At 39.3% G+C, this 208,995-nt stretch overlaps 9 protein-coding genes across 13 annotated transcripts in view; 7 read left to right on the top strand and 2 right to left on the bottom strand.

Moving 5' to 3' along the window:
- Window positions 1–26,744, top strand: part of GSPT1 (G1 to S phase transition 1) — a 27,506-nt gene extending 762 nt beyond the window's left edge. Inside the window, exons 2-15 of the mRNA XM_014936572.1 lie at window positions 10,550–10,597; window positions 11,091–11,132; window positions 11,885–12,112; window positions 13,143–13,176; window positions 14,681–14,758; window positions 17,045–17,225; window positions 17,591–17,745; window positions 19,197–19,337; window positions 20,061–20,154; window positions 20,473–20,553; window positions 21,636–21,809; window positions 22,241–22,330; window positions 22,679–22,847; window positions 23,564–26,744. Of these exons, the coding sequence (XP_014792058.1) occupies window positions 10,550–10,597; window positions 11,091–11,132; window positions 11,885–12,112; window positions 13,143–13,176; window positions 14,681–14,758; window positions 17,045–17,225; window positions 17,591–17,745; window positions 19,197–19,337; window positions 20,061–20,154; window positions 20,473–20,553; window positions 21,636–21,809; window positions 22,241–22,330; window positions 22,679–22,847; window positions 23,564–23,616 (1,568 nt within the window). The 3' untranslated portion in view covers window positions 23,617–26,744. The remainder of the gene's footprint in view (window positions 1–10,549; window positions 10,598–11,090; window positions 11,133–11,884; window positions 12,113–13,142; window positions 13,177–14,680; window positions 14,759–17,044; window positions 17,226–17,590; window positions 17,746–19,196; window positions 19,338–20,060; window positions 20,155–20,472; window positions 20,554–21,635; window positions 21,810–22,240; window positions 22,331–22,678; window positions 22,848–23,563) is intronic.
- A 4,698-nt stretch (window positions 26,745–31,442) lies between these two features.
- On the top strand, window positions 31,443–37,463 carry RSL1D1 (ribosomal L1 domain containing 1). The gene is made up of 9 exons (XM_014936521.1): window positions 31,443–31,590; window positions 31,686–31,825; window positions 32,601–32,739; window positions 33,351–33,499; window positions 33,676–33,777; window positions 34,360–34,453; window positions 34,541–34,681; window positions 35,443–35,652; window positions 37,025–37,463. Exons 1-9 carry the CDS (start codon window positions 31,555–31,557, stop codon window positions 37,367–37,369), a joined length of 1,356 nt encoding a protein of 451 aa, XP_014792007.1. The 5' UTR covers window positions 31,443–31,554; the 3' UTR covers window positions 37,370–37,463.
- An 836-nt stretch (window positions 37,464–38,299) lies between these two features.
- TMEM238 (transmembrane protein 238) lies at window positions 38,300–47,294 on the top strand. Its single transcript, XM_014936523.1, has 2 exons — window positions 38,300–43,702; window positions 46,471–47,294. The coding sequence occupies exons 1-2, from the start codon at window positions 43,182–43,184 to the stop codon at window positions 46,478–46,480; spliced, it is 531 nt and encodes a 176-aa protein (XP_014792009.1). The 5' UTR covers window positions 38,300–43,181; the 3' UTR covers window positions 46,481–47,294.
- Window positions 47,295–49,366: 2,072 nt separating this feature from the next.
- Window positions 49,367–64,083, top strand: RRN3 (RRN3 homolog, RNA polymerase I transcription factor). Its single transcript, XM_014936520.1, has 18 exons — window positions 49,367–49,502; window positions 49,675–49,784; window positions 50,272–50,328; window positions 51,406–51,495; window positions 51,583–51,712; window positions 52,204–52,263; window positions 53,327–53,390; window positions 53,861–53,930; window positions 55,626–55,724; window positions 56,329–56,424; window positions 56,905–57,040; window positions 57,986–58,116; window positions 58,537–58,667; window positions 59,438–59,622; window positions 60,172–60,280; window positions 60,738–60,890; window positions 61,888–61,975; window positions 62,630–64,083. The coding sequence occupies exons 2-18, from the start codon at window positions 49,692–49,694 to the stop codon at window positions 62,786–62,788; spliced, it is 1,851 nt and encodes a 616-aa protein (XP_014792006.1). The 5' UTR covers window positions 49,367–49,502; window positions 49,675–49,691; the 3' UTR covers window positions 62,789–64,083.
- Window positions 64,084–64,982: 899 nt separating this feature from the next.
- NTAN1 (N-terminal asparagine amidase) lies at window positions 64,983–71,923 on the top strand. 2 transcript variants are annotated; one of them, XM_014936525.1, is made up of 10 exons: window positions 64,983–65,142; window positions 66,361–66,463; window positions 66,552–66,617; window positions 67,240–67,348; window positions 68,364–68,437; window positions 69,294–69,347; window positions 70,149–70,202; window positions 70,745–70,842; window positions 71,316–71,429; window positions 71,608–71,923. In XM_014936525.1, the coding sequence occupies exons 1-10, from the start codon at window positions 65,062–65,064 to the stop codon at window positions 71,785–71,787; spliced, it is 933 nt and encodes a 310-aa protein (XP_014792011.1). In that variant the 5' UTR covers window positions 64,983–65,061; the 3' UTR covers window positions 71,788–71,923. The 2 variants fall into 2 exon arrangements, with proteins under 2 accessions (XP_014792011.1, XP_014792012.1); XM_014936526.1 differs by having other exon boundaries at window positions 65,008–65,142; window positions 66,286–66,463.
- Window positions 71,924–72,167: 244 nt separating this feature from the next.
- Window positions 72,168–101,751, bottom strand: PDXDC1 (pyridoxal-dependent decarboxylase domain containing 1). The gene is made up of 23 exons (XM_014936524.1): window positions 101,731–101,751; window positions 95,108–95,181; window positions 94,499–94,564; window positions 93,331–93,414; window positions 92,390–92,536; window positions 90,180–90,369; window positions 89,461–89,529; window positions 88,867–88,945; window positions 88,006–88,090; window positions 86,620–86,668; window positions 86,411–86,512; window positions 86,078–86,203; window positions 84,787–84,837; window positions 83,442–83,505; window positions 82,027–82,115; window positions 81,141–81,246; window positions 79,914–80,085; window positions 79,167–79,285; window positions 78,215–78,336; window positions 76,012–76,104; window positions 75,818–75,914; window positions 74,950–75,054; window positions 72,168–74,115 (listed from the first exon to the last, which is right to left on the bottom strand). Exons 1-23 carry the CDS (start codon window positions 101,749–101,751, stop codon window positions 73,853–73,855), a joined length of 2,373 nt encoding a protein of 790 aa, XP_014792010.1. The 3' UTR covers window positions 72,168–73,852.
- Window positions 101,752–103,571: 1,820 nt separating this feature from the next.
- Window positions 103,572–111,538, top strand: MPV17L (MPV17 mitochondrial membrane protein-like). Its single transcript, XM_014936717.1, has 4 exons — window positions 103,572–103,914; window positions 105,800–105,870; window positions 107,079–107,108; window positions 107,276–111,538. Exons 1-4 carry the CDS (start codon window positions 103,599–103,601, stop codon window positions 107,453–107,455), a joined length of 597 nt encoding a protein of 198 aa, XP_014792203.1. The 5' UTR covers window positions 103,572–103,598; the 3' UTR covers window positions 107,456–111,538.
- A 7,541-nt stretch (window positions 111,539–119,079) lies between these two features.
- Window positions 119,080–171,341, top strand: LOC106884789 (chromosome unknown open reading frame, human C16orf45). The gene is made up of 6 exons (XM_014936378.1): window positions 119,080–119,319; window positions 144,004–144,127; window positions 162,193–162,266; window positions 165,390–165,504; window positions 167,109–167,191; window positions 168,326–171,341. Exons 1-6 carry the CDS (start codon window positions 119,214–119,216, stop codon window positions 168,436–168,438), a joined length of 615 nt encoding a protein of 204 aa, XP_014791864.1. The 5' UTR covers window positions 119,080–119,213; the 3' UTR covers window positions 168,439–171,341.
- Window positions 171,342–175,683: 4,342 nt separating this feature from the next.
- KIAA0430 (KIAA0430 ortholog) lies at window positions 175,684–201,719 on the bottom strand. 4 transcript variants are annotated; one of them, XM_014936377.1, is made up of 27 exons: window positions 201,620–201,706; window positions 200,083–200,290; window positions 198,294–198,443; window positions 196,591–196,765; window positions 194,898–195,124; window positions 193,828–193,945; window positions 192,935–193,107; window positions 191,972–192,406; window positions 191,262–191,431; window positions 190,999–191,160; window positions 190,154–190,343; window positions 189,263–189,441; window positions 188,238–188,318; window positions 187,652–187,888; window positions 186,761–186,880; window positions 186,234–186,409; window positions 185,786–186,006; window positions 184,960–185,102; window positions 183,710–183,843; window positions 183,033–183,235; window positions 182,169–182,396; window positions 181,173–181,403; window positions 180,858–181,070; window positions 180,034–180,094; window positions 179,795–179,935; window positions 178,646–178,816; window positions 175,684–178,141 (listed from the first exon to the last, which is right to left on the bottom strand). In XM_014936377.1, exons 2-27 carry the CDS (start codon window positions 200,227–200,229, stop codon window positions 177,909–177,911), a joined length of 4,719 nt encoding a protein of 1,572 aa, XP_014791863.1. In that variant the 5' UTR covers window positions 200,230–200,290; window positions 201,620–201,706; the 3' UTR covers window positions 175,684–177,908. The 4 variants fall into 4 exon arrangements, with proteins under 4 accessions (XP_014791863.1, XP_014791861.1, XP_014791860.1 ...); XM_014936374.1 differs by having other exon boundaries at window positions 177,909–178,141; window positions 197,775–198,443; window positions 200,083–200,287; window positions 201,620–201,719; XM_014936373.1 differs by having other exon boundaries at window positions 177,909–178,141; window positions 197,775–198,443.
- Between the last annotated feature and the right edge of the window lie 7,276 nt (window positions 201,720–208,995).

The raw sequence follows: 208,995 nt of genomic DNA, 5'->3' as shown, positions 1-208,995 counted from the left end.
GGGCTCTACGGGAGGCCAAGCCGTGGTGCAGGTGTGGGGCTGGAGGGGCAGGGGGGCTGCGGGGGTCCTGTGTGCCGTTCCCCGGTAGCTTTGCTCGGAAAGTGTCGCCCATGACGAGAGGAAACCACGTAGCTCTCTTCTTCCTAAAGCGCTAGAGAAGTTGTCGGGGATTTGGGTGGTAATGGATTTAGCGTTGCTGGGGAGAACAGCACGGCTTCAGCCGGCAGGGCTTCGGTGTATCTTAAATGTCTTTTTGAAGATTATATCAAGTAGTTATTTTTTCCTAATATAATGCTGATAAAGGTTCAGTAAGGAAGGGAGGTTTGTCCAGCTGGCCTCAGTCAATGGAATGACTTGAAATTTACCCTGCTTTTAATTTCAAAGGATCTTTGTGTACCTAACCGATGTTTATACTAGATTTACTTTGCATAGGGCAAATTAAAGGAGAGCTACTTTATAATTTCCAGCTCCAAACGTCAGACGTGGTAGTGTTTTAATGTCGCTCCTGCAGCTAAGGAGTTTGACACCCGATTGAGTATGATAGTTTAACACCTTCCTGGTTTTTTCTGTAATTTTCTGTGTGCCTATTGGTACAATATGAAACAAGCTAGTATTTCAGATATTGATTCTAGTAATTTAATTTCACTAAAGTGACTACTTGTTACATTATGTTTGTCACGATTTCCTGTTGATTGTGGCTTATTATTTATTGTGTTTTGATTTAATATATTAATTAGTCTTGCTCTCCCTAGTATTTAAAGCTATCAGATGTTAGCAGCTAAAATCTGTAACTTTTATGTATGAAGCTTTAAATTTTTTCATAGCAGAATATTAACCCATTTTTCTGTGAGAGCAGCTGTTGGATTGTGTCCTCTACAGCCGTTCAGCACTTCTGATATTTTTTTTTCAGAAACTGTAGCTCATGCTGGGTGGGCAGGTAACATGTGAGTGCATTAAAATATACTTCCAAGAAGCCATGGGCAGACTCTTGGATTTGATTTAGAATAAATCTATATGTTAAGGTTCACAGGTGTAAAGGTATAGTAGGTATCTTGAGGCTGAATATGGAATATGGTCAGAATAATGTTCAGAATCCATTCATTCTAGTGTGTTTTTCAGCCATTGCAACCTGAATCTAACTTTTTTTTTTTTCTTCAACTATGTAATACTGTGGCCCAATGCTTTCTTGGAGTTCTGAATGTTATTAAAGTAACTTTGTTTTTTATTCCTAGCTACTTTTGTAAGGTTTCTGCTAAGGCTTCCTGTATTTGATATTCTTTTGGTAGAATTTAAACTACATTTTCTCACCTGCTCATTATATTTATTTCCTCATCCTTTCCTTTTCTCCACTCTTGCTGCTTCTGAGGCCTATGATGATCTTTGTCTTTCCAGAGACTGGAGATGACTTTACCGAAGGTTTCCTGCTCTCCTGGAGTGATTACCATAGCTTTTCTTTCCATCTTAGTTGCTGAGTAAATTTCCTACATAGTGCTATAATCTACCTGGTTTGAATTCATCTTGCTTCTGTATCTTCTTTAAAGTTTAGAATTTCGAGTTACTATAATTAATTTGGATGTGCCTAAAATTAAGCAAACAAAAGTTTGCAGTTAAAAAAAAGTGAAAAAAAAAATACCCCAAACCCAGTTTCTTTCTCAACTGGAATCCTATACTTGTTATGTACTTTCCCAGGTCTGCTGTACTCGGTTACAGAAAATAATTGACAGTCTTGTCCTTGCAGATGTTCGTATAAGGTGACAACTACTTTCCTGGCTAGAAGAACTAGGTGGAGCTTGCTCTGGAAATAAGTCAGAACAACATGTGATTAGACAATGGTGCTGAATAGGTTACTTTTTCAGCAACCCAGTTTGCTTTTGCTCCCATAGGGAATTAGGTGTTCCATGGCACTCATTCTTCGTTACATTGGAAAGAAGAAAATATTTCTGTTTATCGTCTGTATTGAAGTCTATGCAAATACTGGTTTGTACTGGGAAAACACTAAATTAATCTTGATTCTTAGGAAGAATATAAAAAGCTTGGTGTCAGTTTCAGAACTTGTGGCCTAAAATTAAGTTCTAGTAACACTTTTCTTCTTGGAACTTTCTGTTGGTGAGGTTTTGTTGAAGTCACAATTCCTTAGTAATTCAAATTGCAGGTCAGGATAAATGTGTGGTAGCAGATTGCACAGAATTGGTCTCCATTGTGTGGTTGTAGGGTATGATAGTGTTACCTTTTATGCATGTTACCTTCATGTTTTTAGTAAGTTGTGTAAAGTTCCCATCACTTATGTTTAGAGCACTGAAATAATGCTCACAGAAGCCATTTAGGGAACAAGGTGTTAACTTTCTAAAACTGGGAAACTCCAGAGACCCACAGTCCAAGTAGTTTACATTAAAACTTCTGTTTTATGCATGTTTTCTTTTGATTGCAAATTGTATGTTTGGGAGAATACCTGACCTATGTTTACCACTAATATAGTTTGCAGATAGTTTCAGAATTAGTTTGAAATTAAATTATCATTTGATTATATGCAAAAAGCATGTGTTATTTAAATTTTGGAACCTAAGGAACAGATTAAAGCCAGCATGCTCCAAGTGCTGTAGCTGCAAGAACTTGCTTTTATCAAATTGTGTCCAAATCGAACTCATTTGCTTAAAATCTCTTTATTGGATTCTATGGGAAATGTGAAATAGAGACTTCTTGATTTTCTGTCTGCAACAGACATCGCTGTGCTGCAGTTCCTGCCAGCGAGCGTGTCGAGTGTGTCATGAATGAGTTGTGCTTCTAGGGAAGCTTACTGTAGATGGCAGTTGCTGGACTAGCAAACTCCACTAAACTAAGGCAAGGTGTGATAGTAAAATGACAGTAGGTTGTGTTAGGGCCTCTAAACATTCTTAATCACAACTGCACCTTGACTGTTCTGTAGCATGTAATTGTATTTGGGTGGCTTTTTGCTTGTTTCTGTATCAAGACATGGTTTGGAGGTGTAAGGGTATGGTTAAACACACCACCACCAAATTGGTAAGATTTCTATTATCTAAGTTTTGATTGGACCTCAGGTTTAAGAAAAGTGAAAAACTTCTGAAAATGCAGCATCAACCTGTATTCTTGTGATGCAATTTTTGTCATAGTTCTGAATATTCACAGGATTCTTGGTGAAATTGATCACAGCTTCCTTGTATGGGCTTTACTGTATTTTACATTAGTTTTTCATCTTTTTTAGAAGTAATTTTTAAGTATTCACTGTTGACTTTGCTTGGAGCGGGAGACTGAACCAGGGAACTTCCTGGGGCCCCTTCCAGTCTGAATTGTTTGATCATTTGAAGTATGCAGTGGTTGTGGTAAGAAAAAGCTGTCATGAGTACAAAAGTAACAAGAACAAAAAGTGTGTGATACCTACCAGCTAGTGTAAGGAAAGATAGCATTTGTCATTTTGGTGGTATTAGTGCTACTGCTTCATTTAGGAGCTCTCTTGACTACTTCAAGTGAATTACTGATCATATTTGTTAAGATTGCAGTTTAGATAACTTGCACCTAGTCTTGACCCAAGCAAACATCTGGCTTAAGATTCAGTCCCCTAAATATCCTCACTCGCCTGCAGTAGTCTCTTTTAAGTTCAAGCAGCTGGATGTCCTCATCTTTCAAATGCTGTAAATAAATGGATTTAGCATCTATCTTTATGGTTTTCCCTGCCCTCATTTTTCTTGACCTCGTAGGTAGCTGGGACACCCATATATTCTCCTCCCTCCCCCGATCAGAAACAAAAGGAGTTTCCAGAGTAAGATGATGAGTTATCTGCATTATCGGGTTCCCCAAAACTGGTCATCTCTTATTTTACACCATATTCTGTACTTTAAAACTATTCAACAATTCAGTCCTCAAGAAACTTCATTTACCATGCGCGCTTGTAAAGAAAGTTTTGTTCGTGGTAGTCCCCATTCAAGAAGCTATCATATTAAAGGATTACATGGTTTGCTCATGTCAACATTTGAATACCCATATGTTGATGATTCCCTCACAAGTAAGGTGTTGATAATGCTGCTCTTAATACTTCAGAACTGTAAACTTGAAGTGCTTACATGACAGCAAGTGAGTGTCATATTGTGAATGGCAGTATATGGTACAAAGCCTTATTATCGAAAAAATCCTCGAGTCATCACTTTACTATATAGAGCAGTGTTCTTCTGTATCAGCTTTTCTAGATAGGTGAGCTGCACAACCTCTTTAAAATGGTCAGTGCGGAGAAAAGCGGTATGTCTTGGCACCAACTTGCCAGATGATCAGATATAATATACCTGTGTGATGCAGTCAAGGTGCCAATGTATTACACAGATGTCCTTTGTCTACATCTGAGCTGTCCCCAGGAAGGCAGCCAGGATTGTGTTGCTCCTGATAGAATAATTCATCACGCATGTGGCCTTTGCATGACTCCAATAAAAGACAGCCCACTGGGAGCTGGCAGTGGACTAGATGAACTGTCCTGCCGTCTATGTGCAGTCTGTTGACCATGTGTTTAGCACCCTGGTTTGGACTGCTGATTTAATGTATTTGAAAGCGTGATGTTATCTTAAAACTTGATTGTTCTGTCAAAATGAACACACAAATAATTTGAGATAATTCTTGGATTCTATTAGCAATCTGGTTTTACAATTCCACTTTCGGAATTTTGGGATTTCTCTCCTGTTTTGTGATGAGAAACATGCGAGAGAAGAGGCTGATTGTATGAAGCTAAGCTAGAAAGTTGTTTTTATTTCTATTTTTCATTATGAAGGAATAAAGCAGACAAAATTCTATCAGTGACCTTTATGACTGTTTTGAAGAAGTCTATATGAAAATTACACTGATTGAATTTGAGTACAAAAGTTGGTTTAGAACTGGTGACACAATATTAAAAATGTGTTCTCTAGATCAGTCTGAGATTTTATGTGTAAATTGTGCTCTTATATGTGTAAATGTTAAGATCCTGAGCTTAACCTGCTAAAAAATCCATGGGGTGCTTAGGTTTGGTTTGGTTTAAAATTTTTATTTCTACTGGGTGCTGAGAGATCTTTGTTAGAGAGTGGAATCCTTAACTGTTCTAATACAGAGCTTGATTTCCTGGTTATCTGTCTCAAAAATCAAGTTATCACCCAAGTACAAATACTTGGCCTTAAGGAAATGGGGTTTTCGCTGTGTTCTCTGAAAATCCCCATAAGCTTTCTTAGACTTAGTTGTGAAGCAGCATGTCAGTTTTAGATAAGATAAATGTAAGGTGTGTCCTCACTGGGGAAGGAAAAAGGTGGATCTCTTACTAAGCTAACTTGTAGTGAATCCTATAAATACAAAGCTAGAGCTTTTTTTTTTTTTGCTAATTTTACAAAGTCATGTTAAAACTATTAAAGCTGCTCTTACAGTGGTGTATTTTAGAAACTGAGCATACATCTCTGTGTCCATTGGTAAAGCAAGGGCATGGGCTATGAAGCAGGGCAGAGACAAGAATAAAATCCATTTTGGGTTTAAGTTAATTTTATAAAACAACTGCCTTAATTACAATGAATGTCTGAAAGCCTTTTCTGTCTGTATATTTTAAAATATTAAATATGAAATACTTTGTTTAGCCCTAGAACTTATTATTGCTTGAAGGTTTTTTTTGGGGGGGGGGGTGTTAACTAAGAATCTTGGGGTTTGGTATTTTTAATTCAGATTCTCATGCTCTGTGTATTTGACTCTGACCTTTTTTTTTTTTTTTTACTCTGGTGTATGTACCCTTTATGCTTTCTTTTTTTAAAAAGTATGGGGTAAATGTCTATTATGTAATTAATGAAAACTGTTGAGACTATGTGACTTGTGTTAAATGTGTACTGAACTCAGGTATTCAAATCACACGTACTAAAAGATGATGAGAATCCTAAACTGGATGTCATGCATTTCTTCACTCTTCAGCCTTCCAGGAATTCCTGTGAAGCAACTTGATGCCTCTATTGGTTGGAGGAGTAACAACAAACTCACTGTACAGGCAGTGCAAAATTTTTGTAGATAAGATACTTCTTTCAAACTGAATTTGCCTATTTATTTCTTTTTTTTTTAATCTCTCTCTATGCGCTGTTGTGCAAACAGTTTTGTTAATCCCATAGTGTAGCTCAGTTGTCAGGTTCCAGCACTGTCTAGGTTTTTATCACTCCGGCAGCGGCGCAGGCTGGGGTGCTGCTGTGCACAGCAACAAATTGCAAATTACGGCCTCTCATCAGTTCTGTAACGGCATTTGCATTGTGGCTCAGGTGACTGCTGATGAGGAGTTCCCAGTATCCACTGAGCAGTATCTGCTTGTGTGGAGACTTCTCTCCGCTTATTCAGTACATCTGGGAAATACTGCCCTTTACATAAAGATGTCATTACACTTGAGTTTGACTTTAATACTGTATTTTAACTGCAGTTGTTCTAATACTGATTGCCAGTTTACCACCTATACTGTTCTACAGATGAAAATCTTGCTTCATTCTAATACAAATTTCATTATAGAGCAGTTTTCTATTGTTTCTGTACAAGCATTCTAAACTGTTAATGCTGTGAAGTTTCTGCCTCAAATTGTTTTAAAACAATATTTTCAGAAGTTGAGTGGTAACTTTGAATTTGTTCTACCTGTGCAGCTTTGGTTATTGAAGAACAGAAATGCAGGCAAGTACAAAACTTGATGTAATACACAAGCAGCTCATCAGTTGGGGTAGAATGCAGTGTGAATGAAACAAGCAGAGTGAATCCTTGCAGTATTTCTTTAGGACATTAGCTGTATTTTAAAGAGATCAATCACAATGTTTCAGAAGTTGTGCAGTTTTGGACTCTTGGCAGCGTGTGTACTCCTCCAGTGAATTTTATATTAAGAAAAAAAAACTAAGAAAAATAATTTTTACCTTATTCAGACGAGACTTTATATTACATGTCCTTGTCTGATGGTCTACCAGTAGATAAATGCAGCATGTGTATCCATTTTTGCCTTTGGTGTTCACAACAAAGATATTCCCCAAATGTCCCAGGCCTCTGATGTTCAAGAGGACTAAAGATAAACTGTTCATTTCATGTGGTTCAGTGAATAAGGTTGCAACAATAGTTCTTGACTTTTGGTTTGAGGAGAGACGGAGTATGGAGGGTGCTACATAAAATCTAATTGTTTATTGCATACAAATCCAACAATTTGAAGCTTTATTTAAAGATTTGGCATCATTTAAGACATGTTCTGACTTCAAAAACCAGATTTCATACAGACTACGTTTTGAATCCCTCTCATATGACAGGACTACTATCTGAATGATTTTCACAGGTGAGGATCTAGAATTTTCATGCTGAACTTGAAAAATGTTACCCATTTTTCTAATTTGTGTGTGATGTTTTTATAATAATAGTAAACTCTGTTAACCATAAATGTTATTAGTTACTTTCCTGACTTCCAGCAAATACAAAATGAAAAACTTTACATATCTACTTCAATATTCTGGAGAGATCAGGATAAGTTACAAGGACTACTTAGGACCTTTTTCAGTTTCCCTCAGCTTTAAAGGTATTTTGTTACAATGACTGTCTTTATCTCATGGGCAAAAGAAGAAAGGTTACTTCAGTTCACTGGATCTGTCCAAACATTATGCCAGAGGGACAGTGTGGAATTTGGACTTCTTCTCGTGTCCTAGTCCAGTATGGAGTCCTAAGTAGTAAGCCTATCTCGACTAGATCCAGAATTGTCATTTCCTTTTTATGCTCTCCAAAGATTCCCGAGGTGTCTCAGAACTGGAGTTTAAAGGTAAAGTGTTTTTTCCTTGAAATTCTTGAGATTGCCTTTCTGTCCTCTCTGTCATGGCACTACTAGTGCCCTCCCACCCAGCTTACACGTGGCTGCAGGGTGCTCATCCACCCCAAAGCTGGTAGGTTCTTTGCTAGTGCAGTTTTTGGTCAGACCAGCTCCCATTGTGGAGTTTCAATAGTTACATGTGCACTGGGGCTGATACGAGATAAGAGATGACAAAGAGCAAAATGCAGCAAGCCCAGGGTCTGAGAAGCAGTGGGACTGCATCCTTCTTTTCAGGTGATTGTCTTAAGGTGCATTTCAGGCAATCTGTTCATTTCCACATAGAGCAAATGATAAATCTGACCCTTTAAAGTCAGACTTTTCTCTTGTATTTTTGTTTGCAATATACCAGTGCCTGAAATAACCTGGCAGAGCCTGAAATTGTTTATCAGAAGTAAACAATTACTCAATTACTTGGGGGGGGGGTATTTATTTTTATCGCTTAAAGCTTGTTCTTTCTGAAATTAGTATTCTTTATTTATTTCTTACTTGTTTTTTTTATGATGAGCTTTTTTAGAGGGCAGTTTGTAATCCTTTCCTGCTTTGAAGGAACAGCATATATTTTGTGTCATTGAGTGTCCTCTTTCAAAGGATGTCTGGCTGTTGTGTACCAAAGTGATCAGAATTTCATAAGTGTCTGTGGCCACAACTGAGTGTCTGATGCCCCTTGACTGTGTGGCATTAGCACTGTTCAGGATCCGTACACAAACTGTCCTATTGATTCTCTTGTGTGCTAGACTTATACAGAATTTAACAGATGGACCTTTTTAAGTTAAGAATTTCCTACCTGCTCTCTGTTTTTTGTGAAGAAACTTCTTTTTCCTGTTGATGTACCTGCTGTATTACAGACCAAGAAGTTAAACCTGAGTTGTTCTGAATGTTGTTGATCAACAGTGTATTTCCAAGGAATTAAACAATTCTTGAACCACTTGTAGAGCTTCCTTTCCACAGCAAGCGCATAAATACTGTCACTTAATACATTTTTCATTATGGATAAACTTCAGGAGTGAAATCAAAAGCTTGTTGAAATGATCTGGTAATGAAAATATTTATGCATCCCAACCATAGTATGTGTGAAGGAACCAGCAATCTTCTGATGCGTTACAAAACCAGGGCTTTAGGTTCATGCCCAGATGCTGCATCACCTGCTTACCACGCTCATAAATGGGCTGATTTGAGTGTTTTCCAGCTCTCAAATGGGAGTAATATATCATTCCTCACAAGGAATCTCAAGGTATTCTGTTCGTATCCTTACTATATTGCATCACTCTGCTAAAGTTTTTCTGGAGTGCAGACCTTACATGACATGGCCGGGGAGCGCGGGGAGCCTGGCTCGGAGCAGTTTCCTCTCCTGCCTCGCTGAGCCCCCTCCGTTTGCCGCTGGTCACCGGGTGTTGTGTCTGACCCACATTCCCCCTCCCGCAAGCCCTGTCCCCTGGCCCTCCTCCAGCCTTTGCAGCGCTGCTCCAGTTTATAGGAGTCTGCAGCACATACGCAAACAGCGCCAAAGCAAAGAGGCTTAGAATCAGGTCCTTCTCTCGATGTTTTTGTTCTTTTGAGGGGATTTGTTTCATCTTTAGGTCCCATCATGCATACGGAGCAAGTAATGCTGTAATATCTGTGGTTTTGTAATGGGATTGAAGGAGAGCTGGAGTACAGCTAAATGGAGGGTACGAGTTTGGTATGTGGCTGAAAAAAAATAAGATGGTGAACTTGTTTCAAAGAATTATGAGGTTGAATTTTTACCAAGAGAAAACTAAATAGGTTAAGGTTTTAGAGATCATTCTAGAAGGCCTCTTGATCATGTGGAATAGTGTCCTGAAACATCAAGTGGTGTAATTGTTAATTGCAACATGTCACTCTTAGTAGGTTTAAAAATCAGTTATAGCTCAGCATGTAGCTTAGTGCCGTGGTTTAGTGCATGAGAAGGTTGTGATCTATCCAGAAAACACACTTGTGACTTTGATATCCGCAACTGGTGAGATTGTTCTCCGATCGTCCTCAAGGCCAGGCTGGATGGGGCTTTGAGCAACCTGCTCTAGTGAGAGGTGTCCCGGCCCATGGCAGGGGGTTGGAACTCAATGATCTCTAAGGTCCCTTCCAACTCTAACCATTCTATGATAATAGGACTATATTATGGTGTTTTAGAGGACCAGCAAATTTACCAGGCATATGAATGAGTTTATCACCTCTCGGCCCTAATAACTACAGTAGATCTTAAAAATTTATTCTTAATAGCTTGTTTCAGTTTTCTAATTCATGCTTATGTGACATGGAAGCGCAGTGGCATTGTTAGGTGTGCCTGTCAGCTGAAGCTGGCAGAACCTTTCCCTACAGTTGTGACACCACACACGCTTTGTTTCTTTGGATACAATGAAACTGGTTTGACATTTTTAAACACCAGTTAGATATTAACACTTAAAATAGCGAACATGTACAAAAAGGATGAACAGGTAAAATACTTTGTATAGGAAAATTGCTTCCTTTAAAACTTGATTTAAGTGTATCTTTCTATGTGTGGAGGTAATGGAATTGTTTTTAGAACTGCTGTATTATTTTCACAACTTTCAGGCAGTGTTCTGTATTTGTGCTTGGAGGCTATATTTAGTACTGGGGGGGTGGGGAGCGTGTTTTTTTTCTTAAATACACTTCTTGCAATAAAGTTGGGAGACTTTTTGCCAGCTGTGGAAATTGGTTACATCAACACATTTTTAGAAGTTGAACTTTTTTTCTCTACAGGTGCACCTGTAGAGACTTCTCTAGAGGAGCAGACAGCCTCTTGTGAAGGTAATTCTTTTTGTGTTCTGACACTATAAAATGCAGTTCCATTAAACCTGATTTTTAAAAACGTATTGCAAAGAATTTCCTTTATAAAAATCTCTGAACCTTTTTCAGTCTTCCTTCTCTTGGTCCTCATACTGCTGTTGTAAGGCAGTGTGGTTATCTGTGGTTATTTACAATTTTATAGCCAACCGAGCAAGGCATGTGAAGATCAAATGGTTTATTGAAGGTCATAAAGCTTGCATGAAGCAGGATTTTTAAAATTGAATCTGTATATTAAATAACATTGGCAAGTGCCCAAACATCTGAACTATCCTTTAATTAATTTAGTCACCCTGTTTTTCTTTGTTCTTGATACTATCACGGTAAATATAACATTGGCAAGTGCCCAAACATCTGAACTATCCTTTAATTAATTTAGTCACCCTGTTTTTCTTTGTTCTTGATACTATCATGGTAAATATGTGTCCTTAATGATTCCTTTTTTTTTTTTCCCTAGGTTCAAATGCTGCTGTTAACATGGAAATTTCAGAATCTGTTGGTAAGATGAGAATTGTTCCATTTCACTATGATAGTGCTATAAAATACTACTATAGTGCTTTTGCTGAATCATTGCAAATAAAATTGAAGAATACCTTGTTGAGCCTTTGCATTTTTGGTCCTCGCTAATTTTTGTCACGTCTCTACACTTAGATTGGGAAAGAGGTAATTCAACACTAGTATGCATTGACAGGTGCAATTGGATTACTTGGACACTGGAAAAGCATCAGTGCTTTATTAAAAAATAATTAAGTATTACAAACAATCCCATTAATGTCTGTGAAATGGTGATTACAAAAGTGTTAAAGTGGTCAGTAATACAAGCAATCAGAACATGGAAATTGTATCTTTCTCCTTGTATTTATGTGGCTTTTGAGAGAACTTAAACCATTATTGCTCCCCTTTTCCTTTCAAACGTATGGTAGCGTATTCTGTCTGGATTCAAACCAGTTTGATGGTTTGAGTGCATCTTCAGATTTGTTTTTTCCTTGTAAAATTGTTGCCCTGTTAAAACAGAAGTCTCTTAATCCCTGTGAATCATAGTTTTCTGATGTCAGCACAAGCTAGTTTGAAAGCTCCTGGAAATAATCATTTCCAAAAAGAGAGGCAGTTGCCCACTTCAACTACCCAGTCGGTTAATGGCTTCCTATATAAAGTCCTTTGATTGCATCTTGGGGTGGGGGCTTTTCTCTGTAGTCATTGCTTTTAATTTCATTATCTACTTGAATAACCATCTAACTGGTTAATTTTTAGTGGAAAATGGAGAGACAGAAATGTCTCCAGAAGAGTCATGGGACCACAAAGAAGAAACAAGTGAAGCAGAGCTAGGAGGTGGTCCCACAGGGGATGCAGGGCCTTCTGAAGAAAGCGCTCAGGAAATGATGGAAGAGGAGGAAGAAATACCAAAACCGAAATCTGTTGTAGCACCACCAGGCGCTCCTAAAAAAGAGCATGTAAATGTAGTATTCATTGGGCACGTAGGTAAGTTGTAAGTCAATGTAAAGTAATTGGATATTTGTGTTTTGTATTATCTTGAACTTGGACAATTAGAAATTAATCCTGTTCTTCGTAGGGATGTATGTGTTCATCGTGTCTTGAGGTTAATAGGAGCATTCATCCTAATGAAGCTGCTCTGGAAAAATTAAAAAATTTAAAGAAGCTCTTTCAGGGAAGAATAGTAAGGATAGAGTGTTTGTGTTCCCTTGGACACAACAGTGTCTGTGCTCGTGATTTCTCAAGTACCTGCTCTGTTGAGTGCTAAAGTGACATATCTGTGTTTATGATCCAAAGAACAACATTGGAAAGCTCCTTTTCCAATTGTTTCAAATATTTTCAGAGGGTTCTTATTAAGTGTTATTAAATTAAAACATTATTCTTCAAAAAAATAAGAATTGTAGAGCTATAAACAATAGATGAACATAATGCAGGGTTAAAAGAAGCATTTATAGCAAAATGTCCCAATAATAAGTTCAACAAGCTTCAGAAACATCTTAAGTGTCAGAGGTACAGAAGAATTTTTGAATTATGAGTTTTACAGCAAATTCTGTATTTTCATTTGTACAGTCTCTTACCACCTTACAAATGCTGTAGCTTAGACCTCAGGTAAATTAAAAATGGAGTCACACAAAGTAAAGAGGCAGTGGGCAGAGGTATATCCAACACTGAAGAGCAGCCTACAGAAGTTAAAGACAAGGTAGAAAGGACGCAGGGAAAGGGATTTTGCAAGAGCTTCCCACACTCTTAACCCACACTTTTTCTGGGTCACTGCTTGTTGGGTGGTTTTTTGTTATGGATAATGCCAAGTTCATATGTATGAAAACGTAGTTTTCCAAATTCATTGTAATTGAATTGACAATGAATTGTTGTGGAAACAATGGAAGGTGGGTGATGTTTAAGAAACTTAGATTACAATTAAAAAATATGTCTTTGGAAATAAATTAGATTACCTTGTTCATCATTTTCTTCTTTTTCTATGATTTTCTTTTAAATTGTGAATGACTTTTTTTTTTAGATGCTGGCAAGTCAACTATTGGAGGACAAATAATGTAAGGAAACTCTTAAATAAAATTTGTAGATATCCTGTTCTTTCTTGTTAGTTAAAAATACGCTAAGTAAAATGAGTAATATTTTCTGTATGGCTTTAAAAATATTAATCTATTTTTATTATAATAAAATTTTTTTGTTCCCTGTCAACTTAGTTGCTGTCTTTGGAATTCCATAATTCCAGCAGATCTAATCTTACCACTACAGGAGTTTCACTTACTTAGTGGAAACAAATATGCAAAAATATGCATTATTAAATTAAAGAAAACCAGAATCCTTTTCTCAGAACATGACTCTGTTTTTCGTCATCATTTTAGAATGCTGTTTGAAACCACTTTTTACCCTTTGTTAAACGTTGTCCTTTTTGTGAAGATAAAAAAAAAAAAAAGAATAGCCTTATTCCCTGGTGCTAACATTGTCTGGCATAATTTGATTTCAAAATGTGACATTATAATAGTTAAACTTCTAAGTCTATTTTAGAAACAGTTTCTAGAGACTGCAATATTTTTATGAGACAAAAGTAAATAAATGCAGCTAGATCTTATGATTTCTTAAAAAAAAACTAAACCAAGAAGTGGAAAGCAGTATGTGAAGAATTAAATGCTATCCCACTGATGCAAAGTATTTCTAAGATTTTAAAATAATATTCTCAGCAAAAGTGGGAGGTCTTTGTCTTGGCATTTTCGTCTTGTTTTGTTTTGACCAAACTGGAATGTTGGAATTGTCATGCTACATTTAACCTTGTAGTTCATACTAGAGCAAATTAGCATTTTATAATCTGAAGTGTCTGAGTGTTCTCCTTGTACAAGGGGATGCCTATTCTTAACACTCCTAACAATGTGTTATGTTCCTAAAGCTTTTTGTGGTCTTTCATTTTTGCAGAATATCCCTTTGTTGTAAGGAAAAAAAAAATATGCTTGTACCAACTTTTTCATTAACCCTTTATTTACTGTTACAATTAATTTTCCTTATAAACCAAGTAGATTTCTGTTAACTCAATCAGGTGGAAATATCTGAGCGTAAAAGTGTGAAAGTTTTAATATAATAAAACTGTACTCACCTCTTAATAACTGAAAGATCTCTCTTAAAGTATCAGCTTCCTTGTTCTATCTGAGAAGACTGAAATAAAAAATATTTTTCTTTACATTTCAGAAATGTGGAGGGGTTTTGTGGAATATTCTATCACAATTTTACTTAATTTTGAAATATTGGATTAGTGTCAGAAATGGACTTAACAGAGGTAGTTCCTTTTCAAATTTGCAGAACATTTTACAATTAGGTTTAAAAAAAGATATTCCTCATCCTTCTGCGAAAGTGGTACTGGTGTACTTTTACATATTAGATAATGATATGGTGTTTTGTGGAGAAAAAATTTCACTGCTGCTCTCATCAGACTGTTCCAGTTTTCCAAAATAATCTCTAGGGATTGTATAAGTATCTAACTATTTGGAACTATGTTTCTGCTTATGTAAAACTGCATTTTTTTTTTCTCCCCCTTCTTCTTAGGTATTTGACAGGAATGGTTGACAAAAGAACACTTGAAAAATATGAAAGAGAAGCTAAAGAAAAAAACAGAGAAACATGGTATGAACTTATTGAAGATAGTAGCATGCTTTTCTCTTTGCACTGTGATGAAAATGGGAAACTGATTTTTAGTCTCTGGCTCTGTAGCACTGGCTTCCTGCTGGAATGGGTTTTGAGTGTGGGGAGAGGAATCTCTTGTTCTCCTCCAATATTTCTTTAACTAAAACTATATGAAACAATGCAGTTCACATTTTTTTTTTTGTAGTAGATCAGTGCTTTACATTCCGATGCTTTGGTAAGCCTAGTTGTCTGGTAAAGAGGAATACAAGGCAGACGCTTCTCTCGGGCAGCTCTTGGGGTCATTCTATCTGTTTGTCTTTTCACCAGTAAACAGCAGAGAGGTATCTCAGGGAGAGAGACCAAAGCTCTCAGTTTGGCAGGCATGGGAAGAGAGCAAGTGAATAGTTTTGGCTGTAACGATTATTCATATAAAAATGAGATATAAGATAGGGTCCACAGTTTTTAAGTTTCCTCCAGGCAAGAAGATGCTGCTGTTATGTGTGGATTTTTTGGGGGGGCCTCTTGTTTATGTTGGGTTTTGTTGGTGGTGTATTTCATTTGGTTGGCTTTTGGTTTTGCGCATGTGTGTATATTTATAGCAGATATAGCAGCATGCTATCTCCTTCGAACAACTCCTGGAAAATTGGTTTTCCTTTTAGAAGCTTTCCATTTTTAGGTCAGGTGGAGGAAAATAGGGTTTCAAAGGGCTCTGGAAAAGAAGTAGCTATAGACTTCCTTAGGGATAGAGCAGCAATGGAGCACTCAAGGGATGGGCATTGACCTGAACTAATTGTATGATGTGTGAGAGGGGAGAACAGAAAGGGTGACATACGTTCTTTTTATCATCCCCCTGTTGGGAGTTAACCACAGTTATTAAATATTTTGGGACCATCCTCAAAAACTCTGAACACCTCAAAAGACAGATTTCCTCCTCCTCTTTTAGAGGGAGAGTTGCAGGAAGTGCCTCTTTGAATGCTATTTTTATTATTTAACATATGTCATGGTATACAGTAGAAAGTATGATGTACCTCTGTGTCATTATCAAAGACCCTGTCAGCTCACTTCGTATATTGAGTCTTGAAGTTTCAGCAGTTTTTGTGATTGAGAAAATTCTGTATTGTAGTGCGGAGTTGACACTGCAGTCAGAAATGCATCTTTCCCTGAAAACCCCTCTATGTGCAAAAGGGACATCCCATCTGGCTACCACACATAGATTCCTGCTTGACTCATGTTAGCGGAGTAAAACCTGACCTTCAGCTTGGCTGAAATCTTCCAGAAACACAGGTCATGGTGAAAATTACAATGCATGCAACACACATACTGGTACAAATCAAAAGACATTTAGTATTTAGATCTTGATGAGTGACAAATGGTTACTGCCTGGGGAAGACTGTGATTATATATCCATCATTCCCAATGTCTAGTGCTTTCTCTGACTCAGGGAACCTCTTGAGCTGGAAAGGACATCTTTGTGTTTAATAATCCCTGATCGCTGGTCAGCTGAGTTAGCAGTGTCTCTTCAGACATGATCCAGTCAATACAAAAGAAAAGCTAAAGATCTTTCTAAGCTGCTGTTAATGGTGAAAAATATTGGTATGTTAAGCCAGTTCAATTTATGTATTACTACTTTTCTTCTCTTTACCGAGTGTCGATTTTTTTTCTCTTTTCTGTTCACCAAAGTCTGAATGAGCTAAATAATCTTTTTTTTTAAATTTCAGTTCATCTGTCTAGCTTAGATCTAACTTGTTTGTCAATGGCTAATGGGCTAACATATAATTAGGAGATACGATCAAAGTATCGAAGATGGGGAGAATAAAGGTGGTGTCTATAGCCCACTTATGTTTAATATGTGCCAATAAATTACAGCTAATAATAATAGATCTCATAATATGAATATGCGCATACTGGAACTAATTTTTTAATAAATTATGCTGAGAGAGGGGAATTGTTTTCCGTTTGATCCAGGGGTGTTTTTCAAACTGAGGCAAAGCTTAAAGGGGGCTAGATCATGCCTGGAGAACTTAGTAATTTAAGATACTTTTTTAGAATTGCATCCTTCTAGGTGTGTGAGGGAAAGCTAGCACTGCGCCCTACAGCTCACTCTATATACACAAAACATTCAATAAGGAGTCACGATAAGTCTTAGAAATGTTTAAGTTCAGTAATGCTAAGGGGGTTAGAATAGTTGAGCAGAAAAAAAATTGTCACTTTATCAAATCATCATACATAAATTTAGTAAAAATTAATACAAAAATGGAATATTTGGGTGTGGTTTTTTTTTTTTAGGTACCTGTCATGGGCCTTAGACACAAATCAAGAAGAACGAGACAAAGGTAAAACAGTAGAAGTGGGTCGTGCCTATTTTGAAACTGAGAAGAAACACTTCACTATTTTAGATGCTCCTGGACATAAGAGCTTTGTTCCAAATATGATTGGTGGGGCTTCTCAAGCTGATCTTGCTGTGCTGGTAAGGACAAATCAGATTCTTTTATTTAGAATATACTGTGGAATTAAGCTTTTAATTTTCATTTTTTGTTTGCTTATTTACTCTTGATTAGTTACAGTGGTCAAAATTTTTAAATATTAAGTCTGCCAATTTGAGTGGGTTTTGCTGTAAATTAAGAACTTCATAAAATTGTCCACGGGTGTTGTGTGATTTTTATATGTCAGTGCAGAAACTAATGCATAATATTGAAGATATACCAGTGTGTTTTGAAAGCTTTTACCAGTTGATTACCCCAAGTTATTTTTGAATAAGGCAGGATTATCCATTGTCAGTTCTTCTGTTGCGAGAATTGTAGAACTTTTATTAAAATGTGTATTTTTAATTAGGTTATTTCTGCAAGAAAAGGAGAGTTTGAAACTGGATTTGAGAAAGGTGGACAAACAAGAGAACATGCCATGTTAGCAAAAACAGCAGGTGTAAAACATTTAATAGTTCTTATTAATAAAATGGATGATCCAACTGTGAACTGGAGTAATGAAAGGTGAGTTTAATATTACCAAAAAATCTTCATTTTTAAAAAAATCATTAAAAGATAGGAATTATTTTATTTCAGTAAGTAATTCTTGCATCCCATTTTTGCTGAAAGAATGGTGGGCTAAAGATAGAGGTTATCAAACTGTGGGGAAAACAGCAGCATAGTGCCTAGGACAGTGCCTCCCAACTAAGCTTGATGTTCTGCACTACTTAAAAACATCGACTTCAACTGTTTGGATCTGTGCAGCCATATTTAACAAATCATGCATTCTAACAGAGTTTAATTGTTGACTTGGAAACTTTCTATTGAACCTAAAAGGAATTGACTCTGTTTTCAGTAGTTTAGTTTGCCAGATTCTTGATTGCTTGGCCATGTTTTTGCTAAACTCCTGGCTTAGATTTGGTGAGAACAGCATTATCCTGTTCACCCTGTATTATTTGGAGTTGTTCTTTTATGATAAGCTGAATCAAATAAGCAAATATTGTTTTAAAATGGTTTCTGATCGCAGTCTGAGAAGGGGGGAGGGAAGGAATCTTGCAGTGATACAGGCCAGATGAAAATAACTAGGAAGTCAATATGTAATATTTAAGTAACTAATAAAACCGACTAAGTTATTTTCTACCTTAAACTGAAATGTTACTGAAGAGTTTTAATTTTCCTAATTTGTCAAAACTTAGGTCTTTTTATGGCTTCTATTGCATCTTTCTTCTCACCCCTTTAAGCTGAATGCTAAAAAGTATAACTTAGTCCTTCCCTAGAGATACTTGTTTAATGACTGGATACAGTTTGCTTCTACAGTGTAGTAAGAGTTGTTAGAGAACTTGGTGTCAAGAATCACGAAAGTTTTTGTGGAAAGCTATGAGGGACTATGCAACCGTACAACATCAGCCTCGTTCGCTAAGAGAATAAGGCCTGCCCAGTTGTGTTGTCTTGGGCCTTTCCCAACCTTCTGACACTGTTGAATTCAGCTGAAACTGACTCAGGGGAAGAAATGTGATAGAAATAAATAGGATTAAGTCTTAGGGAATTATGTAGGAGATTAGAGAAGACCAAGCCACCACTAAAGTGAAAGCCTGCAGCATGACCTCAGTAACTGTCTGCTTGGTCTGTCCCGTTATCTTGGCCTGGATCTCCTGCTTAAAAGCAGAAATAGCATGTGCTGCTGCTAACCCAGCCCAGTGATTGAGGGATATGGGGAGAACTGATGATGCTTTATGGAGCAGAGGAATGAGGGGGAATAAACAATACCAAGTTGTGCTGGAAGACTTGGCAGAAGATGCAAGTAGGCCACTAAGTTTTGTTAGGTTTGCTTGCTGCTCACAGAATAACTTCATTGACGAAAATTAAATGTCTGGTTTTCTTGTTGGTGTTTGTTTTGTTGTGTTTTCTTTAAAGCACAGTATTATGTTATGCTGGAATAATTGAAGCTTATCTTGATCTGCTTGTCATTTTAATAGATATGAGGAATGTAAAGAGAAACTGGTGCCATTTTTGAAGAAAGTTGGCTTCAATCCCAAAAAGGATATTCATTTCATGCCCTGCTCAGGACTGACTGGAGCAAACCTTAAAGAACAGTCAGAATTCTGTCCTTGGTATATGTACGTATCTTAAATTGAACAAGTTTGTATATTTGCTATATTTCAATAAAAGTAGATGTTACAGTGCAGCTTGGAAGAAGCGTAGCATGGTGTATTGCAGCTGTGTTCTAAAGTGCTTGAGGAAATACGACGATTGTATTGTAGGGCAACAAGAACACAGCCGTGCAATGAGCCAAATAAAAGCATTTGCTAACTGGCAATTCAAGTTAGCAGATTCTGTAATAGCAGTATTCTTTAGCTTTGCAAGTTTGAGTGCCATACTAGCCCTTGAATTTTCCAGTGATGTTGCAGTTGACATGTTGCTAGAACGAGTAATTGTTTGATGTGAACACTTTGCTTGAAGCTGTATTATAATTAGTGACATGTCATTTCTCTCACTGGGTGTCATGTTTTCCAGTATCGTTCATGGCAGTTAAAACAGATTAATGAAAATCATGTTTGGACCTAGCTTACAGTTTTGTATTTCCAAAACATGTTACACATCTAGCAAGATTCTCAAAGGAATAATTAATTTGTATAAAATATGACTGTAACATAACTTGTGCGTGAAGTGCACGCTAATGATGGGAAGTTATGATAGATTTAACTGTCTTAGAGGTCATTGTTCTTAATGATGATAGAATGAAAATCATTCCTTTTGTTGGACTGCATTTATCCATTCTGAGTAATTGTTAAATAGAACTGTGCTCACAAAATTGAAAAATGTACTTTCTGCTCTTTTAGTGGATTACCATTTATTCCATACCTGGATAATTTGCCAAACTTCAACCGTTCAGTTGATGGACCAATCAGGCTGCCAATTGTGGATAAATATAAGGTACAAATTAAAATAATAGGGTTGGAAGTATAAGTTGACTGTCATCAAAGCAGTAAAAGGACTATTTTTAGAGGGTATCTTTTTTTTTTTCCTTTGATATGTTTACATTTCCAACTGTAGAATAGAGGTGGGGAGGGGAAGTAAATTATTTTGGCATTATGAGATGCTTAATCTGTAATCTTTCATGAGAACAGTTTAGTGGTGCTAAATTACTTCATAGGATTATGTAATCATGCTTAGAATTAAGTCATAACTAGAGCAGACTCTTTAGAAAAATGTTTTACATTTTTATGTAATTATTATTTTTTTTTTGTGGAGGATATGGGCACTGTGGTCCTTGGGAAGCTGGAGTCGGGCTCTATTTGCAAAGGACAACAGCTTGTGATGATGCCAAACAAGGTATGGTAAGGTTTAGATATTAAAAAATGTTACTACCATAAAAAGGAGCTTGATTCTTAAAGATATTTATAACTTTAAATCAGAAAAATTTCTATTGCTCAGTTGAATGCAACTAAGCTTTCATGTTTTACCTGGGTGATGTTACCAGGGCAAGGTGTGTGTGTGTGTGTATACTTCCTTACCATTCAGAACTTGGGTTGGTTTTCTGCTTTTAAGGTAATTTAACAGACAGTGGCTTTTTATAAAACTCCTTGACACACATCTGACACCCATGTTATCTTGGGATTGATTAGGAGAAATTAATAAATTGTAAATGGCTTTTAAATGTATTCAGTAAAGAGCCAGTGCTTTTGATGACAAACTCCTTTTTTTTTTTTTTTTTCCTATTACTTGGACAGTTAATGAGGATTGAATTAAAATTTCAGGAAGTCAGAACAATAGATCACTTTCTGAAACTAATCTTTTTTTTTTTTTATTTTAACTTCCTTGCCTTTCCAGTATTTATTTTCTGTTGGTATCTAGTACTGCATAGATAGAAAATTCAGAAGAGAGGTTACAACGTACAGGAACATTAGGAAATATATTTTGGTGTTTGCTTGGAGAGTGTTCATTAATATACCTTTGGTATTTTTTATCCTCTTCTCCAGGAGGTCTTGTAGGATTTTGGGATTCTAGGGCTTCCTGGATTCTGTTAATATTCAGACTGTTGTATTTTGAATGTAATGACTCTGTACAACAATGTGGCTTTTGCACTTTTTGTAGATAATTTACATCCTTTGTATTTCTCATCTCTCCATAACTTTTAAACTCATTTCACTTTGAGAAATAGTGGATATTTTTGAAGTGTGCTTTCCATTGAATATATACTATAGAATTATCTTAAAACATATTTGATTAACTATGCTATTTTAAATATTGGTAAGTCATAATTTAAATATTCTAAATGTTCTGAAGCTTGCAGAACCAAATATAATGAATTTAAACTGTAATGGAGTTATTTATTGAAATCTTGTTGTATTAAAATTATTTTGTACCAGACTAGAATATTCTCAATAGAAAAATGCATTTTTGCTTTCTTTAAGCACAATGTGGAAGTTCTTGGAATCCTTTCTGACGATGTAGAAACTGATTCAGTAGCCCCAGGTGAAAATCTAAAGATCAGACTGAAGGGAATTGAAGAGGAAGAGATCCTTCCAGGGTTTATTCTCTGTGATCCCAACAACCTGTGTCATTCTGGACGCACGTTTGATGCCCAGGTAGAATTAACTGGCATTTAATTGCTGTATAGATGGGTAAAAAGCATTGAAATATTTTGCTTGTGCTTCACCCAATCTAAATTTCAGTAGTTTGAAGTTTCAGTTCAGATTTCTTATCTGCTATCGTATCTCTAAATTGACAATAACATAGATACCTAAGACTGACATTATTAATTTGGGTTTTTAAAATAATTTGTTTTAAATGTAACTTCTCAATGAATGTTTTAATTACCTACAATCATGAAAGCAAGATATTATCATGCCAATTCTTCAATTTTATGCTTTCACGGTTATAAATTTTGTTACTTTCACAAAATTTGTTACGTGAGTATTGTTCAACTATACTTCTTAATATAGTTCTGTATTTGTTTATTCTCTGCTCTTTATAATGAAAATAAGGAAAAATGCACTTATTTTTAATTGTTTTACAGATAGTGATAATTGAGCACAAATCCATTATCTGCCCAGGTTATAATGCTGTGCTGCACATCCACACCTGTATTGAAGAAGTTGAGATAACAGTAAGTGTCCTTTTAAGTTGTGATGTGAATATAGACAATCCACCTGTTGGGTAAGGAGCTCTGTCATGACGTGCATCTATAGAGCAACTAATGCAACAAAGCTCCAGCCGTGAATGGGATCTTTGGTCAGTGCCAGACCATAACCAAAATGGCTGTAGCTGTTAGCATAAGCTTTCTGAGAAGTGTGGTAAGTCATGATTGACTCTATTATGCACTAAATCTTAGAAGGTTTTTTTTAATGTATTTCCAAGTACTTTCTTTCATAGACCACTTCAGTTTTGTCTGTAAAGACAAAATAATCTTTATGTTGGCACTCACAGTTATTATTTTATTTTTTTTCTTATACAGGCCTTAATCTGCTTGGTAGACAAAAAAACAGGAGACAAAAGTAAGACACGGCCCCGTTTTGTGAAACAAGATCAAGTATGCATTGCCCGTTTAAGGACAGCAGGAACTATCTGCCTTGAGACATTCAAAGATTTCCCTCAGATGGGTCGCTTTACCTTAAGAGATGAGGGTAAGACTGCTTCATCAACAGCTACTGCTGCAAAAATGCAGTTATTTGAAAGAGGAGGTGATGCATGGCTATGAGGTATTAAAATGCTGGTGTCTGGTGGAAATCACTATCTGGGTAACAATGGAAAAGTAAATCTAAGCAAATTGTTGCCATTGTGCAGAGTTCTGGCTACTAACAAAAAGTGCTTTATTTTAGAGGAATAATGTACAGAAATGTGTGCTGTGAAACAAAAGGTTGAATTTGAAAAATTGCTAGCACTGTTTTCTTAATGTATCCTGGAATGTCCACCTACAGTATGAATACCATAGTTTCTCTATTTAAAGTTAGTGGATTTATATGTTGGGCTTTAACTCATGCTCACCCTGGTAAAACTCATAGATTTGTGGGACGTATTTAAAATAAATTATCTTTAAAAGCAGTGAACATATCTAGTAGAATGATTCTGCCTTGCCTTCTCCTTGGATGAATGTAAAACAGGCTTTCCACAACCCACGTTGTATTCTTTGCTGTGAGAACAGCAGTCAGACTATTTTTACGATTTTTTTGTACTTTTAAAATACACTGGTGATTCCATTCTACAACACAACAGTTGATTCTCTGCATCATTTCTAGAACTTTGGAGAGCCTGTATTTTTGGGAGAAGTTTTCATGTTCTTAGAGACTTACACATTCTATTAACAATATATGTGACTGTACTGTTTATCTCCTTGGTTTAGGTAAGACCATTGCAATTGGAAAAGTTCTGAAACTGGTTCCAGAGAAGGACTAAGCGTTTTTCTCAATGACCCCCGCACAATACTGTGAGGAAAATCGACTCTGCAAAAGCCTACTTCACACCGCCTTCTTATTTTCTGCCCATTGATAAACTTCTCCCCATATTTTGCAAAGACAAATTTCACAGCAAAGGTCCACATTATGTCAGCTTTCTCATATTGAGAGCTCTGCTATGCCACTGTTGAATTTTCCCAAAAAGAATTTTTTTTTTCTCCCAAATTCTGCTTCCTTGGAAAGATTCGGCAATAGCTTTGTAAGTGATGTGGACATAATTGCCTATAATTATGAAAATCTAAAGGATTTTTAATGTTTAATTTCCCCCAGCATATATATTAAGACCTCTTTTTTCCAGGCAGATCATTCAGAGTGTGCGAGTGTGTGTGCACATGTTACAAAGATGACTACCATGTTAATAAACTATTCAATTTGAAATCTTTTTCGGTATTTGAATTGCTTTTGAATAATGTTTTTTATCCAGATGTAACGCAGTTGCATTAGCTTTTTAACTTTCCAGTAACCTAGGTATTTGGTTACTTGGACTTTTCTAAACTCCTCAGCCTCCCCACACACACAGTTTTAAATGAGGCAATTGGGCACTCAACCAAGTTTGTATTAAAATAATTAGGTTTGCCCCTTCCCTTTGTTGAATGCATTCTTAAAATTAAAAAACATTCATGCAAATGTGGCACCTTCATTAGCTTTACATTTGTTAATATCTTTGACAAATTTAGGATGACTTAACTTCATTACTAGACACAGTAAGTCAATTTTGAAGGTTAGAACTACATATTGTGACTTTATAAAAATTCAGCATTATTAAATTCTTAACTGCAGAAAATGCTAACAACCAGTAAATCAGTGAAACTTGCAAAAATAAGAGAATTTGTGGCAATAGTGCCTATTAGTATTTATAAGAGCTGCATTTTGTGGGAGAACTGGGCCAATTAAAAAGTGCCAGTTATATAAGTTACTCAGTTCACCCTGTCTTTAATTTAGAGGGCTGGATAATCCTTGCTGTTTTAAAGATCAGTCTGAACTGAGAGGGAGAAAGACTTATTTAAATCCCGAAGAGTTTGCACATACTGAAATATGGGAGGGTCAGAATCAAGCACAGTCTGTAAATTTTTGCATATCAAAAAGCAATGTAAGCTTATGAGGACCAGTGAAGTTTTTCTTGAGAAATTAAAGCAAAACTGGTTCCAAATAAAGCTTACTCAGTACAACTTGAAGGAGCTGCGTAATAAAACCCTATTTAGCTGCACTTTGAAAATGGACTGTCTACAATTGCTATCCTGATTCTAACAATTAGGATGAAGGCTAATGGATGTTTTTTTTCATTTCCCAGAGGTATTAGTAGTAACTATTAAAAAGTATCTTCAGAGCTTCTTCAGAATGTCTTAAGCTAAACGTTTTCAGTTGTACAATTGTGGCAAGCCCATCTCCTCCCCCAAAAGTTTACAGTCTAGTGACTGTATCTGAATTCACAGATGACTCAAAACTGAAACAGGTTTACCTTTTTTGGTTTTTTTTTTTGTTTTGTTTGTTTCTTTGTAACTGTGGAACTCCCATTCATTTCACTTACAGCTACATTGTATGGACAGAAGAAGTTATTGTCCTTCAGTTTCATATGACTACACTTGTAGCTACCGTAATGCATGGAATTTAAATAAATTTTATTATGTCTGCAAATCTCTGGGCTTTTATTTTTTTGATAAATCAGAGTTTAAAAGTAACTTTTTTTTTTCCTACCAAGTGAACAAACCCCACAGTTCCTTGGATCTTAAACTAATGAAGAAATTAAAGCCAAGGAAACTTACAATCTTGTTCATATTGTGGATTGATTTAAGATTTCCACATACCTGACTGCTTTCTTGAAGTAAGCGCATGGATTTGAAATGTGCAAAGACCATTGGAGAATACTTACATTTAGATTCCCTAAATTGTTAAACTTATTTTAAAATGTTTTTTAAAGAATTTAAATGCATCTCAAGACTACATAATGCTCCAGTAAAATTTTTCCACTTTTGAGCAAACTTAATGAGGGATTCTAAAAATTCATTATTTGTAGGCTGGACTGAGTGTTTATTATTAAACAGAAAAATTGTCTGGTGGGTTGAAATACCAGTCTTAGCATTTCCATTACTCATCCCATTTAGTGCATTTGATTGCCATTTCCATAAATCCAGTTAATGTCACCGTGTCTGTAAAGGGAGGCTAAATTATTTAAAGTTCATTAACAGAATCTACATTATACAATTAAAGATATTGCTAACCTGTAGGAGGTTTTTATTTGGGTATAAAATATTTGCATTGTATAGAAAACATACTGATTTGAAACTGTAAGGCATAAATCTACACAAATTGGCTGCATTTTAGGTAGAAGTGCTGAAAGTACATTATACTTGAAGAGTCCTGAGATTACATCTCAACTTTTTCATTTCATCTCCATTCTACATTTTATAGTCTCATTTTTACTACTGAGTACAGCTAAATCTAGATGAAAGAAGAAAAAAGATAATGTGGCTTTGTTTGAAATAAATACTATTTGCTGATTCACTGATGTAATAAACTTTTTTAAATGACCATTTTGAATACTTCCTTTTGTGAAAACATGTGGTGTGTTGCTTTGAAGATGGAAAAAAATAAAGGAGCTGTGCAACCACAACAGTTGAAGGAAAAGGAGAAAAAAAAAAAAAAAGGAAAAAGAAGAAATAGAAGTTGGATTGAAGCTACAGGAACCCCAGGAGCACTGCCAGTGTAACTGTTAGTGTGCGATACCGGCAGAGTATTCCTGGGTCCTGGTGTGGATGTAACTCACACCACCAACACCCTGAGCATGTTCTGCAGAAAGGAGGGATTTGGAGGTTCCCCCCCCTCCACTATAATGACATTTACAGCATTCTGTATGTGCAGTGCAGTATCAATGAGGATCACCTCTCCCTGATTGTTGGCCAAAGTTTTTAGTGTAGGTATGGCTTAAGTGTATAGCCATGATGTAACTTAAAACCCCATAAATTATAATTCTATAAATTAAAACCTTGTATGTCCTTGAACTGAAAGCTTTTGGTATATGTAACAATAATTAAATGTAAAAAAAAAAAAAAAAAGAAATCCAAATGTGCAGCAGTACTAATTATTTTGCAACAGGAAAATAATTGTTTCTGCAAGTTACAAGAAGTAAAGCACACTCAATGGAGGAATGGGTACACCAAACAGTTGAGTAAATTGCCATCAACTGCCTACTTGAAACCATTCCAGCTACCTTAGTCATCTCTGCAGACAATCAGGAACTGATACGCAAACATGATGGCACCGTTTCCTGAGACATTTATTCTGGTACTAAATTGTATTCTTGAACAACAAGCTATTGGTGATGGTGTAATAGTGTTGTAAGAAAAATGGCTGCTTTAAGGAGGTTTATCCATGGGGATATTTGCTGGTCATGAATTTTATGCCCCTCTCCAGATATTTTTTTTTTCAGTGGCATAAAAGCCCAGCGAAAATTGCTCAGTGAAGAACCTCTGTTTCGGACTACTTATGGCACCAGTCCATATGTTAAAAACTGTTAATTATGAGAAATGTGTTTTTATAAGTGTTTATTATTGAATATTACCTAAGAAAAAAAGATTGTTTCAATGTCCCAAGTATTTGATTCTGTATTATTCTGGCTTTTGGTTCTTAATGCAGACTGTTTAAATGATGATGTTAAAGCAGATGAAATGTACTCCAGATAAGACTGTTTTCTTCCTGAACTGATACTTAAAGGCTCTTACTTATTCTGCTGTTTTTGTATACCCTATAGAGGATTTGGTAAAGAAAAATATACCAACAAAACTGGAGTTACTACTGAAGATTTTATATCGTGAACCTGTTTCTTTCCTTGTGTTTATTTTAACGCACTACAAACCTGACAAAATACTTCTTTTCCTCTGAAGAAATGCTAGAAAGGAGTCTAGTCTTAATATAAAATGGAAATTTATGCTAACAAACCTCAAATCTGGTGTGTGTATATGGAACTTTTAATAATACATTTTGTTTCACTGGCTTTCCTTCCCAAAAAAGTCTAAACTTCCAACATACATTGGATTTTTCCATATCTCCCCTCAGTTACATAGACCTAAAAAAGTCCACATATTTCTGAATAAGAGAGATAAGAGACATGACAGACTAACTGTTGGATGAAAAAAAAGTTACTTGAGACTGTCATCTGCTAAGCCTGTGGAACTGATGATAGGCAAAGGAAAAGAAAACTTTGCAGCTTGTGTCACAAAGACAGGTGCCTCTGTGCTTCTTAGAAAGTAGTCTTTGAATAAGTGAATAACTTGCACTGTAAGCAGTTAATTAGATTATAGCTAGAGGCTTACTCTAGGATTGCAAAGGAATACAATCTAAAGAAAAATAGCGCTTGAACTCCAGATCTAGCCAGGAGATTCTCTTCTGAGATCCCTTTTGTAAGGAACGACTTACTCCTGTTTTAATTTCTGCATATTCTTTTTGGTACTGTTCTTATGAGAAGTATCCTTCCAGAGACCTGGGATTTTTACATGAAATAATCTGGAGGAACATAAGGCTGGTACTGGAGCTTTTGGGATGTACACTAAGGGAATAATCTTAAACCTCAGAGACCTGTTTACAGCAGAAGCAATTGCTACTTGTACATCCCTTTTGCTAGGAGGAAGTATAAAATTAGGGATATATAGAAACATCCTCCTAAATAAGTAATGAGGTAGAATGGCTTGCAATTCTGTAATTTTAAATCTTAGCATTTAAATAAGTGTGATAAATGGCTCAAGGAAAAATACGTACTTTCATCATCTGACAAGGTTAAATTAAGAGCTACAGTGGAATATGCTTAATGTACAGCTGTAACACTGATAAAGGTAACAAACCTAATTTCCCTTGTAAGAATAGCTATTATTTGTGAGCTTGCTAAATTAAAAACACACTCTATATTCATCACATGCTGTATTAAGCTGAAATATCCAGAGATTAACTTATTTTTCCAAGATAGCTCTATTAGCTATGTCAAACACATTTCAAGAGAAAATGATCATACTAAGTCAGTGAAATCACATCTAATAAAATTTAGTCTCGTCAGACTTAAAATGTTGCAGAAAAATGTACTTGGATAAGACTAATACGTGAAAAATTTGAATTTGAGTCACTAATAATAGTCTCTTTAGTTTTATCCTGTTAATGCTATGCTGACCCAGTACAGTCAGGCTTCAAACATACTGTTCAATCATATCTTACAAGACTAGCCTGGCTTATTCAGAGATGTCCCAGTCATCTGACTTTTTCTGTTCTGTTTTAACATGACACACTAATATGTTGATGTCTTATTAAAACATGGCTGCTCTAAAATATGCAAAGCCAATACAGACATAGGAGCAAGGCTAATACAATTATCAGATTATAAAACACCAGGACTAATATCATATGCATATGTTCTACCACTGCTGAAGAGATTTTAATGAGTCTGCCCTGTTTGGCTGCTCTGCATGTTCCTAACCTTTCAGTAATTTCTCTAGTCAATACTTCATACGACTACATGGCAACAAAGGATAGCTTCTCTTTCTCAGCCAGTTTCCTTTATTTTGTTCATGTGGACAAATCACACAATAGAAAATTAAGAATTCCATTTTCCGAGGGTTTGGTTTTTTTTTTCCCTCTTTAATGCCAGTATGTGACCATGCAGTTCTTTCCTAAGTCTGGGGAAGTCTTGAAGATACCAACTATTCCAGCAGAATGAAAACATAAATCATTACAAAAAGCAGCTTGCCAAGAGACTATTTTAATTCCTTTCTCTTTGTACTGGCACATAGACAGAGCAACAAATTTTATTGGAAGACATATGATAAGAAGGAATAAAGCCATAACTAGAAAGGCAAAGAGCAAGAAAAAAGTCTAAAGAAGAGTGAATGACTAAACCTCCTAATTTCACGTGTATTTAACCCCTAGTTATGCATAGCTGCATTATCCAGGTAGCAGTTTACCTGTGTGATGAATGCAAACAGCCCAAAGTTGCCAGGGCACACACAGCACTGTGAGAATGAGGCCAAAAGAGGCCTAGATACGATCTCAAAACAATGCACTTACCCAGTGTGGAACTGGATGGAATAAGCATCCCACAATTCAGCTACTTCTGTGTAGTCAGTCGATGCATTTCTAAATGGAAACGGAGATGCAGCAGTTCTGCTTTTACTATTCATACATAAGGAAGAAATGTTTTGGCATGTGATAATCAGTGGTAACCTTAACTGTAGTGAGCTGGAAATAGTGGAGCTCAAGATGCTGAGGGGTGTGAGGAAGACGTGTGGCAGAGCACAGCCCCTGGACTTCAGGAGAGAAACTGGTTTATTCAGAGAATCAGTAGGCAGGATCCCATGGGAGGCAGCTCTGAAGGGCAAAGGAGCTCAGGAAAGCTGTCAACAGGTCTTTAAGGACAAGCTCCTCCAATGATAAAAACAATCCTTCCCAATACTCAGGAAAACAAGTACATCTGTCAGGAGACTGGCTTGGTTAAACAGGGAACTTATGACAGCACTCCAGTGCAAAAAGACAGAAATACAGGAGGTAAAATCAGGGATAGGCTGCAAAGAAGGAATCTAGAAACATTACTCAAGCATATAGGGATTGTCTTAGAATAAAAGCTCACCTACAATTGAAACAGGCCAGCATGTCAAGGGCAACAAGACCTTCCACTGCGACAGCAGCAGCAAAAGGCCAAACAAGGACATGTGGGATGGTTGCTGAGTGGGGCAAGTGATTTCAGGTCCAGTTGGGCTACATTCAAGGATCCTGAGAGCTGGGTGAAGTCAGAGCAAGATGCTGTCATCTTTAAACGGAAATTAAGGGACACTCAGCAATGACTGGAGAAAAGCAACTGTTCCCCCACCTTCAGAAAACACCAAGAGGAAGATCTGGGAGCCACAGACCGGTCATTCTCACTTGGTCCCTGGAAAAATTGTGGAACAAGTCCTCTTGGAATACATTTTTGGGCAGAAAAAGGAGGTGCCTGGGAACAATCAGCACGAATTGACCAACAACAAATCATCTTGACCAATCTGATTACTTTCTATGAAAAAATGACTAGATTTGCAGATGAGAGGAAACAAGTGGATGGCATTCTCCTCAGCTTTAGCACAACTTTCAACAGTTTCCCACAATCTCCTTGTATCCTAGACATTCTGGTCTGGGTGTGTGGCCAACCAGATGGCGAACAGCTGGTCGGACAATGGGGCTCTGAGGGCAGAGGTGATGGCTTGTACTCTACCTGAAGGCCAATAACAAACAGAGGAGTACTGGGATTTATCCTCAGACATGTGCTACTCAGTATCTCCATCAGTGATCGGAAGCATGGTCACACCAGGGTTGCAGATGACGTCAGACCTGAGGACCAATCAGTGCCCTCGAGAGCAGGGCTCATATATAGTGAGACCTAGACGGGCTGGAGGGATTGGGCAACACAAAGCTTTCCATATTCAACAAATACGGAAATCTGCATTTGGGAAGGAGCGGGGGAATAACAAACTGCGGAGCAGCTCTGCTGGAAAGGACCTGGGTCACAGCAAGCTAAACACAGCCACCTAAACACCTTCCCGAGAGGCAAAAGTGTCCAGCAACATCCCGGGTTGAACCAATACAGCACCATCAATAGGTCAAGGCGAGTGCGACAAACCCCGTGTTTTCACTGTAGGACAGGGAGCGCTGCCACTCTGCCTGGAGACCGGGACGCCCCGGCAGCACGCAGCCTTGAACGGCCTGCTCCCCGGGACCGGCCCGCCTCTGGGGCAGGCTGGAGGGAGGGACCTCGCACGTCCCTTCAGGCCGAGGGCGGTGCATCCCCCCGGCCCGCCCCGGAGGTGCTCCGCCGTGCCCCGGAAGGCGGCTGTGCGCAGGCGCGGCGGCCGCACGTGGTGCCGGCGGAGCCATGGCGGGGGGCCCGGAGCAGCTGGAGCGTGCCCAGGTACGGCGGGCGGCGGGAGGGGACGGGACGGGGCGGGACGGGACGGGCCGAGAGCGGCCCCGGCTTTAACTGCGGCCGCGGCGGTGCCGTTGCAGGTGAAGAAGGCGGTGGAGGCCCTGCTGGCGTTCGCCAGAAGCAAGGCCAAGGGAAGCGCGCAGCTCCTCAACGAGGGCGAGAGCATCCAGCTGCTGGTGACGGTCTGGAAGGTCCCGGGGGTGGCACAGGTCATCAAAATGTAAGAAATTCATCCTCGGCCTCGTAGTTACCGCGGTGGCTCTTGTCCTTTGGCTCGGAGAAGAGCACTTGTTGGATTCTGAGCGGAGGAGGTTTGGCGGCCGCCGTGCCGTGCCGTGCCGGGAGCGGGAGCCGTCGGGGCGGAGCGCTGCCCTGCCCCGCTCCCGGTGCCGCCGGTGCTCGGCTGTGCCCGCTCCGTGCGCACGGACAGCGCTGGGGTTGGGGGGTGCCACTCACAAGGTACGTGCCTTTCAGCCCTGAAGCTCGAGGAATCAGCTTCCCCTTTGTCTTAACCCACCACCAAATAATTTGAAATACTCCAGCTTCTTTCTTGTGATACCCAAAACTGAATGACAAGTTTTCATTTAAGCTGTCACAACACACCACACTGAGAATGTTTACATCTGTTTATCTGGGCCTCAGTACTACAAAGACTTGTCTGTTGTCTGGGTGCAGCTGTGGTGTAAAGAGAAGAGCATGGATGGTTGTTCTCCTCCCAGGACCTGCATGGTAGCAGCTCCTGGCAGGACAGATGGGTTCAGCGGTGTATCTGACTGGAGCCGTGCCATGTGATTGTTTAACTGTTACAACTCTGTGTGCTTCAAAAAGCAGGGGTTCTGGCAAGGACATCTAGTAGTTAACAATGATCACAGTCTAGATACATAGCTGTCCTGTGGTGCTCGTTAAAGGGTAGTGATCTCTGCAGGCAGTGTAGACCTCATTCTGGAAGAAGCATCCTCCTAATGTTCCCTGTCCGTCCCGTATTCTCATTGTAGACCACTGCCCCATGGCATTCGACCAGACACAGCTGAGGTTTGCCTCTTCACAAAGGATGAACCAAATTTATCAGCGGAACAGACTGAAAATCTGTACAAGAAACTCTTAATCCAGAATGGGATTAAAGGTATTAGCCAGGTAAGAGAGATATGTGGTGGTGCAGTACAGTACTGACATTTCTTTCCTCTTGTACCAATGGAAAGGGAAAGTTGTTTTCTGCTATTTAATATTCCAGTCTCAATTGTTCTGAGCTAATGTTCTCTAGTAAGATTTTTCTGGCTATTCAAACTGTAGTTTTTCTAAACTTCAAAATTTACTCAGAATAATTTCTTCAATTTGAAACAGGATCTCTGGCAATCAGATGTAACTCCTAGACAAACACTCAATATTTAGTTTGAGTAAGCAACTGGAAAATCTCACAATGTAAAAGAATATTTGAGTTCTTTGGATTGTTTATGCTACAAGTAATACAAATAGAAAATAATTTGATTGCTGTATTTAACCTTGATTTAGATGTTACCATGTATTCAAGTTCTGTTTGGTGATTCAGAGTTACCATGCAGGAGGTCTATATTGTTTCATTCTTAAATCAAAAAGTACTGTTCCCTTTTTCTATGGATTGTCTTCGGCATTCTAAAATAACGCACCATGATGGACTACCAGTTACTCAAATTAATTCTGTGCAGTTCTCAGAAGTGTTCTAGGCTGTGTTTTCAGCAGTGGGGACTAAACTGTTACTTGCATTGCAGGTCATCTCGTATAAAACCCTCAAAAAAGAGTATAAACTATTTGAAGCAAAGCGTCGCCTCCTGAACAGATTTGATCTCTTTCTGTCTGATGACCGAATTAGAAGGCTCTTGCCCTCACATCTAGGAAAACACTTTTATGAGAGGAAAAAGTAGGTCTTTAAATTCTGTGTATCCATTTTGCATTAGCTTTTTTAACACTGGATTATTCTTAGTAAAGTTTTGGTTTGTTGGGGTTTTTTGGAGGGGGTTGGGTTTTGGTTTGGCTTGTTTGGTTTAGGGTTTTTTTGTAACTTTTTTTTTTAAATTTCCCTCCTTTCTTTTTTAGGGTACCTTTATCTGTAAACCTGAAAGCCAGAAATCTTGCTAAGGAACTACAAAAACATATCCAGGGGACTACACTCCCAGTTACCAACAAAGGGTGCTGTTAGTAAGTATGAGGAGATTAATACTTCGCTTGAAGGACGGTTGTACCTTAACTGTAGGAATTTTAAATGAGTTACTTTTATTCCATTAATATGTGAATAGAAGAGATTAAGGTTCAGCATTCCAGATATGGGCCATTTTGAACCTTAACCCATATGAAGAAATCAGTAGTTCTACTTATTGAGAAGTTTTACTGTAAAGTTTTACTTTTCGTCTCTTTTTCCTTATATGTAAGGAGTTTCTAGGCAACAGTCGCTGTCAAACAGCACATACAATCATAGAAAAATGTTTCTGTTAAATTAGTTCTTGTAAATCTGTTCTTGTAAAACTTTTTTTCATTTATTGTGCATCTAAGATTTATCTAAATTGGTAATAGGCTTAGTAATATAAGGCAGAAGTTGCATATCCAAATATGGAAAGATTAATCCAGGTAAATTTATTCTGACTGTTATTACAAAAGACTTTATGAAAGTGAAGATAATTGCAGATAAGTGGGCTTTTTTTAATTTCTGGGTATGCTTAAGAACAAGTAACTTGACATATGTTTATTTGCCCACATATAAATATTACTCTTTTGTCCTTTCAGTACAGCACGTGTAGGTCACACTGGAATGAAAGCCGATGAGATACTAGATAATATCATGGCAGCAGCTGAGGTGATTGCTAAGAAGTTACCAAAGGTACTGCTGATTGACTGTGCTAAAGCCGAGCCAGTTCGTAATTCAGCCGTGTTATTTTTACATAACGTACTGTTTTTGTTGTTGCAGAATTGGAAAAATGTGAAGATTCTTCACCTCAAAACACTTAAATCAGTTGCACTTCCAATTTTTACTGCAAATATCTCCAACTTGGATGAGCTTGACAGCCAGCCATCTCTCAAAAAAAAGGAAGTAAAAAAGCAAGTAAAGGTAAAAAAAAAAAGAATTCTTCAAACTTTCCATAAAACCAAATTAGAATGACTAGTTCTTTGCCTTCCTTTCATGCACTATAGTATCTGATGTGTTGGGTAAAAATGTTTTAGCAGTTGATCCCAGGCATTTATGGCTACAAATGGTTTAGGTGCTCCTGACTCTGAGCCCTTCAAATATTCAGTAATTCTAACAAAATTATGGAAACTCCCTGATAACTGGAAATAAGTTAAGCATTTCTAGTCCTAAACTCTAGACAACTGAGATTCATTCTTAAAACACTTGCTTGTATTGTTTATTCACATTTGCCCTCTGAAAATACATTAATTAACATACACAGATACAGACTATTCATCCGTTATTTATTTGCTAATCAGTGGCATCTGAATAATTCACAAGTTTATATACTTGTATATACGAGGGGAAGCTCACCTGTTTTTTTAAGAAATAGAAAAATATTAGCTATTCCTTTGCACTGACTTCTGCTTGTTTTGTCTAAAATAAATTTGGAGCATATGTATTCAACTTAAAGACTGTATCTGGACATTATAATAAACAGCTCATAAGTAAACAATAATAAACTTCTGAAAGTAATGCATTTTTTCATATTTTACATACGGTTGACCAGTCCAGGTGTATTAAACAACAATATTTAAATTAACGTTGCTAGACTCTCTTATTTTTCACCATATTGAAACAGTTATTATACATTTAGAACTGTTATGGGGGTTTGCCTGAGATGTACTTCCAATTAATTCTAGAAGGAAAAGAAGAAGAAACCAAAGAAGTCAGCTAAAAAAAAGAATTCAAGTCAAGTCACTTCAACAACTGAAAATGATGCGGGTGCTGCTACCAAGGAGCTTGCAATAAAAGAAAAGGTAGAAGCTGTCCAAGAAGCAGGTGATCATGATGATGATGAAGAAATTCCACAACTGGTGCCTATGCAAACAACCATCTTAGCTGAGCTGGAGGTAATTGTTGAATAATATTGAGAAGCTCACATTTCAGTTAAATTTTAAGATTTTGAACTGTTTAAATTAGGGAAGAGTGTGTATTAACACACTTCAAGTGAACTGGATTGTTTTTTTTTAATATATCATGAAACCAAGAGCTGAGTGTGAGGGGAGGTGCCTTGAGGAGATTTTGGTTTGGGTTTTTTGTGTGTGGTTTTTTTTGTTTGTTTGGGGTTTTTTTATTTAGTTTTTTTTGTTGTTGTTATGTTTTGAGGGTTTACTTATTTCTTAGTTGACCCCTCTTACAGACAGAGGAAACCAGTGGTTATTGTCCTTTTATGTATTTTTCTGAAAATAGCAGCAATTTTGCCTGGGTCGAGTAACAAGCCTGAAGTCAGAAGAAAGGGTAAATGATTGAGAAGCAGCTTTTAATACTTAATCAAGTGAATCATAAAATTTTTAATTCAAAATAATTTAAATTTTAATGTATCATTTCCTGCCTGGAGTGCAAAACTTGAGGAAAAACAAATAATGTTCTCTAGGATAGTGATATACAACATTAACAATCACGTAATATAAATTGAGAGCTAGCAGCTTGCATGAAATGCTGTATGGACTTATTGTTGTCAGTATTAGGGATGCTGTGAATCATGTCATTAACCTTGTTACAAAACAACCAGACTGATAACACGTTTAACAAATATCTAGGAAAAATATTTGGATGAATAAAACAACACCACTTATAAATTAAACTCTTAATGATGCACTTTTGCCCAAACTGAAGTTATCAGAAAAACTTATATAGGTTGCTTCAAACTGCTTTTCTGCAACAGGTCTGGATTAGCTCATGATGTGTTTGCCAGAGACCTGTTTCCAGAGACCTGGGATAGATACAGTTAGAGTTGTGTTGTATGAATGGTTCTACTGACAACAGCTTTCTCTGAGGGCTTTTTGTGAATATGTGATGAATTCTAGGGAATACCAGGCCTAGTGCACAGATAGGAGTGCAGTCAGTTTGTGTGTCTGCAGCTGGACTTCAAATAGAGCTGATCTGTATTCCCTCTATTAAGCCTGGAAATGTGGCAAGAAAAGGACTGTGGTTTAAAGCTCTGCCAGCAGAGGTCAGTGACTTCACTGGCCAAGAGGATCATTGCATTTGTTGTCTATTTACTTTATTACTGCTTTGTTATTTTTCATTATTTCCATTATTTAGTTCTGTGTTTAATCTTCTGCTTCCAGACTGAAATGAGAACAGGTTATTTGGGCTAGAGCAGAGTTGAATCAATAGAAAATATTTGTCATATATGTTTTTCATAGAGTATTCTTCTTGAAAAACAGGAGGGATGTTTCTTAGGTGGAAGGGTAATTTTTTTATGTGTCTTAAATACAGAAAATGGCAGCACGTCCAGAAAAAGATGACAACCTGGGCAAGAAAACTAAAACACCCCACGGTAAGAGAAAGAAACAACCTCTAGCTCTGGAGACTCCAAAACCAAAACTTCAAGTTACAGAAGAGCTTGCAGACTTGCAGACATCACTGAAACAGAAAAAAGCCAAGCAACTCAGCATGCCAAAAGAAGCAATAAAAGAAAAAGAGATGAAAAAGACTCCCAAAAAGCCTGAAGCAAAGTCTTTTGCAACACCTAAAGCTGGGAAATCAATACAGTCAGCCAAGAAGTCTTCAAAAACACCAAAGCAAGCACCTAAGAAAGTGCGCAAGCCACAGTCAGCATGAATGTTGTCTGTTGTAACGCGTTTTATGTAGTTATTCAGTGGTGTCTTTTTAGTAAACAAATATACTGATGAAGTAAAATACCTTCTTAAGAAAATCTGATCCCAAGAGCTTTTTTCAGAGACCTGTAATGATTCATTTGTTTCCTTCTCACTGATGAGCTGGAACAAACAAACTCACCATCTTAATAGGCTCTATTTCTCACCTTTTATCGCTTCCTGACCAAAAGAGAAAGCACTCAAATTCTTTTAAGTGTCAAAGGGCAGGGAGGGTGCTACTCCAGAAAAGAAGCTGAGAAATGTTGCATCTTCCTAAAGCATACCTTAATACTGGAACAGACAAGGGCTGAAGCAAGAAGCATGCATACCAAGAGCAGCAATCTATTTAACATGTGATTTATAATGTGAAATAGCTGCTACCATTTTTTCTTAAAATGTTCAGTATAGTGAAAACAGGCTGACAGCTATTGATCCTATTTCAGATATTTAATTTAGCCTGATAACAAGCCAAACAATGTATGTGTTAGCTATTTTTACCTAGGGCATTTGTATGTTTAAAAAAAAGAAAAAGCTCTTACTTTTTTTACTTACTGTGTGCTTTGACCATTTGTACTTTATGACGTCAAGCAAAATCTCCTTACCTTCACTTTTGGGCTTTATTTCTACTGCTGGAACAATTGAGGGTATCGCTGCATGCTGGTCGCAATCCTATTGTCTCTTCCATCTGAAAAACACCAAAGTCTGTATGAATTTCAGGTGTGCCAGTAGGTTAACTGGTTCCATAAAGGCATCAAAAATATACACGGCAGAACTGAAAGTTTATATATTTGAAATTTTACAGAATAACCAAATGGTTGCTCTCTGTATGATTGATTCACATCCTTCTCAGAGTGAGAATACAAGGCAGATTTGTGATAAAAAATCCTAGTGGTAAAAATCTTTTTTTGCAGTGTTTTCCTATCCAGATAGGAAAAAGTCATAAGAGACAAGAACAGTAATCAAACAGTATGTAACCAGTTTAATTTGCAGAGTTCAAAAAAACCCATCCCATCTCCTATTTAGGACATTGGTAGATTTGCTACCTAGAAAGTGGGCTCTAAATAAAAAGTGGTAAAAGAAACACTAAAGAATATGAGAAAATTCTGATTGATCCATGGTGTCAACATTCTGTAACCCATGACCTCTTGTTCTAGTACCAGAAACATTTTTTAATCAAGAAACAAAATAATCAGAGCCAAAAAAGCAAGTGTGACTCAATGATCCCCATTAGACTCATACTAACAAAAAGATTCAATCTTGTCAGAAAGCATCACTTCCTAGTCTGGGCTGCAAAATACTATTTCACTGTTGTAATAGAGAAGTAAGAGGATAGATACAGAACTCTCCTTTCTGGAAATGTGCTTTTGTATTTAATCATTCATGTTAAAAATGTTTCTTAATTTGTAGATGTGCAGAAAATTATGAAATGAAGACCATTAACTTCTGTATGAGTAATTCCTAGTGAACCGTACTAGCTTCTAGGTGCTGGAAAATCACATCCTTCACACTGAAGATATTAACAAGTACCGCCTTGAAATTCTGCAGCACCTCGAGCCAATCTATGTTGGGACTGCAGAGGTTAGTCTTGCCTTTACTTTGGTAGCAGCACTGGAATTCATACAGCCAGGTAAGACAGGTAAAGCAACCGATCGACACAGCTACAAACTAACATTGGGGGAAAAGTGTACATACATATATATACATATAGTATATAGCAGAATTTGTTCCTTTTATATTGCTTACTATCTGGGATTCTGACAGTTAAATAAGATGTAAAACTGCTGATGTGATTTTCATTCTCTCTATAAATAATGTATTCTTTTATTAAAATATATATATATTTAGAATTCAGAAAATCAGTGAGTAACAATTTGATGTAGCTATTGCAGATATTCACTTGGTGACGTTTGCAGTAGTCACCTTTGTGCAGGAGGGGTAAGTTACCATTGTTGCAGGAAGGTAATATTTCTCAGCTGCTCAGCAGACTGTATGTATTGAAGATCAGTGTTTAACTTGTTTACAAAGTTCTGTGTTTAACAGAGTTAAATTTGCTATGTTTATTTAGGAAACTATTTCTTAGTAATGTTTTTCTTGCTTAAGAGCCCCGGGAAAACCTGTCACTTTGCTAATCAAGAAAGGAGGAAATATGAAAAACTAACATTCATTCAAGTTGAAAGTGTGCCTATTGCTGATGCATTGCAGAATCAAATCAGGTGTGAGGCACAATTGTTTCCAATTAACTACTTTCAACCGGCAAGCTCTAAGCACCAAATCACCACTTCACTTCCTTAGTACGAATGCTCTTGTAACAAAGAGAACTGAACTTTCTGCACTGGCAGAAGCAGCTAAGACAGAAAACACCTCCCTGAGGGCTGAGCTGGTTTAGCTCTCCAAGGCACATGGGTGAGTATGAAGTTCAGTCTTATGTGAATGGCTGGTGTGCAGTAGTCACATCTGAGCCTTTGTAAGGATGTTTCTGGAGATAACCATCAAGAGACTAAAGCAAATCTGGTATGTTTGTGTATAAATTCTTGGAGACCAACCATTTTTGTTTCTGTGGTATTTATTCTGACTGACTTTAGAAATAGAAGGTGAAAGGTTTAATAGACAGCAGAATAATTATTGAAGGTACTATATCCTTGACCTTGCAATCTTTATTTTATTTAAAAATTGAAGGTGGAAATAATGGAGGAATGAACCATTTATGATATGGCTAGTAAAATTATCAGTCTTATAATAAATCTGCATGACCACAAGTTCTGTCAGAAACCCCATAACTTTGAATTTAGAAAAGGGGCTTTGGTTAATGCTTACACAATGCTTTCAAGGCCTATTTGTCCTTGGCTAAGGTTCTGGGGTTTTTAATAGAAAAATGTATCTGTTAATTTTTTATGTATTAAGAGTGTAGAATAATAATATTATATATTTTAAAATGTGGAATTGACAAGAGATGTCTAACCTCTTGAAACACCTCAAAAAATAACAAACAGTGCTTTCTTTACATGGCTCGTGTATCCTTGCATTGTGGAGACGGGGTAATAACTTTTGTGTATGTGTGTGTGTGTGTATCATTAATGCATGCGAGTTCATGTCCTTTTTAGCAGTACTGAAAGTACAGCGGCTTTATGCAGGCTAGAAGGGAAGAGGAAGTTGGTAACTTTCAAAATATCAACATTATTATTTTAAAAAAAGGTGTTTTGTTTTATTATTAAAATTTTCTGCAAGAGTTAAACCTTAGGTCTTAATTAGATTAAGGACAGGCTTCTGCAAGGAGTCTTTGCTTTTATTTGAAAGGTTTAAAATAAGGATACAACTGAAATATTTTCCCTAGTAGCACACAATGTGGTGGTTTTGGCTAGAATTTATTCTATATTGCTCATTTGTTCTCCGTGTTTGTATTAAAGTGGGAACTAACTGATGTTCCTCACAAATATAAACTTAAGTCAGGAAGCAAGTCTTTCAAAAGACTGCAGTAAGTATTAGAAACTAAAACTACGGTGAAACAACTCAGTGCAGCTACCTTGTAACCTATTACTCAACTGAAGCCAAAATGCTTTGTTTTCCTCCCAAAAGAAGCTTGCTGAACTATTCTTTTTGTAAAAGAGGAAAAACTTTAAAAACTACCTTAACTTTTACTCTGATTTATATGGCTGGGTGCTTTTTTTTTAATCAAATGGAGATAAATTTATTGTGTTAGTAACTTCAGCAGTGTCATGTTTTGAACGATATTGACCTCTTGCTGAAAAAAACAATTTCCATGGACAGATAAATAAAGAAAAATATCATCTATCTAGAAAAAAACATAGACTAATTTATGCCTGTAGTTAGTCTGTAAGCCTTCTGCCATGCTTATAGAAATCACTGTATTTGTGCAGGTTTGGTAGCATGAGGGTGATAAAGTAACTTACACTTTCAGATTAGCCCTTAAATTCAGCATTACTGGGAAGAATAACAGCTAATAATAAAGCAAATATCTGAATATTATCAAAGCAAAGTCTTGGCAGGAGGAATGCAGAGAAGATAACCTTGTTCACAAACTGATTTTGTAGGAGTTAATTACATCTTAGGCTCTAGGGGGAGGTAAGTTTGGTGCACACAATAAGAACACCACAGGGCTAGAACTATGACTTAAATAGCTCTTTTTCCAAAGAAACCAAGTTAAGACTATTAATACTGATTTCTGTTTAAAATTCCCTTGGTATTTGTTATTCTGTTGTAATTAGATCTGCTTTCTCACTCTAACAATCTTCAGATTAAGCAAAATGGTCATGATTATTTCTTTTAGGGTTGTATATGATTATTAGAATTCCTACTGCCATCTGGATAAGCATGAAATCCTAAAATTAGCTTGACTTCTAAAAGCTGGTCTGATTCTAATGGAATAACCCCCTGTAGACTAAGATATATGAACTCACTCAAACTTGGATAACTGATACATTATCATCTTTATCTTACACTTTTGAGAGGGACAGAAGTTAGAAGGTTATTTAACACCATAATGTGAGGCAGAAATACAACCATAGATGTTTTACTGAAGTTAAGTTTAGACTTTAAAATCCAAAAGATACTTTAAAATAATCAGAAAGGATAGCAGTATAGGCTTTTTTGGTACCATAATTCTTCTAAAGACAGAAGTGGTATTATGTCTCAAAGTGAAACATTTTATTGTTGAAGTACTTAGAATGATTTTAACTTCTTTCTTTTTAAGAGGATTTCAGCTTGTCATTTCCCAAGGATGTCTTTTTATAGAATAATGTCAGTAACTAATGAAGAGGCTTTACCTAGTCTTGATTCTCAGTGTTCAGCAGGGAGCAATGATAAGTGAGTGTTATGATAGGAATTGAGTCTGCAGTCCTACAGTACAGCAATAGCACTCATTGTCATTGGAGGAATAGTCTTCCTCAGTGGCGTAGTTCTTGGCACACTGTACTTCCACAAACACGTGGAAGCTGCATATGCTCTTAGGCCTGTCAGACTTGCCCTTGGCTTGATATTTCTAGTTACTGGAAGTGTGGTTTACCCATCATTAAACAAACCGTTAGATGTGAGAGCCTCATGAGAGTATCTGCGAGAGCCTACAGCTGAATATAGTTTTTGTACTTGAGGACTTAGGAGTGTTAAAAGATAGGTACCAGGTCATTAATTGACACAAGAGTGAACTGAAATATGTATCTTGCCTATTATGTTAATCTATTTGCAGATGCACGTTATAACAGCCCTGCAAACCTGCTGCCTACTAATGGCTGCCACCTCTTGCAAGTGTGGAGCTCTGCAACAGGTACGTGCGTCTCAAGACCGTCTTTTTTTGAAGTGACTCCCTTCTAGGGTGTCTGAGCAAACGCAGGCAGAGGCCTCACCCCCCTTCACAAGGTGACACTGCCCCAACTGGAAACACTTAATGGGTCCAGCTGTGTCTGCCTCACGCTCACCTGCACAAGGAAAGGGCAGCGACCACCCCTTGTAGGGGATGCCTCGGCTCCAAAATGCCGACAGCCACCACAGACCACTCTTCAGCTCCTGCTCTTCTCTCACGAAGGGGAGAAGCACCGGCTGCGTCAACCGCCTCGACGAGGCAGAGGCAGGAGGAAGGTGCTTATCGGGGGGCGCCGCTGGCGTGGAGAGGCCGGCGATAGGAACCGGGCCTCGGCGAAAAGGAGCAGCCCAAGAGAAGCGGAGGGCGGTGGCCGCCCTGATGGCGGCGGCCTTCCCGCCTTCCACCTCAGCGGCCGCTGGGGCGTGGCCCCGCGCGCAGGTGCGAGCGGCGGGGCGTGGCCCGGATGTCCCCCTCAGGTGCGGCCCCGCCCTCCGGCCGCGCCCCGCCTTCCCCTCAGGTGCGGGCGGCCCGAGGAGGCGGCGGCGGCGGCGCTGCTTCCCCCCCCCAACCCCGGCCCGCGATGGCGGCCCCTGGCGGGCTGGGCCGCTGCGTGGCCGCCTTCTGGCTGGCGCTGGCCTTCGACGCTCTGGGCCTGGCGGTGCTGCTGGCCGGCGTGTTCGCCGACGTCTTCTTCTCCGACCTGCTCATCTACGCGGGAGGCATCGGCATCTTCCTCAGCCTCATCTGGTGGGTGTTCTGGTACGCCGGCAACCTGGAGGTGCCGCCGGAGGAGCTGCGCGACGACGTGGGGCTGGCGCTGCCCAAGGGTGGCGGGGATAGCCTGCTGCGGGGGCTGGTGCACGGCCTCAGCCTCCGCCTCTCCTCCGCCTTTGCTCCCGCATCGCGATCCCGCGCCCCCGCCTCCGCCGACCTGGAGCTGCAGCGCCCCCGGGGCCCGCGGGGCCGCCCCGCCGACTCCGGCAGGTGAGAACCGGGGAGAGCCGTCCCGGGGCCAGCCTCCAGGGAGAGGGCTCAGGGAAAGGGAAATTGTGGGCGGGAGGGGGAACCTTAAGTTTGTCGGGAACTTGGGAGAAGTCTCTTAACTGAGAGTCAGTTAAAAACTTGTGTTAAACCACTTGCTCACAGCTGACAGTTAAAAAAAAAAAAAAAGTTGTGGGGAATCTTTCTCAATTTAGGCAATAACAGAAATCGAGTGAGAGACACAGCACAAATTTGATCAGGCAGGGCAGATACTTCCTGTAGCCGTCTCGGAATGGAAAAGGCCAGCTGGAGTCAAGCACGCCAGAGCGTGATGGAGTTGGCATGCTGAGAGCTTACTGCAAGCATAGGAGCCCTGTGGTTCTGAACTGGTCCTGACTAACTCTAAACATCACCAAAAGTTAAGTGCAGGGTAATGAAATAGCCATTAACCACGACCCACATGAGCCCTTGTGAGGGGAAGCTTCCTCTTTAGCAACATGAAATGCTTCTTTCTTCAAGAGCAACAATAAAAAAAGTGAAATGCTTAGGGGCAGAGTGGTAGCTACTAGTTTGGAACTCGTATATGCAATCAATAGTTAAATAACTTGTCTTGAACCTCAGTCATCTGAAAAAGATGTGCTACTATCCAGTGTGCAAAGAAAGCGTCCATGTCCAGCTTTGAAACATCGTTGAAGGTCATCAAGCCTTGCAAAGTATCCCCGCTGCGTTCATTAATATGCCATGTTTATTCAGGAAGAAAAGCATGCTCAATGCTTTGAAAATGGAAAGAAAAAAGTCAGGCTTTCACTTCTGTATGTAAAATCCTTTTCTGAAGGAACTGTAAAAACAATTTTCTGCTGTCTGAACTGCTTGAGAATTCTGAACGTCTTGCAGTTCTGATTCACTGTGTACAAGGTCAGCTTTTTCTGCTGCTCCTTGAAACTAAATCTTGAAGCTACTCTTGACGATTTTCACATGAACTTTGTTGTAAACTGTTGTTCCTGAAAGCCACAGAATTTTCTTCAGAGGAAGTTCTAACAGTAGGGACATAGAATATAGATAACTATTGCTTAGTAGAAAACTTGTAGGAGGTGGAAAAGAAAAGCAGCAACAGAACTTTAAAAGATTTGTTACTGTTATTTAGTTTATTATTAACTATATCTGCAATTAGAAAATGGGCTGTTGAAAATAAGTCCTCCTCCTTTTAGACATTTTTTTCTTAAATAGAATTGTCAGAGTTCAATATTTACAGGGAAGAAATTATCTTTGTAAATGACTATGCCATAATCGTTAGATGAAAAAGGTTAGGCAATTATAGATATTGAGTTCAGTAAATAATGTGCCATCTCTGTAGATGGTCCTACTTTAAATACGTGTACATAGATGTGCATTTTGTTGTAATGGACTTCTGGTACTGAAAGTTACCCATTATTTTTAAATATTTCAAGTCTTGTTACTGATTTTAATTAGAAATGATCTATGGTTTATTATTTCCTGTAGAGACTGATATATAGAGTGCTTTATTACAAGTTCTCCCAAGTAAACAGTAGCTTCTAATGTGACAGTAAACACAGAAGAAACCAAAACAGAGGGAGTGTATACATCGTAATTGTTACACGCTGTAACATAAACTTCATGATTTTAACTTTCAAGGTAGAATAAAGGGTAGCAAATTGTTGCACCTCCAAAGATAATTCAGTGTTCCCTTTTGAAGTAAGTTTGTCTGAAGTACTTTATATATCTTCTCGTAAAACAACTGTCTGAATCAGATCATCCTTCCTGATAGACAAAACCCTCTCCCCAGCTGGAAATACTTATGAACTTAACCAAACGGGTTAAACATGTTTGGGCAGATATTGTCAAGAGAGAGGAGGGGAAAAAAAAAACACCACCACCACAAAAAAAAAGCCACACCAGAAAAGAAACCCAACACCCTACTGGCCATTAGAAAAGTTTCCTGAGCCATTAACTTCAGATTTTTCCTATTTTAAAAAAAAAAAAAAAAAGTGCAAGTGTTTGGAAAATTAACTGTTGCCTTATCAAGGAAGTTTGTTCTTCACATAAACTATTTCTGTGCTTTTGTCATTTCGATAATTTTCTGGTTCTTGCCATTAATAACTTATTGAAGTTATTCATGGAATACTGGATACTGTTCCAATTTCCTATTTTATAGTAGAAGTGAATGAGAAGGGTAAGAATCCTCAAGATCTGGAATGAAATCTATAAAAGGAATAACAAATAGGTTAGGGTCCTTGAGCCTGAAAAAAAGATGCAGAGTCTAAAATATTCTAGAGGCTTATAGAGCCATAAGTGGTAGGAAAAGGTACGTAGGGAATGGCTTTCCCAAGACAACGCAGGAACCAACGAGTTGTTGTGAGCTATATAGCTGAAGTGTGGGATCATTTGACATGGGACAGTGCGACGGATAAAAATTTACTGATTCAAAAAGCCAGAGGAAACAACAGGAGAGACGGAAAGATATAATATGTTTGGTTCTGGAAGACCTGAGGCAGTAAGTGGCAACTGAGATAATATCCTGAGGAGATACTACTTGCACGCTGTATTCTTATGCTTATATTGAGGCATCCACGTTTGGTCACCATTGGAGATGGGCTGTTGACTTAATGGGTCTTTCATTTGAGTCCCAATTGGCTGTTAAACCTGAGGAAAAATACTTTTAAGACTTACTTCAAATGACAGTTTAGAGTTTTATATGACTATTTGTTCTAAAACTTGTTTGGAGTAACCTTTTGTTAATGTATTATCTTCAGGATCTGTTGAAGACAAGACTGTCGAAGATACTGCCTCTAAAAGTGGGGGAAGTGCTACAAATTATGGAAAGAGAATTCCCTACTCAATGCAATAGGATTCTCTCATTATGGAATGTTCACTGCAACCATTGTGGACTCTGTATAAAATGGACACATAGAGCCATATCTCTGCCAAATGCACCTATTTCAGTGTTGGACCGGGAAGGTTTTTGTGGTTTTTTTCACCATTTCAAAACATAAACTGTATCTCTTAAGAAGTGAGAACTAAAAAAGAAACAAAGCTGATTCACAGAAAACTCACTGCAGCGTCTAATATGGATTTTTCTGAATTTTTATTTTTAATAACCTGGGAATGTTTTGATAAAAAGCTCTTGCACGATGAAAAGCTCTTGCACTGTTTTACCAAGGTCTGGAAGTTAAACTTACTGTGAATTTTTATGATGTCAGTGCAATACTTTTGTTTGTAAGGGTGCTTTTAAAATATCTATTGTAAACTACTGATGCAAGGTTGCAAATGTAGTAAAAGTTGTTTATAGTGTAAATACCCAATTTACAGTGACTGTTATAAATTTTCATCATTTTTTATAGTTGGAAATGATGTAGTATGATGATTCTAAGAAAGAGGCATTCTTAGTCCAATGATGTTGGGAATTATTTTCTTAATGCTGAAGCATTGGTGGAGGGTGGGGACACCACCAAAAAAAAAACCCTGTTGATTAACAAATACTCCGATATTTTATAAAATATTAAAAAAATTACATTTCGATGTAACTGAGAAGTAGCACCTGAGAAAAGATTTATATTAAAGTTAATGATACCTAAAATTATTGTGTAGAGAAATTCTTTGTGATTTCCTGTTTTTGAACTGACACTAGGAGTTTGAGCCCACCATTAGCAAATATGGGTAGGTCTTAAAATTCTGATGTACAGTTGTTTTTATGCCACACCTTATGGAATGCTAGAGGTGGATTTAAAGAAAATGTTTGCTAAGAATACTGTGGCTGTACTTCCTTGTGAACTCTTGAAATGTGTTTGTAATGTTCTCTTGCAAACTACTGGAATAACTTCTTACTTTTCTACACATATTCTAATTTAATATATTTTCTGAATGCTCTCAGTTTTTCAACAAGGTTAGTCGAGCACTAAACTTGAAGGTCTGTAAAGTAATTTCTTCTTCACTAAGTGCCATTTTTAGGAGGCATGTACAATTGTTTCCTCCTTCTTGAGGAACTGGAATGTGACACCACCGTGTTGTTACAATGGTTTGATTAAAAAAAAAAAAAAGCCAAACAAACTCCTCCCCTGAAACCTAGAGATCACCCTTTCAGTGTCATTTGCAAGAATCTTTTTCGTTTAATTGGTCTGAACTTGTTTTTTCTGATTCTCCATTGTTTCACTTGTAAACTGAATTGTGAAATGTAATGTTTAGTAAGTGGAATGATTAGTAGCAGCTGTAAATTAGGCAAAAACTTTTGTGTGCAGCCATTCACATACTTAGTCGGGTGAAAATTTTGTTCTGATCTGGTGTTGCAATCATAATTACTGGAGTGATTTGAGCAGGGCTTTGCATTCACTGTAGATGACAGTGTGATTGATTTAAATCCAGTATCAATGCTTAACAGTTGTTGCATAAGATGGGAGCTAGAATGTTGTTGGCTGTTGCAACTTTACTCAAAAATTGCATGGGATTCAGATGTTCACAATTATGAACAGTATGTATGTTTCAAAAATTAAATATAGGAACTGACACATCAGTAAAGGAGGACATTAAGCACAGAAAAGCACTAAAATGTTACAAGTATGGTGTGTCTAAACAATGAGATGAAAAGCACTTACCGAGGGGCAACAATAGCTACTGTACGCTTTGATCCTGTGCTTTGGAAAATGTAAACCAGTTACCATTCCATGCCGTCTGTTTGCCTTCTAAATGAGGAAGGCTTAGTACCAAATAGAGACTGGCCACTGAATTATTGGCAGTTAAACATTAACAAACATTTAATGCTATTTTAGTCTCCAGGTACCTTTATCAGCGGTAGCTCAGCGCAAGGTCCATCCAAAGAGCTTTAGCCCCGGTGCTGGGAAGGAAGCGCTGGCAGAGGTTCAGGCCGGTGTGGCCAAAGGAGCGTGGGGTTTGCATCTAACCCTGGGATTCTTTTAGGAATAAACGACAGTCCCATGCACGCCATCTGAAAACACAGCCCAAACTGCAATGAACCACTCTGCTTATAGGAGTGTGATCATACAAGAGGTTTTTTTGTAGCTGGTTAAGCCTTCCAACTTGCTTGAACCCGTGTCCTATATCCCACTAAAGGGAAAAAGCCAAACCCCAAACTTGTAGCTGCATAGAAGGACCAAATGCTCATGTTAGACGCTTTAGATGTGGGCTGTATCTAAAGACAGTTCTAACGGGTATATATGGGTTACTTTTCTTATGTGGTTACATCTCTTCCAGGGAGAAAATAAATTATGAGTAAATTCTCCAAAAAAATCTGTTGGTCTTGACTCCTGGGGGCGGGACCACTGGGGTGGTGCCGGGGGCTGGGGGCACCCCCTGCCGTGTGCCGCCGGGACCGGCGTCTGAGGGCTGCAGGCGGGAGCGTTATGTGCTCAACTGCATTAAAAAAAGAAGGGAAAAATCGATGTTTCCATTTATACCTACCCGGGTTGCTCTAAAAGTTGTCGAAGGCTTCTCCGCATTTAGCGTTTAGTTCCTTTGGAGTTACAGGCTCTCCAAGCTGCTACCCCCATTCACGCAGCCGCTCGGCGTGTGTTTCAAATAACCCCCAAACCACCGCCCCTCTCCGCCTCCCTCGGTCCTCCCGCATCACCGACGGCGGGCCTAGAGCGGCGCCGGCCCTTCCAGCCGCCTCCTCTCTATGGCCCGAGGGGCGGGGCCCTCCCCGTTTCCGGCGGGGACGGCGCTCTTTCCGCCCGGCTGCGGCATGTGGTGGCGCGGGCAGGCACCGTGCGAGGGGCGCGGCGCGTGGCGCCGCCTGCCCCGCTAGCGGGGCGCGCGCTGCCGCCACCGCAAGGCAAGGCGGGATAGCGGCGGGGGGTCGCGGGGGGGGCGGTTCTGCCCGTCCGCTGAGGAGAGGGGCGTCGGCGGCCGGTGGGGTCCCCCCTGGGCGGGCCGGGCCCCTGAGGGAGAGCGGTCGAGGGCGAGGGGAGGCCCGCGGGTGCTCACGCGTCTCCGCCTTCCCTCAGGTGAGGGGTCCGCCACCATGCTGGGAGGGGACGAGTTCATCAGCTCCCCGCCCAGGAAGACGGTGCGGTTCGGGGGGACTCTGACGGACATCTTGCTGAAGTACGAGAAGGTGAGTGGCGGCTGTCGGCGGGCGGCTCCCTTTCTGCCAGGCTGCGTGCGCTGCCGGGCGCCGGGGCTCGGGGGGGGTGATTCCCTGCCTTGGTCTTGCACAAGACCGCGTCTGAAGGCTGAGGGAAAAAACTGAGGGCGGCTGGAGAGCTGCAGGCTTGTGCCAGGCGGTATTGCGGTGCAAGGGAAAAGATCTCCCCTGTGAGTCAACCTGAGAGACACCCTGGCTGGATGCGAAGCCTGGCACACGGAGGAGGGCGGAAAGTGATCGCAGGGAGAGCGGCTGGAAAGGACCCAGCGGCCTCAGGTGTCTGTCAGGGATGGCACTCTGTTCCTGCTGATCCAGCCTTCCCTGAGCTTTCGCATTGGTGTTATTCGTGCTGCTGTTCAGCAATATTAAGTTGCTCAGATTCGTTGATGAAATCTGTATTTTTTTCTGGGGGGAAAAAAAAGTGTGTTATTTACTTATTTTTTCTTTTCTCTGCTAGGGTGAGACCACAGATTTTGAGTTGTTAAAGCATCAGCTGTCAGATCCAGACATAAAGGTAAGAGTTTTGGTCTGATGATTTAAAGTTCGCCTGTCTGAGTAGAATCATCAGGCAAACCATTCTGATGCTTACCCAGATCCTTTGCTTAAAACATTTACCTGCATTTAACAGTTTCCACAAAGCAAAAAGCTATTAGAATTAAAACTCCAAATGAAAAAAAACAACCAAACAAAAAACCCCATCAGTTGTCTGTCTATATGCATGTATATATCTTCTATGCAGGATCTTGATAAATGATGTCTCTGACTCTGCTCTAGAGTGAGAAACTTTTTGTTTTGTGGCAGGGTCTGGCTTTGTTCCAGATACCATATTTCTTTGTCACTGATGCTTGGTTTTGCAGATACTTCTGTAGATCAGACTGTGGTTTCTGACTTTGACAGCCTTTAAATTGCATGAATTTTTACCTTCTCATGTCAACAACAATTGTTTAATTATGCAGTAAGATAGATGTGCATTTAGTAGTTATACCCAGAAATATTGTTTCATGGCTCTTCTATATAGCTGTGAGTACCCACTGCACTTGTTGTCTTTTTTTTTTCTTTTTATAGCAAAAAAGCTGTGAGAAGAATGCTGCAGAAAACACAATGCTATATGAAGTTCCTTTTCTCTTTAAAAATGACATTTTGTAAAATACTTTGTTCTTAGCAGGCCTTTCAGAGTGTACAGGCAAAATCAGTGTAAGATTTTCTGTGTAGATTTGCTGTTGTTTCAGTATCTCTCTTATTTCAATACTTGAATGTCCTTTCTGCTTAAACTAGAGCATAAAGAAAAGAAAATTAAGATTAAATGTCACTTCTTTTAAATATGTTCTGTATGAGTGAGGTTTGCATGCCTTGCTCAGCCTGTAATTAAGTTTTCCAGTCAGGCTGTTGGTTTCGGAGTTGGCATGCATTTATTCTTGCATTTGAGAACTTATATTGGTGAGGACACAAACTTAAAGAAACTCCTTGCATGCTAATGTGAAAATCTGGTTATAGTCTTAATCTTTGGCTTTTAAGGATTTTGTTATTTTCTAGTAGTAAGTAATACTGTTTATTGGAATAGTTATCTATTTTTTTTTCTGCTTATTTTAAGGATGCCCAGCTCATTAATTGGCTGCATGAATTTCGAGCTTCTGTTGTGTATTTGACCAAAGAGCTTGATCAACTGGTCAGCATTTTGCTGGTAAATATCTGTTTGTTATGTGGGAAGATTAAGAGTTTATTACTCAAAATGTCTTTCTTTGACATCTTGCTCTTTGCTCACTTGTAGAAGCTGCCATGGTTGAGAAGAAGTCGAGAGGTAGTGGAAGAATATCTGGGTTTTCTTGGCAATCTAGTGTCAGCACAAACTGTCCATCTTAGGCCATGCCTCCGGATGATTGTGTCACAGTTTGTCCCCCGTAAGTTACTTCTCTATTACTTGTCTTTGTTTGCTTATCAAAGTGTCTTTCCTAGATTAATTCTGTATAAATATAATGAGTGACACAATTAATTATTGGGTTGAGTTTTTTGGTTTTTTTCCCTGTTGATTACTTTCTTAACTTGAATAGCTGAATTGTGATAGATAGTTTTCTGTACCTAGATTTTTAGAAGACACATTTTAGTAGCTAATACAGGCCCCATTTATAGAGATGTCCTGGAAAGGGATAAACTGTATAATGCTGTTATTACTGTAAAACAAAAGCTGTAGTGAGGATCATGTTCTCAAGAACTTCCCAGTTCTGTGATTAAAACAGTCTTTTTGATGAGCTTCTGCTTATTTTAGAAAGTCCTGTGGATAATTTTGATGCTTTAGTCCTGATCAAGACTGTTGTCCAGTGTGTTTTATTTGGCATTGAAACCGTTACCTGTAAGATTTGTACAATTTTGATGTAATCTCACTTTTTGCTAGCTCGAATAACCATCAGAGAAGATGATGTGGATATTTCAGATTCTGATGATGATGATGAAAGTGAGTATAAAGGAAGCACGGCTTACATATGCTGCTGTAATACCTTTTCTAAAGAAGAATACAGTGCATGTTGCTCCCTTTTCACAAAATTAATTTAGCTGAACTAGTGTAAAACACGAAGAAATAGTACATCGTTAAACTCCCAAGTCAAAAAATTTCTTGTACTTGAATCAATGGTGTGGTGACCTGCTCCTTGTTACTTTCAAAACATTCCTGTTGGTATCCTGCAGGATATCCTGCAGTATCTGCAGGAATAAGACTGAATTCATCAGAAGACATGCCCAGTCCTAGATTGTTTCAAAGCCAAAGAAAAGTTAGGAGTTATTTGTTTTCCATTTTATTTACCTCAATAAAACTAGGTAGTTTGGGGGATTCTTGAGTCTTTTTTTTGTTTGTCTGCCTGCGTAAGCTCAAATACAATTGATATTTATAACAGAAATGCTGCATAATTAATGTGTTAGTTGATAAGGCAGACAGATAGCTAAATGTTTTTCAAGAATTTCATGTTTTCTTATCTTGAATGCTGGAATAAACTTCAGTTCTGCTTGTGATGACCCAACTATTCTCCTGTTCAATTGTGACAGTGTCTGAATATAAAAAAAAGCCTGCTAGAGAAGCCTGATTAGCTGGCTGTTGGACTCCTGTGAAAATGAGACATGATTTTTTAATTGATTTTGTCTAGTTACAGACTTGGATTTGACATATCTTCTGAATGTTTGTGTATTGTGGGGTAAATTTTGGATTTCCAAGTTTAGCGTTCAGTATGAGAGAGTATAAAAACAGTATCTGGCCTTGGGGCTGGCAGCACGTTCAGCGTATGTTGATTGTGAGGCCACTAATTATTTTTCACACTTATTTTGGTAGTAAGGCAGTTCAACTTAAAAACAAACAAACAAAATCAAAACACCTCCCCCTCAAAAAAAAATTCAACAACCCAACATTTCTGCAAAAGCAATTTATTTGTGATTTTTTAAAATGTCTAGTTGATATGAACTGGTTTTTCTGGTTCCTGATTTAGTTTTCTATAAGGAAATGCATAACAGTACTTTTTTTCTTTCTCTAGACATTTCTGAGAACTTTAATACATGCCACAGAGCATTGCAAACTGTTGCAAGATATGTTCCTTCGTAAGTATATAATCCTGTGGTTTAGTACGTCCTTTGCTTGTAGATTTAAAGCTTGTGAACTGATTAATTCCTTTTTTTTTTCCTCTTAATTTGAAGTATAGTACTTAGTTCCATTGCATGATTTTTCCTAATATCCACTAGCTGTTGGACTGTTGTATCCAATCATTATGAAATTTCCGTAATAATCAGCAGCTGGAAGTCCTGTTAATGGGAATAGGGAGGAGGAAAAGTTGTGTGCAGTGTATTTGAAGTGGCTTTTAACAAGTCTACGTGGAAGTGTGCCACTTATTATCTGTTTGGTGATCCTTGCAAAACCAGATTACTTAACTTAAAATAAAGTTACTGTGAAATAAACTTATTCCAGTCTATCTCTAGAGTGCTGGAGCCTCAGTATTTGCTCTTGTGGTTAATAACCTGTAACTTAGGATTTTTTTCATTTGTTTGGTTTCGTGTTTGTTTTTTTATTGTAGGACACCACAATTTCTCATGCCGATACTTGTGGAAAACTTTCCTTTCATTAATAAATCAGAAAGAACTCTGGTAAGACTTGTGAATGTTTTTGTTTATTTTTTCACTTCTTTTTTTTTTTTTAATGTGTAGATGTACTCTATAGTATTGACAACTGATTTGGTGCCATTGAATGCAGATTTTTGAATATATTGTTTAAGATTCTTGTTTTTATATATATATATGTATGCACACACATGTATTTATATATATGGGTATGTCTGTTTAGTGTAAGGTTGTCCAAGCATACTGAAGTTTCTTGTGCATAAGCATTATGCTAGTCTTTAATGACATAACTGCATATCTTTTCCACAGGATTGCTTTCTTAATCAATGCACAAGATGGACCTCTTTGCCGATGAATCTCAGGGTTGTATAGTAAGGAGACGGTAGGATACCTGTCTCATTTGTTGTTAAAACTGGAAAGTATTTATCAGAAGAAGAGAGGATTTGATAAGAGGCAGAAAGCAATGGACATTCTAAGTGAAATTCAAGTTGCCAGTAGTGTAGGGTGTTGTTTTATTACATCTTTGTTAGAGTGCTCACGTGTGGTGAAAAACAAGCTGGAAACTTTTGACAGGTTACAGCTCTTGTGTGATCTTTGTATTTACTTGTTCCAACTTGATGTGTTGGCACTTTATTTTACAGAAAGGCAGAGCCCTCCTCCACCAGCCAAGTTCAGGTGGAGCTGTGTTTCAAACTGATCAAGTACTGAAAAAAACCCTGGAGTTCTTTGTATACCTTGCTAGTTTTTGGTTGGTTTTGTTTTTTTTTTTTCTTTTTTTTTAAGTCCAAATAACTTTGGGCATCAGCTCTCTATTTGTAAAATGAAGGGTATAATAGCTTTTGCATGGTGTTAGGAGAAGAATTTTTATTTATTTATTTAGCGAGTTGTGAAAAACTTCCTAACTCTGTTATCAGGGCAAAGTTTAAAGTGTAATAAAAATACGGTCCATGCATTGTTGTTAAATATTTCCAATTTATACATTCTCATTAAACTAGTTCTATCCATTTTATGTACTGAGCGAGCCAGATGGCCTGTGGAAAAATCATATGTGCTCATGTAATTAAAGGTTGTGTTATAATGCATATTCACAAAGAGACTATGGTGTTCTTAAATGTGGCACTTTACTGACTTTTATGTATTGACTTGACAGTTTTGCTATATGAAAGTTGCAGCGTTGTCTTTTGTACATGTGTGTAGACTTGGGCACATGGGCACTCTGCAGAAATTGCCTGTTAACTGGTTTGATTTACAATCAGAATGACTCTGAGGAGGCTTCTCTCTGGAATTTAGAATTGTTGACGTATTATAATAACCTGAAGTAAAGATGTATTCGCTCTCACTTTAAACAATTCTGCTAGAGCTGGTTCTAGATGTAGCGAGGAATATGCTTTGTTGTTTTAATTTTTGTAGAGAAATTTAAACATTAACTCCTATGGGAATTAATAACTTTTCTTATAGGATATTTATATTCATTCTGTCTAGATGTAGTTGGAAAATTTTGCATGGAAATAGTAGATTAAGAAGGTAATGACAACACAGCTTAACAATTGAAAGTTCATGTGTGGCTTATACATTAACTTATTATAGATTGAATACAGTTTGTTTAAACATATTTCTGGCTCTTTAGATAACACGTTAAGAAACTTGTTTTCTGAAAGTCTTTGGCAGAAATTATACTTTCTGTTAACATTATTATAGATAACAATTAATTTTGTGTTACAGGAATGTTATGTTCACAATCTTCTCCGAGTTACAGTGTACCTTCCAACTCTGAGGCTTCAAATTCTGGAGCTTATTATTGAAAAGCTGTTAAAGTTGGATGTAAGTTTGTTCTGTATCACGTTTTAAGGAAGCTTGTTGTTAAAATGCACAGCGTGGGAAATGAAATATGCTTCAGTGTTAAGCTCAACAGAAAATATGTTGCAGTAGTGCTTATGATCCTGAGTGTAAAACCAACCAAATTTACACTCCATTCCCAGCCTTACAACGTTCGCACCCCTGAGGGTGACTGTATGATGTGTACTGTCACACCCTGCATGGGATCTCTGTGCCAGAATCAGAATAACTATTTCATGGTGATCAGTGCTAATGTGCATAGAATGTGCTTCTCTTTGTGTGGTTGGTCTGTTTTATTATCCCTTTGAAGTAAAAGGATTTACAGTCTTAATAAAGATGGGGAGGGTAGGATTGAAAATGACCAAGTCTTTTTATTTTGGAGAACCTCAGCATATAACGGTAGGGGAAAGCTTATATTCTGGACGTAAAGTTTCAGGCAGTTACATTTCCTTTTAAAATGTTTATTTAGTCAAAGACAAAATCTATTCTGGAAATTATTCATGTTGTCATTTCTTACATAAATAATAAAAAAAGGTTTCATATTATTGTCATGGTCTAAGAAAAATTAATTTCTTGTTTGCAACTGTAGGTTAGTACTCCACAGCAAGATATTGAAGATGCTGAAGAAGCTGCTAATAACTCTGATCATGAGGAAAAATCTACGGAGGAGGGACTCTTTGACATGGTTTGCTATCTTGTTCTACTAGAAGTTGTTTTTTTAGTAAAATTTTCACTTTTGAGGTGGCTATGAGCTAAGACAGTGTAGGAATGCATTATTATTTTGTCGTTAGGAATACATTATTGCTTTGTTGTTACTGCATTGCACACAGCTCTTGAAACCTGAACAAATGATTAGTGTGTTCTCCGGGTGTTGACTTTATTCATGTAAATACCCAGCGTACATGCAGTGAATCATTTTCATTATATAAAAGTACAAGCAGCTATACATAAAGCTAACTGATGAATTCATGGTAGTTGGCTTAGTTTACAAAAATTTGCTTACATTAAGCTGTGCAATTAGATAGTTGTTTGTTTGTTTTTCAAAAAAAAACGACAAAACTTTAGCATATCACTGAAAGATAAATTTAGTTTCACTTTTCCTATAATTACTGTCTTTATGATGTTCTGCATATAAAAGCTACATGACCACCATTTTATCTACCAGGAGGAAGATGAAGAAAGAAAAGGAAACAAAGTTGTTTCTTCCAGTAGTGAAAGAATGGCCCATCCACTTGCAGAGCGCCTTGATATTTTGATGACCATCCTGTTTTCCTATATTAAAGATGTTTGCCACGTGGATGGTAAGAACACTTGACCTATAACCAAGTTTTTTGTTTTGTTAACAAGTAAGAAAAACCTAAGATGAGTTCTTGCTTTCTGTTGCTGCAGGATAGAGCTTCACCCTTTAGTGACAGAATTCTGCCATCAGCAGGCTGTAGTCTGCATTCCTCCTGCCTCTGCCCAGTGTTATTGGCAGAGGATGCAAAGGTTTATGGTTTTAGAGGTTTAGTCTTCAGTTGGAGACACTCTGATTAGATAAATATGGCACTATATCCAAACTGTGGCATTACAGGGTATAAGGGTAAATAGAGTTTTGTTTTTTCATTGTGCTGCAAAACTTAGGGGATTAGAAATGCTAACTACAGTGTTTTATCATCTGCATTGCTTTTTGTATTAGAATTATGGATCCTTTCAACATCACAGGGACTGTAAGTAGATTAAAACAACCAGCCATGTCACTTAGTTGGAATTGATACAGCAAAGCTTTGTGCTATAGGAAAAAAAACTGAAAGAAAGGTACACTTGCATTTATTAAGGGTTTGAATTTCTTAGATTTGTATATTTAAACCAGAATATTTAGGAACCATTTTGCTGTATCTTCGTTGCATAAGTCAGGTAATTTATTTCTTAGTGTTTTCATCTGGCTTTTCTGAAATAACACATTATTGCAAAGTTTGCATGTCTACCGGTTTGTACGTATGTGTGCATGTGCACACACAGATATTCTCCATATACACCATCCTAAAAGCAGTAGAACTGAAGTCCTGGAAGGTATTGCTATAAATATTTTTTAGGTATCAGATGAGCCCAGATGTTGGATAGGCCTGAAAGTCAGCTTGACAAGGGTTTCTTTACATATTTCTTACTGGTTTAGAAAGATACAAGTGCTACTTTTGCAGCATAAGGGCAGGAAAAAGCTCCCCAAATGGCTCATTTTGTTCTGTTTTCTTTTTTATGTTGTGTAGGCAAGCTTGATATCAACAGAACAAAGGATTTGTATCGGGATTTGGTTTCTGTTTTTGACAAGCTTATTTTACCAACCCATGCTTCGTGTCATGTACAGTATTTCATGTTTTACATCTGTAGCTTTAAACTGGTGAGTACAAACTTTAAAATGCAGTGTCTTCTGTCATTTCTGCATCCTTGTGTCAGCTTTTTTTTTTACTCTTTTTTTTTTTTTTTTTTTTTTTTTTTTACAAAAAACATCAGGATTCATTAGTATCTTTGCATTCTTTTCCTTCTCTGTTATTCCTTTCTTCAAGTTTTTCTCTGTGGGGTTGGTCTTCCCATGTTGCCCATAAAGTGTAAACAGATGGAATCTAAGGTAGTGTGAAGGAACTTAGTCAGCAGACCTCTCTTACAAGAATCAGTTGGATTCTTGAACCTGAGATACAGTGCTCAAGCAAGTTCCTTCAGCATCCCTAAAACTATCTTAAAGATATTGTCTGTGTTAGCTCTTCAGTTAAACAATGTTGTTAGCATTACAGCTCATGATTTCTTTGTGTCTTGTTTCCAGGGTTTGGCTGAGGCATTTTTAGACCATCTTTGGAAAAAACTGCACGATCCGAACAATCCTTCAGTGATCAGGCAGACTGCTGGGAGTTACATTGGCAGCTTCTTGGCAAGAGCTAAATTTATTCCAGTTGTGTAAGTTGTTTTGATATATGGGCAGAGCCAAATAATTTAAGATGATTGCTGAGGTTAAGTACGGAATTTGCAGAATGCACACACAGTGTTGGTCTTCTCTTCCCACTGCTTTGCCAGTAAGCCTAAATCAATAGTCTTGTTTGTCCTTTCTACAATACTGTCTTAGTATTGTCTTGAAGTTTCCGGGGAAGTTTTGCGTTTACAGGATGCAGAGTAATGATTGCTGGGATTCATGACTTCCTGTTTAAGGTTTCAGTTACCAAGAAATTCTGAGCACGGGTAGGTTATGTTGACTTTGGGCAGAGTCATGGATATCCAGTGTATATGATGTTCGGAAGCTGATATTTTTAATGCCCTAATGTTAGGCATTTTATGTAGATTCTGAGACAGGGAAGTCAAGTGTTCTAGTATTTTAATACAGATGGGTTAAAATATTTCAACAGATGGGTGAAAATGTCTTCTTTTACGTGTACACGTTCTGTATTTTTATGCTGTTCAGGGTGGGCTCAATGACTTTAATATTGAACTTGATATTGGAATTCCGTGTTGGACATGGGAGGCGTCTCTCTCTGTACTACCTGCAGCCTGGGATTCCAGTTGCTTACTGTGCATTTCACGTGCAACACGCGTTCATGGATTCATGTCTTTTGACATCTTGTGCTGTCACTGACTGGGGTTTTCAGTGTTGATATGTTGATTCGTTTTATGCTGAGATAAAGAAGAAAGCTTTACTTACACTTTTTTTTTTTCCCTTTTTTTCTCCATTATAGTACAGTAAAAGCATGTCTGGATCTTCTGGTGAACTGGCTGCATAAATACATTGATAACCAGGATACAGGGGCTAACGCTTACTGTGATGTAGCTCTCCACGGGCCATTTTATTCTACATGTCAGGCAGTGTTCTATACGCTTATTTTCCGTCATAAACAACTTTTGGATGGAAACTTAAGGAAGGGTGAGTATATTATGTTTGAATGGTGTCGGGATTCATTGCAAGTTTAACTGTTGATGTATTTTGTAACGGTCAATTCAGTCAAGTGTCTGATGGCAAGTTTGTGGTGGTTTGCTCTAAACAAAATGAGATGGCTTGTACACCTCTTGGGCTACCAACCAAAATAAGCTTCCCCACTCCCCCGTACTCAAAACAGTGCAAATATCTTCTCAACATTTGTATCTGGCCCCTTTTACTGAGCATGTTTGAATTCTAGCTATGTGAAACTAGCAGGGGCTTCAATTACTAACCTGTCTTGATAACTCTGCCTCTGTCAGTCTCTGTGATATGCATGTAAGTGTAGCGTTTGTGTTAGAAGGATCCGTCTGCTGTGGCAGGTTATTATTATTTAGAGTAGCTTTTCTGCTGAAGAAGCTATGGGCTAGATCGCCACTGTAAGAAGATGTGCTTCTGTGGTGGTGTACAGAGGGCAGGCTGGTCAGGCTGAAAAATCTTAGAAGTTCAGTTTGTATGGTATATAACCTATGTTTGTCAACTGTTCTTATTCTCAAGGTCTGTCATATCTGCAGAGTTTAAATTTTGAGCGCATTGTCATGTGCCAGCTAAACCCCCTGAAGATTTGTATACCCTCTGTGGTGAACTTGTTTGCTGCCATTACCAGGTACCTATTCATTTCTCTCCGTTTCAGCTTAATATGATTATTTGTGTGTGTCTAAAAGCAGCACAGTACTTAGAACATGGGTTTGTTGTTAGGAACAGTATGGAGTGTTACCTGAGACAACTTAAATGATAGTGCCCATATTAGAAGTGGTATAAGTTTATTTCTGGTTCAGTTTCAGTGGAGTCCTGTGAAACTGATGGGGTTTTTTTTGGTTTTTGTTTTTTTAATGTTGGAGCCAATGTGCTTCTACCTGAGACTGAAGTTTTTAGGAGTGTAGAGGAAGAGAACAGGCTCCTTACCTTGTGACTATCTTGAAAACTCCTAAGATCAGTTGGGAAATGCAAGATGGAAGGGATGTTTATTAAAAATTAACTTCAGCTTTTAATACCATCTGAAATTCTTGCTTTCAGTGTGCTAGAAATGCTTATCTTTTTTTTTTTTTCTTACCTTTTTAAAGGAAGTACCAGTTGGTGTTTTGCTACACCATTATTGAGAGGAACAATAGGCAGTTTATACCAGTTGTCCGGAGTGGCACTGGGGGTGACCTTGTGCAAACATGCACTAATCCACTCGACAGTTTCTTCCCCTTTGATCCCTACCTGCTCAAAAGGTATAGTTTCAAAATTATCAATTCATTTCTGCCTTGTAGAAAGTAATGAACTAAAACTATAAGAAGTTGTCAGTGTTTCTACAGTTCACTTTCTTCCCTGATCTTTAGTACCTTTCATGTTGCGTATTTTAACCGCAGATTGTCAAAGGTTTAATTGAAATTTACCCCCACTGTGACATATAGCAATGAAGGAGGAGCTGGACCTGGTTTCCTGGAAGGTCTAGTTAATATATTCAGTGACTTTTCTTTTGGTTTTCCCTGTTTTTAAGCAATCTCTAAAATATGTATTGGGCTAATATTATGCTGTTTTGTTGGAGCTGTGGTGGTGGTGTGTTGGTTTTTTTTGGTTTTTTGGTTTGGTTTTTTTGCACCTTGAGTGTATTGGTTCTTGATTGGAGATGTCAGCTTATTTAAAATATCTTTCTTTTTTAATGAATAGTGGATTATTTGCAGCTTTTCAAAATGTCTAGCATTATGATGCTTTAATAACTTTTAAATGTTAGAAGGCAACATTCTGATATTTATGTCTCAAAAAAAATCTTTCTCCACAGAACAGGGACCTTTCTTAGAAGTAGAAATTATTATTAATTTATAATCTTAACATGTACAAAATATAGCTATTGTATTTAATTATACAAAATTATGTAATAATATTAATAAATAATATTACTAAAGGTATTAATATTCTTTCAAAAATTTGGAAGAAAATTATGCTTATCTGCGAGCATAGTGTAGCTGTTAAAAATACTCAGCTTGGAATTAGGACACCTGACTGTATCAGAGCTCCTCAAACAAACAATTGTAATTTATAAGTATCAGCAAAACAGATTTATTTCTCCATGGGATTAATTGGTGATTATATAGGGGTTAATTGAGTAGCTTGTAAAACTCTGCAGAAGGCTATCAAAATGCCATTTTATATTGTATTATTAAAATGAAATCCGTAAAATTTTTACTGAATACATTAACTCCTACTGTGTTTTAATTCTTCTTTCAGATCAAAGAAGACCATTGATCCTTTTTATCAATTTTGGGAAGAACTGAGTGCTGAAGATCTTGAGAATCTGAAGAAACCCATTAAAAGGGTAATCTTTTCTGATCAAGAAACAGTTCTGGTTTGGCCAAATCTCTATCAGCTGCTTCTATTGCAGGATTAATTTTATTTAGTAGATATGAGCATTTAGGGGAAACTGTGACTGAAATAAGGAAGCTTTAGGGGTTGATCGATCCTTGCTCTGAGAACAGTTGTCCCCTCTTCAGAGGAATTTGCCAGCACAGACCACTGTGAATGATATGAACACTTTCAGAGTATGGACACACTGATGTCACTGGGAAATCCACGGTTTAGTTCCCATATTTCATAATGAGAGTACATCTAATTCTCTGACCATTCCAACTAGTCATGACAATTGTAGTACAACCCAAATCCTGAATTATGTCCTTCTAAATCTCCTATGTAGTCTGTTTACCTTCTTGCAGAATATCTATCCTATGTCAGATTTTTCAGTCCTTCAAACAGTGTGTTTATCTTTCCTTCTTGTGATAACACATGAAAATACTTCATGGTGTTGTATAAACTTTCCTATAACAGTTTGGTTAGCAAATTTGATTACTGTAACATTTCAGAATTTATTTTAGAATTACCCTTTTTGGTCTCAGTGTTTGTTACTTCTGCCAAATCTTTAATAGAGACCTGAAGTATCTTTCTGCTCCTCACTGATCCTTTTAAATTTATGCAGGGTACTTCTGAAGATGAAGATGATGACTTTTTGAAAGGAGAAACCCCTCAAAATGATGGCGTAGTTGGAATTGCTCCAAATTCTTATGAGTCAAATACCCGGAGCCCAGTGAGCAGCATTGGCTCCCCTGTGGACTGTTACGTGCCGTACCCTCAGTGATGTGGAGAGTCAGAAGTGAAAAGGTTGAAAATTGTGTGCAATTTTTTTCTCTGTAAAGAGACTTTAGCTCAGCTTCCCAAACTGGCAAATGTTTAAGTAACTACATTTAAGAAAAATTATTGTTTCTTAATCATCAGATTTCTACAGGTATGTTATAATAAAGTTATATGTTGCTAGAAAAGCTTAGAGAATAAATAGGGTGATATTTTACGAATTTCACATTGAAATGGTTTTTATGACTTACAAGGATTTTTTAAATATTTTTTCCTGACTCTTAAAAGCCTTTGTTTACTAATACTTCTCTACAAGGTTTTATATATCAGGGGTGAAGTTCTGGTCTTTCTTCCTACTGATTTGTATGGGGACCAGAATTCCATTGTCAGTATTCAAACTGGACTCTGGTGACTGTTTTTGAGTTGTTTTCAGGGTAATGGTATGATCCCACCACAGGAAGCCATGAATCAAGTCTGACAGTGATTTTTGTGCAGGTATCTCATAAGCTTTTCCTGTCTGGAGAACAATGTCTGGTAAAGCCACTTGGTAGTGGAAAGTATATTCGAATGATAAGCATTATCGCTCCTTAAACCTGTAGCTGACACACAGCGTTCCCAGCTATGAAAGTTCAGGCTCGGAAAAGTGTCGATTGTTGGAAGTGCTGAAAATGATGGAGTAGCTGAATGTATGATCTGTAGGTAGTTGTCTTTGGGGTGCTTATGAAGCACTCGGAGACAGGTATTTATTTTCAGGGTTTGAAGTTTATACGTGAGTGCTGAAAATACAAACCAAAATCTTCCCGTGTAGAAAGGAAGTGATGGTGTCACTGGTGTCCTTGTGTTGTCAATGTGTCAGTCTAGAGTTTCTCTGCAGAGGTTTCTTGTCGTCCTTTCATGATTGCTGGCTTTTAGATTTAAGTAAGAATATAAACAGTGGAAAAAATAAATGTTATTTGTGTAATACTTAGTTGAAAATTTTATGCGTTTGAGACTAAACTCTAATTGCCCTTCTTTTAGAATCTGAACTTGGAGGCTTTCAAGGCAACGTTTTTATTCAGAGCCAATAAAGCCTGATGCAAACAGTGCAATTCTTAAACCTTTGAAAAAACACATCTCTGTAACTAAGTATCTCTCTGTGTAGTCTGTAGGTTTGTTCTGACAAACTGCAAAAATGTGCTTTAGGGATGGTACTGCAAAATACATTAGTGGATCTGTTCATCTCTGGATAAACTGGCACGGTTTTTGTTTCTAGTGCTTTTAACCATCAGTCCTGAGCAATAAACAGTAGATTTCCATCTGAAATAATTGCATTCTCTCCTGGCATAGAAGAACTCTTCTCACATCAACAGCAAGGAAAATTTCCTTTGAAAGCTGCCTTTTTCTTGTTTTTCACTGTTATGTCTCTAGCAACGTAATCAGTCATTTCTTACAAAATGAGGCTTTGGAAAACTTTCCAAATTGTAATACCAGGTACATAATGTCCACCATATACCGAAGAGACTTGCTAAAATAAGATTCAATTAGGGAATCTTCTTCTGTAATCTCTTCTGTAACAGTTGTGGCTTGATTGGTGCAGTGGCAGAGGTCCTGGTGTTCTGCTAGAGACTTTGTCCTGTAAACACTGGCGGGAGGGAGTGCTGAGTTGGAGGTGGAAATCTTGCCTTACCTCAGAAATACACTGTATCTTTTGAAGACAGTACGTGCTGTAACTGCTTACTTCACTGAAAGTGTGGTTGGAAAGGTAAAGCTGGGGTACAGCTGTGTGTTGTGAGCAGCCCTGGTGCCCTGGCTGTCCCCTCTGACCGCTGCTGCCATGGCTGCTCTCGCTGGGCATCCACCACCACCTGGAGGGAAAATCCCTGGTCTCAAAGGAAAAACTGGCGTCTTTGGCAGATTGTCTGAAAATTCAGTCCTGTGGCTGCTGGGGCGGGGGGATAGCGGTGTTGGTTTATTTGTAAATTTCTGACTTGATGATGGTTATTACAGTAACTTGTGGATGTCGCAAGGGATTGCTGCAGAGTTACCGTGTTACGTGCTGACATGGTGACATGACCGGGCATGTTCTCTGGCGGGCAGCGACCGCTGTGGGGCCGGGGCCGTGTCCCCAGCTCGCCCCGGCCCGGCCCTTCCCTCCCGCCGAGCCCCGGCTCCCGGCCACCGCCGCTCCCCCGCCACCTCCCGCCGCCGCGGTTTCCCAGAGCCCCGCGCGGCGCGGCGACGCCCGCCCCGGCCCTCGGGAGGAAGAGCGGAGCCGCCGGCGGGCCTGGGCCGCTCCCCGAGATGCCGCTACTCATTAACGGTGAGCGGGTCGACCCGGACCGGCCCACGGGGGACATGATCCGCGCCTACCCACACCTCGAGGTGAGGCGGCGGTGGCGCGAAGGGGCTCGGCGGCGGGGCCCGCCCTGCCCGGGGGCGCCGTGCGGCCGGGGAGCAGCGGGGTGAGGGTTCCCGCGGGAGAACCCGCTGCCTCGGCCGGGAGAAACGGGTGGGGGAGCGGGGTGGCCCCGGGCTGAGGTGGCGGCCCCTGAGGCGGCGCGTGCAGGGGCGGCCCCGGGCTGAGGCGGCGCGTGCAGGGGCGGCCTCGGGCTGAGGTAACCCAGCTTGGGGCGGCCCGGGGCTGAGGTAACTCGGCTTGGGGCGGCCCGGCACCGCCGCATTGCCCGCCCTGTGACATGGAAAATACACGGTTTGACTGAAAATTAGTAAAATCGGCGTCCCTGGAGGTGATTAACGGTAATTGGCCTGAGGCGGAGAGCGGCCGGTCGGTGTGTGAGCTCCGCGGCCGCCGCCGCCTTCCCGAGGGTGGGTGCGTCGGCCGGGCCGGGCTGTCCCTTTCTGTGCGAAATAACAAAAACTAGCGATAAAAGTCACGATAATAACTTTTAGGAAGGTATTAATCTCACTTTCAGCATATAAATGTTGTAATCCTAACGGCGGGCTGTCAGCCAGGAACTGCTGAGCAGAGCTGCTCTGGAAGGGTTCTCATCAGAACACGCTTTATAGAAACTGAGTTTCTGCAGAAAACCAGTGCGAATTTGATAAAACTGTGAAGTGTGTTTATAGCCACAGGATGGAAATTTGCTGCCTGCCCTGCAGGTCTGTGGCAGAGCACTGCAGCCGTCACAGCCCAGGAATCCAGGTTTTCCATGCACTAAGCAAGCTAATAAATAGCGGTATTTTCCTATGTGCTAACTAAACATGCTGGATTGTGGCAGTAGAGACTGAAAATTCTACATTTCAAAAGTTTCTTGTCCTGACTAAACTTCCAAGATCAGCTCTGGTATTGTCTAGTGTCATCTTTGCCGAGTCCTATTGGTATTTGTTGTATCTCTATTTTATCGTCTGTAAAGCAGAGAAAGGGGAGTTGTGTGTCAATGATGCAGTGGGATTTAATGATTCACTAGATCAGTGGTAGGAAAGCAAAAAATTCTCAAAATTCACAATACTCCATAATGCAAAATATGTATGTTTCTTTCTGACCTGAATCCCTTTGCTTTTCAGAGGTGATGTTTCTATCAAGTAATGGATACACCTGAGAATTCAGCCACTGTAGTCTCTATTATCATTTATCTTTAGGAAAAGGCAAAACTTCTGAGAAGTCAGCCTGCTCGAATTGTGGAACCCAAAGGTCTTTTGTATGTCCAGCAGAGAGAGTTTGCAGTGACTACCCCTAAAGATGGTATGCAGGAACATAAACATTTTTTTCATCTACTGCAGTAGTGGTTAGGAGAGCTGAGTTCTTACAATGTTCCTGTCCTTTTAAATAGGTTCTGTTTCCATTCTTGGATCAGATGATGCGACTACCTGCCACATAGTTGTGCTCCGACACACAGGTACCTACCTTTAAAGGATGTTCAGAGCAAAACCTGTACCCCTGAAGTAATGAATTAGTATTGGTTTATGCTGCATTAATAAAATAAACTGCAATTATGTTTATATAAACTTGAATCTCAAAAAGTCACATGCTATTTTAACTAAATTACTTGTTTGAAGAGTTGGTATGTTTGGTGTGAGAGGTTCTGTGTTGTGGTTGCTCAATGAGCAGATGCTAAATTTGATCTCCTCCCATGGCCAGTGGGTGGTGGCACTGGCAGATGTTGGCTGTGTTCAGCAGTTTGGGCCTGCAGGGCTTGGTGGGTAACAGGGGGAGTTTGTGGAAATATCCTTGCTCTGCGCCTGGATTTCTGACATTAGAGATGTTGCCTGGTCCTGGTTAAGAGGACACTCTTACCCTTCACGTGAGTTCTGGTGATTTTATAATGGGGCACACAAAGAGGTTGTTGTCTCATTCAGTCAGCCCATACCTTCTGCTGGAGGCTGCTGTCCTGAGAGGAAGTCGGGTGGTGGTGGATATAGCTCTTACACTACCGTAGTATAGTAGTGTTAACTCTTATAAGTTTATTAAATTATGGTAATGTAACAGCCTCCGACAATGTCTTTAATTGTCGTCTTCAGGCAGTGGAGCTACCTGTTTGACACACTGCGACGGATCAGACACAGAAGCTGAGGTGTCGCTCATCATGAGTTCAGTAAAATCTTTCTCTGACACCACCGGATATGGCAGGTCAGCTCTGCTCTTATTTCTTCTGTACTGTTTGTCACAAAGGTTACTGCAGTTTGTAAGGTGCGGAAATTTTATGTGATTTTACAGGGTTCAGACAAGGTAATTGTGCAGGAAATATCTCTTGATCAAGAACCACGTGTGAAGTGAAAATGATTTCTTTGATGGTTTTGGGGGTATTTTTAGCAGTGGTTTAAAGCATGGTTCTGTTCTGAATACTGTCTCTGTAAAATGCCATTGTGAGGTTTTGTGCTTACTGTTTTCAGGTTAACTGCCATTTCAGATGTGCAGAAATTTTCCAAACAACTGTTTGTGGGTTTATATTCTGTTTTTCCTTCCAGACTGTTGGTCTTGTAAATTCTCTTGGAATCTGAGAATCTATCTGGGATTTTTTTAAGTCCTGCATTTAAAAAAAAAAAAAAGTAGGGAGGGGAATGGGACAGTGGGCACAAAAAAAAGCTCTGAAATGGAATTTAGCAAACAAGGTTCTTTCTGGATATGGGGTTCTTTTGCTCCTGTAGTTTGGTAAGAACAAAACCTCAATGAACTTAGAAGATATGGCCCCTAAAAACTCATGATTTGTCAAGACTTGTCTTTGCATAGACACTTTTCAGAGAAGAACCCTGCTGTATGGTGCAGAATAGTAGTGAGGCGGTCTCAGGAGCGAAAAATCTTCATTTTTAATTAACCCCTTCTTGGGAACTGAAAGGTGGTTACTGAGTTTGGTCCAAACCAGAGGTGCTGACCATCAGAGACAGCACTGGGTTAGATAGAATTGCATGCCTGTAATACCTCTTAAAGTTTTTATTTTGTGCAGTTTCCTGGGTGATCCCTGAAGTGATCAGAATGGAATCACCGTAACTTGCGATGTAACGCAAACCAACTTGGCGCATGTGATTGTAACAATTGAGGCTTCTCTAATGATTGCTTTGCGTTTTGGGCTGGGGATTATTTTGTAAAGCTATTCACTTTGAGATGTTTTTTTAACTGCTGTTTCCTGTTATTCCATCTCTGTTAGGCTGGAAGTGCACCTAGTTGGAGGTTTCAATGATGATAGGCAGTTATCACAAAAACTTACTAATCAGCTTCTTAGTAAGTTCACGTTTTTTCCACTCTCATGTCCAAAAAAATTAGTTCTGACTGGCTTTGGGTGAAGTTTGTTTGTAATCTGAGCCCCCTGTCACTTCAGGGAAAGAAACCTGGATTAATTTTGCAGGGTGTTTTTTTCTACCTGAGAATGTGATGTGGAGAGGGGTTGGTCTTCTGAGGCTTGCACGTGGCCAATGTGTGTGGTAGAGGGTCTAAGCTTGTAATTTCTTCCTGGTTTATATTCTGATGTGTAGAATTGGGGTGCAGCTCTGCTGCCAAGGTGCAATGTGATCTTGGTCAAGTGTTATCACCATCTATACATGTGGGTGGCTTTATTATTTACTACTCCCTTCATACCTTAATGTGATGAGGTAAAAATTATTGTTGGGAGGATTTTTTTATTTCTAGTGTGTGAGATAGTGAAAAGCAGAATTAAGTTACAGCTAATGAGAGACTGGGTTTGTTCACTATATATGTCACGTTTTGGGAAAATACATTTAAATATAAGCTGTTAAATGTGTAGTGAACGAAAGCAGACCTGATGTGATGCCAGAGCTAAATTAGTGTCAGTAAAGGGAGTAAGTGTCACAACACTATTTTAGCATGTTTTTGCAGTTACAGGTGGCTACTCTCTATAAATTACTGTTATGTTTAGTAGCTGTGGCTTTAACTTTATAGAAGTTTGAAGCAAATCTGCAAAATGCTCTTTGCTCTGTTGCCTTATCTAGGAACAGTGCGTTAGGTATCTCTGCCCATCTATTCTGCAGTGCGCAGCACTGATAATGCCCCCTCGTCTATATACAGCACCTGCTTTGCCACCATTCAGTCTTATACATTGCTGCTATCGTTGTTGCTGTAGGAGCATTCGACCTCCAACCAGATGATGTTCATTTGGTGACTTTCTGCGTAACAGGTAAGAAAATGTTTCCTTGGTTTTTGAAGTTTCTTTAGCCACTGAAATCAAAGTGCAGGGGTCTTTTTACATGGCTTTTTTTATCTGTCCTGTAAGAAAGAACAGCACGAGTCCTTCATAACAATTTGTAATTTTTAGTTTTATTGCTGGTTGTGTGTGATGTCAGATGGACAGTGCAGAGAGGATTCTCTCCTCACCAAGTGCTGCTGAAATGCAACTGGTAGTAGAAACCCCCCGATTCTTACCAGGTTATTTCACCACCTGTGTCCTGTGGGAAGAGGCTGTGTGTCTGCAGATTGTACGAGGCACTTGGGAGGGGCCCGTAGAGACCTTTGCCTGCTGGGTCGTTAGGTCTGCCGTATCTGCAGCTGTGAATGAATTCATAAACTCATTCAGTTAGTTCATAGTGTGTGATGTCATATAAAGGAAGACAGAATTTCCTTTTCTTCATACCACGCTCATGTTGAATTTCCATCATCTTTGCATTTCAGTTCTGTTGGTGACTGGAACTTGGCATCATGGTAGTTTTGCATTGTGTTTTTTTTCCTGTAAATTGCCCATGCAGAAAGTGGGGGTGATGGCTGGCTGGAGCTGGCCCTACTGTTAGGAGATAGAGTCCTACTCCAGGCCCCAAGCACGTTGTTATCGGCCTGTACCTTCTTTTCCATACTTCTTTTAGGCTTCCTTAGGTTTTTTTCCATCTTTATACAACATCAGATCTGTTCTCCCCTGAACACCAAAATGAATGCTGCTCAGGAAAAAATCCAAAGCACTACAAGTTTGACTTTTTTTTGGTTACAGAACTGAATGACAGAGAAGAAAAGGATATTCACTTTCCAATCATTTATGGAATAGGTGAGTTAAATTAAGATTCAAGCTTTTTTTTTTAACTGGATTGCTTCCAGTAGTGAATGGGTTGCTTTTAATGACTAGGTAAAGCCAGTTCTAAAAGTGAAGCGCTGCTGTGGGAGGTGTAGGTAGAAATAGAAGTTTTCTTCTGCTGCCAGAGTTGGGTGGATGCACACACGGAAGTGGCTGTGTACAAATACAAGCAGATTTTTTTCATTTAACTGTGCTTAGAATTTTGTCATATCAAGCTACTGTACTAATCTTTGGGGTTAGAATTCAACCTTCTGTTCATTGTTCATGCTGTGCTGTTTCTAATTAGTTTAAGTATCTCTGAAAATGTTCTTCTGGAATATAGAAATGCTAGCAAAGCAAAATAAGTAGAAATATGCTGTCACAGGGTAAGGGGTCTGCGGTACTGAGAAATACAAGAATAGTGTTTGATGGGTTCTAAAGTTCCTGCAACATAGTTGTGCTTGGGATGTGGTCATTTTAAACAAGTGTTTTGTAAGGAATTAATTGTTTCTGTATTAAACTCTATTTCCTACCAGCTGTGAATGTTAAAACAGCAGAGATTTTCCCTGCAACCTTCCCAGAAAAAGGGCCAGATGAGGATTTGCGTTCAGCCCACATTTTAACAGGAGCAACAGTGAGTAAAAAATAACACGGGGAAAAAGGGTATTTTTACTGGAAGAGGAGACCAGTTAAGGGTAATGAAATGTCAAAAGTTTGAGGAAAAAATACTTTGCGTAGTGTTCTGTCAGAAGCAGAGGCAGAGGGTAAGGGTGGGGATCAAACCACTTGTGCCAGAGTGAGCATTCTCTGGGCAGTAGGGCTCTTTGGCGCGCTGTTACGACCAGCCCCGCAGCTCTCTGCGGGATAACTTTACGTAAAGAGATTCAGGCCATGGGCATAATCCCAGCAGTGTGGTGGTGTTACAGTTTAACCTCTTGTTTGTCAGAATAATTGGTTAATCTTTATGGAACAGGAATGAAGTGGTGCTGAGCTGGCAGCATGTCCAAGACAGATGCTGCAGTTTAAGGCCTTCCAGATTAAGTGAATTTGCTGTCTCTCAGCTGTGAAAGCATTTTGTGATGCTGAAGGCTCCCTGTGTTGTTACAGCTGACTAACATTTACGATCCAAAGATGGAACAACTACATATTGGGCCTTACTTCTGGAGGCCTTTCCCACATGTGGATTTCTGGTTGGAACAAGATGATGAACAGATTTTACAGGTACCCAAACCTGACTTTTTCTTTTCTTTTAGCTGAGTAGAGAGAGGGGTATGGTCTGTCAAACCTTTTCCCAGTGTACTGCTGGGGAGGGTGGGAAATAATCTTATTAAAAGTCAGAATAATTGAGAACTTGGTATTCTGGATGTCAAGCAGCTCTCGCTACTGTCTTGTTTTTCAGAATCTTTCCACATCGCCCCTGGCCGAACCACCCCACTTTGTTTCCCACATTAGATCTACGTTAACATTTTTAAAAGAACATCCCTTCCCATCTCGCTCCCTGTTCCCTGACAGGAAACCTCGCATCTACAAAAAAAATGAAGAAGGATTGTGGGAACAGGTTTGTTCTGACAAGATCTAACCTGGAACCAAACACTGCAACTGCTTTAGGGAAGTACAGTCTTGCAAGAAGAGCAATTTGTTGTAAAATGCATATTGCTGGTCACAAATACCATTGTTCCTGTGCTTTTCAAAATAAAACATTTTGACAGAAATAACTTGCTTTTTCTCATGACTTATGTAGGAGTCACTGCTACTTTGAAGTAAGAATTGGGCTTTCTTTATGTTCTATTGCTCCAGTGCAGTAATTTGATGGGCAGAGATAGAAGGTAGCAGTGCTGAGAGATCGAGAAGGTAAGTCATGACATTGGGGTGTACTTTAGAACATGATTCTGCACAAACTGAAAGCTTACTGAAACACAGGGGTAGCCTTCAACAATAACTTACTTAATTCAAGAGTAATAATTTGAAGAATCTTTATTGAAACATTCAGATAGTATCTAAAGAATGAAGCTCATTCCAACAAAACTACTGGTTTAACACCTCCAAATATAAAAACATTAAAAATTAATCTGTGGTGATAACTTTATCCCCAGCAAATTAACATACTTCTTATTAACATACTTCATTGCACCAAAGAAACCCATGAGGAAGACTAGTCAACTTAATTGTTTTTGCACTTTAGAAAAATTGCACTCTGATTTACATAAATTACCCCAACAGCAAAATTAACCTTGTCCATGGCATCCCAGCCCCACAGGATCTAGAAGCTGAAAGTCTAATCAGGTGACAGTACAATTCAGAAACCCCAAATTTTGCAGATTATCAAAGCAAGCCCTGCTGCCACTACAGCCATTATGGTGTTAACATTTACCTTTTAGGGGGAGAGAAAAAAAAACCTCAAAAAACCAAATGAAGCAAACTCCAGTACTTGTATCCAGTTCTAGAAGGATGGGATGGTTTTTCTCAAAATCAGGTATCTTGGGGAAAGAAAGCTTTTATAAAGATCTCCTTCCCACAAAAGGCTCTGAAAATTTGCAGCAAAGTGATAAAGATAATTCGGGGGGAAAAGAATTCTAAATTTTCGCTTTTGATTTAGCCAAAGCTTATTTGTGCATTAGGTAGTCCTAGACATTATGAAGTTGTGCTGTAGTGTAAATAACCTATATAATTTCTTTGCATCTGTACATTTTCTACCGTAAGTTACTGTTATTCAAAAAAATAAGTGTTGAAACCATCACAAATGTATTGTTTTTTCCAAGCTTTACTACAACTATCTTTAAAAATACACAACAGAAAGAACTCCAGTTACACTACATAAATGTGTTCAATAGTATTTGGTTCATAAATGCCGTGCAAAGGAAAAGAATGGTGCGTTGGTGATTCCTCCCAGTGGGAGAAGCAGGGAGCCGTTGAGGCATGCAGGGGCACTATTTCTTTCTAAAAGGCTTAGAACTCATTAACTCCGTCCCCACTGTACCTAGAGCCTCAGCTGAACGGGTCAAGTCACGCAACAGCAGGAGAAATGGCTGATGGCAAAGGAAAGCCCTGCTCGGTGACTCCTGTCGGCACAGGCGTCCGTCCCCAGCGCTCACCGCACCGCAGCTGTTTGGCAATGTTCTTTAGAAGGTAAAAAAGCAGCAAAACAGAGCTAATGTGACTCCAGCAGATGTTCTGCAGGCGAGGCAAAACTGAATTTTAACTATTAAAAAGGTGAACAATTGGCAGTTGATTATTTTTTTTTAGTGTATTAACGTAAGATCATTTAACAATTATTAGATGCAACTGTATTCTTAATCTTGTGTATGGCTGATCAGTTGGTTAGCAACTATTCTCATGCTTAGATTCCTACAAGAAGGATAACTGCCAATTGTTTTTTACAAATGTTTATGAGCATTTAATGAATTTCACTAGTACTTTGGTGACACTGACATGTAGAGGATTAAAGCAACTGTAACAAGTGTACAATAAGACAAATCTCGGTCCCATGGGGGGAATTTATATTTGTGCAAAATCCCAGTTAATAAGTTACAGTAGTTATTACTGTACTAGTGTGTGGCACTGTTCACATTTTCAATGCATCATTAATACCCCGCCTCCCAGGGCACGGGTTCCCTCTGCAAAGTCCGAAATCCACCATCTGGATTTTATCTTTGACTTGCTTGTTCCTCTACCTTTGGGCAGTCACGTGGTGATTTGTCACTTTGAACATCCTCAGTGTCTGTCTTTGTTGCCTGTGCCACCTCCTTCTGCTCCTCTGGTTTTTCTGTCTCCAAAGGTCCTTGCTCTTGGCCTGGGGACAGAGTCGGGGGTCTCTGCTCTATCTTTTCCAGGTCATCACAGTGGCTGATTGAACTGGTCTCGCTGAGGGCATCAGAACTTCTTAGAGACCTCTTAAAAGGTTTCTGACCTGCGAAGGGTTTGAAGAACACAGTACCAATGACAGCAGCAAATACAAAATGGGGCCTGCACAAGTTAAGTTTCAAGAAAAGTATCTGAATTTTACAATTGCAAAGAAATAGATTTTATTTGGGTGCTAACTTGCACCCTATGCACAGACAGACTTTCTTGCAGTCCCAGACCTGTGTGTGAGGCAGCAACACCTGCTCTTTATCTGTGGACACACAGACTGTCCAAATCCAGGTGAAACCCAACCTGCCCATGTGCACAGAGAAGTCATTCCAGGGTGAAGACCTGCACTGAAAACTGCAGGCTGGGAGCCAACCAACTCAAAAGGTGAGCTCAAACTATGGTCTTCCTGCCAGTCAAATCAACATTAATTACTAATACAACTACACAGACTGCCATAGATTTAATAAATCTTCAGCTTAGAAAGACTTTGTCCACAAAATATTGGGTATCAACAGAAATGCAGTTGCTTAAGTAAATATTATTCATTATTTGTGCTTTTATTTTAAATAAAACTTTGGCTTGTTTATCTGCTATTTTTTAAAACTTGATAACCTTGTAATATTCCAGCGGAAGATTCCAGACGACAGGGCCAGTTGTCAGTTAATGGGATAACAACCTCCTGTAATCCCAGGAAGAATTCTTGGGAAGAAAGCAGATGTGGCTGGTGTTCTGTGCCATGTTTAAATTACGGTGGACTAAGGCACTAGAAGAGGAGCTCTAGTTCCAGACATTATGAAAGGTGGAAGGTCACGTGGATCTTCCCATCTCATGCAACTCGAACAGCAGGAGTTTTAGCAAGCTTTAGAAATAAGACTAAGCCATAGAAACTTACCAGGGAGTCTTTGCTTTGCAAGGCTGGAAGAGGGAGTCGGTGGTGGAGTCGTGCCTGTTCCTTGGGCTTTTGATACGTATGTAGATTCTGTGGATTCTAGAGAGCCTGCAGGTTAAAAAAATGTATCAAGTTGAATATAACACAAACTAGACAAGTTTTCTGTTCATCTGCATTTATAAGGTATTTAGCAATCTCAGTAATGTAAAAACTATTGACAGCTCTTTTGACATCACCAGACATAAGTTATAAATATATGAGTAAAGTAAGTCTTTTACATGGTGATACTCCATTACTGTCTCCACAAAGCCAGGTTCACGCTAGTCCTCAGCTAGTTAAGCCTCTCCTTGTCAGCCATTGCACAGTTTTGCACACTTGGTACTGCCTCAGTGTGGCAACAGCCAGATGGTATCTCACCCCGGGATTTCAGACAGAGACAGGAGTCCCAGCAGCACAGAGCACCCGAGTGCCACTTTTCAGGCACACACACGTGCACATCCATGGGGATGCAGCCTTCCAACCCCTGTGCTACCCTGCCAGCTTACACTCAGACAGCACAAACACCCAACTCCTGCAGCATCTGTACCAAAAGTCACAGAAATGATTCCTTTTAACAAATGCCAATGTCTAATACAGCTTTTTAAATGTGACTCAATGTGCAAGAACAAAATGTAAGTGGTGCAAGTGAGGTTAGAAGAAATCAGTCTTATTGGGTGTGACAGAAATAGTAAAGAGCATGTTCTTTTACATCCTGCGGGTGGATTATGTCACTCACAATCAAATGAGCACAAGGAAGTATTGCAGTTTTAGTATAAAATTGGGAACAGTTCTAACGACAGCAGAACATGGCTGCAGATGCACCGGGTCCTACCTGCTGTTAAATTAAACGTTCTTCCCTTTGGTGAGGCTTGGAATGGAGAAAACCAGTTCAGCACAGAGCCCACTACAGGTATTTGCCGTAGCACTCCCTGCAAAGTACACAAGCAAACAGGGGCTGGTGAGCGACGGCCTGTGCTGGGACAGGCTATTTGATGGTACCTCCGTAACTCATGCTTCCAGCCTTACCTCTTCCAGAAGGCGCTCCTCGTTTGCTTTCTGAAGCTGAAGTTGTGCTTCCTGTATCCCTTTTCTAACAACTTCAGTCATGTTTTCCAACAGCTAATAAAAACCAGAAATTATACTCAGGTTTTGAGGATGTAAACATGATAACGAGGTATTTTTCTAATTTAAGACAGTATTTGACAATCACTATTTCATTATGACTGTAAATTAAAGAATGTACAGGTTGACCACAGGATTTTTAAAAGTCTACCCAGAGGACAATGTCATTTTAAACAGGAATGGTACATATTTTTCTTAGAAATGAGCCTGTGACCCAAATTCATCAAAGATCTGCTTAGCACAGAAGTGTTCCTCAGATACCGAATCTGACTGGGAAGAATTACCAGGTTTACAGAGTACGTTTTTGTTTCTAGAAGTACCCAGGACTTAAACCAGCCTCACAGTAAGTCTAACCAGGTACGTGCCACTCTGGGTTCAGCTTTATTTTTCAAACGTAATATACAACTGTCAGTGTGATCCCTGCAGCATCCCGTGCTGGCAGCAGTGATGTTTTGTGCTGCAAAGGACAAGCAGCTCCCTGGGAGAGCTGGAGGGGCAATACATGAACAAACCCAAATCAGCAAAAAAAAGTCACAATTTTGTCTCATGCAAGACAAATGTGAATGACCATAACTTAATATGGGCTTAATATTACAACAGGCACTTCCTCCAAAATGCCAAAAATTTGGGTTACTGTCAGTTAACAAGAACAGGCAAAAGAGGAAGGTTCTCCTTGTCCCCGGGGGAGAGGCAGGCCAGGAACTACCACCCCAGCAAGCTGAGTGCCCTGAGGGGCCGAGGGAATCGTATTTAGAGTACAAGGAAGAGCCACTGGGGTTTTCTGGCCCAGTCGAGATGCTTGTCCTAAATTTTGATTCTGCCTTTTAGTGTACTTCTCTGTGTGTGCTATGGGCTTGCTGATACAGGAACAGTTTGATTTTTTCCTAAAACAGCTTCCCTCTTGTACCAAACATCACTTATCTAAACGATGCAAGTGTCATTCTCACAGGTTAGTTCTGCTTCTTGGGTTTGGATCAAATAGTGTAGGATCTTTTTAGTGCCTCAAATTTATTGTAGCTGGTTCCAAGGACTGCACCTTTCCAAGTCTTCCACTACTGTTTGTTCCTCCCTGGAAGCTTCAGGATCAGAATGGCCCATATTCCAACATTCCGTCCCTAATCTCTCAACCACAACAGTTAAAAACCAGGAACTACTCTACAGGCAAACTATCTTTCATCTCACCCTCAAAGCAGCACAGGGAGTCAAGAGTGGGCAGAAAGTCTCCAGAAAACTGCTAGAAAAAGTTTCATTACCAAAATCAACATATTCCCACGGGCAGAAACAGGCAGAGGATTTCTGAAGTTCTGTTTATTTTTTAGGTGAGGAAATTAAATGCCCAACACTAGAGGAGTGAAAGGACAAATGTTCATTTGTGATGCAGAATGTCATTTAGGAATTCTACTCTCAAGAACATCTGCAGAACTCTAATGAAGTAAATGCTTTTACAAAAAGGAGTTGCATCATCAGTTTTATTACTTCAGTAAGTAATTTGTAATTTCTCTTTTTAAGCCACCAATTTAAAATCTTTCACACACTTTAGGGCATAGTCTTATCTTAAAAGCTGGTATATAACAATCAATCAATCTCAATCCCACCACATCTGCTCACAATCAGCCCCCACCTCCCCTTTTGGTTTTGTTGGGGGTTTCTGGGTTTTTTTTGGTTGTTTTGGTTTTTGACAGCTTAAATGTTATCTTAAAAGCTGGTATATAACAATCAATCAATCTCAATCCCACCACATCTGCTCACAATCAGCCCCCACCTCCCCTTTTGGTTTTGTTGGGGGTTTCTGGGTTTTTTTTGGTTGTTTTGGTTTTTGACAGCTTAAATGTTCATGATAAAATGAGCCTATTTCAGTATTCCCTAAGTTTTTCATTAGAACTACTGAACACAAGACCATGACCATAAATCAGGACATCCTCAGAATATCATAATCCTGTAACAAGTTATCCTTATGTGGACACAGATTATTACTTCCACAGTAACTAATACAGTTTGGTGTGGGCAAGTATAATTTTTACTTTCACAAATAACAAAACCAGGTCCTGAAGCCAATATGGAAGGGAAAAAAAGGTGCTGAAATGCTCTGTGATTTATTAATACATACTCTTGAATTTTCTTCAATTTCTCTGCCTGTTGCTGCAATAGTTTCGACTAACTCCGACACGTCCAGGTCCTCGGTGACCATGCCAATATACACACAGTTCTTCTGCCCTCCAAATTCGGGACCTGTGAGCACAGAGAGAATCAAGCATTTGTGACTGATGTACAAAAACAGAGTCTCACAACAGGCGCAGCGCTCACACTTGCGAACCTGGAAATCCCAAAACACACACACTTCAGAAATCAAGGGCAGTATCTGCAAAGGTGTAAATTATGCAAACTGGAAAAGCTCAGCCCTGTAGGTTTTCAAAAAGAGAAGAGAAAACAACAGCTAAACAAGAAAAACAGTGGATATTTTATACAGCCAAGGAGTTGTATAATAAATATCAGTGTTTGAATATGCTTCAAACTCCTTGCTTTCTGCCATTTACAGATTACTTGGCTCCACAATTCTAGGGCACTTAATTTTTGAAAGCTGACTAGAAAAGATCAGAGTTCTCAGTAAGCAAATTAATATTATTTCAGCTATAACGTGGCACTATGTAAATGTGAAAGCGCTGCTAATTATCATTGAAGTCATCAGAAGCTCTTCTAGGCACAGAAAGCAGTGACCTGGTTTGTGGATTTGGAAGGAACTCTGCTCTTTGCTGGCCATAGCACCAAGAAGGCTACGTTTACAAAGAGGAACGCTCCAGCTTTTATTCTCTCTGCCAAGAAGACCCTGTTTGGTTGCTCACCAGTCAGTTTTCACAAGTTTTCCTGAGAGCATTGCACCTTGCTCACCCACTTGAGCTTTTATCAGCTGAAACAGGGGTGAAACAGGTACTGTTTCTAACCATATATGCAGCAGTGTGATTCCACATTATCGTGTCCTACGTACAAATGACCTGTTGAACCACTATAACACAGCCAGTAAAGTTACTTTTATCTTGAAGTTTTTTAAATAGTGCAGTTACCCAAAGAAAAAGTGAGATCCGACTCCAGTTCATTCAATTTTTTCAGAAGTTCTGCATTGATTTTTTCTAGCTCTTTTTCTTGTTTGTCATCATTCTTCCCATCACTGTGATAGTTGTATCTTCAAACCAAGCCAGAACAGAGCAATTTCACTTATCAGTACATACAAAAATACATAGACATATAGCACGTTCCTACAAATTTCTGTATTTTACAACCCCAAAACCTCAACACGTTACAGCTTACTGGCATTTGCCATCACATTTTGGGGTGGGAGGAGGTTGCTGCTGCAAGCTTAACAGAACACACCACCTTTCTAGGTAATATATTGATTAGACTTCAACTGTTTTCACTATACAGAATCAGAGGATCAGAACAGACATTTGAAGGATTTTATTGAGTATATTAGTGAATCCCACTATAGATAAGAATTTAAGTTACACAGTCAGATGCATTTGCATATTGCATACCTAACAGATCCACATGCTGCCTCCAATATTAGAACTGCTGCCCTAATTTTCTTAAAACAGCTCTTCAGCTTTTCTTAATTAAAAAAATAAAATCTCAAAGTAAACAATGTTAAAAAGGTAATTTAATTTTTAAAGTACGCAAAAGCTTCATCTGGGTGCAAAGCCAGATACTAATCAGCCAACAGGAGACAATAATCACCACTGAAGAGATCATGCATTAATTTCTGTTAGCGCACAGTCTTTCCAAATATATAATGAAGAAAATACCGGAAAGTTTACCTTACAACACCTAATCCTGGCCAGCTGAGATCTTCAATATACAACAGGCCTACTGTTCTTCTCACTTCTTGCTCAAATTCCTCTCTCAGTTGCAGTGTACTTGTCAATACTGGTATCTTCATTTTTAAGCAGTCTACTAAGTGATCAACATCTTGGATTTCAGTTCCTAAAACTAAAGAGCTGATGTGTCAGTGTGTGATAAAAGTGAGCAGACATCACATAGATATTTAAATAAAGTAATCTGTAAAGAAGCCACTCATAAATAAGTCAATCATAAATACAATTTACAGATAGTATTGAAATATCTTGATCTATATAACGGTGTTTTTTCTTCAGTTATCTACCCACTAATATATAAAAATGGAGAGAGAAAAGGGTTTAATAAAAAATTAGCTAATAAAAAGGAATTTCAAAAGTAATAAGGACTATACCCTTTTTCTTTACATCAGTAGCCAGAATCGGAAAATTTCCTCTTCGTGTCATGAACTACCTTTCATGGTGGTTTAAACCAAACCAAACAAACAAGCAGTCACATATCACCAAGTAATTTTATTCTAAAATTTACTTTTCTGTGTACACCAGGATCCTCTCTCCTCAGCATCAGGTGCTTTGATGGCCTAAGCCATCCCCCCACAAGCTAAAAGGAGACACCATGTGAGCCCCTGCAAGTTGCTCTGGGCATCTGTCAGGTCTAAACAAAGTACCTACACGGTGCTGACAGACACCTTCCAAAACACAGATCTTTACCCCCTACATCAGTCATTATAGAAAAACCTAGAGGTTTAGTAAATAATTACTCTAGTTAAGTAGCTATATTTTGAACACAAGCACCATTTCAGCGTTGGAACACCCGTCTAGAAAGGTCATGCATCTTGTGTCAAGCAGCTGAAAGAAGGAAAGGTAGGGATGATTTATCCTTCATATTTCTATTATAACTGTTAAAGAACTTCTCCCCTTGCTTTTCCTAAAGAATTTTTAAATGATTAGTTCAAGTCTTTTCCTGCAGAGGTAGTGAGGCAACGTCACGCACAACAGCTGAGCCAACACTAACGTACTCATTGCCAAGGCACAGCAGAATGATAAAGCCAAGATATTTTTGTTTTGTTTATAAGAAAATCCTCACCACAGGAGAATATACTGAAAAGTTTCTTGAGCACATCTGCTTTTGTTCTACAATTCTACAGCAAACCCCATTATTTACAAGCAGCTGAATTAAGTGAATGTTACCTGCAGAAGTCATTAGTGGGCTAAAACGCACACATGTGCCTTCATCTTCCAGTTCCACCACATCAACTCCACTGGCAGGTACCAGCTGTGCCAGCTGCTCTCCCAGCTGAGGGGATAAGGCACAGTTAAAGCAACGCACAGAGCACGACCTCCTGCCCTCCCTGACTCAGGCCGGGTGCTCCCCACGGCACGACCTCCTGCCCTCCCTGACTCAGGCCAGGTGGAGCACCCGGTTAACTTAACCCCCGTTAAGGACAACCACGCAAAACAGCTTTCTGTATTCCTCAAAATCACTTCTGGTAACAATATACTTGGGTTTGCTGGGGATACGACAAAGTTGGACATACATGTAAAACCATGGAAATTCAGGATAAGCTACAAGTGTCACAAGTTAGAAGTTTCTGCAAAATTGTCCCTGTCATTAAGTATGCCATGATTACAGTGCAACTGACCCAAAATAGTTCTGTGCTCTGCTCTCTGAAAGCACAGGTTTCTAGAATTAATTCTCATAAGATCTAGAAAACAAAGAGTGCCTACTCATGAATACAAAGATGTTGTCCATGAAGCATCTACCTGATTAAAAAGAGTTTTAAAGTTTTCATATATTCTCACAAGACCCAAGGGAAAAAATCCACTACCAGCAGCTGAAGATGCAGTAATAATTTCAGTAATAATTACATGTAAAATAATCAGAAGCATGAAAGCAACTTTGCTTCAGAGTAAATTTGTCTTTTAAATCCAGAATGCCCAGTAGTTTTGCGAAGGAGATCAGCTCAAGTATAACTGTCAAATTAGTCTATCAAAGGTTATATAATTACTCCTGAGCCCCTGGAAGCATCCCACTGACAATTCTTTTTTCCTAAAGAGAAAATGCATCCATTCTTACCCACTGATTGAAGGTGTCATAAATGTGTCTTTCATTGCTTAATATGGGGTGCTGAATAGTTGAGGCCTGTGCACCATGTGAGGCTTGATCTGAATCCAAAGATATAAGAATCACAGAAGTGGATTTTTATTTACTTAATTAAACAAAAGGCAACCTAAAATTTAGATAAAAGACAATTACATTTCCTAGGTAATGTAAAACATCTATACCATGTACTGGACCACAAGCAGACTAACAAGGGGTTTTTGTAAAGGTATGTTGAGCATGACTAATACTGAAAGTAAAATAGAGAGTTGAATATACTAGTTTTAACAACAACCCATAAAATAATTCTGTCCGTTTTGAGGTCCAAATGCCCCAATGGAAATAAAAACAATGTTTTCACAAAGCAAAATGTTGTCACAGCAGGCTACAATATTTAATTTGATGCATTCAGCTACTGTTTTAATCAAGTTTTAATGATTACTTTCTGTTTCCACACAAAAACAATACTAAGAATATGAGAGTCCATTCTACACACAAAACGTGCAGGAATGGCCAAACATTTTCAAAATTCAGGTGGGTGATGTCTCCCTAGTGAAGCTTTTCAAATCAATGCACTGACGTACAAAGCGACCCACCAAGTCACTGGACCCGGATGAACAGGTTTGCTTTGTGAGCGCAAACACTGATGAGATTAAAACCCAAACCAAACCTCCCCCCTGCCCAACACAAAAAAATCCAGAGGATTAAAATCGACACTTATAACAAAACGACCAAGTTCTCTAGCAATCTTTTGCCTCATCCCAGGTGGCCACGTCCCCACCCTCAGAGTGTGCTCATCAAACAGCAAAGCAGCCTCTCTTGTAATGACGGGACAAAACCGCTCTCCTGGAGAGCACGTCTGAGCAAGGACGTTCTGCTGAGAGCCACGTGGCGTGGCTACTCTGTTCCTGTGACAGGATTTCCAGAGATGGTCCTGATGTGTTCTGCTATTTTTAAAACTATTGCAAGTGTAATCAGCAAAACAGAGAATCGTGGGTTTTGCCACTGAAAGTTTAAAAGGAACAGAAGGGCTGAACAAAGCCAAGACCTTCCCCCACCAGTACACTCAAACACAGTTTGCAGCCTGTGAGACCCTTCCATCATCTGCTCTCGAGATCAAAATCATATGCAAATCTCTGCTCACTCAAGAAGGCAGAAATGACTTGTTATGAAAATTTAAAACACTGCAGTCTATCTAAAAAAAGCAGCTCTCACATGTATGGATTCTATCACTAGATTACAGCCAGCATGCACAGCCTTTGTAAAAGCACATCACCCACGAGAAGTTGGACTACATACCATTTACCTCACCATATTCATTTTACAAATTAGTAGTTTCAAAAACTATTTATTGAGAGTTTTTTGGCTTTGTTTTTAAATAAATCACCTACCTCTATTTGAATATTCCCGGAAGAACTTGAAAACCACCACTGGTGAACTCAGTTCATCTTCAACCTTAAAAAAAAATTTGGATCTATTTTCAGATATTTTTAAGAGATTTAACACTGTGTATCATTCCTGAGACTGCAGAGCAAAGCAGATCATTTTGTTTTAACAATGTTCACACTGTCTCAATATTAGAAGTTAACTCTGGGAGTATAAGTAAACATATCTGTAAACACAGGAACGTAAATCATTATTCAGTTAAAGCAAAATTGTATTAATTTAAGGAGTGCATAACTAAAATTTGGGCACTATAAAGCAAGAAAGCATGTTCATTACCAAATATACTCTATTAAATAGTTTATTTAGCTTTAAGTATTTTCAGATATTAACATTTAAAAACATTCTCTTGGAAATTGCCCCAGAATCATTAAACTAAAATTTGGGCACTATAAAGCAAGAAAGCATGTTCATTACCAAATATACTCTATTAACTAAAATTTGGGCACTATAAAGCAAGAAACCTAAGCATGTTCATTAGCAAATATACTCTATAAAATAGTTTATTTAGCTTTAAGTATTTTCAGATATTAACATATGGAGAACATCAAGAAAGTTCTAGCAGGAACAAGATTATAATTGATCCTGCTTTGGGGACAGGAGCAATGGACCGGGCAGCTTCTGGAGGCAACCTGAGGCTACGTTGGAGAAACAATTTTTTATAAAATAGTTAATTCACTATCACACGGAATGAACAACTATTGCCCCCAAAGCTAAACTGAATATATTTGCTATACGTAAGTGTCAATTAAAATCAGGGGGCAGGTGGAGTAAAGCCACCAAATCTTGTTGAAGGTGACATCTCGGAAAAGTCAAATCTGGAACGAATACATTAGATATAATTTCTAAAACTAATTCTGGTGTAAAAGCCTGAGCCGGGATAATTTCTGTGTACAGTTTCACAAGGTTCACAATCTCATCTCACCAGCAGGTAAGATGCAGCCAGAATGTATTAGAGAGGTTTACGGAAACTGGTTTCATAGATGTATTACTGAACAAATCCCTGTTTTAAAGGGAATTAAATCAACCTCTGGAAACAATTTCTGGATGTTGTTCTGTCGGCTCCACTGACTGCACGAGTACCCAGCAATGGAACAAACAGTCTGGAGGTCACACACAGCCAAGCCACACAATTTCACTGAACACCAGAACTTAATCAGAAAGATACCAAGCATCTTCAAAACAATGGCTATGATTTAAGTAATAGTTTAAAATATTCTTTTTAATCAAAGTTATTCTTATCATTTAACAAGCGAAGACAAATAGAACCGAAGTATTAAATGTAGACAATACCGAAGTTTTAATGAAATCCAGGTTTTTCAAGTTTTCCAGCAACCTTTGACTCTAGAAGACCACAGCAGAAGGGAAACATAAGGAAGAGACAAACACACTTTTAAAAGTTGAAAATTACTCTGAGAAGCATTAAATAGTCACCACCCTAAGTTCTACTACTGAACAAACCCCTATGACATGAGATTCGTCCAGTTCTTATTTGTAAATTTAGAATATAATGCAAAAATATTTTCTGTTTTTAGTAAAACACTGACTACAAAGTGATTTTTGTGAAAATAAAATCTTGGTGTGTTTGTTGACAAAGTTCCAGAGGTGTTACAACTCCGTTGACTAACTACAGCGCAGTGTGTAGCAGAAGAGTTATTTTTATCAAAGCTACCATAGCAACTGGTTACGATGGCTTTCTGAATTATTTTCATTAGAAAAGACGTTTTTACATTGTGGTTCATGACTATTAATACACTATTATAAAAGCTAGGATCAATCTTAGATGCCACGAAATCTTAATGACTAATGATACTTTGTCACTCTTTTAGGTCCTTCATGTCAACAGCTTCTTCACTAACCATTACAGAAACTTCCCATTTCCATTTTGCCTTGAAGTGCTGTACCTTTAAGGAAAAAATGTTTTGCGAATCAACAATGCATTTTTAAACAAACAAATTATATTGGATCTTAGTTTTTACCGGGGTAAGGACTCAACTTCAAAAATAGTGCGTTTGCCCCGGTATCTGAAGAAATGTTTTGAAGTCCTTTTTGTCAGGCGTTTATAATTTACTGTTAGTTAAATCAATACCAAGTAGAGTAGGAACACAAGGAAGTCTCTCTGAAGAGCTTTCAAGCAAAATAGTGACCAGACAAATAACCAAAAAAAGGGAAGTTCTTATGTTACTTCACTGTTTAGAAAGAACAAAGATTAAGTATTTCTCCTTAAGAAACCCTAATAAAATACACAATCTGATAGTAAAAGCATATCCCTCCCCCAAACACTTTACTCTGCTTTCGTAATTAATTTGTAACACAATACTGTCAACAACTATAAAATTTTACTTGATTCTACTACAATGCATCACAATAATCAAAAAAGATGTATTAACAGCTATTTTCAAAACACTTTTAAGTAAAATGCTGGTCTGTGACAGCCATCTGGATATTGCCAGTACTACGTTTGCTGTCTGAGCTTTGTTTCTGCTTGGAGACTCAAACCATGGAATCAGATGGTGAGGACTCTTAAGAAGAGTCTCAAAGCAGAAACTATCCATAAAACCCATGCCAACCAGCTGGTGCTTACGAGTTGCGAGGCGTGTTTTATCCTCTCCACAATCCCGTCGTGGCCCAGGTACTGCAAGGAGAGCCACAGTGGCAGGGCACGGAGCTTCTCCACGGGCTGGCTCGATGTCAGCCCAGCTGCTAAGGACTAGGGAGGAAAACAAACAATAAACAAACCACTGCTAACCTCTCTTCAATTATTCCTTTTTTTGCCAGCTTATGCAATATGTCATATCTTATATAGGGGAGGGTTTTTTCCAATTATAATTTAGATGCCTATGAAGAACAGACAATACAACACGAACAAAATTAAAAGTCTCAAGATCTTGAGAATAACGACTGAAGTTAAACGTACCAAAGACGGATCCTCGTGTCTGTAGAGCGTCACTGCAGGCACGGCCGGGAGCCCCAGCCAGGAGCCCAGAGTGAGAGTCATGCTGTCACACTTTGTAGCAGCCTGAGTTTTATTATAATAAGCAGAATATAAGCCATATATACTTTGATTAGATCATGACCTTAATATCTAGAGCACGTTGTTAAGTTTCTAGATATAGTAAAACATACCAGTACAGAAGAGGAGACATAACCCAAAGCCAAAGTTGCCAAATTCACACTAGAAAAATAAAGTGGTTTTAGCACATATTAAATATGTATTGAGAGATAGCATTTTAATCTTCAGTTTAAATAAAAGGGAGGTAATTTTTGTTTGTATATTTTTCATTACCAATGCAGTAGATGTTGCTACTTGGTATTCCAAGATTGAAAACCCAAAAGTAAAAATCTATTTCAATCTAAAGATGTTTCAGTTCCAGCCTTTGGGGAAATCATCCCCTGAAGTCCTACCCATAATTTATCATCAATTTGGTATCAGAAATAAATAGCGTGCAAATATAACACTATACAACGAAGTATCAGGAGAACCAGAGTCTGTACTCCAGGCTTAAAAAACCCCCAAGTCTCAGAGCAATGAAGTCTTCATTAACATTGCCTAAATTCTTGGAATTTCTTTTCCTCTTGGTTTAATCCTCCTCCCAGTTCTGCTGCACACTGCACTTGCAGCAGTCGTCTTGACAACCTTAATTAAACTGTCATTTCTTTCACTCTAATGTCATTCTCCTTTCTCATTCTCAATAATCACTTTATAACGTCTCCCCGACTTGTCCTATTAGGTCTTTTTATTCTTATTCCAAGCTCTTCAAAAGCAAGGGCAGAGAAAATTACTATCTGAGTAAAATTCCAAGATTGAAAACCCAAAAGTAAAAATCCATTTCAATCTAAAGATGTTTCAGTTCCAACCTTTGGGGAAATCATCCCCCAAAGTCCTACCCGTAATTTATCATCAATTTGGTATCAGAAATAAATAGCGTGCAAATATAACACTATACAACGAAGTATCAGGAGAACCAGAGTCTGTACTCCAGGCTTAAAAAACCCCCAAGTCTCAGAGCAATGAAGTCTTCATTAACATTGCCTAAATTCTTGGAATTTCTTTTCCTCTTGGTTTAATCCTCCTCCCAGTTCTGCTGCACACTGCACTTGCAGCAGTCGTCTTGACAACCTTAATTAAACTGTCATTTCTTTCACTCTAATGTCATTCTCCTTTCTCATTCTCAATAATCACTTTATAACGTCTCCCCGACTTGTCCTATTAGGTCTTTTTATTCTTATTCCAAGCTCTTCAAAAGCAAGGGCAGAGAAAATTACTATCTGAGTAAAAGTAACCACTAACCTATGCTGAAATAACCACTCCCATTAATTATTCCTGTATATGTTAAAAAATAAATAAATCTGTATCTCTCACAGTATAACCATATAAATTGCTTAATATGGCAAATATAAACACAGTCCTATGGCCCTCTCCTAGCTGGTTAGATGTTAAATTATGTGTTGTCTACTAGTCAGACTTTTTAATGAATATAGTTATACAGAAATAAATTTCAAGTTTCATACCCTTCTACATGGAGCCACATATTATACTGCTCACAAAGTTCCTTCAGTCGGCCAAGTTTATCTGTGTGCCCAGCACCCGGTGTCCCTTTGTTGAAGAGGAATAAAAGGCAATCACAAAGGATAAGCACGTAAACGAGGATTCTGCATAAAAGGACCTCTTGTGCTGTTGTCAAAAAAGTCACACAACAGCAGGAAAGAGGATGTTTAAAAAGAGCTCACTGCACAATATTGGTATCTGGCTCATCGTGACTTACGAGCAGCTGGAATTCTGGATAAAAAATAAAGATACTTGTCCTGCTTGTCAATATATGTTAAAAATACTTAGAAAATTAGATGTCCTTGGCATTCAAAAACTCAGCAGCCTCAGATAAGAAACGCAGACTTTTTTAGTATGTTCAAAGTATGACCTCAACCAAGATTCACATCTCAGATATTTTTCCAAGTCCAAAGCAAGTAACAGTTACCTCCTTCATTTGTACTTAAACCAAATTTTGTTCATGAGCAGTTCTGTTTAATTAATTAGAAGAAAAATATAATTTTTAAAGCTAAAGTTGATGGCACATCCATCAAAATATTCTGAAGTGTTAACAGGAAACTGATTTTCAACAAGAGATTTGCACTCAATGAAATAAGTTGTAGTCACATTAATATATCAAGTGGCATAAGCAGAACCAGAGCAGTACACTCCAACTCAGTTAAATAAAAACCCCTCTAGATAGGTAATTATTGTGTGGTCATTAAGATATTTCTTGACATGCAGCCATTGAGCTGTTTAAGAAAATATATTTTTATTTTGGATTTTATATATATATTCATGAAAATAGTGTGCCTTTTTTGTTATTGTTTGTCCACAGCACTTACCAGCATTGGCCACAAGCAACAAAGGCAGTTTCCCAGATTCTACATCATCTTTAATCAATCTGTCCAACAAAGCAACATCCTGTTATCAATGAGAGAAAGAGAAGTATTTATAAATATGTTTGTCAAACAATACAGAATTGTTTCTGCTGAACTGGAAAAATGTGTTAAGAGTGAAAAAGGAGAGCTTTTTGAAGTTCTGGAAGACATTATTAATGTCTTTGTGGCTTGCAGTTTCTTCTTCTCAAAGGTAAAGTAACCTGAAGGTTAGATAAATCATTTGTGAAAAATCCAACACAAATATATCATGTAGTTTGTAAAGATACCCCTGACTACACATAGTCTAGAAATCTTGGATGAACAAGTACCTTACTACATGCCATTAAAACTATTTTGCAAATGACAAGACCAAGACAGAAGCTGCTTGCTTTTCATACGATTTCAAACGAATTTGTACAGCTGTAACACTGAAGGCTTTGAGGCTGAAAAAGGACATTAATACGTTTTTCCTAACAACATACTTCACATTCATTTAATGAGCCTTTTCAAAAAATAGAAAAAAACAACAAAAGAGCTTTTTAAGGAAGACAAACTTACCATTTGGTGTTGAGATCCAAACATAGTGTTACAGGGCACACGGCACATGCAAGACAGGGGTAACCCCAGCTGCAATAAAAACAGTGGAATTTCAACAACTCAGACACAGCATTTTCACCTCAGACTCCCTTTCCCTCCCACCCCCTGCTGTATTCCTGTTTAGTCACATCACTATTGTTTCTACCATGAGGAAAAATGAGGAAGTTTTCAAAATCACTGAAGTCATGCTTGTCCCAAAATTAACTTTGGGACCAAAGCTCATTCCTCATTCTTCAAAATGCCTCTTTTCATACTGTATTTCAACAGGCAGAAACATCATCCTGAGTCTCAGAAACTTATATAATTTTATAAGCTGTAAAACTCTACTATATCCATAGAAAGGCAAAGAAGAGACAAGGATGAAGGGAACCTGCCCATCAGGAACACCAACCAAGCAATTGTGTGGAAGACGAGCTGCAGGGTGACTAACGTTGGGAAAAATCTGGAAGCACCTTCACTTTTAACAGTGGAAGTTACAGGCTGACACATGGATCTAAAGGAAAGCTTCCACCAGCCCAAACTAACTCCCAAGACTGTGCCCAGTAGTGTGCCAGACTGTACTGCAAATACAGTCTCTTGCAGAAAAAGTCTGAATATATTTTTAAAATCTAAATTTCAATAGGCAGTATGAAGCCAGCAAAATTCTACTTCCAGCTAAAACCCCAACGGGTTCACTTTACCTGATTGCAGAGAGCTTGGCCCAAGCCTGTTCTAGCTGCAGAACTAATGTATATGACGGGCTGCTTAGTATAGAGCACGTTGAAGCCTTCTACTGTGTAATCTTCATAGCGCGTGTGAATAACAAGTCGACAGATCTTTAGCAGACCTTCACGATCATCTTCATGATAATATGCTGATCCATTTTCATATCTGCAAGACAAGCCAAGTAAATATGACCAACAAACCCAACAGCCAGTTCAGTGACTAAAAGAACACCGACCAGCGAAGGAGCTCACCGGAGGACAAAGAAGATAAAGAGAAAACCACTTCTACCTTACCAGGATAGAGTAGAAGGAAAATTTGATGACATGGGCTGGGATTGACAATGAGGGAAGCCTAGTATGTATTTTCATTTAGACTCAGAGATAAAATAAAAAAGAAAAACCATCTGGGATCCTAAGGATTTCCTTTACAGAGTTCAAAACCTTGCTTACTAAGAGCGGAGCTGGGGAGGAAACACATGAAAGTCTTCACCTGGATTTAATATATACATAAATACTGGAGTAATAATTTTCAAGGGAATGCAACCTGACGTTCTTGAAGTTAAGTTAGTAAAATTGGAATGAGACACATGAAATAAGGTAAGTGGGCAGAAAGTTGCAAACTTTGTTACGAAATCACAAATTAAAATATTTTGTAATAGCCAAAATTACTGATATAATGAGTATGTTAGAGAGTTTGAAAATATGACCACAATTTAGTACAACCTATTCAGCACACTGCAAGACAGTTTTCCAGATGTTTTAAATTTGTGAGTCACATAAATGAAGTATATTTTTCCCCAGGAATATTTTAATGATTTTATGGATATTGATTTATTAGGCATGTTTCCTTGGGGCTCACGGGGGCTTGGGGGTATGCGTCTGCTCCTCCCCTACCTTTTTTAACCCTTTTAAGAGTCAGAATCAGATCAGCACATTGACATTTATAGCCAAGAAACAGGAGTACAGTAACCAAAGAAGAGGTAAGGTACGATTGTTGCACATGGAGGGCAATCGCTCAGCTGTCTTAACCACAGCAAAGGAAAGGGCAGCAGTGAAAGCAGTAGGTATGTCAATTTATTAAGCAGCTTGCAAGCTAGATTTTTCTTTTAGAATTTTTGTATAACACATAAGTCAGTGGTATTGCACAATCTAAGAGTGGCATTTGTCAAAAAATTTACATAAAGGCCCTTAAATATCTTCGTTTACCACAGCTTCTCTGATGCACAAATACTGCTGAGTATTTCAGAGTTACACTCCAGACTGACCCACACGCAAACACCTACTCCACCTTCACACAGCAGTTGTGTGATCCACATGGGCAAAGGGAGATGCCTCTCGTGCTGCTCACAGCCACATCGAATCCCAAGGGCTGTGAAGCAGTTCACAGCACGGTATTTGGTCAGTGCTGTCGCCTTTGGGTCACAAAACTTTGGGGCCCACAGTCCAATAGATACTCACCATTAATCCCAAAATCACAATGCTACTGAATATTTGATTCACAACAGAAATATTTCTTTTTGTTAGCCATGCCATTTAGAAACATCGCTGACACTCTCTATATACACATTTGTCAAAATAGCTGGATTACCTGCAACTTCTCAAATTTCATCATTGCACAGGGTTTCAAAATCTTTAAGTCAAAGACAAATAAAGATAATAATTGAATTTGTAAGATAATTCTGAAAGAAGTGAACTTGTCAATGTAAGAAAAGTCCTTTGTAATTCTAACAACTAAATTTGGGTTAACTTCAGTTATATTTTTAGCATTTCATCTTGCACTGTGCAAAAAAAAAATAAAAATAATAATAAAGATTTCTCTTCCCTTTAGTAGCACTGACAAGATTTTCTGAAAGATACAGTATCATTAGAAGGGAAAAGCGTGAGCTTACTTGGTTTTTTTTTGCTGTTTGATCAACTGTATGTCTCTGACTGTACTTTGGCCCTTAGCTCCACCATGTAGCCCTTATAAAAGGATTTTTATGGCAACCATGTTACTAGTATGTTCCTGCCATTCAACAAGCAGTCTCTTTTTTTTTCTAATTATGTGATGTGTTTCAGACTTTTCAAAGAATCTTTGTAAGTTTGTGGCACAGTGGTTTCTTTTGTTGATATCCTCAGTCCAGTCACGCATATTTTTAAACAATTATCAGTCCCTAATGATACAGAAGTTATTCACAGTGACTCACCTGAAAAGCCTGCAGAGCCAGAGAGTGGTATCAGAAAGGATCCTCGTGGTAAGTTTCCTCAGCCTTTCCCTGTCCAGCACTGATATATAAGCAGCCAAACTATGTCCCAGTAGAGCCATGTGACCCTGTTCACCAACGTTTTGAAGTCTGCAAGTCAGAAAAGAGTCACTGCCAACTAAGTACAAGTCATGAACTTTACTGCAGAGTGGCAGAATTTGTTGACGTGCAATTTTAAATAATTAGCAGAGAGAAGCACAGTGTGCCACTGTCACCTTCCTGCCATCATGCATTACCCACTGAAATGCCAGCGCAGACAAAAGCCCCCACACTTGGCCCAGCTGCTCACGGGAAAGCACAGCCTCTCCTTTAGCCAATGGGCTGCTGTGAGCTGGGACTTGGCACCTTATGTGCAGTGGGACTTTACAGTGCATGAAACACACGCCTTTCTCTCCTCAGGCAGAGAAAACTGAGGACACTTATTAATAGCATTAGAGAGCTTTCATTAGTTTTTTGGTTTTTGTTTTCTAATATCCAAACTGCTTTTCAAACATTAGTTTTCAATACGTTTCTGCAGATTAGTTAGTATTATTTCCATTTCACAGAAAAATGGAAACAAATTTTATTTCCTTTTTTGTTTCTTTAAAATCTAGAGGGAGAGATGGTAAAAAAAAAAGGTATTCAAAGTCTTATAAGACTTTCACACTTAAAACCACATTCAGAAAGTAGAAAACAAAACGAGCTGCCACATCAGCAAGTTCCTTTCTATAATTCAATTTAGTAACTAGTACTAATTAGTAATTACTAATGCGCTATTGTGGTTCACTACATAACGGAAGTTGCATTTAAGAAGTTACATGGCTGCACAATATCTTTACACTTTAAAACACTTAAATGTGTAAGTTCTATTATCTTCCACATACAACAATTCATACTGGCTTTACCGATAGGCCTGGGAAGTTTCCTCTTCCTCCTCTCCGTGCATTAGGTTCTGGACTAACTGCAGGATGCTCACCATATCCTGGCCACTGCCGTACCAGAGAGGGGAAAACAAAAAACACATTAAACACTTACACAATGCTGAGCATAGCAACAAAAACGGTTTCTTGCTCTCAGAAAAACAGATCACGAATGCTGAAGCAATTAATTCAAACCCCTACTTAATTATAGGACACTTCAGTTCAGTATAAACTCATTCACAGAAAAACAAATCTACTGAAATCTGAAAATCTGGACTGAAAAGTTTGACTTGACAATGTTTAATTGCTTATTGCTACACAGCAAAGTAAGGTAATGACTAAGGATCCAAAGAAAAGCTGCATCAGATTTCTGACATGACGCACTCCAACATGGTAAAACTGGGAAAGACCCACAAAGCTTCAACTTGTATAATTCCAACTAAAACTTACAGTAGTATAAGAACTTACACTCTGACAGTTGAAATTGCTTTTTATTCTTCGAAAAGCTAATTCAGTGTCTCCACTCAAAAATAAGTTTAGTTTACGTACACAAAAGATTTTGCAATACTTTCTGAAGTGCTAGTTTGGGCTCCTGCAGGATCGCCCTCTAAAGAGGCTACAACCAACTTAAATCTTAGTTTTCAGGTACAATGATCTTAGCTGCCTTGTGCACAAGAGCTCCATATAAGTTTTTAAGACAGCTGTGCTGAAAAGGTGGTGGAAGGGTTTTGTTGTTTCTGGTTTGGGTTTTTTGGGTTTCTTTAATGTTTTCTGCTTTTTAAGTCTCAGTTATTTTTTTTTATTTTGATGTTTTAATGATTCTTTATTCTATAGCACAAATTTATCCATATTTACTTTATGTCTCCATTAGAGCTGTAGGTTCCAATACTTCATTAGATTCCAACAGTTCAAAATTTCAGTCACCAAGGACAAATAATCTTATTTCCTTTTTCCTACGCGCGTATGGAAATAGTTGGTATGATGGTAATTTTTTTTTCCCCTATGCAAGCATGGAAAAAACTGATATAATGCCCGGCCTGGTAAATGTTCATGTTTGCATTAATACAGGAGTTGCTTGGAAAACAAACACGTTACATGTATTTTACAGATTCCGAAAAGTAAAGAGCATTATCTAAAATCTGTTGTCACCCACCTGCCTTGGAGTGGTCCAGGAATATCCTTCCGTGCATACTTCTTTTCATTTTCCTCCTCCACTTTTCTAAGTTAAAGACATAAGAGTAAACTATGTATTTAGTTTGTGTTTTATAACATCAAATACGTAGTTGACTTTGGCTTGCAGAAATACATACCGACGTGTTCGCATTCTATTTCATTGGCAGCAGTTTCATAAATAAATCAGGCGAAACCAACACAAAAGTTTAGCTCAGACTGAATTAAAGAATTCCAAAGTTTTGGGGTTTTAGTTCTTTAATTGAAAATGTCAACTTACAGAAGAGTCTCATATATATATATATATATATATATATATATATGTATATATGAATTAAAAGTTACTTGCACAGCAATAAGAAATCTAGTGTCTGAAAAAAACAGACTCACTGGACTTGCTCTGAACCGAACATGCATAAAAATATGTATGTTTATTTTAAAAATCCTATCATTTGAGAAACAGTAGTGATTTGTATAGGTGTAAGCTTCAGAATGACAATGTAACTGTAAACTACTAGGAAAATGAGTTATTCCCTGCTTAATGGCAGCAGCATTAATAATCCTCCCCTTAGCACAAACAGTTTGAACGTACCTTTGATTGTCTTCTAGCATCTTCATTGCTTCATTCAGATTCTTTCCCATTTCTGCTAGAGTAGGGTCCACCATCTTTCAGAGAAGAGATAACAATTTTTAAGAAAAGACCAAAAAACATTTATCTTACTACTGTCCCCACAACATCCTCAATACTAATTCATTTATCAGCCAGATTTTTTTAATTAGTCTGTGTGTACTCATTTAGAAATAACAATATGTTGAATATCCTGGAAAGCTAAGCACTGAAAAATTTGACCACGGCAGGTTTTAGGCCATTTAGCATTTTGAGGCAAATTCAGGGGGGAAATTTGAATAAATTGTCAGTTCATTAATTTATTTTTTAATATATTTTAGATTGCCAGTTCAACTAATAGATATTAAAGCGTGTTCAAATAATAATCCCTAGAAAAGCTTAAAAAAGCCACCACTTCTTACCTAGGAAACACAAGAAGATATCATTTAAGACTGCTCTGGCTAAGACAGAAATAAAACATCAGTTTTCCCTGCCACTTCCCTGTTCGAGTTTCCCTGTCAAACTTTTACAACAGTAGTTTTCAAAACAGATGAGAAAAAAAAAATCTAATTCAAATACTCTTGTAAATCTATTTTTTTCCTATTTCTAATACCTTTAAACCAATTTTTAATCTTAACTTGTTGCTGAGATGCCCTTTAACTAGACAAGAGAGTGAAGCTGACCTGCAGTGGGCAGCTTAAGAGAGACTGAGGTGCAGAAAAGGCTTATCTTCCTGCAGCGGCAGGCCTCCAGCTGCACAAAACAGGTCAAAAAACCTGATCTCACCACTGAAACCAGGTAACAGTAGATACTTGTTAATGTGCCTGTCAGGATGGAAGAGCTTTAAAAATCATTGAACTTATCTCCCCTCAACCAGTGACAAGTTCAAATATGAATAAGCAATATTTTCCAAAGAACTGCTTTTGCTTTGAAGAAGTCTCTTTAACCCAAGAAGCCTGGCAAAAGCTTGTGACACTGACACATGAGACCTGGACAGGAACATTCACCCATTTAAGGATTAGATGTCACCTAGAAGCTTCCAGAGTATATGACAGGTATCACCTGGCAAAGTCTGATTTACCTACAGTGATCGATATTCAACTGTATTTGAAAAATAAATATATCCCAATATGAAGGTAGAAAGTAACACCACTGATAAGAGCCATCCCAATAGACACCAAAGAAACCCCCAAGACACTCAGGTGACCCTGTTACGGAGTCTCTTCTCCCTTCTTTTGCTTCCCAACTGTACAGCAAGCACAGCCTCCATAAACTCAACATCAACTGCTAATTGCTGCTAAGGCCTGGGGGGGGGTATTAAGGTGTGGGGGGTGGTTGTTTAAAGAATAAAAAAATCCAAACCCAATTTGATATTTAAACTTACACTATCGATGCTGCAGGGATATAATAGCTTGTCTGCTACAGCATTTGAGAAAGGCCTGCTTGCTCCTTCCATCCCGGCTGATGGAAACACGTGCAACACAGGCAAATATATTTGCTCATGCAGATGCAGACACAGAAGCAAATTTAATCACAGAAGGTAGAGGGATTAATTTACATGAGGATTTTACACTATTTTCATCCAGAGGACTGATTAAGGAAAGAAAAAGAAAAATTAAGTTGAGAGTTACCATATGTTCAAAAGCTATTTTTACCAAAATATTTAGAGATTTAACTCATATTATAGCAAGTGGTAGGTGGCTGAAAGAACCAGTAGCCAGGGATGGTCACACTGGATCAAACCAAGATTGAGAGCTCTCTCTATTCTGTTGCTTTAGAAGTGGCCAGTAACAAATGTTTGGGGGAAGAACAAAAGAACAGTGCAAGTATTCAGTAATATTTTTCCCTACAAGAACTCGCAACATTTAGCAATAAATGGGTTTATACATTTCTGGTTTCTACAACATCCCCTGGCTATGAGGGCCATGACTTAATGAAGCACTGAATGAAAAAGCAGTACAAATACAGAATGTTCAAGACCTCATCACAGAGATTTAAAAAAATACACACACTGTGAGCATTTGATACTCAGAATACAGTATATATAGTTGGAAGAAAAATCTAAATATGACCATTAGCAACATTTCCATACATTTTCAGTGGTTTCCAGACTTGCACCACATCAAAGAAACTCTGAAAAGAAATCTTACGTAATAAAAAATAAAAGATATCAGTTTTGCTCCTGGTAGCCTTTAAGGGAGTAATTGACTAGACATAATTTACTGATTGTGACTATCTCACATACTTTAATTCAGGTTGCCATAAAACACGATCAGTGGCTGGAAGGCAGTTATTTGCTTGAACAATCCTCAGCACCACGTGCAAATATTCAAACAGATCCCTTGTAGATGAGGACACAAGACGGAGAGGCGTTATAAAAAGGGACCTGAGCTGCTTTTCTTTGTTAGTATCACAGAATTCACCTGCTGAAATTACATCACATGTTAAAACCTGCACATGCTTACCTTGTGACTCATCCAGTCTCACTTACTAGTAATTACACGTGCATGAAACCCTTCTGCCAATAAGCCAACAGAATAAATATATAAAATACTGTTTTAAAAGTCCTAAGTTACACTGAGCTCCATAAAATGCTATGCAATCCAGAAAGTCTTTGAATTCTGATGTAGGTTTAACTGGGAAATGAATTCCTTCTGTTTTTTTCCAATTGCTAAGTAGATACGCAGCAACTTATTTTCTCCTTTGAATTATGAGAAGCAAAAATACCCCTTTTACTGCTGCATGCTGAATTTTATATATGCTTCCTCCTCTGCTCACATTAGTAAGGGCATGGAGGTGGGAAGCACAAGACTATCTACTTATTTTAAGCAGCAAAAAAGAGAGGTGTGGCAAAGCTGCAGCAACAAACCATTCAGTTAAGCAAGGTTTCTGAACACGCTATAATAACATGCCATAATAAAGTTGTACGTTGCTTTAGTTTTATCTGTAAATGAGATAAAGCGTGTATAAAATCCAATCAATACAATACTTTTTTCATGTTCTTGAACTGTTTTTAAAAAGACTGGTGGATGAGCTCTTGAACACTACCTCCTGAACCATAGGACAACATGTTTTTTGAGGGGTTAGAACAGCTCCCGTAAATACTGTATTAGCCTTAGTTCCTGCACTCAGTCCTTCCCCTGGGCCTGACCCTGGTCACAGGTGATCCTTTCACCAGATGAGTTACAAGACATGCAATGTCCAAGCTCTAAGGAGCCACAGCTTCTTCCTTCAAGACGTCCATTCAGCACCCTGACACCTCCTGCCTCCCTAGGCCCTTCAAAGACTCAGCAGACTCAGAATGTCAGGTAGACATTCACTGCCCTACTTTGACATCTACTGTTTGTTGCCTTCAAAACCTGTTAATCCAATTCACAAAGTTTAACTTCCAGTAAGTTTGATTTGTGGTTACTCCCCTATTTTGTAACTTATCTGTTACTATTTTTAAAGCACTTTGAACTGTAAACTCTTTCATGTTTTATAGGCAGTATGTCACACCCTGGTGTCACTTGGCACCTGGGGAAGGATAAGGGGCCATTCTCCAATTGAAACAAGACTGAACGTTAATTATAAATTTAAAAAGGAGAGCGTTGCTTCATATACCAGCATTTTACAATCTTGATTTTGCATTTCTGTAGACTGTACTCCTAATGTAAGAAAGGGACAGTTTTTAAACAGTCTACATAAATTAGTGTATGTGCAAAGAAATGCACAGATGTAGCTCATTACGTATTTCATGAGAAGTACGCCTCATTTTCCCACTACATTATTATATTTGTCTAGAAGAAAGTTTTATCGTCAAAAACCAAAACCCGTTCTCAACAGTAAATTAATCTCAAACAATATCAGTATTCTTCAGCCAAAAGAATAGTGTATTTATTCTCCAGGCTAAGAAAAGTTTTAGATAACAAATAAAAAAGCAGCCAGTTCATGACTGTTAGGCTTGAATGAGAGCCTGCTGTATCTCCACCTGGCTTCTGCTTATAGCTATTTGCTCTTTTAATCTTTATCACTTCCCCGACATGCAGCAGGATTTGCATGCAGGTCTGCTGTCACCAGTTCAGTTTTCCATAAAGATACCAGAACGTTGTGCTAATTAACACAGTAACAAAAGAGGAAAGTTACAGACTGAGCAAGAAACCAAAACAGTTCATGTTTAGGGAAAACACTGCTGCAGAGGCTGCAAGAAGTTACAAGGAAAGAAGTTGCCCTATTTTACCAAAGTTGCTTAACTTGAAACTTAAAATGTTAAAATTCTTCAGAAGACAGGCCTCTTCTATCAAAATATAGATAGAGGAAAAAAAATAATATCATAGATCTGTTAGCCAAACTTCTGAAATTTAGTACAGGCTTCCAGAAGAACTTAAATTTGAAGTTCACTCAAAAAAAGTTTTCTTGATTTCAAATAAAATTCATTCTAATTGTACCACCTATGACACACAATATTAATACATAAAAAACCCCAAAAAGTTTGTCTGATAAAACAAAGATAATTTGCAAAATCAAACTATGAGATTGTTGCTGCGCACACCTGTGTGTCAGATTCTACAGTTTTCCTCACAATCCTATCATGCAATGTTTTCTATTCTCAGGAATTTTCTCATCTGCTAAAAAAAAAAATAAATCTTTTTCCATTTGTAATAACCTGCAGTCATTCAATGTCACCATGTTAATTAGGCAAGTCTACAAAAATGCTTTGTTATGAAAGATACAAAATTTTGACAAAATTTAATACAAGTTAAAAAATATTTATCACTGACATCCCAATAAGCTACATATGGAAGTACATAAGGAGGAGAGAATCCATGACTCAAATCAAAGACAGCCTCAGAAGTGTTATGACAATACTTAAATAAGTGCAAGGTGAGTGGACACACATTCTCTGAGGATACACATATTCCAGCTTGGATGAATTTCAAATTTATTCAGGGAGAAGACTTATACATCATGTTCAAGACTAGACAAAGTGCAGATTGTACAGATTTACAGCAATCTGAACCAAAAAGTATTTCAGGAGGGCACTAAGTACTAAGTGGCTAGAAGAAAATAATTGTCTTGTAGCATGTTATTATCCAGAGGACTACATCTTTTATCATACATAGGGAAAAAATGCCATGATACACAAGAGAGGAAGTAAAACAAATGACAGCACTTTATACACACTTATTTGCATACATCTGACATGCATGTTTTTGCAGGGCCCTCACCATTATAGACTATTCCTTACATCAAGAATACAAATAACCAAAACATGGCCTCTTGTTGTGATAATAAATTTAGGTATTTAATTCTTACACAGTATTTTTATTCCTTCTTATGATGACCTAGTCTAACAAAGTTTATAAGGACTCTGTCAGTACTACAGGACAAACACTGGCCCTGTACTGATGTGCTGCCTTTAAATAACTGCATATTGTACCTTTATTATGCTTGAGTCTAGATGATAAAGACCACATTCCAAACTAGCATATTGGACATACAACTGTATATATCTATATATCTATATATCAAACAAGCAGTAGTCACTGTAACTTTTGTCAGCCCCAGTAAAGAAGCTTTTAAAGGCTACCAAATACTCCTACACTGTATTCTTCCTGCGGATTGTAATATATCAAACCATTTTGCTACCAACTCATTAACCACATCAAATACTTCCTGAATTCCCTTACTATCCATTTTACTAGAGCACATACCATTCAAACTTCTCTAGACATCTAAAGGCCACATAAAAGTGAACGTGCTACCTATAGTAAATGATGCAAAGGGGAAGGATGCATTAACATCTCCTAAGCACGTGAAGTATAAATTATTTCAAACGTATACCGTCCACGAAGCCATACAACAATGGTGATATCTATGTATAAGCAGCCATTCCACCCTCACGTCTGGGGCAGATCTCCTGAAGCACAGCAGGTGCCACCAAAGCCAGCAGAAGTGTGGCAGGTCCCAGGTTACTCTGCCAGATTCTGACTGACTCACAGTGACAAGGACAAAATAAGTTTTATCAGTCACTTATTGTAGTAGAGAGTCAATATTTGCTTTGTACAGTACATTGGGCAGACGAGCACAAACACGGGGCAGCAAACACCTCCAGCATAAAATGGAAAAAAAAAAAAAAAAGAGCCAAGTAATATTTTCTCTAGTACCCTGCTGAAGGCTAACATCCCCAGGAAACAAGCTCCATCTTTTTAGGAAAACAACAACATAGGAATCCGTTCCTACAGCATTTCCGGAGAGTTATTCAGACTCCTCAGGGATGCGGGCAGCAGCCATAGAGCCGTTCGCGCGGGGGGCGCGGGCGGGGTCAGGCCCGTGGGCTGCCCCGGTGACTCAAGGCTCCGTGAGGCAAAGTTGTCCCCGGCCGTGCGGCACAGCCCCTCTGGGCGGAGACGGGCCGGCAGCCCCGGCGGAGCCGCCACACCGCCGCGGCCGAGGCGCCGGGGAAGCGCCGCACCGAGCCCCGGCCCGCCGCTGACCTCGCCCCCTCCCCTCGGCCCCGTCAGCGACGCGACCGCCGGGGCCCGCTCAACCCCCTCAGGGCCCCTCCCGCCCGCAGGTGCCCCGGCGCCCTCCCCCGCCGGCCCGGCACACCGCTGCACCCCACAGACCTTCTCCAGAGAGGCGTCCATAGCCGGCGGGATCCCCGGGGCGCGCCGCCTCCCCGCCGGGCACTTCCGCCTCAGCCGCGGCCGGCTCCACGCTGGCAGCGCTGACGAGGCCGCGGCGGGAGGGGCGGGCACGCGCTCACCTAGGGAACGGCGGCGGGCCCGCCCCGCGCCCGCCCGGAATCCCCCCGGCGGCCCGGTACCCGAGAGGGCTCTGCGTGGCCCCAGGCTCCGCAGACCGCTCCGCTGCCACCCCGCTGTCCTCAGCTCGGCCGACGCGGCTTGTTAGGGGGGCACCAAAACCCTTCCTCCGCCTGCCGGTCCCGCGGCACGGCCCTGAAGAGCGGGCTACCTCCAGGCTCGGGGCGGGGGGAGGGAGCGACACCCCTCCCGGGCAGCGGGCCGCCCTGCCCCGCCGGGCCCAGCGCCGCCTCCCGCGGCGGACAGCACCGGGAGATGGCCGGGGCGGCGAGGCTGCGGGCTCCCGTCGGACAGGCGGTCCCCGGGAGCCAAACCCCGCTTTCCAGAGCTTTGTTTCTGTTCTTTCAAGATAGATATTTTTTTTTTTAGCACATACTCCTTTTCCGTTTAGCGCCATTTATATTATTTAATAGCACACCTTGCAGGTGTCATTGCCGTGCTGCTTTTCGCGGGACAAGGACACCACCTGGGCCCTGCCCCGGCGTGTCCCCGGCGCTCGGCAGCTCCCCCTGCTCTGCTATTGCGCCGTTCCCATCCACGGCCCGACCGTGCCTATTCCTAGCCATCCCTGGAAGGTTTCACCATCGTTTCTAACGCATCCATCCCGGTTACTGACAGGACCCAGAGTGAACTACCACCCGCCGCCTGGGGGTGGTTCCCTCGGTCAAGCCCGAGCCCGTCGCCAGGACGGCGGGGACGCTCCCGGGTGCGCCCGTCGCCTCCCACGGCCGCGGGCAGCCGCGCAGGGAACAGCCCCCCGCGCCGTACGCGGGCTACACGGCCTGCAGGCCCGCTGGTGGCGGTGGCTGGGTGTGCACAAAGCTGGGTACGCGGGTCGTAGCCATCCCTGGAAGGTTTCACCATCGTTTCTAACGCATCCATCCCGGTTACTGACAGGACCCAGAGTGAACTACCACCCGCCGCCTGGGGGTGGTTCCCTCGGTCAAGCCCGAGCCCGTCGCCAGGACGGCGGGGACGCTCCCGGGTGCGCCCGTCGCCTCCCACGGCCGCGGGCAGCCGCGCAGGGAACAGCCCCCCGCGCCGTACGCGGGCTACACGGCCTGCAGGCCCGCTGGTGGCGGTGGCTGGGTGTGCACGAAGCTGGGTACGGGTCTCTTCACTAAACGCGCATCATTTGGGGCGCTCTCCTCGAACTGCCTCCCTAGCAGGGGGTAAAGGAGGAACCGCAGGTGGGCACCAGGAACCTGACTGCAAAACAACAGCAAAAGTGAAAAGAAGCAGCCATAGAGCGCTCATGTACGGAAGCAACAAGGAGATAATTAAAAAGACAATAAGCAAACCTTGCCTAGTTTTCACTTGTGTCTTAATTGCCGCAGCAACACTGCGCAGTGCCTCCGCGGTGCACCTACACCGAAGCCCGGGAGCCGCAGTGACCCCCTTCTTCCGAGTGAACGCTCGGTCACGTGAAAAATAACCCCACGAACCGAAGCCCGGGCGCGCCCACCGGAGACCGGGGAGGCCGAGCACGGGGCACGGCGGGGGGTGCCGGCATTCCCTGCCAGCCGCAGGCCCGGCGGAGGTGGCACCCCGGGCGGGGTAGCCCTGAGCGGGGATGGCGAGGGCGGCGGCGGCGGCGGGCGGGCCCGCGAGGAGGAGGAGGATGAGGAGGAGGAGGATGAGGAGGAGGCGGGCGGAAGAGGCGGCGGGCGATGGCCGGGTCGCTGCTGCGCAGCGGGGTGCGCCGCTTCCCCTGGCTCTCCAACGTGCTGCTCTACGGGGGGCTCTTCGCGGCGGGGGACGCGGCCCAGCAGCTGTGGCGGCGGCGGCGGCGGGGGCAGCCGCCCGACTGGGCGCAGACGCGGCGCGTAGCGCTGGTGGCCCTCACCTTCCACGGCAACTTCAGCTACGTCTGGCTGCGGGCGCTGGAGCGGGCGCTGCCCGGCCGCCGCCCGCCCGCCGTCCTCGGCAAGGTGCTCTGCGACCAGCTCTTCGGCGCCCCCGTCGCCGTCCTGGCCTTCTACACGGGTGGGTGAGTGCCCCCCGCCCAGGCACCGCCATCGCGGGGCGGCGGGCCGGGGGAGCCGATGGGAGAGCCCCGGTGCGCGCACGATGGGTGCGGGCCCGGAGGGTGCGCACCGAAAGCGGGACTTGTCACCCCAAATAGGAGGGGGTGGTTGGGTACCCCCCTGCCCGCCCGGCGATCGCTGCGGGCCGGCTCCCGCAGCCCCCGAAACGCCGGTAGAGCTGCGCTGGGAGGCGGGGAGGCGGCTGGGGACCTGCCAGCGCCGCGCTCTGTCCCCGAGAGTGGCGGTGGGGAGCCCGGCCGCCGGCCCTGTGCCCCCCGGGGCGCTTCAGAGCTTCAGCGCAGGGAGGGGTGCTGTGCCAGTGTGGGGTCCGGCCGCGGGCTCGCTTGGGCCCGTGGCTTTTAATTAGTTGCAAGGAATTCAGAGCACCTTACAAGGGTTGTACCATGCACGCCTGCTTGGATTGCCCTGCTCAGTTCTCAGCATCAGCTGTCTCTGTTCCAAACCACCAGGAACTGTAAATGTCAGGAAATATTATAGTTCAGCAAATAAGCTGTACCATCATCTGCTGTGAGAGCATAGAGAAATACAACATACTACTAATATATAATCTCTACCATCATCTGCTGTGAGAGCATGTAGAAATACAGCATACCACTAATATATAATCTCAAATCTCAAAAGCTAACTAATAATAAGAGACTTTAGAGAAGAATAGTATCTATTTTAAAAATAAACATGATGGAGTAAGAAAAATAATAGGTGAGACCAGTGTAAAACAAGGCTGTCATTTAATTTAAACTTCATGTGGAAGAATAGCAAGAGAGGCACTCTTTTTGCCTGGTATTGGGAGATCTGCATTTTATGACCCTGCCGGGGAAATTCAGTTTGTGATTGAAGAGAAATGAAGCAAAGGCAGAAAGCAGACATCAGACATTGTCGTGGTTTTGGTACAGCTGCTGTGGAGAGGGAGGGCATTAAACAGCTGTCTGTCTCCCTTGGCTGGTCTGTGGGAGGAACCCCTCTCGGAGGGGCTGTGTGGTCCTGGATGCTGGCTGGAGTAAACCACGGCAGATAGTTACTCTCAGAATCCTATCTGCTCGTGTCAGAATGTAAGCAGAGAATTGCCCAAGGACCAGAAAGATTTGAAGAAGCACAAATGGGATGGCAAAAATCCCTGAGTTGGGCAGCAGTATGATGTAATAGCAAAATAATGTATCCATTCAGAGATGCTGATAACCTCGTGGCATGCAAATATCTAGAAGGATACCTGAGTTGGACTAAGCAACTTTGGGCCTCTGCTTATGTGCGAATGTGTAGCTTTTGATTTTAGGTTGATTCATTAAAGCATGCTGTTTAATACCTTAATAATTAATTTAGGTCACATCTTCCAGTTAAGGTGGGTAATCTTTGAAGATCTGCTACATCTCTTAGACAGATGTAGTCTTAATTTGACACCTGAAGATTCTCATCACATGAAATACCATTTAAAGGGTTTATTATTTTGAACTCTTTGCGGTATTTCATGTGATGGGGATTCATTCACTTAATCTATTTCCAGTTTGCATGCATCCAATGTAATTTCAAGTCGTACCACTTTTCTCTTGATCTTGGGTGTAATGATGGGAGCCTGTTGTGAGGTTGTGTTTTCCTAGAATCGAGGAGTTTGGATCAACTAGAATTTAAAATTTTGGAACACTGGATATGAAGGGTTAAACAAGTAGCACTATTACGTAGCTGGAATGGTATTTTTTTCTTTGTAATGATACCAGCTTTTATTTCAAAGCTGTTGTAATATATTTTGAGAGTAGTTTGGGAGATCATTCAAAGAAGTGAACATTTAATTTTTGTAGTTTTTCTGATTGTTGTGAATATTTTGCCACTAGGAATGAGCATCCTTCAGAGGAAAGAGGACATCTTTTCAGACTGTAAAAAGAAATTCTGGAATACCTACAAGGTGAGGCAAACAATTTGCTTATGTCCCAGCTAAGCCAAAAAAAATATAATTCGATAAAATATTTGAAATATTCTTTCCTCCAACAGTCTTTCTCTCAAATCATCAATTGATTATGTGTAGGAAGGAATCTTGAAGTACCAGCAGTGACCTGAAGTCAGGGTAGTCTGCAGCAGGCACTGCTGCCGGATGGGTGAAATGATGCTATTTTAAAAATGTACAATGTTTATATACGTTACACTTGCACCCGGCTCTAAATGAAAGCCCTACAATACAAGGCTGATTAAAATTGTCCTACATTTTATCTTAGGAAGTACCCACACACCAATCTTTAGTTAGTAATGCTGTTGACAACATTTACATGAACACCTGTAAAAATCATTAGTTATAGAGACATCTTTTTTAGGAATTATTTTCAGCCTGTGCTTTTCAGTGACAGTCTTCTCACTTTCAGAAACACAGTCCCTTGTTTTAAGAAGACTATAAATAACTGGGTTTGGTCTGCATTTCTACATACACAGGAAAAATTATCAGTGCTACCTCAGAGCTAAGCAAATTAAGAATTTTAAAGATTTCTCAGGCACAAGAAGAAAGACAGCAGAAAAAATATAATAGAAGGAGAAACTGTGATATAATGTGAGTTTCTTTTCACACGGTGGAACTACCTAGGTAGGATAGAAAAGGATTATTTTTATTCCTATGGAGGATGATTCTAAAAACAGTGCCCACTATATCCTATCAAAACATAAGGTTTCTATTGACCTTATGATCTATGAGTAAATTATCCATTGATTTTTGCAAAAAAGCCTTAACTAGAAGGAGCATTGCAACTGTGAAATAAATAGTATTCGGTGGTATTTTTCATTCATGGCTGAAACAAATGTTCATATATTAAAACATTTGTTCACCCATCTGGTAAATGTGGTTACAGATCTGCTGTCAGGTGACTATGAAGCACTTAACTGTGCTTAGAGTTTTGGATTAAAAATGACTTAGAATAATGTGTTTGAGAAACTCCTAGCGTAGATGGTCATGAAAATTATTAGAAGTTTAATATTGCAGTCTGTCAGTTAAGCAACTTAATTTACATTTGAACAGCTTTTATGACCTTTACTCAGATATGTTTTAGTCTGCACTAAATGTGGTAAGGAAAAAATAAATCTTTGTAGTTGAAGTCTGTAAGAATAACAAATGATTCATTTTCATTTCAGACGGGACTGATGTACTGGCCTTTTGTGCAGGTGAGTTTTTGGGGTAGCTCAGTGAGCCTTTCTTTCTCATAAAGCCTGATCCGATGCATTCATAGTATATCTGACCCAGTAAGAAGTCAGTGGAGTTGCTGGGTGTGTAGGTGTAAGACCTAACAATGCCTGGAGCACTAACTGAGCTCTCTCTCCTTCCAACACAGCTGTCAAACTTCATTTTGGTCCCTGTTTACCTGCGAACAGCTTACACTGGGCTCTGTGGCTTTGTCTGGGCTACCTTCATTTGCTTTTCCCAACAGAGTGGAGATGGCACAGCAAAGTCAGCATTTATGTGGCTCCAAAGAGAGAAGGCCAATACAGATGAAGAATCATCAGAGAAATAAGAACTTTAGTTCTCAATACATTCTAAATTGTTAAACTGAATTTATGAAAGTCAGTAAAGTACCCTCCAGCCTTATTGCTGTGTTTAGAATAAACAGTCATCTCAACATTTGTTGGTTAGTGTAAGCAGTGGAACAGTTTGTCTTTTGTGCCTGTTTATTTTTCATAAATGAGGCCAACTGTATATTGGCATTTAATTATTTTCATGCTGCCAGCCCATCTCTTCTGGGAACAACTGACTTACAGGGCAGTGTAAGCATTTGCACATCATGTCAGACCGCCTCACTGGGGAGAAACTTTAACTAGACTGTAATTTTCAAGCAACTTCTAATTGCTACAAAAAGGGGAATAGAACATTAAATCATCAGTTGTTGGACTTGAAAATTGTTATCAGTGCAAGATTGCTTTTGCAGAACAAAATGTAATGACTTTCTTATCTAAAAAGTGGCATTGAATCTGTTTTAGTCAGAGAAAACAAAAGTGCTATGCTTGTGGGGACCAGTTCTCTATTAGGGAAACTTGCTTTATTCTATATGAAAATCTATATAGCAAATGAATTATTTCATAGAATGCACAAACCTGAAATAAATATATTTAAGCTTTTATCTTAACTGGGACAGTAAAGATAACTAACTTTGGTCAGAGTTCTTTGGGGTGGATGCTGCATATTCACACTTAGGGGAAGGACCAGTCATAAACATCCCCTGCATGATGGAACCGAACTAACCACTACAGGGAGCTTTTGCTGTATCTGTCAACAACTTCTTCCTTTGCCCCTCAACAGTCAAAGTATTGAAAAGTACATAGGAATCTTGACACCTTCACTCTTTTCTACTGTTTCATTATGTTCAAGACATAATTAAGATTTTGAAGAAAAAGAGCATGGAAAGGAAGATAACGTGAATCCCAGAATCCATCTTGAAACAATCCAGCTATATATAAGAAACTTCAATTTCTTCTTCAAATGGCTTTTAAACATTCCTGTTTATAAAAGATGACGGATATCTACACATCAGAGACTACAAAAAGGTGAAAATTAATTATAGATCTGCGTTGTCAACTTAAGGATCAGGTCTGGATGCAGGTGTGCACATCAGCATTTTTTAAATGTGCATATGTATCTCGGAACAGGAACTGCGCAAACTTCTGTGATCGCAGTAAGTTGAAATCAGACTAGTAAAGGAGCCCTTGGTTTATTAGAATGGGATTTTATGCCTTGAAGTTACTAAATTGTACGCTTGAAACAATACCTGATCTAACCCATCTTGATGATGGTTGTAAAGAGAAGACTCAATCCCCTCTGTTACAATAATAATAAACTGCTTTGAGGAAGTCTGAATTCCTCAGTCTTATCCAAACAGCAAACCAAAGCCTGCTTAGGCTATAAACATACATTCCTTTGGCTGGCAGCTGTACTACTTAATATATTGCTTACAATTATTTGTCACTGTGGGAGTCCAATGCTGCTTAGCTTAGACAGGGAAAGGGACCATGCAAGCACTGCCCAATCTATTCCAGGTAACAGCAACTGGCATAAGCCAGTGGTCAAGAGTGATGTAAGGTACCTCTATGGCTTTGTCCACAGGACTGCAGCAGATGGGAGGAGGGTAGATGGCAGGGGGGCTGCTTCTACAGTCTGTTTTGCTGGCAGGCAGGTGGAAAAGGTCGCTTCCCTCTCGGGATAGCCAAGTCACTGCAATTCCATCTTCAGCTGCACAGGCCAGACCTGGAAGAGGACACCTGCCTACAATCTTAAGGTGGAATTAATTTTAATTGACTTTCGACACCTGCAGTGTGGACATCTGCAACTTGACCAATCAGTTTAAGCTCTGTTTACAGTTAGTGGAGTTAAATAGGCAGCTTTAGACATCTGTTTTAGGGTATGGTGAATTGTGTATTGTGTCTATTTCTTTTCATCAATAAGAGTCCCAGGTGACTGGCTGCTGTGTAGATAGCTTCATTATAGATGCTCATATTTGTGAGCTGATTTCCCCTGGTTGGTGTCTCTCTTACATGTCCCTATGGGAGCAATTTAGTGGGTGTTGCTGCTTGAATCCCACAGTGTGAATTGGGAGGTCCTAATGCTGGACCCAGTAGGAGTAGAAATCTACAGAGAAACTAACTGGATTTTATCTATCTATTTAAAAAATGAAATGTGAGTGAATAGATGTTCAGGCAGCTATAGCTGTTAAGCTGTTACTGTGCGTATAAAGTCCTCAGGATAAAGAGAGCAATTTCAGTAGTGTTTTTTCTGTTGATATTTTTAGGATCAGATAGTGTTTTAAAGTCTGTTCTATTCAGTGAGACTTGAAAGTTTCAGACAAGATGTGCTAATTAAGATTTGACTTTTTTTTTACAGATGCTATTTATTTTTATTTCTGCTTGTGCCTTAAGTGTTTAATGATTAATAGAATTCACTTGGAGAAGGGAACTAGAAAATACTTACATTGTAAGGAGAGTAAAATAGTGAAATGGTGTTGGTTTGCTGTAAGCAGTATGTGATGTTCTGCAGCAACTCAGTGCAAAAAATATTTCTGCATGGGTATAGTTGGCAAAACTTAATACCCAGGTGACTCAAGAATTTAAAATTATTCTCATGATCTTTTTAATGCTGATGCTTTTCTTCAGCAGGAGTATTCAGTGAATGGAAGATCCGTCTTCTATTTTAAACGGCTTAAAAGCTTATACAAGCTGTGCTTTATTGCTGTATGCTTTTGTGCTGCTGCCTTTTTGCTTGGGAATTTGAGCTAGATCCTGCTTTGTCTTCAGGTTTCTCCGACTGTGGGCTTCAGGGTCTCTCTTCATATTTCTATTACTTGAAGTACAGTTCTTTCATGTAAGCCTGTAACTCCTGTATTTCAGTAAATGTTAGATTCTGCATAATCATTTTACTTCCTCTGTTTCTCATGTTAAGGTACCTGACAGTTAAGTAACCCAAGTCCTTTTTCATATTAAAAAATTGTGGTGTTTTTTTTTTCTTTTAATTACAAGCACTGATTGGTCTTATAATATTTCAGATCCACATAATACAAAACAATGAAGCTGTGATGGGACAAATTCTCAGTGTACATAAATTAATGCACCTTTCAAAGATTTTCTGCCTCAGCCAATTTAGTCTGAGGACCTAAGACCTAACTAACCCCTTATTTGTTAAAGACTTTATTATTTCTTAACAGTGTTTTGGCTTAGAAGATAAATTTCATAGAATAACAGAATGGTTGAGGTTGGAAAGGACTTCTGGATGTCCAGCCCAGGTCATCTAGTCCAAATCTATTTGACACATATATAAACTTTTGTTTGCTTCTTCTACTAATGCAGTAGTTTCTGAAGAAGAAAAAAAGATGTCTCTCCACCACCCTTTCAAAAACAGTTGTATGGGCTTTATGTCTATTTCAAGGAATTGCACTGATCTTACTGCCAGCTGAACATACAGATTTCCATAACCAGAAAGATGAACAGAACTATACATTCCCGTAGGTGCTCAGGAAGGAGGGAACACACTGCCAGTAGCTACTAGGCCTGCATTCAGGTGACATTTTGTGTCATGGGTCCTCTTTAAGACCAAATGGAATGAGAAGACATTTATATCGGGTGCAGTTCCACCTTCATGTTATTCTGGATAGCTGTGGAGATGTAGAGTCTGAATTTGATAAAATATGTATTTTTCTACTGCAAATCTTTTATGCAAATGTACCTCCTGTGCTTACTGGTATGTGAAATACATCCTTCTAGGCTTGGAAAATTCACCAGAAGGCCTCTGTCTTTTTCACACCAGAAACAGCCATCCAGTAACACAGCATAAAATAACCAGTTTCATACTGCAGTGAGGGTAAAACTGCCTGTAGCTTGTTACCATATCTGATAAGTTCTCTGTATAGCACAACCTGTGAAATCTATGCAGCTTCAGCCTTCCGATTCTCTGCTCTAAGTGCCAATGCTTTCTGCTCTTGCTGTTGCCTCTACTGCTAGTGCCAATCCAGTGAGATGTGCATGAAATACTTGAATTTGACTAAAATAATGAATTTTAAGTTGACTGAAAAATGTCTGTGTTTTTGCAAAGGCTTAATAAACATTAAATGATGTTCTTTGGCTCTGTCTTTAACTAGTGTGTGTATAAACAAAGCTAGGTCTTACACAAAGTTCTTATGGGATATTCATGGACCATATACATCAAAAACCTCAATCTGATGGTGTAGACGTTAACACAACAGCAGAGTAAAACATAAGCAGGGATTGTTCACTGTCTTTAAAGGCTAGTTACATACATCAAATCATCTGCCACTTCTGAACAAATTCAGAATAGAATTCCCATCTTCAAACCCTTATGCTGATGCCAGTGGACTGAAATTTCTTTTATTAAAAAGAGGTAAAACTTTGATTAATTATCTGTTCAAGTAATTAATAAATTTGCAGAAGAAACTGAAGAATTCAGGCAGGGAAAAAATACAACAAACTGTTAAAGGGAACAGAGGTTAGCAATGGGGTCCTTGTTGAAGGACTACACTCAGTGTAGTTTGTGGGACACTCCTGGGAAGGAAAATGTTCAGAAGCTTTGAGGCTGAAGGGTGTAATGTATTCCACAACTGGAAGACAGACACCATCTCCATTCCCTACTGTAATTTCTTGTATATTTACAATGAAGAGGAAGCTTTATGGAGAGGTTTCAAGTTGAAAAATTCTGTGTCGTAGACTTCATGGCCAACAGGGACAAAAAAGATCATTCGGTCTAAATCCTTGCATAATGCAAAGCAAAGAATTTTTCCTGAATCAAACTGGTGATGTCGAGTCTCATGCTATCTTCTGGAATGGCATCCAAAGATTGCAAATAATGGAGGATGTTAAGAAGCCCTCACACTATTACTTTGATTTGTCAGGAAAGCAGCTTTCTTCTCATTGCAGAAGTATTTAGAAAACAAGATCAAAGTTTTTTGATGAGTTCTTGTTTTTCCACCTCTATTCTTTTTCTTTCTTTTGTTCTATGCTGGTCTGGAAAAATCTACCTCTCAAAGCCTGGTTCCCTGTGGTTTTCTTATCTTACCATTCCTTATATCTCTCTCTGAAGTAAAAACCACTTTTACTTATCTCCTAAGGGCGTTCAGCTACTTCTGTTTCATGCATCACATGCTTTTACATCCAAAATGTAACAAGACTGTTAGCTGCAGCTGATTTGCCATGATACACCAGTGACAGTGAAGGGTTCTGCATTAGTTCAACATCCAGCTCAGAATGGTCATCATACAGTAATGAATTATTATGTGTTTGTAGTAATTACACCTGATAGGTCATGACAACTACCTGTACAGTGTTTTGCTTACTGTTTTGGGTCAGAAGTTGAAAAAACAGTCTAATACATGTTCTTTATCACTGAAGGCCAAATTTGAAGAGAAATTCAAGTCATAAAGAAACCCTTTCAGAATTCAGGGCTGTAACATTATAGCTTGCAGTTCCAGTGAAGGAGGTAGCAAAATGCTCCATGGAAGCGATGGGCATGGCTGTTAGGGTGGAAGGGTAGTGGAGCACATATGCTGCATAGGAACACGCATCAGCAAGACGCAGTCTTTTTGTGTGCCTCACAGCTTGTAAGCAGTTTTGAGCTCTCTGTCTAAGATTCAAACTTGTGTAGGTACAATGGAGGCTTCCAGAAAGTCACCTTTACATTTTGGACTAAGTGAAATGAGGAAAGGCTCAGGCCCTAAGAGAGCTGTGCTTGGGGATGTACACTGCTGTGTTTGCAAATTTTATACAGTATGTTTATTACTTTAAAATGGACATGTCCACATACACACTGAAATATTACTTATTGTCTGCTGTGTTTATAAGTCTCCTAAAATGGGTCCAAACCAATTTATCTCAACATCTAAATTTACTGAACTCAAACATCTGTTTTTCTATGTAGCTATGGCCACCCATCACTGATACAAAAGCCACCTGCACAATACTGAGTCACCTGCACAATACTGAGTCACCTGCACAACAGTCCAGTCCAGTCATAGCATTGGAGTTGGCTCCAAATGCCAAAAATAAGACTCGTACATGGACAACGTCACTACCTGTGGTATTAGTAACATATCTGACAGATGCTATAACAGCTTTTTCTGTAAAATTTGTACCTTAAAAGGAGAGTGAATGTAGAAAGAGTTTACTAAGACAAAAATAAACTAGGAAAGAAAAGAATGTAGAGAAGTATGTTTCTGAAATCAGTGCTATGGTCACAACTAAAGCCATTGGTCTGTGCAGATTATTTCCATTCTTTCTACCAGACATATATGCCCTGTCTCTTCTGCTACTACATCTCCTGAATTTGTGCTGTGTTTTCTGACCTTCTATACTGAAAATAGCTGAGATAAATCTAAGTAAGTGGAAACTACTGTGCCAGCTTTAGTGGTCTCTATTACTCACCTCCCAGGAACGTTTGCAAATAGGCTCAGTACAGGCACAGGCACAATTGTCAAACACAGACACTTAAAAACTTGGCATAGCTGAACATAGGCCATTGATTTATCAGTTCAGTTTCACCCAAACCGTATTTTAAACTGGACAAATGTTTAACAAGCTATGTCCAGCCTGGACTGTGTTATGAGAGCTCAGTCCTGCAAGGCTCTACCTTAGTTTGAGATAGAAAAGCAACTAAGTACTCCTCCTTCTTAGAGTTATCTAAATATTTGCTAGATCAGACCCAACTTCACAGGCTTGATCTCCAAATTTGGATAGGAGATAGGCAGTCAGATGCTGTAGCTCCAGTGCTGCCAGTTAACATTTATTGCACACAAGTCAAATCATAAGCAGCAATATGCAGAGATTTTAAAAAATAGAAAATTTCCCTAGAAAAACAGTTTCTGGGACATCAAGTACTTCAGTTATTAATTCAAACCAGACACTGTGAAGCATGTCATATTTAACACATAATTAGTGGCACACTATTCACTAAAAGTTGCCATTAAATTCTTGTCTTTTGCTTCTGTAGCTCTACTAGAAATTCAGCTTTTGAGAAATAGTAAGTTGAATAGTGCATCTTTGATGAAACAGTTAATGACACATGGAAAGCAGCACTATATTCATACAGTATTTCAGATGGAAACATAATTAAAAAATAAAAAAAATCAGAATAAGATGACATTCAATAGGTGTTCGGGTAGAAATGCTTAAACACTCAAATACTTGGATCACTATGATACCTCAGACTCATGACATTAAATTCAAGGCACCTCATTTGCCTTTTAACAAGCTTTAGAATGGCTTGCTTGCCTGCAATACACTTTTAAGCTTTTAAGCATTTTCCTATCCTGATAGAGATGTGGGGCAGCTGTGGAAAAGGACCAACCTAGTTACTTTACTGCACCTATTGTGAATTATTTATAAAGTTACTTTAGCCTAAAAATATTTTTAAATGAATGGTTAATATATGGAAAGGCTGCAATTCTAAAGAAATAAGTATAAAAAAGACACTAACTAAACATGAGCTAGGATTCTTTAAAAAGGGACCAATATAATAAGGATGTGAATTGGCTTATGAATCCAGGCTTTCATTCTGCACAGGTTCTGCTACAGCAGATCCTCTTTCAAGTGCAGAATGGCAGAACCCAGGCTTCTGAGAACTCTTTCATGCTAGCATGAAATTGAATGTGGAAGCTTAGACCAAGAAAGTATTTTCTGTATCAAGGATCTTCCTGTAATTTTTAGCTATCCCATTCCCCTTTTTTTAAAAAATTAGATCGTATTTAATTCTGATTTTTTGAAAAACAAGTGAGATTTACTCTAGCCTAATACAGGTCTTTTAGGGAGAGTGATAATACAAACATGTAAGAAATATACTTAGAATGACACAGTCCTGATTTTCTGTGATAACACAAATTCGTGATACAGTAAGGCCCTATTTACTCAGACAAGCTCATACTGTGTTATGACACAAGCTGGGGACACTAATAGACCGTTTTCACCCACTATGCAAAGCTGTCTATATAGACTGGTCATAACAAGAGCTGCAGAGATCCTCATTTGTTGGTAAGCACTGTGCTGAGTGAAGCTTTGTCCGTTTACCCACAGTGCTCACCCCGGCCATGTGGCACATCAATATGTAGTGAGGATTATGGCTGCAGCAGCCTCAGACAACCCACGTACTTAGTTATGACACTCTGATTTGTACTCACACCATAGGACAGAGTTGGTCCTTGAAAAAGTAATGAATTCGCTGAATTTCAAGCACAGATAAAACCTATTATTGCAGGGATTATTTACGTGAGTGGTGCCCTACGACAACCCTATTGTGTCAAGTGCTTGTGTAGATTCCTTAGTGAAATGGTGGCCCCCGTCTCCATCCCACAGCAACCTGGCTGCATAGGATCATGGAGCGGAGGAAGCATCACGAAGGTAAGTGTGTGCTTTCTAAAACCTACTTGAGTATCAGGTTTGCCAACAGACATTTTCCTTTAATGGTCTCTCACAGCCTTTCACCTGTGCCAGGACATTTTTGTGCCATGCATATGCCCGGTAAGTGAGATCTGGAGGTGGCAAAGGCTGTAGCACACAGTCATGTGAACATGTGGAGGCTGACACCCCCCAGGCTCCTGAAACAGCTTGGGGGATGAAGGGTCAGAGGCTGCACAGGGTACCAGGGTAACTGGGGAAATTCTAAGGATCTGGAGCCACAGAGAACCCTAAGAGCTGAGGGATGGAGATTCAAGAGGAAGTCTTTTCATAGGAAATAAGATTAACCATGACATCAAATATTAAGGAATGATGGTAACTCCTCCAACACAGAAATGTTCTGAAATACGACTTGGTGTTTAAAAAAAATATTATGGGACAGATTCGTAGGAGTCCCACAACCTGTGTTATGCAAGCAGTCAGCTTACATGAGCACAATGCCCCTTCTGTCTCTTCTAGATGTGCATCTGGGTATTTATGCATACAAAATAGGATAACTGCGTAATCCACTTAATTGCATTTTGTTTCATCAGCTGAGTTGCATGTTTTCATTATAATGATAAAGCAATGAAAAACCTGGGCAGAATATTTAACAGTTTCTGATATTTTTTTGGTTAGAATGACTGTACTGTCTGACAAAGAACAATGACCCTGACCTTTACCTACACTGCAGCCCACCCCAGACACACAAAGAAGCTTCAGAAAACTCTTTTGATATACTAGATGTGCCTATAAAGGCAAGAGAGCTCTGAGAACTTCAAGCTGAGAAATCTAAGATGCTTGAGAAGCTCCATGAAAGCAAAGACCGTTTTTCATCAGCTGATTTACAAGCCACGCTGTCTCTAGGGATTTTGCCTGAGTAAAGTGTGCCTGTTATATACAGTCTCATGTCTGCCATGGGACATCAGTGATGTCTAATGGAGGCCAAAGAGCAATAGATAGGAGAGTGGATTTGCCAGCTGCTGCTGACCAGCTATAGCTCCTGGTGGTAGGACTTAATTGAGAAATGGCACCTAAAGCAGTCACGGGAAATGATTGCAAGAGAACCTCTGTTTTTCTAGCAGGCATTATCTTATGTGCAGTGAGAAGAGACCTGTGCTTTCAGCAGAAGAAAACCAACTGTTGTGAGCGAAGGAATGCATATGTATTGCTGAGGTGCACAGAAGGACATCATCAGTAGGACAGAAAATTGATTCCACTTGCAAATGCAGCAGTGAAAATGCTCCAAAGTTGCAATAGCAAAAATGCTAATCTTAGAACACTGGCAAAATAATTAGTACATAGTTAGGCCCCAGTCTTGTAAAAACTTCTGCGCAAATGAACTCAGTGGAACTGCTTCCACATACCTGCTCTTATGTTTATCACTCTGCAAGACTGGGCCCTTACCGGATTTTGTAACTTCTTGAAAATGGGCAGGTGAAAACTTCCAAGTTAAAATAAATCACTTACACATTCTTTGCTTTACATAAGTAAACTCTGTGCATCCAAATTTTTAGCTAGTGGGTGTTTTTCTCTCATACTAACAAATGCAAAGCTTTAAATATTCAGCCATTTCTAGGATTATTCCTCCATCTCCTAAACAATACACTTGGATTATAATTATCTAAAACACTTGAAGGGATGGATTGAAGCTAAACAGTTCTCAGATCCACCAAAATTGGCCCTTCTCCCTAATCAGCCTGTTTCCCTTAGTCCAACTCTCATCCAGATCCCAGATGGGCTCTTATGTTCCTCCCACATTTGTGTTCCTCACTTCTCCAAGTGATTCAGTCCAGCCCACCCCAGCAGGCAGCTGCACTGTCACCCAAAATCAGCTGTGCAGAGTGCTGCCACCAGCTTTTCGCTTGACTCACAGCTCTGTTTGGGCTCTGTCTCTAAAGGCCAAAACCAGCAAGGATGGAGCATCATACAGTCAACAAGAGCTCTTCCAGCATGTCTGGTGCTCAAATCATGGCATATCCCTGGGGAGCACAGATGATAGAGAAAAATCAAAATGCCCTGAAGACCTTCTAAAACATTGCCCAACTCATTTTAATCTGTTAGCTAATTCCAATTCTCTGAAAAGGCAAAGAAATGATAACAGTGATTTTCAGTGTTGAAATTTTAAAACGAATGTGGAGGCTTTCTCTCCTCCAACATGTGAAGCACCCCCAAACAAAATTGTTCATGAGTATGGCAGCAATGTGCGTCAGTCCAATTAGTAAGTACATCACTGAATATAGAGGTAGTACTTCTGAAGCGTTGGTGATTGAAGGGCAAAGCAAAGTTTGTAAGCAAAGGTAGATGACAAACAAAGATTTCATGCACCCAGTACGTGTTCAGCATTACCAGTACCCCATGACTCTTCACAAATCAGGAAAGGAGGGCTAAAACCCTGATTTGCTGTGGGGCATTGGACAACCTGCGTAAGTCCTGCTTCATTGTCTTTGTGTCAGAAATGATACCACAGACAGTAAAGTGCAGTGGGATTTCACTAGGAAAGGTACTCGCCGTCTGTAAAATGCTATTCAGGGATTTTATCCATGTAACCTCCCCTACAGTAAAAGAAAAAAATAATAACAGCAATAATTATCACCACACTTGTGCTTCCTGCATAGTCATTTCCTTCTCTTCTAGTCCCAGCAGGCTGCATAAGCAGCTAAAATGAATGCTTATGAAAAATACATATAGAAATACAAAATCTCATGACTTGCTTGGGTGCTGTCTTGGCTTTTGCTGACACGATGCTGGAACGAGTGCTATGCCATTCGGTGCAGGACTTTAGGAAAGCCAAAGGCTGCTGCACAGCAACCTGAGATGTGTTAGACTGCAACAGCCATAAGTGGCTGTGGATTTTACCATTATCCCCCAGCCGCTCAGGCCAGAAGATGCGCTGAGCGCTGCACTGGCCACAAGAAGGACAGTCCTCCCGTCCCCTCGCTTGCTTCGGCGGTGCAATGGGAGTGCCCACCGCAGGTGCAGGGATGGGCAGACGAAACCAGCTAGCCGGGAGCTCTGAGCTGCACGGCACCATCCTTGTGGAGGTCAGTCTGCCCATCCGAGCGGGAGGGAGGGAACCAACCCGCCCCGGAGGGCCCGGCGGGCGGGGCGTGTGTGCAGCATGTGCCGGGTGACGGCCCCCGCGGGGGGCTATGGCTCGCATTGTTTCCCTGCCTCCCCCCGCCCCAGCCCCGCACTGAGCATGTGCGCAGCGCCCCTCGCTCCCCCCGCGCTCCGCCCGCGGGCCCCCGCTCCGCGCAGAGGAGCGGTGAGCTCCGCGCCGTCTCCGCGGCAGTCGGGCCGCAGCCCCGCTGACATGGAGTGAGCTGCGGAGCCCCCGCGCCGCTCGGCCCGGCCATGGAGCTGAGGAGGTCCATCTCGGCCAGCGCGGAGGCCGAGAGACCGATGAGGCGCTACGGGGCAGTGGAGGAGACGGAGTGGAAGGCGGAGGCGCTGGGGAGAAGTGAGTGGGGGACGCGGGTCCGAGTGGCCAAGGCAGCCGCGGGCGGCGGGGGGCGGCCGGTGCGGGGCGGCGGTGCGGTGCGGTCCGCCCGGCCCCGCGTCCGGCGGCGAGCGCACGGCGGGGGCTGCTGTTGGCAGGGGGAAGCCGCCGTGGGCTTCTCGGGGAGGAAGGTCTGTGTGACCATTTCGCCCTCTGAGGCTGGTGCTTCCCGAGGGGGCTGTGTGGGAGACAAACAGCTTTTCCCCGCGGAGGGAGAGGGAAGCGAAGGGCTGGAGCGGTGCCGGTGCGGCTCCGGGCACTTCGGTGTCTTCTCGCCAAATGGGTTGCTCGCCCCGCAAATTTTGCGGAGGCAAAGTGAAGCAATGAGAGGGTGGCTGAGGAAGGATGATTGGGACGTTAACTCTCCCTCGTTGTTAATTAGGTGGGATTTAATATATAGCTTTTCATAAATAACGTGCTTCACAGCTGAAAGGCACAGATGACGACCTCGTTATTCCCTCTAGTTACCTCAGGCAGAGGGTACGGGAATGTGAACACTTGGTTCACTTCTTCAATGGTTGCACTGTATTTATGATCTCAACAAATGCTCTGTGGTGGAAGAGCCTTCTTGAAAACATAATTTTCCAGAAAGCAACAACTGACATAACCTTTCCAAAGTGCTGATGGAAAGAGTAGTTAAAAAGATAAGTAGCTGTCAGTTCAAGTTATCCCTGAGACCTTGTCTTCTCTAAGATACTAATTACTACTCCTTTATTGGCAGAACTATCTTCTTTACAACTTACTAAGTCTGTAAATCCCTTTTAATTTTCCAGGTAACCACTGAGGCAAGAAGTCTTGAAAAGACTGTCACCAAAAGTTCTGTACTAGTATAAAGAAAAATGTTTTCTAAGTTTCATCAAATGTTTGATTAGGCCACAGGAAAAAAAGCTTGGTGTGTATTTGTTGTGACGCCTTTATCTTGGCTGATACTGAGGTTGCTGATGTTCTTGATTCACTATCCATCTTTTGATGAGCATCATGAAGTCTCACCTGGATGCCTTTTAACATCCCATGGCTTGACAGCATCCTGGTGGCAGATTTTAGCCAGCGCTTTCGCTATGTTTAGACTTTTCAGATACTGCTGTATTCTGGAACCATACTTCACCTCTGGCTTCAGTTTTTCATGTTATTGTCTGCCATATGCTGATGACAGGGGTGTAGCTCTCCCACTCTGATGCTTGTTGCAGCATTGGGTTTGTTGCAGTGCCTGGCATAGGTTCAGGACTGAGTAACTCCACACTTTCTAAAATGGAATTGAAGACTGCAATCACTGTTGACTGAGTTGGTTGACTCAGAGACATGCAACAGTTTTGCAGGTTCTCTGGCGTGGTATAGACATATCCATTTCTTGTTATGATAAAAATGTCTGGTTTTGTTCCAGAGCTCAGGAGCCGAGTGCAGTTGCAGCACTTTTAATAATAACTGGCAGTTTGCGGTGACCGAAGGGTTATGTCTTGCAAGCTTTGGGCAAAAGATCATGTGTTTGGCAGAGGACAACATGGAGGCTGACATGGAGTAGGAAACCCTATCTGCTCAAAAATATGTGCTCAGCATTGAGCTTCTACCCAAATCCCAGCTTGACCGGGTACCAGAACGGGCTTTTGGCCGGACTAGAACCAAGTATCCAGCTGTCTGCAGCCTCCTCTGCTGCTGAACTGCCCTTCTACACAATAGATTCTCTTAAATGAGAATATTTCTCTGTGTGTAACAATTTAGATACGGAATAGGAAGTAATCTAGAGGCCATAGTCTGTTCTTTGAAAAGTAGAAAATTATTATATTAAGACTTCACTATTTGACTAATTGATCTGTTTGCTCACAGGCTTAAACTTTTTTTTAAAATACTGTAGAAAATGCTATTTATGGTAGCTGTTTTAGATGATCTTTCCTATTTTAATACTAACACTTGCTTCTAGTCACACTTTTGCATTGATTAAAAATAAACAGATCTTACTATTTACTTTAATGCTTTCTTACAGCATTGGTCCTAAATGGCATGGCACAGTGATGGTAGCCTGCAGAAGCTCTGGGAAGAAGCTGAAAAAGCATCATCCCCTTTTTAACTAATGTCAACAATTAGCCTTTGGTATTTGCATATTGTTTTAAATATGAAATGCTAAGTAACAGTCTTAACAAAAGCAGAAGCTTATTACTGCATATGCATCTGCCCTTTTTATTCTGATGATTACTTGTGTCTTAAATCAGGAGGTAGAACTTGTGTATCTGTACAACCCTTTGCAGGATACAGTGCCATTTCCTGCTCAGTGCCTTTTGATGTGAGTGTCATCATACCACAAGAGAATGTACATCCTGATTATGCCCATTGCAGAAAGAATGTCGTAGAACTTAAGTAGTTTCTATTTAATTTGTTAAATGAGGGAGCTCTGTGCTAACTTCTCTACCTGTGGCACAGAAAGCATTGCTGGTTATTGGTTATAACCAAAGATGAGTTACTTCATAGCAATGAAATGTAACCTGATGCACATTTCTATTCTACAATGGCCTCTTTCAGCCAGATTATCAGTGGAGTTAAGCTGGCTCACAGTACCTGGGGATCAGATGCCCTGCAAACTGAGGGTGCAATGAGCTCTAGTGGGTTTGCATGCAAAATACAAAGCAGGTTGTTTAAAGGTGTCTCTTTAACCAGACACTGAAGCCTTTCTCTTCATACACACGATGGAATTTCCAAGGAGTACAGAACATTAAGAATGATGGTTTACCATGTACAGAGCAACTCACGCATTTTCTAGTGCATGCATGTAAAACACAGGCTTAAAAATTGTCAGGCTTGCATAATAATAATGTGGTTGCAGCCTTATCAGTAATATAGTCTTGAGGAGTCTGCTCTGAAGCAGAGCGCTCAAGCATTTTGGTCAGTCCTCATTACCAAGTGCACAGCTTCATTTAGAATCATCTGTCTTGCTTTCTGCAGGGACTCGTATGCCCTGATTAAATAACTGCATGCCACACCAGGGAAATAGCCACAAAGAAACAAAGCAGTTTTTCACCATCCTTTTGAACACTGCACTTCTCGGATACATTTCTGCTGATCTTTTCCTTCCTCTTTCAGTTTGTATGAGGTCTGGACTAAATTAAACATTCATGGTGAATGCCCCAGCTCCAGTCAGTGTAAGAAAGCAGAAATGCCAGAAAACAGATAATGTTTTGATGCAATTTAGTGCACCATGAAATTTGCTTATTTTCATTTGAATGATAACTCAGTATTGGATGTAAACTGCCACACTCCTATAATGCAGAGATCCACCTTTTCAACTGCTTTTGAATATGAAGTGGAGATTAGGGGAAAGGAGTCCTATTACAGGCCAGCACTGAAGAGGAAGCTGGAGATTCCCAACATAAGACTCAGTAGTCAGATGAAGCCTCCGAAGCCAGCTTTAATTGCTCTCTGAATGTTGTATCACAAGATTATGTCCAGGCAAGGTCCTGTGAGATGGCAGGGTGCTCCAGAGCAGCACTGGTGCAGTGATTTTATCAGATAGCTCTGATTTGTTCCAACAGCAGAAAGATAGTACTGTTGCCAGGTTCACAGAGATCCTGGACTGACACCCGTGAAAGCTTATTTCACCATATTCAGTTAGTTTATCTTGAAAACCTTTCTAAGCTTGTTAGTCAGAGATTCTTGTATGTTGAGCACTGGGAGTAGTTCAAACACTGAAAATATGCACTATTTAATATTTTGCATTTGCATTTCTTGGCAGCATGGGAAGGTAGATGGCTGGTTCAAGACCAGTTTGTTTTAGACATGTCTTTAGGGACAGCTCTTTACTCTCTATCCACTCCCTAACATAGAGGGCAACATCTCTGACCCTCCTTCCATGCCTGTCAGGAGTTCTCAGCATGAGGGAAGGCTCATGATTTGGGACTGACGAGGGGCTGAAGTTTACTCTGCACTGCCCACAATTAAATCCAAACCTGCATCAATTACGGCTGTTTCTATCATCTGGTAGTTAAAAATTCAAACACACACATTTTTCCATAATACCCTATATATTGCACAAACATGCACAAAGCCACTTCAGTGCTTTGCATAAAAGCTCCCTGTTACTGTACCACCTCTCCAGTCAGTCAGGAATGCACTATGACCACTGCCTATACTCTTGTAATACTGTCCCCCAGTTTCATCATATCTCCATTCTGATTTAAAAAAATAAAAAAAGACATTTCACAGGCGCAAACCAAATTTATATAGCCCAACTACCACTGCTGTTCTTTCACAGTGATGCCCTTCTGTTACTGTAAATTCCCCATAATTGTTAATTATATCTATTATGGGCGATAAACCAGACAAAACAGATTAGGCTTATCCAGACCATCTATTTAGATAGGTGGGAAAGAAACTAACTGAAGGATACACACAATTACATTTCTTTTTATAGAAGCAGCAAGTCTGCTGGCTTTATGAAGGTCGGAAGACAGGCTTCAAAGACAGAATGTCATTAATATTCTTTCCATGTCTCCATTTGAAAAAACCAACTGTGTAAAAATTTTTAAAAGAGAGTGACCAAGAAATTAAAATGTGACAATAAAACACTAACAGTGAACCCCACACCTTTTTTGAAAATATTTGACAAAAAGCTGTAATCAACAAAGACAACTGATTCAAAGGATGATACCAGTACTAGTTCTTTTCCTTGTTCATAATTATTAATGCTAATATATTTATATTGCAGTTCAAGAGGATAAGCAGCCTGTGTCTGATCTGTGAAACCCAGACACATCTCCCACAGAGAAAATCAGAGGAGATTTCTAGAAAGGATTGAGGCCGTTTTCTACAACACAGTTGTAAAACTCACCTGCTTCAATGGCAGTCGGGTAGCTCTAAAATTCTCCTACATAGCTTAGTGTTTCTAAAAGTCAGTGGTGATTTTGGCTAACTGTATGCATATACAATCTGCCTGCATTTTCATTGCTTATCCACTTTTGCATGTAGTACACCTTGATCCTTCTCCTTCTGCAAAATATTTCTTAAATACAGAACCTACCACTTAATAGTCTCCACTAGGTCAATCATTCCTGTGCCACCTTTAACTCATAAAGGGTGTATCTTGGATTTTTTCACTTCACAAAGAGCCAGAATGATTTATAGAGTAAGACTAATCCAGTTTATACTACCTATATATTGTCTCATCTTTCTAATTCCTCCTCCTACATCTGGGTGCTCCAGGCAGCTGCTGAGACAGGGTAAGAAGGAAAAGGTAAAATGGAAATATTTCAGTGCCTCAGAGTACATTCCTACCAAAATATTGTTCAAGAATGGGAGGAACTGTTGGTCTCCCAGGTCTACAGAATTCTGTAGCATAGAAATATACTTTCTTATCTGGTGACAGAAATAAAATCAGTTAATGGGATACCCTTGCCCTCTTAGGGTCTCCATCATATTTCACGAGTTTTGCCTTTCCTTCTCTTTTCTGTTGAGCTACGGGCTATGTCCAAGGTTTCTTAACAAAAAGTGCAGCTAATTTACCCCCTGACTTGTCCCATGGTTCTCAACATAATTGTCTCTATATGATACTTTGTATCCTAAAAAGTCCAACTTGTCCTACAAAACACAGACAAATGAGGAGAACAACAACCAAATCGATCCAATCTAAACAAAGCCAAAGGGGCTGAGTGTAGGAGGAGTTCAGTTAATTCTGGATAGGGGCTACCTTGCAAAAACCATGTTGGTTATTATGCATCAGGATTTTACTGCTGCACGTCTACTTGCATATGTCAGCAGACATTTCTCTCTGCTGAGATACTCTTAAATCAGAGGGTTAATGACTTCTAAAATCTCTGTGCCCAACTGGGTGTACAAAGCAGGAAATGAACACTTAAGTGTAATGCAGTGTTTATATTTAAACCAGTGCCAACCAATAATGGTTGGAAAAGTTATAGATGGGGCTGAAGTGTCATACTTGGGACTGCTGCTCATTAATTTTCCCATTTCCTTTAAAGATATTTTACAGAAAAAAAATGCATTAGACCTGGAAAGTAGGACACTGAACTACACACATCATCCCTGCTGCTGATAGCCTGTGGGATTATGGACTCTGGGTGATTTTTTTGACTATGTTTGATAATTGATGCCTTAGTTGCATAGCATGTTTTCATCAGAGTAACCACTAGTGAGAATGTGTGTGTCTGACTCGAGGGTGCATTATCAAACAGGATTAAAAACTTACCCAGAATTTGGCAAGTGCTGCAAAGTACTGCGTGACATGCATGAAGTTTATAGTTTTCTTGTAGTTACTGAGCACAAGAAAGGTTGGAACTCAGCACCCTCTAATCCTGAATCCCAAGGAGCTTTTCCTCTGTAGCTGAGTATGTTCCATTTTCTTACCAGTCTTACTTAGTAAAATAGTCCTAGAGATTCAATAAGTAACGCTAATTTATTTCCATGAAAGATGTTCTGCTGTCTAACAAAAAAGGTACAGTATAAATGCATTCAAAATTCAAAGATAAAAAATGTATGCTTGGAGGGCAAACTATGAGAAATCAGCAGGAGCACTCTTGGATAATTATGTTAGTTGCCCTTCAGGAGCAGCAGTGAAACATTAATTGTCAACATTTTGTCAGTTCATAAAGGGCAAAGTATTTGACAAAATAGTTCTAAGAGAATTTGTCATTAAATGAGGATGAATGGTTTTCAGTGAGACAAGCAGTTAATTGCAAAATCCTAATGATTTCAAACACTACCAACATGCAAGAGGTAATTTTTTATTGTAAGAACATCAGCAGTGTTTAAACATCTTTTTGTTGCCCTGAATCCTTCCCCCACCTAAACCTTAGCTGATTAGGGATATAAAAGGTTTTGTACAGACACATTTGTTTTTCTCATATATACTGATAACTTTGGAATAAAAGATTCTCATTATAAAGTAGTTTAATGGTTTTGTTCATCTCTTTGAGAAAACTTCCAAAACTAGAAAAGGAATCAACAGTCAGTTCTACCACCAATGCCCTTTCACTACATTAGCCAAAGTAAGTTTTGGGATAATGAGAAGACAGTGACAGTGACCTGACCTCCCTGGGAAATGAGAGAGAAGCCTGACTGACACTTTCTTAGTTACAAATACGAAGTGCAGTCCTGACTTTATTGACATCAGTGGAAATTTCCTTACTGATTTCAGTAGAAGCAAAACCTGGCTCTGTGTGTTTGTCTCCTGGAGCCCTGTTCACCTTGATTCTCTTTAGAAAACTCTGGTGAGGGAATCTGGAGGCTGTGTCAGTTCCATGAGGATTCCCATGGGGATCTGTGTTAGGTTGCCCTGTGAGCTTGGTCTCTCTGCCCTCACTTCTTACTGGGAATGTCCTGCAGAGCCTTGGCAAGCAGCGATGAGCATTCGCTCCCTGGAGAACCGTTTGCACTGGCAGGGGTAATGTCATTTTCAATCTTCTTGTCTCTGAGCAGTGAATCATTAGCTAATACATTGGAGCCCCTACAGTGAGTGGCTGTTCCTCAAACTATCCTGTTTCGCAGGAGAAGAGGAAGTTATAAAAATTCCGTTATGCATTTGTGCCCCAGCTCTCCTTATCCAATCTGTAGTTTCTCTCGTCTTCTACCATGGATTTCCGTACAACTTCCTCTGGGCACTGTGCCTGGGTGGGCACTGAAGTTACTGCAGTTTGGCAGACTCTGAGACAGAGACATTTTCCTTCAGGCTGATACTTGTCTGTAGCACAGGCAGAGCATGTGGGATGTGACAGCGAAGGGCACAGCCATGGAGTTTTGAAAGTCAGTAAAATCAAGATCCATTTGTCTTTGCCTTCATAAGGTGTGAAACATCCTGCGATTACAACATTTCTTTCTCTCATACAAAGAGAAGGTGTCAGCCAGCTATCTGTTTGTCTCAGTGAGACAGATTAAGACTGTGCCAAACTGCCTTCATTTCCTCACCTCTGAGACCTCCAGGAAGGCAGTCAGCTCAGCCTCACATCAGCCCAGTGCCAGCTGTGAGGAGGAAAATATTAGCATATTTAAAGAAAACGGAATCAAAGTTAAGTATGCAAAAGCAATTAACTTAGTGAAAGCAGAAGTTGCTAGAGAATGACTCCAGCTCTACAGATGAGAAAGGCAAGTGCAAAACAGATTTGTTTGCCAACTGTCATCATTATTTTGTGTTGGAAGAGTTGGAGCCCTGTGCTGTTCCACCTGAGCACATGCTGACACAGAACCAACCGGTGTTGCCTCAACTGACTCTGGCAATTTAATCTTTAAGGAAAGGCACAACTTTCACCTATGAGGCCTCGTACCTTGGAGAACAAGATCCCAGTATGATTTTCTGCTGCCTGGCCTTCCACTTTGTTATCAGACTTCAACATTCTATGCCCATGGCCTTAGGAATTGCAACATCCATCCCCCTGAGAAATGACTAGTCTTTTCTCCTATGAAATGTGAAACACCTTTTTTCTTGGCTTCTGAGGAGCATCTTCTCAATATTTAATTACTTGCAGGAGTGGGAACCCGTTATGTGAGCTATTTTCTTTACTGTTTGAAGCAACTCTCTATACCACTATCACTTTGGCCTTTACTGGATTGGACTCATATGTTTGTAATATTTAGCCAATGGTTTTAAGGTTTAAATTATCTGCCAGCTTCTGGGAAGATGTTTAGAGCACTGTTAGAAAACTGTGTTATTAGAGAATGAGATCACAGAGCAGGGAGAGAAAGACTAATAAGCTTTCTGGTATGGACTGGATAATTTCAAAGGAGAATATTGTAATGGTGTGAAACTTAGAAATGTCAGTGGCCATTTTACTATTATTTCACTTGCATCGTATACAGCCCTTTATCCATTGATGCTCATAGGAGAAACCATAAACCCGTATATTCCCAAAGCGGTTTTGCAAGACTTTTTGAGATGGAACAGTTTGTTGACTTTTTTTTTCTGAAACAAAAAAATTAATGAAGATAGAAAAAGTCTTTTAAAAATACCAAACTAAATAAGCTTTAAAAAACTGAACTATTACAGAATGTAAAACTTAAATGCTGAAGCTTTGTGTTCGTATTACAGGATCAGAATATGACTCTAGTGAGGAATAAAAAAGAGCACCATAGACTGTTTCCTCTGACCACTGAGCAAAATGACAGAAGTAAATTAACAAGTAGTGTGTGCTTCTTAATAGTGCTTTTTAATTCTCCATTACATAAGATGAATTGATGAAGCATGAATTGCTTTTCTTGCAGTGTAGCTTAAACACAGTCTTGCTCCAGATGGGAATGTGCCTGGATTTCAGTAGGAGCTCCACACTAGGGAAGGTACCTAGTACAGAAAAGAACTGTACCAGTTTCTATTTACAGCTTTCTGATAGCGCTGAATCTCATGCAGGGCTGGGCACAGAAACCCCCTTCCTGAGCCTTCCTGACTTCTGGCTCTCTTCCTGAGCCAGACTAAAATAGCTTCTTGCAGATAGAGGTCTAACCCAGTGCCACTGTAGAAACCTGTATTTTAGGGCTTTTGGGTCAGACCTTCAAAGACAATTTTCCATCATTTTTTGTGTCTCATTTTGGGTCCATTTTCTCATAAGAACAGCTGTCAGATCATATACATTGTACAAACTCTCCCACCAGGCTGCATATAGCTGCATATTATCCCCATTCTCTGAAGGACAAACTGCTGTTTAAAGTGCACAAGGTTGTATTTTCAATTCATAACATGAACAGCATCACGATTTATTTGAATGTAAACCAAGTTTTTGTTTCACACATTTATTTTGAAAAATAAAATATTATTTTAAGGAGTCAGTCCATTCATCTGTCCTGTGTCTGCCTGCCCCGCGGCGTGAAGGCATTAAAGAAGAGATACTGAGAGTGAAGTACTTTAGGTACTAGCAACTCCTGTCTCTTTTGCACTAGCTTTTCAGTGATCAGAGGGATACTGGAAAAGACAGCCCCCGTTCTCAGAAATTAGACCTCTAGAAATAGGTAACTAATACAGTTCGATTTCTGGATTATTCTCCTGTGTCTCAGAGACCCTGAAGGTCACTAGAAAGAGGACAAAGGGACTGCTACTTGTGTTGTGAGAAGCACTGAGGTACCTGGAGGCAGTTGGTGACCAGCACGGTCCTTTTTATTTCTGTATTTATGAAGTGAACAAAGTATTCAATGAAGACGTAACAGTGATACTAGGATAATAATTGGGGGAGGATGGGAATATTAAGGCCTATTTCAAGACTTGGCTACATTTTATGAAATTATTTCCATATACTGCCATAGGGTTCTGATGAAGCTGGGTGCCAGAGCTCTTGTGCTGACTCCAGCAACATTTTCCACTACATTCAATTCTTGTCTTTGATATACAGACACGGTGTGCTAGAGTTAATGACTGAGCTTAATTCATCCGCTCTCCTTGATTCCTCCTCTTTTTACTGCAGCTCTCTGCCTCATCTCCTAAGTATGTTCATTCAAAGGAAAAAAAACCCAAACAAACAGCTATGACTCAAACCACAGCACTCCTACTCTAGGGCTTGTATATGCAAAACTACAGTGATCTGAGGACTGGACAGACCACACCTAATGCATATAAAGTACTCTGAGCTTGTGTAGTCTAAATCGTGTCTGCTCGGCAGAGGTAGAATGCAAGGATGCTGAAACTTCAGGCTAATTCCCTATCAAAAATAAACAGCATGTACAAGAGCTCTTCCTACAGGAATCTTAGCCAGGCAAAGCATTTTTTCAAGCATCTTCCTAGTTTTATTTTTTTGCAGTGATTTCATAATTGCTGTTGTGAGTTTTTTCCTCAGTAACTGTTAAGAAATTTTACTATGTTTACCTTTTATGTAGAATAGTCTGGATATAAAATACCTTATTTCTTATAGTGAAGAAAATCATAGCACTTAATTTCATTGTTTTAAAATTATATGGCTTGTCACAACAGAGTAAATCTAATGTTACTATTTTGATGCTGGGAAGGTGTTGCAAGCAAGAAAAAACTGTCTCCTTCTGTGAGTTCTCCACATATTTATTTACACCAAAGAAATTTACACATACTTACACCAAAGAAAACATTGTTCTTGTAGCATGTTTTCATTCACTCTGCACAAGGGAGAAAAGACATTTCTTTGAAGTCAAATCATTTGGGTGTTTATAAAGAGGCTACCCACTGCCCTTCATAGGAGTAAAATATACAAGGACCAGGAAACAGAATATCCTAGAATATCCTCTTAATAATTTTACCAGGCTTCCTTATTCTGGCGTGCTAGGAAGGCAAAATATCCCAGCTAGAAACCATTTTGTATCTACTAGAACAGATGATCAGAATTCTCATCAATTTCCGGCTCCTATGGAAAGTGCTCTTCTACGAACAGTAGGGAGAGTTTTCTGTTTGCTGTCTAAAAAGACTGGATAGCAATGACATTTCTGTGGGCAAAACCAGAGCATTATCAGATGTTGGTTAGGGTAAGATTGGAGTTTGCTGGTGAGTCAAATAAAGAAACAGGAAGCATGGGAAATGGTCATTTTGTGATGTATATCTTTCTAAATGGATCAATACTGCAAAGAGCTGAAAATTGTGCAAACAGATGGAAACAGATGCAAATAAAATAGCATGGTTTACAGCAATACTTGAGGCTTAGTTTATACCCGAGTCTGCACCAACACAAATTAGGTCAGAGATTATAAATGCTGAAGAAAGACTGGTAAAAATGAGACTCATCACCAAAAGGCTTACTTAATCCAGGAGATGATTAACTTTGCATAGTGACTTCTGAGGAAATAATTAAAAGAAACTTGTCTATTATTTTTTGTAATAAATTCCCATAAAAATTAGAATTTGTAAACAGACCTTTCCTGTAGAATTTACTTAAATCACACTCCTGTAAGATGTATTATTAATCTGCTAATAGTGACATATATGAACAGTGGTCTGAGTGAGTGTTTGTCTATTTGGACTATCTGATAACATTTCCTGAATAGAGTCAGTATTATTTTCTTTGCTGGTTGCAAGACGTTTTCATATAGCAACAGGGGAGATATAAACACCTAATGAAACAGGAAAATCTCATTTAAAGCCAAAGAATTGAATAGGAAAGATTACCTGAGGGGGAAAGAGGAAGAAAAGAGGAAGCAATTTAGCTTAATTCATTTTTAAAAACAACAAATTTCATGCTAGTGGCATCCCAATATTCTACTGAATCACTAATCTGTTTCTAGCTCTTTTTGAGTATATGTTTAAGTCCTATAGGGAATTTCCACTTCAGAAACACAGGAATCTGGTCTGTTGGTTTTGTGGTGGCTGATTCCCAGAGATGTGTATGTGTCAAAGATCTAGACCTGAGGCTTTGTAATATGGAGATGTACTGAGATCAGATTCTGGACTCAGATGAAAAAAAAAATTAGTTTTTCGAAGACCTCCCTCATAAAAAAGCTGGCTTCTCATATAAGAGACCACCAACATTCCACCAAGTAGTTGTATTACACACATTGATTTTTGCAAAACTGGGAGAATTCTCTTTCATTTCCTGGGTGAGGGGATGAGGTCACATATTACCTTGGTACTGAGAATTTCTCTGGGCACCATTTTAAATGGGATACATTTCCAGGCTGGGTATATAATTAAGAAAATCTTCTCTAAGGCTGTGATATGTGATATAACTGTGCAATAAGAAACAGCTCTTTATTCAAGAAAGTATGCAGGTCCCCTTCCATCCCAAAGCTGCTCAAATCTTGGGTCTAAGCTTCTTATGAATAAAGCAAAGCAAATTAGGAACATACATCTTCACTAGAACAGGCAGGTGGGGAGGGGCGAGGAACTGGCATGGCCATTAGTCTGTCCCTTTTCTTGGCTGCTGGAAAGATTTGGCAGGTGCAATTTGAAATGGAAAGCACAACAATTTACTACACACCTCCTCCTGAGCCAGGAGGAAGCAGGGAGCAGAGCTGGATGCAGAGTCCCTTGGCTGGTGCCCCTGTTCTCCAGCTCAGAGAAAACCAACCTCTGCACCAAAGCTACGTGCCACTCCTCACAATATCTACCTTGAGCTGAAGCAGGCTGGACACTAGTAGGAATGAAAACAAATCAGTTAAATTGCTGGGTTTTCTGCAAGCAGGACTTACGTAAGTGCTGAAACAACATCACGCAAGATCAGCTAATTTGTCTCATCTGCAGAGATTTAGTTACTTATCTGTGTGTAAGGAGAGAGAAGAGAAACCAAAATAACAGAATTTTAGGAGAAGCTTCTGGTTTTAGATCTACTGGGATGTTGAGGGCACTCTTCCATCAGCTTAGATCAATAGGAGAATCACTGATATGAAATACACGGTGGTACATCTAGAAAGAGCTAGAAAAATGCCATTCTGTTATTTCAGCAAGACAAATTAGGTTGCTTAGTTTCAGACTGACATGTTATGTGGTCTGGGGAAAATTGCTTTCTCACCTCACCTAAAGCCACCAGGCAAAGGTATGTGAAAAATCCTGTTGTCAGAGCATCTGGCAACAAGGAACGTGGTAGATACCCAAACTGGAGTTTACTTAAAATTGGAAATAACAGTAGGAAGTCTGGAAAACATTCTTGCACAATTCAATTACTGTACTTTGTTAAGTCTGTCATAATTCTCTGCAGACCTAATTATATGGACAGCTCTTGTTTACATCCCACTCAAAACCACTTAATCCTCCTTTATACACGACAGAAGTGGCTGGATGAGATACCACAAGCTATTTTGCAAATGGACACTACTAGTCTTGAAAAGTTTGTGGCCCAGTTCAGGCACTGAGGATGCTGGAAACTGAAGTCTGAGACAGTCACACCAATCGTGATGATGATGATGCCCTTTCAGTGTGCTGTAATTGCTCAGAAGATTTTCTGTATGTGAGCAAGTCCTTTTCCCACTCCATTAGTATATCTGAGACACCAGTAAAGATGCTCTGTGTTGTTAGATTTTTACGTCTGATGTCTGTAGTCACTTGCAGACCAGCTTGCATGTGAAGGCGTGAGCTGTAGTGACCTTATCACAGCCACTGTAGAAAAAAAAAAAAAGTTAAACCTGCCAAATATAGAATCTGGATATTTGAAAACTGTCTCAACTCAGAGATGCAATTTATATTAAAATAGAGGATTCTATTTCAGTTGAGTGGAGAATCACATGTGAATCCATGAATAATGTCTCTGGGGTTTCTTAATTCAATGGGACTTGAGTTTTAAAAGGATTTCATAAAGAGATATTAATTCCAAACTCCCTTTACTGTTTTCATGATTCTGTTTTCCGCATTTTTATGCATTTGCCCTCTAGCAGGCTGCAGAGATGTGTGCAACCTCGTTATCATTGACTGTAATGGAAATTGGATGGGGCATGCAAATTGCCTAGACAGAGTCTTGGAATCAACTTCAAAGTAGCAAGGTTGAGCCCTATAATTGCAGTGTCAAAACCCCTTAGGGTTTTCAAGACCTAATCTGTGAGTGTCATTAAGGTAATTTATGTGAGTGGACGTACTTCTGCAGACCCTGAATTTATTTATATCAGAAGCACTTCCTGCAAATTTAAATCACATTAAAAAAATCTGTATTTTTTACTTAATATTATGGCATAATGAAATCAGGCCTGGGGCTTTTATTTCATTGTTTACAGGAAGACTTTCAAAGGAAGTTATATTTATCTTATATTTTCAAAGAAACATTTAATTCAATATTAAGTTCTGACTCCTTAGGCATTTATTGCTGTGAGTGCTGAAATTCTGTTTCCTGATCTGTAAATATGGTTTGTATTACCTTTTAAACTGCTGTCAGAGGGGGTACTACTGAGTAGAAGTCTTCCCTCTCCCTCTAAAACTGACTGTTTAGGGGACTATCCCAGGGTATTGTGAGTCATAGATCAAAGGCATGATATAAAAATAGAGAAAACGAGTAGCACTCTCAGTAGTAGAAAAAAACTACAAGTAAATCATAATGATAGCGCTATAAACCAGCACCAAATCATATATAGATTTACAGCTAGAAAATAAATGATTCTAGCTACAGATAATTAGGTAGCAAATTGTCCTATTGTACTGAGTCAGTTCCTTACGTAAGCAAACACCCTTGGATCCAGATGGAAAAATATGAAAGCAGAGAAGATGCACTATCTTGAAGTGATAGTTTAATTTGATGGGATGGATCCTTAAGGCCTCATATGTGGAGAAAGAGTCTGTAATCTTTGTGTGGGCAATATCTGACTTCAGAAGACACTGGACCTCAAAAAGCTAAATCCTGCCTTAAAAAGTAAAGCCCCAGATAATGGTCAAATTAATCTTTTCTGCTTTCTGAGCCTACCCTCCTGCAACTGCAGACAATCACACAATACCTGAGCTTATTCACAGGGCCTGTCTGTTTTTTCCCCACAAAATGAGGACAGACCCTTTAAAGATCCATATATTCTAATCTTAGTTTAAAACAGCTTCATTCCTTTCCTCCAATATCTTACTTGAAAGACTGCTTTAGAGTATTATTCTTTTATATAATCACTAGTTTCCAGTCAAAGCTTATTCTTTACGTCTACTTAATTTTACACTAGCCATTGTCATTTAACATAGACAATCCTTTCCCCTGTACTTGATCCTTTCCTCTGAGCTAATCAAAATCTCCATCTTCACAAGTCGATGAGTACCACAATTTTGACAGCATCAGAAGTCAGGAGAATGCTGAAATCTAAAAATTTAAGTGCAAGATAGAACAAATGGAATTTATCATCCAAATACAAGATGGCAGCATGTATTTTAAGATAAATTAAGTCTGAATATCACATTAAGTCCTGTGCATCACATTAGATTTCTACAAGAACTCCAGACTGGTGCAGATTCACAGGGTCTTCACTGCCAGAGAAGGATGACCAACTATTGAGAGATGAGCTGTTTTTTCAGGGTATCATTACAACCAAAATGAAGTCTTCTATACACAGTGCAGTTTCTTAAGACTAGAGAGATGTTTTTCCCGGGGGAAGTGTAAAATTAAAGGGTTGCATAATTACCCACTTAGGAAATTGGAACTGTCATAAATTGACAAAAGACAAAGCCAAGAATAATTACTGCTTATAAATTTATCAGGATAACAAACAAGACAATTTAATGGATGCTTTTTTTTTTTAGAGGCAAGATCTTTATAGATCTTATCATTATGCTCTTGTGCTGATACATACCTTTAAGTAGGAAACAGGGGCAGAAAATGGTCCCTAAATTAGAAAGTTGTAACCGTCATTTAACCATAAAACTTCTAGTTAGCAAAGTACTGAAGATCATCCTTAATTAGCAATCACTTTTTACTGCCTGAATGTCTATTTCTGCTTGGGAATATGTAGTTAAGTTAGAAAAATCAAAGGAGGATCTCTTTTGGGTTCAGTTTTTAAACCAGCCTTTTTTCAGTGCAATACTACTTGATCTACAGATGTAAAGCAACTAAGAATCTCATTTGGGCACTGGACAGATACAGGCACTTCCTTACATCAAATGTGAAAGGAGTCATTATGTGCAATGCTTTGAGTTTGATACCATAGAAACCAAAAGGACTACAAGAGTTAGAGGAAGGAGTTAATATTCAACACTGAATCTGGCGTTTATATTTCAAAAGAAATCTTAGTGAGACCACAGCATACAAAAGCCTGAAATGGAAAAGAACAGACTGCTGCTAACAGGCTTTTTGCAAAGGTAAATAATGAAAAATAAAAGGTCAAAGCTGGAAGGTAAGAACAAGAACGTACAGGATAAGCAACTAAAAGAATCTTTTTATAACAAGAGGTTCTTAGATCTGGAACAGATAGGGCAGTGATTCTGAAAGTGCAGTGGGCAATTTGCACATGGTGCTTTTTATATTCGCTGCTCACCTGATTTTAGAATGGGGTCATATGTTACAGTGTGAGTGAGAGACTTTTGAAGTGGAAACACAGGTCAAAGACTCATTCAAGTTCTGTTGAATTCAACAAAATTCTGGATGTCAGTTCTGTCTTACTATTTTACTTTTTTTTTTTCTGGCATTCTTTTTTCCCTCAGCATTGACTAAAGGCTAACATATCATAGCCCCGCTCCACAAAATTCACCAGGTTGTTAGTTTTAGAGAATACCAACAGGTTTCTACAGATTTATGAAAAGCCAAGTCTTTACTCCTAAGACTTTTTCAAACTTATTTTTCTCCTTCAAAGACAAAAATAACTACATGTCTGGAAGGGCAGGTTATATATGATACATACCAAAAAAACAAAAAAAAAAGGAAAAAAATAGGCTGAAGTGAAAGACTCTTGTTGACTTCAGTGAGTCTTGGATTAGGAGAAGGGACCTGCAGAGCTGATCATCTCCATAAGACAAATTCACATTTTCCTGTCCCCTCAGCCTGGCTGCTTTTCCCCCTGCAGAGTCTGTGTGGTATAGGGCTTGCTGCTTTCTGCATAAAAATAACCTCCAAGTTTTGCTTTGTTTATAATTTTAAAGATATTTACACATGCTTAGTGAATGTTTTTGAGACTATTCAAAGATGGCAGAAAACACACGTAAGTTACAACAGATTCAACCCATACATAAAACTGCACATACTCATTTTAAGTCATGGTAGCCTATTATTAGAAAACAGGAAGGACTAATTTCATATATTACAGAAACAGATTAGCTTTGATATTCAATATTGAATACTAAAGAAGACTGAGAGGTGGTCAAATACTGAGTGAGAAGAGGTGGATGAATAAAGCAAAAGAAAGAATCATAATATCCACATATGACTTCTTCCAAAGGTTGCTTAATTTGACAATTTAATTCAGCAAATTAATGTAACAAATTAACTCAGCAAAATTTGAAACAAAACCTTCCAAAATTGATGTATTTACCATATAATAAATACGTCTTTTTAGGTTGCTCGTGCCTTTCCTAGTCTTTACTAATGCTGTTAATATGTCCTACATACATATTGATCCTACATTTTGATTGAAAAAAATTAATCTAATTCCATAAACAATCTGTGCAAAAGCAGCTATCAACCTAAGGAATGGTAGAAAGTATTTTTTATTCTCTCTGGTTGCAAAATAAGGATATTTTCACTGCAGCTGATGCTGCAACACTGCTTTTCCCAGTGATTCGCAACATTACTACAAAAGCCAGATTTCCTTTCCTGTCACAAATGGTAAATTTAAATGTGCGATAATTCATTGTGATCATCTCAGAGAGATGTCATGCTTTTCTACAGGTTGCACCAGAGGCTCTCTACAGCCATGAAGTTCTGATTGCTTGACTGAGGAGCTGCTGAATGCACCGCAGATGGGAAGGGACAGCTCTAGCCTAGCTGTTTATCTCAGAACAGAAGTGATCTTTAAGCAGCACAGTACAGAGCTGAGGTGGCCAGTACTTTGTATTTCAGGTTTACAGGAAGCATAGATGCACCACAATTCCCCACAAATTAGAAAAATCCCCATCTTCTTTTTCTCTTTCCCCAAATGACTGTTCAAAAGCAGGGCTATTTGGTGACTGTGACACTCCATGAGCTTTCAGTATGCATCTCTGGTTCCTTCCTGCCAAAGGCATTCCCTAGAGCTGCCAGATTTCACAGCTGCCTGTTGCAAAGCCAAGCTGTAAGGGGAATCAACCAGCCCAGAGGTTTACCCTGAGACATGGAGCATATGACAAACCACCTTTGGGATTTCTAGGTGCCCTGCTGTCTGGCAAAAATATTGGAAGCTTTGATGCCTAGTTTAAGCCAGTATTTCACGGCTCCAAGATTACCTCCTGTGCATCTGGAAGCCTGCACTGCAGTTGAAACTTCTGCTTCCAGGGTTTTATGGAGAATTTAACATCTCCAGAACTGCAAGGCTGATCTTTGCACAGAAGCATTCCTTTTGACTTCATAATAAATGTACTGAATCCAAGATGTTATCCCTCAAATACTCTGAACGCCACTTCTTGGGCATTTTCTAGCAGATTCAGTTTTGTCAGAAAGTTTCTGGCCACCATTACTTGCAGGGACAAAGCACATTTAGCCACCTGTGAAGGATACGTGCTCAGTTTGTGTCAGCTCCAAGTGCATTTCATGGCTTTACATGTCAATGATTCCAAAATAAATAACTCTCTTGCTCAACCCATGGATAAGTGTTAATACGGTTTCAAAAGCTGTAATAGGCACAGTAAGAGAAGCAAAAATTTCAGCTTCCTGCTAGAAGCAGAATTCAGCCGTGGCATCTCCAGTATTCAGTGCTATTGATGGTAGTGGAAACAAAGTGATTTTGAGAACTTCAGCACATCTAAGGGGAGTAAAACATTAGTTTTTTGCTCCTCCAGTAATGGATTCTGGACACTACTATTGTCTTTAGAGGTTACTTTTTCCTCAGGGTTAAAACTCATCAGGTACGCACACTCCTGTTGCCTCAGTGTAGCACATTAGCTGGTTACTGAGGCCTGATACAACCAACAGCACAATGCCAATTTTTACTAAGTCGGCTGTCATCACCAGTCTGTTTTCAGTGCAAGAGATGAAACAGGAGGGCCAACTGACAGCAGAGAGAAGACACTGCCTTGAGGAAAAAGAAGAGGATACAGCATTTTCTAAAATAACACACTGAAATGGACCGTGGACTGTACTTTGCAGCAGAATTGGGACTGATTCTTAGGCTGCATGTAGAGTGGCCTCTATCTCAGAGGCATTGGGACTCAGAGGCGGTACAAAAATATTCATAACATTGTTCATGGAAAGAGAGAAAGAGATAATACGAAGCACTGGGTTTATGTAATGCACTTAGAAGCAGGTAATATGCCTGTACACTGCTGTATGAAACTGATGTGCAGCAATTGGTACCAGTTTCCACAGTCTATGTATGCAGATTCCTTTGGAATTCCTCCAGAAATCACCAAAAGTAAGAAAGGGAAACCCTGGTGAAGTGAGCCTTTGTCCAAGGTTCACTGCTTCCAACTAAGTGGAGGATCATAATTGGGCTCAAGAAAGGCTGCCAGCTCCAAAAGGGTAGGCAAGCCCTGTAGTGAGTCGTAACAAGGCAGGCAGGGGCAGGGACAGTGTCCTTACTGGCAAGAGCACAGCCCAGTGGTACCTGAGCAAGGAAAGCAGAGCAGGTCTGGTGACAACAACCATGGTCAGCCACAGTCCAGATCTCCAGGCAGATCCCTATTACAGGGCACACCCTGCCCAAGGTCAAGTGGGAATCTGGTCCGGGTCCCCATGGGCCAACAGCCAGCATCTCAGCTTGAAACCTGATTCTGAGCAAAAGGAAGGGAAGAGGAGGGGGAGCCTCTGCTAAGGCTTCTCATAGCCAGACACCTGCACCATGTCCAAAGCAACCCTGAGCTCAGGCAGTCAAACCAGCAGGAGTGGTGGGATGGGCTCAGTACCGTGGCAGTCAAGTCCCTTCCACACGGGTATTATCCTATGCCACTTTCCCCCAGTCTACCTATTTTAAATTGCAAAATTTTCCCTGCCTGTTAGGGAAGCCAGGAACAACATATATTGCAGCTGTTTGTATTGTGTTTAGCTATTAGCTATATTTATATGGTAATTCCAGCATAAAACATTGAATAAATACCATTCCACACACATGCCAAATTTAATAATTGTTCGGATTTGCAGTGATAGAATGCTGCAGCAGGCTAGATTTGGAATAAGCAATTAGATGTAGGGTTTTTTTCTGCACAGGTTAGTTATTGGCCACTGCATCCTGCTCAGATGAGTAAAATCAAAGAGTTAAAACCAACCACCTCTGGGCCTCTGAATACCTTTGAAGCAACAATAAAAGGTATAGTAAAAGGCCTGGCTACAATAGTCATTCATGCCTCCAGGTTACAAGCTAGTGACAAGCTACAAGAATCATCTGATTCTTTTCACATGAACATTTTTTAATCTGGAATATTTTGTGCTATAACAATTTATTTTTCTGCATTATGCAGCTATTTCAGTTTCTACCAAGTGTGTTGGTTTTCATTTGCACCATCTGGTTCTCTCTGCATCCGTCTCTAACCTGTGCTTCCTGCTTACTTCTGCTTTGGCTCATCCACTAATAGTGGTCTTTAAAGTCTTGATTTTGATACCTGAAACAGCATTAAGAGTGTACTTGCTGCACCGTTCTCTACTAGCACTTAATATACTTGACTGAAAAAGGATTAATTTGAGAATTTCACTGAATTATTGAGAAAATAGGCACAAAACTTTAACATTAACAGTATTTTAACAAGGATTATCTTACTATTGGACAACTATATTGGAGTGGAAATAGGCCTCAAATTGCTTAGTTTAAATCCAACTCAGGAAAACAATAACTTAAAGTAATTTTCAACCGAAGCACTGTAATTGAGTGGTTTGAACAGCCAGGGTTGTTGCTGGGTGGTGTCCACATTAAAGAAGCCATGCAGATCCTTTAAAGAGCTCTCAGCAGTCCTGGATTGAACAAACCGAGTCTCATTTAAGTTGATTTATCTATGTCAAAGATGAAAAAAAGTGGCAGAGTAGCTGGGCCATTACCCTTACCTGTGCTGGAGCTTTTCTGTTGCTAAATGACTGAGATGACTCTTCGAGGCTGAACGACTGACAGTTTCCAACAGCAACAGATTCACAAGCACGAAAAAGGATAAACAACGTCCCAAGGGGACACCGTGATCCAGCAGACCTTGTACTGCCTCTGCCACAGACTTGCTATATATCCATAAGGAACTCATCGCTCAGCTTTTACTGCCTCTAGACTGCACATTGCCTGCTTTAGGTGTACATGGAGTAGTGGTCTGATTGCTGTTCAGTATATGGATACCACCAGAATAACAATGACATAGTTTTGGGTTCCTACAGCATAGGTTTGAGACCCTCTGTGTTACTGATACCCCTCACCTTCTCCACAGCTCTGTCTTTTACAAATATGGTAACAAGCCCCCCAAATTAGAATTAAACCAGCTAATGGTTGTAGAGCACAATGAGCTTCTCAGTGAACAATACGCTCACACCAAGTGACAGCAGCAGGATTTTTTGCTGATAATTACTTTTCCCTTACAGCATTCCTTACCAATTGTATGAAACTATTGACACTGGGTGTAATGCATTCTCCCATTTCTCATTGTATCACTTTAGGCTTCTTTTAGGTTTCTTTGCACTTACTGACTTAATAGGCATTTTATTTTTTTGTTGCTTTTCATCACAGGTGGCTAATGTTCCATTTCTGGCTGGCAGACTGAGGTTGAGATGTGATCATTAAGTTAATACCCAGTTTAACTATACCACTCTGCATTTAAATTGAAACAAAAATATGCATAAATAGCTTCAGGCTTACCTCTTCAGTCCCTCTCATTATACGTAACATCTTGATAATTCTATTTCTATATAGTAATTGTTTTCATCCTAATATCTTTTTCTGCATACAGTAATAATATTTTACTTGTTTCTTTGTCACTGAAAATTATCGTCGAGATTGCAGAGCAGACAAAATAGTTTCCTCCTGTCACTGGCTGTGACTAATCTCAGCATTGTCTCCACTTTCGCTTTATGAATTTTGACTCATTACCAGAAACAGAGCTTAATAACAATATATGCTATAAATTAGTTGACTAATGCATGCCTATTTTAAATAAAATGAACTATTTCTTCTTTCTTTTATGAAAGGTAAGAGACTTCTCTGTGAAGCTGTTCAGAATCATGTCTCAAAACACTAAGTGTCATTCATCACTGGGACAGAGCTAGAGCTTTACTTAATAATGTTAACATATTCTTTCCCAAGTGGTTTACATCCCAGGAACTCAAACCATTTTATGAAAAGTAATTCATTATCCTTCCACATAGCTGCTGCCAGGTAGTCCAAACAATTATCCACAACATTAGTCTTTATCTGTTAGGAAGGGAGGTTTAGAAAAGCTGGAGATTCGATACAAAAATGGTATCATTACATAATAGTGCACAGGTGAACATGCATAAAGTATGGATTGACTTCAGTTCCTTCTCCTCGGAGGACCATGCCTACCCCTATAGAACTGGCTCTAAATCTCTTCCAGCACCACAGTGTTTCCATACTCAGTTCTGTGTATCCTCACCTTCAAATTTCTTACCATTTCAACTGCCCAGTTTGTTTTTTTCCTCTCAATGTTCCCTTAATCCAGCTCTTGCCAATCCTCCTTCCCGTTTTGAGATCTCCATGAGAATTAATTGCCTTACAGTAATTTTAACAGCATATGTACTGCTATGAAGATAAACTATACCACTCTTTATATCTCCATATTATTCTAGCTACATCTCCAAGTTTGCAGACAAGTTGTGAACTAATATCCTATGGTTTCTGTATTCATTTTCCTCCACTTTCAAGCTTGTGGTGCCTTGCTTACATTTTTGATTCTTTTGAAAACATTGCATAATTTTGGATTGCTTTCAAAAATATTTTCTCTGGTTCAAGCACATGTTGAGTGGGATGTGAAGGAGAATCTGTGACTGTTCTGCAAGAGGTCAGACTAGACTACTGCTTGTCACACTAATTCTTGTGTTGGCTCCAAGCACATACTCTGGGCATAAGGCATGTCCATGATTCCCCTCCTGAATTAATGAAATCACAGTATGATAGCTGATCTGATCCAAGGGGTAACACTGGGGCATTCACAGCTAGAGTTGCACAGCGGAAATAAGATAGTTACTTCCCCCTCCAACCTTCCCATTTTCTGAGGTCTTGAGAATTAATTCTAAAATATGTATGTATATGTAATGTATTTGTGGCTTATCTAATTACCAGAATTATTGGCTTTAATTCATGGCAGCATCAGAATAACTTCCTATCTCCTGCTAATTTTTTTTTTTTAAATAAATTTGTACCAAAGTCAATTACGCTGCAAACAGTTAAAATAACTCCACAACCCCGAAAAGCAACAAGAGGCAAAACAACACATACAGAATCTTTGTTCTAGTTTCTTTGGACTGGTGTCTGATAAACATCTAGTGAATATTGAATTCATCTTCTACAGGCAGCAGTTATGTGTTCAAACACAGCCAGCCAGCCTTACTTTACCAACTGGTTTTGCAATTTGAGTTTTAACTACTGAGAAGTGGTTCTCTCATGAGAGATATTTCAAAATCTGTAACTTTTCCCTCAAAATTCTGTTATCTTGGAAAAAGTAGTGATTTTTAATATAAATTTTCCCACTTTCTTCACTATGAAGTGAAGCCCAAACTTGCAGACAATAGTAGCAGGATAACTTAAAAAAAATTTTAAAAAGATCTTTTTATACATAAAGAAAATATATTTTATGTCCCATAAAATGTCTTTACTTTGCTTCAATTTTGGGAAAACAGGTGTTTGTGAACTAAGCTCATGCAGGGTCTGTGTTGAGATTTTGTAGTTTCATTCCCACTCCAAGTTTGTCAGAAATTCTTCTCAGCTGTTTGTGCTTAGGCTATCATGAGGGACTTTGGGATTTGTCTCCTCTTAATTAACTGAACAGCTTTTTTTCTGATGCTTTTCCTTTATTTTCTGCATAATCATGCTGAGTACATTTTGACCTCTCCATTTCCTTTTTTAAGCCAATACAGCTAAAACAGGCCTGCTTTCAGGCATATGTCTCCATTTGGGTACCAAAACATGCAGGCAGATTCTTTCAGTCCAAAATGATTACACTGTTACTACTTGCATTAATTACCCCATAGTCAGATAGCTCTGTGATTGAATTTCACATTCCTAAAAAAAAAAAACCCGCTAAGTTTGACTAGCTTAATTCATTTTCTCTGCTTTTACACACAGATCAACTTGACATCATTTCAATGGCTGAAACAACAATGATGCCTGAGGAAATTGAGCTTGAGATGGCAAAGATCCAGAGACTTCGGGAAGTCTTAGTCAGAAGAGAATCAGAACTCAGGTTTATGTAAGTATCAATACTTTTGGGAAAACACTATGCAAAATTAATCAAAATAGGAAAGAATGCCATTTAGAAGACTTTTATCTGCTTGACATTTTAAAAGGAAGAAACATAAAGAGCATCCCAGTTAGGTGAACACTTGCAAAATGCCATTGGGAAATTATTTTTGTAGTTGCAAAGGAAATTACCTTTTTTATGCAGAATGATTTGCAGAAGACATAAAAGGGATCTATTACTTACAAAAGGAAACTTCAGCAAAGTACGTATCTACAGAGCATATTTTTATACCTGACTTCAATCCTTTAAGGGAAGGATATTTGTCTGAAGAAAATATCAACAGGTAAGGGATTTGGAGTTCCCACAGTCTAACCTAATTCAGGCTTTATTCCTCACTTCATTAGTGGTCTTAGGCAGTTCATGTCACAAGAGAGCACACTGTGTTCTGGACTAATAGCAGCTAAGATTTGACATTTGTTAAATGAAAGCCATTAAGTTATGAACAGAAAACACATTTTGATGTATCAAATTAAATAGCAATACTCCAAGAGATGCTTTCAAAACTGCCAAAAGCATGAGGCATAGGAGCCTCACTGAAGGTTAATGAATATTAATCTAGTTCTGATGATGAAGTCAATAGGGTTTATGTTCCTAACTCACTGAATATGGAAGACTGGGACTTCTTAATAAGGAGTATATTATTTTGAAGTCCCATCTGTCAGTGAATACCTGAGATCAGAAACTAATGCCTTTGCTGACACGTCAAGAACCTCTGTAGACCTAAAACCTGCTGAACCCCTACCCTTGGCATTAATGAAGCTGCAGCAGCCTGAAAAAACTCACTTGCCCTCTTCTCCCTTTAAAGTACAAAGATGGGACTGGTACTTTACCCTTACACCTGGAGGCTAATTTCAGTGCCCTGACTTGCATTGCCAGAAGCTGAAAGCCCCACCCTCAAACAGCAGAGATATCTGGCTTTTTTGAGTATTATCCCAGAAGACTTCAGCCCAGAATCACTGCTTAGACACCTTTGGAAATAAGGACTGGTGACAGTGGCACTGACCTTTAATAATGCTGTAGTAGTACAAATAAACAGGAAAGGTTTTGTCACACCTGCTCCTGATAGTCAAATAACTTGTACATAAATTTAATCTGGAAGAAGCCTCACCCATGAACCCAGCACTTCTCTTGACGTTTTCTATATCAAACAAAGCACTGAAATAAACTGACTCAGTGAATGAGAGCCATGCCGGACATCAGCTTGCCATCCTTTTGCATGTTCTTCACTTGTTCTGTTTGGTTTTGTATCCAGTCTGTTCTTTTCATTTCCCCCATGCTCCTACTCTTTACTCTGTATTGCCTAGCAGGTATTTGAGTAAAGAATTGAACACAAAGGAGCTTGCTTATTGAAAAGGGAATATAACTGACATTCCTACTGTGCAACAGCGCTCTTCCTGCATTAGATCATAGAAACACACTCTGCCTAGAGCTACCCAAGAACACTCCCTAGCCGTTCACTGGCTGAGTTGAGGAAAGCTCTTCTGAGCATCAAAATCTCCACTAGGTTTGGCCCTAGGTATTAGCAAAGCAGGAAGGGGATAGAGGCAGCTGCTGCCAGGGATGGCCCTACTTTTTTGTCTTTTCCAAGTCATGGAAAGCCAAGTTTGTTTCTGCTGCCACTGTTTTCAGTAAGAGGGACTGAGGCCTGTGCCACTGCCACAGTTCCTCTCACTCCTTCAGTAGCAGTGAGCTAAGGTGACTTTTCCAGTGATATTCACGGACTGCTCCCCTTCTCTGTGGCAGAATATTGTGACACTGCTCATTAATGCTTGAGAGTTACATTAAGTTTGTTAACACCACCAAATGAAATGATGAGATAGCATCTGTCTCTGCGCTAGGACTCTATTTTCAAACCTCTACTGCACTGATTGGGATTTCTCAAGCCTTGTGTAGGTTTCCCATCTTTCTAAGCCCATTTACAACAAGCACGTTCTTCACACTAGCTCATCAAGTGTGAAACTCTCACTCACAAAGGCTTCCAGAATTAGAACATGCTTCCCTTAATAGCTTTTTGGAGTCCAAAAAATTGTCTATTTGACTTTATCTCATATTAAAAATTGTTTTTACATTTTATTCTTGACAAGTGAGAAGCATGTTGCTAGTGATGCCCAAGTAATACAGCGGCACCTGTTCTTTGTTGCCTTTCATTCTGGAGAGTTTACACTGACAGAGGGGCTCAGTGGCATTTGTCTTCAATGACAAACATCTTTTAATGACCTCTTGCTGAGCACAACTCACGGTTACCTCAGTGGTCCAAGTTTTTTATCTGTTTAACTAAGCAAGTTACATAAACTGTAATTCACAGACATATTGTTGAAGAGTTTATATGTGGTCATGTTTAATTTTTTTTTCAGTTGTTTCCAGAAGGAATGCATTACCAGTGTCCCAAGACCAGAAGTCTGTATGTAGGTCATAAATTTTAGTAATTGTTTTCTTCTGGCAGGACTAGATTCCCCTGTGAATGACCTATACAACCAACAGCACGTAACTGAGCTGCCTCAGACAGGTTTAAGGCAGACTCAACTTTGAACATGAGGCCGCTAACTAGCAGTATTACACCTGCGCTCTGACCACTGAGTTCAAGACCAGCTTTAATGAGAACTGGATGTCTTTAGTTTTTGTACCTGCTTTAGCTTTTTGTTCAATTGTAACAAAAGGATAAAACATACATATAGTAATGGAAGAAACGCATGATATGTTTGTATTCTCTTTTTTCCCCCTCATGCTGTTAGCAACAGAATAGAAATTCTCTTGAGTTAAATTGGGCTTTTTTTAGTTCTTATAAAAGCATGAACACAATGAAATAATTCCGTATCGCTTACACATCCAGTGTACAGCTTACATTTTAGCTGTGCTTTAAGAAAAAAAAGAAAAAAGAAAATAAGCTAGAGGGCTTGTGCTCTTGAGTGTTTCACCAGCCCTAATAGCGGCCATGGCTCCCTCCTGTTAAGTCATACAGCCTGTCAGCTTTACTTACACACACCAGCAACTACCACAACTCTTAACAGCACAGACACTGTATTTTAACAATATTCACACTCAAGAATAAGAAAACAAAACACTGCAAGCTAGACCTGTTGCTGATGGAAAGCAGAGCAAGCTGTTCCCCTGTCAGAGCAATGCAGTTTAATCCATGGAAGGAACTGGCTCTAAACCTGCTAATTGAAATTAATGTTCCCCTTGAAGAAGATGCACAAAGAAGATCGAGATGGGCTAATAATAAAACTCACCATTACTGATGTTTGAAACAGCTCTGCAACAACCTGGTGTTGTCTTTAACACATTTTTCCCAAACAAATGCAGTAGCCATAAAATAAGGGCACTTGGTAGAGAAATGCTCAAGGTTAACATATCAACCAGTGCAAAAAAACCCCAACAAAAACCAAACCCAACTTAAAAAAACCAACTAGAAACGTCTGGATGCTCAGCAGATCTGGAGTTGGTTTGCATTTTTCACACTTCTGTATGTGAACCAGTAAAAACTTTTCCTGCTGATATGTGAGATCATTGATAATGTAATATTCCTTCAGGCAGTTCCTCAGCTGTGATCTATATAGCACGTGTCTCTCTCCAAGCAACATGAACTCTACATCAGACAGTCTTTAGTGAAATGTACAGACAGCTTTCCTTGGGTTGAAAGTTAAGGCACTGAGGCCTTATTTTTACCATAGTAATACAGCGAGGTCCATATTCTCTCTCCCCACTGAACAAAGTAACATCAATGACTAAATAAGTTGTAGGACAAGGAAATGGATAAAATTAAGTACCTTGCTCCTACCTCACTACACAAATGTTACATTACAGTATTCACAGTTGGTAGCACTGCAGTGTCTAAATAAAATCTTTGCTGAACAGTTCATCATCACTAAAAGCTTTAGAAGAGTCACCCTGTAGGGGTGAAAGAAAGAGTGGGATGGTGAAGAAATAAAAGCCAGATACTTAATCATCATTATTTCAAAGCAAGTCCTAAAGTATTTGAGAATCAGGCAGTGAGATTAAACTCAAAATTAAAAGGATTTAACAGTATTAGACTTAAAAAGTGGTACAGAGTAGTGTTCAAAAAACATACAAAACTATATGTAGGGTTTTTTCTCATACATATCTAAGCAGGCTCTATGCCTCATCTGTTAGCCTACGTCTATCAAACATACTGTTAGTTCAACAGATCCATTGTTTTCAGCTTTCAGAATTAAAGTGAGGAAAATCTTCATTATATTTGAACAAATTTCACATACATTTCTGTGATTGAGTTAAAACATCAAAGCTCGGGTTTTTTAGTTTATGAATTTCCCCCCATCTCTTTGCAACAGTCACGCTGTGAATAAACAAGTTGCTTTGTGCTGTACTAGATATTAAAATTACTCACAATCTTTGCTCTGGGCCATCAACAGGAAGGTTAATTTCCTCAGGAAGAAATTTTCCACCTTTAAAAAGAGATTCAGACATGCAGTCAGCAACAGTAACTCATGTGATACTGAAATCAGTCACCAGGTAAGACACATCACCTGCTTGCTGGGTTAACATTCTGGTTCAAGAAGAGCAAGGGCAGCAAAAATTCCTTTAATAAGTGGCTCGCTTTATTTTTATAGTTTACAGGGAGTCCTTCATAAGGCCCCTTCCACTGCAGAGCCATGCGAGGCAGTACTAACTGCTTGGCCTCACAGGTGAAATGGGTTCTGCAGCTGCATGAGACAAAATGGCTGCCATTCTGTGGCAGCTCAACCACACAATACAAAATGGCTGCCCTGTCTGTGGGGCCCCTGCAGCGGCCCTTCCACTGACACCCACCTTCCTCTTGCAATAGCTTTGAGGATTTTTTTTTTCCTTATTGACAAACTCTGTGCACTCCCCTTATTGTCTGCTGGGCTGTGTGGCATAGAAGGCCATAGGCTACCAGCTAAGGCTCTCAAAAAGGAAGTTTTTCTAGTGACCACCTCCAATCCCCCTGGCTCCAATGGGAGGCAACAAAGCACTGTCAAGTCTGTTCCAGGAGGCCTTTTTGAAAATCAGGTGATATTTGGATACAGGGCTGTTAAATGCAGGTGTTGTCAACCCATCCTTCAATAAAAGCACTAACTGCTCAGATCACCCCAAGGACAGCACCCAGGAGAGCCACGTACCCTGGTTCAGATGTGAACCCAGGGCAGTTTACAGGTCACAGCTCAGAACATTAAACTGTCTGGCAGACATCCACTGACAGCTTCTAGAAATTGCATCATTCCTACTGGTGGACAAGTCAGGTATGTACTAATATGCACCTCAATAATTTTAAAATTCAGAAGATATCTTTAAGAAGGTGTTGCAATTTGTCCCTATCTCTGTACCAGGCCCACAAATCATGTATTGTCCACAGCCCCACAGAGCAATACATGCTGTTTTTTAGTGACAAACAAATTATTTACTGTTGAAGGGGAATAGCTATGTTTGCTTTTAGTCAGATACAGGTATTTCTGCAGTCTGCCTACCACTGTGTTAAAGAAAATCTTCCCAAAAATACAGAAAAAATGAACATTCAGTGAGAACAGTAGAAATGGGATTTACCCTGTTTAAAAATGAAACACCAAAAATTTTTAAGTGAAAACCACAAATATCCGTACCATTTTGATACATGTGATTTTTCTGTCTTTTGTACTGCTTTGTAGTCCTTTCTACATTCTTTTATCTCTGCCATGCAGATAGAAGTGGCAATTTCTTACTGGTTTACTAAACATAACGTTAGACCTCCTTTCAGTAATTAAAGCACCTAAAGACAAAACCACATTTAAACAGTGTAACTTTGTGGAACTCTGAAGTGAGGCAAAACCATTCAGTACAGAGAACTCCAATCAACATCTCTGATTTTCAAATTTTTGAGGCTTATTTATTGCAAAACACAGCTTTTTAATATTGCTGAGTGAACCTCAATGAAATTGGATGTGTGACAGCATGTTCTTAGCCTGCCCCCTGAAATATTTTTATTTGGAAAGGGAAGCAGCTGAACTCTTTTTTCTATTTAATAGATTACATGCTATATACCAGAGTGAAATAGTTCAGCTTGTAGCGTATACTTTAAATGAGGCCAGCTTTCTAATAATTCTTGGTTTTCTTTTTATTGATACAAAGAAATAAAGAAAGCAAAATCAGCTGAAGCAATTGATTAACAGGTTATGATGTTTCTCAGACCTCGGTGCAAATTGCAAGTCAGATATTAGCCTTTGTAAGCCTTTCCTTTGCTTTGCTCCATGCTGTTACTTCTTTCTTTAAAAAGAAAAGGAGGGCAGCTGAAGACAGCTGTAATCTCCATGTCCAGGAAGTCAGTACTATTTTCACCTGAATACCTGCTTGCTATGAAGAATTACTGCAAGTTTACATGGAACCAATTTTCAGATTATAAAATCAAGCCTTTCTCAATTTGGTAATGCCATAATTTATGCTGTGCAATCACATTTTAGCTCAGGCAACCATAGTGACAGCAGAGCAGATGCAATGTGATTTGCTCTGTAATTGCGTTATCCAATCCTATTTCTGTCTCAAGACCCTGCCTCACTTAGTGGCCAGGATGGATCTCCTCAGGATATGTCAAGGTTATGTAGCAATTGTGGCTGTTTGTAGCATCTCTCCTTCTATGCTGCTGATATTGTGAAATTTCATAAAATTATGCCAGGAGCTGTTGTGACCATCTCCAGCCAGCCTGGGAAATGAAAATATAGCTTAAAGCCATCATATGCTATCTCCAGCTCTTCTGGGTTTATTTTTGGAAAAGCTCAGGATTCAGCACATGTTGATATGAAGGAGACAATATGTACAGGAAAAAATCAGTCTATAGCTAGCCAGCATTCCCCCTCATTTGCTTCTCAGGCTTCTCTCAGCTCATTTCTTAAAATGTTCTCTATAAAAAGAGTTTTGGGTCAAACTGTAAATTTTCAATCTGTCTTTGCTGTTAAGGGAAGCAAACATACCACGTCAGAACATGCACACTCTCTCTCCCTTTCTAATTCTCCTGTCCCCCTTCTTTTTTTTTATTTCCTGGTGAGCTAACAGACCCAAAAAGTGGAGGGGGCTGCTCACGCAGAATCCTGTTTGTTGCACATTCAATGTGTTACCACTATGGGTACTTGTGTGTGGCTTCAGAAGCAGTTTAGGATTCATGTCACTGGGGGGGCATGGAAATCTACCATGCTGAAAAACATGATTGTAAAAATGGATAATGCATGTGTTAGCTCAGTTTAGCTAACAGAGGCGACAGGCAGCAAAACCTCAAGCTGTTATATGATATAGGAACAGATCAAAACTGAACCTTAAAATCATTTGTGTTGCAAAATTCATGCATTTTAAAATGTATTAGCATATTCTGACCCAGTAAATATTAATAATATCGGTGAGATCACCCACACTTCCTGCCTGTGCCTGTGAATAGAAAAGGCATGGAGTTCACTGTCATCATGAAACATGCTCCTTGGGAAATCTGCCAGTGCCTGATACTGCTGGCTTTCCAGATGGAAAGCAAAACTCTAAGCCAGCTATATTGGATGACCTTGAACTAAAACTGTGGAAGTTGCTTCCACCTGTGATGGCAGAAATAACCACTCCCGAGACAGCTATGTAGGTGATACGGAATGGCAAGTTTTTAATCTATAGGGAATATAAGATATTAAATAGTAAGCCCTATTACGTTGCTTTAGGCAATTATTGAAAACAGTTTTACTTGCCTCGTTAAACTTTTTTTTAGCTGTAAAAATATTATATCACACAGAGTATTTGCTTAATGTCTGTGTGCTTATTACATTGCTAAACTAATACTGTGAAAAAGCCAGATTCACCTCCACATTGAGTTACCAGAATTAAAATTGGTCATTGTCTTTTTACACTTTTTCTCTGTACACTTTCTGTACACATTATTAGATGATTCCCTCTTCTCCAGAGTGCTCATAATATCCACATCACCCAAATTCTCCATAGATCCATTCAGGTTTTCAGACCATTCTATGCTATTATGTTTGCTTACTTGTAACCCCAGGAACAATTACCTTTTATGTAGATAAGTTTGCTGCAACTCAACTTTGCCCTGGTAATAAACTCATATTAGCAGTCCCGCAGCTTCATTAGCTGTCCAGAGTACATAATTAATCCCTGATTTGATTGGTTTTGGTTTTTATTTTTTTGCTTCCAATCAGGCCTATTTACTTGCCTTTTTAACCTTTATCCTTTTTCCACTTTGCAAAGCTCTCTTTTGCTGCTGTGACACTGATCTACCCATTGGTAGTAGTAGAGAGGTGGGATAGTCAGTAATGGTCATGGGGTGTTCGACATAATGGAAGAATCTCAAAATTAGAGCAAACTCCTCACGGAGAAAAATTTATAGTCCATATTCCTTCTAAGAATAACAGATTAACAGACGTCAGATAGGATTCTCACCTTTATGGCTTTTGCAGTAAGCACAACACATTGGTATTTTAAAGTACAAAAAGGTACGTCTGCTGATTGCCTGGCTTTATGCAACCACTGCAAAGTGAAGCAATATCAAGCTACACAAGATCTGCAAAAGTGAGAGGTTAATTCCTTTGGTGATGATAATTTTCAAAAAAACAACTTAGAATCCTAAATTGATTTAGAATGAGTGCAGTAAATCTAGCAGACTCACATAAAGTGGAACATGAAACAAACAGTGTCTCATGACTGGCTAAATTCAGATAGTAATACCTTACTACAAAGTTTGCTATGTGGAGTGTTTCCATTCTGAAGTGAGAAAAAGCAGCAATCATTGCTGTCTTTGCATGAACAAAGTTCATTTCAAATTTAAATTATTTTTTCAACTAAATACTTTTATCTTTGTTTTTAATGACTCACTAATGTAACATCAACTGTGACTTCTCAGTGGCTTAATGCCATGTGTGGCAACAGTGACACACACTGAGCATCACCCTGGGTAAGGGTGAGAGAGAGAGTGTAAAGAGAAAAACAAGCTGTCAAAGGTGTGAATAGCAGTTGTAACCAGTTATATACTGCTAAGCAGGTTCTGACTCCTGCTTTCTTGGCTAGTTTTGATTCTTTCTTTGCTACTTTTTGTCTTTGGACTGTGTATTATCTGTTTTCTCCTCTTAGGACTGTTTACTTACATGTACAGCATCTAGTACTTTTCTCTGAATTTGGCCATAACAAAAAAATAACACCAACAAACCAGATTATTTTTCATGGATAGAGTTGTTATTGTCAATTTTTTCTGATATGATCTGCCTTTTCATGGAAAGGAGTAATAAATCTTTTTTCCTTCACAGTTCTATAATCTTAATACAATATAACTTACTGTGAATTCCTTCCTCTTTTTTTTTTTTTTCTGATTGTATCTTGCTCTAGGAACATAGGATGCAATTTGGGATGCTGTAGAGGAAGCAGTTGTGTGATGATATCTATTTTTCAATAAATATATATGTCAGGTTGTCAGCTTCATAAGATAAGATACCATTAGGGAAAATACCAAGCCCAGCTTTATGAGAGATACTTGATACAACCTGGTATGGCACACACTCTTCTGCAAGACAGGATTAATTTGTGGCTGTGACTGTATGTTCCCATTCACCTTTCCCATCCCAAACACATTTCCCATCCCAAACACATTGCAATGGTGTCTAACCTGCAAATACACACAGTCCTTGAGGAAAGAACCAGGAAACTAAGTTGGGAAATGGTGTAAACTGGTTTCTGTAGTGAAAGTTGTCAGATACTCAAAGCTTGAGGCTTCTGAGATTAGGGCCTGTAGAACTGGGAACTCCTGCAAGGTCCAGCTCTGGCGAGAGTCTCCCAGCTCTTCAGATGGGAGCCTCAGGAACATGAGTTCAGGACAGAATTGCAGATTTCTGGAATGTGCACTTTAAGCTTAAAGTATAAATACAAATCAGCTCTCAAAGAGGAAGGAATAAAGCTTTTGTGCAGTTTTTGCAGAGCCATCCCCTTTATCCTGTTTGACAGCAAACAATCAACCCCAGAGGAAAATATGTCATTACACTTTCAACTATGTGGCAGTAAAAATGCTACGTTAAAATGCTCAGAAAAGGAAAGCATTTTTATAGTGGTGTATAATGATAAACACATCACAACAAAGTATTTGTAGACTTAGTACCTGTTGGTTGAGATGTTTGTGTCAACAAAAAAATGTAAAAGGAGGAATTTTCATTTTTATCTCTGTTGGACACCTAGGAAAATAATTAATAGAAAAATGTATTTAAATAGCATTTTCTACATTGAATATATGTTGTGGCTGTCATAAATTGTTGTTAATAGAAGAGGGAGCAGCTCTGGGTGTCTTTAATCTTTTGGCTTAGTCATTTTTAGGTCAGTAATTTAACACTGTATTTACAAACGTAACCTTTAATCCCAAACTGTTTTGGATTTCCCAGTTCTTAGCTACCTGTGGTCTGGTTCACATGAGTGGATGCTACAATGAATTGTCTCCCATAAGACCATGTATCCAAGATAATGTCTTTGTAATACGTCATGTGTATATAGTACTCACAGTTGCTGTGGCCCACCCTGTTGCACAGTTGATCTTCCTATAGGCAAGGATGCTCTGTAATAACATCTTAACTCTTGACCTGTGTGTGGTATTTCAGTGGTCTCTCTCACTTGTCTTCTGCTATAAATAGGAGAGTATAAATCAGTGATGACTCAATGGTGAATTGAAAAGTCCTGAAATGGACTGTCTGTCAGTGTTTAATTTTATACCAGATACCTTTATATTCTTTTCAGCTTTGATATCAAATAGTTTCTCTTCTGGTTTTAAAAATAAGAAAAGGACAAGTATGGAGGCAAATGAAGAAGGAAATTTATCACTGATTCTGCTAGAGACACTACATAGCCAAACCTAGAGTTTCCTACTTCTGCTACCTAGTAACAAAAAATAAAACTACCAGACCAGTTTAAATGAATTACACACATAAGTTAGCCCTATGCTTTTACATACAGTCTTCTTATGCTACTGGAAGGGGGCTAGATACTTCTGAATTTAAATCTAACTTTTCTGTTATATGTTTTTAGACAAATTAACTCAGTTAATTTTTGCCACATAGAGAAATATTCCCCTCTGCAGTGGGGCATTTCCAGGAAAGCTTCTCTTGTTACTGTTGAAGTTGACAGTAAAACTTTGTAAGTGGCAGAGGAGATGGCCAAGCTCAAGAGAATTTAACAATGTCAGTGAGAATGAAATACAGACAGCTTCTTTAGACACTGTTTTGAATTTCTGTGAGATATGCCTTAAATATGACCTCCAGGGACTGAGATTTTCAAGTCCTGCCATCTTCTGTTGTCTGAAACGACAGCTGAATTATGATCTTACTTTGCAAGTTGTGGTCCAGTGCTTCTATCTACTGCTCCGCCATCAGAGACCACTTTTACCAAGAAAAGATAGACACATTTATTTTAATAGTTAAAGTTAATCAAAGGGCTTTTGATTTGTAATCTGACCTGCCAAGCGGGCTGGTCAGCAATCTATTATGTTAATTGCCAGCTCCATGTCTTCCAGCCTGAGCAGCATCAGGTGCTGAGCTAAATAACAAGGTGATAAACACACACCATAATGACTCAGACAATGTGTGCTATATTCATTAAATGTTGCCTGTGATTTCACAGATTTATAATTAGAAGCTTTAAGAAACTAAGATGAGTTGACAGGGACAAAATGGAATCAAATGTAGAAGAGGGGCATACATAAACTTCTTCTCTTCTGTTCCCAGAATACTTTCACCATTTGAGATTCCCCACAGCTTTGGCAAGGCCTTAAAACACCTGCAGTCCCCAAAGCCTCCACTGATGACCCTCCTTCCCACTTCAGTCCTAATTTTAACAAGTCTACAGATTGACAACACATTACCATCTCTGTCTGTAGCAATTCTCTTATTTCTACACAGCTCTTTACTTCAACCACCCAAATTTCTCCATCACTACTGGCTGCTCTTGGCTGGTGCTCAGCATGTTCATCGGTGACATCACCAACCAATGTTCTTATCTCTATTGACACCGTCTCCAGAGATGTGTAATCATGTCAATTCATGACATAGCATGATGCCTGATTCTTAGGCCATCTCCAGACTGAAACTCTTAAAGTCTTCAGAAACTTCAGAAACAATTACAAGCATTTTACTTCTGGGACAGAAATATATTCAAACAGAACTAAAAATAACCTAAGTGCCTGGAAAGCCTCTTGAAAGAGAGGGAAGGAAACCAACAAAACCACTCTATATTCACTTTTTAACTTCAGGCACTTTAATGCAATAACAGAAAACAAAAGGATCTCAGACCTCCTCTTATAGACATGCTAGAGTGAGCAGGGATCTATTTCTAGCTTTGAAAGTCATTCGGCCATGGCAGCAGCTCTCTAAACACACTGAACTGCTTTGCTTATCCTGAAATCAATGAAAAAGATGATTTTTCATTGAAAAAGATGGATTTGACAGTAGACCACTCAAAGAGGTGCAGTCAACAACTCAATGTCCAAGTGGAAAGCAGTGACCAATGGTATTCCTCAGCAGCTGGTACTGGGACCAGGGCAGTTTAACAGGCTGTTGGCGACATGGACAGTGGGTTTGAGTGCGCCCTCAGCAAGTTTGCTGACAACACCAAGCTGTGTGGAGCAATCAACACGCTGAAGGGAAGAAATGACATCCAGAGGGACCTGGACAGGCTTGAGTGGTGGGCCTGTGTGAACCTCATGAAGTTCAACCAAGCCAAGTGCACGAGGGTTGAGGCAATCCCACGCACAAACAGAGGCTGGGGGGAGAATGGATTGAGAGCAGCTCTCAGGAGAAGGACTTGGCTGATGGTTGGTTGATGAGATGCTCAACATAAGCCAGCAATGTTCGTTTGCAGCCCAGAAAACCAGCCACATCCTGGGCTGCATCAAAATTAAAATGGTCAGCAGGTCAAGGGAGGTGATTCTGCCCCTCTACTCCACTCTGGTGAGACCCCATCTGGAGTACTGCATCCAGCTCTGGGGTCCCCAACAGAGGAAGGACATGGATGTGTTGGAGTGAGTCCAGAGGAGAGCTGCAGAGATGATCAGAGCGCTGGAGCACCTCTCCTATGAAGACAGGCTGAGAGAGTTGGGGTTCTTCAGCCTGGAGAAAATAAGGCTCTGGGAAGACCTTATAGCGGCCTTCCACTAAAAGGGGGCCTGCAGGAGAGGTGGGGAGGGACTCTATCAGGGAATGTAGTGATAGGACAAAGCATAATGGTTCTAAAATGAAAGAGGGTAGATTTAGATTAGATATTAGGAAGAAATTCTTTACTGTAAGGGTGGTGAGACACTGGAACAAGTTGCCCAGAGAAGTTGTGGATGCCCCATCCCTGGAGGTGTTCAAGGCCAGGCTGGATGGGGCTAACCTGGTAACCTGGTCTCTAGTGGGAGGTGTCCCTGCCCATGGCAGGGGGGGTTGGAGCTAGATGATCTTTAAGGTCCATTCCAACTCTAACTGTTCTATGATTGTATGAAAATTTTAACTGTTCTGGAACAATTTCTGTTGAAATAAAACAAAACGCTTCTTTTGTGTCCAGCACAGAATGTTTCTTTTTTAAGCCCTGCCTGTCATTATCTTCCACAGCCTCTGAGACCTGCCAGGGCACAGCTGAACGGGAGGTCTCCTCTGTTTCCTTGCCCTGCTCCCCCTCAGTCCAGATGGTGCACAGCAGAGGTGACTCATGCTGTCACCTCACTTGTGGATCTTATGGGAATGACAACGCTTAGAGCATTCTTCTCCTGGTAACTGGACCACAGAAACACGTATTGGGGCTGAGTCACTGTGCCAGATTACTGCAGACTCTCCCGACCCACTTATTTTCCTATCATTTTGTGACATGTTTAGAAAATCTTTTGCTCATGCTGTTTATTCATTATGAGCTATTTTATCTTTTTTTTTTTTTTTTTTGTTGAATTTAAAAATCTTTCTCTTGGATGCTAAAGTTTTTTTTTTTTTTTTTTTTTTTTTTTTTTTTTCCTGGGGAAACAGAGTCTACTTTTAGGTTTTGATGATATAGCTTGAAATGCCAAGAGAGAAAAGAATAATACAAGCTTATGCGATATCTCCAAGCATACGGATGGTTTCTTGCAATAAACCATCAAGAAGCAGAAAAGCAGAATTGCAGACAGCGTGTCAGGAATACGTGAAAGCACACTGAGAATTCAGCCCTAGTTCAATACTATTGCAATTACTCCAGGAATGGATTTGGGCTCTTAATAAGAGAAATGGTTTATCATACTTGTAACTCATGTGTTTAAGATTTCTGGGCAGACGTTTAAAGCTCAGCTCTGGGGGAAAAACTGACATATTGTAACTGCTGTTTGCTTTACTGATGTTTTTTCTATTGCGTCAAAAAATATTTCACAGAGAGAATGTACTGGAGAGAATGTACCATCTATTCCAGAGAACAGAGAGTTCGGTAAAGGCTGTTTATATATTGCAAATTTTATGAAAATATTTTGAGCAGCTTTGTAGGCAACTTAAACAGGCCTGGGGGGTGTCATCTCAGTATCCTATGCTGTGCTGTATTTACAGGGAAAAAGCCATTGCATTCTGCACAAACCAACAACTGGATTGTGCTGCTCTCCTTTGAGAAAAGCACCAGGTATGCAGGGAACAGAACAGTCCTCTCAAATAAGCTGGTCAACAGTCTGCGTAACGTCGCATCTTACACTCTTGATAGATTTGATTTATGACATCATAGAAGAGAAAGCGCTGCAGAATTAGGCTCAGTGTGTTTCTCCAGCTTCTTTGCAGAAAGTTAAGGGACCCAAAGGAGTTTCGTTTTCTCAACTCTGCAGATTCCTGCTTTCTTTAAGATTCCCACAGGCTCTTCTTATTTCCTAAAGAGGTCTGACAGTAATACAAATATGCTCTCAGTCAAACCCTGCTGACTATCCAGCTTTCAAATGAGAAATCCACTCAGATTTGATTTTTTTTTTTCAGAAGCAGCATTAACTTCTCCTAGGCCTCCTGTAACCACTCACATCCAGGAACCAGAGCATAAATGGGAAGAGAGAGGAAGGTCTGTAGTACCAGTACATACTGAATGGCCTTCTAAGAGCTTTCTTTCCCAGGGATTCCTCCTCTTTCCTTTTCTGAGAACAGCAATTGTAGCCCTGTATTCAGGCCAGAGACCCCCAGAGAGGTCATCTGGCTTATGACTTTTGGATTCAGATTGTCACAGAGCTATTACAGCCCTTAAGTGCTTGGCCACATATTTACTTCTCTCCTGTGAGTTTACAAGGCAGAAACAAAGTTTAGGTCTCAGGAAAAAGAGATGCTAAGAATATATATGGAGAGTGCTAGCTGTATGTTCTGCAGTCAGATTAAACAAGAGCCAAAATAATGGGAGGAATTGCCTTCGCCACAAATTGAGCATAGGGGTGTAGGGATTACTGAACATTGATCTTGCTCACTTGGAACATACTGCCCGTGATATTTTAAATTCCTGAAAATCCTGAAAGAAAAGCATTGACATTAGCTTTTGGGAGTTCCTTGAGGAGGGCAGGGAGCCAAGCTGATGCAGTGAAGTATTTTTATCAGGATCTTTCAGATCTTCCTAGAACAAAGCCAGATCTACTGATACAGGAGAAAAAGAAAGAATATCCTCTCTTTGTATGTCATGGAAATTTCTTTTATAGAAACTCACTGTTCCCTTCACTAGATGAGGATCATTATCACCTGTATCATTAGAATACAGCAATTCAATGTTGAACATTTCTTGCCAAGAAACTGGTGTCTTTGTTAACCATGGTCAGTTTCCTTAAATATAATAATGCTGATTATATTAATGTGACACCCAAACTGGATGAACATTGAATGGATAAGGAGCTGTGAGCCTTGCTCACATCCCAGCACATTTTGAATATTGATTCTCCCAAGGAGATAGCGTTTAAGATTGTTAATTGATAAAAGTAACTTTAGTACCATTTAGCATGATAGATCTCAAGACTAAAGCAGGCTTTGCATGTGATCAGCATGAATGATGTGGGGAGCCTGAGTAAGAATAACCATCAATATAAATGTCTCTGCCTCCAAGCATCCTAAACACATACAGCAGTGAACAATGGACTAACCCTGAAGCTAGCACGCTAATCTTCACAATAGAAGTCTTATAAGACAGATGTATGGTGGGAGAGCAGATCCCCAGTGGAGGTGACAGTGGCACCAAAACAAGGAAAAGAGGTGAGCAATGAAGATTATCATCAGAGGTATTTCACTGTCATATTTTGGCAAGAGAGAAGTAAAAAGGCAGCAGGAATAGCTGTCAGAGCACAATGAAAGTAGCAGGACAGGCAAGATGGAGTTAACCAAAGCAGCAAATAATAAAAAGGATCAACGTGCTTTAATAACATGAGAAAAGCAGCTGAAGGAGAGTTCCCTGCAGAGACCTGTGTTCCATGCAGAGGCGGCAGAGAGAATAAAAGCTCTTGGGTTGTGATTAAAATCTTATTTGTGCCAGAAACACCTACTTTTTCCACTCCTCACTTAATTCAATAATTTGACTGCATTATCCTTTGTGCGCTCACTATCACATACACACACACTCTAAGCTCTCGAGTTTCCTCTCTTGAAATACCACTGTGACAGCCCATGTTCTGATAGCACTTCAGCTACCTTCAGGTGCTTAGGCAACAGGCAACCTACCCTGCAGGCAGAAGATTATGAAACAAGGACTGAGATCTGTGGATAAGGATAGTGTTGGTGACATCTGAGTTGAAGAATGTACAATTACTCACAAAGGCTGCTTTTTTTATTCCCTAGGGTGTGATTTCAAAATGGAAGCCCTTGATGCAGCCCTCAGAACCAACACCTGAGCCTTGGCTGCCAACATGGCCAAGACACTAAAATAAAACATTTGCCAGGAAACTAATGCTGAAGTTTGCTAGCTTCCAGGGGAATAATTCAGTATAGCAGCTCTCGGGATAGGTAGCAGTTTCAATAAGAACTGAAAGTGCAGTTTCTGCTAAAGTTACAGATTTTTAAAAACTGTCTTCTGTGTCTTAACATTAATGGACTTTCTGCACACATCAAGGATTTGAAGCACTCATGTCAACCATGGAAAACACCCACCTAAGGCACAGGACCTCAAAATAGTTAGATGCCAAATTACAAGAGTTTCTAGATCTTTGTTATCAGGATTAAGTTATTAATAAGGGCACAAAGAAAGTTCATAGCGTAACATAAACCTTTGCTTAGCTGTGCCAAGTAATGTATATGCCAAATAATGGCTCTGCTGCCCCTTCCCAGGCTCCCTGTTATTTTCCCTTGTGAAAACTGTTGCTGCCGTATGTATAGAATCATCGAATCGTTAAGAGTTGGAAGGTGCCTTAAAGATCATCGAGTTCCAACCCTACTGCCATGAGCAGGGACAGCTCCCACTAGAGCTGGTTGCTCAAAGCCCCATCCAGCCTGGCCTTGGACACCTCCAGGGATGGGGCATCCACAACTTCTCTGGGCAACCTGTTCCAGTGTCTCACTGCCCTCAGAGGAAAGAATTTCTTCCTGATATCTAATCTAAATCTCCCCTCTTTCAATTTAAAACCATTACCCCTTGTCCTATCACTACATTTCCTGATAAAGAGTCCCTCCCCATCTCTCCTGTAGGCCCCCTTCAGGCACTGGAAGGCCATTATAAGGTCGCTCTGGAGCCTTCTCTTCTCCAGGCTGTCTTGTCTTTTTCATGACTTCTAAATATACAGATGCCTGTTTCAGAATGTTCTGTGACATTCAAGAAAGCAAAAGGCATCTGAAATAATCTCTAGTGACAGATATGACCTACACACAAATTAGATTGCAGTAAGACAAGTAATCAAGGGCTTAACAGGCATTTATTATGAAATACCTTTTGCTGTTAGTATTGGTGAATGAACAGTAACCCAAGGTTAAATAAACATTGGCATTTCAAGCTGATGCACAGGTCCCAGGCAAGGGGCAGTATCATTATTCAAGATGAGATCTAGCTGATTCCATCAGCACAGGATGGAGTTTGCATGTCTCTGACCATGCTTTTTTTTGTTTCTGCAGGATGGATGATATCCAGCTGTGCAAAGACATTATGAACCTTAAGAAGGAGCTGCAGAGTTTGGTAGCAATCCCAGGTAATGACTATCTCCAGCTCAATATTGGAATAATGCTTGGGTGATGCACAGGTGGGGATGGTGTCAGGAACAATCAGAAATTTCCCCCCAAGCTTGAGTTTCATATATCTTCCCTCTAGTCCTTATTTGTTCTTCCCATCTTTATTCTCCTGGTCTCTCAATTTCTTTTCATGCTGTATTTCACTGCTCCCTTGGCAGCAACCCTGCAAATATCACTCAAACAAGGTGCACATTCCTTAGTTCTTGCAATCCCTTGGCAATCTCAAGGGAAGCAAGTGGCACAGAGATTGTCAAGTAGAAAAGACAGAGTGCTGAGATACCCAAGATAAAAGGGAGAAAGGAGAAGGATTTATAACCATCACTGAACGTGATTGGTTTTTTCCTAGATACAACAATTCATTGTTATGCCTGTAGTTAAATCTACCTTATAGAATAAAGTAAAATGGGTTTCTACAAAAAGCAAGAGGCAAACTTTTGCTTTGTATTTTGCCTTAATTCTTTGCAAATTCACTGCTCTGAGGTGGAACACTTGTGGGCAGCTTTGCAGTCCTTAACTCCGAATTCCACCTGAAATCAGTGAGAAATTTCACTTCACTACAGCTTTGCTATTTTAGATCATCCAGAACAGCCCTAATCTGCTCAAGAAAAAAGTACAGACAGATCCTACAAAAAACTCAGCAACTGCAGTGGGCCATTTACACTAGATATTACTGCATAGCCTCTAGAACCCTTCAGAAATAATTTGCTGCTGCCTATTACAGACAAATTTTGACTCTCTTTTGGTTATCCTCATCTTTTCCCTCACATTTCATTGTGCAGCTTTAAAGAACAACTTTCTCCCCAGAAAGGAGAAGGTCACTCATTAAATAGGAATCAGGGATCTACTCTGAGGCCACATGTTCTTAGTTGTACAAAAACGTTTTCACTTGGCACCCAACAAAAGTGGATTCATAATCTTTCTTACTTTTTCTTTTATACTTAGTAGGTCACATTTTTAATTTCTAATAGCACTGTTGGTATATTATTGGTTTAAATGGTGTTGGAAAGGATTATGAATCTTACAAAATATCTATGAATGATTTGCCTTGCCTCACTTCTAGTCTGCAGCTTTCCTACCCATACTTTTAACTTAGGGTTGACCGGTTTTCATTTTTTTGGTGGGCTTTTTTTTTTTTTTTAACCTTTTAGAAACTATTTTCCAGTCACACAGTCTTAAGCAGAAATCCACAGAGAGTGGTTTCTCCTTAGCACTTGCAAATCTCAGCAAACTTAAGAATTAAGTGTGCACAGTTCCAGCAGCACCACCTTTTGGCAGACTTACAAAAATACTTATGTCTTAACGAAGACAAAGGAGCTGCTGGCTTTCACACAGAACTAAGTGCTGACACAGCATGTCCCTAACCTAGAAAACACTTTCCAGAAATGGGTTCATTCATATTATCTTTATAGTGATTTTGCTGTTAGAATACAGATTTATATAGAGACCCCCCTGCTCTATGGTTTCAGTAGACACAGTTCAGCCAATTTCAGTAGACATGAGATCAGTCTTTTAGCACACAGAATACGCAGTACTCTGCTACAATTCAGGATGCATATATTTGGCAGGCAGTTTCCTGAAGGATATCGTGGGAGAGAACATCTCAATCTGGGAAGGGGATAGATTGGGAGGAAGTAGAAAGTAGCTTCTCCCTTCAGTAGTGGGAGGAGGAGATCCCTTGCTCCATAGACACAAGAGGCAAAGCAAGAAAAAGCAATGATTTCTAAGCATTCTTCTTTTTTCTCTGCTACAAATTCAGCATTAAACATGGGAATTCTCCATAGGTAACAATGTAGAGGTCTTGAAATCTTCATAGCAGTCAATAACCACCTTCCTTTATCATTTTTAAAAGATATAACACAGAAAATACATCCCAGACAAAGCAGCCTTATGTTATATTGCAAATTATTTCTTCTGCTATTGGCAGACCATAATTCAAAATTCTCCAAGGAGTATGATGTTCTGAAATTAAGACTTACAGAATTTCATTGTCTTGAAAATGTATTCAATGTGTTTTTATGTAAGGAAGGGATTTATTGCAGAAGTTCCCAGCAGTAAGCATCCTCAATCCCATGATCCAAAATTAAGCTGCATTAAACGATAATTTTCAAATGTCTGATTTATTTAGCTATTTAAAATATCTTATAAATTCAACCAGCAGACATAACATAGCTCAGAAGCATCAGACTGCAGGCAGCTTGCCCTTCTTCCCGCAACTCTTATTATATTTAATTTTATGGTTCTACTGCTCAAAACCTAAATTCTTACATAATGCTGTGCCTTCTCAGCTAATCAAAATTTTCAGCTTCTTGAAGAAAGAGGTGGGCTGGGATTTGCCTCTGCCTTTCTCATCTCTGCTGCACTTGCTAGGTTTGAATATTTCTGTCTTAACTACATTTGCTTTATAACCTTAAACTACAGCTCTCTAACATTCATGAGTTTTAGTTTGCAACAGGCACATCTGTCATGTCACAAAAATAGTTGTTTATAAATAACCTAGACATTACAGACTAGCCAATTAGCAAGGATATATAGTAATTACTCAGATTTTTTTGAAGCACAGGGAAAATAAACACTTCCATATTTTTTCCACATTTTACACTTGATGCTATTTGTGTGGATTTGCAGCTTGCTTGCCTGACCAGTGTAGAAAAAAGCCTGTTGTAGTCAACAGCCAAAGATGTCATGAAGTAGAGAGAAATGGTCCTTTTGGTGTGGTCTCGTTTCCCCTGAGGTCAAAGGGAATTTGTACCATGTTTTTTTAATGAAGCCTGGACTGTGTTCCTACCAAAGCTCTTTAAAAAATTTAAAGCAGTGTCTTGCAGAGTAATTTAATATTAAAAATAGGCGTGACAAGCCCCACAGAGTCTCCAGACCATTAAGCTGATCTGATGACACCAGCAAGTGGAAAAGAAAAGAGGCAGTGACCAGAACTTGCTGGGGTTTTGGTGACTCAGGTCTGAAAAACCATTAACTTCAAATCAGCAATTCATTCTTAGGTATCTGCAATGTCCACACACACACGCACACCCCACCCCACTCTCTAGAATACAAAGTAATAGACTCTTTTCTCTGTTTTTGACCAGAAAAAGAAAAAACAAAGATGGAGAAACAAAGAGAGGATGAATTGATTCAGAAGATCCATAGACTGGTACAAAAAAGAGATTTTCTTGTAGATGATGCAGAGGTGGAGAGACTACGGTAAGAACTAAAAGCAACTGAACTTATTTGTGAGATTTCACAAGTCTAATGCTACGCTGGAGAGAGTGACAAAATTTACATTGACACTAATATGAGATAATTGGTCCTTTAAAGCAACTTACCAAGGTAAAATCCTCATCCTGGTTTCATAGGATTCAGTTCATTTCCCTTCAATGATTCAGTCATCTTACGACTACAGCAGGGTTTGGTGTCTTACTTTCCTACCAGAAAGTGTCTGGGCATTTACAATTAGAAAGAGAAGAATATTTGTTGCTACCAGAGGATTGTCTTGGCATAAGAAGTAGACATGAAATGGAATGGAGTTCTACAGGGGCTATATTTGTAGGCATCTAAAAATCTCCCTTTTTTATAAAAAATAATGTGGCTAGGTTTTATTATTACTGTTCTCACCCTGCCATAGCAAAAAAAAAACCCCACACCTCCAGAGAACGCAATCACTAACAGAGGTCTACCTAATCTAAAGCATAAGCAAGTTCAGAGTGGTTTCACCTCAGTATCTTAGCCCAAAATTGCTGAAAAAGCTCTGGTCTTCCTCAAAAGTTCATTTCCAGCTGCTACACTGAGATCCCAACACTCTACAAGTAGTCAGAGCTTTGCTATTACTTCCTCTTTCAACAGTAAAGATTTAAGGCTCATCAATTCATTTATCCTAAACGACAATATCTCTTCCAACACATTCAAATTCTAAGCAAGCAAAGGACAGGAGAGAAGAAAGCTTGCCAGGGTCCTGCAGCTGATCAGAGAGAGCTGGCCAAAGTCAGCAGCTGACAAGAGGCCTGAGCTGGTCACAATCCAGATACTCTCCACTGCTCCTTCCTCGTGCAAATCGCAGAAGCCTCAGCAACAGCCAGACAATACAGAAGCCTAATTGTAGGCTACTGAAAATGCACTGCTACATGCTATGCAGATGTGAATACCTTAGTCTCAATTCACATTTGGAGTAAATGTGAATTTACTTTAAAACTCTGGACAATGAAATCTGCTTTTCTTCTAAACCAAGATACCTAATCAGTGCATTCATTGTTAATATTTAAGTAACAAAATAGCAAAGAAACCAACATGAAAATATCATTAATAGATATAATCAAGATTATAGCAACACGATCTTTTTATTTTGGGCCTAATGGTGTTATCTTCAGGCAAAGAGAAATATACTTGGCTTTGGTAAACACTATCAGCAGGAGACCATGAGATCCAATTTTTTGTCTTAGTAGACCTTTAAAAATCAGCAGTACGATCACACCAATATATATTCTCTGCTTTACTTTGTAGAGGAAGCATCATGAAGCACTTCAGGCCATAATCTTAAAATAGGTAATACATTATGTTTTAAATCCAGTGACTAGAGAATATAATGAATCCAACCCTGAGACAAGTAAAGAACCTTGGGGAAAATTGTCTCTGAATTCTACAAGTTTGTTACTGCTTTCATTTAGACAAATATTTTGCTCTTTAATTAGTGTTTTTTAAAAAGTAGTGGGTTTTTTTACTAGTGATTTGATCCTAACTACTCCAGCTTTTATTGTCCCATTTACAGAAAAAAGATTATTTCTGTAACAGATTTCTTTTTTTTCCCCCACCAGAGAGAAGGAAGAAGACAAAGAGATGGCTGAATTCCTTCGCACCAAGTTAAAACCCTTAGACAAGGCAACACAATCTCCTACCAGTGAGTTCCTAAACATTAAGAAAAACAACAACAAAAGAAAAAAAATCCAAAGTTAACTAGATAAAAGAGCATTTTCAAAAGCCATGCTGGGCCAGCCTCTGCCAAAAGCTAGGTTAACATAGATAGATCACCCTGAAACAATGTAAAGTGTCAGCAGTTGCTGCCCACTTAGAATTCAGATGCCCAGTTCCCTCTTAAAACTGAATCCAAGTCATCTATGGCCACTTCAAATTTGTTTTGTATGCTTTAAATATCCAAAGTATGTCTGAATGCAAATTGTCACAACTTGCTTTAGTAAGCAACTAGATCTGTCTTTGCCAATCATTTTCTCATCTCGTTCTGCAAAAATAACTGGAAAAAAACCCCTCTTAAGATATATATTAGGATATCTGAAGCACAGTTTGCCCATTTTACTGCAGGCAAGATGGAAACTAGAGAAAGGACCATAAACTTCCACAGCTGCCCCCAATTTCCTTACATCTTACCAGCATAAATAGATTTTTCAATCACCTCAACCCAAATCACTTCAACAGAACGGCAAACAGTAATTTCTCAGAAAGTAAGTGGATTACATGATCCCTTGGAAGCTTTTAGCTGCAGCTTTCAAACAAAACAGTCACAGCATGACCTTTAAAAGTTAACAGGTTGATTTTGACCTGTCTGAAACTGAGCTCTTTGGCAGGGAGATAATCAAGGGAGAAGTGTCCTTCTTAGAAAGTTAATTTGGTCCACACCAGCTGAAGAGGTTTATATCCAAACACACTGCCATTTTGCAGCCAGTTTAAAACACAGCAAGATAACTTTCCATGGAAGGTTGTATTATCTGACCCTATGGCTGTGAACAGGGACAGCTGGATTAACAACATGCAAGCAGTTTGCCTTCCCATTGAGATGTCTGCATTCGTTACCTCCTCTTAACTTCCTCCTCTGAAGAGATAAGACTTCCTGAGCAATTTGAATCCACATACCAGATTGGTTACTACCGAAGTGTTAGATGTTTTGTTCAAACAAGAGTTAAAAAATTCAGGGTGGGGTGGATGTGTGCAGGAAAGGCTTACATTATTTAAGCTAGAATATGGAGAAATCTTTTTACCAGCTCTTGATTTTAATGGTGTCCTGTTTTGAACATTGCAGGCAGCCCAGCAGAAAAGAAGGCAGAACCTCCTCCAAGCAAGCCCACCATTGCCAAAGCAGGATTGGCCATTATTAAAGATTGTTGTGGGGCCACACAATGCAACATCATGTAGCTCTGGGCTCTTTACCATGTTTGTCTTTTCAAATGTTTTCATTGAATGAAACTGTAGGGTGAGGGGAACTAACTGCATCCTGCTAATGGAGTCAAGAGCAACTGGTACAACAGTAATATATGGAATGTACAATGGCAGGTTCTTCACTGTTGCATGGATCACTCAACACGCATGCCTAAAACCAAAAGAAATCTATATAGTGGCTGTCCAGTGACCAGAAAAGATCTGTACTAGAGTCAACAAAAACACCACAGTGATAAAAGTGAATGAAAAGAGGGTTTATTTCATCCAGTAAGGTGTAAAACAGCAATTTTAATATGCCATCACTTTGTAAGAATTTGTTGTACACTTTCCCCCTCTTGACAAACAGCACTCAAAATTTGCTGAAATATCCCATTTTGGCTACTTTTCCAAACAAAAGGAACAAGTAGCAATGCTGTATATAATGCAACTGATAGATGAAGCAACTTTAGGATTACTGATGTTGCATACAAAATACTTAGCAAACTAGTGTGATGTTCAACTACTTTGCTGTGGAGTTTCACTTCCAATTCTTCCTAAAGAGTGAGGATCAGTGACAAGGATGCTGCAAGTAAATGTAGATTTTTATATCCCGTATGATTTCTTAATTACTCAAGTCAAATGGATATTGCTTGCACCAGGGAAAGTAAGTCTCTGTTAAAGCTTTAGCAAGCACAACTACAGTGATCCTCAAATAGATGATGCAGTCCAAGGCTGTGTCACTTCTCTTTAGATCTCCACTTCACATGGAGTCAGAGAAATATGCACCCAGAGAGTTTTCTCCACTATTAGAAGTTACATGCACTATGAGATTACCTATCACTGGAGGTTACTGGAAGGAGAGTGGAAGACAATTTAATATTTAAACAATGCTTAAAACAACTATTAATTGCATATTTCATGACCATAAGAAATATAAGCTCTCAAGCATAGGAAGACAGAAGCGACCCAAGACAAATTGACTATAAGACAAACATAGAAGTAAGTATTTGTGGTAGGAAGATCACATTCTACACAAAATGGATTTAAAATTAAGGGAAATACAGAAAGACTTATCTGTGTTTCACCATTAAATGTGTTTCTGGTCTCTATGCAGATTAAGCCTTGTGGAATCTAATATCTTTATATTAGCTGTCAGTAGCTGGTTTGTCTGTGTGATGGTATTCCATATAAATGTACTGTGATAGGTGTAAATAGTAAAATAAATGTACATGGATCTAATGTGAAAATCTCAGGCTTAGAAGTAACAAACAGATAGCAAAGAGTTCCTAAAATGAAATTTTTTCAAGAGGAACTTCCATTTTGTGAAGCCAGCTAAGTGAAGTGTGCTCTTATATACAAAGGAACCACAGTTACAGGAAAGGAGAAAACAAACAGCAGTTACCGAAAAAGGATGAACAGTAATATTTTTTATAGAAAGTATCTTATTAAGGTTCAAGGAGATAGACACCAACTAAAGTAACTCAGACTATTCTTGTACAAATAGAACCTAATCCCTAGCATTAGACTGATTCAATGAAGAACCTTTGCATTTCCAGAACCATATGTTTCAGTATTGCACACTCACTTGAGAGAAAGAACCTATGTCACTATGTTCCTTAAGGTTTATGGATCAAGGAGGGAAAAACACAAAAAGGTTTCCACTAAGACTTGAAGCACTTTAATTACTTTGACCAAAGACATGGGAAAGAGGACAAAACATGAATAGTCATATACAATTATTGCATTCTTGTTGATATAGACAACATCACATTAAGCTCTGTAGCTGTTAATATCTCCTGTATCTGATAGGGGTTGGGCTCTGTGGGCACCTGTGTACATTTAACAGAGTTACAGGGAAAACTGCTGTTAAGGGAGAACACACACTGGAGGGCAAGAATTACCCCCTGGCTTCTGTAAAGTTCAGGAGGCTCTTGAATTTGCCGGTACACAATTAAGACATCAGCAATTATCAGTATTTTAAGGTAGGAGGCAGATGTTGGATGCCACTAAAGACAAATGGAAGAAAAAAAACCTGTAGTGAAGCATCAAACTTAAAGCCTTAGGAGGATCAGCTGTTACAACCAAGTGCTGTGAATGCTGGTAAGTAAAGGGTTCTGAAGGACTTTGCACACCGTTTTTGTAAGGCAAGAAGTGACTTGTGTGCATTAGTGTTTAAACCAGGCTGTACTGATGATCGGGAGGATCCCCACATGCTGCACAAATCTCTAGTCCCTTGGGAAGAATAGTGAAATCAGTAGAATCCATTTGCATGAAAAAAATTTCAATAACAGGAAATGGTGCTAGACATTTCTGGGATGTGACACTCATGACTAGGCTACAGAGCCCCCTCCTTTAATTAAAATGGAGAAAGACACAGCAAGTATGAATGCGTAATACTGACACACAGTTAGCACTGGTAGCCAGTGCCCCAAAGGGACTTGGCTTTAGTGAGGGGCTTTAACTTCCATGATCTTGCCAACGATGCACATTATGCAGTCCCCATATGTAAAAATCTTTAGGTGGCTACTTCAAGTAATCATTTCAAAGCTGATTTTTGCTTATCTGTTACTGTCAGCAAAGAAGGATATCAGTTGACTGAAGCACCCAAAATCTCTTTTGGAAATCCTGGCTGTTTATCACTTCAGAAAGAAGGCAAGGCATCAGAAAATGAAGAAAACATAAGGTGGATTTGACACACTATTTCCTCTGTGAACTGGTAACCATGGCTATATTCACAAAAGGATCTTGGTCTACTGAGAACAAAAGTGCTGAAGTGCTATTTGTACTAATCACCATTTCTACCAGCAAGTGGTTCTCTTGTACCTTCCCCTAGGTCAAATGAATCTCTTCAGCAAAGTTAAACGTATTTCCAAATAAACTAAGCTGCTGTGTTATATTAAGCATATGTTTCTTCCCGTTACTGAAGGAAATCAGGGGTTGTGGAGTAGAGTTGGATGTGCTTAGTGCACCATTATACTTCCCCAAAAGAGTAGGATTATTCTTCTGCAAGAAAGGAATAGTTTGATAAGTTAGTGATGCTACTAAAATAAAGGATTTTATCTCACTGAAAAAACAAACAGTTTCTCCAATGACACTCCACAAACAAAACACACCAAAAAAAAAATTCCAATCTCATTATGCTCTGAGATGACTTTGAAACCTCACTACAGCCCAGAGCACTGTACAGATTAGAAGACAGTTCCTAGTCCTACATTGAGAAGATAAAGGTCCCAACATATTTGAGTATCAAAACCATTGCCAAGCCAGAAGGGCTTAACAGCAATTAAAAAAACCAAAAAAAAAACCTACAAAAAAAAACCCTAGCACTGGTCGGCTCACCAGAGTGATTTTACAGACGCTACCTGGTGTGTAGGGCTCTGGAGATCTCGGGGACCAGAGACAGGGAACGAGATGGAACCGAGCACATTTGTGGGTGGATCTCATGCTGCTGCTTTGCTGTCATTGCCCCAACCTTCCTCCTGTGGGAATCACATACAATGAAACCAAGAGTTTTGGTGCTGAGAGCCAACTAAGGAATATCCAACAGCAATGGTATCATATCCTCAGAAGAAGAAGGTTGGAAGGCAAGTTTCTTTCCTCCTCCATCTCCCAGAATAAAGTAATTCAGCTCAACAGAAAGCTTTAAACATAACCCTGCAGCCAACTGAGGAACTTGTTACTCTGGTAACAAGTCACCAATGTCTTGTTAACCGCAACAAGGTTAACCAGAGTGAACAACTACTTTCATAAGCAGACTCTCCCACCCCCCGCCTCCATCTTCCAGAAAGAATAGAATATCATTTTACCTAAAAAGTAATATTAAGTTGCATTTGACTGCAAGCTGAAATGTGGGGCTGCAGAAGGTAACTAGGGCAGGCTTTCAGCTGTGTGGCTGGTGACCATAAGTTCATGCATGATTCAGGCTTTGCTTCCTACACAGACGTAAAAGATGCTTTTGTTTTGTTTAAACAGATGGTTAAAGCAAACCGTTTTCCTAATATTCTGCTCAGCTTGATCTCAAACCACACCACTTGGTACTAAAACATTTACAGCAGACTGATATCAATTACCCCAAATGATGAGTATGAGTGTATTCTATACATCTTGTATAGAATACACGTTCAACCCGTATCCTTAGCCATACTCCCCTGCCTCTGAAGCAGTTAAAATCTTTACTAGCATTTCAAAGGCAGCTCTTGGAAATTAAGAGTTTCACTACTGGTTCCAAAACTGAAGAGATCTCAGACTTTTTACAGTTAAGAGTTGAGAATGAACAAGAGAATCCCCTAATTAGACTCACTGGTAAACAACTACCACAGAAAACATTGCTAGTCATGAAAGAGAATATTTTTACTAGAAAAGAATTTGGAGGAATTGAGTTCAGATTTTTTCCAATAAATGTGACATTTCTCTTACAGTAGGAAGACTACCACAAACTCAGTTACACAAACAACAACCCAGAGAATATGTATTTTATAGTATAGAGTCTTCCAAGACATGCAAATAAACCAAGTTGCTCTGTGCTGTTTGCTCCTGCCTAAAACTGTATATGTTGGAGCAACCAGAAATTTTCCATTGTAATGTCAACATGTGACAAATCAAGTGCCAGCAGGTCACCACAAACTCTCACATTTACAGCAGCAGGCTGAAGAAAAGCAAAGCAAGTTTCTTCTCTTTTGTCCTTGAAGAAAGGGCAGCTCTGTTTCCTATTCCAGACCCAGCAGGTATTCCCAAACAGCTTGAAGTCCAAACTACTCTCCAGAGTAGTCACATGTTACTTAAATGAATAGTCCTGTGCTGCCCAAGGCGCATCTTGTTCCACACAATCCCATCAAAATCCTGTAAACAGCCAGCCAAGCAGGCTGTTTTGGAACAGAATTGTATCATAAAACCATTACTTTAATGTCTAAAACTTACTCTTCCTTCCATGTGGATACAACACTTCACACAGGACACTGAGAACACCTCAGTATCCAGACTTGGAGCCAGACAGCCTGGGCAACAGGTTACAGCCTCAGACTTTCTTGAAAGTCTGGCAGGATATGGATCCTTCAAGATACAGACCCCAAGCTTTCAGAGATAGCATTTTCAGGAAGTTTTCCTATTCCTCCTTTAGTCCACTTATGATTATTTTATCCTAGCTCACTCTCCTTTGAGAGCACCCTGGAAGTTTCCACACAATTGTCATATTCCACCCTCAGATTCCCCTCCTACACCTTTAAAAAACACAACAGAAAACGTGAAACCAACCTCTGGTTACAGGACCATTATATGAACTGTTCCTCTCCCTCTCTTTGCACAACTTGATTGTTTTTCTCTGAAGTCCCTCCACAGATTAAATGTTTATCCTACTCTTCAGGTAAAGTTAAATTACTTACCTACAGGCTGACAGGGTGCTTTGGTCTCACTGCATAATATCCACACTAATCTCTTTATCCCAAGTCTGTTAGTAACAGCCTTCAGTCATCACTTAAGACTCCTGTTCTAGTAGCTTGAGCTTAAATTTGAGATGACTTCAAATGCACAAATCTGCACCTCTAATGACTCTCCCTTTAAGTGCAGCCAGCAGTCAGGCTTCTTCTGTTAAGCTTGTCACTACTTGCAGCCAGATGTTTAAATGCTTAGAGAAAACAAACACAGCACTGTCAGTGGCTGTTCACCAAAACAGGAAAAACCCAAATAAAATCTATTTCTTAGACAAAGTCCTCAGCTTATTTTATGGAAAGATTACTTACTCTTTCACACCCAAAAGCTTTGCTTTGTCTAAAGGAAAAGGCTTTTGTCAGCTCCTCTGTTCAGATGCTTCAAAGGTTAGGAAACTGCCTTATGTTCTGTACTTGTAGACAGTCATACTTCTTATCAGCAATATTCCACATTACACCTGAAACATCAACTAATTAAGTCATTTCCCTAATCCCTTTCTCTGGCATTATACCCAAGTCTCTCCTTGTTCTTTTTTTTTTTTTTAAGTCACAGTTAATGGAAATAGGAGTTAAACCATAGTTCACCATGCAATTACATTCTGTCCTGTTACATTGTGGCACACAAAACAAGCCATATTAACTTCAGGAAAAAACACATCAAGTTGTTTCCATCATGACTTTAAAAAAATTTTTACTAATTTAAACATACGGCTTAAAATAAAATGAGAATGAAAGAAGTGGGAATGTTTGCAGCATGATAACAAATGAACTATTAAAATCAAACTCTCCTTTTGAAGGTAATCACATACCAGGTGGTACAAGGGATTTTGCTCATGCACACTTAATACATTCACCACTACTGAAAGACGGAAGTTTCAGAGTGGTGATTATACAGTTTGTGGTATTGCTTAAGATGTTATAGAACGTTCTTATAAACTGCCTGCCCCTCCATTTACAGAGTGGTATTTACATAATTTATGGAGAATTTCCTGCTAAATAAGTTTAGGTAGTTACTTTAAAATTGTTTACTGAACAAGCAAATACTCTGCAAAATCAAGGGAACATTTACCTGCAGCAGGCCAGGCCTTACACTTCCTCTCGCAGGCTGTTCCACTAACAGTTCCATTAAGTGAGAATATATAGTAAGACCAAAAAAAAAAAAAAAAAAAAGAGCTGGATGGGTTGCTCCTGACTTTGCTTTTGTCCCTAAAGCTGAGAGATGACAGAACAGTCCAATTTAGTTGCAGATTTTTAAAAATTATTTTGTTAGATCTGGAGTAATGTTCAAAGCACTCTAGTGAAGCTGCCAAGTAACTTGCTTGCCAGACATAGTTCCTGGATAATTACTATCTTCAACAAGCTGGAAAACAAAGCTATTATTACTCAAAAGTGACTTGTTAACTTTATTGCATAGTAATACTTCATATGACATTCACATAAATTTTAACATTTCAAAGTGACATAAAAACTCTGGAGGAACACCTTACTTCTACCTGTTGCATTTATATTCCTTTCTCTATTTTTCTCTTTAGGTGGATAAATAGTACAGTTTCCTTCTAAAATAAACCCTAAACATTATGTTGTATTAAGAGCAGTTAGAGATACTGAGTGTATCTGCTAACAGCTCAATTGCAAAAACTCAGAAAATTTTCATTCTCCAGCATAGGGTATATCCAGCAAACCATGGATTTAACGTTTCTTTTATCTTCACTAAATCCCAAATTTTAGCTCCGTTCTGTGTGGATAATTAAACTTAATGTGACACAGCAAGTTAATGATTTTAGGACAGTTTTTTCAGGGCTTCAGACAAAGACAAGAGTTATGCTTGCTTGAAAATTTTATTGACACAACTGTTTGGTCCCAACACACAAAACAGCACTTGAGCCACAAAAGAAAGTGTCCAAACAAAGTAGACAGCTAAGAAAAGAATTTTTTTCTTCTCCCATTCCAAGAAAAAGATAGTGCATAAATTGAGGGCTTCAGTGACATTTTTTTTTTTTAAACAGACATGAATCTGAGATAGTACATTTAATTGTTAAATTAAAGAATTTCATGGTTGTAATGCTTTTAAATCTGTAAGTCACATCATTCATTTAACCCTTTGGATAAAAAAATATATTGCAATTCAATTAGCTATTTTGTTACACTATGAACACAACTTCTCAAAAGTATTACTCTATTACTTTCAAACAGCGATTTCATCAGAATCACACATGAATCCAGAAGAGAGATGCTGACCTCTGTAAGTGGCATAACCACCACACTCACTTTGACAAATACTATGTTTTCCTGATGCAAAAACCTGTTTTTCTTTAGTACTTCAGATGACTTGTAGCTGCATCTCATGAAAATATCATTTCAGGTTGGTCTTTTCTCCCATGCATGTTCTTCTGAAACAAAGACCTAGACTGATCAGTGTTAACCTTATCAAACTTAAGGTGAAAGCAAGTATTCTTGCATTTAACTCATTAAAAGCATTCCCAGAAGGCTTACTTCTAAATTTCTTTCTATAGCAGTATGTCTGTAGAGTTTTACCAAGGACTCAAAATACTGTGCCATAATGCTCAGAAAAACTTCCAAGTGTTTCTCTGCATTCACAATGGCTATAAGTTCACTACTGGTAATACTTGCCAAAATTTAAAAGATTTTATAACAAAATCTGACCAGTAAAATCCTGTCTATAGCCATTATTCAGTGGCATTTCCTGTTGCTGGCTGAGAAATTAGAGCCTGTGTTCCATCTCTTGTCTATTACAATAGAATGCACCTAAAAATATTCAGCTGGCCAGTGGAAAACCTCTAGTGTAGGTTCTTTCAATACTACAAGCATTTTATTTGCTGCCTGGCAAATACAACCCATTGTAAATGCCATGGTTACCCAGAATGGGTATGAAGTCTCATACACTGGACATTTCTGCTAACTAGAGTTAAGGTCATCCACTGACTTAACTTCTCTTCCAAAGCTGGCCCTTTCAAAAGCCAACACAAGATACCACAAATTGAAAAAAAGCTTGCAACACTAGGAGTAAGTTTTAATATAAAAACAGACACAGCTAAAAGACAGCACATCAAAGAATAAGCTTCCCATTTACTGAACATGCTTAAAAATAGAAAACAAGGTTAAGCAGAACAACCTTAGCATTTCCACATGTAGTTAGAACTTCCCTTACAGGTGGAAATAGCATCAATACCTTCCATCCCAAAACATTTCATTAAGACCTACTCGATTATCTGTAATTTATGCATTAAATGCATATTTCAGAAATATCAGAATCTTCCTAACTTCATCTCTAGACACAATAAAATGTGTGTCTGTAGCTCAAACTCACAACACCAAGACAGTCTTTTCCTTAACCAAATCCATGCCACACTGGAACAAAATATAAAAGGGAAGCTTAAAGCATCAGGGTCCTAGAAAGCTCCTAAATGGAACTGAAAGCTACAGAAAACATTTAAAACAAGTTTTACAAAAAATCCACATAATCTTCTACAGACATCTTCAGACAAAAGAATTTCCAATGCAATTACAAGTCATCTGAAAGGTCAGAGAACAAGTTTCTCCTCTGGAGCACAATCAACTCCCTCACTCTTGTCATTTCAGGTCAGCAAGTTAAAATTTCTCAACAGGCTTTTGAAAGACAGATCATGCATTTTATTAATACTGTCTGAAACAATACCAGTAAGCAACAGCCTATAGAATACAATATGCTACATGTATGATTACACCACCAACAAGGCTTAAAGAAAATAAAATCTGTTCCATTTTAGTTGAATTAATATTTTGCTTTTACTGAACACACATTTATGAAAAACTGTAAAATTTAAGAATAATTTAACGAATGCCAGAATTATTTTTTCCAAAATAATAGAAAAAATCTGCTCTGCTAACAGCTGTGTTCAGTGTAAAAGGAACAAAATCTTCACAGAATACATTAAATACAAATTAATTCTTCTAGGCCTTTCATTAAAATACATAAGGGCTAGCAAATAGCTTTTCTTTGTGCAGAGTCCATAGCTATTTGTCTTTCACACTAAAAAGAAAAATTTAAAGCTTGGTTACAGGTGCAAGTGAAAAGTTTGCTGCCAATTTCACCTTGTTTTTGTGTTGCTTTTTGGCTGGGCTGTCCATTGCTTCCTTGTGGGTTTGGGTTTCAGAGGACTGGCAGGGAGGCACTGAAGCATTCTCCGTGGTGTTAGATACCACGGAACCAGAGGTCAATTTTTCTTGAGCTGTGGTGCCAATTCTTTGTTTTTCTTCTTCTGTTAAAATCATTATCTCTAAAATAAACAAGACAACAAAATTTATTTATGCTACATTCTTGAAAAAATAGAGAATATTCCTCTGGTAATAAGCAATAAAATATTTTAAAAGAATGTGTCAGCCTGATTTGAAGACAGAAGATGCATCGATGTTCACCTTTGCAGCTCATGTGATGTTTGCTCCTGGCTTTGCATCAGGTACTGTTTAGAATGCTTAATTCAGTTCTCACATCAAGTCTCTCAGCACTATAAAATTACTGTGGTGAACAGGTTGCTACAGGATGGCAAATCACAATTTTAATGTTAAATAAGGTCCCTATAAAATTCACCCCAGACAACTTCAGCAGGGTTCAAGAGTTTCTGATGGAAGCCACCCACTTTTCTAATACATACCACTGTGTAATACATACATGGGTATGTATTGAAATGGAACTTCATATAATCAACCATTTATTTGATGCTTTATTATCCAAATTGTGCAAGTCATCATGCATAAGTAATAACACAGGCAAGAAAACTTACCAGAGAGAGGTGCAGGGCGTTCCTCAAACTGAATGAGGTCTGCAGACTCAAGAACCACCGGATCAGGTCTCAGCTGTGGGGACGGTAGGCAGGAAGGAACTGGCTCACACAGGAGGTCAATGGGAGATGTGTTTGTGAGGCAAAGTAGTTCTTGCTCAGTTGGGTTAGAAACTACAAAAATAAGGAAACATCTTTCGAAGTATCTGTAAGCTGTGAAGGTGTCACTGTTTCAGAGGTGATAAAGTCTTCAGAAGCAATTCTGAGAGCTACACTGTATTTGAAAGACTAATATCAAACTAATTTAATTAATGCTAACTAACCTCAGTTTCATTTAAGAGTTACTTTGCTGTATCAAAAGCATCTAATTATGATACAGCAGACAGAGCAATAGTATGTTAAACCTACTGCTTGTCTGAGTAAATGTACCCTTATCACAAAATTTAGTATTTGCCAAACTTGAGTAATAGAAGAAGAGTTGAGGAAACAAGTCCAACAGGAACAGTCTTTTAACAGAGAAAGGCCAGTTACCAGGCAATTTTCCTGCAGACATACCAATATCTTATCAGCTGCTTATGTACCATCTAACACATTTACATGTAAAAATTAAGCTGAAAGTTTCAAAGTGAAGTGATTCGCCCTTCTTAAAAGGGATAAGCCTAGACTTCTGAAATGATAACTCAAGAACCATTCCACAAGTTCTCCAACCTGCAGGTAGTCAAACTGGAGACCATGGTAAGATATGAACCATTTCTCAGTTATTTTCATTTATAGAGATTTATACTAACATGGCTGCCATTATTGTTTGCAAAAAGTAACAAAAAAAATCAACATAAAACCACCAAATATGAAAGAGAACTGTATTCTCATCAGAATACCGGAGACATTCCTATCAGAAGCTGCTACTGACCATCTTTTTTCATTAACTTTATATTTAAATTTCCACTAAAGTGCATCTAGCAGCTATACATATATACTGACAGCTGAGGACAAGATGTCCTTGCGAAGAGGACACATGCCTAACTATATACAACTTTCAAGCCATAAAGCATTTCTACAGAAGTTCATGTCAACTAACTTACACAGCTTTTCCCCGTGCTCCTTTGATAACTCCCCTAAAATAATACATTATATAAATGATTTTTGCATTACCATTGCTCGGTGTTCCTAGACTTAGTTCCATTGATGAAGTAGATCCTGGGGTCTCCATAATATGTCCATTATTGTCAGCAAGTTGATTTCCATGATCATCCACATGATCAGCAGGGGGAAAACTAGGTGAGCTAAAACGAGCTACAAGAAGACAAGGTCATTTGATTCATTTACTTAAGTCACATCTTAAGAAAAGAAAAAAGGTAACTCAGAAACTGTTCAAAATTGAAATGACTTACTTTTCATATCATTCTTTAGTACCACTATTCTTTTATGGCCATGTCCTTTAATCCAGACCACCTATAGAGGGGGAAAAAAGGCAGAATTAAACAACAGCACACAAATCCAAAGCCTAAAACAGCTTCCTCACTGCCTTTTATCTAGCCTTGCATTGACATTATTTCTAGAGATAAATTAAATCATGTTACTAATTTGCACTATGCTACCCAAGTAAAAGCTTTGTCTCAAACTAATTCATACCAAAGGCAAGCTATAGTGCTAGGAAGTGTACTAACTATATATAAACAAAAACTGTGTTTAAAACATGGAATTGCAAAATTCCATTTTGTCACTCTTCAGAAAGATTAATTTACTTAACAGAAAGCTTATAGTCATAAACCAGGTCACAAATTATCCTAGAGCACTGAGGGCATGTGGATGACAAGGAGATGCCACAGCAAAATTCCACTATGTAGCACTTCCGACAATGTCTCACAACTCTTCACTCCTAAAGCTAAATCTACTCTGATCAAGGTGAAGCTTCAGTACTGTACAGTTGTTCATTCATTTGAGACAAATCTATTATCTCACTTGATAATGATACCAAGGATGTTTGTGGCCTCACCATGAGCAGTTAAGCAAAAATTGACCAAACAATGTAAAGAGATATTTTCTTATTACATAGCGCAGATTTCTCAGAAGCTATTAAAAATACAACTGGTATAAGCCTCCTTGGAGAAGGTACTTATTCCAGTAATTCATACCAGTTAACAGAAACCACTGTGCAACTATTTTTAATCCATGCAGAAATCTCAATGTAATTGTACAAAACAGTTCTTCGCACCTGTGGAATTGCTCCCAAAAGCTCTTCTAAATTATTGCATCCATATACTTTAGGTTGCAGCACTTCTCCTGTGTATTTGCTATATGCTACTGGGAACTCATGAAGAAAAATCTGCTGATAATGGTAGGTGTGAAGTAAGGACCTTACATTCTTTGCAAACATATACAGATTTGTAAGCTTCACATATTCTTCTGCTCCACCATTGGTAAAAACCTGTTAGAAAAAGAAGAGAAAGAATTAGAACACATACTTCTCTAGTCACAGTGTCCTTCCAAAGCACGAAACACACCAGAAAGGAAAAAAGAGCGTACATACCTCAACCAAGTAAGGCAGACTCTTGAGGAGTTCAGTTAAGGTCATAAATCCATATTCACAAGGATTAAGGGAAGTACTATGGGTTGTTTCATAATGCTGTTTAAGCTGTTCAACAGAGAGAAAGGATGTTCCATCCCAGGACATCAACAAGACTAGCAATTGGGCAGTCAGAGTCCGCAGAGATTTTCTATTTATCAGCTGAATTTGCTTGCCAGACTCTGTGTCAACAACCTAGAAAAATGAATTGGGAATAGAGTTATGGACAGGGAAGAGATTAATTTATTTATAAATCGTGTAGCTGGGTTTTGTTTGAGCACAGCTGTATCTGATACCACATACCAACATCTGATACTCCCCTAGCAGCTTTACATGGATAAATTTACTTTAATATGCAAAAGCTGTGTAGCAGTTCCTGTCCGCATGGTAGACATGATTTTACTCTGTTCCAAGCCAGATGGACCTCACTCAGCCCCAGCCTGAACACCAGCTGCTAAATTACAAGAATTGGAGCAACTAAACTAGTATGCTCATGTCCACATAGACATAAACCTTTCTTTTCCACTGACATGTAAGACCATCTGTGTATTTACATTCAGAGTCAAAGCCTAAAACCACAGATCAGAAAAATGAGGGGTATAAAACTAATAACTACTACAGTTACCAGGAAATGATTGCTTTTACAAAAGATGTCAGGTAGGAAAAAACCTGATTTGTATTGTTAAAACAAGTACTACAATACAACCTTTTACTTATTTGCTAAACAAGCATGAGTTTTCCCAGAGAAAGTTGAAAGGTTACAAAAGAATAAAGACATCATAGGAATGTAGAAACTAAGTTTAAAATCCCTTTTGAATCCTGCCTCACTCCCCCAGCTTAATAGAATATTGTTTCTAGAGTACAACATTAAGCACAGAGACCTGTAATTTGAGACAGGAAATTCCTTAACGCAACATTACATACCTTTTAGAGGGATAAACTAAAAAGACAAAAAATTACCTTTACAACGTGGCAGAGTTTTTGCATTAAAGCTGGAACTGAGCTAACATCGTAGTCATGAAGGCGCAGCGTGTATCCAAAGGTTTTGCTGTACTCTGTCAGCACATCAGCCATCATAAGGCAGTTGTCTTTCTGAGACCGCAGCAGTTTAACAAACTGGGCAGCAACTGCTTTGACTTGTTCCACCTCTGTGAGCGTGAGAATTTTCTCTTCCCCACATTCCAATACCTACAAACCAGAAATTACAGTTTGTTAAAGTGATTTACCTAGTCGGGATGAAAAAAAAAAAGTGTAATCTGCAACTAAAATTCAGTGTTTGCAGGCAATCATTTGCTATGTAGCAGGGCTCAGCTATATCAAAAGGTATCTATAGAGCAAGCAAGACTATGTAATTTCTTAAATACAACATTATAGATAATTAAATAGTTATTAACCTTTTTTAAAGCTAGTTTAACACAACTTAAATGAAATCTCTCTCCAATTTTGGTGCAATGAATTTTTTAAGTGTAATCCAATTTAGAAAACTTGAAATTTTCAACTTCAAGATTTCTTTCCACATCTCTTTATTTTGGTAAAAATAGTAAAGTTATAGTAAATGGCATTTGACCTCATTTGTGGCTTAACTGCACCCTCAGTATCACTGCGAGCCCCTCCCAGACCAACAATCAGACCAGGACCTAACAATTTTAACAAACTTATCCTGAATATGCTAAAAGCCTTGGACAATTTTACCAAATTCTTAAATACAGCTGTCTAGCATTACATTTTAACTCACACTGAAGTTACTGAGAAATAGAACCCCTGCTGAAACAGTTGTACAGATCTTAAAAATACTTTAGTACATCTTAGGATTTTAGAACTTACATGTAAGACATCTGGTATGGCTTCAAAGAGTTCAAGTAGTTTTGTAAAACCATAGTAAGCAAGTTTGCACTGACGACCAAAGTGGTGGTGATATGAAGGAATAAATTTATTGAAGGGCATTCGAAAATGGGGTTGGTGGCGCAGTAAGTCTACTACCTCTTTAGAAAATTGTTTGGTTCTTTCAATTTCTTCTTGTGTACGTTCTAAAATTAAAAACCAACATAAGAGCTATGTACTAAATGCAACAAAATATAGTAAGAAAATATGGTGATTGATTTTCAAACTTAATCACACATCACACCAAGTCACTATTTTCTTCTAGCACCAAAGACCTTTACTAAGCTTACATGTTTAAAGTCAAAAATATTTAGGTGATCAGCTCTTTAGAGGATATTAAATGGCCAAATACAGTGGTACTTTTGCTGTGTGGAAACAACAGAAAGTTTAACTACAGGCGAAAAGTAGGAACATTTTATTTTGCCACCTGCTTTTCTGTCTTCCATTTTAAGTGTTCCCAGAATGACAAATTCTTTATTTATTACAAGTTCATCAATTAGTTATGAAGGCAGAAATAGTTATTAAAAAATCCAAGTCACTCCTATATACTCTGGTTAGTACAGTTTTAAAAGAGTCAAAGAACACTTCGGCAGCAGTCAAAAAAATGTACATAAACATACCTCTTTTGGGGATACAAATTACCATTTCATTGTCTTGCTGTGACAAACAGATAGTTGTATCTGGAATTTCTGATATAATATCAGCCAGTTCACACACTCCATACTCAGTAACATCCCAGTCCTTAGAGAAACACCTGAAAGTTTTTGAAAATTGTATTATACAAGTATGCTGTATAGGAAAAAACCAGTAATGTGCAATTTGAGAGAATAAGCCTCAAATCTTAAAAAAAAGCATAGTTTTTATATTGGCAATAATAGTAGGGAAACGAAGGGAAAAACTGTTCTTAAATGTAATGTTATACAGTTCCATATAGCTACACTTTCAGTCTGTATTTGCTTAGTAGTTATAGACATATGCTCTTTTTAAGAAGGATTAGGTCTCAAGGCAGAAACCACACCCTGGAAAACACCATATTAAGGTTCACAATAGTATGTAATATATAGGGTATTTCACTCTCCCCGCCTCCCCAACATGAACCTCTCAGAAGCAAGAACACATCATATTCTTCAACAAATGGCCAGAGATGACTGCAGTGGAGATGCACATCTAGTAGATTTAGAAACAGCCAATGATGTACTTTTGCCAATAGTGAAAATACAAGAAGGGTGCACTCTCAAAAAAGGACCTGTTGGCACATGCCGCACAGCAGCAGACATGCAAAGGTAGACCAGATGTAGCGCTAAGATAGTATAGTTACCTCAAAGCACATTAAGTACTACCCTCTATCTTCATATGAAGGAAAGCATTTTTTGTTCTTCAAAAAACACACCCCTACTTTTTTACTACGCTAGAACAGAATGTTCTTCCTGGTGTAGCAAGACAGGTTTTACTCAATTTTGCACTACTGCTAGCTTCAGTTAGAATAGTATCTATTGACAATCAGTATATTTAATATTTCTCTCTAAAAGCCTAACACTAAATTCTCCTATTCTTCATGTTAATGTGCCATGACCTGCTTGCTTAAATCCAACCTTGCAGTCATGGCTTCAAAGAGAATTAATCAAATACCATCAATCATTTGAAACTCCAATAGAATTAAATTAACCTAGCACTAAAGGAAGCAGTAAAGTCCATCAGAGAACTTTTAATTTTGTTTTCATTTGAACTTCCACATCACAATAGAGGCAATATAAGGTACCACAATTTGTACTCAGATTTAAAGTGCTGACTTCTCCTGCACTAGGTTTTAAAACCAGTGCTGAGAGACATGCCCTGCACAGTTGTTCTTGATTCACTAAAGATAACTTACCAGTGGTAAGCCTGTAAGAACTCCCTCACAATAACTTGCTTGCTGGCCTGGGACTTGAGAAGCTTCAGTAAGTCTTGAGTAAACCGCTTCACTTGAGCTCTGTGTGTTAGAGTCAACAAGCGCTTGGAACCCATACCAAGGATCTGAAAGAAAATTTGATGTGATCATTCCTATCTAGCATCCTCAGCAAATTCTTTTACACAACATTCAGAAGCCAGTTCTAGTATAGGTAGGCTAGAAATAAAGGCTACAGAGACAGTGTTTGGAAAAGCTGCCTCATGAGCCATACGCTTTCTGTACTACAGCACATCATCAAGAAATGAAATGTTTCCTTCATGAGCACTATTGCAAAACTGTTGCATGTTTGTACTGGTTATTTTAAAATTCTACAACCAACTGGTGTTCAAAGTAGCAGACTAATGTGACCACAGTGTTTCTTTTTTGCAAGATAAGGCCACACAATTTATTTCACACAGGAATCCTTCAGATGACAGGATACACACCACAGCCTACCCTAGGAGCATTCCGCATTTCCTGTGCTCTTATGATAAATGGCACAAAACTTTTTACCCAGGCACTAGCCACAGGCTAAATAAAGCTTCAAACTGAATTCCAAGGGCTTAGATTAAATAAAATTAAGAGCTAATTTCCCCAGAAGTTGTTTTGGAAGGGTGGGGATGATAAACCAGAAAGAACATCTCAAGAAAGACAATAATTTTACTCCAAGGTTGAGTTAACCATCTCTTTCAAAGTGGACATTGCATCTATTGTACAATACCAACCAGTAATTCAGATAGTTAAAAAGGAACAGGGCCACATAACTCACTTGCAGCACATGAGGCACTGCTTCCAGCAGCTCCATTAATTTAGAATACCCGTAGTCAGACACCCGGCATTGCTTTGCGAAGTGATGGTGGTACGTTGGGATGAATTTACTGACAGGTATGACGCAGGACGGTTGGCTTTTAAGTAGATCTATAACTTCTCTACTGAACTGAATAAGTTGTGGGTTACCCACAGGGCTCTTAGAACGTAGAAGCCAAGGATCTACAAAAAAAGAAAATTGCAGTAGTGAACCTACCACTAATATTCTTCTACTAAACACTGCACAGTATTTTGACGCAGGCTAGAGCACAAAAAAAAAGAACAAACTTTCAGGCAAAGTGTTTGTCTTTATAAAGAGTTGAATTATACAAGATATTTCCTTTATGCTACCCTTAATTTTTTAGCAGAAATATTAGTTCAGAGAAAATATTTTAAATAGAGATACTTACCTGTAGTAGGAGGTGGTGGTTTGTTATGTATCCATTTAATAACTTTAATGCCGTTCTGGGCAGTGGCAATGTTAACTCCAGGAACACAGGTAATTAGATGTTCTAAAGCAACACCACCCTGGCCTTCTGGCACTATTTCAAGATCGTTGAACTCTGACATATAACAATCAGGAAAACTGTTGAAGAAAAAAAACAACTTCCATTACAAACTAAAATACCGCTTTAACAATTGTCCTAAAAATATCTATATTTTAAGACACTTCCTGAGCAAGAGGTTTCAACAGCTTATTAACACATTACAGAACACTTCCTAAAAATGCACATTTAAAATAAGGTTTTTTTTTAAGAAGAAATCAAGAAGTAATCATTTCATAAGGCACTTAATTACTCTAAAAGATACCACCTTACCCAAGAACTGGAGTTTTTATACAACAGGTAGTCTCAGAGCATTACAACAGCCATCAATGAAGTTTCAAACCTTTAACCTATCAGCCCTTATACTAAAAGCCTAAAGGAAAATACTTTACCTTAGTAAAGGCACAGTACCCTCATGTGTCTGTAGAAGACTATGAACTTGGGGAGCAAATGTCTTCAGAGACAAAATCACAAATGGAATTCTATAAGAATCTGGATCAAACTCATGCTCACTGTAAAAATAAAAGATTGAAGTTTATTTTACTCATTCTACATATAGCTTTAGCATAGTGTGCCTGTGCTCACACCCCCCCCCCACAGTAAACCATTATACTATATGCATAGGATATACTGCTACCAGCTGACATACAACTACATACAGTCACAAGCAACTTCCATTTTCTCTTTACAAAAATTTGTACAGCAACAGGATATTTCCAAAAGACAAGCAACATTTGGAAGTCTGTATTTTTATTATTATTACATTAAAATATCCATACTAAATTTTAGCACCACATACCAGGCAGTTAACAGTCAACACCTAGTAACTGGCTGCTGTTGAATAAAACAAGAAGTTTAATATAAGGCTTCAGGATATCTTCAACCATGTATGAGTCACCTACTAAATGCAGCTGGAGGACAAAGAATGATCAGTTCCAGCTATAGTTACATAATAAAATTCAAGCTAATAGAAATCTCTGGAATGTATAACTTTCTACATAACCAGAGGAAGATAGCATACCTTTCAGCTTCTGCTTAAGAGGTATTCAATCTTGGCAGCTGTGCTAGAATACAATAATCTCACCTGAGCAAACTGATCAATGAGAATTGCATAGAAAATTCATCAACCCATCTCACTATTTTCTGCCTGAATTATTCTTGTCAACATGTAAACAGTGACTGGGGCACACTATGTGAACATATACACCTCAATGTTAATACACCAGTGTTAAATGCTGTTCAAATATTTTATAAGATCATATAGTATTTTATACAGAGCTTACATAAAGTCTTTATTCAGGCAATGCTGCTTACAAACAGGCTCGTGATATTCCAACTCTTCAAATATTATAGGACTACAGTTTGCTGAGGAGCCATCATGTGACTGTGAAGATCCCAATGGACTCTGCCTGGCTTGGCTGCTGGATAAGAGGCACACCAGCCGCCCGCTGCCTTGGTCACGGATTGCCACAGTATCCGTTAATTTATATAAATCCGATAGAATCAACTTACGTCCAAATCTAAAAGAAAAAAAATGAAATAAATACACATTGTAATCATAGTTAAGAGAAGGCAGTAATCTGCATTTTTTTTGTTTAAGAAACAGGAATGTGAGCAACTATTCTGTGCAAGCTGTTGAGGTAACTAATCTCTTCATCCTAGTGTAGAAAACTGAAGTAAATCGAAGTACAACCCTCTAAGAAAGGCCATTACTACAGCCATTGCCTCTGGACAGATAATATGCTGCAACATATAACAACAAAAACCCCAAACTCCATTGTGTTACTTCCTGTAATTCACTGTAAACAATCACCCAAGATCAGATTCTTTTTAGAAGTAATAGAGAAAAACTAACAACTGCAGACTTACTTTTTTTCATAGATTTCTGTGAATTTGAACACAGGCAGACAACAAGCAGGTGCGTCCTGCAGAATGGACATTGTTTCTGAGCTATAAAAGAAGTTTTGTAACATGAGAACAAAATTAATCTGTTAGTATAGAAAAAAGTAGTCTCCAGCCCAAATTGGTGAGATGCAGTTTCTGAACTATAAATGTTAAGAGGACGAATTGCATTCCCTTTCATCCCAGCACTACAGAAGTTGACACTTCAGATCAAGGAGTGCGAGTAGCAATGTTACTGCTAACTCATCTAGGTAATGACTCTGAAGGAACCACATCATTCCTCGGTGGTAGTAAGATTTTGAGCATCTATGAAGTGCAACATTAAAGCTGCAGCATTAGAAGTTAGCAGCCTGGTCCTTACATTAAGAACTTTGAACAGGCATAAACTAAGAGGCAAGAATAAAATAAAGTTGTAAATTATACAATGGCAAGTAGTACATAGTAGTGGAACAGCCTACACTCCAAACACTATTTTCACTGGAGCTTTCTGTGAATAAATGAAGACAACTTCTTTCCTAATGCTTTCTTTCAGTATGGAAAGACTTTAAACTGAAAATACTTGTGTTCTCACTAGCACCAGCACTGCAGCTTTATCATTCTCCATATAGAAAATAGAGATCAAAGAAACACCATCAGCACTTAAACTCTGTATGCCATCCTCAAAGAGAGAATTCATGTGCGCTTTCTCAGAGAAAAGAAGAAATAAAGATGCCAAGTGTAATCTTAACTCAGTTGTGCAAAGTTACTGAGGTATATCAGTTTTATAAGAGAGTGGTGAAGCTATTAAACACATCTAGTCTCTTCAGATGCAACTTAAAATACAAGCAGTGTAAAAAAGTTAAACTGAAAACTAGCCTAGTTGCATTTAACACATTCATCAGGCCATAAGACAGATTTTTTATTTCCCTAACATTCATTTGCTCAATATTTTAAATCATCTTTCAGCTACTAAATACATGCCATAACCATTAAGATGCCAGAGTGCTTATTACCTAAGGAGAGAGAGTGATTTATTAGCAGCTCCCGTTGCTAATGAGACCTGGATCCTTTTACTGCCAATTTTGTATCTGTGAAGACTGTTAACAGCACTGATTGCTTCTTGCAGATTTTCCATCTGAATTGTAGCCTTTAACTGGTAGTCTGTATGGGGACTGAGCTCTACACTTTTTACCTGAAAGGAAGAAAACATCTTTTACATTTATCACAAAATATTAGCCCAAGGCAAGCCAACACAAGAGTAGCACCGTCTTGCTTTGGCCAAGAGCTGAATACAACACAAAAGGGAAAAATATGATGAACCATGGCCAACAGGACAATTCAAACAAGAACCAAGTATAATGAGCCTTGGCCAAGGCAAGACCATGATATTCCTTTAACACAAGCATCATCCTCCCATGTAGAAGGTTATGCCAGAAGAATGTAGTCTACAAATAAGACAGAAATAAACTGCTACAGAAGTGACCTCTCCTTTCATAGTTGCTTTTTACCAATTTACACTCTCCATGTCTATTTTTTGATTGCTTCTGATCCAAACAAACTCAGTTTAAAAACTACAGTAAAAACTATCAGGAATTCAGCTTTACAGCTTAAAAAGTTTATACAACTAAAGCCTAAGTATCATCCCCATGTGACTGAGCCAAGAATTCCATATACAAAATTACAGAATACCAGATCTATGAAGACCACATGCAAATCAAGAACCTAGTGCAAGTGATGAGCTAGTCTTTCTAAAGGAAAAACATGATATGTCCTTTTAACAAAATTAATGTTGGATAGCTTTAGGTAGCTTTCCATTTCTACTCAAAGCTAGAACACAAGCATGGCCATAAATGCATAAATGGGAAGTATTTAAATAGATCAAATAAAGGTATCTTAGTGTTTACCTTGCCATGTCTTGAGAAAATTTCGTGCAAATTTTGCTGCAACTCTTTTCTGGACAATCTGTAATCTATATTGCTGATGTGAATGTCTGCACCATTTGCAAAAGGATCAGGGCAGTCTGTACCACTGGTATGATTTACTACATTAAATGTGAGTGGAGATGATCTGTTTGAGAGGTTTGGAGACATACTCCTGGGTAAAAGAAAAAAATATTTATGAGCTGAAGTAGCTATGGCACAATTCTGACATACATCTCAAAATTAATCAGAAAATAGATAGCAGTCAAGCACAAACACAGCACTTAGAAGGTATTTTCCAAGTACGTATGTCTGCAGGCAAAACAAATTTCACCACAAAACATCATAACAAGACAAGTATTTCCTATAGAAGGAAATAATTCATATTACGTTTCAAGGTCACCCAATTTAATAATATATTTGACACCAAGTCTTCTATCTTACCAACACATTAAAAAATGCCAAGCTCATTCACATGATTTTAATAATTGGCAAAGGCCAGGTATTTCAGTCTATGAGAATTTAATGGGCCTGGATAAATTTCTACAAAGGCACTGAAAATGTGAGGAGTATCAAGTCTATAGTAGCTTTAAAGTTTGCAGGAAACAGTTACTAAAGAGTAAGTTTTTGAAAAAGTTCACTGCATCTTACATTTACATCCACCCTCTGTCAGTTGTTACACAGCACCATCAGTTTCCTTTTGCCTCCACATAGATCAGTGTATCAAAGTAATGTGCTTAGCATACACAACTCCATATGGAGCTGTCAATAATCAATGCATATTTTGTTGAATTCTCACTTCACCTCCCAAATAAGACACAGACACTTACCGAGATGACCAGCAACTCTGAGACATGAGTAAAGGACTGAGTTGTCTTGAGGCCGTCAACTTACTGAAAGCAGAGGGATAGCTGACCTGAAACACAGTTTCATCTTTATCTTTTTTATCTACAGGGGAATTGGTAACACTCCTGGAAGCAGAAGTCTCTCTTCTATTTACAAATATATATAAGAAAAAGAAAACAAATTATGTTGCAGAATGCACATTTAAGAAGTGTGGCTAACATTGATATCTTTATATTTTTAAACATACTTCTGACTACTTTTACAGGATGATTCTCCCATTCCAGTTTTTTTCATTGCCAGAGACACAGGAATTGCTGCATTAGAGTTACTCTGAGGAGAAGGAATTTGTTCTCTTAAAAGTTCTTGCTGGTTTTCAGTATTTCTACTGATGGTCTTTGATTCAAGACGGCACAGCTCCTAGAAAGAGAAGAAAGCTCAGCATTAAAGTAGTAAACATTCCTTGCCAGAGGCTTTCCTTCTTATGGAAACCTAGATAACTGACAAGTTTTCTTTTAATAGCATTTTCATTGGCACTTCATAACCAGGAATATTTGATTTTCTGACAGTTTTATATTTTCTGTCACAATTAGTTATCTTTGCTACACTGTAGATCTACCCTAGTTTTCCTTAAAAAAATGGCAGAAGTTGATGACTCTAGATATTATTATACTTAACACCAATAGAAAAGTCAAAACTGGCCTAGGATTTGAGACTCTAAGTACCAGCAGTATTTCCAAATTGAGGAAAAAGGAGGCAGGGAGGGGGAAAAAAAATCCCAACCCTCAAATTCAGTGTCTACTTCCCAAGCAGATGAATACATCTATCATTTGGGAATGTCACTAAACATTACTGTAATTCATTAACTAGGACTAACAAGTTAAAGCTAAAGCTGTAGTAGAAGCAATTCTCAGACCATGAAGAAAAGCAAGAAAACTAAACAAGATAGAACAACAATACCTGTAAACTTTTAACATTTGTGGGTTTGATGATAGATCCATGAATCTGGAATCCTCTTCCAGCAGAGCCTTTGGTACCACAAGACTGATCACTTGAGTCTTTGTTGAGGAGGCACAGCTTTGTGTTCTTGTTAATTTTTTTGGGAGACTTCACCTTTTCTGTTCCCACAAAGCTGGAGCTTTTTGTCTCACTAAGTTCCTTGGTTTTGGGAGTAAAAGACACTACAATCCTGTTACCAAAAACATCTTCATTTTCCATTCGCTTCCGAGCGCGTTCAGCACTTTCTTGATTTAAAAAACGGAGAATTGCACTGCTTCCAGAAATGCTCAGCACCTTCCCTCCACAGTTGTCCGACAAACGCCTGAGTCTATTGCTGATACTTTTGCTGTCTCTATTTGTTGGTAGGTTATAAACATATAACAGTGTATGGCATGCCTGTTTAAAGACAGTAAGATTTTAGTTTGTGTCAGAATGCCCTCTTGTTCAAACCCAGTATTTTTACATTGATTCTGGTGACGCATGCTCTCCCCATCCCTCCAAGTAACTCTTTGCAGCATTCAATTTGTTTGGAAAACTCTCTTATCAAGGTAAATCCTCAATCTTCCATGTCCAACATAATTTAAAGTTGAAAGAGACTACAGATCTTGTGATCAATACATCATCACTTCTCCAGGTAAGAAAGCATCACTGTTTGCAACCAAAAAATCCTATATGTTCTATACATGCATGTGAACACAGTTCAGGAAGTTATTTCAAAAAAAGAAAAGTTCTTGAGAGCTGTGCAAAGCACATGATAGTAACTGAAATACAGGTAATAGCCAAATATGCAGCAGACACCATAGAACAACATCATGTCTTGCCATAAAAACCATCTCAGCCTGCTCTCCCTCTAAATTAGAAAAAGGAAAAAAAGGAGGTTGACACTTGTGAAATGTCTGCTGCATTAAGAATTAAAAACCTTACCGGCATTTTCAGTGGTAACCTTGGTGGCAAGTCTGAAATAAATTCTTCAAAACAAATAAGCTCATGAGCATGATGTAAGAGTGCTTCTGAAGCTTGGTTTTTATGTACCAAAATGATCCGAAAACCATGTCGATGTCTCAGGTCACTGAGTTCCAAAGCAAAGTTTACATCCGCTGGAGGAAAAAAAATAAATTAGAACAAACAAGGAAATGCATAAAAAAAAAGCAAAAAAATGCCACCTAGACCTCGCTTGACAAATTCCATTTATCACTGAAAATTTACAATGAAATCGCACAAACAGCTTTAAGGCTTCTCAATAGATATAATTTAAATCAGCAGTTAGCATTCAGTCTCAAAGACAAGGGCTTCCTTTTAATAGTAACTTCTAGCAATTCGTCAGCAAGGCATTTGACTGGTACAGTTTACTTTTATAACAAACATTTGTTTAGCTTTAGGGAGAAACCAAGGGCAACACACAGGGATTAAATAGTTGAGTGGCTTGCATATTTAACTGCATAGTATGCTGTTACAAGAATAAAAAACAAATCAAATACATTTTGCTCAAACCATCCTGAAAGACACCACAAGGAAGACTCAATGAGTTTTACTTTATTAGCCTCCTGCTGAAGCTGTCTAACTTCAGACAGTATTTATACACATACCTACTGACACTCAAGACGACATCAGATTCCAATGCTGATTTAACTAAGCCAAGTTCTCATCTTACTGTGCCCACTTTTCCCTTGCTGCCACTGACATCATTAAGAATTCTTGAGCAATTCAGTTAAAGCTGATTCTAATCACAACCCTTGGAAAGCACAATAGTGTCATGTGCAAAAGTACAATTGAAGAGAGGAACTGAATTCTGTACTGCGAGTACCACAAAGGCTTACTTGACACAAGAACCACAGTGGCAGGTGCAGCATGGGTATCCGCAAATCTCCTAAGACTCTGTCTGAGTTTGTCATCAGCAGCATTCTTTGCTGTAGCATTGATGTGTGCAACAGTCACCTGTGGAAATACAAATATGGGCTCTAGAGAAAAGCTTGAATGTGGACTATGCTTGCTTAAATCTATTCTTTTAGAAATTAACATAAATACAAGCTTTCACATGCACCTTTTATTTAGATAAATTAATGCACACATGCATTAAGTACAACATGTATGGATCCCAAACTGTTCTAATGAGCAATGAACTTCAACCCTGGTTGTTCAGCAATGTCTAAGGGATGACTTCTGTTGTTCTGTGTTAAAGATCACAATTTACATGCTTTGCATTCTCTAAGAGTATATGCTGCTACCTTAAAAACATTCCATAAACCCTCATTTGAAATGGAGGGGTGACAGACATAGCAAGTACTCACTATCAATTCATTTTACCTCACATAAGCAGATAAACTGTCAACCTGTTATCATATCTGCAATTTAGGGGGTGGGAAGGGAATTTCTGACTTAGAAACCTGCACAAAAAAGTAAAAAAAAATACCAAGAAACAAGAGGTATTGATGGAAAAAATATATAAAGGTGCCCAAATCAATACCACTAATTTACATGTGTACTCACTAATCAGCACAGTATTCACTAAGTAAAAAAGTTGAGTTCACAGAATCATAGATCTTTTAGGTTAATTATTTAGTCACAGAATTAAAAATGCCACCACTGTTTATCACTGGGTGAAATCAAAATCCTCTGCAAACAGTAAAACTAAAGATAAAACAGTAATCTACATGTAACAAAATGCAGTTTCAGTTTTAAAAAGTATCACACCAGGAAAGTTATGCATTAAGGACTCCCACCCATAAATTTATTATAAGCATTAAAGACCCAATCCATAAACTCATTATAATCTCATGCACTAAAAGCCCCAGAAGCTAAACAAAGCTTTAGCGAACAGGAATCACTACTAGCACATTGAGTACACAAATTCTCAAGCAACACCACCAACTAGACGCTGTTTTGATACCTGGCAGTTGTTTAGCTCCTGAATAACTTCTTTATTTTCTTTACTAATGTCACACACACAGATGAATTCTGCCTCTCTGTGACCTTTAAAAAACTTTTCACGTATCCTCTGTACAACGGCTATAGCTGAACGGCCAGTGGGAACTGAACAGTTTTCAATGTCCCAGAAGACTCCAATGGGGGGCAAGTTTTCCAGAACTTGGCCTGTTATTGCAACTTCCGGAGATCCTGTACAGGTTTAACAACACAGCTCATTTTAATCTCCAAATACCAAAAAATGTTAAACTTAACATACTATGAACTTTGCATATGGGAAATCTTTGTGTTTTAGATAACAACATGCCCAGGAATGCAAGCTCAGTTTTATTTTCTTAAGGAATCTTAAAAAATGGATCAGGTGTTTCTCTTTAAGGGAGAAACTTTATACCTCAAATCAGTCTTAAACAGAAATTCTGCCACTGTTATATTAGGATAAAAATGCAAGAGAACTTCAGCTTTAAACTCTCAAACAACCAATTTAAAAAAAAATATTATCAAATGCTAAGGTGGCATGTACCATGAAAACTATCAGAAGTTGTATCCCAGTCACCCTAAACTCAGCAGGTGCCATATCAGTGACGGAAGTGAAAATTAAGCTGTTCAAATTAACAGTGTGCATTAAATAAAGAAACTAAAAACCAGATGAGTCTACCAGTACAGTGACAATTGTTAATAAGCAATTAAGGCAGTATGGAACAAACACAAAGGTATTCTATAGTTCAGGAGACCAAGGTTAGAAGTTTTTGCTATTGCAGACTAAAAAGCACAAATTAAGTTTGTCATTTCAGCACTCTTTAATATCTATTTAATTTTGAATCAACATTATACACCCACTCCATCCCCACAAAACAACTGGAAAAAAACCATGAAGAATGACACAGGCTCATCACAGGTCAAAAACAGGCTAAGAATTAAAGTTAGCTGAGAATATAAAATTAAACACAGCAGATAAACGTCACATTTCTTTGGGTATAGATTTACAGTTACTCTTCTACTGGGTTCACTGGAATTGCATTTTGTATGGACACTCAGTGGGGTGTTGCATCTTAAAAATGGGTATAGTCTTAAGTAGTCTTAAGGAGATAGTAAAGCTATCCAATTTCTTATTCTTCCGTGATGTTTTTAACATTTATAACTTTCCTACTAGTTACAATTCTGTAATTGAAACAGTACTAACTGTAGAAAGACTATGTAATTATTTCACACAATATTTCTCTCAAGCACACTGAAAAAAGCTATGTTGTAATTATAAACATTACACCTTTACCGCACAGGAAGTGACAATAGATGCTACAGATTAACAAAATGCTTTTCAAAGTATGGCTGATGATAATTTCTTTATACATCATCAGAACAAAATAGCTTCCAAGTCCTTAGAATTTTTTCTTCTAGTTCTTAAAATGGTAAAAAATATAATAGTAAAAAAACCCCCAAACTCTATGCAAACAATATTGTAAATTAACTAGTCAAAGCAGGTAAATCCAAGTTCTGATTTTGCAAAACAGACACAAGGTATTTTTTTTTTTTTACTGTTTAGTCTTCTATGACTTAATAGAAGTTACCAGAGAACAGCGCAATTTAAGAGAACTCTTCATGTGCAAGGGTATTTAAGGAAGACATCCACTAAGTGCAAGTTTCAAACAAATGCAGTTTACCATATTTCTGCGGTGATTTGCCAAGGCTGCTCGCCAGTAGCAAACTCTTCTCATTTCCTGTTCCTTTGGTTCCACAGCCATTACATATTGGGATAGGAACAGGTGCAGTCTGTGCACTTGGAGGAGGAATATTTGGCCAGATTTTAGCAGCATCAACTAGGCTGTTTCTGGTTGGCTGTTGGGACAATTTTTCAAAAATACATGTTCATTTATTATACAATATTAGCACATACTATTCCATGCTAGAAATACCCAATTTCCCTTCTACAACAAATATAAGTTCAAACATACTCTACAAAGTTAATTAACAACAGTATCCCTGCATGAAGGAAACTTCTGTCCTAGATCTTAGTATACTTAGCTCTAGATTTCCAAATGCAAGGAACAATTCTGCTGAGCTCTGCACAACAAGACATGCCATATTTAAGAAATACTAATATGTATTAAAAAAACTTAATTGTGCTGATTTCACATTAGGAGTACAAGGTTGAATCACCTCCCTCCTCCCAAAAATAGTGAATTCAGTATGTTTGGAACTATGACCACTTAGTTTATTGAAATGAAGACATTTCACTTTTACATCGGACATTCAAGTTTGGAAATTTAAGTAACATATCTTGTGAAGTTGAGTATTTTATTTCATTTGAATTTCCTATTAAAATTCAAGTACAAGTTTAATCAGTTCTAAAGTACTGGTATTGAAGTATAAATGACAAATTTGGGAAGACTGAATTAAGACCTAGCAAACCAAAACAAAACTAGAATATCCTTATAGCATCAGACACTTCACCTGACTTAGCAGTAGATCTTTATTGATCAGCTGCCCAGGGGTACATTAACTGTTGTTAGCCTTTTCTCAGAGTGATTACCCTGGAACATTTTAATTGGAGCTGTCAAGAAGAGAGAAGTGTCTTCCAAATCCAGTCAAAATTCTGCTTGAGTACATTAAAGATCCCCTATAAGCTAAACATTGTGATAGCCTCTCTTGTATTCCTATCAAACTGAATGTTACTTCATTAAAAACATCATCTTCAAAAAGGAGATCTGGTACCTTTGGACCATGCACCAGCAAGCAGGAGTATGCAAGCTGCAACCCATGGAAGCCGGTGTTTTGCTCAAGTAACGTTATTTCAACATTAACCATATCCCATGCTTAATGAATGAGAAGTGTGCTGTGTACAAACCTTGCTCAAGCAGTCACTGCAGTAGTGAGAGCCCTTTAAACAAACTGAAGGTGCCATGTTTAGGTGCAAAGGGTTGGCGCACACACGCGATGTTAGCTCCGACTGTGCAATATGCTCATCCAAATGGCCTGTGGCCCCACTTGGGAATTCAGAACAAGGGAAATAGCCAGAAGATGGGCAGCTCTGAAGGGCTGGAAACTGATGCAGTTTGTGGACATTACCATGACAGGACTGGAAATGGAGTTTTCCACAACAGGGCAGATGTTGACAGGAAGATACACTGTTTTCTACGCACATGCCAGGGAACTCACTCGCAATGCCTGCCAAATTGCTTCTAGCTGGAGGGTTCTTCAGTGAAGATGCAGACTGATAAGCAAATCCTGACCCTACTTGACAAGTAATCGTCCCAGTGCTTTTTGAGTCTAATATTGTGCCAGGGTGAATCAAGTTACCACCACCACCACCACAATGCATCTGTGGAGTACAAGAAGAGTCAGAGCCATGAGCACAGCAGCTTACTTTCGGGCCAGGTGAAAGCTGTATTTGCTGTTGCTGAAGAGGATGAACATCAGGAAGCGGTACTGCTGGGAACAGTTTAGAGCCAGCATTATGAGGAGATGAAGCATCCTTCAATTCTGCAGCAGCTTTCTTGTTCTCCATGTAATCTTCCTGGAAAATGAAAGCTCAGTTAACATTCAGACACATAAATAAACCAACAATTTTATAGCACAAACAAGCGTATTTTTAGACTGTTACAACTTTGACAATAGACATTTTCAAAAGTGTTCTCTTTATGATTACTATTACCTCACTGTCTGAACATGTAAAATATTAAAAGAAACATTCCAGTTGTGTGCCAGCCTAAGGCACATTGGTATCAGTGGACTTTAGAAGCAACAAAACCAAAATCTATAAACCAGATAGCAATGGGTCTGTAAAACAGAATTTCAAAGGCAGAAAAGAGTTAGGTTAAGGTCAAGATATATTCTGAAAATGCAAAGTGAAAAAAGGAAGATTTCTTTTAATAGCAAACATATATGGATGCAATGTAAAGTAAAAAAACCTCCCCAGTTTGGAGACACACAAGTAAACACCTTTTACTTTGAATAAAGACTTTAAAATCATACTAGATTTAGAAGTAATGCATTAAAAGACTAAAAATTAGAAATTATATCAAGCAGGTAAATTAACAGAGGATGGAGAAGACTAAGTTTTCACAGCTATACAAGTGCTTCTGCCTATTCTTATTCAAGATATGAAGATGTGCAGACACAAAGGCTTAGACAGAAATACAGGGGGGTTTAAAACTGCAGCAGTGAAAACTAAGCGAGGTTACAAGAAGCAGCAGAACATCAAGGTCAGCAGAGCTAACCTGCAAACACCACGCTGCTCCAGAGCTTTAGGCCAGTACTTTGGAACAACTTTTACTTTCCAAATTGAATTTAATGCATTTCCTACTACACAGTAATGAATAATTGATTACCCATGTTCAAAACCTTTCCTCACTATCTGACACCCCATCTTATGAATTGAAGATACATTCTGCCAAAAACCAAAAATCCGTCTGGAACTGTTTCATATGATAGATTCCAGAATATATTGCAGCTCCCTTCCTAACTCCTAACATATGAGAATAGCAACACAACAGGATACACGCTTATGTTTCTCCTGTGTTTTTTTACTGAAAATCAGATTGAACATGCATAAATGAGTGTTACTTCACAGCTGGAGCTTGCTTGCTCGAGTAAGTCATTGTGTTGTATCCCATTCCTTAGCACTTTGCATCTCAAATGCATAGAATTGTATATAGTTACAGAACAGGAACATTTAAAGAAGTGGAAACAAGGAAAAATTAATCATTCATGAAGAAGAGTATCCACAATTGCTCTAACTACTATACAATAATAATTCAGAAAATTCTAAATTTGCCTCCAAACTAAATTGATGAAAATCTGGAAGCATGAAGACTACTTCCATACGCTACTCTTCAGCAATAACTTCATAGAGCTTTCAAGTAACTGCCTTAAGTGTTTTTTAAGCAGTCAGTTGTATTATTCCAAACAGACCTGTAAAGAGTAAAGCCTGTCAAGCAAAGCAACTTGCCTGCTTTCACCAACACTGATGAGAGAGCTGTGAACACAAGTAAAAACCTTAAGTTCCCAAACAGATTTTATATTCACCATGGTAACTACTCTCTCTCCTTTCTCCTCTCCCCACTCACCCCCCTTTAGTCAGCAATAACATTGCAGTTAGTTATATCACTCTGTACCAGGATATCCACTATGCTTTTAGTAAAGCAATGAATTACCGTTTCCGCACTGCAAGGCAAAGACTTCTCAGCAGCAGAAAAGCAATTAGAAAGTTTCCAGAGCCATGGTTTAGCATCATTCTCTTGTTGCTGAAGCCATCCGAACGATCTATTGCAGAGGTTCTCTGTCCTGCGCCCTTCCATCATACAGCCAAACAAAAAGGTTCAACATTCTTTCATCCCCCCTTCCTTTCATTCTTCCCACCTGCTGAAAAGAAAAAAATGTATGCTTTAAATAACTTAAGGCAAGACCACTATGGTTTTTCCCTGTCCTATGAATTCCACTACTGCTAGATCACTGAACCTGCATTATTTATGTTAAATTTAATTATGCATATAGGACATGGCCTTGACTATTCCTGTTTAGTACAGGAATACTCCTCATGACCCACAGCATAGGGGAGGTAGTCAGAAGAAAATAAGTCCCTGGCATTAGCTACAGAGTCCCAGACATGCACTGCTACTAATAGGAAATAATTCCCCCAAACATTAAGGGCATTCTCCTGAAAAGAGAAGTCAGGAGATAGGTTTTCAGTAGGCTCATCGGTAAATACAAAATAGGTGCAACTGAACACAGCTGAAAGAAGGAAACTGCCTATTCATTGTTTTCCATTAGCTAACAAAACTGCATACACTTGTGTTAAAGTCACAGCATTTAAAGAGAACTTTAAATTATTAAAATTATTTAAAAATACATCTACCAATTCTCAAGCTGCCCAACAGCACACCACATCAATTTTTGCTTCTTTATGATTCTGTAAAGCTAAACAACTTGTTTAAGACCTATCAGACACTGTACCAGAAAAACTATGATTAGCTTGAAGTCTTCTTACCCTCCAACTATGTACTGCATTCATTACACTACGCTCCTTCAGTTCTTTTGCATTTAATATTAAACACAATATCCCCAGAATACATTCCACAGCATTACATTCGCACCAGAGTTATTAACAACCACAAAACAGTTTAGACTTTTTTTCTTTAAGCAGAAGTGTTTATTCACACGAAGCCTAAGTACCCAAAAATTACGTTGCATAAAACATTAAGTTAATCAAGGTCTACAACTCTGGATTAAGTTAATTTTAAAAGTGCCTGGTAGCACCAATTCGTTTAGGAATCAAAACAGGAACTGAAAAAAAAAAAGAAAGTTAAAAGTTATGTTAACTACGTACGCCCGCGCTGTGCCCTCTGCGGCTCGCAGAGCCCTGGGCGCTTCCAGCCCGGCCTGGCCCGCAGCCCGGGGGGGCACGGCGAGGCCCGACCCTCCCCCCCGCCCCAGCCGAACAGTCCCAGCGCGACCCAAAGCGCTGCCAGGCAAAGGGCCGCTCCGGCCCGCGGGCGGCACCGGGCCCAGGCCGTTGTGCCGCTCTGCCTGGGGGACGGGCGCCTGCCCGCGAGGGGAGTGGGCCCCGGCCCCGCTCGGCCGCGGCGTTCCGCGGGGCCTCCCCGCTGCCGAGGGTGGTAGAAGCGGCCCCGGGTCAACGGAAGCCGACGCGCCCGGCTTAGCCCTGCTCTGCCCCCGCCCGCTGCGCCTCACCTGAGCCGCCCCCGGCGCCACCGTCCCTCACATGCCGCCGCGGCCCCTCACACCCCTTTGTTGTCCTCCCTCCTCCCTCTCTGCTCCTTCTGCCGTCAAGCAACGCCGAGCGCCGGAAAGCACCCCACTGCCGCAAAAGCAGCTGTCGTAACGCTCCGCTCTGCTTCCCTCCCTCCTCCTCCTTCTCCTGGCCGCGTAAGAGGCCAGTCCTGGCAGGGAGCGGTGGCTTTTGAACCCTCCCCAGCCCCGGGGCTCCCGGCGGCCCTCGGCATGTGGGGCGGGGCCGGGCGACATCCCGACCCGGGGTTAGGGGGGGGAGCTGTGCCCAGCTGGAGGGAGCCTGGGGCTGCCTCAGGGGGTGGGAGGCGGCACCTGAGGGGATGAGGCAGGCCACGCTGAAGGTCCCCTGGCGGGACCGCTTAGCACCATCCCTGTGCCCCCTTACACCGGGACCCCCCAACATTACACCCAGAGCGGGGGGTCTCAGTCCGGGCACACCTGAGCCCAGTGGGGAGTCTGCCCCGGAGGGGTCTCCGGGAGGGCCTGTGGAGAGGCCTGGACTCCCCGCAGAAGCCTGGGCAGGTGTGCTCTCTGCTCGGGTGTGCTCACTGCTCAGGTGTGCTCGGGTGTGGTCTCTGCTCAGGTGTGCAGCAGACAGGGAGGAAATTGCCACAGCATTGAACTGGCCTCTTACAGGTAATAATTTTTGATGCCTCCTGCAGAATTTAAGCTTTCGCTTAGAACTCACATAGAAGAAGAATTTTGGTTGCCAGTGCTGGACAGTTTTAACTGTTTCTAAGATCCTGTTGCCTTGAAGGCAGTGCTAAGTCCTAAGCCCGAGGACAGCAGTTAAATGTCAGTACTGTTCAGAAGTCTCGTTGTTTGCTTGTTTTAACAGAAGTGTCTGACCTCTCTGAGTTGCTTTAGGTGTTGTTAGCTGTGTATAAAGAAATTTCACAAGTAAGATACATACTTAAAGTTGAAAAATATGAAGCAATTACTGGCTAACAAAAAGAACAAGCTTCTAATAAGCCGCTGGGTAAGGCATTAGTGTGGCATACAAGTAGCTGAGCTTCTCCAGGAGGGGGTTAGTGACCGAGTGGGATGAGGTTCCACTTATTGGTGTCTCAGTATCTTTTGATCATAAGTGATGTCATGGTATTAGGCTAAGTTGTCATTTTACCTTCACCTTTGCCTAATGGGCTGCCTTAGTGACAATGCTCTTATCTGCATCCAGTCTTGCTCCTGTTACCATGGCTCACTCAGGGTGTAATGCTGCTCTGTATCCAGGCATTGAGTGGTGTTATGTTTTGCTTTGCTCAACAAGCCAGCACTATTAATGAGTATTTGACAGGTTCATCAAAAATTTGTCAGTTCGAGACATCAGAAGGGTTTTAAAGTAGTGAGAATTTGTTTAAGTATTTGCAAATCCAATTTTACATATACAGGCTGCAGAGAATTATATAACATCTTTAAAGAGACAGAAATAGCTTTCATTGATGTTAAATACTTGCTTTTCAGTGATAGCAGTATTTGCATATGATATTCTAATATGTACGTCTGTCACTGGGTACCAGGAATCCATTAAAAAAAATAAAAATCAGTCATCTGTAATAACAATCGATGAGCAGTTGCTGTTCCATCCATAGAGCGAGTGGTTCTATGGTAGGTTATTTAATTGTTGCAGCAAAGCAAATCTTTTTTTCCCCCTAAGAAGTTATTGCCAAAAGATAAGGTGTTACAACCTTACCAGAACTTAAAGGGAATGCATTTTTGCTCTCTTAGCTTTCATGGAAGAATCAGTGTAGCGTTCTCACTAAAACAACCAGCACATGAACCCTAGCACCACAAAAATCTGCCATTTATTAATTATTAATCAGCAAACTAAAAATAAATGCATAAAATCATTTCTTCTCCTCTGCTAATTTTAAAACAGACTAATGTTCTTCTTGCAAACGAGGCAGTGATAGTAATTATAGTAACCTTTTTTTAGTATTTATTGCTTGTATACAGTAATGCCTGTGAGCCTCTGGCATTTGTTAGGGTGCTGTTTGTTACACTGTTTCAGAATTTGATGAGAGGCTAAATGACTTCCTCTGAAATCTGGGGATTTTTGCTATGTTTTACAGGTATTTCAAGGTAAGAACTATTAGAAATACTCAGGAGTATCTTTGATATCATCTGTTTACTCACACTGCCCTGAAAGATTTGTTTGAGTTGAAGTAAAATGTCCTTTGTCCCAAATTTGCAAACAATGTCTACATGTTTTAATTACTGAAGACATACGATGTTAGTATGTAGTGATGCCGTGAAAGACGAAATCAGGACTCAATAGTCGGGATGACTATTAAGCAGGTATTCTTTATTGCAGCGCTGGACGCACAGGGGATCGCTCCTCCAAATGTGCGTGCCACCTGAGACATTTCTCTTGAACTTATACAATGAAGTATTCCCTATTCATAAAGCGCCTATACATATTCATAACCTGTCCCCGAAAGGGCAGTCTTTATTCTAATGAGTCTCCGCCTTTAATTCCTCCCAGCTGCTCATGTGCAGTGCTTCCTGGTGGTCGTGGGCTGGGGTCTCGGGATGAAGGCCGTATGTCTTCCTCGCTGTGCACTTTTCACCTTTTGGGATAATTGCCTTCTCAAAACAGCTGGGTTCCTTCTTTGAATCCCCTATCTCCCAGCAAGGTCGACATGACAGTTTTACTGCTTCAGAACATCCTTCCTTGTTTAAACATCCTTCCAGTAATTCATTACCATACCTTTGGGCCCCCCATAAAATAACATTGTGCTGGTCTCAGGATTATTCCCTACATGCCTGCCTTCCTGTTTTGTCCCTTATTGTAGCTCTGCAGGGGTTGCAGGCCCCTGTTCGTGGTCAGTCAGGCTACATTTGCTAAATCATACCTGGCTTTACTCTTTAATTCAATCCCCCCTTTTCTTTACGCTATTGCAAATTCTTTTGCATAATTTTGTTTACAGTCCATAATACATGTACTTGTTGAGCAACAGTCCATACTTTCCACCACAGCCAAATGTTGAGAACAGTCAGCAGTAGGGCTACAAAAATCAACACTAGTACAGGATGCAGTAGGAAGTTGAAAAACTGAGCAGCAGTTGGAGATTTTAGTGAGGTATTTAAAAAAATGTCCCACCAATGATGTTCACCAGTTTTCTCGATGGCTGTGATGATTTTCTTTATTTCCAGAGTATCATGCTGGACTTGCCATAATGTTCGTTTAGAAGCTTCTTTCACTTTCTTTAGCAGCATTTTAATGTCTGGGTGGGAAAGCATTTTCTTAAGGACATTAATGTCCATTCCAATCTGTAGTTTAGGTACATCATTGTATAGCATAAAACTGTCAGAGATCAACTGAGAAGTGGTTATAGGAGCAGAATAGTTAAAATCACAACCTTGTATCTTGGTAAAATTACAAACACAAAAGTTAGTTCCGTTTGTTTCTTCTTCACAAGTATCAATGCTAACATTAACACAACTAGTCCTTATACAAACACATCCTTTCCCTATATAATACACTTGTGATTGAGCATGTTCTGAGGGAAGCATCTCAAAGGTGCATGTACTGTCCTCTGTGTCTAAGCACAAATCTTCATTTTCAATTACTGCATTCTCACAAACATATCCTAGTTGTTCCTTTGGAATGCAGGCTTCAGTACTAATGGTCTGCCATTTCCTCATATCATCATTATATTTTGCCCAAACATTATGGTTTATTGGTCTGACTACTACATCTTGATGGATTGCCCCTAATGCTAAAATAGGGAAAATATCCCACACCTTTGCCTTTGAATTGTGAGCACATAGGCTTCAATTTGTTAGAGCAGGTGGGGTACCTTTAAGCTTAGGGCATTCATTTTTCCAGTGGCCTTTTTTCCGGCAGTATGCACATTGATTCCTCTCCAATACATTTCCAACATTAACACCTCTACCTCTTGCCAAATTCCTTAGTCCTCCTCTATTCCCAAAAGGCCTCCCTCTTCCAGGTCCTCTAAATCCCCTACCATTCACTACTCCCCTCTGTTCTAATGCTGCCACAGTGGCTGTGGCCATCACTTTTGTCAGCCTTCTCCTATCTACATCTTCTCGATTTCTAAAAACTCTCCAGGCTTCTTCAAGTAATTTCTCCAGATCCCTTATATCTGGTTCTTTTAATTTCTGAAGCTTCTTTCTAATATCTGGGGATGATTGTCCTAAAAATAAGGAAACAAGCTGTTGCTCCCCTATATCTGAGGAGGGATCTAAAGTAGTATATTTTCTCATTGCTTCTCTCAGTTTGTCCAAAAACTCCGTAGGGGTCTTCTTCTGTCCTTGTTTGACAGCATATAATGCTGACCAATTTATAGCTTTTGGAATGGCATTTTCCAGCCCTAATTTAATCCAATCTCGATATCGTCTTAACATTGCATAATCTTGTCCATCATTAGGATCCCAGTTCGGATCAGTCAGTGGGATGTGCTCATCCACACTCCCTTGCAGGACTCCCCCTGTAATTTGAGCCTGCACATGGGTTCGGGCAATCTTTAATACCAATTGTTTTTTTCGTCTCAGTCATCTCTCCCAAAATTAAATCTACATCTCTCCAATCTGGATCTTGATTTCTAACTATCAATTCAAATATTTTTGCTACCTTAGAGGGATCTTCTCGATACCCTCTAGCTATTTCTTTCCAATCATTTAAATCAGTGGTGGAAAATGGAATTTTTACTCTAGCTGGCCCACTAGATCCCATTACTTTCTGTAACAGGGCTGGGAGTTGCGGAGCTCTCTGGGTTTTACTCCTGGTTCTTGCAGTAACTGGAGTAAAAGCAGTTGCCGCTCCCCCTTCTTCCTCACCTCCCCCTTCTTCCTCACGGCTGCCGCCACCCTCTGTCTCAGGGAATGGCGACTGGGGTGGAGAAAGTGGATCTAGCAATGGAGGGGGCGGCATTCCCAAATCCTCAAACTGATCCTCTGTTTCCTCTTTACTCCTCCTGGATTCTGTTATTTTTAAACACCTTTGTCCAATACTACATGCCGAGCAGCACCTCTTCATTTTCTGCTGCCTCTTTCTTTTGTCTTTCTGTTCTTTCTCTAGGGACAAAACTAGAGGGTCTTGCGGTGGTATATTAAATCCACAGTCCTTTTGCCATTCAGGATGATTTCGCAAAGTGAAAAACATATCCGCATACATGACCTCATCCCATTTTCCTTCTCTCCGTAAGAATAACATCAACTGCAACATAGTATTATAGTTCAGAGTCCCATTAAAGGGCCACTTTTCTCCATCATCTAATTTATATAAGGGCCACCATTGATTACAATATTTTATCAAAGTTTTCTTATTCACATTCCCACCTGATGGTCCCCCTATATTTTTCCAATGTTTTAAAATACATCCTATAGGGCTCTTTTTCACAATTCCGCCACTTTGCTGTCCTCCCATCTTTATTAATTTAACTCCCCACACAGTACAGTCAGAAGATAAAATCTATCTCCCTAATGTTCCTCCCACTGCATCCACAGCTGGCAATGGGGGCACTCAAAATCAGTACAATCTGGATTAGACCCAAACCAATGAGCATAAAATATCTTAAAACAGTTTTAACATTTAACACTTATTGTTTGTTTTACACCCGTTATCCGGGTGGAGGGAACAATATTCATTTATATGACCAACCAAATACCCTCACTTCGTTCGTCTCCGGCCGCACCCCTCGTGGGATAACGGACCCGCGGATCAGAACTCCACACTCGTTTCGCAGCTGCGCCGCGTCTCAGTCACTCCAGTCATACATACAGGAGCTAGCTCAATTCATTCACACACCTCTTATCAAATCCAAATCAACTTTCAATAAACAATTCCTTTAAACCATTCCGATTTCAATACCGATAAGTTAATACCGCCACAAGTACGTTAATGCAAAGATACGTAGCTTTACTCGCAACCGTACCTAACGTACCAAAACCAAGTGTACGAAATACAAGAGTACAAAGCGCAGCACGTGCTCATACCCGCGTACACAAACCAAGACCAAGTGTATGTATTGCAAGAGAATGCAGCACAACATGTGCTCGCACCCACGTACACAGTATGCTCTCAGGCACTAGTAGCCTGGCATACAGCGCCCTGTGTAGGACGTCTCCTATGACTTATGGGAACCCCAAATGACCGGTTCAAAAACCAAAACAATTTTTTTTTTTTTCCTTAAAAGAATACCTTATTCGCTAGATGGTCCTTGTCTGCCCCCGCAGTAATCCGTATGAGGAGAGGAGTCCCTCCGGGAAAATCCCGGGGGTACCCTGGGGAGTCCTGTTCTCAGCGGGTCCTGCAGCCGAGCAGAGAGTGTCCCACCTGGGTCACCAGAATTGATGCCGTGAAAGACGAAATCAGGACTCAATAGTCGGGATGACTATTAAGCAGGTATTCTTTATTGCAGCGCTGGACGCACAGGGGATCGCTCCTCCAAATGTGCGTGCCACCTGAGACATTTCTCTTGAACTTATACAATGAAGTATTCCCTATTCATAAAGCGCCTATACATATTCATAACCTGTCCCCGAAAGGGCAGTCTTTATTCTAATGAGTCTCCGCCTTTAATTCCTCCCAGCTGCTCATGTGCAGTGCTTCCTGGTGGTCGTGGGCTGGGGTCTCGGGATGAAGGCCGTATGTCTTCCTCGCTGTGCACTTTTCACCTTTTGGGATAATCGCCTTCTCAAAACAGCTGGGTTCCTTCTTTGAATCCCCTATCTCCCAGCAAGGTCGACATGACAGTTTTACTGCTTCAGAACATCCTTCCTCGTTTAAACATCCTTCCAGTAATTCATTACCATACCTTTGGGCCCCCCATAAAATAACATTGTGCTGGTCTCAGGATTATTCCCTACATGCCTGCCTTCCTGTTTTGTCCCTTATTGTAGCTCTGCAGGGGTTGCAGGCCCCTGTTCGTGGTCAGTCAGGCTACATTTGCTAAATCATACCTGGCTTTATTCTTTAATTCAGTAGTTTATTTTCTGTAACATATCTGATAATAAAAACATTCTTCAGTAATGTCAGAACTGCAAGTTGCTATCAACCCAGTTTTTTGGAGTTCTGTTCATAGATGCCTAATAGTTTGTCTCCATTTTCTTTTGCTGAACATCTGTCCTCAAAATATAATTATTTTGCTGAACACCTGACCTGAAAGTGTAATTGTTTTGCTTGCCCTTTTCAGTTAAAGTTGTCCTAACTAGGGATAGATTTCTCTTACTGGAATATTCTTACAGGAAAGCATCCATCCTCTTTGTTACGGTCCCAGCCGTGTTCCACAAAGTCTCTAGGAGAGGCACGTTCCCAGTTTAGACAGTTAAGTCTTTTCAGGATCATGCTGTGC

Source organism: Calidris pugnax, unplaced genomic scaffold, assembly GCF_001431845.1.
Source record: "Calidris pugnax isolate Ruff unplaced genomic scaffold, ASM143184v1 scaffold17, whole genome shotgun sequence".
Lineage (NCBI taxonomy): Eukaryota > Metazoa > Chordata > Aves > Charadriiformes > Scolopacidae > Calidris > Calidris pugnax.
This window is presented reverse-complemented; position numbering and strand designations above follow the sequence as displayed.

Excerpts from the sequence above, each read along its gene's own strand:
- NTAN1 (XM_014936525.1), top strand. The coding sequence starts at position 65,062 with ATGCCGCTACTCATTAACGGTGAGCGGGTCGACCCGGACCGGCCCACG. Across the intron at positions 66,618-67,239 it reads AGTTGTGCTCCGACACACAG|GCAGTGGAGCTACCTGTTTG; the intron begins GTACCTACCTTT and ends TGTCGTCTTCAG. Across the intron at positions 68,438-69,293 it reads ACTTACTAATCAGCTTCTTA|GAGCATTCGACCTCCAACCA; the intron begins GTAAGTTCACGT and ends TTGTTGCTGTAG.
- PDXDC1 (XM_014936524.1), bottom strand. The coding sequence starts at position 101,751 with ATGGACGCCTCTCTGGAGAAG. Across the intron at positions 86,204-86,410 it reads GACACGAGGATCCGTCTTTG|TCCTTAGCAGCTGGGCTGAC; the intron begins GTACGTTTAACT and ends TTTCCTCCCTAG. Across the intron at positions 80,086-81,140 it reads CCCACTAATGACTTCTGCAG|TTTTAGGAACTGAAATCCAA; the intron begins GTAACATTCACT and ends TCAGCTCTTTAG.
- TMEM238 (XM_014936523.1), top strand. The coding sequence starts at position 43,182 with ATGTCCCCCTCAGGTGCGGCCCCGCCCTCCGGCCGCGCCCCGCCTTCC.
- KIAA0430 (XM_014936374.1), bottom strand. The coding sequence starts at position 200,229 with ATGATGGAAGGGCGCAGGACAGAGAACCTCTGCAATAGATCGTTCGGA. Across the intron at positions 185,103-185,785 it reads CAGTGCCTCATGTGCTGCAA|ATCCTTGGTATGGGTTCCAA; the intron begins GTGAGTTATGTG and ends ATTTTCTTTCAG. Across the intron at positions 183,844-184,959 it reads TTCTTACAGGCTTACCACTG|GTGTTTCTCTAAGGACTGGG; the intron begins GTAAGTTATCTT and ends AAAAACTTTCAG.
- MPV17L (XM_014936717.1), top strand. The coding sequence starts at position 103,599 with ATGGCCGGGTCGCTGCTGCGCAGCGGGGTGCGCCGCTTCCCCTGGCTC. Across the intron at positions 105,871-107,078 it reads AATTCTGGAATACCTACAAG|ACGGGACTGATGTACTGGCC; the intron begins GTGAGGCAAACA and ends TTTTCATTTCAG. Across the intron at positions 107,109-107,275 it reads TGTACTGGCCTTTTGTGCAG|CTGTCAAACTTCATTTTGGT; the intron begins GTGAGTTTTTGG and ends CTTCCAACACAG.
- LOC106884789 (XM_014936378.1), top strand. The coding sequence starts at position 119,214 with ATGGAGCTGAGGAGGTCCATCTCGGCCAGCGCGGAGGCCGAGAGACCG. Across the intron at positions 162,267-165,389 it reads GAGTTTGGTAGCAATCCCAG|AAAAAGAAAAAACAAAGATG; the intron begins GTAATGACTATC and ends GTTTTTGACCAG. Across the intron at positions 165,505-167,108 it reads GCAGAGGTGGAGAGACTACG|AGAGAAGGAAGAAGACAAAG; the intron begins GTAAGAACTAAA and ends TTCCCCCACCAG.
- RRN3 (XM_014936520.1), top strand. The coding sequence starts at position 49,692 with ATGCTGGGAGGGGACGAGTTCATCAGCTCCCCGCCCAGGAAGACGGTG. Across the intron at positions 50,329-51,405 it reads TGTCAGATCCAGACATAAAG|GATGCCCAGCTCATTAATTG; the intron begins GTAAGAGTTTTG and ends GCTTATTTTAAG. Across the intron at positions 53,931-55,625 it reads ATAAATCAGAAAGAACTCTG|GAATGTTATGTTCACAATCT; the intron begins GTAAGACTTGTG and ends TTTGTGTTACAG.
- RSL1D1 (XM_014936521.1), top strand. The coding sequence starts at position 31,555 with ATGGCGGGGGGCCCGGAGCAGCTGGAGCGTGCCCAG. Across the intron at positions 31,591-31,685 it reads AGCAGCTGGAGCGTGCCCAG|GTGAAGAAGGCGGTGGAGGC; the intron begins GTACGGCGGGCG and ends GTGCCGTTGCAG. Across the intron at positions 33,500-33,675 it reads CACTTTTATGAGAGGAAAAA|GGTACCTTTATCTGTAAACC; the intron begins GTAGGTCTTTAA and ends TTTCTTTTTTAG.